Source organism: Peromyscus eremicus, chromosome 7 (genome assembly GCF_949786415.1).
Source record: "Peromyscus eremicus chromosome 7, PerEre_H2_v1, whole genome shotgun sequence".
Classification (NCBI taxonomy): domain Eukaryota; kingdom Metazoa; phylum Chordata; class Mammalia; order Rodentia; family Cricetidae; genus Peromyscus; species Peromyscus eremicus.
Genome location: NC_081422.1, coordinates 36,262,759 through 36,551,116, shown reverse-complemented (window position 1 = coordinate 36,551,116; position 288,358 = coordinate 36,262,759). Strand labels below are relative to the sequence as shown.

At 46.1% G+C, this 288,358-nt stretch overlaps 1 protein-coding gene across 1 annotated transcript; it reads left to right on the top strand.

Annotated features, from left to right (window-relative positions):
* Positions 1-103,513: 103,513 nt before the first annotated feature.
* On the top strand, positions 103,514-270,858 carry Sorl1 (sortilin related receptor 1). Its single transcript, XM_059267669.1, has 48 exons — positions 103,514-103,809; positions 120,900-121,016; positions 129,543-129,668; positions 136,122-136,283; positions 138,220-138,287; positions 145,905-146,085; positions 157,381-157,482; positions 158,470-158,639; positions 161,679-161,871; positions 165,260-165,377; positions 165,590-165,663; positions 171,913-172,001; positions 185,150-185,328; positions 187,461-187,647; positions 191,497-191,625; positions 192,090-192,175; positions 196,285-196,457; positions 197,951-198,082; positions 200,212-200,303; positions 201,994-202,240; positions 203,227-203,365; positions 209,771-209,944; positions 211,838-211,951; positions 215,274-215,396; positions 220,264-220,383; positions 226,035-226,160; positions 228,552-228,659; positions 230,192-230,323; positions 231,453-231,584; positions 232,588-232,722; positions 233,706-233,861; positions 237,671-237,820; positions 244,305-244,436; positions 244,979-245,105; positions 245,265-245,434; positions 249,685-249,797; positions 250,435-250,539; positions 251,303-251,375; positions 253,899-253,981; positions 255,015-255,111; positions 256,527-256,711; positions 258,951-259,070; positions 260,240-260,404; positions 262,098-262,272; positions 263,198-263,304; positions 265,470-265,662; positions 268,480-268,692; positions 269,862-270,858. The coding sequence occupies exons 1-48, from the start codon at positions 103,525-103,527 to the stop codon at positions 269,927-269,929; spliced, it is 6,645 nt and encodes a 2,214-aa protein (XP_059123652.1). The 5' UTR covers positions 103,514-103,524; the 3' UTR covers positions 269,930-270,858.
* The last annotated feature ends 17,500 nt before the right edge of the window (positions 270,859-288,358 follow it).

Sequence of the window (288,358 nt, the reverse complement as noted above, 5' to 3'; positions counted from 1 at the left end):
TGTTCATTTGTGCTCCAGTTCTCCACCCCACAGCACTGCTACCGCTTTAATAAGAATTTCACATTTTCCTCTAAAACACCAAAATGGCCCATCAAGAGAGGTTAAGAGGGTAGCTCCCTGAGAGAAGAGCCAGAGAAAAAGCGAGACAGTCCGTTTAGAGGATGATTTTCGGTACAGAACTGCTTAGAGGTGTGAAGATAGATGGGCTGACCTCTGGGGTCTTCTCCAGTCCCAGAGCTTCGGGATTGATTTGCCAATGAAAATGTCAAGCCTTTTCTCCCATAAAATGATGTATGGCAGCCTGACTACATTCCCCACTTCCACCCCCCGCCCCTCACAGCTGATTAAAAAGCCAGGATTAAATTAGCAGAGACAGTGGGAAGGAAGGATTTCTCCAGGAGTGATAATGTTGTCCTAAGACAAGGCAAGAAGGGGAGGAGAGGAGGTAGCAGTCAGGGAGGTGGGGGCAAGTCAGGGCCCAGACGCTGCTGAGCTGTGAGGACCATGGTTTGGTCTTAGGCAACAGACCCCAGGGCATAAGCGCTGTGCTTTTGTGTGTCTCAGGATATATACTGTATACACGATATAGTCTAATTAAACAGAACAAACACATATGAAAGAAATTGAGATGCATGCGTGGTAACCGGGAAATAAGAAGCTCAGCTTGGAATCAGGACTCCATCAACAGAAGTCCGCTGAAGGTTTGCTCTGTGCCACACACCCCGTTTCAGGTGGCGGGAACACAGACCGAAGCCAAAGGCATCGAATCACTGCCCTCCAGCAGCAAGCAGAAGACAGGCAAAAAACCCAGGGGGGCATGTGCCACTCTAGTGCCAAGTAGGAAGTAAAGCCAAAAATGGATCGGATGTGTCAGGGGCTGGGGGAGGAAGTGGAAATGTTGGAGAGTCATCAGGGATACCCACCAAGGAGCTACTGAGGGAGCTGAGAGAGGCAGAGAGCAGCAGTGAATCGGGTGGAGAACCAGGTGAGGGAATGGCGGAGGTGGAGGGAGCTGGGGCCTTACGAACCATGGCCGTGTAACTGCAGGGAGGGTGGGGTCCGAGGTGACAGGACCAGCTGTGCAGAGCACTGGACAGATAAGAAAGGATTTGTGGCTTTCCGATGGAATGAGAAGGGGTTGCTGGAGGTAAGACTAGGCAGGTGATCGGATTGGCACTGTAATGAGGTCACTGCAGCTCAGGATCTGAGTACAGGGACTACACGGTACCCTGGAAGAGGAAAGCAGGGGGACCAGGATTCTTACAATCAATCACCCAGGCCCAGAGTGCTGTTAGAGTGAGGGAAAGTAGTCAAGGCCTGCATGCATTAAAATACTATTTGTTAAAAGGTAAGTCTCCGGAAAGGAAGAAAGCTTTTGTTAATTATCTGTCTCTCCACGCTTCTGTCACATCTTGTCATCTCGGTTAAAGAGCAGTGAAGCTGTGAGGTGAAGGTATGGGTTGTGAGGAGCTGGCTGATGCTTTTGGCTGCTTTCCACTGAGAGACAAGAGCAGGGTCCCCTTTTGCATTTACAGGCAGCTCACCCACCAGGTACTGCACTGGTCTGTTCACACGGAGGTCTGAAAGGACACAGGTCCAGTGCCTGTCCACAGGAGTTCTTAGTCTGGCAAGAGAGACAGGTGTAAGGGCAGCAGTATCATTGTGATAGAATTGATGACTGGCCCGAGGCGACGATAAAAACATAAAGTAGGGTATTCAGCTCAGCCTTCAGGAAGGTGGCTAGTGAGATTTGAAAACGTAGGAGCTAACCAGGGGACAGCCAAGGAGAGGCTCTTCCAGGCTGAAGGACAACAGGTGCAGAGGCAGTGAGGTGTGACCGAGCATGGGGTGTGTGGGCCTGCGAGGGCTGCGTGGGTGGATTGGGGGAGGAAAGCCAAGGTGTGACGGTGAGTTCATCTCAGTGCCTGTGCTATGCTTATGGGCACTGGTAGAAATGGGAGACTCACCCCACGGTCCTAGAAAAATTAACCCCAGGAGCATATTTAATTTCCAGCTTCCATCATCAGAGTCTTTAAATATCAAATGATAACCGTGTGGAGCCTGGATACGCAACACCTGGGGATCCATCCTGTCTCCGCTATTTGTCTGACCTGGAGTCACGCCATGTCTGCTATGTCTGTCTGCGGAGCAGAGTAACGCACGCCTCACAACGTTGCTACGAAAACAAAATGGGACATGTCCGTGAAAACATTCCCTAAAATGTCTAAGAATGGCTTACTGTTTAAAAGCGTCGAACTGGAAGGTATTTGAGAATGTGCTTGATAGCATTCTCTGCTAATGATCCCTGATCTTTCCGCTGCTCTGGGGCCCTGCTTGCCCGCTGGGACTTCACAGCACACCTGTCCCCTGCTCTTTCCATGTTCTTTTCTTTTTTTTTAGACAGGGTTTCTCTGTGTAGCCTTGGTGCCTGTCCTGGATCTCGCTCTGTAGACCAGGCTAGCCTCGAACTCACAGAGATCCGCCTGGCTCTGCCTCCAGAGTGCTGGGATTAAAGACGTGCGCCGCCACCACCACCACCACCGGCGCTCTTTCCATTTTCTACACAGGCTGTAGGACCCTCCTGGCTTCTTTCTCTTTAAGTAGAGTGTAGACTGATGCTTCTTTTTAAAGTTTTTTTTAAATTAAAGCTTTATTTATTTTATTTTATATATGTAAGCATTTGCCCCAGGTTTATGGGCGCCATGTGCATGGCTGGTGCCCATAGAGGTCAGAAGAGGGCATCCAGTACCCTGGAAGTGGAGTTGTGGATAGCAACACTGCTCTTAACTGCCCAGCCCTCTCCCCAGCCCCAGACAACCTTTCTTGGCTGGCATCTTCAGTTCTGTCTGGTGGCTATGACATGCCATCTTTAGCTCTAATCTTCTCTCAGCATATGTCCTGGCCTCCTCTTTTGCTAAAAAATTGAGCTTCTGATTCCCTCCCGCCTCCATTAAAATCAGCATCATCAATCTAGAAAATTCTGTCTTGGTTTTTATGTCCTCTCTTGTCTGAGATTTCTCCTATTCAAAGTGTCTCCTCACCCTACTCCAGCATCCACACTACCTTCTTCCCACCCCAGCTCACCTTCTCATTCATTATCTACTTTCATCTTCGGAATCTTGTTCCATTCATGATCCTCCCCACTTCAATGGACTGTTCGCTAGCTTCCAATTGGCTCCTCTCCTTACCCCGAGTCTATAAATACATCAAGACTCAGCGGTACAAATGCAAATCTCTCCTGACCGCTCCTTTACCTCTCAGCCAAGAGTCTTGAATCTAGCCCCCAGACACGGGGTCGTGACCTCCTCCTCACTCTTAAATCTACTTGGGGGCTCCTGCTTGCCTCTGACCCCACGACTCAACTCAAACTGCTTTCAAAAGCAACACCTCCAACTGGGGAGAGCCCGGGAGTGCCCCCAAGCTCAGTCCAGCCTGCCATTGGCTGTTTCTCCTCTAGTCCTTGGCATCTCTCTTGAGTCTCTCTCCTCCCTCTGACCACTGCGATGTGTCCCCTCCCACAGCTTTCCCTCCTGTCACTTCTTCAGCAAGTCTTCACATCCCCTCTAGGGTTTCCTTCTGGCCGCCTGACTACAGTTTCCTGTGGTGTCTAACCCGATCTCGGTGCTCACCTCCTATGCTGAAGGCTCAGGGTCTCATCTGAGCTGGGCATTTCCACTGCCCTTCAGACTCCTGCTCATCTGCGGTCTGCTCGGTATCTCCCCTGAGAGCTGCAGACGGACGTGAGCATGGTTCAAAGTCAAAGTATAACTCCTCCATGTGGCCCGATTTGGAGACCTTTCCTTGGTTCTTTCTCTTCAATGGGTTGTTAGCACCTTTCAGAACACTACGACCCACCCCAGGGTGGGTGTTTTTTTGTTTTGTTTTGTTTTTTGTTTTTTTTTGTGTGTGTGTGTCTATGTGTGTGTGTGTCTATGTGTGCACATGCGCACATGTGTATATAGGTAGCTGTAGCTGTGTGTGCATGTGTACAAACCAGAGTAGGATGTCAGAGTCTTTCTCCAACACTCTCCCCCACCTTGTTGTTGGACATATAATCTCTTACTGAATGAATCTGAAGACTGCTGTTTCAGCTGGCTGGCTGGCTGGCCAGGGAGCTCCCAGGAGTCTCTGCCTCTGCCTCCCATGCTGAGGTTATATGTACACATGGCCACGATGGGTTTTTGCACTGGAGTTGGGAATTTGAACTCTGGTTCAAATTATCCTGTAAGCAGGAGATTCTACCTACCGAGCCATCTCCCAAGCCCTCTACATTGTATTCTTGAGACAGGATCTCCCACTACATCTGGAGTTTACCAGTTTAGATAGACTGGCTGACCAGTGAGCTATGAACCCCAAGGATCCATCTATCTTCACTGAAGGCAGTTCCCTCAGTGACCTCAGAGTCTACCCCAAGGCTCTCTATCTCTTAAAGGCTTTACCACCTCTCACGATATCACACTGACATCCAAGTCTCTAACAACATATGAGCCCCTAGGCAACAACCTCAAAGCATACCCGAAAAACAGCAGAAAGTGGTCTAGACCCGACTCTGAATCAGCCACTCCTCAGCTTAGAAGCACCACCACCCCCAGTCTTCCAGCCTGAGGCCCTCCTTGACCTGGTTCTTCCCTTTATGTTGAAGTCTTCTGAGGTCCAGAGAGCCTTTCCTCCCTGGTGGAGTTGCGACTGTTAAGTAATAAGGCAAAGAGAGCTCACATCTGGTCACCATCCCTACTTTGCTACTGACTAAGTCAGTTCTGCAGGAAACTTCCGTCTGTAGATGAGGATGCTCACTCCCTCCGTGTGGACCAGAGAAAGAATTGAACATCTGGTCCCTGTCTACAGCTCTCTCCTGTCAGGAAGAGCACATCTCAGGCCTACTAATCAGAGCTCACCCCATCATGAGGAATAAAGGCAGAAGGTAGAAGTTGATAGGGAGCCCCCCACCCAGGGACAAACAGGCATGGATGAAGAGTCAACAAGAGAATAGGACAAGCTAGCACTTAGGATGCTATTCAAACGGTCACAATCCAAACAGAAAGTAACAAGTGCTGGCAAAGGATGCTGATGAAGAATAGTGCAGCCTTTCATTTGGTACTGCAGGAGACTCAAAATGGAACAGCCTTAGAAGACATACAATCCGCCGGGCGGTGGTGGCGCACGCCTTTAATCCCAGCACTCGGGAGGCAGAGCCAGGCGGATCTCTGTGAGTTCGAGGCCAGCCTGGACTACCAAGTGAGTCCCAGGAAAGGCGCAAAGCTACACAGAGAAACCCTGTCTCGAAAAACAAAAAAAACAAACAAAAAAAAAAAAAAAAAAAAAAAAGAAGACATACAATCCAGGCTATGTATCCAAATGAACCAAAAACTTACATACACATATTAACCTGCCCATGGATGTTCATAGCAGCTTTATTCGTAATGGCCAGAAGTTTTGGAACAACCACAATGTCCTTCAGGGGGTGAACACATAATCTGTGGTGCACACACACAAGGAAATAGTCAGTGCTAAGGAGAAAATGAGCTAGCCTATGACTAAGTAGAAGAAGCACAGAGGCTTCTGACTCCAACTGCACGGCACTTTGGAGAAAAGCTGAAGTAGGGAGACTTTAAAAAATCAGAGGTGGACTGGGCTAGCAGGGAGGGAGGCATGAAGGAGCAGGGCACAGAGGTTTGGGGGATGATCAAGCTATTTGCATGATGCTATGATGATGGATACATGTCATACGCTTGTCAAGACCGCAGAACATATAACTCCAACTCTGAGAGGGAGGCCAAGTGGAAACAGTGAACTTCCAGTGATGGCAATGTCTCCATATGGGTTCATTGATTGCAACTAACACCCCACTGTGGTGTTGGGTGTCAGTAATGCATCCATTTGTGCATGTAAGAGGACAGCGTACAGGGAGTCCACACAGCTGCTCTCTGGACTTCCTGCTCAATGTTGGGAAGCTAAAGCTACTTTAAAAGCTAAAATATATTGACTTTAATAAAGTATAGCAGTGCACCCTAGATTTCCTGCCACGTTTTCCTATAGACACACTCATAGGCCACACTGAACCATGCAGCAATATCAGCCTATGGCACAGAAGAAAACCGAAACTTAGGAACCTGGTTTCCCAAGGGAGTGTGAGGGGCAGAGCCCCTGCACACAGTGGGAATGGGCATGTATATGGGAAGTGAAGGGACCACGATTTTGCTATGGCAGCTGAGACTTTACCTTTCCCTAGGGAAATGAATGAGTAGACAAGTTTGGACCACATTGTTGTTCAAAAGAATACTGAGGGGTTGGGGAGAAAATTAAAAAATTAAGAACACATACTGCTCTTTCATGGGACCTGAGTTTGGTTCCCAGCACCCACATCGGGCAGCTCACAAATACCTCTAACTCTAACTTTGGAGGATTTGAAGACCCTTTCTGACCTCTGTAGATACTACATTCATATGCGCGCGTGCACACGTGTGTGTGTGTGCACACACACACACACAATTAAAATAAAATCTTAAAAAAGAGAGCATTGAGATGGATCACCACTATTGCTAAAGTAGAATGCAATAAAACCCACAAGGAGAATGACCAGATAAGCCATTGCACATCTTAAGCCACATGAAGAAGCCTCTGGGGCTAGAGAGCTGGTATGCCTAATAGAAAGAATTATTATTCACCATTGTCAATCTGACTTTGGAGTAGGTCTCTCCTAGGACCGTGAATTATAGCTACAGATTCTTCCAGTCACTGGGAGTGAGAGATAGTTTTCTTTTCCTTCTTTTTTTTAACTTTTATTTTACTTTTTATCCCCCCTTTTATTAAAAATAGCATCTTTTCTCATATAATATATCCTGATTACAGTTTCCCCTCCCTCTGCTCCTCCCAGTTCCTCCCCACCTCCCTTCCCATCCGGATCCACTGCCTTTCTGCCTCTCATTGGAAAGAACAGGCTTCTAAGAGATGACAACCAAACATGACAAAATAAAATATAGGAGATGAAACAAAGATGATCACTTCAAAGTTGGACAAGGCAAACCAACAGGACAGAAAGAGCCCTAAGAGAAGGCACGAGAATCAGAGTCCTACGTGTTCATACGCTTAGGAGTCCCATAAAAATACTAAACTGAAAGCTGTAATATATACACAGAGGACCTGGCGCAGACCTGTGTAGGCCATGTGCTTGCTGCGTTGATCGAGAGAGGGTTTTCAAACAGTATGTAGTTATCCATGAGGGCTGGTGTCTTAGCTCTATCATGTATGTAATACTTGGGGAGCAGAGTTCACTCATTTTTCTTACTCATTTCTATCACTGTTCATCAGTGAAGGCAGTCAGGGCAGGAACCTGGAGGCAGGAGTTGATGCACAGGCCTTGGAGAGGTGTGGCTTACTGACTTGTTCTTCATGGCTGGCTCGGCCTGCTTTCTTATAGCACCCAGTCCCATCAGTCCAGGAGTGGTACTACTCACAATGACCTGGCTCTCCCACATCAATTGCTAATTAAGAACATGTCCCTACAGGCCTGCCTCCAGCCTAATCATGCAGAAGCATTTTCTTAATTGAAGTTCCCACCTCTGAGATGACTCTTGCTTGTATCAAGTTGACATAGAACTAGCCAGCACCACTGGGAAGGTGGCTCATCTGGCACAGTGCTTGCCATGCATACATGAGGATGCCAGTTTGATACCCCAGAACCCACGTTAAAAAACAAATCCCAACACTGGGGCTTGCTGGACACCCAGGGTAGCTGAATCAGTGAGCTCCAGGTTCATTGAGAGACCTTATCTCAAAAGTAGTGCAAGGTAACAAGCAATTGAGGAGGACAGAAATGCCCACCAGCCTTCCTTGGGATGTTCTCTCCTTTTCCCATCCTCTCCACACTCTCACCCTTGCCTACTTCTTCCCAGTCCCCAGCCTAGCCAGGCAAGGCAAAGCCCAGGAATTCCTCCCTGGAGAGGGGAGGAGACAGCAAGGGAAGGGAGGGAGCTGTGAAGCTCTGAGGAAACTCAGTTAATCACAGGATGGTCAAGGAGGTCACGTGATCCTTTCAGCGATCTCTGACCTTAGCCCAAGCCTGTTGATCAGGTCTCCCCTTCCCTCCCCCCAGAGACACACTTTCCAGAGAAAACTCAGCCTCCAGATTGCTGGGAGCTTTGTTGTTTTCTTCCTCTTTTGTCACCTGGTTCTTCCAACTGAAATACAAACTCTATCCCAGAGAAGAAAAGAGGTCACACAAATAAGGTGGCTGCGCCAGATGAAAGGGATTCCACAAAGGAGGTGACATCTTGTTTGCGGAGCCGCTGTAATGAGGATGTGTGGGTTTGAAAGTGTTTAAGCTCTGTTGACGACTTCAGTGAGGATCATTTCTAATGTATGTGCATTATAAAATTTTTTGAAGAACAGAGACAAATACAAGAAGAAAAGAAAAGAAAAAAACCCGCAACAATCAGTTTAGGGATTGGTCTTCTCTGGGACCCTCCACTTTTCCAAGTCTCTCGGCATCTGCTTTCCCCCTGTGTAAAATGGAATCATTAGTACACAATCTCCTAATGCTTATATTTATTGCTAGTCACACACACACACACACACACACACACACACACACACACAATATATATATATATAAATATATAAATACATTTTTCAGTCTTAAGCACACGGCCACAATAGGATGGTTCAGATCAGAGCTCTTTTTTGTGGACCTGTGGAGTTCCAACACTTCTTTCACTAACAAACACTCACTGGTGTTCACTGGGTCCTGAGCTTGCCCCATGTGATGGGCCGACCTGATCACATGGAGCCTACAACCCAACCCCATGGGGGAGATGGGTGCCACATGACACCCTGTGTTGGAAACTGCCTCTGCAAAGTGGCCTTGCACCCTGAGTTCATGTGGCCCTTGGAGGCTACCCACTAACAGTCCCCACAGCTGAGGATTCCTGGGAATGGCTTTCTGGTGAGGCCCACACAGTTTGCTCAGTTGCCCACCTGTATGGTGGTGTGTGGTCAGCCAAGGGGGTTCTTTTTTATGGATGATGGCTGTCAAGGACACTGCAGGGATGTTGCAAAATGACATTCTATCTCCTTGATTTCTGACAGGAAGGTTGATTGTGACAAATGATCCTGTGTCCTCGGCCCCCTTCACAGTTGTCCCATTAGCAGGAGATGGTCCCTTTGCAGTGAGCATCGGCACAAAGAGAGGGAGAAGAACATCCAAGCAGCCCAGCCGCAGCCCCCAGAGCGAACAGCAATGTGGGCCGGAGAAACAGTCCTAACCGTTGCCCTCTGCCCATCACCCACACTGGCGAAGGCAAACGTAATAGAGAGACTGGGGCTTCTCGTGTGTTTGTGGTGCCACGTCCGTGTTTTCTTAGAAATGCCGTCAGTACCGCTATCATACACAGCTTCCATCATCAAAACAGAGGAGGTCATTTTCATTATTTCTGAAAAGTCAACTTAGGAGTCCTGTAGGGAGATTAAGAAGAAAAAAAAAAAAAACAGCCCAACATTCTTGAGCTGGGGTTGAGCTATACCCAAGGCTGGACTTTAATAAATGGCCTCGGCATTCTTGTTAGAGGTGCTGAGTTCCTTTTCTGTCTAAACTTTCTCTGGACGATGAAGCAGACTGAATGTAAGGCATAGATGTCCACACACTCAACACCATCGGTGGTAATCGTTGGACTGAGTTTCATTGCTGTCTTCCTGTGGTCCACCACGGCACTTGCTTTTCACGGAAGCACCTAGGTCTCTCCCTTCTTTGCATCTGTCACAGCTGCTCGGCAAAGTGCTGGTTTCTGACACACCACTTGTCCAATCCAACTGGCCAAGTGAACCACAGAAAAAACCCAAATAGCAGCTGTTCTAGATTAATGGATGAGTGGGGGTGTTATCCTCCCCCCCCCAAATAATGAGAGTTCGTGTCTGCAGGGCATCCGTAGCCAGAGTGATCATTTTAAAGCTGGGTATCAGCAGAAAAGCTAATGAGACCAGTTAACCCATGTGTTAATGTGGTATGTGTGTAAAATTAACAACCCTTTGATAGCTGAGTGCAAACACCCTCCTGAGGTCAATCTGGAAGCCACTAAGAAGGCTGCCTCTGCGGGGCAGTGTGCCAGTCGTGAGTGGGAGTCACCCAGATGGGGTGATGGCCCAGCTGCATCCTAGAATTAATACTGTGTTAAATTAGCCCTGTGTAAATGCTGTTGTTTAACAGCTTGCCTGGACTGTTTGCGGGAGCAACCGCAGCCTGGAAAACTTAGGGTTCCACCTTGGGACCATTTCCTACAACCAGTTAGTCAGTGGCAAACAGTCATGGCAACATCATCACCATCATAGCAAATGTAGCATCACGGCGTGTGGCTAGCCCAGCACAGGCATTTCCTTGTCTGGTCCACTAACATCACTATAAAGGGAGTGTAGGGTGTCTCCTATGTACCAGGCGCGGACACTGGTGCCCTGATGGTGGCTTACTACCAGTCCTGGAGGACACTGGAATTTTCATCTGGATCTGTCTGATTCTAACAGGTGCTCTCTTGACTTGCAGAGTACACTTGAAGAGTTGGGGTGGATTTCCCTCACAAGGCAGGCTTTGATGTTCTCTAGTGAATTGAAGCAAAACCCCAGAAGTGCTTGAAACTGAAGGATCAGTATCAGTTGGCCGATGCTCTTCTGAGGGCTGGGTCAGAGGCACCTGCAGTTTTGAGTAGGGAGTAAGCTCTGCCCCTAACCCTAGTACTAGCAACAGAACATAGGGACCAGGGGGCCAGGCTCTGATTTATATGCCGTCAAGGGGTAGGACACAGTTTTTTAAAATGGAGTTCTTCCCGTAGGACTTCTATTCATCATCCTGCACTTTGTAAAGTAGTCTGAAGCTGGGCAAGGCATCTGCGACCTCATCCTAATAGACAAGCATCATGAGAATAGGAAGCCCCCCCAAACCAGCTACTTTGCACAAACATGGCTCACACACCATCATCCTTTACTTCCCCTTCCCAGGAACTCCTGAGGGATGCCAGGGGCTGCCTATGTGGTGTGTTTCCCAGGGAACCTCGGAACAAAGTCCTGACACACACACTGTCTCATGTTGCACAAAACATTGAAGCTGCTGCTGCCAGCTGAGAATTGGGAACCTTTCAGAAACCATCAGAAATACGGCCAAGAAACCCACCCCTTCCTTTTCAGAGGGGTGGGGAGCAGGGGCAGTCAGTTGACAAAGAAGGAAAGCTCCTGGCCAGAAGCAAACCCGACTCCCAGTCCCGGCTTTGGAGCGAGAGGAAGAGTGAAGAAAGGGACCCAGCAGCAGCAGCTTAGACTGTTGTCCAGTTTCACAAACATGTTCCCTTGGCTGACCTTCAGGCCAGCTGGGGAATTGCAGCACACACAGAGCACGCAGACAGGCCATGCCCCATGTCATTCTGTCCACCGCCTGCTGTAAGGTCGTGCACAGCCCCCTGGAGCTGCTGCTGTTGCACAAGAAAACACCAGATGAACCCAGCCTGGCTAGGGCTAGTCAGGAGGAAATCTTGGAGTCTTGGAGGCCCAAGTGCTGAACTCTGTTCTGGACATGAGTCCTGATTACAGCAATGCCAGTCTACATTCTGACGGTGAGAAAAATGCCAACCCCACTCTAACGAGGGAAAAGGCTTGCTGGACCAGTCCCAGGACTTTGCTTTCTTAGGAACATACAAGATAATTAACCCCTCAGACTACAGAAAATGGTTGGTTAACCTTGGGGACTTCACTTCTTTTTTAGCATCTTTTAGCTTCATGGCCACCATCTTCAAATTCTGACATCATTCAACACCGTGCAGAATCCAGTCTAACCCCAGGTCACCGTCTATTTCCAACCATCCTGCACAAAGCGCTTATTGAATCACTCGCTGTTCTCTGACCTCCTGCCCAGCTAGCCACGGCTTTGAGCTGTTCACTTTGCCAGACACACCCATATCCCTATTTCCTCTTAGCCAGAAGTATCTTGCCCAACCTTCAAGTCAGATAAAACATCTCCAGCGAGGTATTGTCATTCATTGGTCCAGCCACAAGCTATCTATAAAATATACGAACAGTGTCCCTCACATAGCTCCTGCATACTAATATAAATGATGCTTGCATACTCTCTTTTTTCAATATTGTAAATTCCTTATGTTTGGGATCTAGTTCTGCTACCATTTTGTATCCCTCTCATCAGCTAGTCCAGTTAAAAGGGGTGCTTCTATATCTCCTCTGAATGATGTCTCTCTCACTCTCTCCCTGGTATGAGGGCCTCTGCAGACAGCAGCACATTGGGAAAGCATGCTAGAAGATTATTCTAAGAGAGTCACCTGGGATGGGGAGTTGGAAAGTCAGGTACACAGAATTGTACAACATATTCTTGAGACTTGGGATGGGGATGCCTGGGCTTGCTCAGATGCCTAGGCTGACCTCAAACTCAGGATCCTCCTGCCTCGGCCTCTTGAGTGCTGGGATTTGCAGGAATATTCCTGTATGTAAGCTTGGCTAAATAGACACTTTCGTATAAGCTGTGTCATGTGGATTGCTCTAAAGAGAACAGGACCTGGGAGACCACTTGGAGGGCCCTCCCAAGCAACTCTGGCAAAATTTAAATATAATATTCAGCTATAGCTGTGGTAGGAGCGGAAAACGGGATGAACACAGAGAATACAATGACACTTAAAAGAGACTGAAGCACAAGAGGTCAGGGTTCATGAGGGGTGTCCTGCTGGGTGGTACCCAACCCGCTCTTCTCCCAAGAGAACGATGGATGGTCCTCTTATGAGGAACTACCTTTAACACTCATAGGTCTGATGACTTGAGTGAACACGTACTTCCAGCTTGGTCAATGACAACCACATATCTCCCAAGGACGAATTTAGAGTAGGGTATGTCCTGAGCCTGGTCAACAGAAGCCTTCCCTGAGACTTTGCTACTACCTTCAGCGAGGAGAGTCTTAGAGCAGGTGCAGTCCTGATGACCTGAGGATGATGCCTGCGTCTACATGGTGGAAGGAAAGAATAGACTTCTGTCCCCTGACCTTCACACATTCATGGTGGTACGTACACATCCCCACACATATATACACAATAAACATAATTTTAAGAATTAAAAAAGACTCCCCCCTCTTGTTAGATGGTGTGGCTAAGGCAGGGAGCCTTTGAAACATAAAGACAAGTGACATCAATAAGCAAAGGCAGAGGGACTGCATCCTCTTTGCATCTTCAGGATCTCAGAGCCTTCTCTGCTTGCTACCAGTGAATGTCCAGGTCATCAGGGCCACTCCTCTTATTTATTTATTCATTTATTTATTTTTAATTAAATCACTTGAGCTGTATTTTTGGAATGTTCAAGTGGGGCTTCTGGTCAACATAAGAATTGACCAAACATTGGCCATGAAGCGAGGAAAAGTATCGAAACTGCCCTGATGTTTGGGAATCAGAAAAAAAGATGATTGCTACCATCCATTGTCCAACAGACAGAGAGATAAAAGGAAGATCAGCACTGAAAAGGCAATATACATCAACACATCATACGAACGAAACTGTTAGAAAATATTCAAGCAAGATGTTAATGTTGAGGGTAGCAGACAGGAAGAGGAAAAAGATGAGACAACTTTAACCGGTGGTAGAAAGTGGGATCCGCTCCGGTGCTGCCGTATATCTCCATCAAGTGAGATCTTCCGACTGATAAGAATACTACAAATATCATCAAAGGATGAATGAAGGTGGAGGTACTAGGCAATGCAGAAAAAGGAATGTACCCACTGTCTGTATCTACAGCCTATTTGGATAACATCCCCAAGTGCTGTGGGAACCTGTTGGTCTAGGCTCAGCATCAACCCTTGTAAATCTTCGAGAAGCCATGGAAAAGAGGACAAGCTATTGAGAAATTCTGTCCTAGTTTTCAGCACGGAAAGAGGAGTGGCTTTGGAAAATACACACTGAAATACAACAACAGCCCCGTTACGGAAACAATAAACATTTGTGTATAGGAAATGTGACCCCCAAATCCAGAGGTTAATGGTGGTCAGAGGTAGGGCCTTTAGGAGTTAGGAATAGAAGAAGTCATGAGGATGGAGACCTCATGAAGAAACTAGTGGCTTGAGTAGAAGCAGAGGGCCCAACCCTGATGCTATGTTGCCGTATGACACTTTCAGCCATGTTATAATGCAGCGAGAAGGTCCTCGACAGGTACTGCCAGGCAATGCCAGCAGCAAACTCAGACTTCCTAGACTTTGGAAACACATAAATCTCTATCCTTACAAGTTTACTCCGCCTCAGGTATTTTGTTATAACGACTGAAAACAGATAGAGACAAACCCCCATCAGAATTCCAGAATTGAGTAGGGAACAACTGGATACGAATACTTTCAAAACAAGATGCAGTGGTCACCCCAAACTAGTGTGATTCTGCACAAGTCAGGGCAAATAAAGTCAATATCATTTCTCAACTTCTTGCAATGTCCACAGGCCTGTTCTTATCTGGCACCTGATTATGGCTCCCTACCACCTCACCTTCCCTCTCCACCTGTCAGACATACGGAGTCATAATCTACTGAACCACACCTTCATTCTGAAATGTTCAAATTCATCCATACCACAAGGACTTTTCCCTCAACTATCCCTGTGACCCAGAGTTCTCCATTATCCTATTTTGGCATAGCAAGCATCTTCTCATCTATTAGGCCATCTCAAAATGACTTTCTCAAAAAATATTGTCACTAAGTTGTGAGACTAGCTCAGGTCACTTGCCTACTGTGTATAAAGCCCGGATCCTGTCCCAACAGCATATGCACAAATGAAAGGACTAGTGCCCTTCCACCTCAGAAAATAAGGACATTCTGGGCCCAGGGATCCGGACAGTCGGTGTAGTTCTTGGCATGAAAGCATGAGAGTCTGGATCCCCAGCACCCACATAAGAAGCCGAGTGTGGTGATGTGTATTGGTAATCCCAGCACCAGGGAAGCAAAGACAGGAGGATACCTGGGGTTTGCTGGCCAGAAGTCTATCCCCAGTGAGCTCCAGGTTCAGAGAGAGACCTTGTTTCAAAAACTAAGATGGACAGTGGCTGAGGGAGACATCTGCCATAGACCTATAGCTTCCACATGCAGGCACACATGCGAGCACACACACGCATACACACGCGCACTTACCCTGCCACAAACACGCCCACCCAAAAATGGCTTCTCGATGATGTTAACAAACAAGACTAAATATCACATCTTTTGGGGCCTATGTGCTTCTGGTAAAATGATAAGGAAGTGTTTTCTTGTGATAAATGACGGCTATACTGCAGTGAGCCACACTACAGCCTTGTGGAGGGTGGTGGGTATGATTTTGCCTGCTAGAGATGAAAAGAGGTGTTGACACCAGTATTTCTTTTTTAGTTGTGTCTATTCTTTTTTTTTTTTTTTTTTTTTTGGTTTTTCGAGACAGGGTTTCTCTATGTAGCTTTGCGCCTTTCCTGTAACTCACTTGGTAGCCCAGGCTGGACTTGAACTCACAGAGATCCTCCTGGCTCTGCCTCCCGAGTGCTGGGATTAAAGGCATGCGCCACCACCGCCCGGCATGTCTATTCTTTTAAATTAAAAAAATTATTTGTGTGTGTGTGTGCACATGTGTGCACACCTATCTGCTGTAGTACATGTGTGAAGGTCAGAGGACAATTTGTGGGAATCAGTTCTCTCCTTCCATCATGTGGATCCTGTGGAGCAAGTTCCTGTCATCAGTCTTGAGAACAAGTGCCTTTACCTACTGAACATCTTCCTGGCCCTAGACCAGTATGGCTTTAGCAATGGTGTGCAGACTATAAGCAGCAGGAAGTTCTTTGCTACTATGGGTGTGAGGGGACACTGAGCAGGCCTTGGAGGTCCACCTCACATCGTTCCTTCTTGCTTCTCTCTATTAAGCTCCCAATGGGCCTTGTTCAACCTCCTGCCTAGACCATTTTAAGCTGATAACACCCCATGCTCATAGGCTTAGTCTTTGGAGTTGGTCATCAGAGGTTGGTAAGCTACAGGTGTAATTACCAACTGTGATCAGGCCCCACCCTCACCCCTGGGCAGCTGGCTACTTGGAGGATTCCTTGAATTCAAAGCCCCATCCCAGTTTCTCTCCAACCCTCTCTTCTTCCCTGAACATCCTGCTTCTGTGTAAGATTGTAGCCTTATCTATAGGTTACTTAGCTGAAATAACTTTGGAAAGCGCCAATCTGATTCTGAAACACAATTGAGCATTGCTGTGGCTTGATACCATAACACAACATCATTGATATTACAATACAGACTCTTGGGTCTCATCCCAGTCCCTCTCAGGCTCTTGTCCAATAACAAAGCTGACTTCCTGGCAAGCAGATGAGCTATCCATCCCTGGAAACATTCTCATGCTGGCTGGATGATCAGATTCCTGCAAAGCCAATAGAAATTTCTTTGTTGGTAGCTAGTTTGAATTATTTTTTTTTAAAAAAAATCGCTCTACTGTGACTTCTAAAACTATGTGTTTCTGGTTTTGTGAATAGAGTAAAAGAATTTATCCCTTGAATTCTCTATCTTTATCATTAGTGGGCCGAAACAATTGAATTCCAGGTACTTAATGAAGTGGTAGTGATCACCCCCAGGAATACTTAACACTTAACTGTCCCAGGAATATTTCTATTACTTTAACGGGAATACAACTTCACAGTAATTATGCATTGGTTCCGATATACTTCCCAGACAGAAGAAATCAATATAACCAATTATAGAATGGAGAGAAACAGTGAAAAGGATAATTCAAATTCATCTTTCAGTTGAGATAATACATTCTTACATTTAAATATGGAACACCTATTGATTTATTATAAACTGCAAATGAAACTTAGTTGGCAAAGGCCAGATCAGCAATAGTTAGAATGCTTTTCAGACTCCTCTCTCCTCTACCCTTTTTCTTCCTCCTTGCTCCATGTCAGGCATAGATTGCATAAATGCTCAGATTGAACACGTCAGCTCCTGTCCCTCTGTCTCTCCCCATGTAGGATCTAATTACAAACACTCAGTCCTGTTGGTTGAGCAGCCAGTCCTGACTAATTGATGCAGGCATGTGTTCTTTTGATCAACCACTATTTGCAGAGTCCTTTATTTGAAACCTGTTCTCTGTGATGGGACTAGAAATGAAAAGGCCATGACTTCTTCTCAGCCAGAGCAGCAAATAGGGAATCCTAGCCATAAAATGTCTGTAATCAGGGTCTGAATCTGAATTCCTCTTCATATCAACTGTTCTTTAATTCCAACCACACACACTCGAGACATCCAGTGGGATTGATGCTTCAATTTCTCAATGGTTCTTTAGTCTCCACACTGGGATTATAGATGTGCCTTGAGCCCCATGTCCCTTGGTTGAAGTCTTACTAATCTATCCCATTTTATTCTCTTGGATATAGTAAGATAGACTAAGAGAACCTCTTGTTCTCCCTATACCTCCATACTCCCCATGCTGCTTCCTGGCTATGCCTTCCTTTGGGAGAAATTCTCAATCGTGACTCTTTATCAAAATGGTCTTTCATAGCTACCCAATCAATTTACCAAATTTATAAGAAGTATGATAACCTAAGGTATGATAATGCACACCTGTTATACTGGTTAGTTTTTGCTGTCAATTTGACTCAAACAAGAGTCATTTGGATAGAGAGAACATTAACTGAGGAACCACCTCCATCAGACGGGCCTATGGCATGTCTGTGGGCCACTTTCTTGACTGCTAATTGACATAGGTCCTAGCCTACCGTGGGCTGTACCACCCCTGGGCAGAACAGTCTTGAGCTATAAGAAATCTAGCTGAGTATAAGTCTGGGGGATCAAGCTAAGAAGCAGCTTTCTCTATGGTTTTTATTTCGGGTTCCTATGCTGAGTTTGTGCCTCAGCTTCCCTCAGGGATGAACTGGAACCTGTGAGCTGAAATGAACCCTTTCTTCCCAGTAGCTTTGTGTCAGAGTGTTTCATCACAGTGGTGATATTGTGTTCCCCAAAAATATTGTGCACCCTAAGAAACTTATCTGGGGTCAGAGAACAGAACAGCCACTAGATATAGAGGCCAGAAAATGGTGACACACACACACACACACACACACACACACACACACACACACCTTTAATCCTAGCATTCCAGAGGCAGCGATCCATCTGGGTCTCTGTGAGTTCAAAACCACACTGGAAATAGCCAGGCATGGTGACACACGCCTTTAATCCCAGGAATTGATGGCAGAAAACAGAAAGGTATATAAGGTGTGAGGACCAGGAACTAGAGCTGGTTAAGCTTTTAGGCTTTGAGTAGCACAGTTCAGCTGAGATCCATTTGGATGAGGACTCAGAAGCTTCCAGTCTGAGGAAACAGGATCAGCTGAGGAACTGGTGAGGTGAGGTGGTTGTGGCTTATTCTGCTTCTCTGATCTTCCAGCATTCACCTCAATACCTGTCTTCACGTTTGATTTTATTAATAACATCTTTTAAGATTTGTGCTACACATCACACTCACTGAAAGCAAACAAGAACATCTGTCACCACAGATCTTGGCAGGATGAGGTTGGAAGATCATGAGTTTGAGGTCAGTGGGGCCTGCACATCAATCACAGGCCACCTGGTGTGCTGTGGGAAATCCTGCCTTGAAAACAATTATTTTTCTGAGGTTCATCAGCACCTTAATATACCTACTGCATCAGCCTGAAATCCTTGAGACAATTACCTTGCTTCAAGTTAAGCTCAAATGACTATGACTCCCCACCCCAAAAGATTTGTTGAATTCCTAAGCCAAATTATTGGTATCTCAAAATGTGACCTTGTTTGGAAACATGGTTGTTATAAGGTATAATTAGTTAAGATGAAGTCATAGTCTAACAGGGTGGGTCCTTAATCTAATAAAACTGATGTCACTCCAAGAAGAGGGCAATGTGGACATAGCAGTGTGGACAGGTAGTAGATGACATGAAGGCCCACAGTCAGAATGCCATGAGCTTGAATGACAGGGAGTCAGGGAAGGGACAGTCAGGATCTCCCCTTCCTCTTTGCAAACATCTTAATTTTGAACTTTTAGCTTCCAGAGAGGCAAGACAATGCATTTTTTCCCCTAATTTTAATACCACCTAGCTTGTGGTGTTTTGTTATAGCTGCCTAGGAAACCTATATGTGTGTCACATTGCCCTCCCAGCTGCTCCCCTTACCCTGTACTCCATTTAGGAAATGCGAATTAAGGAGAGTAGGGACCACAGCCCTACTATGCGCTGAGACATTGACACAGCATGCAGGCTCCTAGACAGTGTCGTCTCACCCAGATCCCCCCTGACCCTCACTTCTTCTCATTTTCCTTCCCATTTGATTTGATACCAGTGAAGAAGACCTTCTGTCTTCTTGGCTAACATCTTTCTGGGGACATAAAGAAAAGCTATGGCTTCTAGGGACAAGATTTGTTCTCCTCCAATCTTCAGGTTTATAGGCTACACAGACAGGATGGGAAAAAAGAGCCAGTCCGATAACATACCATCGATCATAATCCGGGATAATAGATGTTCACTCTCTACAGCACATTTCCTCTTCAGCTGTTTATCTACCAGCAGTGCTGATCCATGCCTCTTTCTCACCTGTGAAAACAGATACAGAGATAAACTGCTGCTCCAGGACTGAGCAAAATTAATTTGCCTACAGGGAAAATGGACCTAACACCAGGGTTTCTGAGAGCAGTTAAGATAGGACACTAACTCACAAAGCTCAGACGTCAGAATCCTCGGTTGCTAGCACGGAAGCCATCTCAAGGTAGACTACAGAAAAACAGAAGGATCTTATTATAAAATGACAAACAGGATGTGTCTGGAAACAAGGGCCAGAGGCAGGGCACTGGAAGCAGAAAGGGACGAGCTCTCCACCTCTGCTCCTGTTGTTGTAACTTGTTTGTCTCTTTTCTATCTGAAGACTAGCTTTGCTACAACTGACTCGCAGATTCACACATTAGTGGTCCGGTCGTCAGCCTTGTCTTGTTGACAGCTGCTGTTCCTGTGAAGGGACCTCAATTCAATTCTAGTCAAGAGTCCTGCTCTTCAGCAGTAGGAAGAGAAGGTGAGGAGAGGCCAGGGGTGGGCAGCTGTGCAAAGTGGAGAGATGGTTTAGAAGCACTAATGTCAAGGAAAGTGGGCCCGCCAAACCAACAGCCCCGAGAGTGCCTTCTACGACGCTTCTAGCGTGGTGCTCTCACAAGCTTCTCAAATGAACTACAACGATACAACAGTGATGTCAAGGGAGGAGAGGAAAGAGACCAGATATCGTCTCATTCCATGCTTTGTGTGAGACGCAGACATAGGCCCAGATTGGAGAGACCTGTTGCACTTAGAATTATCTTCCTTGCTGTTCGGGCCGTCTGGATAAGTTATTTGTCAGGAGGGGACCCCTCAATTCTTAAAGCAATTATATTCCTACTAATACCAAGAGCTGCTATATTATTGCTGCAACAAAATAACTAAAAAGGCAACTTAAGGAAAGAAGGGAGGGTTTCTTTTGAATGACAGTTCCAGCCAAGTCCATCATGCTGGGTGGACATGGTGGTCATGGTGGCCAGGGCATGTATCCACAGTCTGGAAGCAAAGACAGGTGAAGGCTGATGCTCAGCTAGCTTCCTCTTTTTATGAAATGGAGGACCCATGCCATGGAATGGAACCACCTGCATTTAGCATGAATCTGGCCACCTCAACCTAACCTATAACAATCCCTCACAGACACACCTAGGGGTGTGTTTCCATGGTGATCAAGGTTGGTGATTTCCAACTGTAATGCAGTTGACAAAGCATCACAGCCACAATGCATAGTGATAATGTACCAAGAAGACCCCCAAGTGGCCCTGTGCCTGGAGTTGAAGGAGTTAGGTTAAAGATAGGCAATGATTCTTCTGACTCAAAAGGTAATTTCTTTACAGGGGTGGATTCATTTTCAAATGCATCCTTACTACGTCTTTCTAGAAAATACAATACTTAGCATAGGAATTCAATTTACTATATAAAATAATATGCGTTCCAATCCTGGCCTCACAATAACATGAAGACTTGGGATGTTGTTTACCTTTCTAAGCCCTAGATCTGTGATGTATTCTAACCGTCACTCCCTCTCAGAGCTGTTAATGTAGTGTTACAGTTTGAATGGGTGGTGTGTTCCCAGGCCTGTTTCTTCCTCAGACAGCAGCCTTATTGTGGAAGACTGTGGAACCTTAGGAGATGGGGCCTAACTACGGGAGGTGAGTCACTCGGAGTGCGCCCTTGAAGGTTATAGTTGGCCTCTGGTTCCTACCATGCGTTCTGCCTTCTACTTCTTCTTGATGTGAGCAACCCCACCACATGCTCCCACCAGCACAAACTAAGTGGCTGTGCCTTGCCTTTCCCACTGTGATACCCTGAAACTCCCAGGAACCCCAAGCCCCAATAAATCTTCCCTTCCTTGGGCTGGTTCTGTCTGGTATCACGGTCACAGCACTGCAAAACCCCTGACAGGGAGTAAATGAGAACTTCAGGCCATCTCGGCACAGTGTCTGGCTCAGTACTCACCAGTAGCTACTTAGTGACTTCTCTGCAGCCCCGCCATTCATTTCTTCAGTGACTCTATTTTCTGAGGTAGAGAGGGCACCCCAGAACACAAATCCTCAAACCTGAGGTGCAGTAGTGTTCAGAAAGAAGACACCCTTCACGACAACACTAGCTTTAAGAAAAAGAGCCAGTCTGCCTCTAAGGTTGGCTCCCTGCAACTGGAGCCACCATGAAGTCCTATCATCATCTACCATCTTTGACAATGGCCTCTGCAGCAGAGCTTTGTAGACACATACATATATATATATCATATACAAATACATGTACATATGCATCTCACAAGACTGGGGTTATTTAGGTGGCTCTGGAAAGAAAATAAAGGAAAGAAAAAAATATTATTAGCATTCTAGTAAATCCATCACAGATGGTCCTCAAAATTAATACGAAAACAGACTGCTCATTTTCAGCGAACGCCTGCCTTCTTAAAATAATCTGGAAAAACCCCAAGAACACCATCCATATGAGTGAGCTGATACCCACCGATTCAGCTGGAAATGTAAAAGAAAAGGAAAGAGCAGAAAGGGGTCTTTATTCTTTCCATTTTGCCACACAATAGAGTTGATAGAATACCAAACGATGATCTCCTCAGATGTGGTCTATGGGTCCTCTTTCCCTGACCCTGGAAATATGGTCCTTGCAGCTCTTCTGTAGGAAGATGCTCAGGGGAGAATTGTGTATCCAGGTTCAGGGTACCACTGGCACCCAAGGACACCTGAACTGCCTTCCCAATCCAGCCTCCTGTAACCAGTGGCCCCTTTCCGCTAGATCTCTGTTTATTGTGTAATTAATGAAAGCTAATGGCCCTTGCAGAGAGCCCCAAATTTAAACTCACACCGCTGATTAAGAAGGGCTCTTCTCTTCCACTCTTAATCACCCAGCTCTGTAAAGCATTTCTAAAGCTTATGGGGCCTCCGAGAGTATCCTGGGTTATTAATCTCTGCATCAGCTCACTCTCTGTCCACCAATATTCCTTCAGAAAACACACAGAAGGCCAAGCAAGGGGCAGGAGAGCCGTGCAGTTTTCTTTCTTTATGAAGCAGGCTTTGTACCCGCCTTCTCCTCCAGGAGGAATTCAGCAGAGAGCTGCTGGCTGCATTGCCGGGGCCCCAAAAGCTATGTATGTCTACTCAACCTCTAACACACAGCTAAAACCCGTGGCTCATTCTTCACGGACATAAATATTTCAAAACCGCTTGCGTTTTAGCCAGCCAGATGGCTGGATCTCACACTTCCAATGTGCCAGACTCCAAAAACCCCAAGGACTCAGATTTTGTGATGGGGTTTATGATCCCATAATGGGGGTTAGGGAGGTGGATGGGAACTAGAGCAAAGATCTGTCCAAATTAGAGGGAAAAATTAATGGAGGATATCTCACTTTGAGTAGAAGAGTTTGGTCTTATGAATGTTGTTTGCAGATAATACAATAGTAAAAATTCCAGATAGCCGACGTGATGTGGTGTTTTTTTTCCCTGGGAGATACAATGAATGTCCAGTCACCACTGATGGGCATGAATAACAGGCCAAAATATGACTTCTCCGAAGTCCAACTTAGTGAGACCAGTGGATTTATTCAGCTTTTTGTTTTTGTTTTCGTTTCACAAAGCTCACCTGAGGGGTTACTTCCAGGAGCATGGTGACCCCCAAACAGCTTCAGGGCCACCAAGTCCCACCCCATATGGATGGCATCCTCATGGAAGCTGCATCACAGATTCCTATTTTCAGTTAATCTTCCAACTTCTACATAGGTTGGTATCTCCCAGGCTCACTTGCAGCTGGAGGAGGAGGAATTTCAGGTGAGGGTCCCTAACCCTCCCTTCCACCACAGAGCGAGTGTCCGTTCATAGCTCCATTGCCGTTACCACAGACCTGACTAGCATTGTACTGACCTGATCTAGTTTCCATAGCTACAGAGAACAAAACCCAAGATAGCATTACGGTCTCAGGAAAAAGCCACCACACAACACATAGTCAGCAAAAGTCTTTCTCGTGCACCTGGAGAGAGAGTTCATTGAATAAAGTGCTTGTTTTCCAAGTGCGAAGCCCACAGTTTGGGTCTCTGAACCATGTAAAAGCCAGGAGAGCACAGAAGCCTGCCTGTAATCCCAGTGCTTGGAAATAAAGGCAGAGTAGCCTGGGGAAAGCTGCTTAACTCGAAAACCAAATTTATGAGGTTCAAGGAGAGATCCTGCCTCAATAAATAAAATGGAGAGGGATTGAAGAAGATACTCGGCGTCAACCTCCAGCCTCCACATACAGACATACACATGGGCATGGGCTCTCACTCACATGCAAACATGCATGTAAACATACAACGGATTTTGTCACGCTTCTCAATCCCTGCCCCAGTCTGTCTTGTGGTCTTCTGTTCCTGCAGGGGTAGACTCAAAGGACATGTCTCTTTGAGATGGGTTGACACTTTAGGATTCCATCATGTTAGACAAGTTCCATACAACAGATTGGCCAAGGCTGAGGCAGAGTCCAGGGAAACCTCTTAGGTGTGTGACACTCATTTCCCTCAGGCTTATCTTGGCTGTGTTTCTGGCCGTAGGCTGGGAAGAGCATAGGGTTGGAAGATGATCTGGAGTCTCTCATCTTTATTAGTAATATTATCATCGCCATATAAGTAATAGATATTCATCAAGGAAAAAATTAGAAAGCAAGAATAAAGAAAACAAGCCCAAAGTCAAACACCCCCCCACACACACACACACCACACACACACAAAATCTTACAATACAGAGAAAATCATTGCTAACGTTTTGGTGTGTATTTTCCAGACTGACTGGGTAACTACATGCAGCATGCTGTCAGCCCTCCTCTACACTGTAGCAGAACACCCATTTCCACAGCCTCTGCTTTATTCTGGGGACTAAAGGCAGTCTGGACATTCTCAGAGCCCTGCAGAAAGATGTGTGAGTCCTGTGCAGACACCACTTTATGCAGGGGGCTTGGACTTCAGTAAATCTTTATTCCTTCAGGGATCTTGGAATTAATCCCCCATGGATATTGTAGGATGACATTTGTGAAGCACAATTTTGGGCTGGAGAGGTGGCTCAATGGTTAAGATCACTTCTTGCTCTTTCAGAGGACCCATGGTTCTGTTCCTAGCACCCAAGTCAGGTGGCTCACAATAGCCTACACCCTAAGCTCCAGGGGATCCAGACCTGTCTTCTGGCCATTTTGGGCACTTAAACACATGAGACTTTCACTCACAAAGACACATGAATGTAAACAAAAAATTTAATTTTTAAAATAAAGCCTAATTTTCCTCATAAAGTATGTACCCACTGTATATATTTCCACCAGGTTCATAATATGCTTACTAGCTTGAAACTTAATTTCTTCAATTATTTTTAAATTTATTGTAGATATTTTCCTCACACTTACAAACCCTTCAGGACTCGTGAGCAACACACAGGGTACCACGATAATTTGCAAATAGGTGGAATTTTTTTTTCATCTAAAGATGTCCAAAACTTCAGAGGGGTTTAGCCAGTACAATCAGAAGCAGGAGTTTACTCTGGTTCTAAGAAGCTGCCAGTCTCAGCTGTGGTCCATCCTGACCATGAAGATGGCCCAGGGAGGGGGGAGGGCTTGGGGGTTTAGAGATGCCCTCTTGTTCTCTCTTCTCTGTCCAGCTCCTAACGTGACACAGAATCTGTTTCATTCTAGCCCTTTAAAAACAGTTTTTTATGAAATTAAGGAGTGTGCTCTTCCTCCCCAAGCCAAGTTCTTCATAGCTTTACCTGGGTGAAGGTGACCACAGCAGGCAGGGTTTTATCTGTCCTATGTACCCTTTGCTCCTTGCTTTGATAATTCCATCAACATACATTTTAGGGAAGTGTGTTTCCTCCATTCCATGGGATCCTATGGAAACAACTGTCCAGAGTGCATGTGCTGCCCCCACCCCAAGGGGAGGAACATGACCACAGCGCCCATCATTCCTGTATTCAGGGAAACATTTTCCATGCAGATTCAGGTATGCCTTTAGTCTCTCTTGTTTCCTCTCCCCATTTCCTTTTTCCTCTTTCTCCTCATTCCCTCCCCTCCCCCTACATTTCGCTCTCCTCCCTCTTCCTCTCATTTGTTTATCTATCTATCTATCTATCTATCTATCTATCTATCTATCTATATATCTACATATCTACATATCTATCTATTTATTTATTTTTGAGACAGAGTCTGACTATGTAGCCCAGGCTGGCCTGGAGCCCACAGAGATTCACCTGCCTCTGCCTTCAGAGCGCTGCGATTAAAGATGTGCTCCACTACCCTGGGCTTCCCTCTCATATTTTATGGAACACAGTGTCCTTGTTTCTAGTCTTACTCTTATTTCCTTCAGTCTGATTTCTTTGACACTAACAAAGTGAACTTCATAGACCGTAGCGCAGCACAGCTTGCATGATGCAAATATGGTTGCTATTTCTTTGTCTAAGAACCATCAGTGAGCCAATCGACAGAATTCTGTCCAAACCTCAGACAATCTGATTACTGTTTCCCTATTATTACTTTTAATGGCTGCAGAAGACCATCACTGCGCATGCACTGCACTCCAGCTTCATAACAATGTTCATTTATCTTGCCTTATCCTTTGCTCCTATTTTTCCGTCATTCCCCCTCATCTGCCTGGGAAGCCCATATCTATCCTTCATAATTCAGTCAAGACACATCACATCTTCAGGTCAGCCAGCCAATTCCTCTTTTGGCTCCCACTATACTGCACCCTGCAATTGCTTATTTACATGACAGGGAACAGAGATGCATGTCTTAAATGGCATGGAGCTTATCATACTTAGCACAAGGCTGGGCAGATGATAAACATAGGATGAATGTTTGATAAATGAATAACTGAATGCATGAATGAGTAAAAGCAAGTTGATGAGTGTAGTATAGGGGTTATATCAACAATCACTTTTAAACACATCTAGGATGAGCAGGATCTACTATCTACCTACTCATTCTTCTCCCTCCCCATCCCCCTTTCCATCTTATTACTGTACTATCTCAACTGCAGAGTGCTGGGTACATATAACCAGCAAAGTGAAATTAAAGTTCATCGTCAGACATCCAGAACACTTAGAAAAAAAAGCACTCACTGGGCTTTTTTATTATTTACAACATTATCAAAAAGTAAAGGTAGCACAGAAACATCCCCTGAACCTTGGCTCCATGAAGACCAGGACTCTGTCAATCTTCTCCATGATGCTGTCCCCAGGTGGGCAGAAGACACTCACTAAACAGTGGCTACCGTCTGGATGACTGGCTTGCCACATGTCCAAGGCAGAACACCTTAACATGTCATCTAAGCCTGTCCAAACACACAATGTTGGTTCTCTAAAAAGTTGTTGATGGCTGTTGGTTCCTCTTGGCAGAGCATTTCCGTTTTCTAAGCACAGTTGAGTTCATGACTCAGTCCTGACATCAGCTTTATTAGCCGTAATCTTGTGGGTAAGGCCCTCTGTGCACACTGATGCTCTTCATCATTAGGGCTGACAACACCTAAGGATTGATATCAGAAAGAAGCTTGTGCTTAGACCCATCTGACACTCTCAAGGGATGAGAGAGGATCACTATAATTTACCAGAAGAGGAGGGTGTCAGAGTGCACTAAGTCAGGGGAGGAATCCAAGGATGTCAGTTTTAAGACAAGCAACAATTCTGTATTATGTGATGACTTTGGTGGTCTTTCTTGAAGGACTTTGTACAAAATTGGAAGAGGGCATGGGAGAGAGCCAGCAAATGAAATAGTTGAGGCAGGGAGACAGCCCTGGAGAACTTCACAGTGAGTGGGGTTATCCAGATTAAACCAGCCTCTCAGAAGGAAGGAGGAAGACCAGGAAGAGTCTGAAGCTGTCTGGTCTTGATGGGTGAGTATGACCTCTTCTACTCAAGAGCTTTCATGTTGAGCAAGGCCGTCACCTCTCTAACCTTGGACTTCTTTGTCCATTAAACGTCTTCCTCATAGGGATGTCGGGAGGATTAAGTTAGATGATTCATGGAAAGCACTTTGTACTCTGCCTGGCAGTAAATTTTTAATATCACTATTTCCTTTATTTGCAAGAGCGAATTAGTGTTGGCATTGAGCAGACTCGATACATTAGCAGAGGTCATAGCCAAGAGCAAGGAGCCCCTCTTCTTTGTTCCATGATCCTTGATGAAGATTTTCCAGACACTATTGCCAGGAACTTGGACAGTTGGTCACACCCTCCCATGGGAACCTTCAGTAGGCGCAATTAGGCATCTGACACAAAGAACAGCTCTCAGAAGGCTGAAGTCGGTTGCCATACACCTGTCAGCAAAGTGTAGCCACAGGCTGGCACATTGCAGAAATTGCTGATTGTGCTTCTTGTGTGTGTGTGTGTGTGTGTGTGTGTGTGTGTGTGTGTGTGTGTGAGTGAGTGATTCTACTGTGCTCCGATATTTGAGTTTTACATTCTGTTGACATAATGATCAAGCTGTTACTCATTTACTAAGGGAATCTGACAAGCTTTCAGGGCACACAGACCTCTAGTGAAATTCCCCAGAAAACATACAAGAGGGATATACAAATTGGATCTTTCTGAGGATGCCAAGGCCTGTGCAAAAGAGTCATCCAACCTCTTCACTATGTCCTGAGAAATATTGCATACAAATAAGTCTGAGCTGAGAAAGGTGCATGGGACAGGGGAAGAGGTACATAAAGGATAGTTACTAAGACATAGGGTAGTTCACAGGGTAGATACAAAGCCCCTCAAAGGGAGAGACACAGATGTCTCAGGTGAGAGGAGAGTCAAAGCCACATGTCCAGAACCTAAGGCCAGATCAGAATGGACCAGACCAAACCAGACTGGACTAGATCAGATGAAACCAAATCCCCATCTCTTCATTCCCAGAAAGAATGAAGCCAGCTGACCCTTAAGCCTACCATAGAATCACCTTCACCAGGATTTTCTAGAGGAACTTAGAATGTCTAAGATTCTAGAATTCAAAGGACTGTGCTATAAATCTAGAGATGAGATTGCTCAAACATAAAGTCGAGGAAGTCACAGTCTTTTCTATTAAGAAGGTTTACTAGCTATGAGTGGTGGAATCAGGAGACAGATCTTTTTTTTCATTCTTTCTATCAGCTCTTTGCTCAGCTATTCAAGGCACAGTGAGCATGACTGAGCAAAGCCGTGACTACTCTGCTCTAAACCCATCAGTGACTCCCATGGGCTGCTTCCAGCTAAAACTCAGCAGAGCACGGACAATAAGAGAGATCCTCCTCCAGGAGATACAGGCGGCCCTCCGCCCACAGTAGCTCAAGGACTCCCGACAGCCTTTGCAAGCCTCCTGTAGTCCTCATGAGTCTCCGCGATGCTTCCCAACCTTCCTTCCTCTAGTCCGACTCACAGCAGAGTCTGATAATCATGCAGTCTTCCTGCCTCCTCCTCCTCCATTCTCCTTCGCCAAGTCCTGACACATTTCGGCCCTTCTTCTTAAGGGATGCAGACCAGCATGGGCACTTTGACAGAGCAGTGGTCCTGAGAATCCAGCTGCCCTGCAGGAGTTCTTGGAAGCTTGAAGACCTGTGACTTTTGGAGGCTGAGAGGTCGTCAGACGAAGGAACCATAGGGAAGGCGCAGGAGGAAAAGGCAGAAAGTCGGTACTTAGGGCCAGATCTCTGTGATTCAAGAGTCAAGGCTAATCAAGTCTTTGTCCTTTATTTATTCATTTATCATTTATTACTCATTAGGTGGTAGGATTTGCCTTTCTTAGAGATACTGGAACTGAGCCTCAGAGGAGTAGAAAAACCTACTCAAGGTCAAGACAGGGTATTTCTAATCTCAAATCTCTTTTTTTTCTGCCATACCACAATGATTGTCCACAAAATTACATGGTATTCATGAAAAAAAAACAGAGCAACATATTAGTTAAGAATAGGAAGTTTGAGCTGGGGAGATGGCTCATGATTATGACCACTTGCTGCTCTTGCAAAGGACCTGGGTCTAGTTCCCAGTACTCACATGGCAACTCACAATCATCTTTAACTCCAGTTCCAGGGCATCTGGTGTCCTCTTTTGGCTGCCATGGGCACCGAGTATACGCACAGTCTACATATATGCATGCTGGTAAAACACTCATACACATAAAATAAAAATAAATCTTTTTTTTTTTTTTTTTTTCTGAGACAGGGTTTCTCTGTGTAGCTTTGCGCCTTTCCTGGATCTCGCTCTGTAGACCAGGCTGGCCTCGAACTCACAAAGATCCGCCTGCCTCTGCCTCCCGAGTGCTGGGATTAAGGGCGTGCGCCGCCACCGCCCAGCCATAAAAATAAATCTTAAAAAACAACAACAGCAGGAAGTTTGAAGGGCTGCCTCCACTTCTCTGTTTCTAAAGCAAGGATAACACAACTTCTTCAGGGAAAATTTCGAAGTGCTGGTGTCCTGACAGCAGTAGGTTGAGTTTTCTTCTATGTATATCTGGATGTTGAACATGCAAGATGGAGGTTGGTTGGGAGGTTCAACTATGAGTGTGGAGAAGCATGGGATCCTGGCTGGAGAATCACTGAGAGGATTATTGCGACGGAGCCCGTATAAGAAGCTGAGCCACTTAAGGCTTCACCTGCCAAGGACCATCTCTCCAGAAGGGATGATGAGCTACTCCACCTGCTGATGATCACCTTCTCTCTAGAAGGAATGATGGACTACTCCACCTGCTGATGATCACCTTCTCTCCAGAAGGGATGATGGACTACTACACCTGCTGATGATCACCTTCTCTCCAGAAGGGATGATGGACTACTACACCTGCTGATGATCACCTTCTCTCCAGAAGGGATGGTGGACTACTTCACTTGCTGAGGACCATCTCTCCAGAAGGGATGATGAGCTATTCCACCTGCTGAGGACCATCTCTCCAGAAGGGATGGTGGACTACTACACCTGCTGAGGACCATCTCTCCAGAAGGGATGATGGACTACTTCACTTGCTGAGGACCATCTCTCCAGAAGGGATGGTGGACTGCTTCACTTGCTGAGGACCATCTCTCCAGAAGGGATGGTGGACTACTCCACCTGCCGATGACCATAAGGGATGGTGGACTGTAGAGCTGCACAGTGTGCTGAGAGTGTCCTGATGGCTACAGAAGCCAACATATCATCACCATTGCCTGGAGGAGTCCCCATGTAGGGAACCTGGCAAGAGCAGCTGGAATTTTCTCTGGCTCCTCAATGAAGGGGTAGGTAGCACAGAGCAGACCAATGAACCTAATACAGCCTTTGTCTAGATTTTCTTAGACACAAGCTAGATCTAAGAACCTCACAGGAAACAGATGAGTTAAAGTTAGGTATTAAACATGTGGTTTCCTTAACTTAATGGCATCTCTGAAAACAACAGGCCCTTCTTGAAGGAAAAATTAGATATTAACTCACATTTCTATGAAAGAGAACCATGGAAACCAATGGTCTACAAAGTTCTTTCTGATGGGAAAGGAAATAAGGAAGAGTTTAGTGTCAAGATTCTCCACCATGTCCAAAGTGTTCTACATCATGAAGCCTCTGAGTAATAAATATAAAAATATTCAGAGGTATTCTCTTCTGTATGAGAGCTTATAAGTCTTAGATATTGCTGCTTCCCGGGTTCCAGCAACATTGCCATAGCATCAGCCAATTCGAGCACATGAGCTGAGTAGGACAAGGGTCCTAAGAAAGTGACTGTCAGCAAAGGTGACCAAGGCTAGCCCATTGGTTCCTCTCACATCAGTGTAGGACACGTTCATTGAACATGTTCTGTGTGCTCTCCACATGCTCATGCTGCCTGCACCCTGGGACTAGGATTGTGGGAGGTGGTTTAGCCAGACTTAGCAGAGGGCAACTCTCTGGGGTTAATTCCTGCCTCCACTCTAGCCCTAGAAATAGGAGTGCTGAACCTGCTTGCTGTTGGATGATGAGTCTGGGAAAATGAGTTGCTAAAGATGGCAGGAGTGTCTATCACTACCAATCAGAGCTTCTCTCCAAAGATAATTATTCTTTTCTATTTTCTCTATTTTTTTTGCTTTTGTATGTGTGTATGGTGTGTGAGTGTGAGTGTGTGTGTGTGTGTGTGTGTGCATTATACGTGTGTTCACATGTTTGTAGGTGCATTGACGTGTACATGTGGAAGCCCAAGGTTGGCACTGGGGTTCTTCCTCCATCAGTCTCCACCTCATTCACTGAGGAGGAGATTCTCAAGTGACCCCAGACTAGCCCAGCTACCCAGCTTGCTATGGGAATCTTGTCTCCACCTTTTGGGGTCTGGAATTACAGATGGGCTGATGTACCCAGTAGATTTATGTGGGTTCTGGGGTTCATGCCTCTGTCCTCGCTCTTGTGTGTTGTACACTTTAAGCACTGACCCATCTTCTAACATCACGCCCTGCTCACTTCTGCACAGTAGGACTTGGGAATCCAGTGACACCTGTCTGCCTCACTGGACAAGGGAATGGAGTTTCTCTCTCTGGAAGACAGGAATGAAGGGCCGTTGTTCTGTTCTGCTAGGAAAATCAAATTGGTGATGTAATAGTTGGCAAAATGCCTGTCATCCAGGAGGGGTCTGTGGACAGTAGTTTAAAGGCTGGACCAAGTTACAAAGGCATTTAGTCCTTGGAATTTTTATTTCTTTCATTCTAGACCTTTCTCCTACCACCTGGAGGACTCTTTTGCCTGTCACACTGCTAAAAGCCTCCTCTTCTCAGACACCAGCCTGTCTGCTGTTCCCACATCAGTCTCTGTCCCAGAGTCACCCCTTGCCCCCCTCCTCCTGTAGGGAAAATTCTGTATACTCATTGAATTTAATCTTAGGTGTTAAGACTCTGTGGCTTCACATTTAAGTACATTTTAAATAAGGATACCTGGGAAGCCAAACACAAGTCTGCTTGTGGAATCACTAGCCTGATGATGCCCTGGCCACAGAGGGACTGAGCAGGCTCAGGCAGAGGCCTTTTCATGACCCCCTTTAATTGTCTTGGCCGATCTTGCCATCGTTCCCAAACCTGCTTGGCAGCTAGATCATCTGGAGAACTCTTGGGAGAAAGATACATTGGCTCCCTGCCAAGGGTGATGAGGAGGACTGTGGTCCAGTGATGGCTTTCGTTGAGTTAAAGGTTAAGATCTGGGAAGCCCCCTTTCCCTACTGTAAATGGAGGCAGAGCCTTTTGTCCTGAATGCCCAGTCCTAAATAAATACACAAAAGGCTAGGCCGATGGCTCAGGCTTATTACTAACTAGCTCTTACATTTAAATTAACCCATTTCTGTTAATCTATGTATTGCCACGTGGTCTGTGGCTTTACAGGTCCTCTGGCATCTTGCTTCTTCAGCAGCTCCTCATGACCCCCTGACTCCGCCCTCTTCCTCTCAGCTGTCAATTTGATTGTTCTGCCTGATCTTATTCTGCCTTGTCATGGGCTAAAACAGCTTTTCTGTCAACCAATGAAAGCAATACATATACACAGTGTACAGAAGGCTCATCCTACAGCACCCTACCAAGAACTGGGTCCAGGAAGACTTTGACTTTGAAGGAAGCCTGTGAGTACCAGCTGATGCCCGGGACAGACCCCACTCCCATCACAATCCCTTCATATCCATTGTAAGCACTCTGGTGAAGAGGAACTGAGGCCCTTGGGTGCCTCTCAGCACAGACTCATCTCCCCGTCTGTCCTAATTAGCATTAATCATCAACGTGACCCATCCTAGAACCACCACAGAAAGTTTCAACTATCTATCAAGTTGATCTATGTGAGGAATTGTCTTGGTTTTCTTTATTGATTTAGGAGGGTCCGGCCCACAGTGGGGTGCTTATTTCCTGAGCAGGGGCTACTGGACTGTATATAAAAAACTAACTAAGCATGCTTTCTGTAAGAGAGCTAGCAAGCAGCATTCCTTTGTGGTTCCCACTTCTGGGTTCCTATCTCCAGTTCTCACCTGACTTCCTCCAATGATGAACTGTGCACTGGAGTACAAACAACTAAACCCTTTCCTCTCCAAGCTGCTTTTGGTTAGAGAGTGTTAACACAGCAACAGAATAAAGCTAGAACAACCACCAAAGCTGGGTGGGCCTTAATGAATGCAATTGACTAATGTTACAGTCATTGTTCTATTGAGTATTCCTGTTGCTATCCTTGTTTTACAGATGAGGATACTGACACTAAGGGGAACTAAGTCGTATGTCTAAAGGTGTACAGCATCAAGGCATCACAGCATGGCTCAAATCTAGATGCCTAATCTTAACCTACGGGCTTTCATTGTTACCTTTGCGTTTTTACCCGCTGAGGTAACCACGAGTTATCACATCTCCTTTGTACTACAGAGAATTGTTCCACTGGGGTTTGGAAATGCTGGCACACTCGGCCCTCTGACAGCGTGATGGATCAGCAAGCTAGAGCCACCGAGTCACAACTCCCTCTTGCTGTGTAGGAGAGTTTGCCGACCGTCCAGAGAGCCCAGCTCTGTTTTCCTGGAGTCAGGATACATGGCAACAAGTGTCTCCCTTTGGGCTGATGGCCAGGGAGCAGGCCTCTGGTCCATTGTAGGACAACATCTCATCTTCCAATCCAGCGACCCAACAGCACTAAAGGAGCTGCCCAGAGGAGTAGGTACTTCCCTTCCCACAGTCTGTGTTGAAACTCAGAGAATGATCAACCAGACTTTTTGGGATGCACTTTTTGACCCCGAGTGCCCATTTGATTGTCAAGAGACAAAATGACAACAAATTTAGTCATAAATCTAATTGTCTTTTATTCACGATTCCTGACTTAGGGACTCCTCCACGCTGCAAATAGGCTGTGTGCTCCCTTTGGATGATGGAAAAGCAGTGGGTTTATAAGGAAAGAACTAGGAAATAGAATGACACGGGAAAGCTGATTGGTTAACAACAGGCTGTTTCCTTGTAAGGCTAAAGCAGAGACCTGCCTATTAACCCACTAGTACTCGCTTCTTTGGGTATTTGAATATCATCCCACTCCCTCTGGATTAATCAGAAGATCAGTAAACAACTTGGTTTCACCCCAATGGTGGAATTTCAGCCCCACTGTAGCTCCTGTTTGATTTAGTCTGTTGGGCTCAGCCCAACCAGCGTGCTCCCGTGCGAGTCGGGCTCCTGTTACTACAACAAGTGTCTGAGACAATCGGTTAGAAAGAGAGGGTTGGTTTGGGCTCACAGTTTTGGAGTTTTCAGGCCTTGGTGGGGTGGCTTCATCCCCTTTGGACCTGTGACGAGGATGGAGGGAGGCGTATCTGGGGACAGAGGAAGTGGCAGAATAAAAATGGCTTTACCTTATCATGAGCCCAGGAGCAAAGGAGCAAGGAGGGGCCCAGGCCTCACAGTAACCTAAGGACTTCCCTCCGGGCCATTGTCCATAAACAGACCACTGTCTCTCAATTGGCACTACCCTGGGGACCAAGCCTTTAATTTTAAGGGACACCTGTGACCTAATCTGCAGCGTGTCCCATAAATGTATTTTATATAAATCACTGAGGAATCTGTTTAAGAATTTCTAGCGCCACTCAATCTGATTAATTGGACTATGGGGTCCAATATCTCTGGTAATTCTAGAGGTCAATCAGGCCCAAGGACCCAGCTTTAGGACACCCTTGTGGGTCTGGTGTGAAGAATGCCTTCTAAGCTTTACAAGAGAGTTTCCTGTCCCCCTTGAGAGAGAAAAAACAGCCCTTTTCCCCTCAATGAGGAATGATAATTGCTCATCTTGGAAGAAGGTCATCTAGCTTTCATTTCCCAAATCGAACCAGATAATCCCTGTGGACTGGAGTCTCATGGGAGCAGACACTCTCCGGTGGAGGCAAACACCATCTGCCTTGGCAGTCATGGCTGACAGACCTCATGAGGGGACCAGCAGAACTCTGAATTAGCCAGAAGGGTGAGTACAGAAGCGGTCCACTTCAGGGCTGGTTTCAGTGGTTGATCTTCCTGTCTGTTCTGCCACTGTCCCTTGTAGCTCATTCTTCGGTCTCACCCTTGGAGCGGGGTGACTCTTTCCCACGTCTCCTCCAAAATCCCTTCGACTACAACTAAGCTTCATTTTTCTTGCTGTCCTTGTCAGAAACAAAGGGCAGCTGTTCTCCCTTGTGCGAAGCCCTGAGGACCGGTTGCTGGACCGTGGTTGTGAGTAAACCCCCAGCTAATTTCTCTTTCTTCATGGTCTTGATAAGCTATACGGAAGGGCATTTGCGTTGACGATCTCAGACGTCATTCCTGTATGAGTAATAACGACGGGCTTGTTATCACTATCTATCTCCAGTGTTTTCACTTATAAAGTCAGATAAAGTTATATGTCTGATGGACCACCTCCTCGTTTTCCCCTGCTCCCAACCCCCACCACCACCAAGAGCAGCACCTGAACTTCATTAAGCAAGCAGAGAGGTAAGTTAGTGTGTAACCTGGCTGTTTCCTGTGACCTCCACCAACTAGGACAGTGTGAACACTGCCATTTAATGTCTGTGGAATTGTTCTCAGGGACGAAGCTGGGTTCTTTATAGGTTGATAAATGGAGTAGTTTACAGTCATTTGAAGACACCCCTGGGGGAGGGGGACTTAGGCCAGTGTCACGTTCCTGTGTGTGTGTGTGTGTGGCTGTGCCATCTGTTCACTGCCATGCTGTTACTTCCAGGGCCAGAGGGGAAAAAGAGAGACCCAACTTGCTGGTGACTAAGCGAACGTCGAAGGGAAGCCTACAATCTGTTGGGCAGGATGTCTCTCTCCTTTCTCTCCTGCCCTGCTGCATCGCTGCTTTGTTAGGAGTGGCTTTTTCCAGTTGTCCCCATCGGGACAGCTATGTCCTCAACGTTGTCTTCGGCAAACTACCAAAATAGAATTTATGATTCATTGACCCAGATTATGTTCCCGCTGACAATATCTGCAGAAATTCTGCTCAACAATGGTATGCTGACTTCACACAAAAAAAAGCATACATCACTCCCTGGAATTCACCCGAGCAATAGCATAACAAGGCCTACAGAAGAGCAAATTAAATACTATCTCCTCCGGAGTCCTTGATGAAGAACACCCTGGTCTTGACAACTCATTATGCATTTTCAAAGAGCTTCAAGAAAGCAGGATCATTAGAGGTTTTCTGGAAATTGCAGTTAAGTCCTGGGGTACATATGGGAGACTCGTTGCTAAGATTTCTTCCCAGGCAGAGACATAGACAATGTCTACCCTTTCTCATAAGGTCCAAACTACAAATCCAGGCACAGTTCCGCTTAAGTTTACTCAAAGGAATCAGCGACTTTACTGGGCTTCCTTACAGAGCATAGGCAAGGGGAGCTTTACAGGGGTGTGGGTGCTCCTCTCTCCCAACTGACAATACCTGGAAAGCCTACACCCAGCAGGGGTGAGGGCTTCCCCTTAGCCACATAGATGGAACCTCTTCCTAGACTTCCCTTGCCTATGAACTCTAGCCCTTCCCTGAGGTCACCTGTAATCAAGGCAGAGTGGCTTAGCAGGTGGCAGGGAGCAGCTGGATCCTCAAGGGAGGGTCTCATGACCCACCCACCCCTCCATGACGGGGTCTAAACAGTTAACAAGCCAGGATGATCCTTTTGAAAGGGGGTACAGCAGAACTCCCCAAGATGAGAGTTGCCTGGCTTAGAGGACAGTCACTCATACCACTTTATTTTCCAGAGCTACAGCTCTGAGTTCCAGTCTCAGGCATCTGACATCTGAGTGGCAGGTGGCATTGCCCATGTTTTCACATCAGGTAGTGATGCCTAATGCACAGCAGACAGCCCCTGCCTTTGATCTCATTTGCCTGCAAAGCTTGCTTTCTTTCTTTTTCTAATTTCCATGTGTCTGTGAGTGTAACATTCCTGTGTATATGCATGCTTAAAAGTATGTGTGTGTGTGTGTGTGTGTGTGTGTGTGTGTGTGTGTGCATGGTGTGTGTGCATGTGTGTGTGTATGTGTGCATGTATGTGTGCATGTGTGTGCATGTGTATATGCATAGTGTGTGTGTGCATGTGTATATGCATAGTGTGTGTGTGTGCATGTGTATATGCATAGTGTGTGTGTGCATGTGTAGATGCATAGTGTGTGTGTGTGTGTGCATGTGTATATGCATAGTGTGTGTGTATGTGTGTGCATGTGTATATGCATAGTGTGTGTGTGTGTGTGTGTGTGTGTGTGTGTGTGTGTGTGCAGGCCCAAGGTTGACATCGGAATCTTTCTCAATTGCTCTTCCACTGTGTTCTTTGAGTGAGGGTCTCTCACACAAACAGTTTGCTGAGCTGGCTCGTCTCCTATTTCCTTCACCTCCAAATGCTGGAGTTACGGGCTGGCTGCTGTGCCCACCCAGCATTTACGTGGATTCCAGGGATCCAAGCTCCACTCTTCATGCTTACATGCAAGCCCTAATTCATCGAGCCAGCACCCCTATTTATCTTCTTAAGGGCTAGGAAACTGAGCATGTTTGACTTCCCTTAAGGCAGAAACTTTTCCTTCGGTGTTTTTTGTTTTGTTTTGTTTTTTTGGGTTTTTTTCTTCCTTCATAAATATTCCCTGGGCTGATTTTTCACTTCTCCTGTGTTTATCTAGAGATCGTGTGTCATAGGCACCATCAGATTCTCATGGGGACATCACAGCCCCATCCCCGCAGCAATGGTGAGAGGCAGAAGAAGGTAGTCCTACAGCTTTGAATAGAGGCAGAGAAGGCAATTAAATTTAGGAAAAACTTCCTTAAAAATAAAATCTCTTTGAGCAGGACATGTAGATCTCTTGGTAGAGTGCTGGCCTAGCAGGCGTGAGGCCCTGGCACATCCAAACTCTCTCTCTCTCTCTCTCTCTCTCTCTCTCTCTCTCTCTCTCTCTCTCCCTCTCTCCTCCCTTTCCACTTTTCTCTCCCCTCCCCTCCGACTTCCATGCCCCCTATCAGAGACAGCCACCAGTGTCCCTCTCCTTCTTTCCCTATGGATAGGGGTCAGTTTTCTCTTGCCTGCCTTTATGTTTCATTCCCCTCCCCCAACCCCAGCTTCTCCAATCTAATATCCTGTTCATTCCAAGTTCCTACTCATTCAACAGCTTGTCATTGGCCCGCAAGCTAAAGAATCTGTCGGGTTGAGCTGGTCCTTGGAGCCTGGGGTTGCCATGGGTGGATGCTTAAAGAGGATTTGTATGAGAGCAAATCTCACTCAAGCAATCAACTCAAAGTCTTTGCTTTATGAGGACATGGTCATGTGACTCCAAGAAATGGCTCCCTCTAGGATAGTTCTTGGACATGCTAAATTCTTTGAACTGAAAGTGTAGGAAAGCCTCAAATCAGTCTCTCCTTCACCTATCTTCTGCTCCCTTTTCTCCCACAAGGCAACCATACTCACTAGAATATCTCTTCCTTCCAGCAAGCCACAGAGAATAGAATTCCTGTGCCTTATGCAGGCTATAGAAACTAGACCCCTTCTCTCCCAAAGCCAGCCCCAAACCTAAAACCTAGAAATAGGATGCTAACTTTCGCTTTGCCTTCTGAGCAAGAGCTGATCATAAAGAAACTGTCTTCCCTTTCTTGATTCTAGAAAGAGTCCTTTCTTACCCAGAGCATTTCAGAATGCCACAGAGAAAACCAAGAAGGACCTGAACAGGTAGGCCCAGTTGGGCACCCCCTTCCTACAGTCTGTTAATCTATATCCCTTCCAAACAGTGACATTTAGACATGGCTGTCTATTCTTCATAAAATCTAAGCATAGAAATTGAGGGGTTTTTGTTTGTTTTAATGTATATTCCCTGGTAGGTAGGCCATACTCTAGTGGATGGCCAATGCCCGTGAGTATATGAGCAGCACAAATTGGAATCAATTTGTTTATAAGAGGAAGAGAAATGAAGTTTGGAGGGTGTTGGGGTGAGAGGTGAATCTTGGTAGAGTTAGAAGCAGGAGTGGAGAGTGGGTAAGATCAATATACAGTGAATGCATGTATGTTAGTTGTCAAAAATTAACAAAAACTGTATGTGTATTTTAAGTTGGCAGTTTCCCCTGGGTTTTTACCGATTTTGAGACGGAGTCTCATGTATCCCAGGCTGGCTTTAGACTTACTAAGTAGTTGTAAATGACCTTGAAGGTCTGCTCCTCTTGCCTCTCTACCCAGTGCTGGGATCATGGATGCGTACCACCACACCCAATAATATAGTTTTGGAGACCAAATCCAGAGCCTTCTGCATGCTGATTATTCTAGTTTCATTCTGTTGCTGTGACGAATAACATGACCAAAAACAACCGGGGAGGAAAGAGTGTATTTTAGCTTGCAGGCTACAGTCCATCATCCGTGAAGTAAAAGCAGGAACTCAAAAGCATGTCGACTTGCTATCCCACAGAGCCTTGCCTCTGGAACTCACCCACAGATGAGGAAGTACAGCAGCAACCAGGGACAAATACTGCTTGCTGGCTGGCTTGAAGACCTACGCTTAGCTAGCTGACTTATATAGCTCAGGACTAACGGACCAGGGAATAGTTCTACCCACAGTGGGCTGGGCCTTCTTACAGCCATTAACAGTAAAGATAATCCCTTATAGACATCCCCACAGGTTAATCCCCTCTAGGCAATTTCTCTCTCATATGACTGTAGGCTGTCAAGTTGACAATCGAAGCTGAAACACTAGGCAAGCACTCCATCAACTCAGCTCCATCCCCAGCCTGAGTCTTCACCTTTGAAATCTCCTGTGTCACATAAAGCATTAACATGTTACACTTTCTCATTACCGTATTTTTGGTTATAGGAGTATCAGTCATGACCCCGACGACGACAAGTGAGGAAAGATTCTCCATCTTCTACCTCTACGTGTGAGTTTTTTTTTCAGTCATGAGAGTGGTGTAATTTCAGAGCACAAAGGGCTATTGCACACCATTCTGTACATACACTCTAGTGCAGATTCAGAACACTGATACAGATTTTGGATAATACAAGACCGTCAAAGTATCTCGGTGCCATCGGACAGGCCATCTATCTCTAGGCACCACTTCTTCCCAGGATGATCGCTGATTTACTTTCCTGAACTCACCACGCATTTATTGAACACCAACTCTTTGCAAAGCATGGGTAGGACTTTGAGATGCTGTCTCTTTTGTCTGAAGGGCGTTTGTTTGCCCAGCTCCTCCCTGGAATGGTAAAGTGTCTTAACCCATTGCTCTAGAATCCCAGTTGGGGTTTAGAGACTAAAGTTGAAGTGCAATTACAGAGGGGGCAGAAATTGACAGAAATTGTGTCAAGGATCAGGTTAAGCCTAAGAGTGGCTGTCTCTGATGGCCCAACCCCAGGGCCAACAGATCCATGTACAGTCAGGACCCAGGCCCAGGTCAACCACCAGGATTTGGGGTGAGAATACCTCATTCCCACACGAGAAACTAGAGCTCCCTACATGGACTCCAGACTTTAAATACAGACAATAATTTCCCCCCTCAGCCCCTTTCTGCATACCCACTGGCCTAAACCCATACAACTTCCAGAGGAAGCGGTGCTGTTACTGCAAGGGTACCTCCTAGGAGTCATCCCTGCCCATTGGCTCTGTGGCCAGCCTTGGACCTAGTATCCCTTCCAGGCCAGTTTCCTTGCCAGTTCAAACTCTCCCAGTGTCACCGCCAAACTTCCTACCTGTGTCGTTTACTGCACATCTGGAAGGTCTTGTATAGAAGGAGATTTAGACTGGTCCCCTGACCAGCACTGCCCTACCACATGTTTCTCTCTGTACTACCACTACAAAGTCTCAACTATGCAGGGACCCTTGTCGGCAGCCTGACTGACGAGACACCCCAAGGAATTCACATCTGAGCCTCTTGAAGCCAGAGAGAAAGCTCAGTCCTTCCATGACTTAGCATCAGGCCGCCAGAGCACAGAACATTTGGTGTGTCCCATATATAGACTCTGGAAGGGCTGAGCTTCCTAGTTTCTGCATGCTGTCATGTTTCCTTGCACTGTTGTCTTGGTAGAGTTCCCAGACCTGACAGGAGCTGATGGGAGTTTATTATAGACTCCAGAGAGACAGGTTTCATGGGTCTGACACGTGAGGTGAGGCCTAACTTGTTTCTTAGTAATTCTAAGGCAACAGGTTTACAAGCTAGCATTCAGAAACAATCAGTGTACACTACGGCTGTGGATAAATTAATATTCTCCCTGAATTCTCAGTGGTGACTGTCCTTTTTGCTAGTCTGAGTTGACCTGATGATCATGATCCAATGATCATGGCCATGACATGGTGTTTCTAAATGATTAGTTCTGCACACCTCGAATTCAGTCTCTGGAACAGAAAAGTGCAGAGAGCGGAGCAGAGGCACCTGGGATGGAGCCGATGCTGCCTATGAGGAGATGCCTGAATGAACTGGCTTGCCCCCAGTGGTGCTCAGCAGCCTTGTAAACCCTGGACAGGAGCCGGGGGTTCTACACAGGCCTTATGCATGCTAAGCACACACTCCAGCCCTGGGCTACATTCCCAGACTGGCTTACATTTTGAATCCTAGTCCTTTGTTCCTTCCTATCAGCCTGTTTTCTCATATGGCTTCCTCCACAGGTTAAAACCTATAGTTCCCTAATATCGGACACATGCCAGGTGCCTCATGAAGTTTTCTGTGGGTTTTTTTTTTGTTGCATTTTTACGTGTGTGTGTGTGTGTGTGTGTGTGTGTATGCCATGGTGCTCTTGTGGAGGTTAGGAGACAACCTGCTAGAACGTATTCTCTTCTTCTGTCATGTGGGACCTGAGGATTTAACTCAGATGGTCACTCTTGGATGCAAGTACCTTTATCCTCTGAGCTGTTTTACTGGCCATCCTTTTTTTGTTTGTTTGTTTCATGATTACAACTAAGGCAAAGACTCCAATCAGAAGACAACAGAGCAGTCACTGTCATCAGCCCCAAACTTGGATTCTGTCAGCGTTTTCCTGTCCATCACTTTGGATTTAATTACATAATACCAAGTGAATGGCCATAAACTAAAGAGCCGTCAATAGGGCGTGATTAAAGGAGCTTTGATGCAGTGACATGATGGAAAAATCATGAAGTCCTAAAAAAGAATAAAAACATTTTCATGTCTTAGTTTAGAAAAATGTTTATTGAAAGAACGTTAATTGAAAAAAATAAAATCAAAATATACCATCAAGAACAAAGCATATGTATTTGTTTACATCAAATTTTATCTTCCTTTTTGGATGGTGGTGGTTTAAAACAACATCATTTGCCTCTAAGAAGGACTAGGTCATTGGGAATGAGGGGAGATTGACATGTGGTCTTTTAAGCTGTATCTAACGAATCACCTATGCAAACTATTAAATTGAAAATACAAACTGGACATAGGGGCTCACATCTGTAATCCCAGTACTCAGAGTTTGAAGGTTAGATGATCAGGAGTTTATGTACCCTGGACTCCATAAGACCCTATTTCAGAAAATAAAAATTAAAAGAAGGAAGAAAAAATAAAATAATTGTACTTTTGGACAACTCAAGGATTTATACACACTATGGAGAACTTGGTAGTCTGAATGGAGCTAAGCTTAAACTTACTTTTATTTGCTTAGTTATTTTTTTATTAACCAATTTCTCTTTCTGGTCGTATCTCACTCACCCTACTCTAACATCTAATCTGAATTACATGGACACACATCAGTTGCACATCTGAAGCAAACAGCTGAGAAGCCTGCCTGGGGAGAGAACATCTGTCTGAGGTGACTGGTGAGCCAAGGGTGAGGAGTGGTCATGCTTTGCAGCCCAGGTACCTTCTGAAGATGACAACCTTCAAGTCAGAGCCATCGTGAAGGTGACCTAGTGCCTGCCAACATCCCTTGAAATGTAAAATGATGCAGTTGATTGCAACGTCCAAGATCCTTGTAGCCTGCTTTGGAACCTTCTCATTTGGCTTGGAGTTCTTCTCTCACCCAGTCATAGATCTGTTTCCCCACCTCTTGACTCTGGGAAGGACTGCAGATGTGATCTGGCCAATCAGATGAACAATGGTGATGGTGTGCTATATCTAGGAGTATCTAGTATCAAAATGCTTAGTATACTTCATTTTCTGTCATGGAATCCTGCTTTGGACCTGGGCTGACCCGTTAGGGTGAAGGACTACATGGACTTTACCTGATGCCCTAGATGTTTGACAAAGCCATTGTAGCTGACTTGTCAATTGAGTACAGATGCATGAAAGAGTCTAGATGCCTACCTAGTCTGTGTCCCATGCCTTTAACAAATGCATGTTGTTTTAAGTTATTGTGTTTCATGCTATATCTTTTTTCTTTCTGTCTGTCTTTTTTTTTTTTTTTTTTTTTTTTTTGGTTTTTCCAGACAGGGTTTCTCGGTGTAGTTTTGGAGCCTGTCCTCGAACTCACAGAGATCCGCCTGGCTCTGCCTCCCGAGTGCTGGGATTAAAAGCGTGCGCCACCACCTCCTGGCTCATGGCTATATCTTAAATGGCGTTATCGTGGTCCTCCTTTCCCATCTCTTCCTTTCCCGTCTCTAGTCCCGTTACTGATCCCGATCCTGTCTGCCATTGGATTTTGAGGTTTCCTCCTCCCTGCCTCATTCTTGGGCCTTCATTGCTTTATGAAGACTCTTGTGCTACCTTCAACTTGTGCTAATAAAGTTTGTATGCTTTTCTCCTGTGCATCCATTTTATTCAAGTTAATTGAGTCCAAGCAGTGGGTAGAGGAATAGTTGATATCTTCTACATGACCCCCTCTCAGTCCCTTTAGTAAGCTCAGCGTATTAAAGAATATCCATCATGTGTCATCTCATTCTTAGTCTCTAACCTCAAGGAATGCACAGTCATGGTTGAGAGGGTGGGGGTGGGGGGCAGCAGAACCTAAGGTATGCACCAACCATTCATTATCCAGAGGTGGAAAAGGAGGCTTAACCTAACCTAAAGGAGTGGTAAATTACTGGCAATTACCTCTGAGCTGTTTTCAAGGATGAATGAAAGTTTATTGGGTCAGAGAATATGTAAGAGGTTTCCAGGTAAAGGATACAAGTTAGGGAAAGACACAGAGATCTGTATGTAAGAGACCAAAGTGAAAATTTCCCCTTTTTTCTCACTCCTGGTCCTCCCTAGCCTCCAATCCTCACCGTCTCCCTTCTGTTTCTGTGTAGACAGCTCACTTGCTCTTGTGGGCTCTCTTCTTGTCTGGCTGCTCAAAGAGTGGCCTCAGCTATGCCTCCCTCACCCAGACCTGCATCAGCACCAGCATTTTAACAGGGTCTTGCCCTGGTTCCTTTGCACCTCAGAATCCGAGGCGTGCTTTATTATCGCACCATTGTTAGTGGGAAGGCCAGTGACTTGACGCCGAACCTTCCCTGTGACCCTTTTAATTGTAAATTTGGCAAACTGTGAATCTGCAAAAAGGCATATGCTCTGCAGTGACACTTTGAGCTGCCTTTTCATGCAGCTCTTCTTGACAACGCGTCTTGGGGAGCTAATTAGACCGTGCTGCAGGGCTGTGTCTTTGACTCATTGCTATTGAGCACCTAGGAGCAGAGTCTTCTCCCAGTCGTCTGTAATCTAGTGTAGGGCAGGGGATCACTCTGAACTGCCACTGAAGGTTTCAAGCCTTACTTTGTTCTTGACTAAGGTGTGTGTGTGTGTGTGTGTGTGTGTGTGTGTGTGTGTAAGAGAGAGAGAGGGGAGTGTCTCTGAGCTGTACTGTTCCCGTTACAAAATGTGAACACATAAGCTGCAGGTCCACTGTAAGGGTTAGAGACCACAGGTAGGCCAGGTGCAGTATGGGGACAAAGCCAGCACAACACAGTGGGAACCACTACGGTGGTATTTAACGGACGATGTTGAACCACCCTGACATGGCGGAAAACGGGGCGACCGTATTGTGAGGGAACCAGAACAGACAGTGTACAGACAGAGCTAGCACTGGAAAAGGCAGCTGAGCATTTCAAAAGAAAATGTACACAGAAAGAGTTCTGTGGGCAAAGGCAGTTAAATACATAAACAAATTCTCATAGATGAGCTTGCATATGGCATATTTGGGAGACCAAGAACTGCCCCTTTACACACCCTCTACACAGTTTGCCCCTCTACACACCCATCTAATTTGTGAAAAAAAAAATTTTTTTTTTTGGCTAGGAACATTCTTTTAAAAAAAAAATAGAGCACTTAAAAATATTTTCACTTTTTTTTTTAAACATAGAATAAGTTGCCTTTGCCGTAAAGATTAAAATGACAGGAAACAAAATCCCCCAGAAGATCTGGGCCATATGCTACTGCACACCATAGTTGTACTCTCGGATTCAACCATTGTGTTGGCTGCCTGCTGCCCAGACTGAACGGGGTGAACTCAGGACAGAGCCCCGCTTTGGCATGAATGCCTCTGTCTTCTCTTGCTGACACATTCCCTCCACCACTCAAGAATGCACAGAGCCTTTGCCAGGTTGAGAATGCCTGGCTATGACAGCACCATTTGCAAAGTAAAGAGTCTATTTATGAAGATAATGGCAATGCCCAGACCAGGCCCACCGTGGGAGAATCTTGGCTCGTAATTAGCATGAGCAGCGCATTTTAATGAGGATGCCTGGTAGGCAGCCGGCTCCTGCCTGGACTGCCAACGAATCTGGGGCAGAGGGAGTGTTGGCAGAGAGGACAAGGAGCAGGTGAGGGGAACAACACAGAAGAAAATGCACTCATCTTTCGGAAACTTGAAAGCTTTCGGATTGTTCCATTTCCCCATTACCTTGGCCGTCGTCCCATGGGCTGTATCTCTGGAAGCAAACAGCTCTTGGAGAAGACAGAACAGATTTGGTAACTAGCAATCCCAAACATTGCTGGTGCGAGAAGGAAAGGCCTAAGGGGTTGGGGATGGAGGCTCAGAAGTGTGGGCATTTTATCCTTCTTGAAAGGCAATTAGGCCATTGCTATGAAGCCCGTGGAGAAACTGGAATCTTAAGCTTTCTGGGTGGATGAAAAGAATGGCTATGGTTTCTGCGGCCATGAACTCTGGTGGGGGTGATCCTTTATCTCTGAGGTTAGCTTAAGCCAAAACCTTTGAGCTTTGTTACTGGGATGGTCTGTATGTCAAATGTGTGCTCTGATTGGTCAATAAATAAAACACTGATTGGCCAGTGGCCAGGCAGGAAATATAGGCGGGACAAAGAAAGAGGAGAATTCTGGGAAGTGGAAGGCTGAGTGGGAGAGTCACTGCCAGCCGCTGCCGCCATGACAAGCAGCATGTGAAGACACTGGTAAGCCACGAGCCACGTGGCAAGGTATAGATTTATAGAAATGGATTAATTTAAGCTATAAGAGCAGTTAGCAAGAAGCCTGCCATGGCCATACAGTTTGTAAGCAATATAAGTCTCTGTGTTTACTTGGTTGGGTCTGAGCGGCTGTGGGACTGGCGGGTGACAAAGATTTGTCCTGACTGTGGGCCAGGCAGGAAAACTCTAGCTACACTACTGCTGGTGGATGACCTAAGGAAAACAGAACTTCTCAGCCTTTCTGTTATTCCGGAGTTCTGGCTCAGAGAGAATGGGCTTCCCATTGAGCAAGGTGAATGTTCATTCATAGTGGAGGACAGCAGTTCCAAGGTAGGTGAAGGAACTGTGATGTGCTGAATCTTGAGTACCACAAGTGTCTTAGTCGGTGTTCTATTGCTGTAAAGAGATGCCATGACCAAGACAAGGCTTATAAAAGAAAACAGTTAATTAGGGCTGGCTCACAGTTCAGAGGTTTGGTCCATTATCATCATGGTGAGAAGCATGGTGGCATGTAGGCAGATATGATGCTGGAGAAGTAGCTGAGAGTTCTACATCTTGATCCACAAGCAGCACAAAGCAAAAGACACTGGACCTTGCTTGAGCTTTTGAAACCTCAAATCCACCCCCCACCATCCTGTGACACACTTCCTCCAACAAGGCCACACCTACTCCAACAAGGCCACATCTCCTATTCCTTCTCAAGTAATGCCATACCCTGATGACTAAGCAATTAAATACATGAGCCTATGAAGGCCATTCTTATTCAAACCACCACAACAAGAATGCTAGGGTCAGCCTATCTTGTTATCTCCTTTCACAGAAGCTCTAGAAGACAGAGAAAACCAAAGGGATGGTTACAAACTGCAGGCATTGAGTTGGGTGGTGAACTCAAGCCAGATAGACCATGGGGTTTTCAGTTGAATGTTTGTGGGTAATTTGAAGAGGCAGAAATGTTCTTTAGAAGTATCTAGAAAATGATTACCAAAATAAATAAATAAAACATTGGCAGGGGCTAGAAAAATGGCTCAGTAGTTAAAAGCACTCACTCACTGCTCTTTCAGAGGACCTGGGTTCAGTTCTCAGCACTCACTTTGTGGATCCCAACAATCTGTCATTCTGGAGGATCATTTTACACTGTCTCCTAGCCTCTGTGGGCACCAGGTATGTACTTAGTACACAGACACACATTCAGGCAAAAGATCTTTACATGGTTAATAATTAATAATAATAAGAATAATAATTTTAAAACAGAGAGGAGAAAGCTAATTATGTCCTCATGTTTATTGTGCTCATTTTTCATGGTAAAAGAATAACAAAAACATAACAGGAAAAATAAATCAGAATAGATGTATTAGTTACCTGCTGCTGCCGTGACAAATCACCACAAAGCTAGTGTCTTAAATCAATACAATTTACTACTTTACAGTTTTGGAAATGACCAAGGGTGAGCTGGGCTGCACTTCTAATGGAGGCTGGAGGAGACTACTTGCAGTCCTGCTTTGTCTAGAGGCCACCTTCCTCTTTGGCTACTGGCCCCGCCTCCCATCTTCAAAGGCAGCAGCAGAGCATCCATCTTCAGTCATTGTCTCTCCTCTGCTTTCCCTCAAGCGGACTTTTTAAAATCCTGTTCCGAAGGACCCTCATAACTGCATGGGCCCCTCCCAGGTAAAGCAGGACAATTCCCTTCTCTCGAATACCTAATTTAACCACATCTGGGAAGCATCTTTGTCATGACTTTCAGAGACAAGGTAATGGGCATCTTTGGGGAGTCCTACTACACCCACTATCCAGAATAAAAACAGAACTTTCCAGCCTCGCTTGCAGCTGGATTTAAAGTATGTGACCAAGCCCTGGCAGTGGCGATGAGCTCTGAAAACTGTCAGAATGAAAATGAAACCACTGTGTCCAGCCTGAAAGGAAAAAGGGAGGGAGGAAAGGAGGAAAGGAAGAAAGAAAAGAAAAGGCAGGTAAGAAAGTCTCATGCAAATAGGCCTGGTAAGGAATATTCATAAAAATTAGACAGAGCTACAGACTTGCACCCCCTAGACACACACACACACACACACACACACACACACACACACACACACACACACACACTTCTGCAGGGACATCTGCTCATCAGTTGCCTGTTTGATCTTGGACTGATGCCACCATTGTGACTGCACCATGGAGTCGGGGGTCAAGTTTATTTGAAAGCATCATAGGTGACCTTCCTCACTCCACCTTTACACACTTTCTCTCTTCTTCCACAAGCACAGAGCTTGCTAACCCAAATGTGTTCTCACTGTTCTACTGTTCCCAAGCACACCCTTGCCCTGGAGCCTCTCTGTGAGCCTTACTTAGCTTCACAGAGCAGAAGGTACTTTCTTTGCTCTGAGTCCTGTTCTTAAAGGAAGCGCTTGCTGTTTTGCAGAAGTAGAACAGTAAGCCGTTTGAAGCTGGCAGATGAGGCCGGTGCCTGTGTGTTGTTCAACAATAGAAGGCTGTGACTTTGTAATTGTTGGAGCCATGTCAGCTACCAGCTTAGACTTCTGTTCAAGGAAAGAACCAACATCTACCTTCTTCACTTAGGCTACGTAGGCAGAACAGTATCTCACTGAAGACAGCGTTCCGTATTCAGGAAACATAATTGACAGACACTTTCAGTCAAGTACTATTTATCAAAGATGTTAATATCTGTGTGTTTCAAATGGAGAAATATGGGGGAAAGCCAAGAAAATTGGGTAGGCTTATAAGTGCTAAATGATCATAGAGTGCAGATTATGGGGTTAGCATTAATTTTCATAAGAACAATTTTAACATTATAGTTCAGGCTCTGGACTGGTCAGCTCACAATTGAAATATTTCATTTTCTTCTATGGACTTCGATTGAAAAGGGATATAGACACAGGAGAATGTCAGGGCTCTGGATGGAACGGAACGTTGAAGAGCCTTGACACCACATCAGACCTGAGGAAGGATAGCAAAAACACCAATGATGACATCAGAGGGCCTGCAGATATTTCTGGAGAGCCTGCCAGGTGTAGAGCCCAATGCTACGCCACTGAGCAGGAAAGGAGGAGAAAGTCCTTGCCCTCAAAGGAAATAAGAGGCAGGAAGCATTTATGTACATGTAAATTTACATTAATTTATGCAAATGTATACAAGGTAACTCTCAGACTTAGCTTGCAGAATGGCCCATTAAGAATCCATTTGTGGGGGGCTGGGGATATGGCTCAGTTGGTAAAGGGCTTGCTGTGCAAGCTTGAGGATCTGAGCTTATCCTCAGCACCCCCACAAAAAGGCAGGCATGGCAGCACACATAGGCATAGGTTACCCCAGTGCTGGGCCAGACATGGTGATGAATTAGTGAGCCAAACTAGCTGAACTGGTGAATTCTAGGTTTAGAGGCAGACCATGTCTCAGAAAATAAAGTGACTAGATGCCAACCTCTGGCTACTTCATTCATATGCATGTGCACACATACACACACACATACTGGTGCATACACCATAAACACACACACACACACACACACACACACACACACACACACACACACATACACACACACACACACACACACACACAGAGACAGACAGAGAGAAAGAGAGAGAGAGAGAGAGAGAGAGAGAGAGAGAGAGAGAGAGAGAGAGAGGTTTGTCTATTTGTGTGTGGGGGGGATTTCTTTGTCTCTGTTTGAGACAGGCTTTTGCTATATCACCCAAACTGCCCTTGAACCTGTGCTCTTTCTGCCTCATCCTTCTGAGATCTGGGTTTACATGTGGCACTACAACCCCTGGCTTGTGGCTATTTCCTAGTTCTGTTTCTATTTTATTTATGTCCTTTTATCCTTTTGTCCATCTAGCCAGCTCTCCATTAATATAACAAATAAATCCAGTATAATCAACTCCCAAAGCGGAAGGTTCCTTTTAGCTTACAGTTTCAGAGATTCGGTTCTTGATCTATATTGCCCTCACTACTTTGAACTTACAGAGTCAACAGGACACAGGGGGTGGGAACAGGTAGCAGAACAAAGCCACATCATGGCCAGGAAGCCAAGGGGTAGGAAACTGGACTCGGTTCCCTTCGAGAGCATATCCCAAATGACCTAAAAACTTCAGCTAGGCACCACTCCCCATACAGGCTCCACTGCTTCCTAATAGTGCCACCCTAAGAAGCAATCCCATGGGCCTCTGGGTAACTCTATGTCTGGGCTATGATGACGCCTGAGGAAGGCTGGGACGATTGCTGTGGGATATATGGCAAATGTGTTGCTGATTAATCAATAAAACACTGATTGGCCGTTGGCTAGGCAGGAAGTATAGGCGGGGCAAGGAGGAGAATAAAGCTGGGAAGTGGAAGGCTGAGTCAGAGAGACACTGCCAGCTGCCACCATGACAAGCTGCATGTGAAGATCCTGGTAAGCCACGAGCCACGTGGCAAGGGATAGGTTTATGGAAATGAATTAATTTAAACTGTAAGAACAGTTAGCAAGAAGCCTGCCACGGCCATACAGTTTGTAACCAATATAAGTCTCTGTGTTTACTTGGTCGGGTCTGAGTGGCTGTGGGACTAGCAGGTGAGAGAGATTTGCCCTGACTGTGGGTCAGGCAGGAAAACTCTAGCTACAGACGATTGCTTACCTCTGGTAAGAAGTCAGCTTGTATTTGAGGGGACCGTATCCTACCTACTGTCACATGAAGGCTAATAAGTTTGAGGGTGTTACTAAGGGTGTTCAAACTTCCCAAGCCACCACCAAACACCTACGTCTTTGATATGCAGTCAAAAGGGGCATCAGATCCCTTTTAGGGTTAAATTCTCCTGCTCCCCCACCCCCAAAAAATGAATTAGAAGAAAGGGGTCTTTTAAGAATGAGGCTCAAACAGAGCATAAGCAGGAAGGAGAGACGGTTGTGCACAGGAAAGGGGCTGAGCCCACGGGGTCTCTTCCTGAGAACTTACCAATGGGTGGGAGTGGCCTGTCTGAAAGATGGGTTCTTAGCTGAGTGTAGGGGTACACATCTGTAATCCCAGAACTTGGGAGGCTGAGGCAGGAGCCAACATGAGCTACACAGTGAAACTTTGTCTAAAAAAGAAAAAAAAAAAAAAACAGCAAAGAAAGGAGAGAGGGAAGGAAGGAGGGAGGGAGGGGAAGTGGGAAGAAGAATAGAAGGGAGGAAGGACCTAGGAAAGATGTGTTCTGAGCTGTGAAGCAGTTTGGTTTGGGATAAAAATCAATTGGAGACAATAAAATCCCTTCCCAGGCAGAAAGAACACTCCCGGTTTGAGCTCTGGGAGATGTTTACTGCTATTGATGGAACTCTGGGGAGGGCCAGCAAAAGAGACTTAGAGTCAGTAGCTGCTCAGAGGCCCCACCAGGAACCAGGGCTGGGTCTGCAGGCTGCTCTGGATCGAGAACTCCCAACAGCGTTAGGAGACAGATGTTTCTCCAAGAAAACCGACTCTCAAGTGAGCTGGACATTGCCCTGTCTATAAGTCTTACACCAAGGTCAACTGGTGTTTCATAAACATAACCTCAAACGTTTTTGTTGACATGAAATCCTGGCTTTTACCTCACAGGGAAGAAGAGACATACATTCTGGAGCCAAATATGAGTGGCCACATGTGCGAGCCATGCCCAGTGTCAGGAAAGGAGGAGGGTCATCGCAGGCTGGGAAGCTGAAGAGGTTTTGAAGACTCATTTTATTTACTCTTTGTAAATGTGCCAGGTAGCAGGTACCCAGGCACACATGGACACACATGGGCCACAACAAAGGCGGTCACAGGCCACACGGACATAGGCACATAGGCCTACAGGTAAACACACACAGGCCACTGGCAGAGGAAAAAGCCCAGGTCTCTCACCTCACAGCCATATTTATATAGACGCACACGAAAACGGCTTTCAGCCAAAAACTAGTTATGTAACAGATTGCATCACTGTTTACCTTGGTGGTCCTGGGACATCCAATGTCAGCCATTTTGTGCTAGCTCATACTGGATACCCGTATCAGCACCATGATGTCTACACATAAACTGTCCTTCATGGTCTTCTGCTCCCATGATCCCACATGACCCAGGAGCACAGATTCAGGCTAGCCAAACACCATGTTCCAAGGAGTAACAATTTCAGGAAGTTTGTATAGTAACAGAATAACAGAAAGTCATAAATCAAAGCACTTTTAAAATAGGTTGGCAAGACTCTAAGGTAGACCCATTACACCAAATGAGACATGTCTGCTATGGCCTCAGATGCTGTCCAATGAAATTCTTAGCTTTCAGATTAGTGGAAACTGGTGGTCTATTAGCACCTTACAAAAGGATTTACCTAATGGCCATGTGGCTGTTAGTTCAAATATGAAGTCGGTAATGAATGGCTATTAAGAAGGCTGAAGATAGACCAAATTAATTTGGCTCCAGACCTTCAATGTTCCAACTCTGAATAATCACTAAAGTTCCAATCAATCAATCAATCTGTCAATCAGTCAGGCTTGCAGAATCTTTAACACGGCTGTGGCTTTTCTCTAGGAACTTCAACTCACACTTATCTGAATGTTTGCTGTAACTCAAAACATACTACCTCCATGGGCTGAGCTAGGAAATGCCATTTGAACGTGTCTAGTTCTAAAGCACGTCTTCTCTTGCCCCCAAAGCTTCCTTAGTATCATGGTAACGAAGAACAGAAAGGAAACAAGTCACTTTACATTGATCTTTATATTTTGACCCCCGGCCACCGCCCCTTTGCTGTGATACCTGGGAGCAGTTTCAATCAGCTCTCATACACAGGGATCTCAAAAGACTCCAAGGATCCATGTTAGCATTCAGGCACCCAGTACTTTGTGCCAAGCCCAATCTCTCCCACACAAACACAAGCTTTGCTTAGAACAAAGGAGAATATTCAGGAGACAATTGCTCATTATTCTTAAAAGCTTCCGCCTCCCTCCTCTGAGGCTGGCAGGCATGTCACGCTGGCCATGGCACCTCAGTCTTCCTTGGGCACAGTGAGTCTCTGGACTCACTGCAAGGGAGCAGAATGCCAGGGCCTACAGGCACCTCTGTAACCTCAAGATGGGAAGCTGAACTCACTGTTCAGTCCACACACACAACAGAAGCAAGTCAATATCGATTGGCTGAAGGAATATGCAAATTAGGCAGCTATCACATGTAGCACAAAAGACCACATAAGCCCAGATCCAAAGCACCTCAACAGAATAAGGTCATGGTATCTCTGGACTGCTGACAGAATCCTAGCCTTTCTCACGACCTCAGTTTACCAGGGTGACCAATAGAGAGGGTTGGTTGACTGGATGACCTCTAATATATATATTTATATTTATAACACACACATACAATTTTCCCTCACTGCAAAAAAAAAAAAATTCTCTCTGAGCTGAAACAATTGAGAGATATACATCTTAAATTCTCACTGAAATTCCTGGCTGTTTAAAAAAAAAGCAAATTGGCAGAAATGATATTTTTTTTTAATCCAGAACAAAAATTAAATCATTTTGTAAAATTAGAGCCTGATTCTGAGTGACATTTTAGTAATGGAACAAGAGTACTGAATAAATTGCATTAACTGTCATTTCATAACAATAGGACACCGCAGGGTGATTAAATTTATCTTTCTGACACAAGTGATAACCACATACCAAAGGCAGTATTATATTGTGAGAAAAAAGCCATCTTCCCCTCTCCTGTTTTAAAATATTAGGCAATGACATCTGAGAAGTAATTAATAGATTCTGAAACGGGGCTTATGGAGAAGCACAATTAGCTGAGTTTTAAAGTTAATGTTTAGTTCTACAAAGCAATAAATGTGCTTAATTTAAGAAAAAAATAGTCCTGAGAAGACACACAAAGAAGTGGTTGCCTCTGACTTCCAGGAGCTGGAGAGATGGCTCCACAGTTAAACGCATACACTGCTCTTCCAGAGGACCTGGGTTCAAGTCCTAGCTCCCACATGGCAGCTCACAACTGTCTGTAACTCCTGTCTGTAAGGCCATCCCAGACAATTTTGCTTCCAGTTTTTCTTTCTTCTAACACTGATTTTTATACTTACAAGTGCTCTGCTTATATTATTATATGTTGGCTGATTAGTTTCATATACCTATTCATCGTTCTATTTTTGAAAATAAGAATTTTGTCACATTTTACCTCTTTGTTTTAAAATTGCTTATCTCCATTTTTATTCATTTGTAGTCACTATTTTTCATTATAGTTATATAAGTAGCATTCTTTGACATCCATTAAAGCAGCAGAGTACTAGTGACTGAAGGGTTATATTTGAATTAAGTAGTAAAGTAACAGTAGTGTTAGGGCCTAGAGTCAGTAGTAGCAGCAAGAAGCAGTGTAGTCTGAAATAACTTAGAATGGGACCACACTGCTGTCTTCTTTGTTGGACAGGTTCTTTTTATCCCTAGAGTTGATTATTCGTTTATATTTTCCTTGAAACAGGATCTCACTATGTAGCTGAAACTGTCCTAGAACTTATGTATCCCAGGCGGGTCCTGACCTCTGCATCCTCCTGCCTTAGACTCCTTGAGTGCTGGGATTGTGGGTGTACGCCACCATGTCTGGACTTGATTTTCATTTGCTTGTTTTATTATCTATTTGGGCAGGTATGAGGCATAAATTAGGCCATAACATTCTATTGTCACCCTAGAACCAAAGATGGAAAGTTATAAGATTAAAAAAGATAAAGCTAAATGTACCTGTGTGGAATTGAACATGATGAAATCAGTTGTATGGCTGTCCAATGGAGGCCTACCTTGCAAGAGAGCTATTCTTTCCCGATCCCCAACTCCTCAGGGTCAAGTCAACGTTAAATAGCCTTTTGTGACTGTTCAGGTTAACAGTCCACTATAGCAGGAAAGCAGAGACGGGAAGAGTTCAAAACAGCTGTATCGCAGTCACAGCCAAGGGCATGCTTGGTACTCAGTTACCCCTCTCTAGTCTTATACAATCGAGGACCCACATCCAGAGAAGGATGCTGCCCACACTTAAGCTGGGTCATCCCAATCAATTAAGATAATCAAACAAACCCCCACAGACATGCCCACAGGGCAACCTGATCTAGACAAGCTTTCATTGAGATTCTCTCCCCAGGTATCAAGTTGACAGTTAAAACTCACCATCATGGTAACACTATAAAAGGGAGTCTATATTAGTTTTTCTTTTCGTATTGTGATAAAATACCCAAAGCAACACAAAGGAGGCTGGTTTGACTTTGGCTCCTGGTTTGAAGATAGCAGTCCATCATGATGGATAAGGCATAGAGATGATGGTGTCCCCTGGTGCTGGAAAAATTCAATCTCTTGCTCACATTTCAGCAGACCAGGAAGCAGAGTGGAAACTCAGGCCAGAATTGGTCACAGGCCCTGCCCTGGTAACCCATTACCTCCAGTGAAGACCCATTTTCTAAAGGTCTGACACCCTCTCCAAAACAGAACCAACACTTGGGAGACCAACTATTCAAATATATGAGCCTGTGAGGGACAGTCCACATTCAAACCATGGCATTCTACCCCTGACACCCATAGACTCACAGTCATCTTATATTGCAAAATGACATTTAGTCCAACGTCAAAAGTCCAACTTCCATAGTCTTACAGTTCCAACTCTGTTGAAAAAATACAAAGTTCAAAGTCTCTTCTGAGGCTGAAGGCTCTTAATGTGAATCCCCATAAATAAAAAGCAAGGCATGTCCTTCAATATACAATGGTACAAACATTCCAAGGAGAGACTATACCAACACAACTCATAAATCTAGCAGGGCAAACATCAAACCATGAAACTCAGTGTCCAGCATTCAGGAACCATGGCAGTGTCATCTGGACTCCCACGGGCTTGGATAGTCATATCCCCCCAGCTCTGCTTCCTGCAGCACTTATACCCCCGATCTTAGCATTTTTAGATTAATAGAGCCTTTGATTTGGGGTATCTGCTCTAAAGGCATCTTTCCTTTTGTTCCAGTGTGGAGTATGAAGTTTCTCCTCACTTACGTTAACCTTTTTTTTTTTTTAAACAATAGTTACTCTGTTGTCTGTCCCAGGCCTTTAATTCACTCATGCCCCCTCTCTTGCTAAACTACATTTTGTTTTGTTTTTTAACATCTCACCGCTCCATGTTTTGTTCTTTCTGGCCATAAACAGGCTAAGCACAGAGTATTAACCATGCTGCAGTCTGAATGTTATCCTGTCTTGAAACACTTCCTTCACCCGACACGTGATTGCCTTCCTTTTGAGTTCAGCCTCACTCGGATTTTCAGGACACAAGCAGATGGTAGTTGGATGATCTGGTAAAATGTTGCATGAATGGCCTGTGGACCATTGTTCTCCTATAAAATGTTAGGACCCTGGCCATCAGCATCTGCCTTTCTGCCTGCCTTCTGTCGTTCCTCACTCTAGCCAGAAGAGCCCATGCAGCTCTGTTGATAGCACTGCGGACATTTCAACCCATAGCTTTGAACTCTTGCACATACTTTCCCCAAATCAGTCCCAAAGGCCTACAAACTACCTGGTTCAATTCCCCAGAGCCACAACAATAACCCTGCTTTGTGGTGCTGATTTTCTGTATTAATTACTTTACTGATGACTCTGATAAAAATACATGAAAGAAGTCATTTGAGGGAGGAGGGGTTTGTCTTGTTTCACAGTCTGAGGGAGCACTGGCATGAGAGCCACGGCAGGAGGGGCATGGCAGAGGATGTTCTCCACAGTGGTGAAAACATGTGGTAAGGGGAAAAGTTTTATTCAGCTGAGCAGTGGTAGCATACGCCTTTAATCCCAGCACTCAAGAGGCAGAGCCAGGCGGATCTCTGTGAGTTCAAGGCCAGCCTGGTCTATATAGCGAGATCCAGGACAGGCACCAAAACTACAGAGAGAAACCTTGTCCCGAAAAAAAAAAATATACGTTTTATTTTGTCCCATAGTTTGGGGGGGATACAGTCCACTGTGACAGAAAGGCATGGGAGTAGGTGGCTTCATGGTGATGCAAGCTGCATGCTTGCATCTTGCCAGACCAAGTTACCACAAACTTGAGCTGGAACTAGGACCCACAGACCCATTCCCAGAAGTCTCTTCCACCGAAAGAATGTTGTGGTTTGAAGGTGAAACATGCCCCACAGACTCATGCATTTAAACAATGGTGTCCAGCTGTTGGTGCCGATTTGGGGGCCATAGGTTCTTTGGGAGATGAGAAGCCTTGCTGTACCACACATTCTTGCTGCCGTAGTGATGTTCTGCCTGACCACAGGCTGCACCACAATGGCTCCACCTGACCGTGGACTGAATCCTATGAAAAGTATGAGTCGATGTAAATATTTCCCTAGAACTGAAACTGTGTGTGAGGAGCAAAGGAAAATTGGGAGGGATGAAGAGTGAAAAGTGGAAGAGGAGATGAGGGGCAACATGCTCAGTACATAATAAGTACTTGCATGAGAATGTCTTTATGTAACTCAGTATCAGGTCCAACGAATATTCGCAATGAAAGTTTTAAAACAAAATACATAAGCCACAAAAGAAAAACTCAATAACAAATTATTAGATTTCATCAAATAAAAAACTCTTTCCTTCCCTTAAGAAATAATTTAAAAGACTCTCAAGTATTTGTCCCAACAACAACAACAACAACAACAACAACAACAAAATGATGAGCCCAGCCTACAAATGATCTGGGGCTCCTACAATACTCACTGCTAATACCATATTTCACTTTATTCCATAAAGGATGGAATGCTTTTCACAAGACTGGAAACAGAGAGAGCAGCTGCTGTTACAATACATTTAGCACTGATCAGTGAAATAAGGCCAAGAAAAAAAAGGCTTACAGATCGAAAAGGTGTGAAATCACCATATTCAAGGTCAGTGTGGTAATGTATTTGGGAAATGTTTCCTTTACATCAATCCTAAATCTTACCTTGAGTTTAGCTCAGCAAGGTCACACGGTACAATGTTAACACCCCAAAAAAGCAATTATATTTCTATATGATACCAATAAACAGTTTGGTGTAATTTTTAAAGGTGTCATTTATAATAGGGTTGTACTGCTTAGGTTTTTGTCATCGTGGCCCAAGCCAAGGTCATCTGGGAAGAAGTGACTTCAATTAGGAAAATAATTCCACCATCAGATCGGCCTGTTAAGTAAGTCTGTGGAGTACTGGCTTGATTGATGATTGCTGTGGGAAGGCCCAGCCCACTGTGGGTGGTGCCACCCTGTTGTAGAATAATCTTTTTGTACACTGTGAAGATGCGTCTTGGCCGAGGCTCCCTCTGATTGGTTTAATAAAGAGCTGAATGGCCAATAGCTAGATAGGAAGAGGTTAGGTGAGACTTCCAGGCAGAGAGAGAAAAAAAAGAGGAGATGAATCTAGGCAGGAGATACCAGAGGAGACAGAGAGGAAGCAGGATAGGCGGGGGAGAGGTAAAAGCCACGAGCCATGTGGCAGCATGCAGATAAATTGACATGGGTTAATTTAAGTTATAAGAGCTAGTTAGAAATAAGCCTAAACTAAGACCGAACTTTCATAATTAATCATAAGTCTCTATCTGTATCATGATCTGTGGGCTGGAGGTCCAAGAAAGCGTGCCACAACCCCCCTCGGCAAGTGGTCCTGGTTCTATAAGAAAGCAGGCTGAGCAAGCCATGAGAAGAAGCCACTTGGCAGAGTTCCTCCATGGCCTCTGCTTTAGTTCCTGTCTCTGCTGCTGCTTGACTTCTTGTCCTGAATTCCTTTTATGATGGATTGGGATTGGGACATGTGTGATGGTTGTTCTTGGTTGTCAACTTTACATCCAGAATTCACTAAACCCCAAGTAACTGGGTACACCTATGAGGATGTTTTTTATTAATTAAATCATTTGAAGTAGGAAGACCCACTTCTAATCTGGATCTTCTGAGGTGGGAAGATCTACCTCTAATCTGGGCCGTACCTCCTGGCAGCCTATATAAAGGACATGGAAGAAGGAAGCTTTTGCTTTTTTGCCTGCTTGCTTTCACTCTTACAGGCAGGTCCATTCCTTCACTGGCATTAGAGCCTGCTTCTTTGGGATTTGGGCATATACTGAAACCAGCTGAGACATCCAGCCTTGTGGACTGAACAACTACTGGATTCTTGGACTTTTCATTAGTAGACAACCATTGTTGAACTAGTCAGACCACAGCCTACAAGCTAAGCCATTCTAATAAATTCCACATCTATATATTCAGGTCATATATATGTTTTTATATATAATATATATTCATATATATAGATAGATAGATAGATAGATACTATCAGTTCTGTTTCTCTAGAGAACCTTGACTAATATGACATGTAAGCCAAATAAACCCTTTCCTCCCTGTCTTAGTTAGGGTTTCTATTGCTGTGAAGAGACACCATGACCATGTTAACTCTTATAAAGGAATACATTTAATTGGGGTGTCTCACTTACAGCAGAGAGGTTCAATCAATCCATTATCAACATGGTAGGACATGGAAGCATGCAGGCATCCATGGTGCTGGAGAAGGAGCTGAGAGTCCTACAAATTGTAGGTGACAGGAAGTGGTCCGTGCCACTGGGAGGAGTTTGAGCACAGGAGAGCTCAAAGCCTACCCCCACAGTGACACACTTCCTCCAACAAGGCCACACCCACTCCAACAAAGCCACAACTTTGTGCCACTCTCTTTGGTGGCCATTTTCTTTCAAACCATCATACTCCCCAGGTTGATTTTGGTCATAGTCTAACTTGAGATATTTACCTTTACACCAAGGCTCTTGATAGTCCCTCCCTTCAGAGACGCTGCACCCAGCCTCACCACTGTCCTCAGATGAGGCTCTGCTGCCAGTGCCTTCTAGCAATTTCCACAGTGTAGTGTACTTAAAAATGTCCTTAAAGTATCCCCAAGTAATTGCTGAGGAAATCTGAGGGGAGAAGTTCTTCAGTGACACTGACCCCAGGGGAGAGGGTACACGGTCACATCCGAGAAAGGAGGAGAAGTGGGTGTTTAAATACTAAAGGCAGATCCCCCTCCACAGCTGCGCAAGTGCTCATAAACAAATTGTCGCAACCACTGCCATTTTGGAGGAGTCCAAGAGTTAAGATTATAGGGTATTTATTTGTTCCTTCTATTATTTACTTCCACAACTATAAAATGTTTAGTATGTGGATGGTCCGTGAAGCTTTGAACTTAGTTACTTATTTGTTTTTGTGGTGGTAGGACCTTGTGTGCTAGGTAGGTAGCCTAGCACTGAAAGAGATCCTGGCACTCAGCCTTGAGGCTACCTGTGGTTTGATTTTATTCTCTCTCTCTCTCTCTCTCTCTCTCTCTCTCTCTCTCTCTCTGCTGTGAATCAAACCCAGAGCCTTCTGCATGATAAACACACACTCTACCACTGAACTATATTCCCAGACACTGAATCTGTCCTTTTAAGTAGGTCCAATGGAGAACACTGTGTTGTCATCTACCCAAGGCTGTCTCTGTGAGTGAGCTGTGCAGTTGCTCAGAGCCCTGCACTTAGTAGGACAGGCTTCATCTAATGTTATTGTGTTGATGGGTTGGAATTATGGATATTTTTGAAAGTGGGGTTCCATGTTTTCATTTTGCCCTAGGCTGCACAATATGCAAGCAGTCTTACATAAATCCCCACAGAATTCACTGTTCCCTCTTTCTTTGAACCTCTCCTGTCCTGAGTCAATTCTGTTGGCTGAAAAAAGTTAGAAAAACCCATGGACTCTGGGAATTACATTTTCTCATCTTTTCATCTTTAGAATTCCTTCTCTGACTTACGATGATCCCTACTGGGAAAATCTAGAAGTTTCTAAGACAGCCTGTTTCTTAACTATTTGTCATAGATAAAAACCATGGCTCAGTGTAGAACATTCCTCAAGCTGCTGCCTCAGTATTCTACGGAGTCCTTTCCAGTTACCTTTTCTATTATACCAAATGAAATCCACACAGAGTACCAGAGAAAAGCATGACACCTAGGAAGTACAGACCTGTGTGGCAGCATGTAGGGCATGGATACTTTCTCAAACACAGCCTGCTCCCAACCTCAGGCAGAGTCTCTGGTCCCTATGTTCTTCCATTACAGCGTTCCCAACTTCCTCTCTATTCCAACACCATGGATGGCTTTGAGGTCACATCTGTCATTTAGAAAGCTAACCTGGGAAGAGGGGGTGTAACAGTTCAGTGATAGAACCCTTGCCTAGCATAGACAAGGCTCAATCCTTAGCAGAAAGAGAAAGAGAGAGATAGGGGGGCAGAGACAGAGAGAGACAGAGAGGGACGAAGAGACTAGAGAAACCTTACTTCTCAAAAGCCTTAAGTCCATTATATGGATTTAATACGATGGTGACTCTTCCTGAGTCACTGGAGAAATTCATTGCTCCCCATGTCTTGGAGTGCTGTATCCAGGCACCATGTTGACAGGACTCCTATTGTGTGAGATCAACTCTGGGGACCCGAAAACAAGGAACAAAGACAAACCAGAGGGCCTCAGGACACCCTGCCACAGTATCTGGGTAGGAGCCAGACAGGAGAGGCAGTCACGGAGATGGCGAGGGTTAGATGCAAACCACTGAGAGGCTCTGGCTTTGTAGGGCATGGTATCTGATGACCCTGTCGTCTGCACTGGAGAGCAAGCCCTTTTGTACCTGTGGATGTCTGTGAGAGTGTGAGCTCCGAACCTCAAGCGGGGGATTGCTCGGCCCCCTGAGCTGCTTTCACTGAGGCAGCTGAAATAAAAGGAATAGGTTGTATCTCAATATAATAAAATCTGTATAAGTCAAACCTATAGCTAACACTATTTCCAATAGGGGAAAATTGAGAGCATTTCATTTAAGACAGCTAGAGCTATAAGATGAAAGAGAGAAAGGGGGTACAAATAATGAAGGAAAGAGTCAACTCACTCTCATCTGCAGACAACGGAAGCCTAAAGACTCCACCAGAAAACTCATGAATCTGAAAATCACTTTCATCAAAGTAACAGAATACAAAATCATTACACAAAAATCACTAGTTTCTCCATGTACCACTAACAAATATGCCAAGAAGGACATTGGGAAAATGTTCCATTTCCATTCACAACCCTTAGAAGAAGCTTAACCAAGTATGTGGAAAATATCTACAATGAAAACCGGAAGGACCTCTCTCATGGTCACAGATTGGGAGAATAAGTAGTGAGGAAATTGTCAAATTAATGGAACAATCTATAGTTTCCAAGAAATTCCCATCAACTACTAATGATGTTCTTCACAGATCTAGAAAAATGATCCTAATATTCTGATGGAAATACAAAAGATACTAAATAAACAAAGCAACCTCAAGCAAAAGGGTAATGTTGGAGGTATCCCAACACCTAATTTCAGACTATACTGCAAAGCAATAATAAGAAGAACAGCATCACATTGGTGTAAAACATAGATCTATAGACCAATACAATAGAATAGAGGTCCAGGGATGCAGAAGTAACCCTGTGCTTCTAGGACCACCTGATACTGGACGAAAGTGGAAAGATGTGTATTCAACAACCAGATATTCTTCAACAAATGATGCTGGGAAAATCAGGATGGCCACATGTAGAAGAAGTAAACAAGATTCATGTTTCTCACCCTTTACAAAAATCAGTTAAGGGGCTTGAGAGATGGCTCAAGTGTTAGGAGCACCGGCTGCTCTTCCAGAGGACCCAGGTTCAACTCCCAGCACCCACATGGCAGCTCACAACTGTCTGTAACTCAGGAGATCTGACACCTTCACACCAATGCACATAAAATAATGTTAAATAAATTATTTTTTATAAAATCAGTTAAAATAGATCAAAGGCATTAATGTAAGGCTTGAGACTACTAGAAAAAACCCAGGGGAAACATTTCCAAGAAAAGTCCAGGAAAGGACTTTTTGAACAAGACTACAACAGCTCAAGAGATAACATCAAGAATTGGATTGTATGGCACTAAAACCTTCTGCACCACAAAGGAAACAGTAGATTGAAGAGGCAGCTTACAGAATCTAAAAAAAATCTTTACCAGCTACTCACAGAACAGCAGATTAATATCCAGAAAATATACAGAGCTTAAAAAAAACTTAAAAAACCAAAAGAACAAATAATCCAATCAATAAATAGGAAAATTTCCCAAACAGATGTTTCCTGTGGTGGTTTGAATGATAATGAACCTCATAGGTCCATATGTTTAAATGCTTTGTGCTCAGTTAAAGGAACTGTTTGGGAAGGATTAGGAGGCCTGGTCTTCTCAGAGTGGGTGTGGCCTTGTTGGAGGAAGTGTGTCACTGGGAGTGAGCTTGAGGTTTCAAAAGCCCATGCCAGGGCCCGTGTCTTTCTCTCTCAGCCTGCTGCCTGCAGATCTGGATGTAGCTCTCAGCTACCGCTCCAATGCCATGCTTGTTTGCTTCTCACCATGAGGATAATGGACTAAGCTTCTAAGCAGAAGTATTACACCACTTTGAAGATTTGCTTTGTTTGCTTGTTCATGTGTGTGTATGAGTATATACATAAATGTGTGAGTGTGTGTGTGTGTGTGTGTGTGTGTGCGTGCACAGATACACAAAGACAGAGGTCATAGGTGGGTATCAAGTGCCCTCATCTATCACTCTCCATCTATTTCTTTGAGGCAGGGTCTCTCTTTGAATCTGAGGATCAAGTTTTCTCAGCTGGAAGGGAAGGCAGCTAGTTGTAGCTGTCCTTCTATTTCTGCCCGATTACAGCTAGGGTTACAGGTGTTCAGATGGACACCTAAATCTTCAAAGTAGTGTGATACTTTTGTTTTGGACCTTTTCTTCCCTTTTCAAAAACAGTTTGGATGAGCACAGTGGTGTGCACCTGTAATTCCAGCAACCGGGAGGCAGAGGCACAAGGATTAGAGTTCAAGGCCATCTTTGGCTTTATAGCTAACTTAAGGCCAGCCTATGGATAGTGTTTTTAATGGATGTTCTGTGGGTTCTGGGATCCAAAACTCTGGTCCTCGTGATGGTGTAACAAGTGCTCTTAACCACTGAGTCATTTCTCTTGCCCCACATCATTTTTTTTTAAATTGGCAAATTAAAAAGTCAGCATTCAATTTTCAAAATCAGAAAAACCCTGGACAAAATCATGGGGGTAGTGCGGTGGAATACATACAGAAATCAAAGCTTTGGGTTGTAACTGACAGAAGCCATCTGGGACTTGCTTAAGTAAAAGCATGTTTTCATCAGAAGGCAAAGAACCCCGTTCCCTCTCAGTTCTGTTGGAAAAGTACAGGAAAGGGCTCTTGTTGGCCAATTGGATCCCTGCCTGTCCCTGGGTAAGAGAAAGAAAGTACCCTTAGAGTACATGGCTGGAGGAGAGAAGGAAAGAACACTGTATAAAGAAAATCAAAGTGCCCTCCTGGAGGCGGGGAGTCAACAATTGGGAGAGAGATGAGGAGGATTATTGTTGAAGCGAAAGGAAAATGAAGATCAGTACATAGCAATAGAGCTGGACAGCAGTAATCCCAGAGAGGAAATGGAATTACCTAACAGGACATCACCCATGGTCCCCCCCACATCCATAAGGATGCTATCCAAGATCCCCAACAGACACCTGACACTGTGGATGTTACCCAACCTTATACATATTGTCCCACACATACAAGCCTATGGTAAGGTTTGATCCACAGATTAAGCACAGTGAACAAGAATAAATAATAAAAAACCCACAATAACTACAGGGATATGTCATGGTGAAAGTTTTGTGGGGACATCTTATGGACAAAGAAATGATGTCCATCCTGGGAGGGTAGAACAGCACAGAGCAAGATATCAGCATGCCACACAGAGCAGGGTGCAATTTAAAACCTATGAATTTTTTATTTCTGGAATTTTCCATTTAGTATTTCAGACAATGGCAGAGAGCAAGAAACCAAAGCAGAGGAGTGTGGCACTGAGGAGAAGGGGAGGTTATTGTTCTGTTGGGGATTTTTAAAGAATATTTTGTCTCTTGTTTACTTGTTTCCTGTAGTACAAGCTGGCTTTCGACTCCTAATTTCCCTGTCTCAGCTTCCTGTGTGCTGGGGGTACAGATGGACACTCAGACTGTTGGAATTATTTTTGTTATGGTTGTTTTTTTTTCCCTGATGTTTTCATTTTTGCTGTCTCTCTCTTTCTCTCTCATGTGTGTGCACACAGAGTATGTGCATATGTGTGTGCTCATGGGCACTTCTGTGCATGTACTCACAGAAACCAGAGAGGATGTAGGGTGTCCTACTCCATCATCCTCTCCCATGTGCCCTTGGGTCAGGTTCTCCCTCTGAACCGTGAGCTAGGCTGGCCCCAGCCACCCTTCTGTCTCTAACCCCACGGCATTATGGGTAGAGACACTTGTGCAGCTATATTTATGGTTCCTGTGATCAGATCCTCACACGTGTGCAGCAAGCACACACAGCCATCTCCTCAGCTGATGGTTTTCTTTTTCCTAAGGAAGGTAATTGAATAATGAGGAAATATGAAAATGTTGAGTATGTTTTTAAATTGATATTTACTAAGAAGTTTAATATTTTGTGGAAAAATTATTTAGATCTTTTTAATTTATGGAGAGGGCCTTGCTTGGTAACCCTGACTGATCTGGAACTCACCATGAAGACCAAGCTAGCCTCAAACTCCTTGTGCTCTGCTGCTGCCTCAGCCTCTGAGTACTGGGTTTACAGGCATGTGCCACTACATTCCTTAATCTAATCTATAGTCAATTTGAAAGCCAGCATTCTTGATAGATGAACATATTCATGAGCACATATGTTTTGAAAATTAAAATAGAAAGCACTTTTGAACATTGTGATCGTGTCAACTGTCAACTTGATAGAATCTAGAATGATCTGGGTGACAGGCTTCTTTTCTAGTCTGTGGGAGATGATCTTGATTATGTTAATTGATGTGGGAAGGCCCACCGACTGTGGGTGGCATCATCCCCTGCCTGGGATCCTGGGCTGTATAAACGGAGGGAAGGACCTGAGCAGTATTGTACATTTATCACTCCCTGGTTGTGTTTCTGATTGTGAATGGGATCAATTGGTACAAGCTCTTATAACCTCGACTTTCCCAAGGTTACTGTATCTTTGAACTGTGAGCCAGAGTAAGGGCTTTCTCCCTTAAGTCGCCTTTGTCAGAGTGTTTTATCATGTCAATGGGAAAAGAAACTAAGAGAGTCACGTGGCAGTGGAGATGAGCTGGTCGAGGCTGTTGAGTTGTTGAGCCTGGCCATAAGAGCCTGTGTGTTTCTGGTCTTGGCAGCCAGACTAGGAGAGAAGCCACAGAGCAGGCACTGCAGGTAGGTATACAGGATGTCTGTCTAATCCGGTATCTTCTTGATCTCTGGGAAAACTCAGAGGAGGATATTCTTTTGCCAGTTAGAGATGGATTTCCATTGCAAGCCACTTCGGAGCCCATTCACCACAGGTATAGAGGCATTAGCAGGATCCTGGACTCAATATGGTGGCTAACGTGTCCACAGAAAAGCCGTAGGGAGGATTGGGTTTCCTTGTGGTTGGGGTGTGTGGAGTTAACAGCTCAAATTTAACCACACAGGCTTGGAACAAAGTGCCAGGAAGTGACTGAGATGAAGTTAGCCTATATTGGATGCAGGCCAATCTACCTTGTAGGAAAATGTGCCTGCAAGGCTCTGGTGCTTGCTAGGAGAGACTTGCTCCCCTGTGAGTTAAAGGTCTCTAACCGAAGTCCACTGAACATGCACAAAGACCCAACACAAACTCCCTCCCCAGGCCAAGCCCTTGAACAATTGCTTCCACATAGGCCTTCTGAGCCAAGGAAGATCATAAAGGTTGCCCAATAGGTAATTGTAACTTGGGGCCTTCTTACGCTAGTTTATTGTGTTTTCTCAGAGGGCCCTAGCTGTTTACACAAAATGGAAAGACTCTGTTAAAAACTGAACCTTTTGAGGTTTTATTTCCCCCAAACGAACTTCAGTGGATATTTTAAAAATCATTCAGCAAATATTTATCCAGCAGGTAACTACCTGCAAGGTGTTATACTAAACTGTTGTAAGTTCCAGGATGCTGTAATTAAACTGTAACCATGAGATTAACTATCTTACAACCAATACACTAATGTGTACTTGTGTAGTGAGTTTCACCTTCTCACAGCAATTACACCAGGAGATCATGCTTTTTGCCCAGTGGTGATATGTGAGTAGAAAGTCATTTTAGAAAATATTTTCTTTGGGCTCCTGTGGTATATTCTTTTGAATATGCTTCATATTGCAAAGATGTGGTGAAAAGAAATAAGAAAAGGTGAGGACCGTACTCTCTAATTTGAGAAAGGAAATGGAGGAGATGGAGAAACAGCTCTGTAATTAAGAGTGCGTTCTGCTTTTTCAGAGGACCTGAGTTCAGATCACAGAACCAATGTCTGTTGGTTCACAACTACCTGAAACTCCAGTTCCAAGGGATCAGATGCCCTCTTCTGGCCTCTGTGTGCACTGCATTCATGTACGCATACCCATACACACACACACACACACACACACACACACACTCACACACACACACACACACACACACACGCACGTGCACACACTCGCATGCACACGCACGCACACACACGCACACAGACACGGGGGGGGGGATTAAAAATAAAAACAAATTAAAAAAGAAATGGACTGTATGCACACAAAAGTCCTATATGACCATCTGCAGCAGCTTTAGCTCTCGGAAATGGCCCCAGAACCCAGCAACCGATGAAGGGATCCACAGCCTATGCTACCTCCACCTAGTGGAATACTCTCTGGCCATAAGAAGGAATGAAGTAATGGTATACACTTGCACATGGGGGAGTATTCAAACCATGTGCTGAGTGAAAGGCACCGCAGACAAACGATCATCTATTGTAAGATTTCATTTACAAAGCATGTCTCCAAAAGGCAGAAACAAAGTGAATGAGAGGGGTCCCCGGGCTGAGGATGGACTGGAAAGGTTCTGAAATTAGCTTGGGATGGTGCACAACTCCATGCCTTGCTCAGAACCACTGCAAATGGGAACTTTATTATGAGTAAATTATACTTCAGTTAAGCTTTAGAAATAGAGAGAGTAGGCTGTGGAGATGGATCAATGGATAAAATGCTTGCTGAATAACTGTGAAGACTTGGGTTCAAATTCCCACACCCAAGTGAAGTCAGACCCAGTAGCGAACACATCTGTAATCCCAGCACTCCGACAGAGCATTGCAAAGTGGAGACAGGAGAACCCCTGGGGGCTTGCAGGCCGGCTGGCCTGGCTCACCCAGTGGAAAAAGCCAGGAGCCCTGTCTCAAACAGAGCAGAAGACAAGGGCCAATGCTTTAGGCTGTCCTCTGACATACCCATGTGACACACCCATGCAGCCTGTGTAGTGCACACTCACAGTAACATACATGTGTGCATGAATGCACACACACAGATTTAAAAATGCATGAGAAAGTGTACTAGTAAGTATCCAAATTTAACTTGGGGTCAGTGGTAAACCAGTTGTGAAGTAAATATAATAAATAGAGAGAATTATAAAGAAAAAAACCCATTCCTAAAATCAGAGACACAGTGGCAGCATCTTGGGAATGGGCATAGAGTCTTTGCAGACAGCTGTCATATGCAGCAGAGTCTGATGGTCATTCCCCTGAGATTGCTGTCTCCATCACAGGCCTCCTTTTCCCATATCTATATCCCACCAAGGAGATAAGCTGTAGAAAGAGGTGTTTATTTTATCAATAAATAAAATAAATTAATGTCAAACAAGTTAAGACACTTTTTCCTCCCTCCAAGTTTAAGCTGATGGAACAGGAAAATGAAATTTCCTTTCTTCCTTATGGGATTTGAAAAACCCCTACAGATAAGTACAGTCCTTACCTCTCATCAAGGACACTTCTCTTTGCAACCATCAGAGACCATTATAGAAAACTACAACCAACCAAAAGGCAGAGCTGTGGAGCCCACTCCCGATGGAAAAATCTGTAATATAAACTCTTGCACGTGAGGCTCAGAGTCAGTGCAGAAGAGGGGGCAGAAAGATTCTGAGAGCCAGGGGATCAGGGGACTCGCTGTGGCAATGTCAGAGTTTTCATACCCATAAAGTCTCACCAACATGACTGCCTATACATGAGCCAAACAAGGACAACAACCATAGACATGTTAATGTGCGTGGGGAAAGGGGTCAGAGAGCATCAGCTCTGCCTAGGGAGCTGCAGACAACTGGGATGCTGGGAGCAGGAGAGATAGTCCTCCCCAGGGAGGAGCACACCAATTGGTTATTCAACACCAAATGATCAACTCTGAAAATATATAAATACACGTACAAGTATCATTATGTAGACTGAGAAGGTTGTGCTTAAGTGTTTAGGAATATGTTCATATATGTGCATATACATATCTATGTGTGTGTATGTATGTAACAATAATTTTAATAAAAAGAAGCCATGAATTTGAAAGAGAGCAAAGAGGGGTATATGGGAGGGCTTAAAGGGAGGGGAAAGAAGGGGTAACTGATGTAATGATATTATAATCTCAAAAAATAAAAGAAAAAATTTAAACCTTACATGCATCATTTTTGTTTTGACTTTGATTTTTTCAATGATGGTAACTCTCAAGCCATAGGTCTGTGCATGGTTGGCAGGCACTGTGCTGCTGGGTAACAGCCACAACCCATGGCTTTTTCAAAAGCAGTTAAGAGATGGGGGAAAAGCCTTTCAAGTGGGAGCACGATGCTCTCTCTATCTCTCTCTCACCTCCCTTCCTCAAATCCCTTTGTTCTCAAGTTCAGGACAAATAACATGGCTTGTTGTCGTGTTTCCCAAGTCACAGATACACACTGATAACTGCCACACTGTTGTCCGAACGGACGCCCGTTTTAGACTTCTGATGGTACGGGGTGGAAAGGCGGCGCTCTTTGCTTTCCGTTCCTGTTTCCTCCACAGCTGATGTTGACAGCCTGTGGGTTTTCTTTCAGTGGATGTGCCAACGACACTCTCTCACGCCCCTCTTTCTGGTTTTGCAATATCATCTCTGAAATGGAGAATGATTCCCCCCCTCGCACTCTGAAAGGGAAACTCATATATACGGTGTGACCTATGACACCAAACTCCAACATTTGTGCCAGTGGGGCTGGAGAGATGGCTCGGTGGTTAAAAGCACTGGCTGCTCATCCAGAAGACCCGAGTTGGATTCCCAGCATCCAAAAGTGGCTCACAACCACCTGTAACTCCAGTTTCAGAAGATCTGATACTTCCTTGAGAACAGCTATACTAAAATCTATTCTATTTCAGGGGTAAACACAGTCTTAGGAATCTGTAACTATTGCTTTAAACAAACTGAACTGGAGATAGAAAGGCTGAGAACCCAGTAGGTGCTCCACTGCTCAGTCCATGAGGCAATCTGCTGGAATATGGTTGATTTTAATACTGGGGAAGGAAGGCCTTAATAGCAGGATACCTCAGTAACAAGACAAATGAATTTGCCAGCAACATTGAGGGCAAGCAGGCAAAGAGCTACAGCATAGCAGGGAACTAGATTTGTTAATACTCTGGTCAATGCTAGTTGACCTGGAAAATACAAGAGCAAGTTGTTAAAATCCACTCCCATTGGCAGTAGAGAAAGATGGAAAGATTGGGGCAGTGGTTGCTGCTCTGGGAGATGGACAGATGCATGCAGGTATGTGCTACAAAACCAGATTGTCTCTCTGTGCTATGAGAATAGATTCTCTGGGATGTCTGAAGACTACAAGTAGGCTCAATGGAGCTATACTGTGGGGAAGACGCCATCACATAATACACCATAGTCAGGTTAAGGCCTAACGTGGAACCCAAACTCCTGTCTGCTAGTCACATTGGAGGGATTTCAGAGTAAAGCCAGTTGGAGACATAAGACACGGGGAGAAGTCACTAAATGTCATCTTGTTGTTCTGGGACTACTAGCTGAGCACCTGGCAATCCCAGAAGGTTGTTTAAGAGAGGAGGAGGACAGATGCTCAGTTTTGAAAACGTTAGCTAGAAAATAATTAAGTGTGAATTAATCACAACTGTTTATGTATTTCCTGTATTGTATTCAGGTACTCTGTAACCATTTTGGCTTTTGAATAATAATATTCCTAGCATAGCTATAGCAAGCACTTGGACTCCATTGCTGATATTTGGCCTAGATTCTGTAAGGGTGCTTAAACAATATTAGAGGGTTTTTCAGAGTTCATACAGATGAGTGAGCTTGTCTAAAGTATTAGGGCAAAAACATCACCTCTTACTTCAGTAAAATTAATTATGCTACCCAACAAAGCCTCGCAGATTTGTCATATAAGTTAGCAGTTTAAAAATATATATGTATCTCATAACAACTAAGCCAGACAAGCAAATCCCCATGTCGGTCACCTCTTTTCCAATTATCACTAAAGCATGACTTAGCTGGGTGAAGCATGGCTCAGGAGGGAACATTAAAATCTCAGACATTAACCATGATAACTAGAATGGAACTGCATTCTCTAAGATGAGGCAATGGCCTGAAGACATTCCAGGTTTTCATAGAGGATTATCAAGGATGAGAATTGAAGCAGTGTCTGAAGGCCAAGGGAGGGCCTTGGAGCAATGGTGTCACCTGATAAGGAACCTTAAGTAAAGCAGTCCAGTTCCACTGTCTAAGTCTTAAAGGCCCAGAGAAACAGAGACCAATAGTGACTGAGCATAGGAACCCTATTTCACACCTGAGGGAAAAAAAGGTGGGTAATGAACAAATGGAAAGGAAGAGATTTTTTGTGGGAGCCCACAAAGGTTTCCTAGTGAGATCTGAGCTTGCTTTACACAGCAGGGCTGCATTAGGGGATGGCTTGACCATGTGCATGGTCACCAGGTGTCCGAGACAGTCTGCACTTGGCTGTGCTAGGGGGAGGTCTTTTGCTCCATCCCTTGGCATTCCTTTAAAAAGCCCCTTAGTAGAGACAGAAGGGGCCGGTGGATTAGGATCCAGGCCCTGAGCTATCCTGTGTTTCTGACTCTCTCCTCTATAGTTCTATATACATATTTCTCACTTCTCCCTCCTCAAGAGTACCCTGGGGGAAAAGAGGGAGCCGGTCTCCCTCAATTTTTGAACTCAGAAGAGGGAGAAGGGGCAAGAAAGCATCTTACCCGGTGTTTTATATATCCACATGTATTCATGATACCTAGGATACTGTCATGCATGCAGTTGAGGATGAAGAACTATAGCTTGGGGTCTAAAGAAATGACTCAGAAGTTAAGAACTCATATTACCCCTACAGAGGACCTGAGTTTGGTTCCTAGAACCCAGAGTGGCATAGCACACAATAGTCTGTAACTCCAGCTCTGGGAGATCTGGCCCTCTTCTGGCCTCTGTGCATACCTGCGCTCATGTGCACATACCACACACACAGCACACACATATGCACAATTTTTAAAATGAAATACATCTTTTTAAAAGAACTATAGTTTAAGTTGATGACAGATGGAAGAAAAATATTTGGTGATTGAAATGCCTTGAAGGAATAATGAGCCTTTCCTTGTTTTCCTTTAATTATGCATCCTCCCTGTCCCCACAAGAACAGAATTGGCCATGAAAGATATCATATCTCAAGCTGCTTTGGGTAACAATATCTTGACTTGGGTAGGAACAGGGATGAGGATGTTGGCAGCTTTGAAACTTTTAAGGATACATATGTCCCTGCTATTATTTTATTCTTGATCTGTTTCCTATTCCCCCCCCCCCCCCGCCCTCCATTTACCGTCTTTGACTTGCATCTTGTTAGGAAATTCGTAATTTAGGGAAGACAGTTACAAATAATAAGTTTTTTTTTATTGTGGTAAACTATTTGCTACCTAAGTACTTCTCAACATGCAGTTCAGTAGTAAGTGTATCTGTATTGTTGTGCAACTGATTTCCAGAACTTTGCCAACTTTCAAAACAGAAACTTTATTCGTTTGACAACCCCCCCATTCCTTTCTCCCCCAGTCTCTAGCAAAGCAGCGACCTTTTTCCTCTCTGTCTCCATGAACTTGACAATGTTTATGTATTACACATATGTGGAATCACAAAATAACGGAGCTTTTGTGACTGGCTTATTTCATTGAACACAATGACCTTAAGGTTTATACAGGTTGTAGCTTGTGAATGGATTCCCTCATTTTTAAAGGTCAAATAACACTCCATTGGTTATTATTTATTTATTTATTTATTTATTTATTTATTTATTTATTTATACATTGATGGATATTTGGTGTTGTTTCCACCTCTGGGCTACTAGGAGTAATAATACTACTATGGACACAGGTGTACGTATATTTCTTCAAGGTCTTATCTTCAATACTGTTGGAGCATATATTCTGAAATATGCTTCTAGATTATGTTGTAATTAAAACAAAAGTTTTTTTTAAAAACCCATAAGAGTCATCCTGATGAGTGAGAGGCATTGATCTATTTATGCTTCACTGTAGACTAATTGGGAATGAAATATCTCTTCCTTTAATAGGAACTGGGGGTATAAATGGGACCCTTCAGAGAGTCCACAAGAAAGTCAGAAACTGGGCAGTGGTTGCACATGTATTTAATCCCAGCACTCCAGAGACAGAGGCAGGCGTATCTCTGTGAGTTCGAAGCCAGCTGGGTACAGAGTAAGTTCCAGGACAGCCAGAGCTACACAAATAAATCCTGTCTCAAAAAGAAAAAGAAAGAAAGAAAGAAAGAAAGAAAGAAAGAAAGAAAGAAAGAAAGAAAGAAAGAAGGAATGAAGGAAGGAAGGAAGGAAGGAAGAAAAGAAGAAAAGAAGAAAGGAAGGAAGAGAGGGGGAGGGAGGGAGGGAAGAAGGAAAGGAAGGAAGGAAAGAAAGAAAGAAAGAAAGAAAGAAAGAAAGAAAGAAAGAAAGAAAGAAAGAAAGAAAGAAGAAAGGCAGAGGCACTCCATTGGTTCCTAACCTTACAGCCAAATCCAAATTTCTTACCATAAAGCCCTAAGAGACTTGGTCCCCACTACCTGTCAAACATCACTTCCCACTATACCTTTCCATTGTTATGATGGTTAATGTCGATGGTCAGTTTGACAGGCTCTGGAATCACCTAGCAGGCAAGCTACCCTTGTGAGTGGCTATTTAGATTAGATTAGCCTCTGGGGATAGCTGGGGTTGGGGGTGATCTTGATTAGGTCACTGAGGTAGGAAGACCCACCCTGAAGGAGGGCAGCACTACTCCCTGGGCATGGGTTCTGTACTGCATCAAAAGCAGGAAGCTAGCTGAGCCTGAACTTCAGACGTCATGTGACCACCTTCCTCGAGCTCCTGTGCTCTTCATTTCCCCACCGTGGACTGCAGCCTTGAACTGGGAACACTTCTTTAAGTTGCTTTTGTCAGTTATTATTATTTTTTTCTTCACAACAGGAAAAGTAACCATCACTGGAGGAGTCTGGAGGAGTGTCGCCGTTCTCTCCGCAGCTCCTGGGATACAACTGATGAGTCCTTCTACTTGCCGTTCCTTTGGCTGGAGTAGCCCCACAAATCCACATGGCTTGCTTTTTCTTACAGACTTCCATCCCTTGATATCTTATCTGAAACAGTTTGTCTGAACATCATATGAACTATAACAAGTCACCCCCTTCTCATACACACAACTTTTTGCCCTGATATGCCTTTTAAAATTCATAATACTAACCAATTAATGTACTTCTTTTTTTAAGGCTGGGTCTTGCTATGTAGCTCTGGCCGGCCGGGAACTCAGTTATGTAGACCAAGCTGGCCTTGAGCTCACAAAGACCTGCCTCTGCTTCTGGAGTCCTGGGATTAAAGGTGTGAACCACCACACCTGGCTTAATGTATTATCTTTGCATACATATGCATATATACACAGCAAGCAGGAAAACAGTTGCATGAAGGCAAGAATTTGTGCAATTTCAGAATGCATAAGAGTGCTTGGAACATGACAGATGCCCAACGTATATCTGTTGAATGAATGACTGAATGAATGAATGAATAATTCAAATAAAAACACATTCTGTCTTATTCTTTTTCTGTTCTTCTGTTCAAACTAAGAATTTTCAATGGATGAGAGAAACCTGTCTGTCACTGAGACACAGAGACCTGGTGTGCAAGAGGTTGTAACCCAAGGCCAGTGTTTCTCCTGGGCAAATAGCACCATCATCCACACTCCTTTTTCCTAATCCGCACACTCAGGGTACCAGAAAGTCCCATCACGTCAGCCTCTAAGACATATAGTGCTGTCCTTGTCCAGGCCTGTAGCCTGGTAGCCACTATTCTCTTTGACTCCTCACTGCTCTCCTCTCTTCTGTTCTTGACACATCCTTACCCAATTTGCATGCACCAGCCAGAGAGAGACTGAACAAGCTAGCCAAGAGCAAACTGCTATGCTGCCTAAAAGTCCTCCAATGACCGACGTACATTTCACATCATAGTCTCCGGAGCACGTACAGCCCAATCCTTCCCATCCTTCCCATCATCACTTTCAACTCATCCTTTGTCAGTCTCACTTTGCCCCTGTGTTCAAGCCCCACTAGTATGTGTATAACGTTTTAGGACCCTGAGTTCATTCTGGCCTAAAACTTTCCTACCTGCTTCCTCCTGCCCCCCTTTGTAGACTACTCTTTGTGTGCTGGCCCAAATGCCACTTCATTATAAAGCCATCCGTTTTGGTTTGAATGAGAAGAGCTCCCATAGGCTCATATGTTTGAATGCTTGGTGGGTCCCAGTGGAACTGATTGGGAAGGATTAGGAGGTGTGGCCTTGCTAGAGTAGGTGTGTCCTTGTTGGAGGAGGTGTGATACTGGGGGTGGGCTTTGAGGTTTCAAAAGCCCATGCCAGGCTTCATTCCTCTCTCTGTCTGCAACTTAGGGGTCAGATCTGAGCTCTCAGCTACTGCTCTAGTGTCATGCCAGCCTGCCATCATGCTTCCCACCAAGATGGTCATGGACTAATGCTCTAAAACTCTAAGCAAGCCTCCAGTTAAATTCTTCTTCTTACTATTTTTTTCTTTGAGAGTTGCTTTGGTAATGGTGTCTCTTCACAGCAATAGAACAGTAACCAAGACAGCATCAGTTATGGTCTGAAAATGGAATGTCTCTGTTAAAATTTAAATATAAAATGCCCCTTACAGGTTCCCAGGTTCCCAGCTGGTAACACTACTTTTAGGAGATTTAGAAATTTCCGCAGGAAGTGATCACTTTGGGGACACCTTTGAAGGTCATCCCTGGCCTCCAGTGTCTCCTCCTTTGCTTCCCTCCTGCAGGAAGGGAGGAAGTTTTGCTGTACCACTGTCCTTGCCGCCATGATGTTCTGCATAAGCGCACAGGGCCAACCAACCATGAACTGAACCCTTCAGAACCAGGAGCTGAATAAGCCCCGCCCTTCTTTAGGTGGTCTGTGTTGGGTATTTGTCACTGTGAGCAGAAAGCTAAGAGAGGCTTTGCATAGCCTCTAGTGTAGTGTAGCTTCACCCTGCTCTTCCTTCCTTCCTTCCTTCCTTCCTTCCTTCCTTCCTTCCTTCCTTCCTTCCTTCCTCTTTTTATTCCTTCTTTCTTCTGTTTTTCTTCAAGACAGGGTTTCTCTGTATAGCCTTGGCTGTCCTGGAACTCAGTCTGTAGACCACACTGGCCTCGAACTCACAGAGATCCACCTGCTTCTGCAGCCAAGTGCTGGGATTAGAGGCGTGCGCCACCAAATGCCCAACCCTCTTTATTCTTTCTGTTTTTCCTCCCTTCTTTCAGTCTTTTTTCTCTTTTCTTTTTCCTTCCTTTGTTTTTATTTTCCTTATCAAAAATTTGTTTAATTTTCTGTCGTTGGGCATTTTTCTTTCACTAACGTGGCCATTTTAAATGATGTCTTTAGACAGCATCTACTATGTGCCTCTTACTCTGGTATGATTGTTTCCCTAGGATGGCCCTAGAGAGAGAATTGCAAGTAGATATGGCACATTTTTGTGGCTTTAAGGGGTTGTCCTTAAGTTGCATCTATTTTTCATGTTTCTACACACGTTGCTATGTGTCTGGGCTTTGGCATTCAGCACTGGTGAAGAAGCCAGTGGTCCCCAGTGAATCCCCCTCACAGACTGCCAGGGAGTTCCGCCACTCAGGTACTACCCAGAATTCAGAGGTTCTCTTGGCATCCCGGGAGTGATCTGCAACATCCTCCCCTTGATGAATATTTTCACCAGGAATCCAGATGGAGCCAGTCCCTTTGGCTGTTAGCTGAGAGTCTGTTCTGTTTCAAGGGCTATTTGACCTTTAAATTTCTAGAAAATTGGGTTTTACCTGGGTTCATATTTTATCCTCCTCAAGTATCTCTGCTCACCGTGATCTCAGAGTCCTCTTCCTTCTCCCCTTCAGGTATGATCTCTCACTCCATTTCTATTACAGCCTCATGCTCTGCAGAGAATGGCATGATCCGCATTACCCGACTGTGCCCAAGCTTGCTCCCAAGCTCCCAGCGAGCCTCTGATGCCTCTCCCTAGATAACGTACCCTGTGGTCTCTCAGCTCTGAACAGGCTCACACCATCGAGACTTAAGACCAGACTCAAACTGGGGACATGTGGGATCTCGTTTCTGGGAGCAAAAGTGGAGTGAGGCAGAATGGGTCCTAGGGCAAGGTGTGGGTGCAGCCTTTGTTGTGGGTGGGTGCTATGAACAAATGCAGTGGGAAGCAGCCCGACACCTAGTCCACAGGCTGGGTCCTCACGAGCCACATCCCTGCCTGGGTCCACCTTCACTGTGCTTGTTACCTGGTCGCCTTGCTGGGAACTCCCATCAGCCTGGAGCCCCTGGCCCAAGCCCAGTTCCACACTGCAGGGGCCTTAGCAGGTGTTCCAGGACATGGGTTTGTAGACACCACCCTCCACAGTCTGTGTCCGCCTGTCATTTTCTACCCCGCCACCCTGTTTGTTTCTTCAGGAACTTCACAACCCGTAATTAGCATACTTGGTTGCCTACCTGCGACTGTCTGTTCCCACAAGGAGGGTGTAGGCCCCTAAAGTGGTGTTTACATCTCATTGTTTATTAGGATAGCCTAAAGTCTTAGATATTACTCATAGTTATATGTTTACAGACAATAAAATGAATAGGCAGACAGATTGATGGATGAATCAAGGAGTGAAGAATTATTTGTGTGTATGCAGCCAACTCTATGTCTTATCTTGGTATGGGTTGAGTACTTCTTGGTCAAAGTACTTAGGGCCATCATATTTGAGATTTTAGACACTTTTATATATGTCCTGAGATTATTTTCAACACAAGTCTAAACAGAAGATACATATGTAACTTCTACATATAGCCAGAGGGTGATTTTACATAATAGTTTTAGTGATTTTTTTTACATGAAACTTATTTTCATAATATGTAATTTTCCATGCACACTGTCATTTTGGCACTCAAAAAGTTTCAGATTTTGGAGCATTTCAGATTTCAGATTCTTGCCTTAGGGTCACTCAACCTGTGCCATCTGCTGTTGAACCCAATAAGAATGAGGTGAAAACAAAAGGCAGGCATAACTATTGAGATCTGAAGCCCTGTGCCACCTCACATGGGGCCACTCACCGGCATCTTGTTCATTCTTTCCAGAAGAGCACAGAATTAGCAGGGGCTGTGAAGATGATCTGCAGTCGTTCCGTTTCTCTCCTTGTTCAGAATAGAAAAACAAGCCGAGCAGAGGACGGGTAAGCATGGACACACACGGTTGGTTGATAGGTAAGTTATAACTGGACTCTAAGAATTTTCCCTAACCAGCAGCATCCCTAAATGAGTTTGTAATGACATCACTGTGTTTAACTACCGCTCCTTGAACAGCCTTTTCTAGGTTGATAAACAAAACAAGGAGGCTCACAATTTTAGTCCATGGGAGTCCCACTCTGGGCAGGCTGTGCTTCATATCCCCTTTGCCTGAGAAATTTTTGTGAAACCCTGAATGTGCAGGTGTATAAAATAGGTATGCAAATTAAACATTTGTTGACAATAATGACAAAAAATCACAACAAAGTGTATTTTAAAATAATTCTTTGATACATGATTTTATCATTAAAATCAACATAATAATGAGATACATATGCTTGCTTTATTTATACACAAAGAATGAAATCTTGGCTGAACATTTGACACTGCAGGATGCAGGGCATCATCAACATTTGTCAGAGCTGATCAATATTGTGATATAATTATTGTCAGTGATGAGAACACCACTTTGAAAAATACACAGTACAAAAAACAGAAATGTGTTTAGGGCCACTTCAGAAACTGTTGAAAATTCCATCCTAATCTGAAGCCAAAATTCATTTAATATTTTTCTTATGAAATTCGTGTCATCAATTTTTAGTACCAAGCAATCTAACTCAAACAACCAGAGAGGTACCAATTTGATGCATCCTGAGGAATGATCATAGGAAAGTATTAAAAGTCTTTGTTTTCAGTAGTTAAGCCATTAGGTTTCTATGACAACAGAAAATCTGACATGTTCAGTAAAAAGATTGCCATTCATAACAGAAAATAATCTTGGATCTGAGCTTGGGTGTTTCGGGCATCGTTCTTTGGTGTACGCCATATGAGGGCCGGCACAGTGCAGAGTCAGTGTGTCATGTGGGAACCAAGGCGACAGTGACATCATGTGATGCAGCACAGCCAATGTAACACCCGGGAGCATTATAGATTTGATTTTGAATTAAATTTTTGTGTCTGAGCATAGCGAAACCTTTAACTGTTGCCAAATTTTTATGACCCCCACCTCCGTTCAATTTGTGACCCCATATAGGGTTAAGGGCCTACAGTTTAAGAAGTGGGAGCCTGCAGGATCAGTGCATAAGGAGGAAAGCTCCCAGGACTTCCCATGAGGCTACTCTGGCAACCAGTTGTGGGTAGTCAATCCAGAAGGGGGAACTGAGTGGAAGAAGAGAGGCTGACATTGGGAGCATGAAGCCACAGAGTCTCAGAAGGTCTTGAACATGATTTAATTCCTTTCTCCTTTCAAAACTAGGGAATGCATGCACCTTGGGGGAGACAGACAGATTGACATCTACAAACAAAGAAAGGAAGACATACAATTCGGGACTGGGTGAAGAAGCGTGCCTATGGGTCAGTCATTTCAATCGGGACTGTGGAAGAATGAATGCCTCTATGTGTAGTAGCAGTAGTTTATAAAAGAGGAGGCTAGGGAATTTGTCCTCTCTTCCACAACCAACAATAATTGCTTCTTGTTTCTCCTCCTCTAATCCTTCAAGCTTATCCTTTAATCAGACTCTGTTCTTTGGGGACAAAAAAGTCAATGCCAGTCTGGGGATAGTGGTGGATACTTATAATCCCAGCACTCAGGAAGTTGAGGCAAGAGGATCATTGTGAGGTCAAGGCCAGCCTAGGATATTATGTAGTGGGTACTAGGCCAGTCAGTACTGAATATGAAAATCCCATTTCACACCAAAAATAAATTAGAGAAAACATAATGAAATGACGGAAGGAAGGAGAGAAGGAAGGAAGGAAGGAAGGAAGGAAGGAGGGGAGGAAGGAAGGAAGGAAAGAAGGAAGGAAGGAAGGAAGGAAGGAGGGAGGGAGGGAAGGAAGGAGGGGAGGAAGGAAGGAAGGAAAGAAGGAAGGAAGGAAGGAGGGAGGGAGGGGAGGAAGGAAGGAAGGAAAGAAGGAAGGAGGGGGGAGGGAAAGAAGGGAGGGAGGAGGGAAGGAAGGGAGGAGGGAAGGAAGGAAGGAGGGAGGGAGGGAAGGAAGGAAGGAAGGAAGGAAGGAAGGAAGGAAGGAAGGAAGGAAAGAAACATCTGTCCTGTATGTCTTAGTACAGACAGAACAAAAAGGACTTTATGCCACCTCTCACACCCCAGTTAATTTTCATTGTGTGTTTAGAGCCCTGTGTGGATAGTTCTGAAACATACCCCAGGCTGAGTGGGGATGACCAATTAACACTGTCAATCATGGATAAGGGATGCCTAGTTAGCACTGTCAATCACAGGTAAAGGCAGGAGCCATGACTAAATGCTGCACCAAATATCTATCGCATGAGGCAGAGTGAATCTATTTAAATTCTTCAGCACTTGCTTCAGTATCATTTGCAGCTTCAGTTTTATTTCTAATTTCGAATGGAGGGCACTGTCTTCTGGAAAACAATTTCAGATGTCAACAAAATGAGAAAGATATTTCATAGACTCAGTAGTTTCTACAATCATGTCACTCAACAAATAAATATGCTTCAAAGGCTTGGCTAGCATCCTTAAGAGGTCTGAACACATATTTTGCTTCCTTCCACGGTTCCTTCCTTCTTTTATTTTCTTTTTGTCTTGTTCTTTGAATATTTTTTTAAAATAGGGTTTTGCTGGGCATGGTGGCTCACACTTTTAATACCAGGACTTTGGAGACAGAGGCATTAGGAGACAGAGGCATATGGATCTTTCTGAGTTCAAGGCCAGCCTGGTGTAGATAGCAACATCCAGGACATCCAGGGCTACATTTAGAGACCCTGTCTCAAAAACCAAAGCAGTAACTAACTAACTAACTAACTAACTAAATAAATAAATAAATAAATAAATAAATAAAACAGAGTCTTTTTAGGTTTGATAGAATGACCTGCAAATTATGACCCTCCTGACTCCTCTTCTGAGTGCAGGGATAACCAGTGTGCATTGCCATGCCCAGGAAGAATTCTCTGTTTATCTTTTACCCACAGATCCTGTTTATATGTAAAAGAAGCTAGGCTTTTAAAAGTGACCTTGCTCCCTGATAGCTAGTAAACCATGGTACCAGAATTACGCAGTGGCAAATTTCAGGAACTCACATTACACCAAGGATGCAGGAATGCGTCCTTTGTGCCCCACCCCCTTTCTCTCATCTGTGATACTAATGTTCAAGCCCACATTGTAGCACATGCCAGGTAAAAGCTCACCATTGGAAAACACCTTTGGCCCATCTTTTGTCTTTTCTTTTGAGACAGAAGAATCTTGACACGAAAATCAAGGGTGCAGAGACACATTCATATCCTAAGACTCACGAAACTTCCATTTGTGAACCTGAGTGAAACTGTATCCACAGCTCTTGTGTATATGATGAAAAAATGCACAATCAGATCTAGGAGGGATTGGTCAAGATAGACCTCCTGAAAGGAATAATTCCAAATTAGGATCCTGAACGATCCAACAGGAGTGGGGGAAAGATTCCGAGAATAGGAACATGAAATTCTCATTCACAAGTGCAGTTGTTCTAGCTTTTCAGATGAACTGAGTATGTAAATGTCTTTGAACCTGAGAAGCCGTATAAAGAAATCACTTTTCATTTCTTGAAGAAATTCTATTATGCTCTGTTTAAATGACCAAAACTCCAGGGGGCCTGCAAAAGATTATTAAAGAGAAATTGGTCATTAAATTGAAGTTCTCTCGTAGATGAATTTAAAAATCGAGCTGTCAAACCCCTCACTGAAAACTAAAGGGTTGTCATAGAATTATCACAGAGGAATTCTGACTACTACAGTGTGGCTTCTTTTTCTTCTATCTTTGTGGTTTTACCCTGGAACAGATTGGGGAACTGAGAGTATGAACAAACACATACAGCAAACGTCACGGGTGACTTGTGGTGAAACACTGTGTCTCACAGGTGTCTCTTTAGCCACCAGCTGAGAAGGCAGAAAGGCAGACTTGTGAGGTGAGGTGCAATTCAGTCACCCATTTTTCAAAATAATTTTTCAAAATAATTTTTCATTTATTCTTTGACATTTGTATACGTATATACAACATATTTTGATCTCACCTTCACCCCCTAATACTCCCTTCAGCTCTCCTGGTGACTTCATTTTCTATTGCTATTGCTGTTGCTAATTAAACCCCTGAGTCCAGTTAGTTCCGACCACATGCGCATGGGTATAGAACCACCACGGGGTCATGGGCAACCTCCCAAAGAAAAGTGACTTTCCCTCCCCAATAGCTACCAACTGCCAAGAGCTCCTCCAAAAGGGGTGGGGTCTTGGGACCTCCTTCTCCATTCATACTGGGATTTTCACCAACTTGATCTTGTCCAAGGCTTACGTAGGCAACTATACCTGCTGTGTGTTTACGTGTGCATCAGCCATATCACATCTGGAAGACAGCATCTTCCATCCCTTCTGTTCTTTCTATCAACTTTTCCTCCATGTTCCCTGAGCCTTGGATGGGAGGATGGGAGGAGATTGATACAGATGACTCATCTAGGCTGAGCACTTGTAGTCACTTATTCTTACTATTTTGACCAGTTATGATTCTGCATTAACCACTACTCACTGCAAAAAGAAGCTTCTCTGGCCAAGGCTGAGATCAGACAAATCTATGAGTACAAACATACATACTAAGAATATAGTTTGGCGACGTGGCCATTTAGTAAGACAACACCAGGAGGCTTCTCCCTGGGACCTATGAGTCCCCTATGTCATGTGCTTCTGTCGTGGGTTTATGATACTAGGTGTAAAATCTCTCCCATTGGAGCAGACTTCAAGGCCCATCAGAAAGCACTTGGTTGCCCTCAGAGCAGTCATGCCACTGCTACCTCAGTAGGCTCATCTTTCCTGGCAGATTGGTGTTGTAGCCTGCAGAGTCCAGTGCTGGTTAAGATCACTGATGTTTTTCTCCCTCGGCAGTCTGCACAGCACCTCCCAGCACTATGAAAGCTAGACATCAGGGAGAGAACTTCCCAGGCATTTTGAGATTCCATCCTTAAACATGTAAATCTAGATTGCAGCATCTAGGTGGCTCATCATCATTCACTATGAAGTGCAGAGAGTTCTGAAAGGATGATCCCCAACCTATCCATAATGCCCAAGATGATGTTGAACTCCTTTCCCAAGCAGAACCTATACCAGACTTCACAGATGTGAAAATGGTTCAGTTGAAGAGTTTAGAAAAGTACTCTACTCAGACAGAGCTGTTTGTTAAGTCTTCCTGTTCGGACAAAAAAAAAAAATGCCTTTTGCCCACACCCTGTGGTAGCCTGAGCATGGGTCTCCAGTTGTCCAGTTGACCAATCAGAGCATGTCATCCCACTGGAAGTAGAAAGATGGACATGCCGCACCAGCAGAGTCTCTTTTGGGGGTTGATAAGTAGAGCAATGGCTGGGGATAGAAGGCTCTCTGTTTTTCTATTTCTCTAAAGATGCCACAAGCCAGGAATAACCTGTGATCATCCGTGATGTCATATGGAAAAAATCTCTGTGGAACAACAGAATTAGGTGCTTATATAACCAAGAGGTGACAGTTTTGTGTTATGCTTTGAACCGCTGGATGCAGCCGAGCCTGAAGTCAGCCACTTCTGAAGCCTCTTGATGATTGAAGCTGACAAACTTCCTTTATCATTTAAACTAGTCTTAGTCCTAGTTTTCATATCTGAAGGACTAATACAGAGGGAAGGGAATGGGAGAAATCAAGCCTTGTGCCTATTCAAGATCATGCGTTTCTGAGGACCATCTAAACGCAGTTGGTCTGATTACTGAGGCGTTCAGGGGGCATTGCTCATGGACACTCAGTCCTGTGTTTCTAGCCACTTATCTTCCATCTCATTTTTGTTAGTCTTCTTCCTTTAACCTTGCCTTCGTCAGCTTCCTCATCCGATCCTTTTTTTCTCTTGGAATCCATCATCCTCCCTAGAGAAATAATCCGACTTCAGTCCTGTGGTTTTCTCCTGTATAGTAGACAGCACACCGCCAGCCCTCATGGGATGGCAGGGGCTTTACTCAAACACCCAGAATGCTTCTCTGCAGCTCCAACAAAGGCCCTAGTATCAGGGTCTCTTGACTCCCCAGGATAGGAGGCAATTAGGTATCTCTTCTAAGGAACGGGAAGTGACGGGTAAGAGAGAAATCCTTCACTATGTACCACAGAAGCCCTCTGTTCTGTAACCAGCCACAGGCCTCAAAATCAAAGATTAATTCAGTCATGAAAACATTTATCTGATCTAAATAAGAAATTCATATTCTCTATTATCATGAATTTGACACCAGAGAACAGTAATTCTGACTCATTTTTAAAAGAAAACATTTATGCCTTCACTGTCCTGAGTTATCATCCAATCAAATGGACATAAATCTCTAAATTAACAGAGAATCAAGAGCTCCAGGCTCACTTCTGCTTTCTGTCTCTGAGGTGGGGCGAAGGGGAGAAGCTGGATTAGGAAGCATGGCTTCAGCTGCTCTTCCACTGTGCTCAAAAGATAGGGATGCTCCCATGTAAGAGTGTAAGAAATAAAATATTTAGGGAAGGTTACTTAAAATAGCTTTTGGTCATAAGCTGACCTGATGCTAAAAATCAGAAATTAAACCAGGCACGTACTCAGGAAGGTTTTCCCACAAAACATCCAAGAGGAAGTCAGAAGGTAGTTTGAGAAGTGACTAAGAATCAAGAATCATTTTTTAATTAGGTAAAAACTGATCAAATTGGGTATTTATACTTACATATTACTTGTATATTAACTGACACCCATGCAGCTCGTAACTATGTACCAGCAACTATTTTAGATCCTTTAAAATATTAACCCACTAAATCTATGAGATAATTCAGAGTATGCTATTATTTTAAGCATTTTGCTAGTAGCAACACCATCAAGAGCATGAGATGCTGAGCCAAGGGGTAGACAGGAGCATGTTATTTGTAAAGGACATATCTGATACTGTATGGTTGTCCAAACACTGCAAAGACTTTGTAGACTCAATGATAAAAATGTCAAGAGCTCAACTAAAAAATGGGCAAAAGATCTGAACAGACACCTTACCAAAGCTGATAAGCAGATGGCAGATGTGCTTGAAAAGGTGCCCATGTTACCAGGAGGCTGTAAATTAAAACTAACAGCAATAATGGCAGGTAACACTTTTCAAACACTTACTGTATTCATGCTGTATGAATCTCATTTAGCCTCCACAACACAGAGAACAAGGAGGTGCTATTGGACCAGCTGAACAGTCTGTGTCTCTGATGTATTCAGTTGTTTGTTCTTGGATATTTATACTAAAACCCAAAGTCAAAAACATCATTATTAGTTGTCATACATGTATGAAACTGACAAGAAACAAATAAGTAATGGGGGGGAAGGGAATTGAGAGCCTTATTTAGAAATCAATTACACTAATAAACTCAGGCAAGTGTGAGCTCAGCACATCTCATGGCCTCCTGTTCAGATCTTGCAATTTGTTTAACCCTTTGTTCCAATAAGACTTGGTGCTTGGGAAGTGCATGCCAAGAGGCAAATGCATTGCAAGCCAGGATCATCGCAGTTAACCCAAGCATGTTAGAAACTAAGAAGGGGCTGAACGTTATCTGGGGATTGTGCACTAGACAGGACGAACTGTTCATTGCAAAGTAGTCATCAAAGCTTGGGCAGATGTGATGCTAACAATTTCTAAATAACCTCTTGCTGGATGATGGTTAGGATGTATGATATCATAAGACCGTGAATCCCTCCTGGGAGAACAATGTCAATCATCTTTGGTTTGGGGAAAATGACCCTACTACCATGCTGTGTGCTGTTCAAAGCAATGCTTGTACACTGTATGACAGAAATCATAGGTACCAATCACAGCAGGGCCCAAATCCCAGTAGCAATAGTAATTGCTTTCCCTGTGACTTCTGAAGTCTGTTAGAACAGCAGACAGAAGAATCAATAGTAGCGACAAACTGTTCAGTTGATCCCAGGTACATGACTATTTTATGGAGAAGAAAAACCAAGACTTGAAGAGATTAAGTAACTTTCCAGGGCACACAGTTAAGATTTGTGTCTCCATGTGTCTAAGCTAAAAGCCTGTGCTCTGAATTACTGCACTCTAATCTATTAATATTTAGTTACTTTCAATAATTCACTATTTCAATACAGCTTTCGTTTTACATTCTTACACAATGGAGCAAAAAAGCAAGTGTATCTAATACCTATGTATATTTAACAAGGGTATTATCCAGGTACCACCATCCATGTAAGAGAGCTTATTCACACTGGAAACAGAGAACCCAGGGACAACCAAAGAGCTTGTGAAAGTTTCCTTTGCAACAATTCGCACTGATGAAGCTGTGGGGCAAGGTCATAGCCAGGATAGAAACTTATTTTTAGGGACAGTTACTCAGATTTTAACTTTAATGCTGTCAGTCTTGCAGGTGATTGTTATTGAAGCGTTCTAAGGGCTGATGATGTAGCTCAGTTGGTAGAGTACTTGCCTACATAAAACTGGGTAGGGTTAGTGGCACATTCCTGGAATCTCAGCAATAAGAAGGTGGAGGTTAGAGGATCAGAAGTTTAAGGTCGTTCTTGTCTACATAGTAATTTAAGGCCAGTCATTGCTACATGAAATCCCACCTCAAAAAGAAGGTGTTCCTCAATGGCATGTGCAATCAGATATTTTAGGAAGCATTTGATGGGCATGGTGATGCACACTTGAAATCTCAGCATTTAGGAGGTAGAAGCAGGAAGATCAGGACTTCATTACTGCTTTTGGCTACGTTGGGAGTTTAAGGTCATCTTGGGCTACATGATACTCTGCATCCAAAAAGCATGGGAAATATGCAATGACCGGGCACTATTCAGAGCCAGTCATTAGAGCCAAGAGGGGATATCTGCCTATAGGAGCGTAACCCACGAGGAGTTGAATCCATTAGAAAGGGGACCTAGCTAATCTCTGACCATCTGAAAGGAAGGAAGCTAGGGAAAGAACCACCCTGCTCTCCTTGTCACACTATGGCTCCCTACCAGTGCCTCCAATAGACCACAGTCAACCGGAAGTCAGTGCTCCTGGGATCCCAGTGATGCAGCTGGTTCAGCCTCCTCCAACACAGGTGGTGATGGAAAAGGATAAAGACCATGTTACAGGCAAATGGGCAATGCCCATGGAATTGATGGTGGCTCAGGTAGTTAGATCCTTGATCTAGCTCATGGTTCTGGCAAGCCTCTCCAAGTGTAGTCCAGTACCAACTTAAGCATTTGATCAGTGGGACTCTTGTAATTCTCTCTCAATCCCTCTCTATCCATGATATTGAAAGAGGCCTCTCAAGCAAATGGACCAGCCCACAGGTTCAGTCTCCTCTATGTTCTTGCTTTGAAGGCCTCTCCCAGTCCAAACTCAAGTTCAGCATTTGTACCTGGCCCTGACTTCTAGGGTTGTTCTGCTGTTTAAGCAGAACATTCTGAGGCAGGCTCACCAAAGTTACAGACGATGGCCATATGACAGGGTTCCTGTTTCTGGGCTTTTGCAAGCCCAGGTGGTTGTTGTGTAAGAAACAAGAAGAGATGATTGAGCCTGTGTGTTTATTCAGAGCATCAGGTGAGGAGAAGTGTCAGCATGTTGGCCAAGTTCACAGTTCTCTTTAATTCCTTCTAAAACCCTTGACACTTCAATTAGGCACAAACGCCTTCACCTGTATGAGTTGCATGGGTCTCGCCTTGATTAAAACATGCCACGGCAATGCTTTGCCCATCCACGTGCTTTCCAGAAAACAGCCCGTGAACCACTTCTTGACTCTAGCAAAATAAACTTCTCCCTGTTCTTCTTCTGTACCTGTGACTGTCTTGCTGGACAACCACTAAATGCAGAAACATGAAAACCCACAACACAGGTCCTTCTTGTCCAAACGCCTGACCCTCATCCTAGAGAAGAGACAGGGAGAAAGGAGAAATGAGTTCCTGCAAGTTCTCAATATACTAGATGTGGTTTTAGTCTTTCTTAAAATCCAAAATGTTGGAGACTACTCTGAAAATTCAGCTAATGTTTCCAGCTCCTATTTCTCATGTCGTTCTGATCTGTCCCTTGGGCTTTCCTTGGCTAGAGCACAACTTCATGTTACTGCATGCCCTGTGGTCTGCTGTGTTGGCTCCTTAATGAGGATATATCTCTTCAAGGAACCATTGCTTCTTATCCTATCCTCTTCCCTCATTAATATTCTTCCAAACTACAGGCTATAGAGATCTGACTGACCTTGGACAATCAGAAGATGTGCTGGAATGTGTCAAATTTGTATGCAGTCATTTGGCATCCTCCTCCTGCCACTGAAATGGTTAGGTATCAAGGCTGAAGTTGATCACCAATGATAACACAGGATTAAGCAGGAAGAATGCCCTTGCTGAAGATGTGAGAAACACTGGCAGGTCACTGTAAGGGCTATGGAAAGGAGTGCTGGAGCTTGGGCTGCTTGACCAACCTCAAACCAAGAGATAGGGCACAGTGCCTTTGCTAACTTCTTTCTGAGACACGGAATAGCCTAGTGATTCTGGTTGTGGAGTCTGGAGTTAAACACACATGGAAATGGGACTCAGTTCTATCACTCACTAGGTAGGAAATGTTGAGCACTCTAGTTAGCCTCTTACGGAGTTCTAATGTAGATTAAGTAAGATTAATGGACACAAAGTATTTAGCGTAGAATGTGATGTGATAGGAAGCCCTCAGTAAATATGTGCCTCTCCATTTAGTCCTGAGTTTTATCCATTCTGTTCTTTCAAGCCCCATGTCCATGAAATCCACACAAATCCATTCTCCAGCAATGACTGACTGAGCCAAGTTCCATCCCATCCAGTCCCAGGGCTGCAAAGATTCCAACTCTATACAAGTTGGACAGTCTCAACTCTTTCTTCTTCTGTCTGCTGGAAATGGGATTTTCAACCTTATTCTAAGTAATAGGTTCTCCACAGGAGAATGCCATAAGTCATTGTCTGCATCTTGTGTAGAAGTAGACATTGATGCTATTGCTGTTGGCTTGAATGTCTGCCTTCCTTCTTCAAGCCTGGAGTCACTTGTTCAAAGAGCTAGCATCTCTGAGCTTGAGGGACCCTTAGCATCATTTAGCCTGGGATCAATGCTGGGCACACAGGTAAACCTAGCATGGTGTAGAACTCCAATTTAACCAGAGGAGTATATAGGGAAATGTATGGGTGCCCATGACTTTTCCTTAGAGCCTTCAGGGAAGGGCAGAAATTAATGTGAAGCGGGGGTGAGAGGATGTTGACAACGGAAATGTACAAACATCATATGTTCTAAGATATGGGAACAGAGAAGGGTTAAGGGCCTGGGCTTCAGAGGGGAAATGATGTAATTTTAAATAAGAAAACTTCAGATGGGGCTGGAGAGATGGCTCAGTGGTTAAGAGCATACACTGCTCTTCCAAAGGGCCAGAGTTTGGTTCCTGGCACCCACATCAGGTGGCTCACAAGGCTCCAACTCCAGGGGATCCAGGTCGTCTAGCTCCAGGGACTTTGGCACATACCCCCACAACAGACACACATAATTAAAAACAGTCCCCTCTATAAAAAGAGAAAATTTCAGGAAAAAAAGAAATATATTTTAAAATAGTTGTAAGTTTGTGTGTATGTATATATGAGTATGCATATGTGAGTATGTATGTATAATTAGGTGGGCACTTGTATGTAGGCACCTGGGTCAAAGTTACACATACATGTTGATGTATGTGGTGGAAAGAGGTAAACTCTGATGTCTTCCTCAATCATTTCTGTAGGTGGACTTTTCTTTCCCACCTGACAGTTCCCAAATAAACAAAATGGGGACTTAATTATAAATGTTTGGCCAATAGCTCAGGCTTGTTACTAGCTAACTCTCATATTTTAAATTAACCCATTTCTATTCATGTATGTGCTACCATGTGGCTCATGGCTTGTTAACTCATTTTGTACATGCCCTTCTCCCTCTGCATCTGGCTGGCAACTCCTGAGCCCTTCTTCTTCCCAGCATCCTTCTAGTTTGGCTCTCCTGCCCAATCTCTTCCTGCCCAGCTATAGGCCAGTCAGCTCTTTATCAACCAATACATATTTACAGTGTACAAAGATTGTTCCTCAGCACATTTATCATCTTATTTATTTATCTATCCATCTCTCTATTTATCTATTTATTTTTTTATGAGACAGGGTCTTTCACTGAATCAGGAGCTTACCAACTGGCAAGACAGGCTGGTCAGCAAGCCCCAGGGACCCTCCTGTCTTCGTGTCCCTGGTGCCATACGATAAACATGAGCTTCCACACCAGCTTTTGACATTGGCGCTGAAGAGCCAAGTTCAGGCTCTTTGGCTGCTCTGGCAAGCACTTTACTGACTGAGCCATCTCCCCATCTCCCGTTTCAAGGGTTTGGTAACACAAAGTTCCCACTGTGAGAGATGAGTTCTCTGAAGCAGAAGGCAGCTTTGTTTTGTTAGTTCAGGATCCTGCATATTTAAAATCTCAAAAGTCCTGGTGTTTTCAGTTACTTAATTTGAACTTTCAATCTGAGCCTTCCAACAATATTTCTGAGAAGCATTAATTTAGTCCAGAAGCTTACATGCTTAGGGACAAGATGACATAAGGGGCCACTCCTTTTATTCTTTTATCTATTTTAAATTAACTTTTAGCTGAAATGTGATGACACACAGGGAGATACACAGACCTGAAGTATATAGTTCTTTGAGTTGAATGATAGACTAGTGTTTCCAATGGCATAATCAGAAAGTAGAAAATTGGGCTGGTGAAACGGCCAGGTCAGTAGAGACACCCACCACCAAGACTGAAGACCTGAGTTTGATCCCCAAGATGCACGTGGTTGAAGGAGAGAACCAACTCTTGCAAGCTATCTTTGGACTTCACGTGAATACCATGCCTGCCCCCATACACACACTAGATAAATAAATAAATGTTTTTAAAACTGCATCATCCAGAAAATTCTTCCACAGCATTCTCTGGTTAGTAGGCCTCCCTCCACCCTCTCTGCCAGGCAGCTGTGATTCTGATTTTTCATTCCCATAGATGAGATCTGCATGTTGGATTTCACATAAATGAAGTGATTGGTGTGTGTTCTCTTGTGTGTCTGGTTTTTTTTTTTTTTTTAAAAATACACTAAACATAGTATTTCTGAGATTCATCTATGTTGCATATTTAAATAATTTGTTCCTTTTGTGGTTGGACAATGTCTCTTTGTATGAAAATACCTCAGTTTGTTTTTCCATTCTCCTCTTGTGAATGAACATTTGTCTTGTTTCCAAAGCTGAGCTTTGAGAAAGAGAGCTGCAGTGGACATTCCTATGCAGAATTTTTGGTAGACATACGATTTCATTTATCATATAAATCCTGAATCATAAAGTAGACTAATAATATTTATATGAAAATGCCGGTTTGGGCCTGGAGCTGTAGCTCAGTTGGCGGAGTGATTGCTTAATGCGTGCACAAGTTTTGATCCTCAGCTCTGCATAAGTCAGAATGGTGGTCCAAGCCTGTGGTTCCCAGTCATCCTTGGCCACAGGAGGCCCTGCCTCAAAAGAACCAAAAAGAAAAAAAGTTAAGTGAGAAAGAAAGGAAAGAAGGAAGGAAGGAAGGAAGGGAAAGGAAAGAAAGAAAAAAAGGAAGGCAGAAAATGCAAGCTTTCCAAGTGCCCGAACAATTCTGTGTTTTTCACCATCAGTGTATGAAGATTCAGCTGCTCCTCGGCTCCTCCAGCATCGGGCATTGTTGAGTTTTTAAGTTCTATTGTTACCCGTCCAGTGGCTGTGTAGCAATAGCCATTGTGGTTTTAACTTGCATTTCCCTGATAACCAACAATGCTGAGCATCATTTTTATGCACTGTTGGGCTGCGTGCGCCTTCTCCTTTGTAAAGTGTTTACTTGATTCTTTTGCCTATTGAAAAACACTTTGTAGGTTATTCAAACATTCTGTTTGTGAGTGTGTTGGCACTATGGAGACAGTTTCCAGCTTGAAGTCAGACACGTGGAAGGGTGTGTATTGACTCTGTGAGTGCATGGTGTGTGTGTGTGTGTGTGTATGTGTGTGTGTGTGTGTGTGTGTGTGTGTGTGTGCAAGCTAGAGGTCAGTGTAGGGTATTTTCCATAGTCATTTGACCTCATTTTTTTGAGACTGGGTTTTTCGCTTAATCCGGAACTCACTTACTGGCTAGACTGACTGGCTACTGAGTTTCAGAAATCCACTTGTCTCTTCCTCTCCAGTTTTCAGTTGCCAACACACCTGCCTGGACTTTCCTGCGGGGTGGGGGCTGTGGTTTGAACTCACAACCTCATGCTTGTGTGGCAAGTACTTTCCTGAGTCTCTCCAGCCCTATCTGTATGTCTTTTACGAACAACCCAATGTCTCTGATCTTCAACAACTTTGCTCATGAATGAAAATAATTCCTATCACGCAGGCTCACTTTGAGAGTTTAAGAGAACATATAGGAAGCACTGACCCCAATTCAGGTGTCTGCACGTTGTCGATATTTAAAAGAAACTTTCTTTTCAACTTAAAGTCAGTGGTTTTTATGAATGATTAAATGAGACAGTGGAGTTGTCTCTGCCTCCTCTACTCTTAGATTAAAAGTCTCCAGTTCTTCAAGAGTGTCATACATTCTTATTTCTAGACATTGCTGCCATCTTATATAGTTTAGGCTGGTCTCAAATTCATTACGATCCTCCTGCCTCATCCTTCCAAGTGCTGGGATGACAGGCAGGAGCCAGCATTTCCATCTAGTTCTTATCTCTGAGGCTAGGGGAGTTGTGCTATTTTACACATGTCCATGCAGTGGAACAGTGTGTCTTCACTACGATTTTGACAGGCATTAAGCCTTGAATACTTCTGAATTTACTGAGAGCTCGTTTCTAATGTTCACCCAGCCAATTAGCTAGCCACTAATGAAGATCATTCTCTATATTGTTATGCCGATTGTAAAAAAAATCGCTTGTATTGATTGAGATTAGGATACCCAAAGCACTTGTAATAGCTACTTAGGAGTGTGGGCTGTCTTATCTAGCTGACCACAGTGGAGGCATGAATTCCTTATTTGGGTAAATGGCTCCTTTAGGGTAATGCCTAAACTAACACAATGTTATCTAACTGTCGGTGTTAAAGTAGATTCTGGGTATCAGAACTGAAGGCATGAATAATCCCATTCTGGGAATCCCCACTTTCCCTCTCGTTTTCCAGTTTCAGTGATGCTGGAAGCCTTTCCTTGTTCACAGTTGCCCTACTGTCTGTGATTGACTTTTAAATGCTTCGCTCTAAGCAGTACTGCGTGCATGTGTATAAATTCTCTATAACCCACACTGAGGGCAGACAACTAACAAGTAAAGGCCCTCATGAGGAATGCATGTTCTTAGGTGTGATCAGCGTGTGAAGCATCTTGGACAGGAATCCGTGCTGGACAAGAGAACACCGGCTATTACAAACCAAGCCTGAACTGTGATGTATTAGTTAGTATAAAGGATACCAGAATTTTTTTTCCATTGGTGAGATTAATGCTGTTTAAGAAGTGTGGCTACCAGGAATGGGTTTGCATGAGTGAAGCCCACGATTCCAAGGAGTAGGGCTGGAGGATGGGATGGCTCAGTGGTTAAGAGCACTGACTGCTTTTCTAGAGGACCTGGATTTGATTCCTAGCACCCACATGGTAGCTCACAGACATCTGTAACTCCAGTTCGAGGGGATCTGATGCCCTCTTTCGGCCTCTGAAAATATCAGAAATGGATGTGGCACACAGACATACAGACAGGCAAAATGCCTATATATATATATATATATATATATATATATATATATATATATATATATAAAGTAAATAAAATAAGAGTAAACCAAATTTATTCAGCAGGCCTGGCAGGCTCAGTCCTTTAGAGCATACTCACAAGGTAGAGTTCTTCGGGTCTTTTGTCCCCATGCTTAATAAGAAACTGAGGCTGGTTTGTCTTAAAGTTCCAGGAATCCTGTTCTTGGAGCATTATTGCATCTGCCTGCAACCCAGGTTTTCCTAAGAAATACGACGAAGAGAGCAATATGAGAGTTGATCTGTCCTACACAGGCTGTGGTGTCCATGCCTGTGTCTGTTTGCTGGTGTGTGTGTGTGTGTGTGTGTGTGTGTGTGTGTGTGTCCGTTTAAAACTAGCTTTCTCCTTTCTGTGTGTGTGTGGCAGGGGCATGGTGGTTATTGAAGAAAGTGCTGGGAATTGAGCTCAGGGCCTTGTGAATGTAGAAGAAGTAGTAGAAGCTCAGTCTTCTACTACTGAATCGCACTCCTTTGCCTGTGCATTAGATTCCTTTTTTGTTGTTTTTGTTTACAGAAACCTATTGCCTGGTGCTGAGGTTGAAGAAAACACAAACAAACCCAAATAAAAATCTGCCAGTCACTGAATGGTCAAATCGATGTAACAACTATATGTAAGCTGAACTTCGCAACCAACCACAGGTATTATTTGTTGAACAAGTCGTCTATGCAAGGCTTAGATTTAAACCTCAAGGTGTCTAATCTCATGTAATCTTTTAAACCTGCAGAGGTAGTTTATTCATTTTCCAGATGAAGAAAAGTAGGGTCCTGGGATGAGACAGCTGGTCCAGAAAGAACTGGGATAAAATCCAGGTGAACTGCCTCCTGAATGTCAGGCCTCTAATATCCTGTAATACCGTTGCTCTTACAGATTAAGTCCCTCTCGACCTCTTGTTCTGTTTTCAGTGAGGAAATGATCCTTGGAAGATGAAATTATAAGGAGGAAGAGGGGAGGATGTGTGGACTATATCTGATTGACATTAGTGGGCAAGAAAAAAAAAATGAGGACACAGTGGGTGTCCCCCTGCTGGGAGTCTCACAGGGCAGATGGGGGAGCAGGAACCACACACCGTGCTCGGCAGACTGTGAAGTGTTCCATGGCGTCATTATCACAGAATAGCAGCCTTTTAGAATTAAGAATAGTCCTAATTTGCACTTCGTTGGGTTTTTCATTTACATAATGTTAGAATGCAAAGAAAATTCATACACAAAACCCACTGCTAATTTAGCACCGAAGTTCTTGTTTAAATACACGCTAAAAAGGAATGCATTTTTTCACTTACCCATCAACGGAGAAGGCTGGACAGTTTGCTCGTCCGGGTGTGGCAGTCAAACCCCAAATGAGATTATATACGCCTCTGAGCTGGTCTGTTGGTACGATCCAAACCCTAATCGCTGTTTCAATAATTTATTTGGCATAGAGGACTTAATGTCATTTATTTAAGGGCTCTGAGGAAATGTATTCTTTTCTGCAGGTCCTCATTAAAGGCGCTTGCAGCTTGGAGTCTAGTGGGAATGATGGTTTTTAACAGGTGTTAATTCAGCTGATGACACCGTGTAAAATTGCCAGGGTGATGGATTTGGAGATGGCAGATGTCTGATCAGTCTGCAGCACACTCTGGTAGATTATGTGCAAGGTAAACCTGTGTTCTAGCTGAGGATGGACTGGAGTGGCATCATGGGGAGGGTGCTGGTGCCCCCAGCAGCAGGCCCCACCCTAGCTAATTGCTTTCTTACCCCTCCTCGCCCACACCCTCCACTCTTAAAAACTTTCCTTATTCTTTTCAGAAACCAAAAATAGCTTCCTGTTTCCTCTTGGAGTATTGCAGTGTTCCCCACCTGCCTCCCTCCCATGACACACCTGAAATCCCTACTCCAAGGTCGGATGCATCAGGGATAGGCATTGAATTCAGGGCTTTGCACCCACTGGACAAGCACTATGACCAATGAGATATGGCCCCAGCCCTTTGTATATCTTTTGTTTTGAGATGACACTTCACTAAATTGTCCAGGCTGACCTTGAACTTGCAATCTAAGATCTTAGAGCTCTGGAACCTGGGGGTGTAACTCAGTTAGCTGAGAGCACTTACCCATCATGCACCAGGCTCTAGACTTAATGCTCAGTACTTCAAGACTCATAGTAGAGCTCTTTCTGGTTTCACATATTTCTGTTAGTCTTGTATTTATCTCTCTTTAGGTCCCTTGTAGGTACTGTCTATATCTTTGTGGACATTTGTACCTTATCAAGTGGCAGATAGTGCGTAGGACATACATGGGAGTATCTTGCAGCAAAAGAACTCATCTTTGACCAGGCTGACTCACTCAGCCCAGGAAAAAGCAAAGGCTTCCTCTTTCTAAAAGGTCGAGAGGTTGCATGGTGGCACAAACACGCTTGTGATACAGGGTTGGAGAGGCTGAGGCAGGAGGATCTCAAGTTCAAAGCCACACTGCACGACCTTATCTCAGGAAAAAGAAAAATTTCAAAAATCTAGTTCTTGGATGAATAAGAACAAAGCGTAATGTCATATGTGTATGGAAATGTCACAACTAAACCTGTCAATTAACTGAAAAAGTCAAACCAAAAAAAAAAAAAGTTGATTTTTCTAACTGAGCCATTAGCTAGAGGAGGGCCAGCACTCAGTGGCAGCTTTCGAAACCTGTACTCCCTCACGGGGCCTGAACACTGGAGAACAAATCCCCCCTTAAATGAGTCTTCTAGAAAGTTAAAGAAAACAGGATTGGACAGATGAATGGCTCAGGATTGAACATGGGAGCATGGGAGGGCCAAATGACTCAGCATTGCACCTGAGGTGCCTGGTGCAGAGGACAGTTGTGATCTGCAGAGGAGACCTTGCTGAGGGCTGAGAGGAGGGGGATGCTCTCGGGCTCTTTCTGCCCTGGTGGCTACTGCAGTGTACGGCAGGGAGGGCAGTAGAGCTGATGGCCTCTGGCTCACGGTGTTCAACATCTTGTGACTCTCAGAGAAAGAATTCAGATTGCCAGGTTTCTGGCTGGTGTCTCAGGAACCAATGTTAAGGGAGGGGAGGCTTACTCAAGGAAGGAGGGAAAAGGCAGGAAATCCTATGAATGGTAGGAATTTTCCTGGACTAGCACTGACTCCCATTTTCTGGCTTTTCTATGGGGCTTTTCTGGAGGTGTCACATGCATAACACCCGCAGGCAATTTTGCAAGGCTAATGACATGGAAATGTTATTATAATGAAGCTGAGGGCAGTTAGCTGGCTTGACATGAGCTTGTGTCTTCACTGGCAAGCAGTCACGTGACACTTCGCTGCAGTACAGCCCTGTGGTGGCCTCAGCCCCTCTATACTGTGCTCTTAGCTTGAATTTTTCCCTGCGCCTATGTAGCCCCCCTCTGTTTCCTGTGTCCTTCTTTTCTAGGACTTAAAACCCCAGCTCTTCCCTTGGTAAGGAGGCTCTCAGCCTTGTTTGTGAGCCTCAGAGAACCTGGGTTTGAATCTGTTCCCTAGTACATGTGAGTTAATAGCCCCATGTAATTGTAAATCAAGTGCTCTGTCCTCTCCATTCTTTGTAACATGGGAGTGGCCATAATACCGGCTTTGACTCTGTTGAAAGAGTTACAGTGAGTTACAGTGGACCACATCCTCATGCAAATGTGAGCTACTGCCATGCAAAGGCAAGTTACCTCTATTTCCAGAAGCCTCTTTATGAGCTTAGTGTATTCAAAGGTGAGAACTTAAGCTGCTCACTGTGTTCTAAATGTTTCTGTATCCTAAACTTTGTCGATTATCCTGGGCTTTGCCTCTTTATGTGTTTGCGTCTTTATTTAATTTTGCTTGCTTGTTTTGAGACAGGGTCTCCCTGTGTAGCTCAGGCTTGCATCTGAAGCAGAGGTGCTGGGATTACAGGCATATGTCATGAAGCCCAGCAACACGGGTCACATACCCCGCCATCACCACCAAAGGTGGAAGGTAGTGTCATTTCTGCTCTCCATCATTTGCATGGGTCTGTTGGAGAGCAGAATAGGAAACTCTCAATATGGCAACCAGGCATGCCGAGTGCTTTGGACCGGAAGGTTGAAAAAGCCTGAGAAGCAGCCTGAGCACCAAGGTCTTGCTGACTTCTGTCCCCAGGCCCCACTTTATTTACAGAAGCTAGAAAGGAGCCTTCAGTGAAGTTCCCTTATCTGACCGAGGGAAGTTACTCAATAAGAACTCAAGCACTTGTCTTTAGCACCCTTGCTGGAGTCTCACCAAGCAATAACCACACAAGAACAGTCCATCAGTCCATTGCATCAGTTCTGGGAAATCCTAGCTAGGGCTCTAGTGCTGCAGAACAAGAACTTCCTTTGCTGTCTGCTTCCTCCACCCCTCTTAACCTTGGCCATCACCTCCCAGAGTCTACAGGCCCCTGTTCTCTTCTGAAGCTCAGAGGGGTGGGCAAGACAAACATCTGCCTCTTCTTTGAGTCTTGTATTTCGTGTGGCTCCCATGAAAAGTGCACACTGTGAGTTTGTGTATCTCTTCTCCTGCTAATTGGACTATTGTCAGTTCATTTCTTAGGTCTTCAAAACCTTCACAGGGTAAAAGGGCAGCTCCCTCTGCCTCAGTAAGTTCTATGTCACTGAGCACATCCTTCCCACCATGTGCCAGGAGTTTGCTGGACACAGACTGCAGACGTGATTAACATGGGCTGATGTCACACCTCCTGCTGCTTGAGTCTTAAGACAAAAATGGAGTAAAGTAACCTGACTGGAGGGAAAATGCCAAAACCTACCTATAGGAGAGGAGAATGGAGCTCTAGAGGCAGGGCCACTGCTCGCCTAGGTACAGAGGGGGGCTTCTCCGAAAACTAAAGGATGGATAAAGTTGGCTAGCCTGGGTCCAGGGAGGAGAGAGGGTATTCACAAAGGCCACCAGGTAGGAAAGGCATCAAATATATTTTCAGGGTTCCCACCCCCACCTTTGTCTTTACAGCTGTCATTATTGCTGTTTTAAAATTCCTCCTTTCTTGTCTTCCTTCCCTTCTTCCTTTCCCACTGGGGAGTCTGGGTCTTGTGCATTTTAGTGAACTCTCAATCCATGTGGATATCAGAGGACAACTTGTAGGAGGAGTTTGGTTGTTTCCATCCACCAGCTGGGTTCTAGGGAATCGAACTCAGATCACCAGGCTTGGCTGCAAGCACCTTTCCCTGCTGCACCATCGTGATGGCCCCATGCACACTGATGCTGTCTAGCACCAAAGCAAGTCCATGGTTAGGGCAGAGGGGCTAGAATATTGCCTCCCCTCTATGCATCTTCCTGAAGGGATGGAGGACAGAGCAAGGCTATGGTTAGGGCAGAGGGCCTAGAATACTGCCTCCCTCATCAACAGCCCTACAGGGATGGAGGAAGTGGAGGCTCGTTTTCAACCTAGATCTGTTTCTGAAGTTAGGAGTAACACCCTACTCATATTGCACAATTCAGCTCTGACTCCTGTTTTGGGTGAACTTGCTGTATGGCTGTTTCTGTCTCACATTCTCGTAGGGATCTGGAAGGTAGAGAATGGTCAGGACTAGAGGGTCTCTTTGACTGGGACAAAAAAAAAAAAATCCAAAAAAAAACCAAAAACAAAAACCATGTAGTAATTTACTGCTATGCCAGAGCCCCAATGCAGGCCTCTAATGCTGCCTGAACAGTCTTTTCTCTGTGGGGATTTCACAGCTATTTAACATATCCAATCTCATCTGGTACTGTAACTGTTTAGAGAGGTGGGTAAGAATTAAGATCTTTATTTTATAGAAGAGAAAAACGGAAGCTCCAGGGAGGGCATTCAGCCCAGTTCCCATAGCTAGAAAGTTGGACCTTTGACTCAAAATTCAGTATGCTTTCTCTCCACTGTGCCCTGTGGCTCTGCGGCCCACAGTCTTCCCGGGGTGCCGATTATCCACCTGAGAATGGCTAGGGATGTAGATAATGACTGAAGAGGAGGGCGTTCAAGGAGTAAATTAACTGTGTTTGAGCATTCTGGCCAGTTTTATAGCATCGAAATTACAAATCCAAATTAAAACGAGCAAGTAGCTGGTCCCGCCTTACTAATCCTTCCTTGCAAACTGTCGCCTGAAGCTCAAGCCAGCCTTTCACAGGAACGGACCGCGTCTCCATCCTCCACATAACACTTAGAAGACACCTGTCTTTGTTTTCTGTGGAGATGCTAGCTCATAGAAGCCAGTTCTCATCAAATACAGGTTGGAAAACAACTAGCAATGAAATCACACGCAGGGTGTTCTGGCCATAGGCCGTTCCCTTAGTTTTCTACCGGGAGTCAATGGGGGACAGAAGTGCTGAAGACCCTTGAGTGGGTTCACATCCGGTGAGGTGATACTGAGTAGGTAGGACTGGTCTTAATGGGCCATGGGAGGTGGCCATGGTTCAGTGGCTTTGTGGGGCGAGCTAGGTGGCTCAACGAAGATGTCAAGTTGTATAATAGAAGGACAACATCTGACCAGGGGCGGGAAGGGAGAGTGGGTGATTGGAAGGCTGCAGAACAGGAGCCGGAAGGTCTCAGAAAGTCTCCTACAGGATGCAGTAGGGCAGAGGAACGCTGGATTTATGGAGGTGAAGAAATGTTGGCCTTCTTTCATTTTTCTCTGGTGCTGTATCAGAGGCCAGGAGACATAGAAACAGTTGAGTTTGGGGCTCATGGTTATGGAGGCTGGCAAGACCATGAACATGATGCTGGTACCTGCTCAGCTTCTGTGAGGGCTTTCTGCTGCTTCAACTCACATGGGAAGCAGGACTAGCCGGCGCTTGGGAAGAGCCCAAACAAGAAGCTGGCCTTGCTTTCTGAGGACTGACTTAAGCTTAAAGCTCAACCGCTCTACCAACTGCTCTTGGGAGAATAAACTGAGTCCACTGAGAAGGGGCAAATCCCTCTCAGTGGTATCACCGACCCTCCAAGGCACCTACCTCCTGACGCCATCACAGTGCCAATACATTTCAACCTGGGGACAAACCCAGTTCATCTCATGACAGGTTTTGGCAGGTTGTCAACGGAGGCCTTGGTTGGAGGAAGGAGATCGACTAAGCTAACTAGAAGGAATTTGAGTCACAGGTGAACGAGAGACAGAGCCAAGCTGCTGGCTTGTTGAAGAGGCAGAAAGTTAGGGGTGGGAGCTGAGAGACCACTCTTCCCTTCTGGAAACCAATGGTTTCAGCCGCTCTACTCTGCCTTCGGTCACCTCAATGACCAGGACCTGAGTCCAGAGAGACATGGGATGAAATACAGGATAATACTTAGCTGCTCCCACCAACTGGAAAACAAAAACAAAAACAAAACAAAACGAAACAAAAAAAAACAGTATAAAAACAGTCACAGAAAATCTGGCTCTTGGAGCTGATTTTAGGGTGCATTGAAAGTGGACCTCTTCCTCTCCTCGGGCATCTGCCCCCTCCTGAACAGGTATAATCTTTTCAGCCTTTACAATTAGCAGTGTTGGCTGAAGGGACTGGTAGATACACTCATCTTGCCACTGAGAGTGGCTCAGTGCTGGGACACCTTGGGGGACTCAAAGCAGGAGACTGTGGTGGGGCCCTGGGCAATGCCTAGGTATCCATGCATGCAGGGCCACACTGCATAACTGTGTAATAGTCTAGCTGGGGCAAGTTCCTGGTGGGGTGCAGCCCAGGTTTCACTGCTGTGCAGGGTGTTTGTCTGTTATGCTCTGCTGGATGCAGGGGCAGTTTAGCTTGATCAAGGGCAGTCTGAGCTGTGGGCACTTCAAGTACATTTCTGTGCCATAGTTGAAACCCTGTAAGTTTCACAACCGGGCAGGTTCATCTCGACTCTTGGTGGTGGTGTGCTCCGGGGCTAATTCTGTGATTTGCTGCTCACCGTTGGAGGTGGGCATGGAGCCAAGGCCCAGGAAGGTGGTCCAGTGGCTGCACAGGGGGCGGAGATTGGAGGCGGTTTAGGGTGATTAGGGTACCCCAGAAATCCGTGAAGTAGCTAACTCACTCCGAGGATATGGAGCACAACGTTCACACAATTCTTCACTGCGGCAGGGAGGGCGAGGTGTGCTCGCCGGGGACCACGGTGCCCGGAGGCCGGCGCTCCCTGCCTTGACTTCCCCATCCCAGGGGGCGGGGCCGCAGTCGCAGCGAGCGAAGAAAGTGCGCGAAGGGGACGCGCTGCGAGCGCACACGTGACGGCGCGGCGCCGAGCGAGCGGGACCCGGCGGCGGCGGTGGCCGTGGCAGCGGTGGCGGGCGCAGCAAAGCGGCCCGGGCGGCTTGGAGCCCCGGGAGCGGCGCGCGCGGCCCCGGCTCTGGCCCGGCGCTGTCCCGGCGCGCGCTGCACATTCTCTCCTGGCGGCGGCGCCACCTGCGGGAGCGTTCGCCTGAACATGGCGACACGGAGCAGCAGGAGGGAGTCGCGACTCCCTTTCCTATTTGCCCTGGTCGCGCTGCTGCCCCCCGGAGCTCTCGGCGGGGGCTGGACGCAGAGATTGTACGGTGGCCGCGCGCCCTTGCCCCAGGACCGGGGCTTCTTCGTGGTGCAGGGCGACCCGCGCGAGCTGCGGCTGGGGACGCACGGGGATGCCTGGGGGGCGAACCCCGCGGCCGGGAAGCCACTCAGGACGCGGCGGAGCGCTGCTCAGCAGCCCCAGCCCATCCAGGTGTATGGACAGGTGAGCACTTCTGCAAGCCGCCTCCTTCCAGCCCTTTCCTCTCCCAGCACTTCCTCGCCCCCGCACCCATCCTTTGCAGCCGCTTCCCAGGTGCAGGCGCTGCTTGGGGACTTCCCGGCTGGCATGTGTTTCTTTCTCTCTCTCTCTTTCCTTTTTCTTCTCTTTTCCCCCGACATCACATGAGTACATCCGTCAACACTCGGGTCGCACAGACCTTTTCCTTCTTCCTGTCGATTTTCACAAACGTATTCCAGGTAAGTCGAAGAGTGCAATGCCTCTTTTCCCCCAGGCTGTATGCAGACAGAGCAGTGTAGTTTCCAGCAGGTATTGAAGGGGTACAGCATCATTTTTACATCTGGTTAAAAACGCCCCCCCCATCCTTTGGCAACGGCGGGGGGGGGGGAGAACCTGCAGTTGTAAAGCACTTACACAGAATTGCAGAGGAGGGCTTTCCGTGTTTACCCGTATGAACCCCAATAAAGGTGGGCAACTCTCAAAGCCCCACGATTGTCCCCTGTGTACCAGGTAGATGTGTGCGTGTGTGCTTGTGCATGTGTGTGTGTAAGGCTCGTGGGAGTGTGGCTTACCATCCTACCCCGTTTCTTTCCCACCACTAAAGGTTATGACTTTATTTTAGATAAGAATTATCTCTTATGACACTCGGGGATTTGAAAGGACTGAAATTTGGTGGACTTATTATTCGTTAAAGGATTAATTTCTGTCCGGGCAATGGGTTTATTAGGTCATAAGTAACATACGTTTCACTCTTACGGCCCCCACTGACTGCTAGGGATGGCAAGCCGAGAGTTTGTCCATTAGTATTAGCATTGGCGGAATTAATTTGCCGGGCGTTATTGTCTCCTGAGAAATTCCCAGTCCTGCCGTTAAGATTGACATCAGCAAAACTAGAAGGTCGGTGGGACAGAAAAGGTGGACCCAGTGGAGGTGATAAACACGGTCACTTCCCAGAGTGATTGTTCCTTTCTAAAGTACGAATTAAAAGATTAGCCTGGGTTCTGCCCTTCTCCACTGATTTTAGGTCCTGGCAAAGCCTTCCTTCAGGCTATACGTAGAGTTAAATGATCAACTCCTGGAGCCAGAAAGCATCTCATAAAACATGCCACCCTATGGTGTCATGTTTTGGGTGAAGAAATCCAAGCTGGTAAAGGCGTGTGACTAATCCAAGGTCACACAGGCAAGGGCTGCGGGGTGCTTTAGTTCTTGCCTACATGGTCTCACTGACCTTTGGGTGCTGGGAGTCACCTTGCCAGTATTCGGTGCTTCCTAAACATCCTCCTTCCAAAATAAAAAATATATATGGCTCTGTGGATAGAGAGGTGGTGGTGTGTGGGTGGGAGCAGCCAACATCCATCCACCCCCTGGGCAGGAATGTATACCAAATGACCTGTAACTGCTTGGGGTGGGGTGGGGGTGCCGGGCTCAGGCTACTGAAGTCCACCTGCCCTGTTCCTCTTGGGCCCAGATCCTTGTCCCCGTCTTCAACCCCATCTAAACTTCCTTTTTTGTACTTTGGGAGTCAGCAAGATTGCTCTTAGCAGGCATGCCAGCATGGAGCTGATGAGGCTGGGTCTCCCCAGCCTGCCTTGCTAGCTCTACTGTGCTCTTGAGCCAGGAGGCTGAGGATGGGGGGAGGCTCTAGGGGACAGTCCTTCCAGGAGCTCGGGTCCTCTGCAGCCTAGTCTTAGTTGAAAGAGGCACTTTCTGGTCGATATAATATTCATGCAGGTGCTGTTTATTTCTTCTTTTCTTTGGGTTTGGTGTGTGAAAATCTCCCCGGGATTTGGAGCAAGCTAGAGATGAATTCTGTTCTTGTTGGGAGCGACTCCAAAGCCCTCCTTTCCTTTCATGTCTCCAGGCCAGCCAGACTGGTTCCATTGAAGGGTGCAGATCCAGCCAGCAGTTGAACTCAGAGTGAGGAATTCCCACAGAGCGGCGGGCGAGGATCCCTCACTGTGCTCCTCCTTGCTGTGGCTGCCTTCTTATGCCCTTGTTCCCTGTTGCCCCAGGTTAATGAAATACAGCATTAACTTTAATTGTTGAGGAGTTGAGTCAGACAGAAGGAAGAACTTCATGGTTTGGGATTTCTTACCACAAGTTCTAACCTGGTGCAGGAGGCTCTTCGGACTGCAAGCACAGGAGACAGTGGTGGGTGGCTTAGGGCTCTTCTCTGGGTCTCTGGAGTAACTCACATCTATGCGGAGTCACCTTTGCAGCAAAGGTGGCTATGTGCCTCTGTTTTTTCTGGGACAGATCCAGTTATGAATAGTGCCTCTGCCACCCCCAAATGCATCAGGATGCAGCTGTACTATTAATTTGTAGTGCTCTTTTTTTTTGGTTGTTCGAGACAGGGTTTCTCTGTGTAGTTTTGGTGCCTGTCCTGGATCCCGCTCTGTAGACCAGGCTGGCCTTGAACTCACAGAGATCTGCCTGGCTCTGCCTCCTGAGTGCTGGGATTGAAAGCGTGTGTCACCACCATCCGACCATAATGCTCATTTTAACTCTTTCCTTGCACCAAGTTTTATAAATTCCCTTCAATTTTTAAGCCCAAACAATTACGGTGAGCAGTTGTCTGAAGGGAGTGCGCTTCTCAAAAACAAACAAACAAACAAACAACAACAACAACAAAATCCAGCTGAAGGAGGCAGGAGAGAGCATTGTAAATGGACAGGTGGGGACCAGTACACCTGCGCCCACTCAGCCAGCCCTGACCCTACGGTGGCTGTGTGAGAGAGGCTCTGGAGCTGGGGCAGGGGGACTTAGATGCTCTGCAGCTCCTTGTTCTTGGACCTTGGTGAGGACCCAGGAACACTTGTCAGGGTCAGAAGCAGAAGCCAGAGAGGTGGAGGGAAGGCCACTAGCCTCAGGGAGGAGAGAAGCAAGGCCTTAGCCAGGCAAAGTTTGCCTGAGAAAGGAGTTGTGTTGCCATATCACGTTGGAGTGTCTCTTCCTTTGCCCTCCGGACTCAGGGACTAAAAGGATTTTGTCATTTTTGACCATATTCCTTCTTCTTAGGAAGCGTTTCTAATATGGGGTACTGGTTCTGACGTGATCACCCAGAAACACATTTGTAATAGTGGAGACCAATGGACCAGATATTAGGGCTTCTCCACATGAGTTCAAAATGTACAAGGAAAGCGGGCCCCCCCCCCCCCCGCCCCCACCAAAAAAAAGGTCAAATTAAAGCTGGGCAGCGGTGGCGCACGCCTTTAATCCCAGCATTTGGGAGGCAGAGGCAGGTGAATCTCTTGAGTTCGAGGCCAACCTGGTCTACAGAGTGAGCACAATAAGGGCTTACACAGAGAAACCCTGTCTCCAAAGACAGAAACAATAAAACAAAACAAAACGAAACAAAACAGGTCAAATTAAAGGAGGAGACTACAGCTTTTAAATTTAATAATATATAAAAATATATATTTAATTAATTAATTACTTAAAACGTGTTTTGAGGAGAGTCTGGCCGTGTAGCCCCAGCTGGCCTGAAACTTACCATGCAGCTCAGGCTGGCCCTTAACTGGTGATCCTCCTGCCCCTGCCTCCAGAGTGCTGACATTGCAGGTGAGATGGCCAAGCCCAGCTTAGTCCACAGTTCTTGCCACACTGACTTCTTTTATTTATTTTCTTTCTTTCCCTGAGACAGATTTCTCTGTGTAGCCCTGGCTGTTTGGGAACTTGCTCTGTAGACCAGGTCGAACTTGGAGATCCACCTGCCTCCTCTGCCTCCCAAGTGCTGGGATTAAAGGCATCCGACACCACTCATGTTCCCACCCCCCTCCCCCTCTCTACCTCCCCATCCCCCACCTCCGGTGCCCCGCTGCCTTCTTGCCTGCTCTTTGCCTTCACGCTTGCTTTGCCCTCTTCCCCAAAGATCTTCCTCAACTCTTCTCTTTGCTCGGAGAACGCTTATTCAGTTCCCCAATACTGCAGAGCCCCTAGTATTCCCAGCCCCGTGGGAACAGTTCTAAGCCTGCTCCCAGCCCTGCCTTGGGCTCTAATTAATGCTTCATCTTCCTGTGTGCTCCTTTTAAGGCCTGGAGTTGGTCCTTCTCTGTGTTTCACTGCATGGGAGTTCCTTAATAACTATCTGTGGATCAGCCTTCTACCCAGAAGAAGAGGCGTAGAGGGTAGGGAGCACATTAAGTTATATAAAGTCGTGTGTAAGGAGGACCACGGGGAGCCCACAGACAGACAAACTGCTTTGGTTCACTCCATGGTGCCGAAGCAAATGGCCCTCGGGAGTGTAGCCCTGGTTTTCCTGTGCTATCTGGGAGCTAGCTCGAATAAAGACCTAGGATTCTATTTTTATAGCATCCTCCCTTTTAGGACTCTCATATTGGTTTCTGCTACTGTATTTTTATTTTTTCAGGGTTGGGGGGGTGGTGATCCTTTGGAATGATGCACAAAGCCTAACAAGATTTACAGGTTTATTTTGCTTGCAACAAGCTCTCTGTTCATACTTCTTGCATTTGAGAGGACAGAGAGGATACAGTGTCCTGATTTGAGACTAAAAACAAAGTGTCCATTACAACGCAAGAGCCTTGGACAAAAGGCCTCCTTTGGGGAGAGAATACTGTTTGGCTTCAGATCACTCTGGTGTTGATTCTGACACGATAGGCTTTGCTTGGGAAAGAATTGGCTGGCTGGTTCTGAAGTTAGGATGCTTGACCTGTGGATGCTTCCAGATAACAATGAGAAGGTGGCAGCAGGTTGGCTGTTACCAGCCGAGTTCTGCGCATGTGAAGACGCTGTTGGCCTCTCAGGTCCCTGAGGGATGTGACCTTGAAAAACCCCTCCTGGTTGTGCCCGTGTCTCTTCGGTCCAGTTCCGGGCTGTGTCTGGCACTGTTCGGCTATTAGTAGCTTGGAGCCTGGAATAGTAGAGGCTTTGAGATGGAAGGAATGGAGGGAAGGAGCCCACAAGGAGAGGCACTGAGGACTGAGGGATGAGACCTCACTGTTTCCTTAGCCTGCAGCCGGTAATGCATGCTAACAACGCCATTTATAAGAAGGAATGAGTGGTGACAGGTGAATTCTTTCAAGTTCTCATGTGTCACGAGCGAGCCCCTTCTCAGTGGGTAACTATTGTCACCAGGTTTTTGTGTATCCTTACAGAAATAGTCTATGTCTATATAACGTGACTGTACACAGAATCAAGTTATCAGCAGCCTTTTGTTACCTGTAGCCTTTGGTGTCATGAATAATGGGACTAATTTAAACTCTAAAAATATTTGTGGTGTGGTGACTATGGGTAGTCAGATGTTTCCTAAAGTGTCACATATAAAACAGATGGTTATTCTATTTCTAGGTCAGGTGTAAGGACAGCCCCACCCCCTTTCTCCAGTGTGGGCCAGGAGGGCAGCACTGGGGGGCCCCTCCGAGCTTGCAGAACATTCAGCATCCCCTAGAGAAGTGGAACCCCACTTTGTGAAGACATCAGAATATAGGGACCACATTCCAGATCTTAGCTTTGTACCATCTTTTCTCTGTATTCTGTAAAATGCAGTTAATGGTATGCTTAAAAAGTTGCTGTAAGACCTGGATCCATGAGGCGGATCCTAACAACACTGCGTATCCCAAGGCAAAGAACAGATGCTGTAGGAACATTGCATCGTCAACTGGAGTCTCTCTCTCCTTAGAGATCTCAGGCATCTTTGTGGCGTCATTGTTTAATCCCAAGGCAGCTATAGATCAAGCCAGCCCTGTCCAGTCCATTGTAGAGGGATACCAGAGCAGACCGGTATTCTGAAAATCATGAAACACCTGAACTAATTTATTTGCCTTTGTATATATTTATCTAGTCTCTCTCTTTCTCTTCCAAAGCATCAGTTTACTTCTTAATTAAATTTTGCCCAGGTGAATAGTAAATGACTTGGCATTCTTTGAGTTGCTGATAGGGGAAATGGCTATATAAATGTATTCAGGGAAAGCCAATGTGGAGTTTAGAATATTTGACAGTTATGGATAATTAATGGTTGATTGCACAGAACTGTATTAAATCTGGGGTGTTACGTGGACCATTCCTTTGTTTTTGTTTTTTTTTTTTTTTTCAGGCTTAAATAAATGGATGGACAGGAGAGTTCACTCTCTTTTGGTTTGAACATGTGGGCATTGATAGTTCTCTGGAAATTGTCTGGGGTTTCGGGGAGGAGGTGTTTTCTTTGCTAATGAGAACAGGGGCTTCCTGTGCATTCTCCAGGTAGGCCAGGATCTGCTGGCAGATGGCATATTCAGTCCAGCCACGTACGTTCAGAAATCAATTTCCTCAGTTTAAAATGAGTCACAGTTAATTTCGACCTAATTTATTGGTTTATCGACTTGGGAACCTTAGGCCTTCGAAAAAGTGGCCTGGGTGGCCTTTTAGCGTCAAAGCAGCTGATGACGCCAAAAAAAAAAAAAAAAAAAAAGTAAGAAAAGCAGGGTGGGCTGCTGGTCAGGGTCAAGGTGTGGCCTGTCTCCTGTTACTGTGAGACGCTTGGAGTAGAACTACAAAGACAGGAATGCTCCATGAATGGTGGAGTGGACTCCACGAGAGTGGGACTCAGTAATAGCCGTCACTACAATTGTGAATTAAAGAGTAATTACAAAACGCAGGTATCCACTGGGTGATTGGTAATTGTGCGTGCGTGCGTGCGTGCGTGCGTGCGTGCGTGTGTGTGTGTGTGTGTGTGTGTGTGTGTGTGTGCACGGTGCTGAGGATTGAACCCAGTGCCTTGTGCACGCCAAGCACACGCTTCTCTGTGAGCTGTGCCCGCAGCCCTGAGCAGCTGTGAAATACAGTGGTGACTCCCTGCCCGGACAGTGCTGTCAGCAGAGAGCTGTCTGATCCAGTGTTCTGGCCTTGTAACCGATCTTCCAGTGGAACATGGCTGGAGAGGCGATTCTGCAGTGCGGATCCACATCTGTGTGTGCAGTATGTCTGCGAGGCGTGTGTGGCCACTGAACACTTGCATGGTGGCTGGTGTGACTGAAGAACTGAATGTCTTGTCACCTAATCCTAATGAATTGAAAGCTTAAAAGCCACATGTAGATCCTGGCTGTGGCTGTCCTTCCTGCCAGCACACCTCCACTGAGTGGAAGGAGGCCTAGATATCCCAGCTTCAGCTTCACCGGGGAGAGGCGTATTATAAATAGGGGAAGCGAAAACAAGAAAGGAGGCCTTTGAGGGAACCCTTGGTCTTGGAGTTGCAGTGGCTAGGGAGGGCTGCGTGGGGCACTGTGGAGGACAAGTGGGCACTGTGTTCATTTTGGGGGTTTGCCTCTGCACAGCTGCCTCCTTCTATCAGGCCCTTGGAAGGCTGGCCCTCCAGAAGGACTCCCCAAACTTGTATACCTTCTCATGTGCTGTGCTTATGCAAAGAGCCCGGGGCTGTCCAGGCTGTGCAGAGGTGTGCAGATCTGATGGGTCCTACGTAGCAGTGAAATGTAAACAGTGCCTTAACAGTCAGGCTGTCTCTTCGCCCCACCCTCTGCTTCCTGTACTCTTGTTGACTTACCTCAATGGATCCGGGTCTGTCTTTCATCCCTTCCGCCCTTCAGGCTGGCACAAAGACAAACAATAGAGGCGTGTGGTCTTCATCAGTGCATCTAAAGCCAGCCCTCCTTCCTCGCTGGCCCTTTAACTTAGCATGCCGTTGCTGTTGCTGCCGCTGCAGGCTCTTGGCTTGGAAAATCGGGACCCTTCAGGATGATTTATCTCCAGGCCCCTGAATTAGATTAAAAACACAGCTACGAATTCTCAGAAAGGCAGGCTGATGTGATTATATCCCAAATCTGAGTGGCAGACAAGGGCAATAAAAAGATGTACAGATATCAAATGCATTTTGTGCCATGTAGAGACCAATGTACTGTGTTACCTCTCCGTTTAAAAAACAAACAAAACGAACAACAACAAAACAACCCGAAGATGACTACTACTAGGGCTTTATTTTCAAAGAAGACTTACCTGGTGTGGAGAGCTTTCTCCTCAGACTGCTGATTGAAGGGTGGCCCGGGGAAGGTGGGTGGCTAGAGTAAGTTTTTATGTGGAGTAAATGGCTAAGGGCCAATGAGGGCGATAGGATGCTAAGGGTACTGGTGTCTTTCATTTGTAAGCTGAGGAACAGTGCCCTGATAATGCACACACTCTCTCAGGAGCCTTTGAACAAAAGCCACTGAGGAAAGAAACTGGCGCCAAGTCTCTGACTCTGGATGCTGTTGGGGCCCAGACCCCATAGAACCTTGTCTGTTCACTGAGATGTTCATGGCAGCTCAGGCTTCACAATCCCGAGAACTGGGAAGGTCAAAGCTGACCTGCTGGGTCCAGGTCCTAGGATTTCAGAGGAAGAAGGGAACCTTGAATCTAGGGAGTGGGGACAGAGCAGAGCTGGGCAAACTATCTGGAGCCCAAGGCTGTTTAAAGGAAGTTGAATATTGGAAACCTGTGCCCAATTAATTGAGTAACGTGACACCATACCTAAAATTTACCTCATCGGTGTATGTTTAGTTTCCTGGAAGTAGTTATAAACATATATCTTGCAGTTAACTGTGCATGGGGTTTGCTGAAGTTGGCAAGGTGTGCTAGGGTGGAGGTGACCAAGCTTGAGAAGCATTAAGTGTGGCTGGGCAAAGTTGGGGAGGGGTGACCAGGCTATTAGAACAGCGTTAGAGAGTCAGGCAAGCAGGAGAGAGTTGCTGCTAGGTCCTGTCACCAGGCCGAGTCTTTGTTCGTGCCCAGGCCAGCTCCTGTTACTGAGAACTTGGCCTTCCTTGGCTTTCGGGGTTGAGATGCATGTGCCTTGTGGATGAATCATCTTGTCTGCAGTTCCTTTCCAGTGTGGAAAAGCAGCTGTTGGGGAGGCCTTAGGGTTTGTCTTCTGCCCTGGGATGAAAGGTTTCCATGCTGTGCCTTTGGGGTGAGGACAGTGTTAGGGAGTAGTGTCATCTTAGTGGTAACATCTTGGGACCTAGACTTTGGGCTTCCCCCAGCTTTCTGAGCGCCGTTGTCAAGCATGGAGGAGGCTGCCTGAAAGTGTCATTGGCCATCATTTCAAGGGTCAGTGAAGTGTGTGGTCTTCCTACTTGACATGTGTCATGTCTTGCTCTTGGGTTTCTCTTCCAACCCTGGTGATGCCGATGTTAAGTGTTTACGTGGAGCCATGCTTGTGAAGAATGGCTGGTTTGGGCAGCAAGTCATTTGGACCTGAAAGTAAGTGAGGTTTACGGATGTTGAAGTTTATGAAACACATCCATGGTTTCTATCTTGTTTCTTGCAACAGTCCTGTGGACTTGGGGAGCGTTACTATTCATCTCCATTCCTGGATGAGTATCTTGTAGCTCAGAAAGAGAAGCTGCTTCCCCCAGGTTAGACAGCCAGCAAATTGTGGCGGCAAGACCCACAGCAAGCCTCTGACTTGGTTTGAATTTATGGGACACCGTTGCCTCTCGTACATAGGGGGGTCTTCTTGGGTAGAGATCCACAGCTTGCTTCCTCCCTTTTTCCCCCTCCTTCCCTCCATCTCTCTCTCCCTCCCTCCCTCCCTCACTGTCTCCCTTTTTTCCTTTCTTTCTGTGAAATCCTTCTGCCTCCTTCCCCTAGAACCCATAATTCTCATATATAAGCCTCCCTTCTCCTAGGCTTTTCTGGCTACCCTGCTGTTTTAATTTTTCAGACACGGTGGATTTTGGGGCTCTTCAATCCCTGGCTCTTATTCTTCCCTAGGTCTCCGTGTCTCTCTCCTGTCCGAGCCCTCCATCCCTAATTGCTCCTGTGCCGTCTCTGTTTTATTAGTTCTTCCAGGAGGTGCCATTCTCCTCTCCACATGAAGTCAGGGCCCGTGTGACAACTGAGGTTTAAGCACCCATTAAATTTGTTACATGGTGCTTCTTTCCTCGACTAATTTAAGAGAAGCGAGGCAAGACCAACAGGTCCGACGCTTTCCTCCCACCTAGCGTAGCATCTGGTTTACAGTAAATGCTCAATAAACATTTATTGAATGAACAAAGCAAGCAGCTGTTTATAGCAAAGCTGCAGAGTCAAACAGGAGAGTTGGGGAAAGTGGGCTCTGTGGAAGTCCCCCCTCCACCCCCCACCAGAGCAGTAGAAGTGCCTTTAGGGGAAGTGGAAGCAGCAGGATTGAGGGTTCAAGGTCAGCCTGAGCTTCATGGTAGGTTCCAGGGCAGCCTGGGTTACACCGCTAGACTCTTGTCTCTAAAAGAGTGAATGAACGGCTTTGGATTTTATAGGGAAAGCCTTACAGAGGGCAGGAGAGCATTAGCTTCTGCTGTATAATGCTGGGGACGCTTGCTGTGTTTGTATGCCTGGCACTGGGGATCCTGTCACGTCCAAAGGCAGCATGGAATGTCCCTGTAAGTCTCTCAGAGCAGAGCCTCTACTGTCAGCAGTTGTTAGATGTTCTCTGAGCTTCCTTCTGGCTTTGATGTTTCCATTTTTTTTTTCCTTACCCACTATTAAAGAAAGGGACAGATTTTTCCCAGGCTCCTTTTACTCTGGAGCCCTCCTGGAACAAGACATGCCATTGTCAGGTGACAGGGCTTGCCTGGAGGGTGTGGCATTTGGCAGTGAGTGACAGGTAGGGCTGATGCTGCAAGGGAGGAAGAAAAGCTATCCTTTCTTCCCGCCTTCCCTTCCTCCCTCCCTCCATCGCTCTGTCCCATCCATCTATGGCAACCTCATGGCTCTAGTGAGGATGGTTATGAAATGCCAGATTTCAGTTCAAGGTCATTATTTGTTTCCTCATCTGCAAAACGGGCGGCATGAATTTGTCAGCTGAGTGGTTAGCAAGTTCTCCTAGTACAGGCTGCATCTTGAGGCAGCTCCAAGGTCAAGTGAGTGTGCTGAACCCATGACCGGGCTGTCTTCGGGGAGCACTCATAAACTGGATTTCAGTTCTCCTGAGGTAGGGAGTCCAGGGAGGGTAATGAGCTTTCTAAATATAGTGGGAACCTGGTCTGGAAAGGGGACACTGGGACCTGATTTGCATACCTCACATTTAGGTCATCTGGTTGGAAAAGATTGTTATTGGACATGGGCTGTCCATCTTTGGTTTCCAAGCCCCCGCCCACCCCCCCCACCCCTGGTATCAGGTACTTGGTGGGGGAAATTTTAGCTGCTGACTCTATCCTCAGAGTTGAAGGATAAGGTATTTGTTTTATACGTCACTGTTGAATTTTTAAAAATGCTTCTCTGTATTTCACGGTCAGCGAGGCAGAGAACCGAACCAGGGTGCCTTGCTTGTAACACCTCGCAATGCGTTCTAGAAAGAAGCTGTGTAGGAGGCATGAGGATGTCAAGCTGGGGTGTCTAGGACATCTTGAGCTTTGTGTTTGGCCAGTGTGAAGGAGGTGATCATGGCAGCAGAAATGAGTAGAGAGAGGTGTGGGGCCATTCCATGAAGGGGCCCCCACCCTCCCGAGTAAGCATCAAAGACCATACAGAATTTAGTGGTTTTCCTGGGAATTCCTCATCCTCTCTTCAGACCTACAACCCCAATTTCTCCCAGAAGCCCTTGGTATGCTCTCAGGTAAGACATGATTAAAGAGCCCACAGGGTGCCTGGCAGCTAACAGCCTCAGTGTGTGCTTCATGGGGACATGCATCACTCCCTTCATGTAACAGGTCCTTTGCTTCCTCCCTTCTCTTTATAACAACTCCGAGCCTGAGAAGTGGAAGCAGCAGATTCTCCCCCTACTCTGAATAGTAAGTGAATAATACGAAGCATGCCATTGCATACCTCTGTGGATCACTAGGGCATGCTGGGGGACCAAGGGACAGCCAGAGGAGTGGTGATGTTTGGTAAAGACTTTGAGCTCCGTCAAGGTGTGGGTGGTGACGAGTGCTGGGAGGCTGCTGTAGACGACAGTCCTGAGCCTGTGACGGTTGTGCCAGCTGGGGACAGCAAGGTGCATGATGGTACTGTGACTCTGCCGATGCTCTTGCGCGGCTTTGAAGTATTGCTCTGGCCCGAGACCCAGACTCTAGCCTGCCTCCTTGATGCCTCATTCTAGCTGCATATTTTGGTAGCACGAGGGTTCACGGCGAGCTGAAAGGAAGTAAGTACTGCTTAGGAGTAGGAGCTCCCAGGTCTTGGATCTGCACTTGAGACTGGAGTGTTCTACACAGGTCACAGAAATGCTTTCAAAAGTGAGGTGGAATTTACAGAACAACCACTGACAATGTAGTGGCCTTTGGTACATTCCATGCATTGTGTATCCACTGCCTCTGCTCAGGTCCATAACCTTCGCAGTAAGTCCCAAAGAAAATCAGTTACTCCCTTCTTTCGTCTTCCTCGGCCTCCTGGCAGCCACCCATCTGCTTTCTGTCTTTGGGACTTTACCTGCCTAGGATATTTGATCTGACTTGAGTCATGCAGTATGTGACCTTTGTGTCTGGCATTGTTTTTAAGATTCATCTTTATTAAAGCCTCGAGTTAGCGTCACACGAAGTCTTCATTAACAACTATGCCAAATCCCCAAAGACAGCTCTCCCGCCACGTCCCCATCAAAGACTGTGTAGATCTCTCCTCAACCCTCTGAAAGCAGTGTTTTCATGGCCTCTCACTATCTGGAAGAAAGAGAATAGACCAGATTCATCATCTCCTAAATGAGCTATATGAAACTCTTAGGAGGTTTTCCAAATGCTCATTCATGGGTTACCTCCCAAGGGCTTCTGAATAAGTATTTATGGGATGGGGCAGGTGCTTCTGATCTTGGGCCAGTGGATCTTTAGGTCTCTATTTTTCAACCAGGTGAGTTCTGGGGTCCTGATCCTGGGCCAGGTGGCCTCTGGTGTTTTTATCAAGGACCAGGTGACCTTTGGGGTTTGATCCTACAGAGAGTGACCTCTGGAGGTCTGATTCTGGATGGGTGACTTCCAGGACTCTCATCTTGGACTGGGTGGGTTCTGGAGCTCTCTTAACTCTTTGCCTGTGAGCCTAACAGAGGTCTGACAGGCCTACCTGATTTAGTTTGTCATTTAAGATGTGGTTTTTGTTCAGAGATCCCTGTGGCATGCAATTTTTCGCCCCTGCCTTCTGAGCAGAGGCATTTGGGGGGGCCCCTCCCCGCTGCCTTTATGGCCCTAATTAATTGTGTCTCATTTATCAGGCTCCAGCTATGGCCTGTGAGCCAGAGACAAGAGACGGAAGGTTGTTCACACCCTGGGGTTATGGTTATGACTGACTACATATCAAGGTTATGTTCCTGGAAAGGTCACACTCCCACCTCCTCCCACCCCCTGGCAGGCCAATGTCTCTCAGATCAGTGTGTGGAACTAAGTGGGAGAGACTGGTGGAACCAATCTGCCTGCTGGCCTGCAGCTGCCCTAGAGGGCTGCTGTTAGGGAGAGCTGGTTATAGAGGAGGGCAAAAGACCCAGAGAGAAACCGCCACTAAGGGGATCCGGCCATGGCAATCTGTGGGTTCTTGATGTTGGGGGCTGTTGGATTCTTGGTCACAGTCCATGGAGGATGGCAAGATAGTCCTTTGGGGACTGCTTCCTGCTTTTCCCTGTGGGGCTGGCATGGAGAGGAGGAAAATAGACGTCTGCGTGTCTTGACCTTAATAAAATTTATGGCTTGCTTACCTCGCTCTCCTGGCTTCCTCGTCCTTGGGGTGCATTGATTCCTGCTACTGATTCTGGTCCTAGGCTTTGGGGGGATGGGCACCTGGGCTGCCTTGAAGATTAGTGGTGACTCACCAGGGAGTTATTCTCATGACGGGATATGCGTGCCGTGCCGTCTCTGCCAAGGCAAGGAGCGGAACTGTTTGTGTGAGTGCCTGGTGACCCTTGGACAAGCCATTGCTTGCCAGAGAGCTTTCTCCTTCCCTCCGCTGGGCTGCCCTTTTCCAGTCTGCTCTCAGACATAAAGGGGACATCAGATAGAAAAGGGGAAAAAAAAAAAAAAAAAAAAAAAAAGAAAGAAGTGTACCACCAGGCTTGCCCTCCAGAGGCTTTCTTTATAAGAACACCTTGGAATATTTTGATGCCTCCCTTTTGTGTCCATTTTATCCCCCATCCCTTAGGATCAGTTAACAAAACCTACGCCCTCTGCTACAAAGACCTCAGCGAGTGTTGTCAGACCTCTTCTCCACTCTGATCCCGTCCCACTTTGTAGCCTGTTCAAAGTGTCCTCTGATCATTAACCTGCCAGAGGGTTGGCTTTGAGGATGGCCGGGTTGAATACGGGAGGGTCTTTTCATCTCAGACCCCATGTGAACTTCAGGTGATGCTCCCGAGTTCCTAACCCCCTTCCCTAGTGCCTTTCACATAGTTCTCTCTTTGTTCCCCTCTGGTTCCTAGGGTGCAGGTGGCTTTGTAGGGGAGAAGATTTCAGCCTGAGCGCCTGAGGTGCCTGTGCTGGTGGGGTCCACACCACCCCCGATCCATTAGTATTTCCAGTTTCTTCTTGGAAGCCTAGCTTGGAAGGGAGAAACGGAAGAGGAAGTTAGACGAAGGTTTGAGCTGCTGGGGAGAGTCCCTTAGCAGCTTTTTGAGTTAAATAATTTATTTCTCGTTTTTGATTTGCACGTTTCTGTTGATGCTTGCCTGGACTTATCTTCTGGGAGTGAGAAGTGGAGTTTTGGAATGACATATTTTTCTAAAAAAATATCAAGGGTCCTTTTTATTTGAAGTGGTCTCACTTCAAATTCTTTTTTTTTTTTTTTTTTTTTAAACGGTTGGTTCTTGGATCAAATTAGACGCAGGTGCTTAAAACCCAAAGCAGGGTCGTTACCGATTAGCTCTTCTGTGGAGCTGGCTGCCAACTTTGAGGCCCAGGTGTTTCTCTTCTCCCTTGTGACATCCGAGAGCACCCCCAAGGAGTGGGTGGGGCACATCAGGGTGGAGCAGGAAGGGAAAGGAAGAGGGAGGGGCTGTGGAGGGGGGTGGGTTCGCTCAACTTGGAACTCTTTATTAGTCTAAGAGTTGGTGTTGGCCAGATAGGGTGAGCCCTTCAGGCTCAGAGGCAGGTGCTCAGTCCCTTGAGCCGGGCCTGAGATGGGTTCTAGGGTGATCTTCAGATGGCTAGCCGACCAGGCTTATTCCAGACACTACTCAGCAGGCAGGGTGGGACAGCCTCGGGTTTGGGGAGGCCTCATCCTGCTTCTCAGTGAGGCACCTGGAGCTTGTTGGTGTGCCCACAGGTCGAGTAACTTGTAGCGCTCCAGTGTTCTGAAAAGTCAGTCTTGGAGCTGGTGCCCGTCCCTGCATGGTGAACGAAGCTGAGTAACAGGCGTTCAGAGTGCTCCAGCCACAGGCAGAGAAGGAAAAGGGAACACCAAAGCCACACAGCTAGTTTTTCTGTGAGGCAAAAGTGACCTGAAAGAACGGCTCCTTACTCAGGAGTTTATATCCTTCCTCAGCTTTAACAAACAAACCGGAAAGCTTCGTGTCAATCTCCTCTCACTTCTGAGAAGTTCTAAGTGAGTGTTCCTTATCAGCGTTTTAGGTCTGCCTATCAGGAACCCAGGCTCTTCCTATCATGTTACTCTGTTTGCCTGTAGGACATTGGGATCTGAGTTGCCACCCGTGGATAGGGAAAGAAAACAGGCCTGTGTGGTCTGGGGCTGGAGTGGTCCTTAGGATGTCTTTCAGAGCCTCTGCCTGGAGTTGGTCGCAGGGTATGCCCTGCTGTCTCAGTCAGGACAGGAGTCGATGGTGTGTGTCTTCAGGAAGCAGACAGAGAGAGTAGCTGGTCAAATAAGCCACCAGGTCACAGCTTGACCAGCTACTCTGTCTGCTTCCTGAAGACACCATCGACTCCTGTCCTGACTGAGACAGCAAGGTGGCTTATCTATGTCCTCACCAGACAACATAGAAATGGCCACTCAGACCTCGGCTGGCCTATTTATTCTGGTTTTATTTTGCTCGTTTGTGAAACTGAAAGGCTGGGGGTGACTGCTGCAGTGATCTAAGGGCTACTTCCTTTAGAACCGAAAAGCGTTTCCTTATGTGAGACACTTAAAAAATAAACTTGAAGGTCAGGTGACACAGCTGCCTCAGCACTGAGGCTCCTGAATGAGACCTGTCTCAAAAGACCCCAAAGGGCAACCAAAAGTAGAGAAATTGCGGAAGGAAGCCGTCCTCTCATCTTTCATTCTTACCTGAAGTTCAGTCACGGTGCCCCCTCCCCGACACACTTGTTTAGAAAGAAGTTCAAAAAGTATGTGGCCTTTTGGCCTGTGGGTTTAAAAACATATTTTTAAAATAATTTTAAAATAATTTTGACATACTGGTCCATGTTCCCGAAGCGCAGTCTGATGATGCTTCAGTGTGTGCGAGTGTCCTGGTCAGATAGCGCACATCCCGGTAATGGTCAGGGAACTGGGCGGTCCATTATCACCCTAGAGTATTTAAAATCTTCTCTGTTTTGAATACAACAAACTGTCGTTGTCAACCATTGTTATTCTACTGTGCTATAGAACATTAGAAGTTGTTCCTTCTGATTGGTGAGGTGGTTCAGTGGGTAAAGGTACTTGTGGCCAAGACACACAACCTAAGTTCAATTCCCGGAATCCACATGGTGAGGGGAGAGGCCTGACTCCAGACAGCTGTCTGTTCTCTGACCTCCACACATGCTCTGTTGCATACACTCTTGAGAACATACGCGCACGCACACACACACACACACACACACACTAAATGTAAATATGAAAAAAGCTATTCCTTCCATCCATTCCCTGTCCCCCATTAACTATCCCCTTTTCATCCCACTATTCCCAGCCTATGGTGAATTTTTTTTTGAATGAACGGGAAGTTTCAGGGTTTGGTTTACAGTCTCACAAGTGCACATCACACATAGGGAATGATGTCACCAGGGATGAAACAAAGCGAAGGAGTTGCTTGTGCAGTCATATCTCAGGGAGGTATATCCACAGTGTAACTGGATGTGGGGAGGGTTGGTGTTTCTTCTTGGGGAAGGTGCTAATGGGCGAGTTTGTAGAGCAGTGAGAGGAGGCTGGCCTGACTCCACACTCCATATCTCAGCCTCTGAGTGACGGAGGTGGGCGAGGAGTCTTGGTTTGGAATGTGTGTGGCTGTCCCTCACCATGGGTCTTGATTTCCTTTTGCTCTCTTTTAGGTCAGTCTGAATGATTCCCACAATCAGATGGTGGTGCATTGGGCTGGGGAGAAGAGCAACGTGATCGTGGCATTAGCCCGAGACAGCCTGGCGCTGGCAAGGCCCAAGAGCAGTGATGTAAGTATCTCTGTGGTGCTGGGCCCTCCTGGGTGCCATTGACATACTCTTCTGATCCTCCAGGTTGTCATGTCAGAGAAAAAAAAAAAAGCGGGTAATTAGAGAATGGATGGTCTGAGCTCTATGGCAGTGAAAAGATAAGGAAAATACTGCATGTGACCCTTGCATACAACACAGGGTGGAGCCGTCCAAACACATGTGTACAGGGTGGGATGGCTGTTGTGACCTCACAGGTGGTCTGCATTGATAGTTCCAAAACTCACAGGTAGTCTGCACTGATAGCTCCACAAAGCGCCAAAGAGCACTCCAGGGCAGAGCAACTTGGAGTTGGTCCAGATCCAGTTAAACTGGTCTGTCTCTTTCATTTGCCAACAAGGTTGATGAGCTGTTGACAGATTCAGTCTCTTTCTCCTTTACTTATCATATATTATCCCTTTATCAGTATGTATATTTATGCTCTACCTATATGTCTTCTATATATCTGTGTATCTATTAATCATCTATCTTGTATCATCTATCTTCTCTTTATCATCCTATCTCTCTCTCTCTCTTCCTCTCTCTCTCTCTCTTTCTATCTATCTATCTATCTATCTATCTATCTATCTATCTATCTATCTCCTATGTCTCTGTATCTATGTATCTATGTATCTGGTTGTTTTTTTTTTTGTGTGTGTGTATGTGTTGTTGCTGTTGTTGTTGTTACAGGGTCCTACTCTCCAGCACATTCCATAGTTTCTGTAGCTGTCTCTTGGCTGGCCTTGAACTCATAGCAGTCTTGAAGCCCCAGTCCCTTCAGTGCTAGGATTATGAGCATGAGCTACCATGGCCAGCTGACACAAACTCTCTTATACTCTTAATTTCCACTGTTTCTGCTGCTGATGTTGTTTTGGTTAGATGCTTTGAAGAACTGAAAGAACCCCAGATCCAGGATGAGAGGGAAGCCACCCCCACGGTTTGTTTGTTTGTTTGTTTGTTTGTTTGTTTGTTTTTGAGACGGGTTCTCACAATGTAGCTCTGGCTAGTCTGGAGCTTCCCCTGTAGACCAGGCTGGCTTTGAACCTACAGAGATCCACCTTAATCCCACAGAGCTCCGCCTGCCCCTGCCTCCCGAGCCTTGATATTAAAGGCATGCACTATTATGTTGAGCACTTCCAAGTTCTTTATAAGGAAAAGAATGTCTTTCCATTTTTCTTGAGTCTGTGGCCTTGGGCAGTAGGCCATTTCTGCACCTTTGAAAGAGACAAAGGCTCAAGGAAGACCATCTGTCCCTGACTGATGCTTGGTCAGTGGTAGAGAGGCACTAGGAAGCAGCAGAAATACTTCTCAGGGCTGTGGTGAACAGGTCTGTGTTCTTGGAGGCCATGCAGGATACTGGTCCAGTACAGCCAGATCTCCTGACTTCAGCAGAAGGTCATAAGTCTTTCGTTTTATGCTGTGATGCTGGGGATGGAACCCTGGGCTTGGCACATCCTAGGCAACCTCTCTACCATTGAGGCTTTACCCCTCAGCCCAGAGGTCTCTTTGTGTAAAGTTGCTAAGTCTTACCAGTTAGCAGCTAACGTATAGTTCTTACAAATACCATGTAGGCCAAATAAAAATCTAAGACTAGGGTGAGAGCTGGTCCTTGGCTTCAAAGTCTGCGGTCCAGGTATCTCTTTGTGGGTAAAGCAACAGCCTTGGAGTGGGTGTCTATCTTCTTCATAAGGGTGAGGCTGTGGCTAGAACATGCTGTATTCTGCTCCCCCCTTCCCCTGCATTCTGGTCAGAAGATCCCTATACACGGTTTTTAAAGGTACACTTATGATTCATGGATGTATATTTGGTCCCCCTGTCTATGTATGTACTGCCTGGGTTGGGTGTATTCAGAGGGAGTTTTGGGATGTTTTCTAGAGAAGTTGATTAGGGCAACCATAGTCAGGGAGGCTTGAAGAAAGACTGGCCATCAGCTGCAGAGCTCTGCCTAGGGAGCATTCTGAGCCATGGAGCATGAGATAATGCAGATAATGGCTAGTCTCGGTGTTTTGCTTTTGAACAAGGCTGGACTTGTTTGGGGCAACAACTTAGGCTGATTTATAAATAAATATATTCAAGGTTTGCAAGCAATAGCTGTGGTCACACATGGGTGGCTGTGTATGAATGCCTGCTGGCCTTGGGATGCTCTGCAGTTACCCGTGTACATGTTTAGTCTAGTACTCGTTACTAGGAGTCCCTTTTAGACACAGAAGCCAGCTCTGTGCTATTCTATGTTGAGAAATCTCTAGGATATTTATGCATAAAAATAATCCATTTTCCAGGAAATATTTGTCATTGCAAAATAGGTAAACATATTTAAGCAATGTTTTGTATTTTTGAAGGACATGTAAAAGGGATTAGGGACACAAATGAATTCACAACAGGTCACTTAACATGCCAGTGATGGAGTGGGGACATGTAATGAAAATGTAGGCCCAATCATGACTTAGAATTACCAGAAGGACCCATTTTTCTGGGTTAAGCACTGAAAGGTCACATCTCAGACCTCCTCAGTCTTGTGTGAACCAGGAGCGTTGACCACCCAAGTATTACTGGCCTATCCAACTCAGCTCTCACTTTGTAGAAATGATGGACTATGTGTTTTGAAGAGCTTGTTGGCCATTTGAAGTCATTATTCTGGAATGACATATGTATGAGAGAAGACTAAATGGAAAGGAAACTTCATGTCCAGAGTTAATAAATAGAGATGGCAGAATTTTCTTCCATCCGTGTACAAACCGCATTAAAGAATTGGCAGCCGAAACTGAGATGTTCGGATGTGAAAAGTTAGTGCAAAAATAAACTGTGACTCAGAGGCAGAGTCAGTGTCGCTGGTGAGGGAACAATCCAAATGTTCCTTAAAGAGGAGTGGAAGCGCGGTTCAGAAAGCCCCCGTCTGAAGGGAAAGAGCTTGCATACAGGTAAGGGACTGTGTGAAGGGCAGAGAATGGCTGAGGTCATGAGTCTTTTATATGTAAACAAGGCTGGGCCTGGACACTGAGATCCCAGATGGCTTGCTCTTAAGCCAAACCAAACCAAACCACCTGTCATCAGTAATCAGCAGCTGAAGATCATCCCCTGCAAAGGCCATCTATTCCTGCAGTGAGTTGATGAACCGCACCAGAGGATGTGGTTTATCTTGACTCGTCCCGGATCTTTATTTCTGCTTTCTGATGATGCCTTTTAGAAAGTACTCATGGGCCACCTAGTACGGCGACACAGGCTTGTGATACTAGCACTCAAGAGGCTGAGGCAGGGAGATTGTGAGTTCAAGCCTAATGGAGGCTACAGAGTGAGTTCTGGTCTCAAAGTTACCCCCGCCCCTAAAAGCCCCAGACAGTCAATCAACTACCAGCAGGAATAATGATGTATTCAGGTGCAACATAATTAACCAAAAATGCTACCTAGGGACAATGTCCACCAGAGGATCAGAATCAACCAAGATGCCATGAGTAATAAGACTCATTCTTCTTGTCCCTAGACTAGTGTGATATTGTGATTGGTTTTCTTCTGGACCAATGAGGTGGCAGAACTCCTGTCCTTGATAATAGCACAGAGAGCCTCTGACATCCCAATGCTTGGGTTGGAACCCTGGCTCTGCCCTTTTATAAATAATCTGACTTTGAGCTAAATAATTTATATTATCTTAGTCATTTTTTTTTGGTTACTATAACAAAATACTTGTGGCAATTAGCTTGTAAGGAGAAAAAATGATTTTTTTTTTTTTTTTTGGTTTTTCGAGACAGGGTTTCTCTGTGTAGCTTTTTGCGCCTTTCCTGGAACTCACTTGGTAGCCCAGGCTGGCCTCGAACTCACAGAGATCCGCCTGGCTCTGCCTCCCGAGTGCTGGGATTAAAGGCGTGCGCCACCACCGCCCGGCCGAAAAAATGATTTTGACTCACAGCTTTAGAGGTTCTAGTTCATGATTATTGATCCCAACTGATTCAATTCTCTGATTGGGGTACAGTGTGCAGCTCAGTTAGGTGTAGTGTAGTGGTTAATAAAACAGTTGCCTGGGCGTACAAGGTCCTGGGTTTGATTCTCAGTACTGCAAAGCAAACACCTCCCCTATTCCCAAACTTTGCTATCTGTGCTGGTTAGATTTTTCGGGAACTTGACATAAGCTAGAGTCATTTGCAAAGAGGGAACCTCAATTGAGAAAATGCTCCCGTCAGACTGGCCTGAAGGTTCATCTGTGGGTGCATTTTCTTGGTTAATAATTGATGTGGGAGGGCCCAGAACACTGTAGGTGGTACCACGCCTGGGCTGGTGGTCCTAGGTTGTATGAAAGGCAGGCTGAGGGAACCACGGGGGGCCAGCCAGGAAGCAGCACTCCTCCATGGCCTCTGCTTCGGTCTCTGCCTCCAGGTTCCTGCCTGGAGTTCCTGCTTTGAAACCCTAACCCTGATTTTTCCTCCCTAAGTTGCTTTTGGTCAGTGTTTTTCTCACGGCAACAGAAAGCCAAGGACAATGGTGCCCAAAGTATGGCATGTAGGTCATCCACACGAGTGTTTTCTGGGAGCTGCTTAGAAAGTCAGAGCCTCGGGTACCACCCCAGATTCTTTTTTTAATTTTTAAAATTTATTTTTTATTTTTTCATTTCTTTTGCTTTTTTTTTTTTTTTTCTTTTGGGGCATGCTCTCACACTGTGGTCCAGGCTGGCCTGGGACTTTCTATGCAGCCCAGGTTAGTCTTGAACATTTTCCTTCTTCTTGCCTCCGCCTCCCTAGCCCTGGGATTATAGTGTGAGCTACCAGGCCAGGGTTAGACTTCACTTCAGAAACTGCGTTTGGCCAGTGTCTTGCTTGGGCATTTGTTAAGCCGGCTAAGATTATAGGAATACTATAAAAGGCTTGAGACAGTGCCAGGGGAGGGCATGCCTTCTGACATTTCCGTGTTTTCTCCTCCTACCCTCCATCATTATTATATAATTTTGAATTACATGGAACTTCACTTCAAAGGACCATCCTTATGGGTAAGGAAATGATCTAATTGGGACCCTGGGGCAGTTTAGTAACCCTCCCACGTTAGATTTTTTTTTTTTTATTGTTGTTCTTTAAGGAATAGTGTCGTATTGAGGTCAGAGAGGACTAATTAGTGGAGAAACGGATGTCTGGAAGAAAACAAACTGTGCAGGCAGCAGACATGGCGCTCAGAGTGTCTGCTCCAGTTTACCTGGGGATGACAGTGGGCAGTGAGTCAGCAGCAGCGTGCTGCTGAGAGCAACAGTCAGCCCCAAATAGAATTTGTAATTGGGGTGCAGTACAGAGACTGCAAAGCCAACAACCCTCCTTAGAATTAGCTGAACCCTCAGAGGCTTTTGGTGTGCCGTCAGTGTGGAGGGATAACTGTGCTCCAGCCCTGAGCGTAGTCTGTGCCTGCCAAAGAGAAGTAGGAAACTGCAAGGACGGGATAAAAATAGCTTGTTGGAACTGTTCAACCTGGACAAGGCAAGGCAGGTCGATGAGCGATCCGTGAGATCCGTGATAGGCTTCAGGCATAGGATGGGTCCTTGTCAACTCCCTCTTAACCTCTATTAAGTCTAGGACCCATGAGACAGTCGGGCTTGTGTGCAGGTGTCATGAGGAAGAGGTTTTATTGCCACCTGCGCCGTGGCTGCCCTGCGGCTGAGACTCTCAGGAAGTCTGTGTATTCTGCCTGCCTAGGACTTTTCTCCCTGCTGGCTAGAACTCATGGAGAAGTGGACCGTCTCCGTGAGGTTTTCACGACTTGCAGAGTGAAAAGACAAGCAGGCTTGGAATCTCAAGAGACTGGCAAGGCCTGAGCACTTACTACCAATGTGACCCTGGACTAGTCATTTCCTGCTGTGAAGCTTAGCTTTTATTACCGCAAAAGGAAACAGTTAACAGCAGATCCTCTGTGTCTGCAAGCCCTACATCCATGATCCTACCAACTGCGAACTGAAAATGTGAGGGCAGAAGGTTGTATCCATTCTGAACATGAACAGACATTTTTTTCCCTCCATTGTCATTGTTAAAACAATGCAGTACAAACAAGTATGCATTATAAGACATGCTGTCTTAATTATTACAAGCAGTTTAGAGATAGTTTAGAGCATATGGGAGAATGCATGTAGGTTCTATGCTATTTTTTTCTCAGAGACTTGAGTGTCCCTGGATTTTAGTATCCATGGGGACTCTGGAACCAATCCAGTGTAGCTACTGAGAACTGTCTTCTCCATGGCTCACCAATGAATTCAGTTCGCTCTCTTTGTTCCTTGATTCGGCTCATTCACTTACTCGCTCTTTGGTTTATAATCCTATTTATTCATTACAGATGTCTTTGTTGACTAACTGGCATGCTCTAGGTACCCTGAAGCTGAGATTTCCTTACCAGATTTATAAGGAGGAAGAGGACCAGTGTGTAGGAGGTAATATTACATACCGAAAAACCCCACTTTGATGTAAACGTGGGGCCCCATTTGTGCCTCTCACAGTGGATTATCACATCACAGGATTTGGGAGTTGGAAGGGACCTTGCTTAGGTTCCTTTTTAAGAAGCCATTAGTTTGCACTGTACGACTCCTGAACTTTCCTGGGAAACCCGTGTCTATTCTTGGCAAACAGAATGCAAGAGGTTCTACTTGGTCTTTTACCCACTCAGGATAACTATCAGCCTGCTAGCTGGTCACAACCGCCTCTGTGGCAGCACCTTCCTGTGAATAGTTTTTTTCTGAGATGACCTAGTTAGAGGCAGAGACACCCTGCCTCCCTTAGCCTTGACATGTTTTAAATGGTAGTGGCCCCTCACTCTCTGTTCCCTGTGTACAGTCTCCTGTTCTTTACATTTTGTTCATGGCCTCATTAACAAGCAAGCATTCACACATTTACAGGCCCATCCTTGTCTGATGACCATGTCTTTTGTCAGTTTCTGGTGCCCAGTGCTCGACTTGGCTCCTGTTAAACCCTCAAGGCTTATTTGCAGTTGAACCAAATGGGTGGAGAGGGCAACTCGAGATGGATTCAACTCTGGGTTGAGTCCAGCCAGTCTCTCCTTGGAAATTACCTGCTGTTTTTCTTCCATACTTTCCTCAATTATCTTTCCCATAAATAATTGGAAAAAAAATAACAGTGTGATACTCACCTATCAGGTTTGTTTTTCATCCTTTGATTATATTGATACTCCATATCTATCAGGTAGTAAAGTCTAGGTTGAAAATACCCTACAGTGTCCATCTCATGACGTGAGATAATAGTAGTTTTGAGATTGCTAACTTGAAGGCAGGCAGCCTGGGTCAGGGTCCTTCTCCCCAGGTTTCTTTTCGTATTTTTTGTTTAGATTTATTTTACTATTTATTTATGTGTACGCGCATGCATGTGCAGGTACTCGTGGAGGCCAGAAGAGGGTGCTGGAGTTACGAGGGGTTGATTGTGAGCTCCCTGATGTGGATGCTGGGAACTGAACTTCCATTCCTCTGGAAGAGCAGCCAAGTACTCTCGACCACTGTGCTCTCTTCAGGCCCTTCCCTTGATGACTTTCTAGGCGGTTACCTTGGCAAGTCCCTAATCTAATGAGCCCCATGGTCTTCTTTGTGAAATGACTTTGCAATGGCGCTCTCCAGGTAGGGTTGATGTGCAGGTGACCCAAGCTCATTCCCGTGATGGGATTGGCATCATCTCTGTGCATATAGATGAAAGTTATTTTTACATGGTGTCTCTGTGGTTACTCTACTTCCAGGAGCTAGGAGGCGGTGGAGAAGCAAGTCCGCTGGCAGGGTCCAGGATCTTGCTGCTGCTGCTATGGTCTCACATGCTGTAGAGTCACAAAACCCTAGAGTAGGAGTGGACTTCTGGTACTGATTGTGTGCATATAAATATGTATGTGTATACACTTGTGCTAGGGGTTGAACTAGGACTAGTGTATACTAGACAAGCGCTGCACCACTGAGCCTCCCCCTCCCAGCCTGCTGGCGTTTTAACCTCGGTGCACATTTTCTCACTCAGCACCTTCCCCTTTCCATCTCACCGGAGGCCTTTGATGGGTTTCTCTCTTCGGGTACAGAATGCCATATTCCTGGTGGAAGGATGAAGAATTCAATTATCCTGATTACCTTTTGGGGGACATTTCAACAGATGCAGAAAACAGATTTTCAGCCCTTTCCTTCTCAGAGTGCATGCATTCTGTCCGCATCTGGACCAGACCACTCCAGCCAGCAGGAGGAGGATGTTTCAGTGCTGGCCAACTGCTCTTGGGGCTTGTTCCTACCTTAGGAGTGAGCAGACTTTGTGCTCCAGGCGCAGGGGTGGCTGCAGAGTTCTCGCGCTTTCTACCTCCCCGGCCCGCCCCAACTTTGAGGACAGTCACAGAAGTCCCCTGCTTCCCCTTGGTGGGTCATGTGATGTGAATCAGAAGTTCATGATATCATGGCCTCCTGGGGAAGCATGGTCTCTCAGGATCAGGAGCGGGAAGCTGGGGTGTGGGGGTGCGGTTAGAGGCCGTTCTGTTCAGCATCTCATTGACCCTTTTCTCCTCTTTCCCTTTCGTGTGTTCCAGGTGTACGTGTCTTATGACTACGGAAAATCATTCAGTAGGATTTCGGGGAAGCTGAACTTTGGCGTGGGAAACAACAGTGAAGCAGTGATCTCCCAGTTCTACCACAGCCCTGCCGACAACAAGCGGGTAAGGAGAGCCTCTGGCTGCGGGACACTGCATTCTGGGAGATGGCTGCACTGAAGGGGGCTGGGCCATGGAGCCCTTTGCCCTCGCTGTAGCTCACACGGGTTGCCAGCTACTGTTCTCTGTCTGACCTGGGAGTTGGGGACAGAATGCCGTTCTCAAGGTGGATCTTTGCATAACCAGACCAAATACTGGTCAGGCAGGATTTCTGGACAAACAAGGTCAGGTTCAACCACGGAAAATCTGCCAGCCGATAAATTGCCTGACTCACTGGTGGCTGGAGCATTTCTCAGGTACATGGTGCTGATCCTGGGCCTCCAGGAGGGGCTGCTGACCTTTTGATTTTGTTGGCGTTACCAACGTCTTCCTGCCTTGGTGTGTGCATGTGCTCACGCGTGGGCGTTCCTCTTTCCCTCTTTTCTGAACCTGCACGGATCTAGAAAAGAAACTCCAGGAAGCAGGGATGGCTGTGCCTCTGTTGTCTTCCCAGTTAGCTTCCTTGCTTCCTTGCTTCTCTGACCCGCGCCCCCAGACAGTTGCATTTGGAGAGAGTGTTGACCTTACTCCTGGGCTACAGGCAGGTGGAGCTGGCAGGGCCTGAAGGGAGCCTGAGAGCCTCATAGGCTTTCCTGCAGTTTGGTAGCTCTTTGCTCTGGAGGTTAGACTGGACCCTGTGTTTCCAGGGGTGGAAACCTCATAGGTGGAAAACCCCCTCAGCAGTAAGAGCTTCCTGAGGTGAGGGAAGCTGCAGCATTCTGCTTATTCAGAAAAGACCCACTGGGCCCAAACCGGGTCTTCCCAAGGTCTTGGTGTTGGTTTCTCAGGTTGCCTTGGGTCTCCCAGCTGAGGCTGCATTAAAAACATTAAGCAACCCGTGTGGTTACCCTGACCAATGGGATGGTCTTTCTAGTTGCTGGATTTGTGGAGAAGGTGTCCTGTCATTCTCTACCTTCCCAAAGTCCCTCCCCTCCATGTCCCTTCCCCTCCTCCATGAGGGCATAGCCACTAGTGCTTTAGGAGAAAGCACTTGGATGTTTCCAGGCAGTGGCTGTTTACCAGCTGGTACAGACCATTAAAACAACCCAAAGACTAGTATAGTCGCTACTGGTACCTGCTGGTAAATAATCAGTCCTATCGGATGACCTATATATACACTTCCCAAGGGGAAAACAAGGAGAAATTGGAGGAACTGGACCCAGTCTCAACTTCCTCTGACCTTTATTTCTCCCCTCCTACCACTGCCTTATGACCAGTCAGATTGGTCTTGAGGGCTCCCCGAGGTTCAGAGCAGCCCCTTTATTATGAGATTGTAAGAGGAACTAGCTTGCTAGGGGGCTGGCTGCTTCTTCCAGCGCGTTCTCTGTGTTCCATGCTCCCCGAGAATCAAACTACGTTTAGAATTGCTTGTGTTACCAGGGTGTGCTTACCCGATGGTGATAGTCACCACTAGATTCCCACCCCATCTCAGAGCTGACTCTGGCCGAAGTCTTGGCCCAGAAGCCTCCTTCACTGCCCTGGACTCTCCCCTTTTTCAGTCTTCCCCTTCCAGCTCAGGGCCCAGATGTAGGCAAGTTGTGCCTTCCTACCCTTTCCTGGTTATGTACAGCTGCGTAGACCAAAAGGTTGAAGACAGGAAGGCTGCTTTGGGCGCCTGTGAACATGGTTAGAGCAGGCTGGAGACTTGAGCTTTGCAGCATTTGGTCTACAGAAGGTGTAGAGCACCTGCCATGTTGGGGCAAGAAGGAAGGAGGGATACCTGAATGATCACAATAAAGAGATTTAGGCATTGCATGGAAGGGTGTGTTTACAGCTCAGGTGCATGGTGTACATCTTAGGTTTCCTGTGGTAAGCTGGCCATGCGTGCTCTGGAGTTGGCCAGGATATGGACCCAGGAAATGAAGCAGCTGCCTTTTTGGAGAACATAATGGCAGTCAGAGGTGAGGTTCATAACATGTCTACTCCCCCAGATGAAGCCGTCCACCTCCCCAGACATCTCCGGAAGGACGTGATGACACTGATTGTGCTGGTGGCCCTGCTTACTTTTACCTTTGTTCTCTGGAAGGCAAATATTGCCCTACAAGACTCACCACTTCCTGAGAAAAGTCATGCAAGGCTGGGCGTCTTGCTGTCAAGAGTGCCGTGCTGGGCCCAGGCTCAACGCTGGGCCACTGAAGCGCCATTGGGCTTCACATCCTAATCTTAGCAGGAGTGAAGATGAATCCTGTCCTTCTCCAGGCTGGGAGGGGGACCTAGAGAAACAGCAAACAGTTGTTTCCCTGCATTGCCTTCTCTGCTTCTAACTCATCCATCATACCTGGGCTCCTGCGTCAAAGCTGGAGAAAGTCCGGTGTGTAGATAATTCTGTACCTTACGGTCTCAGTTAGGGTTTCTATGGCTGTGATGAAACACCATGACCAAAACTACTGGGAAGGAAAGGCTTTATTTCACTCACAGCTCCAGATAACAGCTCATCATCCAAAGCAGTGAGATCAGCAACTCAAGCAAGGCAGGAACGTGAAGGCAGGAGCCGATGCAGAGGCCGTGGAGGAGCGCTGCGTACTGGCTTGCTTCCCATGGCTTGCTCAGCCTGCTTTCTTATAGAACCCAGGACCACCAGCCCAGGGATAGCACCACCCACCATGGGCTGGGCCCTCTCCCATCAATCACTAATTATGCCCTACAGGCTTGCCTACATCTTACGGAGGGAGACATTTTCTCAGCTGAGGCTCCCTCCTCTCTGACGACTCCAGCTTGTGACAGGTTGACATAAACTAGCTAGTACCCTTACTTTATCTTGCTGGAAGTACCCCTGGGATGTCAAGTGATTACAAACAGGCTGCTGAAGGCAGTCAGAGATGCTCCTGAGACCTCACTTTAGGAAGCAGCTAGTAGGTCAGGTCTGGTAGCCAGTCCTTGGTGTTGGCCATCAGGTGCCGCAACAGCCAGGCATTGAGAGACTGAAGAGCAAGGTAGTCATTCTGTTTTTTTTCCTACCTACATGTATGTGACGTGTGACCTATCACATGTATGAGGTGCTGGGTGATGAGTGAACCCTGTCTCTCAACGGAGCAGGGGGATTAAGTGTTATATGAGGCCCCTCTGAAGCACTGAGGTTTAGGGATGGGGTTCAAGGATGGACGTTCGCTGTCAGCAGCGGGAGCAGCGTTGGTAGGAGCCTGCAAACAGGAAGAAGGCCTGGGTAGGGAGAGACTCCAGGGAACTGGCTTATGGCATCTGTGCAGGACGGCTGCTCCGCATGGCCACCCTGACTGCCATTTGGAGGTGGAGGAGATGGACTTTGACTTTGAGGACTGTGGGGAGCCCCGAGAGAATCTTAGTTGGGGAGCAGTGAGCAGGAACATTTTTGGGAAATGTAGCACCTTCCAATATAGAGGAGAAAGAACAGAGAAAGGCCTGGAAAATGAAACACTGTCAGGCCCCAATGGTGAGATTAGAGGGAGGAACCATGACACCTAGCTTTTTCTGTGGCTGCCGAGGATCTGAACTCAGTTCCTCACGCTTGCACAAGTCCTTTGCTGACCGAGGCGTCTCTCCAGTCTCGTCATTTAACTCCCCGAGGGTCAAGCTTCTAATTTGTAAACCTTTGTGGGACCAAGCACATCCGAACTGTAGCAGGCAGTGTTCATTCTTAAAGGCAGGGGCCGAGGCTGTGTGGAAGAAATACAACAACATTAGTAGAGGACATAAGACTAAGCTTTCAAGGCGTGCGCGCGCGTGTGTGCGTGTGCGTGTGCGTGTGCGTGTGCGTGTGCGTGTGCGTGTGTGTGTGTGTGTAGATGAGGAATCTGCACAGAATCAAGGTCCGAGATTGTCATGGGAGGAGCATGGAGGCCTCAGAGGGATGTTGCAGAAGGTGAAGGAAAACCAATTTCCAGGGAGAGACTGAGAACCATCTGAGGAGAGGAGGCACACACGTGAGTTAAATCGCACCGTGCAATGCTTTCAGATCAGGAAGTGCTGCCTTTGCTTTGGAGAGCACTGAGGATTGATGGGCTGTTAAAAATTGGGCTCTGCACCAGCTGGATATGACTCTGCTCCTGCGTCATCTGGAGCATTTAACTGCCGTGAGCTTCAGTGTCCTCGTTATTAAAAGGGGGTGTGACAGGATGGCCCAAAACACTGAGTCACTGTGAATGAGGAACAGCCTGAACAAGACACAGCCTGAGAAACTTCTAGCTCCCTGCTTAGTGTTCTTAAAATACAACCAAGCCAAGCCAACCAGACAAACACACCAACAAAAACATTCAGCCTTATCATAGTCATGGCTAGCTGTATGGTGTTTTAGATTCACAACTGTGATCCGGTAGAAAGGCACGAAACAGATTTCTGGAGCAGTCCTTTCTAATTGAAAGCACCACCTTCCCGAGGAGCCAAGATGGGTTGAGAACAGCAAGGCAGGCTGTTTCTAAGGAAGACATCCATGGCGAAAATTATGATGCTCTTGCTAGGATCGTAATTGTTTTTATGGCATCGGGTTTGCTTAGAGTAGTTCTTGCTTTCAAAACATTTACTACCTTTTCCTTAGATTTAATTAGGCTTCTGCAGAGTGTGAGATCTACATTAGATGCTGGGGGAGGAAGTACGGGAGGAACAACACAGAAGGAGGAGAAGGAGGGAGAGCCGAGAGCCGGCTGGGAACCAGTGCAGGGTAGCGGCTCCTGTGCAGGCCAACGAGAAAGGTTTGGAGCAGGAAGCTCATCTGTCGTGTAGGAAAATGTCCTTGGACTGATTCCCTTGAATTAGCTGCCTTCTAGGACGTGAAGGATTGGTTGTGGGTGGTGCTGGCTCCCTGTTGCTCTAGCTCTGATTCATTGCCTGGTTCCCTGGGCCACTCTTGTTCTTTGGGGAGTATGGCTCCCTCCCCCGCCCCAGGTCTCATCTCATTTGAGCTTCCTAGGCTTGTTCTTTTCTAAGGCCTCGGAGCCTGTCATCAAACCCGTATGGTCCCTGGTCCCCTACTTTCTGCCCAAAGTTACATTCCCCTAGGCATGGAATGTTCTTTCCTTGTGGACATTATGCCTGCTGTGCTGGGTAGTCTTTGTCAACTCGACACAAACTAGAGTTGTCTGGGAAGGAGGAACCTCAGCTGAGAAATCGCCTTTGTCAGACCGGCCAGTAGTCAACATCTATGGGGACATTTTCTTGATTAATAAATTGCTATGGGAGGGCCCAGCCCACCGTGGGTGGTGCCACACCTAGGCAGGTGGTCCTGGGTTGTAGAAGAAAGCAAATGGAACATGCCATGGAGAGCAAGCCAGCCGCCATGCTTCCTGCCTCTGATCCTGCTTGAGTTTCCGCCCTGACTTTCCTCAGTGATGAGCTAATAAATCCTTCCCTCCCTGAGTTGGTTTTGGTTGGAGTTTTATCACAGCAACAGAAAGCAAACCAATATACCCACCCTTCAGTGACCACTTCTTATATGGAGTAATCTCTGATACCTCAGACTGTACAGGTTCTCACAGGGCTCTGCCTGTGTCACTGGCCATTTAACCTTCATCTGTGGCTGGCTGTGGGCATGCCTACCCCTCACACTAGGCTGCTATGCCTAAGGGAGGATTCTTACTCTGGTACTCCTCGAGTATGACTGATGCTGTCTGCAGTATTCCATGTTAAACTGTACTACCTTGTCTGGTCCCCAAGAAATCTTGAGGTGGCCGCTGCTGCCATCCCAGGGGAACTTGTTTGAAGTCAGTGGCCTATTAGGAAGTAAAATGAGGCATGGCCCCTGCTTCTCATAGCCACTTCCAGCTGTGTCTCAAGAGTCACCTGGCACAATATCGAAGAGGGGCCGCTTATCTTAGATGTAGAGATTTGAATGATTTTCCAGGAAAGGCATGACCTGTGGCTGCTCGAGGATGGATGGAGTGATGGTACCCCCATCTGGGTTCAGATAATCTGAAGGGCAGGATATCTCTGTCCTGGCTGCCAGTAGCCACCTTCTGACTGTGACTGAATGGCCTGCCAGTGAGCAAGAATGGCCAAGTCAATTGGAAGGAATAAAAAAAACACCAGAAAAACTGGCCAGCCTTATGACTTGGGTAAACAAGCTCCCTTCGTGGCCTCACCGGACCTGTCTCTTCACTTGTTTCTTTGTGTGTGTGTCACGCGAGGACTAGAGAACAACCTCTGGTATTGGTCCTCAGGCGTGGCTCTACTTTTTTTTTTTTTTTCTTCAAGACAGGTCCTAGTGTGTGCAAGGCAAGAACCTTCCAACTGAGCCCTGCACCCCTGTCTTAATTGAACCTGGTTTGCTGTATATTTATTTATATATATTTAGATATTCAGCCTCTTTTGGTTGCCAGGAGATGTAGAGGAAGAGGATGAGACCCTGTTAATGTCGTGCCCCCCAACACAGGGGCACTTGCACATGGTTTAGGGACCTGCCGGGTGGCTCTGGCCAGATGGTGCTCTGAGCTTGCCTATTCTCTCTTGCAGTACATCTTCGTAGATGCTTATGCCCAGTACCTCTGGATCACGTTTGACTTCTGCAGCACTATCCATGGCTTCTCCATCCCATTCCGGGCTGCTGACCTCCTCCTCCATAGCAAGGCCTCCAACCTCCTCTTGGGCTTTGACAGATCTCACCCCAACAAGCAGGTAAGAGTCCTCTGGAGCACAGACGTAAGTGTGTGTGTGTGTGTGTGTGTGTGTGTGTGTGTGTGTCTGTGTGTGTGTTTCTTTTGGAATTTTCTGCTCTGCTTGGGTGGATGTGTGTCCTTTTCATGACCTCACCTCCTCCCTCTTCCTCCTCTTCCCTCAGGCTTCGCCTTTGTAGCTACTATTTCACTTACCACAGCTCAGGAAAAGTATACTCCTCTTGGCACCTTCTCCCTATGTCCCTGCTGTCACTTAGCACCCAACACTTGGCAGGTCCTATGACTTCAACACTAGGCCTTTCTTGGTGCTCATGCATTTTTTTTGCAAGCCTGTGGGGGTAAGTTGAGGCCCTGAAATTTGACTAGAGAGAGCCACATGAGAAGTCTGGAGTCTGAACTCTGCTGTGACTTCCTGGCGTATTTCTGTGTGACTTCTCTATCCTCTACTATATTTATTTTGTTTGACTTTTGTCAAGCTGGGATCGAACCCAGGCCCTTGCACCTGCTAGGCCAGAGTGCTTCCACTCAGCTTCACCCTGCCCCACCGTAAGCACATTGCACTTACATTTCTTTGACGTTGTTATAAACGTGAATACTCTTCCTTTGTGTTTGTGCATGCTTCTGAGTTATAAAGTGCATGATGTGTACTTCCCATTTTGAATCAAGTTAGAAGGAAACTAAGAAGTGAGGGAGAGCCTGCAGAGGATTTCTGTCTTAAGGCTCAAATGTGTCAAGTTGTGACTACTAGTAGGGCATAAACCTGTGAATTCCGCAGGTCTTCCACAAGTCCTGGCTGAGGAGACTTGAATGCTTTTGCTCAAAAGGGCCTTGAAACAATTCATCTGCTCTGTGGTTGTTTAACCAAAACAGAGATCTATCTGTTTACCCTGGCAAGCCTTAGGGAGTAACCTAAGCTGAGGAGCAGGGTCAGTTTACCAGGAGAGGTGGACTATTGTTAGTTTTGGTCTCAGGCTTCTTAATCTTTTTGGCTGGGGACTGTGGAAGCCTCTGGTGTCTACAGGTTGTGGAGGCTTTGGTAAAGAGCTGGTGAATTACTCACCGGCCAAGTTCATGCATTCAGTTGATCCTTTTTGCTTTGGGCTTAGGCAGTGCCCTCTGCAGCCAGCTGAAAAGACCAATGTGTATTTATTTATTTAGTGCTGGGTAGCAGACTTAGGGCTTCTTAGATGGCAGATGAGTATTCTGCCACCACCGAGCTATTCCCACAGTCTACAGATACTGTATTTTTATTCTCTTTTTAGTACACTTTTTTTTTTTTACCACATTTTACCATTGTAACTTTTCGTGTGTTTAGTTGATTGATATCATTACGTTTAAATTGTCTAATATCACCACCATCCAGCTCCAGAACTTTCTTTCCGTCTTGTAGAACTGAAACCTTGTCTGTGTTAAACCCAGACTCCCTATTTCTCCCTCCCCGAACCCCTGCTGACAGCATTGTGCTCAGTCTCTGATCTCACCTCCCCTGGGTCCCTCGTGTAAGTAGAATCACACGCTTTGTCTTTTTTCACTATGAAAAGTGTTTCCAGTGTCCTGGACTTCAGTGTGTTCCAGGATGGCTTTCCTTTTGCAAGGGGATCATCCACTGTCGAGTGGATGCCCTGCATTCTTTCCCCATTTTTGCTTTGTTTTTTGCAGTGCTAGGGAGGGACCCTGGGTGCTGTACATGCTAGGCAAATACTCTCTGCTGACACCTCCTCACTCAGGTGGTGAGACAGTCACAGATGGAAGGCACGTTGCCCTCATCTTTCTTCCAGTTGCTGTAGAGATCTGTCCTGCCCTCTCTTTCTGTTTGCTATGGTATGTCTGAGTGCCTGTCCTCACAGTGCCCTGTGGAGGATGGGATTTCAGTCATATGCTGGCACATGCATCTCTTCTCGTGTCATGGCTGCTTCTTGTCTTTTTGGTCTCTGCAGCTGTGGAAGTCAGATGATTTCGGCCAGACCTGGATCATGATTCAGGAGCATGTGAAGTCCTTCTCTTGGTAAGTTGAACCACAAGGCAGATCCTTGCAACAAAGAAAGCCTCCTGTCTCCCAGCTCCTTCAGCTTGGATTGGTGACTTTGGCATGACTGGGACCCAAACACCTGACAGGAACGAGTTAAGTGAGGATCATTTCAGCTCATGGTGTCCTAGGCTGGGAAAAGGTGTTGGTCCAGCCCACGGCGGTGGGAGAGGCTGGATGAGGCTGTCCACATTACAGTAGACCAGGAAACAGAATGAGAAGGAACCAGGAGCAGGCTATGACTTTCGAAGACCTGACCCTCTTCACCTACTTCTGCCAGCCTGGCCCTACCTCCTATAGGTTCCACAGCTTCCAGCTGGGACCAGATGTTCAGACTATGACCCCACGGGGAAAAACGGCAGACTCAAACAGTCATAATAGACAGTGGGTGGATATTTGTCTCTCATGTGGAATGTGAGCCATTTGGCTCAGGAAATATGCTGTCCTGATCTGAGAAGCAGAATTGCACAGGGAACACGCTCACCAGTTGACGGGGAGAAAGGGAGTGTTTTTCTCATGGTTAAAGGACCTGGGGGAACCTTAAAGCTCTTACATGTCCTCGAGCCCCAAACACCTCCATGTTCAGGGCATTGTATCACAAATGGGATTTCCCTTGGTATAGAAACTCTGGTACATTCATCACACGTTTTTCTTTCTTTTTTTTTTTTTCAATGCCAGCTAAACAAAATCTGTGGAGACTGTTACAGAGGAGAATGTAGTGTAGGGAGCCAGAAAAGACATTTTGTATACATGCCACACATGTTGAGGGAAACACGAAGTGCCAAACAGCTTCTGCTGGCCCTTGATCCAGGCTGTGCATGGCAGGTGGGAACAGGCAATAGCATGCTATAGAGAGTTGTAGAGGACAGGACTTCCCTACAGGACCTGGATGGCCAGAGGCAGCTGTATATTATTGTGGTACCCAGGTGGGGAATACTGAGTTTAATGTTTGGACAGTGTAGTGTTGGAAATTTGTGAAGGGAAATTGTGTAAGAATCTGCAGTGTCGAGGGACAGTGAGGTGACGCAGCTGGTAAAGGCGCTTGTCACCAAGTCTGTTGACCTGAGTTCAATTCCCAGAAGCCACAGGTGGAGGGAGAAAAACCAACTCCCATAAGTTGTCCTTTGACCTCCATACAGTGCTTGCATTGTGGTCTGCACATGAATGCACGCACATGCGTACACACACACACACATTTAAAGAATCTACGGTGTTTGTGGAAGGCATTTAGACTGAATTCCTTCCAAGGGAGCCACTGTAGGTTTTAAGGAGAGTGAAGCGGACAAACTGTCCTCCATCAGGAACACCTATGTTTATGTAGGTGCTTGCCACCTCGTACTGTGACAGCAGTGGAACATGACATCTTGAACACAGGTGTTTGCACATCTGGGGTGAGTGTGGAGCAGATGCTTGGGACTTGGTTGTAGGGCGGGCGATTGTGTTTGTCTTACTCGGTCTTCTGTTCCCACGAGTGACTGAGAGACACCGTAAACTGATGTTTCCTGAATTGACTCTTGACCCTCCTGTCTTGCATAGGCCATTGTCACCCCCTCATTCAGTGTCTAGGATCAGTTTAAGGACATTGTGGTTGAGTGTGGTGGCGCATACCTGTGATCCCCGCATGCAGGAGGCAGAGGCAGGCAGATCTCTGTGAGTCTGGGGCCAGTCTGTCCGGTCTACATAGCAAGTTCCAAGACTTGCTGTATAGCGAGACCTTGTCTGAAAAACAAAACAAAATAAAACAAAACACTGTGATCATTGATTCCACATTTGTTTTATGCTCCACACTTTGTCCATCTGGATATCTTGTGGACTCAGTGGCCTGTGTATGTGTATGTGGTGTGTGTTCATGTATGTGTGGCCACACATGTGTGTCTGGGTATATGTACGTGTAAAGGTTTCCTCCATTACTCACCACCCTATTTGTTGAGAGAGGGTCTCTCTGAATCCAGAGCTCACCAGTTTTGGCTAGTCTAGCCAGCAGTCTTACCCTAGGGAAGCCTCTCTGCCGCCACACCTGCCTGTTTCGTTCTTTGGTGCTGGAGATCTGAACTCTTGCCCTTCTGCTTGCATGGCAAGTGTGTTATCCACTGAGCCATCTCTCCAGCCCCTAAATAACCTTTGCATACCCAGAGATGCCTGTTCAGCTACAGCTTTCCTTGGAGTCACTACCATTGATCCTGAGTCTCAGCTTTCTCTCTGGGGTCACTCGTCCTCCAGCAGTTCATCCTTAGAGCTCAGGCAGCGCCATCCTTTTGAGCCTTTGTGCATGTGTGGTATATCGATGTCCACGTCTGTGTGCACATGTGTGTGCAGGTATGTGTGCATGGGAGGTTGATGCTAGCTGTCTTCTTCAATCACCTGCCACTGTATTTTTAAGACAGGGTCTCTCAGTGAACCTGGAGCTTATTAATATGACTAGACTGGCTGGCCATTGAGTCCCTGGGATCGACCTGTCTCCCTACCCTCCATCAGCATTAGTATTCCTGACAGTAGTCTCCACTCCCATGTTTTGGGTGCTGAACTCAGGTCCTCAGTCTTGTATAGGAAGCACCTTACCCACTGCGCCGTCTCTCCAGCCCTCCTTTGAACCATTGAATGCATCATCGTTTACTCAGATGACGTGTATATGAAGCACAGGGCCCAGGGCCTTTTCACTTGCTCTGTCCTCTGGCTGGAATGTTCTCTCTTAGCTTGCACTTACTACCTCCCCTCTTACCTCATTGGTCCTTGAGACTTGCCAGTCAGATCTTACTTATGTAGTTTAATGTTATTGGAGTATGCACTAGGTTGTTACGGGAGAGAGCTAGGAAATTGGTACCCACAGTGAAGCTAGTTATAAGCATCCTCACACACGGCTCTCCTTGTGTGTGCGACAAGAGCAGCTGCAATCTATTCATTTAGCAAAAATCCCAAACACAAGCTACAATTATGATGTCTAATCCTGTTAGCTCTCGAGACTTCTTCATCCTCGACGCCCTCTACTTTTATTTCCTTTCGCTTTCCTCTCCTATACCCACTCCCCATTTGATTTTTTAAAATTGTAAATGGAAGTGAGAACACTTGCTTTTTTTGTGTGTAAGGCCTGTTTGACTTAACATTGTCTTCGAGGCTTCTCCATGTTGTCACACAATAGCTCCGTTTTAAAGGTCGGTTAATTTTCCATTCTAACTATATACCAGTTTCCTATGCATTTCTTTTTCTGTCAATGAACGCTTAGGTATCTCGGCTCTTGTAAATCGTGCCACAGTAAACATGGGAGTGCAGATCTCAGAGGCAATGATTTCATTTCCTTTGGGGTTTATATCCAGAAAAGAGACTGCTCAGTCATATGGTGGTTCTATTTTTAATTTCCTCAGGATCCTCCCCAGTTCTGGTTCACACGGCGTGCCACACACGGATCCTCCCTTTCTCCACATCCTCCCAACACCCCTGTCTATTGTCTTTTAAGTAATAGCCAGTCTTCTGCTGGGAGCCTTCTAAAGGTTCGACTTAGAATTACAGCTGTTACTCCGTTCATTCAGCTATGTGCTGTTGTTTTTGTGTGCAATCCTTTATTGCCTTGTAGCATACTATTGTTTGGCGTATTAACTATTTGTCTTCAATAGGATGAAGGCATCAAAGGGAAGAGATTTTGTTAGTCTTGCACACTGCTGAGTCCCCAGGGAAACTGTAGCGTGGGTAGACATTGCCAAATTTTCCGTGGACATTGTCAAATTTCCTTTCATCTCAGTAGCACAGAATAGTGTCTTTCTCTACAGCTAAGGGCACATTGTCTCATTTCGCTTTAATTTGCATTTTCTCATTATGAATGAATTTGACTGTCTTTAATCAAGAACTTTTTTTTAAAGATAGGACTCATGTAAAGATGGATGGCCTGGAAATCTGTATATATTTGGCAATGATCTTGAACTCCTAGTCAAACATGATTTAAAAAAAAATGCTTTTCTTAACAAGTTTGAGGACAGCTGTGGCTATACAGAGAAACCGTGTCTTAAAAAAAAATGCTCCTTTTTTTGGATATGTCTTCTAATGCCCCTTTCCCTTTTTTTGATTGTTAGTCTTCTTGTTGATTTTTGGGAACTCTTTATATAGTTGAGATTGGGCCTTTTCAGTGTGATATAAGACAGGTTGTATGTGTATGCTTGTTTGCCAGTTATTATTTGTCTACTGAGTTTTATGTTTAGTTTTAGTCTACATTAAATATAGTGGGGCAGTAGGTTGTAGATACTGCTTGTGCTTATTTTAGCTGTTTGTGTGAACTGAATTTTTTTGAGTTGATATAACTTCCTTAGTAACAAAGGATGCTGAAGAAGGAGTAAGGGGAGTAAGGGGCCCTACAGCTAAACATCTTCTAAGTCACATCCACTTCCTTTGCATAGCAAGCAGTTTTTCTGATCCTTCGATTATTTTCCTTGGGCAGAGGCTGTGAGTGTCTTAAGAAAATTGTAACCATACTATCATGTAAAGACAGCCTCCATCCAGGTAGTAACATCATAACTTTCCTTTGCCTTATGGGGACAAATTGTTTTTTTTTTTTTTTAGATTTATTTTATTTTGTATGTATGAGTGTTTTACCTGAATTTATATTTATGCATCACAAGTGTGCCTGGTATGTACAGATGTCACAAGAAGGCATTGGATTACTGGAGTTACAGATGGTTGTGAGCTACCATGTAGGTGCTAGGAAATGGACCCTGGTCCTCTGCAAGAGCAGCCAGCACTCTTAACCACTAAGCCACCCCTCTAACCCTCAAATTGACCTTTTATCACTTTAATGAACAGCATACTGAGAGGGCAAGTCAGCAGGACTACTGAATGCAGGAGTGTTTAACTTAGAACTTTGTTCTGTAACTTCTGCCGGCACATAGGTGTCTTGGAGAGGTTGACTCACTTTATTTCAGATGCTTGGACATTTAGGATTGGGATTTCATGTTGCTTAGGGGGGATTTCTCCCTAAATTTCCTCCATAGTAAGAGTACAAGCTGATCTTTCAGAGAGTAACATGGTCTTGATCCACCATGCCTGTCAACCTTGGAGCATCAGCTGGGGAGGTAGGGGCCAAGGCAGAGAAAGCAAGAAAATACATGTCCAGAGCTAGAGACTGGCAGGGCAGTGCAGGAAAAGACCTGTAAGGGGGTGGGGGTATTCAAGGGTATCCCACACAGCTTCCCTGCAGGGCTGTGGGTGAGGCAGGTGGGGCCTAGTGGATGATTATGCTTAGACGGAGCCAATGGATGGAATTTCTCCATGGAATACAGAATATAAAGTGTCTAAGAGCTGGGTGGTGGTGGTGCATGCCTTTAATCTCAGCACTCAGGAGGCAGAGGCAGGTGGATCTCTGAGTTTGAGGCCAGCCTGGTCTACAGAGTGAGTTCCTGGTCTACAGAGGCAGGTAGATCTCTGAGTTCAAGGGCTAAACAGAGAAACCCTGTCTTGAAAAAAAAGAAAAGAAAGAAAGAAAAAAAAAAAAAGGAAAAGTTGGAAGGTGAGGAGGTGCCAGAGTATAGGAGCCTGTAGATGGAGCTAATCCCAGGATGAGGAGGTCCAAATATGGATGAGGGAAGAAAGAAGATTGAGATGAGAGGTATGAGGTGTTCTGACTCTAGACCTTGGCTTCCTCTTTTGGCTGGAGAAAGGGATAATAGAAATGAGCTCATCTCAAAATATGTCAAGAAGGGTTTCTTCCTCTCTGCCTTTTAAAAATACCCAGCAGCCTTCTTTTCATTTGCATATCCTCTAGGCTAGAGGAAGTACTTTAATCAGTACTTCTAATTGTGGAGAAGAGAACATGTCACCAGCCGCCCCCACACGAGCATCTGATCAGGAAGAATGGATTTCTCCCACGCCGGGCCCAGGCTGCCGGCTTCTCCACCACTCTGCTCAGAGTCCAGATTGTAGGGTCGACACAAAGTCTTCCCCAAGTGTGAAATGAGACTCTCCCTTTTCTAGTTCTTGTCTTCTTTCTGTATGTGTTCACAAGCATGTGTGTATGGAGGCCAGTGGTTGACGTGGGGTATCTTCCTCCATCTTTGCCTTATGTTTTAGAGATAGGGTCTTTCATTGAACTTGGGACTCACTGGCTAGACTTCTCCTCCACCTTTCCTGAGCTAGGATAAGAAGATACTGCACCCTGCTTTTCACATGGCCACTTCAGCTTCAGGTCCTCCAACTTGTACTACACCCGCTTTACCGTCTGGACCGTCTCCCAAGTTCTATTTCTTCCTTTGAAAAGAACTTATTTTCTTTGATGAATGTGGCCTTGACACTCTATCTCAGGAGGAATTAGAAATGATCCTCACCTTCATTATGCTAAGTGCCACAGGGCATGTAGAACTGTGTACAGGTAGCTACATAAATGACACCCTCGGCTCAATGCCAGAGTCATCTCGGCATGGCTACCGTGGGGTTCTTTTCTTGACTTCCCAATTAATTTTCCATTTGTGGATTCATCAGCCTTGGTGTTTATTTTTGAGCGTCAGGAAACTGGGGCAGATCGGTGGTCTTCCCAGCTTCTGAGTGGTGCTGCTGTATTTGAGGGCACTAACTCAGACCTTCTCCAGTGCAGTCTGATCTTACCCGGAATTTGCAATTGGGGTTAGTATCTATAGTTGTGGTCCATGCATCCAATGCAGTGAGCATCTCTTTAGCCGGGGATTCTATTATCCCAGCCTCCCCAGGCCAGTGTGACATGCCCAAGAAGATTGCACAAAACCATGTGATACAGTGGATAAGAGGCACTATTCTAGTGTGACGAGACTGACCCCCAAATTCACTTAGCCTCAGCATTTTCATACCTTAAGTTACATGAAAACTCCTATAAAAACATTGATAGTGAGTGTTGCAGAGATGTGTGGCTAACGCTGGGAAAAGAGAGAGGAGCACTGGGGAAGGCATCTTGGGGGACAGTGATTTGAACTTGATCTCAGAGGAGAGTAGGGTTTAGGTGTAAGGACTGGAATTTGCACAGAGGGCACCTCTCCACAGAGATGTTCACAGAAGCATAGAGAGACAAGTGCACCTACCCTCTCCGGAGGATGCCTAGCATGTCGGCAAAGCAGGTGTCTCATGGGCGATGAAATGTCTTGCCAGGATGACTCCAGATGGCATGGGTTAGTGATGTCAGTGGGGACAGGCAGGGAACGAGCTGAGGGAGAGGCCACTTGTCTCAGAAGGTCCTAATGTGCCCTGTCTACTGCTGTACTTTGTAGGCTACAGCACCTGGGAAAAATGCCTCTCCCCTCTGGGGTTCTGAGCGTGGGGCTAGGAACCTGCCTAGTGTCTCTGGCTCTCATTTTATTCAGAACCACCCTGCCTTTTGCCTTTTCTGCTCTTTGAAAGTAGGACCAGAGATTGCCTTGAGCTAATCCCAGGATGCTTTGGAAACAGCCGTGGCAGAGTAAAACACTTCACAAGTGGCAGTTTCCCAGCTTCTGTCCCTAGCTAAGGAACAAGCAAAGCCACATGCTTGAGGCAGGGTGCCATTTGTGACTGGCACCAAGGGGTCTTTAGATCCTGGGCAATTGTCCACACAGCGAAATGTCCGTGACTCCAGTGACGAAATAGGAAATGGTAACAGTTGCTTCTTCTTTTCAGGGGGATCGACCCCTATGACCAGCCAAACACTGTCTACATCGAGCGGCACGAGCCCTTGGGGTTCTCCACAGTGTCCCGCAGTACAGACTTCTTCCAGTCCCGGGAAAACCAGGAAGTGATCCTGGAGGAAGTGAGGGACTTTCAGCTTCGGGACAAGTACATGTTTGCTACAAAGGTGGTGGTAAGTTGAGGATGCTCGGCGGTACACTGCTCCAGCAGTTTCTTTGCTCTGCCTGACATTCACCTGGGTGAGTTTGCATGACGTCAACCGGATGATGTACTTGGGGTAGCTTAACTGAAGGATCCTGGTTGTCAGTGGACAGGCCTGAAGGGCATGGAAGGTGTCAGATCAGAATAGAGAAATCCAGAGCAGGCAATCAGTGTGTCAGTGGACCTAGGAATCTGCTTGTCTCCTGGTAACCAAGCATCCCAGACAAAGAGTGTATTTTTGGCGTATGTGGTTGTATGTATATGTTTGTGTGTGTGTGTGTGTGTGTGTGTGTGTGTGTGTGTGTGTGTGTGCGCGCGCGCATGTGTTTATAGGCCAAAGGTTGACCTCAGGAGGTTTTCTCCCTCTCTCCATCTTATTTTTTGAGACAGGCCGAGCCTGTAGCTTACCAATTCAGCTAGGCTTGCTGGCCAGTGAGCTACAGGGAGCCTTCTGTCACAGCTGTCCCAGAGCTGCTGTGGCTGGTTCCTCACCCCACAGTGGGTACTGGGGATTGAACTCAGGTCTGCATGCTTGCCCAGCAAGTGTTTTACCAACTGAACCATCTCCCTAGCTCCTAAAACCAAATGTCTTCATAATCTCAATAAAAAGAATACAGACGGGAACCGCTGCACTTGGGAACTATTTTTCTTTGAATCCCACAGCCTGGTTGGTTTCTTTTCATTTAGAATTATCTCTTTGAGATTTTGGGGCACTTTTCATTTACATGGCTAATAGGATGAGTAGTCATTGGCTAGTGGGAGTTGATACTCAAAGACACGCAGTAATTAAGCTTCCAGCTATCAGTAAGTCGCTCAATGCTCAGCCTCCCCGAAGTTTGAGGTCCAAGAGCCAGGTGCTGAAATGGAGGCTTGCCCGTTTCAAAGCAGAGCGGATTACTTCACAGGACTCTGGGACCCTGTTCAAAGGGACAAAGCAGGCTCTGGCAAGAGCGTCTTGGATCCCTGCTCCTGGGAGCTGCAGCTTTGCTCACTGACTGTGCAAAGTCTCTGGTACCCGGGAGGGAGATTGTCCTGCTTTTGGTCCCTGCTAAGTTAGGGACTGAAGCCAGATGGAGTGTTTGTCTCCAGGTTCTCATTTATTTCTGCAGTTGGTAACAGACGGGGCAGAAACAGGCCAAGCTCCCTGATAGACTCCTAGGGTACTCGCCTGCGGGAAAAGCAGGGCGGAGGGTTGGAGGAAGGGTACAGGAGGCTGATGGCTGTAGACGTCCCCATTATGGACTTTGCAAAACTGTGTTTTCTGATTTTATTAAAATTTGCATTACATTTATTTATTTATTTATTTATTTATTTATTTTGTGTGTGTGTGTGTGTGTGTGTGTGTGTGTGTGTGTGGCAGGGTGGGGCAGGACGTGTATGGAGGTCAGAGGACAACTTGTGGGCACTGGTTTTTTCTTCCTACCATTCCTATCCCGGGGTTTGAACTTCTGTCATCTGGCTTGACCAGAAGCACCTTTACTCCTGAGCCATCTCACTGGCCCACACATGTTTTATTTTTAAAGGTTGTTTTAGGACTGGAGAGATGGCTCTGCAGTTAAGAGCATTGGCTGCTCTTTCAGTTCAATTCCTGGACCTGGGTTCAATTCCCAGCACCCACATGGCAGCTCACAACTGTCTGTAACTCCAGTTCTAGGGGATCCGACACCCTCACACAGACACACATGCATGAAAAACACCAATGCACGTTAATGAAAAAGATGTTTTAAAAATTTGTTTTACATTTTTAATCTATGTGTGTCCCTGTGTGGGTATGTGCACCTGAGTGCAGGTGCCTGTGGAGGCCAGGGCTGTTCAAGCCCCTTGAGCTGGAGTTATGGGTTAGTGGTGAACTGCTGCTTGACATGAATACTGGCATCAAGCCTATGTTCTCCGAAAGAGCAGTGCACGCTCTTAACCTCAGAGCCATCTTTTCAGCCCCCACAAATGTTCTTTTTTTTTTTTTTTTTGGTTTTTTGAGACATAGTTTCTCTGCATAGTTTTGGTGCCTGACCTGGATCTCACTCTGTAGACCAGGCTGGCCTCGAACTCACAGAGATCCATCTGGCTCTGCCTCCCAAGTGCTGGGATTAAAGGCCACCGCCCGGCTCCTACAATTTTTTTTTTTAAAACCGCTGAATTGTGGCCATTTTTTTTTCTTGCTTGCATTAACCTCTAGATCATCCCTTTCTTGCTTTGCTTGGCTTTTTCTTATCCATACCCGTGTACACACACACGTACACACATACACATTGACACACATGCACAACACATGTTTTCAGAGTCACTCAAGAACACACCTGCCCTAGTAGCCTTGGACATGAGTAGGGGGGGTAGAAAACAGGTACACGTGACAATCAGGCCCCAGCATGGGTGCTTTGCGTCCCAAATTGGATAACCCTGAGTTCTTTTGCAGCCTGCAGCCTCGTCTCTGGCTCCCCAGCGGCTGTGGGCCTTTTCAGTTTGAAGTCATTGGCCTGGAGTTCCTGTGTGGCTTTAATTTCTTAATTCTCGCACACACTGATGATGTCCTGGTTTGTCCTTGCTTCTGCCTGACTGGGGCCTGAGGTGGATGGCTGTTGTTCCTTCTCTGTCTGTAATTCCTGGATCTTGTGCTGGGGTGTTTAAAGAACAAGAATGGGAACTGTCTGTGTTCCACTCCAGTCCAACAATAGGCACAGCTACTCTCCGGAGCATCTGTGGAGTTTCTCTTACCCCTGGGGCCATGCCTGTTTTGATGGTCACGGATGTGACACCCGGTAGCAATATGGAGTAGAGTTGAATGTATGCTCCCGTGGACCCACCTGCCTGAAAAAAAGACCCAGACAAGTCCATTTTTAAATTTTGGAAGGATGTATGATGGTTGCTCTTGCCATGTTGATTGCATGGAGAAGTACAGGGGGTTAGTGAAGCACACTTCTGGTTGTGTCTGAAGGGTCTATCTACAGAGGACTGATTATTGGGGGAGAAGATACCCAGAAAGTGGGGGCTGCCATCCTACCCATAGGCTGGGGCCCTGGAGGGAGTAAAAGAGGAAGAAACATCAAGTTTGGCATTCTCTTTCCTTTTCTGTCCTCTGATGACATGTCCTGCTCTTCTCTGCCATGCTTTTCCTGCTGCTGTAAACTGGACCTCTAAAACTGTGAGCCAAAATTAGTTATTTCTTCCTTCAAGTGGTTCATCTTAGTATTTGCCACAGTGAGAGAAAGTTGAACTGATACAGTTAGTATTGCTGTCTTGAGCCTCTCTCTACCCAAGATCCTAGTGAGAGAGTGCCTCCTAGTCAAATGGTATTCACATTTTCTCTCGTGTGTGTGTGTGTGTGTGTGTGTGTGTGTGTGTGTGTGTGTGTGTGTACAGGTCTCTGGGTCCCCAGGCCAGTGGGTGTGGCTTGCATCTGTGGTTCCAGGTAAGCTGTGCCAGGCCCACACTCTTCTCTGAGGAACATCTGCAGCATCATTGCTCCGGAGCAGATGTTACCAGTACACATTGCAGGGCCCAAGTGCGCTCTGCCCCTGAGCCCCAAAGAGAACCATCAGGAGTTTTAAGAAAGGGGCTAGAGAGATGGCTCAGCAGTTAAGGGTGTTTGCTGCTCTTCCATAGGACTTCAGTTTCCAGCAGCCTAAAGAGAGAACTCGCAACTACCTGTAACTCCAGTTCTTAGGGAATCTGATGCTTTCTTTTGGCCTCTGTGTGCAGGGCACCTGCGTGCATGTGGCAAGAATGCACACATTTGAAAACTGAGTTATCAGTTATCTTGTTGCTCTTGACTCCATTATTCTCTGTAGAGTCTCAATATATAAATCGTGGACCCTCTGCCATTCTGCCTGGCTGTCATGCCACTTCCCTATTTATGTCCTTTTCAGCAAAAGATATTTTAATGTTGATGAGAGCTAATGTATCTACTGTTCACCTGTTTCGTTTGCTGCTGGTATTTTCTTCCTCTTTCTTCCTCTGCTCCATTTTTGTGCTCCTAGGGACAGAACCCAGGGTCTTGGGCATGGCAGGTGATGTACCTTACCATTGATCTTACAATTACCTTGGTGCTTACAATTGATGCAGTCATTTTAGGAAATGACTGCTGCCTCTTTTCTGACAGTTACGATCCACTGTTAACTCCTGAACTGCAGTTTTCTTTTCAGTCGGTACACTTTTGTGGAGGTGTGCGCTGGTTTGAATGAGAAGCACTCCGGTAGTCCGGTCGTCGGGCATCTGAACGCTTGGTCCCCAGCTGGTATCATGACTTAGGTGGTGCAGCCTGCTGGAGGAAGGAAGTCCCTGGGGGCGTGGGCTTTGAGATGAACAGACCCGTGGCACCTCCACCTCCAGTTTTCTCCCTCTGCTTCATGCTTGCAGCTGAGGATGTGCGCTCTCAGAGTCCTGCTTCTGCAGGCCTCCTGCCTGCTGTTGGCCTCCTTGCCATGGTGGACTCTTACCCTGCTTTGGTCATGGTATTTTATCACAGCAACAGAAAAGTGATTCATAGGATTGCATGAATGCCCGCCCGTATGCTAAGGATGGAAGCCAGGGCTTCCTACAGGCCGTGCAAGTCATCTTACCTGAGTTTTGACCGAAGAACACTGCTTGCTCGGTTCACTGTTCACAGGCTTGTGCTTAGCTAGCTTTCTTATAGAGCCCAGGGGATGGTGCCACCCACAGTGGGCTGGGCCCTCGTATATCAGTTGACAGTCAAGACAGTTCCCCATAGACAGGCTCACAGGCCAGTGAGATTGAGGCTGTTCCACAACCTAGGCTTTCAGGTGACTCCAGAGGACACCAAGTTGACAGTTAAAGGTCACCAGGACATTTTGTTGTTGAAAAATCACACAGTTGCTGTGATGCAGTGGCTCTTGATACCTACCCCTGGGTCTATGTTGTTCTTTGTTGTTGCTGTTTGTTCAACGCGCTTCGTGCGCTGTTTCCGTAAAGACTGTTCTTTATTGTGGTTTAGTTTAGCAGACAGCCTGTGATTGTGAGAAATTTCCTTGGGTGCTTTGAAGAGGCCAGTCTCTGCCCTCCCTGATGGACTCTGGTGTGGGGTGTGTTGGGGTAAAACTTCCTGTTCTCCGCCTGGTGAGTTTCAGAGCCGTCTTCACCCTCCACTCCTGCCTGCTGCCGAGCCCTCCAGGTTAGTTGGAGGTGAGCCAGACACTGTTTTATTCTTCCTAGAGTGTAGTCACAGCTCTTATGTGCTCGGCCTTAAAGATTCCTAGAAATCCTTTCAGAGCTTTTTAAACAATGCCTCTTAGGGCAATTTTCTTTCTGGGTTTTTCCTTTGAAGCTTTGGTTAGCCCCGGCTGTGGATGCTGCCTCTGGCAATCTCGATGTTAAACTGCCTATTGTTAGTTGCTCTCCCCCAGGCACACCCTGACTGGCTATTGGACTCTGTGTGTGTGTGTGTGTGTGTGTGTGTGTGTGTGTGTGTGTGTGTGTGTGTGTAGGGTCAAGTGTTAGGAAGATGAGCCACCAGGCAGGTGAAATACTGACGATTTTCTAACTGCATGATTTTTTTTGGAGGGGTGACCTGTTCTGTCCTGCCCAGTAGCCCCTCAGCTATCATGGCTGTGAGGTTGTGTGCTTCCAAGGCTACTTCAGAGTTAGAGAGCGAGGGGTGAAGCAGGGCGAGTGAAATGCAGCGAAGTTCACCATGCTTGCCAGCCAAGATCCAGCTGCTGTTCTTCAATAAATGAGCTTGGAGTTTTGCCAAACTTTCTGCAGTTCTCAGAAACCTGGGAAAGTTGGTTTTTGAGAGTGTTTGTGGGTTTTTTTTTTTTGTTGTTTTGTTTTGTTTTGCTTTCATGGGGGGACTTCTAGAGGCCCTTACCTTGTCATTCTGGAAACGTTTCCAATTAACATTAACTTTGTAAACTTTATTGTGGTCCTTTTTTGATCTACACAAAGGAACGGTTCCTTTTGATAGGACGACCACATTGCCCTCATCATCTTCAGCATCCCTTACAGATGCCAGCCACTAACTGTCTATCTACCATTTGTTTAATTGATCTCCCCTAGGATAGTTTTTCCTTCTTAAAAATTGTATATTTTTGTTAATGCTCTTATAATTTATATACATATACAATGTATTTTGATCATAGTCTCCCTCAACTTCTTCTGGATCCATCCCCCCACCTCCACACTCCTTATAACATCGTGTCCTTTTTTCATTTGTTTTGCTTTAATTTATAATCCACTGAGTCCAACCTGTGCTACTCCTGGGTGTGGGATCATCTGCTGGAGCATGGTTGATCTACCAGGGACTGCACTCTTGGAGAAACCCAGCTCTCTCTCCCGGAAGCCATCCGCATCAGTAGCTGGTCCACTAGAGGTGGAGGCTGTGAGCACTCCACCCCGATGCTGGAGTGTCGACTGACTTGATGCTGTACAGCTCTTGTGCAGGCAGTCATAGCTAGGCGGGTTTGTGTTCTTTGGTCCTAGCATGTCCAGAAGACATTGTTTTCCTTCTTGACTGCTGGTTCTTAGAATCTTTCTGCTCCTCTTCTGCGATGTTCCCTGAGCCTTGGGAGGATGGGTACGATCCAGATGTCCCATTCATGACTGACACTTACTCTCTGCACTTTGACCGATTGTGAGTTTCTGTGTTGACACCACCGTCTACTCCATGCAGAAGCTGCTCTAGTGGAAGTCAGAGCTGCACTCATCTGTGGGTGTAGAAATGCCCATTTGGAGGACAGTCCGATATTCTGTCCACTTAGCAAAGTAGTAGTAGTAGGTTTACACCTGTGCCTACACCCCTGCTGTGGGTTCTCAGTCAGGTTTACAGTGCCAGGCAAGTGTTTCCTCTATGGCAGTCTTCTTGAATCCAAACAGAAGTGATTGGTTACTCCCCTAACATTCATCCCACCATTTCACCTATAGGCATTTCTTGCCATGTTGGTCATTTTGCAGCTCATGGAGTTCACAGCTGGGTGAGTCTCTTGGTGACTTCTCCTCCTCAGCAGCCTGCATAGTTCCTTCTGGTACTGGGAAAGCTAGCCAGCTAGTCATAGTTTACCTATGTTTTACCATGGTTGTTTGTTTTTTCTTAGATGAGGTGTTGCTCTGTCACCCACATTGGTCTCTGATTCCTAGGCTCAAGTGAGTCTCTTGCCTCGGCCTCCTCAGCAGCTGGGATGTAATGATCAGATTAATGTTGTCACTGGGACAAAATATCTGAAGGAAGGAAGGAATTTAAAAGAGAAAGGTTTGTTTTATCTCAGGATTTCAGAGCTTTCAGTGCAGAAGAGTGAGGAGGGTAGGGCTGCGCGTGGCAGCTCACTTCCTGGGGCCCAGAAGCAGAGAGAAGCCTATGCTAGCTGCCTTGCTCTTTTCTCTCTTTTTATTCTACCTAGCCAGCCTGGGGACAGCGCCTCCCCATGCTCAGAGCAGGTCATTTCCTGTTTGTTAACCCTCTCTGGAAATGCTCCACAGACACACCCAGAGTGTGCTTTCCTAATCCCTAGGTGTTTTCCTTTTTCTTCTTCATTCTTTTTGGGTTTTCAAGACAGGGTTTCTCTGTGTAGCCCTGGCTATCCTGTAACTCGCTCTGTAGACCAGGCTGGCCTTAAACTCAACAGAGATCCACCTGCCTCTGCCTCCTGAGTGCTGGGATTAAAGATGTGCACCACCACCTCTGGCTCTAGGTGTTTCTTAGTGCCATCAAATTGTCAAGATTAATCATCCACAGCAGGAGAGGCCTGGGCCGCTGGGTTAGGTTTCTGTGTTTTATGACTAATGCTCCCCGCAAGGAGCCGTACATAGTGAAGATTCGCTGAAGCATTGTCATCGTTCCAGAGGGGAATATGACATTGACTGCTGCAGCTGAAACTCAGGAGCCTTTTAGCGCTTGTCCTCATGTCACCACACACCTTGGGAGGCTTCCTGCTGTCCACCAGTCTTCTCCAGCTGAACTACTAGAGATTTAGAGTTGAAGAGTGCATTGCCGCATCCTTTGGCCTTTATGGCTAAGAATATGTCATTTTTTAGTTCCTCCTTGATTGTCTATTACTTTGCTTTGACGTCATCTCATATATAAGCTGAAATCCACACCATTTGATCATCAGAACTGAAAACACAAGATTTTAAAAAAAGGTAACACTCTTCATAAAGTATCAAATTCTGTACCATTCACCGAGATGAATGCATTTAAAGAATTTCTAGTTGTTGTAGTGGGTCTAGTAATGGACACAGCCTTTCAGGGTATCAATCCAAAATGAAAACTTTGCAAGCTGAGAATGGTGGCTCATGCCTGTAACTCCAGCACTTAAGAGGTACTAGCAGGAGGGTCAGGGGTTCTATCCTCAGTATGTTCAAGGCCAGCCTGGGCTACATGAGATCTTGTTTCAGAAAAAAAAAAAAATCTGTTTTTTAAAAATCTTTTTCATTTTCTTAGAGTGTGCTCTACAGATGGTGTACGATTGTAAAAGAGGTCTTATGTACCTGTGTGTTTAATTAGAGCGTGCTCTGGAAATCACCTCAGTGCCCACCATCAGCTGTGAAATGGAAAGATGTCTGAGATACATGATTAATGAAGAAAGGCTAAATTGTGGCTTGGCGAGATTTACACCCTGTCTTTATGAAGAAGTTGTTCAGTCATTTCTCGTTGTGACCCAGTTTGTATGCAAAACACTGGACTGTACACATCCGGTTGGAATTGTGTTAGGCCACTGATAAGAGATTAGAAATTGAAGTGACAGTCTCCCATGCTGCCATGCTGCTTCAGGCAGACAAGCAAGCTAACGCTAGGGTTCTAGCTAAGCTAAGGATCATGTCTTTCCATTCCACCATCCTATGGAGTTATTCCTATTCTTTTTGTTTGTTTCTGTTTTTTGTTTTTTGTTTTTGTTTGTTTGTTTTTCGAGACAGGGTTTTTCTGTGTAGCTTTGGCGCCTTTCCTGGAACTCACTCTGTAGCCCAAGCTGGCCTCGAACTCACAGAGATCCGCCTGGCTCTGCCTCCTGAGTGCTGGGATTAAAAGCTTGCGCCACTACTGTCCAGTCCCTATTCTTAATTCAAATGCCTTTACTGGCCTTTGAGTTTTTACCCAGCTCAGAAGATGAAGGAAAACCAGAATGGCCGAGTGGTATCGGTACCAGCTGATTTGTACCTTTAAAGTAGCTTCCCCCAAAGCCAACATGATATGTCTCTTTGCAATTCATTACCCAGAGCTTGACTATGTGACTACACATGATGAAGAGAACATAAAGAATGGAGGAGATCTTTCCTCTGGGCGGTAGTCAGGCCCTGTTATTGAGGAGAAAAGAGAGGCTGGGTATTGGGGGAAGGTAGTGCTGTCCTCACTGTATCAAGATGCTTGTGTGTGATAGTGCAGGAGCATAGAGCTGTCTCCCAGTGGACACCCTGGAAGGTGGAATGGGTGGTCAGGGCAGCGGTAGCAGAACTCTTCATTTTATCTTACACTGATTTGTACTGTTAAATCTTTCCATGGGGCTTACTAATAACAGTTAAAAAAAAAAAAGACCAACTAACAAAACCCTGTGGTTTATTAAGAAGAGCATCGGAGCCTGACAATGCCCTGCACAGTCAGTGGTATGTCATGATTTAATTGCTAATATTTTTCTTGATGGCCATAAAAAAATACAATGATGCTTTCAGAATACCTTAGGGTGAACCAGAATTATCTCAGTTTAGGAATAATTCTCTCAGAAGCAGAGAAAGGGCGCCTTTTGAGACTTTGAAGAAATTGATATAGTGGTCTGTGATGTTGTATTTATGGGGTGAGAGTGGCATGCATATATATGTGTGTATGTGTGTGTATTTGTATGTATGTATATATATTTTATATAAATTCCCCCAGATTCCTAGGCCGCTTTGCAAATAATTATTGAAAGTATTTTCCAGCTTCTTTTTCTTTATTTTTAAAGTTCAAGTGTCTTCCCCTCCCCAGTCCTTAAGCTCTCTCATCTTCTTTCTATTTTCATGACTACACACAGGTGTGTGCGTGCGTGTGCATGGGTGTGTGTGTACACACACACCCATACACACACACACACACTTTACTCCAGACTGTACATATGAGAGAAAAACATGGTATTTGTCATTCTGAGTCAGGCTTATCTCCAGTTGTATATATTTCCCTACAAATGTCATGATGTCATTGTTCTATAGGGCTGAATGAAATTCCATTGTGTAAATGTATGTTCCTTTGCTGATGGGCATCTAGGCTGGTTCCATTTCTTAGCTATTGTGGTTTAAACTTGGTTGTGCAAGGATCGCTGTGGTATGCTGACTTAGAGTCCTTTGAATGTATCCCCAGGAGTGGCTTAGCTGGGCCAGCTCAGACCTCCACACTGACTTCTGCAGGTGGCTGTCCAGTTGACACATCTACAGTCATGTGGGCTCTTTCTCCACACACTTGCCAGCATTTGTTGTCATGGGTTTCCTTGATGATAGCCATTTTGACTGGTGTGAGATGGGATCTCAAAGGTGTTTTAATTCTCATGTCCCTGATGGCTAAGGACATGGAGCACTTTTTAATATATTCATTGGCCTTTGTATTTCTTCTGTTGAAACTTTTAGCTAATGTTGGCTCTTTGGTACTGCTGGGAAATATCTTCTTTTAGGGAACAGAGTTTGGAGCAGTGAAAAAAGTATAACATGCAATGTAAGTATTTCATGGATTTTGTCTTCATTGGTAGTCACGATCTTTGCATGCATAGGATACCTTAACATTTTCATGGCCCCACAATGGCTTAAAAATCTCTACAATGCAGTATGAGATACTCAGCATTACGTTCTGTTCTATCAGAGAGTATGTATTCTAGCAAAAGATCCTACTCGAAGGGAAACAGTCAGAGATTGGCTCATGGAACCACTGAGGAGTCTGCCGAGTCTTGCAAATTGAAGCCTTGTGACTAAATAGCTTTTGTGAGCTTTGAATGATTGGCGGCTGGTCTAACCTGTGCTAGCTGAAAGCTGCAGGCTCTGCTCTGTCTATATTCCACAGCTTTCTTCCTTTCTTCTGCTCTTCCTTACGCATTGGTGGCCTCCACTGCCATCCCCGTGTTCAAGCTCTCCTGTCACACCGCTGCCCCTCCTCATCTGACATCCAGAGAGTGTCCGTAGGAGCTGTAGACCGGGTGTCCTGCACGAAACAGCTCAGCTCAGGGCTGACACTGTCAATTAGGAACCGAGTCACAGTCTGCTTTGTGTTTTCAGTGGAGTCAGACGGGTCCGACTTGTCTCCTTTCCCCCTGTGCTTTGAGGGACCGTCATCTGGCAGAGTTAATTTTCCTCTCCTTTTCCTTGGCAGCATCTTCCGGGCGGCCAGCAGCAGTCATCTGTCCAGCTCTGGGTCTCCTTTGGCCGGAAGCCTATGAGAGCAGCCCAGTTTGTCACAAAGCATCCTATTAATGTGAGTGAAGTCTGCGGGGAGGAGCGAGGGGAAGGGCGCTTGTCTCCAAGCATCATGGGAATGTCCTGCTGGCATGAGCATTTTACATTCTCCCTGTGGGCACCCTCCAGAGAGGCCTCTGAAGAGACCTGTTATACTCTGGGTCTGTTGGTCTGCTGCTGTGCACTTCACTGTTTGAAGTGGAGCTGAATGGGAGTCCTTTTTCCTGCTTTAAGTGGAGTAGGATTGGCAGAGGGGTTGGTGCCGGTCAGTGGCCTTGTATGCCAGTCCTCAAGCTCTGGGAAACTTGTGCATGGCACTTGCTTATTAACCACATGCTCTATTCCCTACAGATGGCCAAGATTCCAAAAGGGGATGCATTCAGGCTCTGCTTCGTAGAAATAGACAGGTTAGAAAGACCGAGAACAGAATGGAGAAAGTGTACCTAGTCTGTGCTCAAATGCCTTCAATATCAGGGTACACAGATAGCTAGGAAGGAGCAGTCTGGGTCCCCAGTGTAGTGCCTACAGTGAGGAGGTCTCCTTGGAAGGCTTTGCCGTCAGCAGTTGGTTGATAGCTCAGTGGGGTATGTAACAGGAATGATGATCAGTTCTTTCTGGTTTCTAAAGGGTCTCTTAGTCTCCTTAGGGAAAAGATGAGGAAATGAAGTACATGTTAATCTATGTTGTGCCTTGTGCTAATAAAAGGTCTGCTGGGGAAAATGAGGAAGCATCATTTACCAAAAAAAGAGGTTTTTGGGTCACTTATGGAGGTCAGAGGCCCATTCTTTTCTTGTATTTTACCAGCAAGCTTCATGTGTAGACCAGCCATGGACACTTGGAAGGGAGAATCATTTCAGGTTCTTTGTTCAGGATGGGCCCCGGCTGCCGCCTTTCTGTGCATTTTCATCATGGGGACACTTGCAGTCATTGCTTTCATGTGTGTGTAAGAAGCTCCCAAGGACAATCGTGATTTTGACTATTTGTTTCCTGACTTTGGGTTCCAAAGGAATATTACATCGCGGATGCCTCAGAGGACCAGGTGTTCGTGTGTGTGAGTCACAGCAACAACAGTACCAACTTATACATCTCAGAGGCAGAGGGGCTGAAATTCTCCTTGTCCCTGGAGAACGTGCTGTATTATAGCCCCGGAGGGGTCGGCAGTGACACCCTGGTGAGGTAAGGAGACCATAGGCTCCCCCTGTCTCTGTCTTCCTGGGTCAGCAGAGGCCACCAGCCTCCCCCTACCTCAGTGGTGTGCAGTGTCACTTGCACACCCAGCCTTGCTTGAGGTGCTTTCCAAGTGTGCCCCACATCCACCCCTGGATCAGGTGTCCTCAGATTGCAATTGAATTGGTCTGGGGTGTGGTTCTGGTTGTCCTCAAGGGGTTTTGTGTGCAGCCATGGCTGAGTGCTGCTGTTCTAGGTGACATTTAGGACCTCAGGCACTCTGTTAACCACTCCCTTGGGTGTTGTGGTCTCTGAGCCAATGGGCAAGACCAGTTGGAAGATACCATCACTTCAGGGAACACAGGGGCCCTGCTTCCAAGTGACTCAGGGACAGCCTCTTTTAGAGCTAATTATAAGGTATGTGATAGTAAAGCCCCCGTGTCACTGCCCCTTTAACTGGCAATCACAAGTGTAGGATAGTTTTGTACCCCTAGTACTGGTTGCTTTTTGAGTACTACCTTTATTGAGGGCCTTGGGAGCAGTTGAGGACTCTGCGTTTACTTTTTCTGAATATTTGGTATACATGAAATCATGCAATGGTATGTGACCTTCTGTGTCTGGCTTCTAACCTGTGTTCAAGGTTCATCCCCATGGGCTGTATGTTAGTACCTCATTTCTTTTTGTGGGTGAATAGTAGAGTTTAACTTGTTTTAATAATTAAAATTCATGAACCGTGGTCCCTCATGTCTTTCACTGACTTTAGCAGCAACCCCCCACCTCGCCACCAACACCTTGGAGACCCCCATGGCTATGGAGTGAATAACATACAGCTTGATAATGACTTTTTATCTTTCTCATTTGTCAGATACTAGATGGATTTCTCATGGTAGGACAGAGTGGGAGCCCAACCTGGAGAGGACTACCAAGGAAGTAGTGACCTCGGTTATGTCACCACGGGGGTCTTTACACACACATAGACTGCCTTTTCTGTGTGACAGTTTCCTACAGTGGTGTCTGAGTGTCTCATATCCTGTGGAGACATTGAAAATAGATTCACATTAAGAGTAGTAGGCCAGCGTCCTGTTCAGCTTTCTTCTTATTCTCACATTTTATCTCAGGGTGACAGGGCTTCAGATGTGCTCAGTTCAGTGACCTGTTGTCATCTGTGGCTCAGTCTCAGCCAGATGAAATGGGATAAGGTGGGCAGGCTGGTTTAGAATAAACTTCTCTGAACTGAGTAAGTAGGGCAGTGTGATGCTGAGGAACTGGCTCTCATTTCATTAAGAGACGGTGTGAGCACTCTTAATAGGGGGCCACTCTGGCATTCGAGGGTTGTTCTTGGAGGAATCTTATGGAAAGCCACAGCTAATTGTAGGACTATTGTAGGAACTAATGTGCTAACCACGTGGCAGACCCATTGGGGCAACTTACGAAGGAGCACTTGGCTTAGTCTGTGGGGATGACTGCCAGTATATCGATTTTTGCATGGGAAATGGCTGAAGGGGGAACCTGGTGAACTGCCTGGCAAGTTTCAGCCCAGGAAGGAAGGGGAGAAGTGCTTTGGAGTGGGCTGGTGAGGGTGAGATGGGAGAAAATGGGTTCTCAGAAGAGAATACCGACATGAAGTCTACAGTCCTCATGCAAACCAAAGAGGGAAATGAGGCATGGTTTGGTCTTAGAGCAGAGGAATTGTGAGGTAAAAGCTGACAGGAACTAAATGCTAAAACTCCAGGAAGGTGGGCAGGGAAAAGAACCCGGGTTTGTCTGAGAGAAACCCAGGTTTCCCAGTTGAGCATAACAAGCAGTGAGCCTCAGGATGGCGGATTTCAGAGGCAAGAGAATGGAGGGAAGCAGCGGTGAAGGCCAGGGCCCATTCCCAAATAGAGACCCAAGGAGTCCCACGACACAGGGGTTGGTCTGTACCCCAGTATGTTTTTGGTGCCTTTGCTCATTCTGCCAACCAAGAACATCTTCACTAATACTACTTATTTTTTTTAACCCTTTCCTGCCGCCATGGTTGCTGTGTGTGTCTCCCTGTTTGAAGTGGCCCAACCAGCATCCAGTTCAGGGACATACGATGGGGTATCATAATCAATCTTCTGCTTTATTTGCAGCCCATAGCTAAGAACCCCTGCAGTGAAGGGCACACTTCAAATTTTAAAAGCCACTCATGAACCACGGTGACCTTTCCTTCACAGATGTTACATGTGGCATGGGTGTGCCATGTTAGTGAAAAGCTCCCCTCCTGTGGGCTCTTAGCACAGCAGGTAAAACTTGGGAGATCCTTGGTCTCTTGTTAACAAGTGCGGTCTCAGGCTTTGGAGAGCCGTCCAGGCTGTCTGTGATGTTGCACTGCGAAGCTGCAATAGATGCTTCTAGAAACCCTGCCAGGTAACCCTGCGGGGTTTAATACTCACTCGTATTTCTTCAGATCAGATCAGGCTGTGAGCCACACCATTGTCGCTAGTGTCTTGCACGTCTGACTCAAGGCTTCCCACTTGTCCAGGCTTCTTAAAGGGGTTGAACCAGTGTTCATAGTGAAGAAATGGATGTAGCTCTGTCAACTTCTTCACGGCATCTTCTACATCCTCCGTGTCTTTTTTAGGAGTTGTTGGTTGGCTGAGCATCCTGGCCCTTGAAAATACTTTTTACTTATTTTTCAAGAGCAGGTTATTTAACTATAGAGAAATGAGGTACGGTACATGGTACATGGGTGAACCTTGTAAACATGTAGGCGAAAGTAACAAGATGTAAAGGGTATGGCATGATTCAATTTGTAGGGGATAGCCAGACCAGGCAAGCCATAGAGGCAGATCCATAGAAACAGAAAGCAGATCTGTGGTTGCCAAGGCCTGGAACTGAAGGGAAAACAGACAGTGCCTGCCAATAGTGAAAATTGGAACTCACGTTGCCCAACATTGTGAACATACTTAATGCCGTGGTATTGTGTACTTTACTACGATGGTTCAATATTATGCCGCACACAATGTGAAATGGCAAGCAAACCCCAGTTCTGGGTGATGGCGGCTGCTTTTTCTCTGACTGCAGGTATTTTGCAAACGAGCCGTTTGCTGACTTTCACCGTGTGGAAGGCTTACAAGGAGTCTACATCGCCACCCTGATTAATGGTTCTATGAATGAGGAGAACATGAGGTCGGTCATCACCTTTGACAAAGGGGGAACCTGGGAATTTCTTCAGGCCCCGGCCTTCACAGGATATGGAGAGAAAATCAATTGTGAGGTACAGTAGCTTTCATCGTGTTTGGCTTTTTTCATACCAAGCAGAGAGCTGTGCTCTGGAGCAGTTTCCTATATTCAATATTTACAGGAAGCACGCAAGATGATAGAACACCCTGGTAATGCCACATGGAACAAACTTCCATATGCACATCTGTCTTCTCAGGTCCCCCGCTCCACCCCTAGGCATGGTGGGGGCTGTGATAAATGCAGAGGGGCACCATGGGATATTGAAGAATTTTCCTTGTGGTGTTTCAGAGATTGAACCCAGGGCCTCACACAGGCTAAACAGGTGTTTAACTACTGAACTACACCTTTAGCCCAGTATCTCAAGTTTTGTTGTGTTATGAGATAGACTCTTGCTATGTAGCTCAGGCTGGCCTGGAATTTATTTTGTGGCCCTGGTTGGTCTTGAACTTGCAGTCTTTCTATATTAGGCCCTTAAGTACTTAGAATGCTGGGATTATGTCCTTTACTGCCACACCCAGCTTCATTTAAAAGTTTTGAAGCAAGCACATGACCCATAACATCTGTTAGACATTACGTTAATTGCTTGAGTAATGAGCGTGAGTGAGTTCAGGGCTACAACATGAGGGTAGATCACATTTCTTTTGAGGACATCACATCTTTGGGGAGCTGGAGTTTTGTGAGTCAATTTGATGAAAAAGTTAGTGGGAAAATCAAGGTGGGACAGAAAATGCAAGTGACAGTGTCATATAGGTTTCCAAAATTTGAGAGGTCGTGCCATTGCCGGCAGGTGCAGTTTTTCCATTAGCAGGGCTTGTGATTATTGAAACATGGAACCAGAACGGACAGGTTTCCTTCCAGCTTATGTATACTGTTGTTTCTAAATGATGCTCTGTTGGTGCACACGCATACACACACACACACACACACACGCACACGCACACGCACACGCACACGCACGCGCGTGCGCGCGCGCACACGCACTCTTTAGACTTAACTCTAAAAGACACATGATGGTATTGTATTTCTTCTGGCCTGGAACTATTATAAAAATGACAATACAATTCATTTGAAACCTGCAGGGTTTAAGAAGGAGTATAGTGTCCCCTGCCTCTGTGCCCATCTGAAAAGCTAAGCATTCTAAGCCATGTCTTGGTCCCACTAAGTGTTCTCATGAGTTGATTCTTGTGCTCCGTGGTCTCCTGCAATGCCCCCCCCCCACTTTTATTTCTTTTTTACCTAGGGCTCCAGCAGGCAGAAAGAAACTAGAAAAAGAAATTAGGGTTAATTTTTGGTGCAACTGTATTTAATCAGTCACGTAATGTTTTGTGTTTTTGAATTGCTTGTTCATGGTAAGCTACGGTGTCTCCCTGCATTTCTTATCTGTATTCCTCCCCTGGGGAAAATTCTTTGGGAAACTCTTGACTTAGCATGTACTTCCAAATTTTTCTTCTTTTTTGGCCACAAGTCTTGGTATACTACATGAAATCTAACTCTGGGAAGAGGACGGCTATGAACAGACATGGATAAACACCTAGCCAGTTCCCCCTTCCTCAGTATTTGGGGCCTCAGAAGCTTGGTCTATCTTGATTGGGATTTGTCTAGGCAGTTTTGAACACGCCACTGGAGGAGCGGGAGGGGGAGGAGCTTGGGTAAACACATTCAGTGGCACTGTTATTTCTCAGTCTTGTAACTGTAGGATTGTCAATCAGATCTTAGTTTCTGGTTCTTAGTTTAGGTGTTGATTGGGTCCCTCTCCCTTTGCTATGACCAAATAGCTAATAAGAAACAACGTAAAGGAGAAAGGGATTATTGGCTGAAGAGTCTGAGGCTGCAATCATCGCAGGAGGAAAGGCTCACTGCTGGTGCCGAGCTTGCTTTCACCTTTATCCCTTTTCATTCAGGCAGGGTCCTCAGACCATGGCATGGTGCTGCCTCAGTCATGGTGGGTCCTCCCTCCTCATCTTCACCTCTCTGGAAACACCCTCACAGGCACACCCAGAGGAGTGTCTTCTAGGTGATTTTGGATCCAATCAAATTGACAGCGAACATTCACCATCATAGGTGGCATATTAGCTTTCTGTCAGCATTGCAAAGTGACTGAGAATATCAGTTTGTGAGGTAGAAAAACTGACTTTTGGCCCATGGTTTCAGAGGTATCAGTGGTTTTTGTCAGAGCTAGCCTGACCGTTGTTTTGGGCCAATGGCGAGGCTGAACACCGTGGTGGGAGTGTGTGATGGAATAAGTTCACTTGATCATAGCAGACAGAAAATGAAAAGGGACCCAAAGAGGAAGGGGCCAACATCCCCCTGTCCCTTTCAAAGGCACACCTAATGACATGATTTCCTTACACTAGGCCCCACCTCCTAAAGATTCACTTCCCAGAAGTACCAAAAGCCTGTGACCAAATCCTTAGAACAGGACCCTTGGGGGATATTTCAATCCAAACCACTACAGGTGGAGAAAAGACTATATAGTAATATATATGATTAAAACTTGGATGCAAGGGTCCAGAAACACTTCTAAGGATCAGCCTCCTTGTAGTTGAAGTAACAGGCATGAAAAGAAGAATTAGGTAAGGAAAAATTCTTTGAGCCAACCTGATTTCCTCCTGTTTTTAATTGACACCAAACTGGGAAGCTAGCAAGATTAGTTTTCTAGAAGGATCTTTGTGTGTGTAATAAAAGGAAGTAGATTGAATATCCTTGTCATCATTTTCACCTGTGCTATGAACACAGAGGTCCCTTGTTTTGATCACTGATACGTCTGAAATATTTTGGACATCACTTTTCTGGCCTGGCGAGGGAGGCAGAGCATTGTGGTGGTCTGCAGATCTGTCAGCATCTGTGCACAGTGAGGAAGCCAGCTTCCATGACACTGAAGCCTGCTTCTTTGTTCCAGTGTGGGAGGAGCCTTTAAAGTTTCCACATGACCTCTAGGCCATTCCTATCTCACATGCCATACATCTGGCCACGTACCGAGGAAACTTTTCGACTACTGATTCTTTTTCTTCTAATGGAACTTGCAGAGTCGTATTTGAGGCACCTCTGCACTGACTCAGAAAGTCAAGGCATCATGATACTTCTCTTTGTTTCTGAGTCCCTGGGAAGGGTCTCTGGGTGACAGCAGCAGTGGAGTGTCTTCCTTCTCTGTTGTTAGTTGCCTTTGGTTTGTAACTGTTATTCCTGGGAGTCTCAGGGCTTTTAAGTTACTTTTCTCTTTCCTTCAGTGGTAGACATTTATGTTGGTTCGGAAGATGCGCTCTGTCTAGGGAGATTTGGAGACCACTGGGTTGTAAGTCCGTTTTCTTCGGGGCCAGACCTTCTTCTGGGTCTTGCTATGGGGTCCTCGGATAGACTCTTGGGTTTGAGGGAGTCCTAGGCATGTGCTGTTGCTGATCCCATCTGGAAATTTCCTTCTAAAGCTTTCCCAGGGCTGTTCCCTCCACCTGGCCCAGCGTCTGAGTCAGCTGCTCAACCTCCAACTCCGGAGGATGCCTATCCTGTCCAAGGAGTCAGCCCCAGGCCTCATCATTGCCACCGGTAAGTGTGCATTGCCTGCTGCCACAGGTGCTTTGGTATGCTGGTTATATCACCAGATAGATGGTGATCCTCTACACCTCCAGCAGTGACTACTCCTTGTGGCTTTAAGACATTATCGCGGTGATTAGCTAGTACTCGGGATGTCTGGTAGGGCCAGATGTATTTCCAGCGTGTTCTTGAATGTGTAGTGATTCTTCCCTTTTGTGTTTCAGGCTCAGTGGGAAAGAACTTGGCCAGCAAGACCAATGTGTACATCTCGAGCAGCGCTGGAGCCAGGTGGAGAGAGGTCAGTTCCTGGTCCCAGGGCTCTTTTAAGTGTGAGCATGTGGACTGTGCACCAACATTTCAGGAGCACACTGGTCCCTGGTAGAGGTCTGTGATGCTGCATATGATCCGTACATTTATACAGAAACCCAGGGCCCCACAGAAGAGCTAGCCACATTCCTGTGTATTCACACCCTATAATGTGCTCATGATTTTTTTTTTTTTTGCCAAAATATCACTTTAAATAAAAAACAGCCTTTTTCAGTTTTTATTAGAAACAACTGTGAATTTGACCAAGTTTTCTAGGATTGTGCATTCCATAGGAGGAAATACAGTATCTGTTTTGGTTACTACTTCAGCCCTGGGTGGTAACAGTGTCTGGCATAGAGAGCATGCCCAGTAATATTGGGTGAATGTGTCAGAAATTACAATGCACTTGTGGTGGGTCTGACACTGCTGGTTTCTGAGCCAGGCTGGCTGCGTAATTCCATCTTCCCCATGCTATGGGAGGAGACCGTTTTTCTGTCTTAACGCTGTACAGTAACCTGTTTGAACCTTGAGCACTAACCATGCCCAGTTCTCAATGGTCAGCTAGTTCTCTAGCACAAGTCACTACTTAAGCTGTGGCCTCGGATGTTAGAGAGTTCTGAAACTTGGAAAAAAGTCTTTTGGCCTCCCATGACTTAGAGAGCCAGAGGGAGTCCATGTGGTCTTATTCTGTGGGGGGGGGGGAGAGGGGGGGTTGTCCATGATGACCCTGGGGATGGTTTCTGACCTCCTCAACAGATCACTGCACAGGAATTTGTGGAGCATCAGGTCAGAGTCGTGTGGCTGGCTTGAAGAGTAAGCAGCAGCCAGTCAGCTTCCATCCTCACAGTGCTTCCTATGGAGAATGAAGTAGGCATGCTTCCACATTTAAATCTGCAATATGCAAAGCAATAATGTTACAGTCTGGCTCTGGGTTATTTGTAAACATTGCTCTATATGTTTGCTCATATGTGGCCCAGGCTTTATCATCCTACTACATGAGAGATGGAGGGACACAGACACTCTGTGTGTGTGTGTGTGTGTGTGTGTGTGTGTGTGTGTGTATGCATCCATGTGCACAAGTTAAGGCTTCTACCCAGGATGATGGAAAATACAAGCCCACATTCAGATAAAGGAAGTGATCAGGACATAGGGAGGGGTCAAACAAGCCTTCAAGGTTTGCAATTTTCGGGTCGTCCTTGTCTATCCCATGGGAAAGATGGAACAGCTGCTTCCTCGGGTCACAGAGCTGTTGCTTCCTTTGGAGTGGGATGTCCTTTCATCGGCAGAGGCCTGCAGGCTTTTAGTACCTTCTGCTGCTGGTGACAACAGGGACTGAACATCTGCAAGTGATTTCCTTTGGGTAGAGAGCCGGGCCTTGCTCCTCCTCCAGTGGAACCGCGTTGCCTGGCTGTTGCCAGGGCAGCTGTCTGAGGCTCCAGGCATACGTCATACCTGCCAGGAAGTAGTCAGCACCCAAGGGACCTTGTTTTGGGAACTAGCAGAGGAGTAACCGGGGGTGGGAGGCAGAGACTACCTGTGAGGAAGCCTCAGAGTCCCTGTGGGTGACCTTCACCGCAGAGGCCTCATGTGGGATATGCATCAGCCATCCCCTACACTGGGCGATGAAGGATACAGGTGACAGATGGCTGCAGGGAACAGAGTGACTGTGATCCTGGTTGCCCTCCAACTAGCTGGTTATGCAAATTCTCTGATCCCCACAATTCCTTCTTACTGTCTTCTCTAACAGCTTCACCGAGAGCTGTGAACGACAGCAAATCTGTTAAAGTGTTCCGTTTGATAAGATCCATCCCTCATCTCCACAAATTCAAATATCAAACATCCCCCAAGTATTCTTGCATCCACTTGTAATATACTTTCCTCTCTCCACCCTCATCACTGTCTGGAACCACCGCTCCATATTGTTACCATGTCTGGAATTCTATCTAAGTGCTGTTCTATATCAATGCAGTGTTTATCCTGTTTTCCTGGACTCTGTCACTCAGGAGAATGTGAAGCCCATGGACTAGGCTTCATTGCCTGTGGCCTAGTCCTGTTTTACTGTGGACTTTCGTCCCCACCACAGGAATAACGGTGGCTTTTGTTTATCCAATCAGATCTTCATTGTTCTGCCTACTTGTCCAGCTGTTTTAATTTCTGACACTTTATTGTCCCGTATTTTGTGTGTGTGTTCTATAGTTTTAAGCCGTGTTTGCACATGTGATTCATTTAGAGAAAATTTCTAAATGTGTCATAAGAGAAAGGTTGCCGCCCCCCTTTTTCATATTTTAATCTGGTTGAACGACTTTTTGACACCTCCTTTACTATCCATTTTATGCATTTGTTGAGAAGACTGCTTTCTCCTGTTCAGTTGCCCTGGTACCTCTTTGAAAATCAATTTGTCATGTGTACGTGAGTATATTTTAGGGCTTTCTGTTTTCTTCCATTGAGCTAAGTGTCTGTTTTTCACCACTACCATATTGTCTTGATTACCAAAGCCTTATAGCAAGTGTTGGAATCAATTAGGATAAGTCCTTTGCTTATTTTCAAAATTGCACTCATTATTCAAAGTCCTTTGTGCTTCTGCATAACCCGTCAGTTCTGCTAGGACTTTCCCAGGGAGTGCATTAAATTTGTAGCTCGGTTTCAGGGTAAATAGACCTCTTAATAACGTGGAGTCTTTTGATCTATAATTGTAGTCTATTTCTCCATGTCTTCTTTAATTTCTCTTGGTATCTTTAAGTTTCTAATGTAAAAGTCTTGTATGTCATTTCTTTAGGTTGCTGAGGCTGGAACTCACAGTCTTACTGTCTCTGCCTCCTGAGTGCTGGGATTACCAGCACATGCCACCATGCCTGACTTGATCTTTCTTTCTTTTTTTTTCTTTTTCTTAATTCAATGGGGATTGAATCCAGGGTCTTATACATACTAAACAAGTGCTCCACTGAGCTACAGTCCCAGCAATATCCGTGTGTGTGTGTGTGTGTGTGTGTGTGTGTGTGTGTGTGTGTGTGTGTTATTCTTGGATATTTAAACTTGGTATTACTACAAATAGAATTTTCCTTTAAGTTTATTCCTAGATTTTTTTTTTTTGTTGTTGTTGTTGTTTTTTTCTTGAGATAGGGTCTCTCTGTGTAGCCCTGGCGGTCCTGACTTGTTATATAGAACAGGGTGACTTTGAACTCAGAGATCCATCTGCCTCTGACTCCTGAGTGCTGGGATTAAAGGCATGGACCACCGTACCTGGCTTCATTCCTAGATTTTTATACTAATGTATAACAATGCTTTCTGCCTTCTATGGCTTTGCCGAAGGCATGAATTGATTTGAGTTAGTTATCTTGTATGTGGATTTATTATCAACAGTCGTATCCGATGCAGAGGAAGGCAGTTATATTTCTCCCTTTCTGATCTTTTATTAAGTAATTTTCTTTTCCTCCCCTCTGTGCTGTGTTCTCTCTTTCTCTTTCGCTCTCTCCTCTTATTATGGTGACTCTGACCTCCCTGTAGTGTTAAATAGAATTAGGAGGAGTGAGTATTCCAGTTTGCTCTTTGTCTCGAGGATAAACATTTTATCTACTTTTTTTTTTTTTTTTTAAGGCAGAGTCTCTCTTTGTAATCCAGGCAAGCTGGTCTTTTTGTTCTCTGTCTCAGCCTCATGAATAGTGGCATTACAGGTGTGTACCTGTCCAAACAGTAGGTCTTGATTGTATATGTTTATGTGTATATGTATTTTTTTCCACCAAAATGGAGAAAAACCCCTGTTATTCCTAGTCTATTTATAACTCTTAAAAAATCAGGAACAGGTATTGAATTTTGTCAAATGTCACTTTTATATCATTAGGATGATATAGATTTTCTTTGTTACTGTGGTGAATTATATTAATTGATGCTTGCATAGTCAGCTAACTTTTGGTTACAGAATAAATCCCACATGGCCATAATACATTATCCTATTCAAATAGAGCTAGGTTTGATGTGCTAAAAATGGAGAGGATCTCTTTCTGAGAAATACTAGTATGTAATATTCCATTTGCAGTGCCTTTGGCAAGTTTTGGTGTTGGTCTGGCTGGCCTCATAAAATAAGCTGATTGGCCTTCCTTTGTTTCTGGCTGCCTGTGTTAAGGTTGGTGTTACATCTTGTGCAGTTCACCACTGGGCTGGAATTTTCTTCTTAGAATATTTTTTGGCAAGAAACTCAATTTCTCCAGTTGGTGCCTAACTATTTAGATTTCCAAATTTAGTGAGTTTTTCTTGTTATCTTCTTAATATTTGTAGAGTCTGTGGTGATAATTTCATTCCTCATATCAATGATTTGTGTGTTTACTATATTATTAAAACTTTCCTTATTTATTGCTCTTTCTGTGTTTTGGTAGGCTATTTATGTTAGACATTTTAAAAAATACAAACACACAAGACTTCAGGTTTCCTCTGGATACATCTACTACTGTCCATTTACCTACTACTTACCTGTGTTCATGTAGACAACATGTAGATTCTTGCTTTTTTTTTTATAAGTTAATTTTTTTTAAAACTTTTTTGAGGAGCGTGGTAGGTGCTTGTGTAGAGGTCAGAGGACAGCTTGTGGAGGCTGGTTCTCTCCTCTGCCGTGTGGGTCCTGAGGAGCAAACTCAGGTTGTCAGGCTTGGAGGTAAGCACCCTTACCTCTGAGATATCTCACTGGCCCAGGTTTTGCTTGTTTAGTTACTTATTTATTTAATGGAATTAAGACTTTAATATATTTTTGTTACTCATTTCTTTTATATTCATTTGGCTCTTTTCCCGTGTGTGTGTGTGTGTGTGTGTGTGTGTGTGTGTGTGTGTGTGTGTGTCTTTTTGTGTTATTTCAATTTTTGCATTTTGGCAGTGCTGAGGATTGAACCCAGGGCCTTGTGCATGCTCATGAGGTACTCTACCTTTAAGCTCTCTCCTCACCCACCAGATACGGTAGACTCTGTCTTTTGGTGTTTCTCTCTTATTTTCTTTTCTTTTAGCGGTTTCCCTGAGGGTTAGAACATACATATCTAGTCTTTCATAGTCTTCACTGATTTTTCACACTGAACTTGTTTAAAACAGAAAGTTTGCATCACGTGACTCCCCACCCCCATCTTTCTGCTTTTGTTGTATGTGTCACGTCTATATACTTTGAAAACACTCATTTATTTTTGGTAAAATTCTATTTCTGATTTTAAATAACAGCAAAAAAAAAAAAAAAGCAGTTTTGGATTTTCCCTCAGGTATTTGCCATTTCTCTTGGTTGTCTACAGTTCCTGAAGATCTCAGTTTATTCCTGAGTTGATACCCCTCATTTCCTGTAGAGCCCACACTGTCTTTGAGGTGGCGACCCACTAGCTATGGGATCCCTTGGCCTTCCTTTATCTGGGAATCCTTCATGTCAACTTTATTCCCAGCATTGTGTTTGCTGAAATCTGGGCCAGTGGTCATCTGGGTTGATAGGACTTTGAATATGTTTTGTTGGCCTCTGTTTCCCCAGGTTCTGATGAGCAACCTGTGTGTTGTCACATCACTTATATCATTTGCAACTATAATAGCCCATTTTCACAAAGCGTATTTTTTCCATGTATGTATATAATACCATTTTTCTCTAGATGCTTTCCAGACCCCTTCATTTGAATGTAATTCGGGGGTTAGGGAGAGAGGTGCATTCCAATTAAGGGATTTACACTCTTGGATTCCTCCCACACTATCCCCAGCCTGCAAGGGGTCATTTCCCAGTTCCTTTTGTAGAAACAGTTTCTATGGATGTTTGCGTTCCCTGCCTGGAACTGAGGGGCTCCATGAATGGGGGCTTTCCTCTGGGGTGAGGCTGCTGCATCAGGAAACTGTAGCTGTGGGGGTAGCTTCTCCAGTCATGAAGTCCCCCCGACAGGCTTCAGGGAACTTACATGGTTAGAGTTGAACAGGATCTCTGGTTGGCTGGCTGTTTATTTATTTCGCAGTGTGGGGATGAACCTAAGGCTTCATGCATCTTAGGCAGTGCTCTCTCTCTCTCTCTCTGAGATAATCTCAAGTCTGGAGTATGAGAATTCAGCTCTGTTGGATTCTAAGATTGTGTCTGGCGTGAGTGAGAGGATGGAGAAGGACCTGTTCTGAAAACTGGAAGCTACAGTCTAGTGGATGTCATTGCTGTGGTGTGTGTGTATGTGTGTGTGTGTCTGCGCGTGCATGGTTTCTACATTCACCTCTGCAGCAGTGTGTCACCTCTGTTTTTTCTTTTCGTATTCAGGCCCTTCCTGGACCTCATTACTATACGTGGGGGGACCATGGAGGCATCATCATGGCGATCGCCCAGGGCATGGAGACCAACGAACTGAAGTAAGTGCTTCTGATTTCCCCTCCTTCTCCTCTTCCTTTTTATATAACAAAATCTTTTCTACCCTTCTCTCTACTTTTTCTTTCCCTCCCTCCTTTCTTTTTCCAGATAAGGTCTCACCATGTAGCCCATGCTGTCTTGAAACGTACTTTGTAGCTCCAGTTGGTGTAGACCTCGCAACACTCCTGCTTCAGCCTAAGTGCTGGGATTAGAGGCACAGTTACTGTGTCTGCCTCGTCCTTTTCTTTTGACATCAAACTGTTCTCTCAGGCTGGTGTCTATGTTGATCATTGGATTCTCTCTGCAGCGTGAGGTTCTTGACAGAGAACTTGAGACCTCTGGACATCACTTCAACGTTTCATGTCTATGAAATAACTGGTCTCTTCTGTCAGAGTGGGGGGCTATGAGAAACAAGTGACGTGATATTTATTCCTTTGAATGATGACTTAAAAACTACCTACATTCTTTCTTTTAACAAATTGTTTTGGGTTAACATGCACAGTCAAGGGTCTCATTGTGGTATTTTTATTTATTTATCTATGTTTAACATACGTGACATTATTCCTTTTGCTCAACTCTTTGCTCCCTCCCGCCTTGTCTGTGGTTCCCTTTCCCTTTCTGGCTGCTTCTCTTCCTTCCCCCAGGTAGTTCCCTCTTCTGCTTTCTCGTCACATGTAACTAGAGAGTTCCAAACATGTCTTTGCTTTGTAGAAGTGGTAGATCCAAAGGTTTGTACGAAGAATGACTGGTAGTTAGATGATAAGAAGTAGTAACAGGAGAACAGTGATTGCCAAATGCACGTCACGTGGTAACCAGGTAACTTCTGCTGTGCTGCATTTAGTCTTGGGGTTGTCATAGATTGAGCTGGGATGTTAGGGGTAAACTGCTTCATTTTACAGATGGGGAAACTGAGGCTCAGCAAGGTGAAATAACCATTAGCTGATGATAGAGTCATTATTGATAGTCTTGGATCATGTCTAAGAAAAAAGCAAAGTGTCAGGAGTTTGTAACTTCTTCCCCTGTAAGGCTTGGTTTTACCCAGGATCATTTCTCTGTTTGCTTTCATGAAGCTATTGAACCAGAGTTCCCATTGGGAAGGACCGACTGGCCCTCGTTTCTGCTTGTTTTTGACCTGAACCCTTTAGCTAGATGATTGCAGGAGGCGGAGAGGGTTTCTGTAGTCACATTGTGCAGTGGAAGGAAGCAGACTTCCCTTGCCTTTGCTACTTTTAGAATTGGCCAGTAGCAAGAAGTGGATGCTTTGAAAAGGAGATTTTAACAGACGGTTTTCCCCTGTGCTTAAGTGGACATGTACTGAGCCTCCAGGAGTCAGAGAAACAGAGCTCTGGTCTTGGTTTTCCTCTTGGCTGCTCTTGGCCTTGGGTGGCATGGGGCAGCTGTTTCTCTATAGGAGAAGTTCTCAACCTGTGGGTCACAACCCCTTTGTGGGAATCAAAACAACCCTTTCCCAGGGGTCACCTAAGACCATTGGAAAACACAGATATTTACATTATGATTTGTAACAGTAGCAAAATTACAGTTACGAGGTAGCAACAAAAATAATTTTATGGCTGAAGGGGGGGGGGTCACCAGAACCTGGGGAACTATATTAAAAGTTGCAGCATTAGGAAGGTTGGAAACCACAGTTCTAGAGACTAGCGTCAAGGGGTGCTGTGCTTGTACATGACACCCCGCATCCATGTTCAGATTCGCTTTTGCTCAGAGGATGACATCCACAGAGCACACATCCCACGTATCTGCTGGTGTTTGTGTGTCTAGTCATTTAACTCACACCTCACACACTGAGCAAGGGATAGCTGTGCCAGGTACTGTACATCTAAAGATGAACAGGATGTTGTGGTCCCCCCCCCCCCCCCAGCATTTCCTCCTCTCGCTGTAAGGTAGGCGAGGAAGTTCATTGCCGTGGTTAGTAAACTATGTGAAGAAGGCGTACATGGGCCAGGGCTTGGTTTCCTGGGCATAGATGGCATTCTTTGTATAGTTTTAGTGTTCGGGTTTTGGAGTCAGTTCTCAATTTCCCTTGTTTAACTTCTCCGCAGATCGCATTAGCATTCCAAGCTGGCTCCTCTGAAGGAGGAGCCAAGTGTGATTTTAGTCCTCTGCCACCATCTGTCGGTGCATATGTGCCCAGGGAACGCAGTGTCATTCGGCACTAGCTGCAACAAAACATGGCCAGAAAAATAAACCTGCTGACAGAAAACCATCATGCCCTCCCCAGGCATCCCATAATGGCTTTGGGGTTTGTGGATGGTGGGTATCATGGACACAATAGTGCTCTTCTATTTGTGCGGGTCATTTGGAAGTGTCTGCAACGCATGGTTCAGATAAAGCATATGCAAACAGGAAAATATGGACTGGCCTCCTTTCGACAGGTACATGCATCCCAAGTACCAGCTCGAGCTTGGCCCAGATCTGTGTAGCCACGTGGCGTTTACTGGGCGTGTTGTTCCCAGAGGCGTTTGCTCCTCCTTGGGTGATTCTGAAAAGCAGGGGATGGTAGTGAAGGTTGTCTACAGCCTCCAGAGACCACAGGGATTCCTTGTGCTGCAGACGAGAGCGAGGCCACATGCTAGGCTCGTGGCTGTTGTGAAAAGATACCCCAAAGAAACAAGGTGAAGAAGGATGAGTTTGTTTTGGGTTCACGGTGTCACAGGTTTCAGCCCCACTTGGCTGCTCTGTTGCCTTTGGGAGGGAAAGCAGAACCAGCATGTCAGGGAGCACGTTGCTGAGCAGAGCTACCCCGCAGGAAGGGCATGCCGCCGCCACCGACGAGGTATAGCTTCCCCGGGCATGCCTTCAAGGGATCTCTTTCCTCCAACTAAGTTCCATCCCCTACTTTCTACCACCTCCTCATAATGCTGTCATGGTATGAACCCATCAAGGGATTACAGATAGAGCCCTGATGATGTGGTCACCTCTCAGAGATGGGCTCCATCATCAGGGCAGCGAGCCATCCCACCCACACTGACAAAACTGGCCTAGGGCTCTAGGCCTCTGCTCAGTCTGAGCTCCTCAGCCATAGCAACCTCTCTGTCCTTTGAGCCTCAGAATTTCTAGGCTGTCCTGTTAATTTGGATTGATTGTGTCCCTGACTTGCTGTGTATTTTAGTTCCTTTTCACTGTACGCCTGGATTCTTCCACTCATTAGTGAGGCTTTTGTAGGCCTCTGTTCCTAGTCTATACAAGTTAGTGGGCACTTCGCAAATATTTGATTGATCAATAAATAGGTCATGCAGACTTGGGCATCTGAGATTGCTTTTTTCTTTCTTTCTTTTTTTAAGCACCGATGTATGAAATGGGAAGGGATCTGGGTAGGGTGCTATTTGCACAGCTCCAAGGGAGACCGCTGCTGTTGTGTTCTTTGTAAATGACAGCCCCTGAGCAGCAGCGGGGGCCTCCTGAATGTGTGAAGCCTGGCAGCCAGAGAGAAGAGTCAATCCACCCTCCTTATCTTCCACAGGAGGACGTGGTATGATTTGTGGGAGTTAGCACCCACACTGGAACATGAACAGATTTCTGCGAGAAATCATTTCGGGTCAATTACACAAACATTTGTTGAACATCTACCGTGAACCAGATGTTGTGCTAGACACCAAGGATGGGAGGCAAGTAGGACCTGGTTCAGGATCTGCCTGGACCCATGGGAGGATGTCTGAGTCAGTTGGAGAGAGCCTGGGAGGAGGGGCTTGTTTTGAACTGAGGAAAGGAGGCCCTGTGTATCTAGAGATGAATAGGATGTGGTCCCACACCTTTAAACATGTTCCCCTTTAGTTATAATAGAGTGGAGTAGAGTCTGGCACTCCAGTCAGAGGGCAGAGGTAGTGGAGATAGGAACACTGGTTAAAGACAGAAAGATGGCTTTGGGGGTATTTGTTGCCCTACTCCTGGGTGGTTCACTTGCTGCTTTCATGGTGTTGTTTCTCGGGCCTGGCGCAATAACGAAGGTTCCTCCGCCTGCCTTCTGCCTGGCTTCTCCATCGAGACTCTTGCTTTTGTTGGTGTTAATTGAAATGGAGAGCAAGAAGTGGACCGCTTTGCTTGGCTATCATGTCTGCGTGTCTGAAGGGAGCAAGTAAGATCCCGGGGGGGGGGGGGGGGGGGCTGGGGATTCACTTAGGCAGCCATTCACCATGCCTCCCCAGGAACCTGCCTGCAGGATACCAAGGAGTGGTTTCCACTTCTTAAGGATGCACAGCCTCATGCAGAGAATGGGCTGTTGGATTTGGTACCCCCAACCAGAGAAGATCCAAGCACAAGTTTGTCAGCTGGATCCTGAGGGATGAGATCGATTTCTGTTTCTTCTTGGCCGTTCGCCTGTCAGTGTGATGAGATGTTGATAGTTCTTAATATTTTGGACTTGCCCCAGAGCATCTTTTCTGTGAGGAGATCTCCAGTTTCACAGGGCTTCCCTCTGGGAATCCCCCAAACCTCTGTCTGCAGAGGCTACATGCAGCAGCGGAGCTGAGTTTTCTGGACCTGTGTTTTGGAGGCAGCCTCATGGCTGTGGAGCGTAGGAAGTTGCATGGCTTCTTCCTGGGCTTCTAACCTGATGGCTGAATAGTACCACTGTGGTGCAGCTGCAGAGACCCACCCCCACCTCATTCTCACCTTTTCCCCCTGCTCCCTGAGGCTGTGTAACAGATACTCATGTCACTTTTTAACTCTTACAAAGCTGGGACAGGCTCAAAAAAACAATGAAAATTCGGTGTGGGTTGTTTAATTTCCTGCAGCAGATGTTGACTATTCTTCTTTCTGGTGGTAGAAGAGGTGTGAGGGGCAGAGACAGGGAAGTGGGTGGAGGTTTTATTATTGATGAACCTCGGTATAGAAGACGGATCTGGTCATGTAAACACGGTAGGAGAAGGTGTGACATCTGAAGTAGGGCCTGGTCTGAGCTGGAGTAAGGCAGAACCACTGGGAGGTTGGGAAAGGCTTCTCAGAGGAGATGAAACTTGAGGTGAGCTAAAGGGTGAGGTTGGTTTACAGTCTCTGTGGTAGAAAGAGCTTAGGGGGCTGGAGAGATGGCTCAGCAGTTAAGAGCGCATGCTGCATGCACTTCCAGAGGACCCGAGTTCAGTTCCCAGCATTGGGATCAGGTGGCTCACAACTGCCTATAACTCCAGCTCCAAGGGATCTGATGCCTTCATCTAGCTTTGGTGGGGAGGGGGGCGTGCAGGGGTGTGGTGGTGCCCTTACACACCTGGTGTCCGTTCACACATACACATAAAAAGGAGAGATACAGCTTGAGCAAAGGTGAATGAATCTGTGATCCCTCCGGCCTTCGTGTGAGCAGAGTATGTGTTGGGAGGTGTAGTGATGAGAAATGAGGTTTGAGGTGGGCATTAGGCAAGCACCAGTCCCCTGGGCCTTTCCTCACTCTCACTGAACAGACTTTTTTAAATAAAGTTTTTATTGTTATTTTTCTTTGACAATTTCATATATATGTATACATACATATGTAACAACACGACCATTTTTATCCCCATTACACTCTCAGCCCTTCCCACTCCCACTAAACTGTTCTTTCCATCAAATTACTCTCCTGTTTACATGTCTTTTTGTTTCTTTGCTTTTTTTTTTTTTCCTGAGTTCCGTTGAAGTTGATGACAGAAACACAGGTGTGGGGGTTATCTGCTAGAGAATGGGCAGCCCCGTAGCGATGACACCACTAAAGACAAAAATGACATTAACTGCCAATAGCTCCTTCGGGAGGGGCGGGGCCTCACTAGTCCCACCCTCCCTTGTGATGAGATATTGACAGGCCCAGTCTCGGGAATGTAACCATAGCAGTATGGAGTTCAAGTGAAATGGCCGAGCATGTCTAGAAGGTAGCTTTCACAGCAGTCCTCCTCATCTCTGGCTCCTACATTCTTTTACTCCCTTCTTTGGTGGTGTTTCCTGGACCTCAGAGGGGGTGATAGAGATGCTGGACACTCAGCACTCTGACTACTTATTAGTCATTATATTGATTGTTGCCCACAGCGAAGAGAAGAGAAGCTTCTCTGCCCAAGGCTGAGAGCAGCACCAACCTATGGATATAAGCATCAATATTTATAGAGCAGTTTGACATCGTGTCCATTTAGCAAGGCAACAATAGTAGGCTTCCTCCTCGGGCCTTGGACTTCCATCCATATTTGACCATGTTTATAGTACCAGGCAGGAATCCCCTCCTGTGGAAGTGGCCTGGTACCTAATCAGAAGGCAATTGGTTCCTCTCCTAAGAGTCATGCCCTTTCTGCACCAGTGGGCATATCTTGCCCTGTAGATTGGAACTGTAGCTTGAAGAGTTTCTTCCTGGGTAAGACTGAAACTTTGTCTTTGAGGCCTTGAACTGGAGGAAAGGCATGGCTTTCTTTGGAAGAATGAAGAGGATAAATCTATTTCAGAGAAGATTGTGAGTGAAGGCTCCTGGGTTTGAGGACTCATCCTGGGTGAAAAGGATGTGCTTTCTGGTTAACTGGAAGGCGATTCTACCACTCACAGAAAACAGAGGCATAGAAGGAGCGGGACAGGGCCATGCCGTGATGGCAGATTTGGTCAGCGTGAACCAGGTGGCTGTTTCAAGTTCCAAGGTTGAGTCCAGCAGTGATCTGATGGTGCTGAGTCATGTGGTTCTGCCTTTCGTCACCTGTGATGGAGAACCTTCCAGTCTTTGAACCGCCATGGCAATGGGGAACTTGCCATTTCCTTCTGGGACAGTTTGATTCATTCCTTGCTCATTCACTCATTCATTTGTTTGTGTTTTCATTTGTTCATTTGTGAGCATAGTTCTCTGGTAAGAGAAAGTTTGAGTTCTCTGTACTTCAGGTTCCATTCCATGGGTTTGGGTTCTGTCCCCTGGAATCACATGACAGATACTTCCTTTTATCTGAAAACCTCAGACTTTTGAGGACCCCACCTTTGTAATCCTGAGTGTCTTTCATCTTATGGGAAACACCCCCATTTCCTTGTCTACTGTTGGACCCTGAGTCTTCACATAGACTTTTCTCTCCATCTACCTTATGATATCATTACATTAAGATGTGGGGCTCAGATCTGACTTCCATAGTGTGAACCATGCAGAAGGATTAATACCTACTGATTCTGGACACTTTCTACAAAAAAACCCTTAAGACCAAATTTACACTTTTTCTTGATGTATAACCCAGGCTGTCCTCCAACTTGAGATCCCCCTGCCTCAGCCTTTCCAGTGCTGAGATGACAGATGTGCACCAACATTCCTGGCACTTTAAAACTGGTGACTCTCACTCATATTTTTGTTTATTGAGAAACCATGTATATACTACAGTATCTTTGGATCTTAATCAGTTCTTAATGACTCATATCAAAATGCTTTTCCACCACCCCAAAGGTGCCCATGCAGGCACTCCCCCCTTGGGTGCTTCGCTCTGTCCCTCCTGCCTGTTACACGCAGTCTCTGGCTTATTATTGCCCTAAGGCTAGTTTTCAGAGTTGCATCTATTCATTTTTTATAGGATATATGTGTATGTGTGTTCCCATGCGTGAAGTGTGTTTGTATGCAGCCATATGTGAACCTTTGTGCATGTGCATGTGAAGGCTCAAGGTCAATATTAGGAATTTTTTTTGTGCTTTTACCTAGTTCTTTGAGGCAAGGTCTCTCAGCCCAGCTCAGAGCTTGCTGATACAGCTTATCTCCTTAGCCATTTTGCCCTATGGATTTAATTTCTCTTTTTGCATTCTGAGGTTAGGATTACAGGAGGGACACTATGCCAACATGCCATTGACATGGATTCTCTGGATCTAAACTCTGGTCCTCTTGCTTGGATGGCATGAGCATTAACTGCTGACTCCCCCTCGCCCAGCATTTCATTTTTAGGATTTGTTCACCACATAACTTTTGTCAGTAGCCAAATTCAGGTCAACTAAACCTCCAGATCTTATTAAAGGACAGATATCTCCTCTAGTAAATTAGAACAGGCAAGTCTTGAGAACATCATGTGGAAGTTAATTTTCTCTTTTTGCTTATTCTTTGGATGCCTGAAAGCATTTGAATTTACTTTTAGCACTTTAAAAATATATTTGTACAATTGGCCTTATGCCCTTTGCAAATCCTATAGAGTCACATTCAAGTTCCCTGTCTAAACTGCTGACCAGAGTGTGGAGCTCTGTGAGAAATTGAAATCTTATTTTGGTTTGTGACGAAATATATATCAGCCCACTTCGGATTATTCCACCAGCAATGAATGAATGTTATCTGTGTGGTCCTCACAGATCTCCTTAAAAAAAATATTGTTCTCACATCATCATCCTGTTATGGTTGGTTTTGATTATTAACTTGATGGGATTTGGAATCACCATGGAAACAAATCTCTGAGCATGTAAGAGGGATTAGCTCAATTAGGGTAATTGATGTGGGAGGTACCAGTTCATTGGCTAGAGTCTTGGACTGAATGAAAAGGAGAAAGTGAGCTGAGGCCCACGTTCATCACTCCATGTTGATGCAATGTGACCAGGTGCCCCCAGGTTCTACCACCCCGACCTTTCTTCAGACTGTGAGCCACAACAAACCCACCCTTAGGTTGCTTCTGTTCAGTGTTGCTTTGTCATAGCAACAAGATCAGTAACTGATAACAATTCTTTGTTCAAATCAAGAAGGATCGGAAGGAAAGGAAATGGGTTTGCTGGCTGTGACAAGAAACCACGGAGTTCTCAGCTGTGGCTTCCTTTTGCATAAGCGCTTTTATAACCCTTCTCAAAACTTCCTTTTCTTCTTCTGCCTTTTTTTTTTTTTTTTTTTTTTTTTTTTTTTTTTTTTTTTTTTTTTTTGGTGTTTTGAGACAGTGTTTCTCTCTGTCGCTTCAGAGCCTGTCCTGGACTTGACCTGTAGACCAAGCTGGCCTTGAACTCAGAGAACTCAGAGATCAGCCTGCCTCTGCCTCCCATGTGCTGGGATTAAAGGCGTGCGCCGCCACCACCCAGCCTACCTTTTCTTCTTCAGGTAGACAGAGTGTTCCTCTTCCATCTTTAGGGCCTGTTCTGCCTGACTCCTGAAGAAATTATTGAAAAGGACTCTGATTGTTTTCTCTTGATCTCTCCTTATTCCCTAGTAGGTGTCCATTTTGTTCCTTTTCCTCTAGAAATACAAATTCTTTGTAAAATCTTCTTTCTTTACATTATTGGCTGTGAGAACAATGATCTTGTTCCTTTATAATCCTCTACAGAAGCTAACTAGCCTTCCAACCAGCCTACTACCCCACCAGTCTTCTGCCCCTCTGGCCCGCTGACCCACCAGCCCTCTGGCCTTGCAGTCCACTGACAATAATCTACTAGGTATTTCAGTAATTTGAATCATGAGTCCTGACTCTTGAACTATCTCGTTTCTCTTCCATGACTTCTAACTGTCCAGTGTCATGGCAGTAGTGAACTTCCAGGAAGTTGACTTCTGTTTAATCTTCTCATAAATCTTTTGATCGTGATGATATGTCTCTTTTCATTTTGATTGAACACGTTAACTATATACAATTACATACATACAATTACATGCTAATTACATACAAACTTTTTTCTTTCACTTTTCCTAGAATTTAGGGCTTTCAATTTTACTCCCCCAGGACTCAAAAATTTGACATGAATCTTTGGACAACCTCACTCAATCCCAACACGTCCTCTCATATTGAGATTTGTGAACTGATCTCTCTTCACCCGGAGGCTAAACCAAGTGATGGGGTCTGCAGCCACCTGGGTCACTGGAGGACTAAGTAATCTGGCTCTTTCTGTCAACCACATGATAATATCATGTGTTTAGTAATTACTTTTGCTCCCCCTTTAAATTATGTAGTTACATGTTCTGTTTTATATTGATGTATATCTGACATTCCTATCCTCTTGGGAGTTTTTAGCCATGTGCCAATTTTTTTTTTCTAAACAGTTTGTATTCTTCATTAATAAGTAGAATAAGGATGAAGATGCCACATAATCATTTGTAACTTAAAAATGTACAGACAGGGGCTTGGGAGATGGCTCAGTGGGTACAGTGGTTGTTGTACAAGTGTGAAGACCAGAATTTGGATCCCCAGCATCCATGTAGAACGGCAGGCATGGTGGTGCACCCCTGTAACTTCAGCCCTCTGGAGCAGGACAGAGATAGAGGACGATCTCATTAGACAGCTAGGCTAGCTCGTTGGTGAGCTCCAGGGTCAGTAAGAAAGTGTCCCTGTGTCAAAAAATAAGGTGGCCAGTGATGGAGACACATGGCAACTTCATGTTGACCTTTTGCCTCCACACATATATTCATGTGTATGTGCAGCTCTACACACACGCATACACACACACACACACACACACACACACACACACACACACACGTACACACGCATGCACACACAGAAAGGGAGGAAGGAAGGGAGGGAGGAAGGAAGGAAGGAAGGAAGGAAGGAAGGAAGGAAGGAAGGAAAGAAAGAAAAGAAAGAAAGAAAAGAAAAAAGGGAAGAAAAGAGATCTGTAATTTTTTTCCCTTGCCTCTCATTATTTTAATTTCACTGGTAAGCCCTGTCTTTGGTATCAGAACATTGCGATCAGTCCGACCTAGAGGTCCCCTTAGCTGTTGCTGTTGTTAGATGTCCTCCTTTTCTTCAACATCCTGAAAAATGCCATGTTCCAGACGTGGTTGTGCTTGGCCATACACCTGCTGGTTTGTCTCCTTCATGACTTACTGTCTGTATCTTCTGGGAATCCATAAAGAAATGATTCATTTCTTGGGGTTGTCTTTGGTTGGAAGAGCTCTCAAATGGAATTAACTTGGCCATGTTGAAATAATACGTGGACTTCCTATGTCATCATTGAACAGGTGGACCACTCCAAGCATGTCTGATTAATGGTCCGACTCTGAAGGTAGCTTTAGCAGTGTTACTGAGCCTGCAGCTTCTTAACATTAGTAAAAAAAAAACAAGGGATGAGTGGGTTAACCATATCTGATTAAACTTCACTTAAACTCCAAGCACGACAGCTGGATGAGAATTTACTCTCACATATGACCTGTGCTGGATGGGGGGCACTTAGTCCCCCAGTGACCCGGGTGGCTACAGACCCCATCACTTGGTTTAGCCTCCAGGTGTAGAGAGATCAGTTCACAAATCTCAATATGAGAGGACGTGTTGGGATTGAGTGAGGTTGTCCAAAGATTCATGTCAAATTTTTGAGTCCTGGGGGAGTAAAACTGAAAGCCCTAAATTCTAGGAAAAGTGAAAGAAAAAGGTTTGTATGTAATTAGAATTTTGTGGAAACCTGGTAGCCCCTGGGTTCTAAAGAAAACTTGAATCCAGTGGTTATCATAGCTCATTGACTAACAAAAGATATTTAAAGTTTGGGGCGAGGGTTCTGGGCTCCTGAATGATACCCTATGCTCTGTGAGACAATTTAAAAGTAATGTAATTACTCAAGTGTGTGTGTGTGTGTGTGTGTGTGTGTGTGTGTGTGTGTGTGTATTTGTGAGCTTGTCTTTTTCTGACTCAGTACCTGTTTTCCTAGTGCCTTTTTTAAATTTTTCAAACACAGGGAAGCTGGGAACAATGTAGAGAATACTCTGGCGATCTTTACTAAATGCCAGCTTGCTTAGCTTCCTTTATCTGTGTATTTATCTGTCTTCTCCATTATCTTCTTTGAGCTTGAATCATTTGAGGAGCAGTTACAGACACCCGTCCTTTCATGGCTTACTGTGTACATAAACATCTCCGATACGTAAAGACGTTTTCCTATTTGATTACCATTTAAGAAAACTAAGATGGACTAAATACCTCTCCGTGGCTATTCTTCAGTTGTCTGGGATTGCTAATGATGATGGCTTCAGGGTTCAATCGTTGTACAACTACACCCTAGGCTGGATTTACACATTGCATTGTGACAGGCCTTCTCTGCTATTTTATTTGCTTGGCTTTGATCATATTGAAAATTCAGGAAAAACAAATGAATCGCATGCATGTGTGCGTCTGTGTCTGTGTCTGTGTGTGCGCGCATGCTTGGGTAGTCATGTAAGTGGTGCATGCATGTCACAGCATGTGTAGAGGTCAGAAGACAAGCTCTGGAGTTGGTCCTTGCCTTTCACCTTGTTAGAAGCACGGTCTCCTTGTTGTTCACCAGGCTAGCTAGCCCACGAGCTTCCTGGGATTCTCTTGTTTCCACCTCCTAAGTTGCTGTAGGAGTTACTACAGAAGCGTGCTACTGTGTCCAGCTTTCCATGAGTTTGGGGGATCTGAACTGAGATCTTTATTTTGCGTGTAAAGTGCTTTTCCCCACTGCACCATCTCCTCAGCCCTGGTGGATGTGTATCTAAGGATATAAAAGCAGTTGTCATCAACGCTGTCCCACATCCTAGATTTGATCCATTGAACTGACTGTCCACTGAAAGGTTGTGCTGAGTAAGGATGTGTGGTATCTGATGGCCACTGTTGGTGGTGCTAAGTGTGGGTAAGGGGGTGCCTCATTGCTCTCCGTGAAGTTGCATTTCCCCCAGCAGTGAATGGTTAGTTTTTGGTTGATATCTTTAGACCACATGGGTATGCTAGTCCCCTGAAATTTCACATGGTGATTTTAGCATCCAGTGATGATCCTTGTCTGATTTGATTATCCCAGAGGTGATTACAGAAGGATAACGTTATACATTCTGTTGTTACTTTTTAATGATGTTAGGGGATGTACCAATATAAGAAAAAAAAAATCTTTCTTCCCCTCCCTCCCTACTTCCCTCCCCTCCTTCTCTCCCCTTTCTGTCTCTGTCTCTGTCGTCTCTCAGCATTGGTAGAGATATATGCCATACTTTTACTCACTATGTTACGTTACCAACATCTTTCTCTTCTGTGCTAAAATTTTCCTAAATTTGGTTGTTCAGAGTCCTATAAGCTAGTTCCTGTGTCTTTTTTTTTTAGAGGGGGCATATCGGAGATTGAATCCAGCACTGAGTGACACCCCAGTTCATGTATTCTTTTTAGGTGACAGAATTTGTCCCTAACACTTAACTTGCCTTTCTGGCACAGCCATAAACTTACTCTGAGGTGACCAGGTGGTCATTTCCTCTTAGTGGAGTGCTGGTTATGGTCACTAATGATGTGTGTGGAAACTGAGGCCTGCCTTCCAGGAATGTAACCTCAAGCCTCCTTTTGCTTGCGTTGGGCAGGTACAGCACCAATGAGGGGGAGACCTGGAAGACATTTGTCTTCTCCGAGAAGCCTGTGTTTGTGTATGGTCTTCTCACAGAACCTGGAGAGAAAAGTACCGTCTTCACCATCTTTGGCTCCAATAAGGAGAATGTCCACAGCTGGCTCATCCTGCAGGTCAACGCCACTGATGCCTTGGGTAAGCCATTCATTGCCTCCCGGGCTCTGGTCACAGACGTAACGACTGACTATTGGGAGCGTACAGAGCAGCAGCGTAGATACAGTCTCTTCAGTTTGTGATTCACTAGGGGTGTTGTGCCCAAGTGAGTGAGTGAAAGACACCGGACACAGGTGCTTGCTGGTTTAGTCAATTCTAAGGGACTGTTCATGATTCTCTGTGTCTTGATTTCCTTGTGCACTACCTGGCATGTGGTATGTCTAAATATATATCTGTTAAAAGTGTGGATGGATAGATGGAAATGAGTTTTCCAAACGAGAGGACCTATTCAGTGGGTATGTCTTACGTTAGCTCTCTATCAGGGAAAAGGCAGAAAACATTATTTTGGCTTGTGGTTTTGGTCCATAGTTCCTTGACATTTTCACTTAGGCTATGCTAGGAGAAGTCTTCTTATCTCATAGTGTCCGGAAGCAAAGAAAGAGAGAGGAGAAGAGGGAGAGGCTGGGATGCCAATGCATTCGTTAAGATTACATTCCTGATGACCTTACTTCTCTCCTCTAGGCCTCATTTCCTGAAAGTGCCACTACTTACCCATAGTGCCATGGGCCAGGGTTTTCAGGAGCATTCATGATGCACAATAGCACTGGTTTGATTCAGGATCCTTTGAAGGCTCTCTGGAGTCTAGTTAGATCTGCTGGTGCCCATGAGATCCTTAAGCAGGGAGGACTCATGGACAGATGTTCTTTCATATTGTCTCATTGACCTCTGCCCTTCCTTACCTCTACTTAGCTGATATTACCCTAGCTGTCCAAAGAGCCTCCTGGGTCTTCTTCCTGCCGTTCAGCCTCGGCCTCAGGATCTAGCCCCTGTGCTGATAGCATCTCAATCAGAAGATGCCTTTCTTCTTTATGCTCCGAAATAAGCGTATCCAGCATGTCTTGAGTTATATATCTGCGCCTGCAATCATGCCCCATGTTCCATCACCTAGTTATAAGGCTCTTCAAAACACGGACTTTTCCTATGCACATTTTTATTTCACCCACCGAGTTTCTTTATTGCCTCACAGACGGTAGGGTTTTTAATAATTCCTTGCTAATTTGAATGGCAATGTATTGACAGGTATGCATCAGCTTTGGGTAATATTTAACCTGACACACGTATAAAAAAGATATGAGGCACCAATCTAGACATAAGCATAGAACTCCCATAGGCACACAACTGACATTTTTAAATGGATGTGGGCTGGTGGAATAAGTGTGAAGTTATCTTGTCATTCCCAGTCTCTCTACATAAAGATCTGTACCATCAAGTAGGGCAAACACATTCTTCAGTGCTCGCAGCCCATGCTACCAGATGCACCTTCATCCTAAGGAAGCAGGATGGGCCAGCAGTGCCCCTACATCACCTATCAGAGTGTCCCTTTTCCCTAGGAGGGAGCTCGGCCCCACCCTCACCCTGGCACCTGTTTATAAACTTGGCTAAGTATTGGTATATTCCAGAATTCCAGGACTGGGGAGGTCGAGGCATGGGGATCAGGAGTTTGCAGTTTACCCGAACTCTCTAGATAGAGCCTCTCTTTAACAAAATATGGAAGTAAGCCGGCAAGCCACCCCAAACTCTGGGCCAGTGAGATGGTTCAGCAGTTAAACATGCTTGCTGTGTAAGCCTGGGGAACTGAGTTCGATCCTGGGAGCCCATGGAAAGGTGGAAGGAGAGAACTGACTCCACAAAGTTGTCCTCTGACCTCCACATGTACACCAGGGCACACATGCACAGAATAAATAAGTTTAAAATAATCCCCAGAATACACCACACACACACACACCACACTGCACAAATCAACCAAAATAAATAGCAATCACCCATCCCCCTCTCAAGTGCCTCAAATTTTATGATTCAGAAGTTTGGATAGTGTCAAATGTGACTACATCTTCACAGCTTTCTCAGAGGCGCACCTCTGTGATAGTGGTGTTGCCTTGAACTCGCGGCTACTGCCCACCTTCAGCACATGGTGACTAGAAATGAGTAACTTTGAGCTCTGCACTTGCTGGGTGGCCACAGAGACACCAGAAGTGGAGGGCTGAACGGTGGGGAGATGGGAAACCCTGCACAGCCTGGATCTGATGCTATGCTCTGCCCTTTTCTGTTCTCAGGGGTTCCCTGCACCGAAAACGACTATAAGCTGTGGTCCCCGTCTGATGAGCGGGGAAATGAGTGTTTGCTGGGACACAAGACAGTTTTCAAAAGGAGGACGCCCCATGCAACGTGCTTTAACGGGGAAGACTTTGACCGGCCGGTGGTCGTGTCCAACTGCTCCTGCACCCGGGAGGACTATGAATGGTTTGTTCCTCCTCCGTGGCCGGGACGGGAGTTGTGCCGTCTCTGCTCTGCAGTGTGAGGCTGAAAGAGGGAGAGCATGCTGTCTTTCTCTGAGGAAGGGAGTAGCTTTCAGTGAGCATGCTTTCTGAGCCAGGAACTGTGTGAGGTACTTTTTGCTTACGTTGTCTTCTAATTCTACATCTGTGCAGTTCAGTAGAGGTGTGGCTTCCCAAACCTTCAGTCCTTTCTGTAGGGACTCTTAGTCAGGGTTTGTTTCTAGGAGGATCCCTAAAGGAAATACACTGAAAGACCCGTTTGGGGTAACTTGTTTTCTATATAGATCTCCTTCACTAGAGAGGACTTACTTTCTTGTCTGAAATGGGGGGCTGTGTTTGTATGTATCGTTTTTATCTCATTTATTATTGCTTGAGGACACTATCTGAAGCATGTCTGGGAATTGTTAAATGGAAGTGACATCTGCACGAGTCACTGTGACAGGTGGTGGGAAGCCACCTTAGAGCGAGAGTAACTGCCTTCAGTGTGGAAGGAAAGAGAAGGCTGTGATTTGCAGTAGGAAAATTGGGATTTCTGGAGATGTTGAGCTGGGCTTCAGGGAAGCATCAGGCTATGTGGACAGGGCACCATCAGGCCGTGTGGCAGCAGTGTGGTGATGTGGGGGCCGGAGAGTGCCTGTGACTGTCAGTCTGTTTCAGATGACTGGGTTGAGGTGGTGTGGAGGTGGAGTCAGGGAGTGGAGATGAGGTTGAAAAGATGACAGGCAGCGGGAGGAAGTGGGGGCCCTGCAGGAGAGGGACCTCATTCTGTAGGCAGGAGGAGGCTCGAAGGTCTCTGGAGAGAGTTGAGCTGAGCAGAGCTTAGCTGTAGACGGTTCCTGCTGTTGGGTGCACAGTGTCCAGTCCCTTCTGTCAGGTGCGGCTAGAGCGTGGGCTTTCCGCCTACTCAGAGAGTTTGTTTCCATGGTGGTTGAGGCACTAACTGCGTTTTACCTTTGGCGTCATTGTGCTTGGCCAGCCAAAGCCAGAGCTCTCTGCTATGTGCTAGACCAGAGGTTGGAAGAGGGCCCCATGATGAATGTTCTAGGCTTTGTAAGCCATATGGTTCCACGGATGCTACTCAGTTGTGCCTCTGGTAGTGCCTACAGATGAAAGAAAGACATCCTTGATGAGGGGATCTGGTTGTGATCCAGAAAACCCTGGTTTCATGAAAACAGCCAACTAGATTTGGCCAAGAACATGTGGGTCTTGATAAAATACAAATGCTGACCCGGGGGTTCAAGCAGGCTCCAGGTGCTAGACCCTACCCCTTTGTGTTCACTCTTATTTCAGGTTTCAACAGGGGTGCCACCTGCATCTGGAATCTGTAGGGTGTTTTGGAGCTAGCCTCCTCCAGACACGAAGGGTGACTATACCAAGAAATAAAATTGAGACTCAGTAAAAAGTTACTTGAGGAAATCAAGCAGAACATTTGCTTTCTTCCTTCCTGGTTGCTGTTTTGCTTTTTGAAAAAGAAATATCAAAGTTCCCTCCCACAAAACAAGCCAAAGCTCAATCTTCCAGAAAGACTGGCTAGGCTGCTGCTGGTTTGCTAGAACTTGCTTGGTACTTACTTCTGCTGGGTGCTGAGTCTTTATTATAGACCAGGAAAACCACCTCTTTGCCCCTTGTGGCACTGCAGAAATGCTGAAGGCCCATTGGTGTCAGGCCTCCCTCTGTTTGCTGTGGCTTCCAGAAAGGGGCCATTCTGGTCATATGACTCTGGAGAATATTCTATGGATTAGACTATGGCATTGAGAGAGGAAATGGTCCCAGGACACCACGAGAGATGAGATGAGGACATGGACATACCAGCTGTGGTGATACTTGTCCATGGGTTGAGTCACTGGTGTACCATTGTGTTTGCAAGCCAGGTGAATTCTGATAGCCCTTTCACACCATAGCGGGACATCAAACTATTGTTGGACATGTCCTCTGATTTCAAGAGTGGTTTCTTTGACATCTTTTTATTTCTCCACATTGCCAGAACATGACACGCAGCTTTCAAATTCTTAGGTGCAACCCTTAGTAAGCAATAGAGTTCATGTTGTAACCTATTGTCCACACATATGTGTATATGCAGATCCACGTTTGATGTACATGTAATTGAAACAGAGTTTTTATGGGACAGTTACTTTTAAACATGTGATGATTTTTGCAGTCTTTCATTATTTGTGGGAGAGTAGGAAGATGTTGTGACCCGCAGACCAGGAAACCTGCCTCCCAACTGGGTGCCTTGCTAGGGAGGCAAAGAAGCAATGCCCTAGTACTCCAGCTCAGGTCCTCATAGAGTAGCCATTCAGTAACAAATGGGTGGACTGAAAGAGAGAGAGAGTGATAAAAATCACTGCCTTTGGAGCGGTTCTCCACGGATCACTAAGAGTGGATTTACAATGCAGACTACTTTGCCCTGTAATTTGGTTGTACTTTTAATCTAGGAAATATTTAATTAATGTTGATGAACTCAACATTGACTATGTTGGGAAATGAAGTTTTTGGGGGTCAAGCTTGTGAGTATAATTCCTATGACGTAAAGAACCAGTAGCTTGAATCAAGCCTTGGAAAACACAGTACAGCCTTACTCTCCAAGTGGGGAGTATAGACTGGAGAAGCCATGGAGATGGCGGGAGACTTAGAATTCAGCTATCATTTGCCTGCTTCACCCACCAGGCTGTGAGTTTGGCTGATGTGGTCTCCAGATCACAGGATGAACTAAACTGCTATCTCCCAAAGTTCAGGGTGAGATATCCGGGTGATTTAGACAGTATGGGAACAGGGTCTTCAGTGACACGGAATTCTTAGTCACAATGATTTTTAAGGCTAGGAAGTTATAGATCACTTACCTGGCATGGACAAGGTCTTGAGTTTGATCCCTAGCACTTCAAAAAAATTTTTTTTAAAGGTTTCTCTTTTTAAATTCTTCTTTTAATTCTCCCAGTGAGCCAAGGAGGAAGTATCGAGGTCTTTAAATATTGGCTAATGCACTCTGTGTGTGTGTGTGTGTGTGTGTGTGTGTGTGTGTGTGTGTGTGTGTGTGTGTGTGTGTGGTGTGCACCTGTCAATGGCACATATGTGGGAAGTCAGAAGACAACTTCTGGAAGCTGCTTCTTTCCTACCTTGGTTTTGAGGCAGAGTCTCTTGGCTCTGCTCAGTGTATGCCTGGCTGGCTAGCTCTAAGCTTGTAACCAATTCTCCTGGCTCCTCCCTTCTTGGAGTAGGAGTGCTGGGATTACAGACAGGCACCACTGCGGCCTGCATTTTACACGGTGCCTGCTTGTGTTCAGGAGCTTTCACTTGCCGTCACCCTGTCTCCATTTTATTTGTCTATTTGGAAATACAGTCTTGTATTCCAGACTGGCTTCAAGTCTTCTTCAAATCAACTTCTCATTGTCTTGCCTCTACTTCCCAGGTTTGTACCCTCACATCTAGGGCTGGTATTGAACCCAAGGCCTTGTGCGTGCTAGGCAAGCACTCTACCAACAGAGCTATGGCTTCAGCCCTTTTGACCAAGAACAAACAGGCCCTGAGTCTGGATAGGCAGCTGAAAGTAGATGAGATTTTCCTTCGGCATGATGGCTTGTATCCTTTTTGTCTGCTTAGGCTATGTAGCAGTGGCTCTTCGGATGGGGCTCTTATACACTTTTTTTTTTTAGTGCAGATGTAGCTTAGTATAACAAAGTGGTTGTTCTTTAAAGGGCCTGTTGAGTAGCCCATATAATGTAAGTACTAGATGGAGTAGTAGAGGTGGCAGGGTTGGTTCTGAAGTGCCTGAAGAGTATGTATCCATGGTCTAAATGAACTCCACTTGCCTTTTCAGTGACTTTGGCTTCAAGATGAGTGAAGATCTCTCCTTAGAGGTTTGTGTTCCAGACCCTGAGTTTTCTGGGAAGCCCTACAGCCCTCCTATGCCTTGTCCCGTGGGTTCTACATACAGAAGAACGAGAGGGTATGTATCACACAGTTGGCTGAGTCAGGCTCTCAAAGGCCTGCCAGGGGAAGGAGGGAGCTTTAAGGGTCAAGTGACTCTGCCCACACCCTAAATGCTCAAACCCCAAGTTACAGACTGCAGGTGGCTGGACAACTTTGTAAACTAATGGTGTCTGCAGAGTCTCCTATTCCCAGTGAGAGAACACAGTCTGCAAGCTTTCCTCAGCATCCTCAGCTGGGGAAACATCTTCAGAGGCATTTATAGAAGAGAGATATTTTTAAGTGTTTCCCCAAGCAATGCATTAAATTGTGTGGGTCTGCCCACTCTAAATAATTACAAGCAAAACTGACTCAGAGCAGCTAAACACCGTCCATCTAACTTTGTGGTTCAAGGCCAGGAGTATGCGCTCAGTTGGGGGACCTCCATGACCCATATGTAGCCTCTGTGTTTCTGACTTCTTGCTTTGGTGGTGGGGGTAACAGCTATCGGAAGATTTCTGGGGACACCTGCAGTGGAGGAGATGTTGAAGCACGGCTGGAAGGGGAGCTGGTCCCCTGTCCCCTGGCAGGTAAGACGGGCAGCCTCTTCCCTTTGTCTTCTTGAGTGCTGGTTGGGTCATTCTGGTCTCACCCACCTGGGCATGTGGCTCTTCTTAGAATTTAAGCATCATGGGAGCGCCTTCCCTAAGCTTCACGTGAAATGCATGTGTAGTCTCCCACCTTGAAAGAGGGGAGCATTTGGTGGCAGGTCAGGTTTTTTTGGGGTAGTCTGTTTGGTGTCTGTTGTATGTTGAACACTGGGAATTGGGGAGCAGTCACAGGCCTTGGTGTGTCTCTTAGTTTGTTGAAGTTGAATGTAAAGAGACTGAGGCTCCTTCTAAGTGGTCTATTTTAATTTTATAACAAATCTTAGTTTTATTAGAATTTTCCACATTTCAATTCCTTTGTCCCTGGGTTGACAGTTGAATCCTCTCTACAGCCCAGTGATGCAGAGGTCACTGGTTCCGTTGAAAACTACTGTATGTGTGACTAAGAGGAAGCAAGCAGGTTCAGAGGAAAAGATGTTTCTAGAGTCATGTATCCAGTCATTGACAGTGTTAAAATTCAGACTTGAAGGTCCAGGATCCAAATGGCATCTAAGTGTTAGTCCTATTTCCCATGGTCACTGTGCCTAAAGATTATAAAGATATAAGTGTATTTCAAACACATTTTAAGCTGTTTAGTGGTGAAGTAACATGAGCTATTTATAATATAGACACAAAATTTGATACATTAAAAAGGAGATTGGGCTGGGGACATGGCTTAGGGGACAAGAGCACTTGCTATATCGGCATGAGGACCTGGGTTCAAGTTCCCTGAATAAAAGCCAGGCATGATCATGTGCGTGCTTGTAAGCTCAGTGTTGTGGATGGGTAGAAACAGGAGGCTTGCTGGAGACCAGCTTAGTTCCAGGCTGAGTAAGAGATTCTGTCTAGGGAGTAAGGCTTGGAGAGATGGAGCGGGATATGTGATACTCAGCTGGGCACATAAACACATGCTCATGTGCACCACACAGACGCATACATGCACAGACACAGACACACAGACAGACAGACATATGGACAGACACACATAGAGAGACATGCAGAGACGCACATAGAGACACACACACAGAGACACACAGAGACACACCGACACAGACAGACAGACAGACAGACACACACACACACACACACACACACATCCCACAGGAAATAAAAAGGGGATTGCTTGCCCTCCTTTCTTCCTTCACTGTTTCCAAGTCTTCTTCACTCAGGGCTTCCTTACTCCCTCAGAGGCTCCTTCAGGCTCCTCCCTGTCAGCAGTGCTGTTGTGATGGAAGCGCCATGGGATCATGCCACGGACACGCCATCTTCCTTCCACAGGCCGGCAGCACGGGGCAGCCTCTTGCCAGCTTACTGCTCCTCGGCTTGCCCTGGTGTTTTCATGCTAGGCTCATTAGTCCCTTAATTTAATCTTCCATCATTACCAGGGTAATTAGCATACCTCACCGTGGAGACGTAAAAAGAACCACTAATTCAGCAGATTCCTACAAATGAGCAGATAATATTCGAGCGTTTCCTTCACGAGCCGCCGTGCTGAGGGCCTGGGTGAGGAGTGTGTGAGTGGTCACTCTTAAGAGCCTGGAGTACATGCTTTTGTCATCAACACTTCCAGGGATCATTCAGCAAGGGACACGCTTGTTTGTTTAAAGCCATCAGGGTTGGCAAGAAAGCTATTTTCTCTACCCAGAGAAGAGGAGGGAGCCGGGGATGAAGTAAAAAGTCTCATTTTAGGGTAGGTCATCCCCGAAATACAAGCAAGTATGTACTCAGAGGGGAAAAAAAAGATGTTTTCTAGGCCTAATGGGAACCATAACGTCTTCGCAAAGATGAGGTAGTGTGTGCATCTGGAAGGATTTTTAAAATGCAGCAATTTTTCTTCTTTATGATTACTGGGACAGTGGATGTTTCTAGGCTGTGCTTATGCTTATTTCTGGGTTAGGACTCCTCACGTGTGAAACACTGCATCACGTGCTACTCCAGGCCTGCCTGCCTCCTAAGCAAATTCTTTCGGTCTTCGACCATGCCGGAAGGGCACCGGTTTCTTAGAAGAAGCAGAGGAGCAGTGAGGGTTCTGGGTGCTGGAGAGGGATGTGGGTCGGAAATCTCACTGCTAGGCATATGGCTTTCGTCTTGTGACCTATGTCCTCCTGCCCGCCTCCTTGGAATGACTGTCAACCAAAAGGAGGCGTTAGTTACCATGTGGCGGTGCCTTGGGTATTTTTGAAGCAAAGTGAAAATAAAGAAAAAGAGGCAAACGTACCTTATTCAATATCTAGATCGATATATTTATTATCTAAAACTTTTGTGGGGCAGTGCTAGGGATCAGCCGAGAACTTTCCACATACTGAACAAGTGCTCTGCCTACCCTCACTTAGTGGATTTATGTTTTCATTGTGTAATCAATATTGAAGATTTTTTTTTTTTAAAAAAAATCTTATTGATTTGTGTGTATGTGTGTGTGAGGTGGAGAGGGGGGTTGTGTCCCTGAGTGTGTGAATCGAGGTCAGAGGACACGTTCTAGGAGTTGATTCTCTTCTTCCTCTGTGTAGGTTCTTGGGGATCAAACACAAGGTCATTAGGCTTGGCAGCAGGTACCTTTACCTGCTGAGCCATCTTGCCAGCCCAATAGTGAGGCTTTGATAAAGCAGGTGATTCTACGGGTGTGTGAGTTCAGTGAACTAACGGGATGAGAGAAAGACAAGGAAGGAGACAACCAATTCAGGCCTGTAGCTCAGGAGCCATGTCCGCATCTTGGTCCCACATGTAGCCTAGCATCCATGGATGCTTTGAATTTGTTTTTGTTTTTTAAAGAGATATTTTTATTGTTGGTCTATTTGGAGAGATGACAAAAGTAAAAAAAATATTTGGACAGGCACAGACTCAAGAAACCGCATCTGAGTGCTGTGCTTAGTTTTGTCCGAGGACCCACGCAGGCCAGGCTTCTTCTCGTTCCTTCCTCTGAGTGGCATGCTGGTGGTTCCTCTGGGGTTTAGCCCAGTGTTTTATTCTCCCCAGCACCTCTAGATTGGGTTTTCAAACAAATCTACTTGCTACACAAGGTATTATAAAGGATACGGGTGAACAGCCAGCTGACAGAGCTGTGTAAGATGCGGAGGGTGAGGTGTGGCTGAAGGGCATTGACCAGCTTGCACGTGCTTCCTGGTCTTGCCACCCTCAGGCATCTCAGTGTGTTCAGCTATCCAGGGGTTCCATGTGTGTTCTACATAGGGATGCTCCTTGCTCCGCACTCCCGTGGAAGAGTCCTGGTGACTTCTGGGCTATTTTCTAAGTAGAAAAGGAGGGTATTGGGCCTTCAGTTACTGATCGTCTGACAGTAGCTAACACTCTGAAGCACATTGTCCCTCTATCTGCCTTAAAAAAGAATCATCGTGAGGATCTGCACCATTAAAGGCAGCATGGGGTAAAGGCTAAAACACAGACTCTGCGTCCAGACTGCTTGCCTCCTAGCTGTGTGTCCTTGGGTGAATTAATACTTATTCTTCAATCTCCTGGGTGTTTTGAGGATTAAACGATGCCTGGTACATAGTAAGTACATTGTGCAAACATTTGCTGAACAGAAACAGAACCTTTTGTAATTACTCTGTAGAACATTTTGTTATCATTCCCAAACAAAAAACTAAACAGGTCGACCTAAAGCATAACAGGCCATTGTGAATAGTATGTATGAGTGAACAAATGGGATGGGGAACTTGGTTAGAAGGCTTTAGTGGTTTCCACGTAGTCACCAAGATAATGGTGCTATGTGGCTGGCAGACGGTATGATATGGAATGACCCGTCTGTCACTTATGTTGATGAGTGTGACCGAAGACTGTTAGACAGAGCTCGGAAATAGGGATGTTGAAATATTTTGTTGTTGCTGTTCTTACAGTGTAACAAAACATAGTTAAAGACATACATTTACTGGGTTGGAAGTGTGGTTTTGTTCTATGTCCTGAGTGCAGATTCCTAAGTTCTTGACCTTTATCTGTCCTTGTGACAGTGAGGTTGGGGTTTGTATGTGAGAAGGAAGTAGGCCAGGCCTGCTAGGCCGTCTCCAGCATCCCGGGCTGTCACGGTTGCTTTGTGTCTGCAGAAGAGAATGAGTTCATCCTCTACACCGTGCGGAAGTCCATCTACCGCTATGACCTGGCCTCGGGAGCCACGGAGCAGCTGCCTCTCTCGGGGCTGCGGGCAGCTGTGGCCCTGGACTTCGACTATGAACACAACTGCCTGTACTGGTCTGACCTGGCGCTGGACACTATCCAGGTGAGTCTGTCAGCCCTTGGTTAAGTCTTGAGGCTGTGGCTTCTGACTGCCCAGTCCTGACAGGCTTCAAGAGAGGCTTAAGTAGGTGAGCAGTAAGAGGTTTGTTTGCACATGGCAACCCATTCCTGGGTTGCTACACGAAACTGCAGTTTTCTGTCGTAATTTTCTTTCCGTGCCTGGCTCTGCCCCTATGAGAGTGATAAAGGATGCCCTCAGTCTGCATCCTTGACCACATCTGAGGTCTCACTCTTCCTGCTGGGAAGGTTCTGGGGCCAGTGATGTGGGACTGTCAGTGGCCACCTTCGTCTTTAGCATGCTCCCCTCCAAGACAAAGTGCAGTGATGCTCCCGTTATCTTCGGTTCACATAACTACCTACTCCAGGTCTCCTGAACTCAGACAAGAACCAGGAAGGAGTGGGCCGTGGTGGGAGGCTAGGATGGGAGATTGGCTTCAGCCCAGAGACTCAGGGGAGATACAGCTGAGTGCTTAAGTGTTTGCCTAGTGTACACAAGGTCCCAGGCTCAATTTTCAGGACCACAAAATAAAACAACTACAACACACACACACACACACACACACACACACACACACACACCGCAGGATATAGGTATTAAAGATCCCTCGATAGGCCAGACACTTGGCCTATATGCTCATATGCTCATATATATGCCTTTTAAAGATTTGGTTTTTTTTTTTTTATTTCACTTTATGTGTAGGGGTGTTTTGTCTGCATGTATGTCTGTGCACCATTGCAAGCCTGGTTCCAGGGGAGGCCAGGTGAAGTAGCCCCTGGAACCCTGGTTACAGACTCTTGGCTAGCGGTCATGTGCATGCTGAGAACTGGACTTTCTTCTGTAAGAGCAGGAAGCACTTTAAACTGCTGAGCCATCTCTCCGTCCCCAAATGAACCTGAGACTGTAGCTCAGTGGTAGATCACTTACCTAGCAAGCAGGCCATAGGCTCAAAAAAGGCAAAAAGAGAGCTGTATTCTTTTGACTCATTGTCTCCCTGGTTCCAAAGTCCTGACCTGATGTAATTTTTACATTATGAGGGTTGAGGTTAGGGAAGACCACTGAGTGTAATTGTCCCAACAATGATACCTGATGTCCAAGAGCCTTGCAAAGGATAAAAGACTGTAGAAGGAGACGGGAGAATTAGAAAGTAGCCGAAGTCTGTTTCCCATTTATTTTAAAAGCAGCAGATTCCTTTGTCTCAGTGAAAAGATCATTACTCTGAGACAGGCCATAGTTTAGTAATCTGTGTTTACAATAATAGCAGACAGTAATAGAAACGATTAAATTCTGCCTGTCATTATGTTTAAAGCAGGGTCTTGAAGATTCTCTTACCTAACTCGGCTTCTCTCTGCACATTTCCTCCTATAAAACCTCGTGTCCTTCGCTAGCTGACGGCAGGGTTACTGTCCGTGGGACTGACTGGCTGGCCTGAGCCAGCTGCGAAGTTCACAGTGTTGATTACCGCTTCCTCTCCCCAGCGCCTCTGCTTGAATGGGAGCACAGGGCAAGAGGTGATCATCAATTCCGGCCTGGAGACTGTGGAGGCTTTGGCCTTCGAACCCCTCAGCCAATTACTCTACTGGGTGGATGCCGGCTTTAAAAAGATCGAGGTACAAGCATTCCTACGTTCTTCATTAAGCAAACAGGTGGAGCGCTGGGCTCTGAGCCAGATCTGACACAGAGAGAAAGCAGTGTGTCATGGAACTCTGGAAACTCCCCAGAGCCTAAGCTTACTGCACCTCTGAAGAGATGAAAGGAGGTCCTCGTGTGAGGACACAAAGCCCGAGGTGCCATTTAAGATACAAGAGAGTTGGTATTTTGGCTAGCAGTAGCATCATATAATAACAGTAGTGATGATGATTTCAAAATGTTGCCATCATCATAACAATAACAGTCCATTATTATCTAAAGCAACAATGACTCCGTCATTATCTCTGTCATTATTGATCTCTACCTATCTATTACTTAGCCACCCAGAAACCTGTTCCACCTTGTATAGCCATGGTTACTTGAGGGTGATGAAGGGCCTGTAAACTGCCCAGAGTATTGTGTTGAAGAGTCATATGCGTGCCCTGCCCGGCAGGTTCCTGCTGAGGCCCTGGAATACTGGCCCAGCAGCTCTTTGTAGTGGCACTGCAGGGAGGTGTGACATGCAGGTTAAAGGAGAAAAACCAAGTAGGGAGACACAGAGAGCGAAGTGACATGGTGAGAAGGAGACCCAGACTTGAGAGGCTGCCCTGGATTCATGTATCTGTATTGTCCTGCCTGCTCTGGGACATGCAGCAAGGGGCTTCCTGAAACTTACTTTTCTTAATGTTGAGGGTGAAATTCTTCATTTACTCTGCTGTTGAATGAATGCTTCTTGGTGCAGGTTATGTGCCAGGCCTGGTCTTAAAGTTTGATGCTGCAGTGAATAGGGGGTGGGAAGGACACCCACATTCTCTTTCTGATTGGCTTTCAGTCTAATGGAGCCGGTATGATGGTGCATACCTGTAATCCCAGCTGAGGTAGGAGGATCAAGATTTTGAGGCCAGCCTGGGCTACTTAGTATTGGCCAGCCCGAGATACACAGAGATCTTGTCTTAAAACAACTGGAAATCCCTGAAAACCACGCAAACAAACCAGCTTAGTGGAAGAAGCAAAGTGATAAGGAGATGCAGAAACCTGTCCTGATGATGGGTTCTGCTTAGAAACATGAGTCATGTGACTGTGTGGTCAGGGAGGGGATGGTGTGAAGAGAGGAGAAGTGAATGGGGAAGCTTCCATCCTCGGAGCTGAACCTGTTGCTGGAGGGGAGTCTCTTCTGGACACTGGCAGAAGAATTAATATAGAGCAGTGATGGCAGTTGGGTACAGCCAGCCCTCCAAATCTGTAGTTTCACATCCATGAATTGAAGATACTAAGAAAAAAGCAAGACCAAAATTGTACTGAGTGTGCAGGCTTCCTTCCTCGTCATCCATTCCTGAGCAAACTCAGTCACACCTATTTACTTAACACCAGCACTGCTGTGGGAACTATAAATGATCTAGGGATGGTTTAAAGTATGCAGGAAAATGTGTGGGGGTGTTGTTGCAAGTACTGAAGAATGATATATATGGGGCTTCACGGACTTGGAGGGAGCACATCATTTACCTTTGTGCAAGTTGTCCTACCCTGGGGTTGGGGTCAGGAAGCACACAGTTCTAGCTTCCCCTTCAGCTCATGTGAAGTTTTTCTTCTCCAGGGACATGGTCTGTGTCTTCTGACTGGGAATCAAGGCAGGCTTCCCAGTGGTTCTAGAATGGTACTCAGGCACAGAATTGGGTGTGGAGGTGTGTCTGTAGACAGGGCACAGAGGGGGTGTGCAGGGTGTGTCTGTAGATGGGGCACAGAGGGGGTGTGGTGTGTCTGTAGACAGGGCACAGAGGGGGTTGCAGGGTGTGCCTGTAGGCAGGGCACAGAGGGGGTGTGCAGGGTGTGTCTGTAGACGGGGCACAGAGGGGGTGTGCAGGGTGTGTCTGTAGATGGGGCACAGAGGGGGTGTGCAGGGTATGCCTGTAGGCGGGGCACAGAGGGGGTGTGCAGGGTATGTCTGTAGACAGGACACAGGGGGTGTGCAGGGTATGTCTGTAGATGGGGCACAGAGGGGGTGTGCAGGGTGTGCCTGTAGGTGGGGCCCAATGGGGGTTTTGCAACGTGGGCTTTGTAAGGGACTCAGATTGCTCTCCGTCTCCCCTCCTCCCCACCTCTGTTTCGTCAGGTAGCCAATCCAGATGGTGACTTCCGGCTGACAATCATCAATTCTTCTGTGCTTGATCGGCCCAGGGCTCTAGTCCTTGTACCCCAAGAGGGGTAAGTGTGTCCCCTCTGGGAGTCAGTGTTGTGCTCACTGCTACAACAGATGCTCATGAAAGTCCAAACTGGGGGCACAGTTTCGGCTTCTCAAGATCATGGTGGAAGTAACCGGTTGACGGAGGCTTTTGAAGCCATCCATAGCTTGGTGGTTGTGGTCGGGTAACTCCATGTGGATCTGATTAGCAAGCACCCACCTCTCCTAAGGTCTGCGGATGTGTCCCATCTGTGTGGTGTTTCTACAGGAAAGGTAATGTTGAAGAGCGTCTTTGTAAACCAGGCAGGCCACTGATGCATTGTGAGGATTTTTTTTTTTTCAATTTTGAGTTTCATGCATCTCACAAACATTTAATCCATCAGTCTTTCTCCCAGCACGTACATGTTTTCTTATTTAAATTTAATATGCACTCGGGGTATGTATGGCTGCCTTTTATTAGCTCCTTAATCACAGGAAACATGGCTAAGAAGGAGATGCTGTGTTAACTTTCTCCCGGTGTACTTACGATTGAGAATTTACACTATTTTTAACAGAAGAGTCTAAAAGAAATGCATGGGCTTGGTTAAAGGTATTAAGAGAGAGCAGGAGATCTTGAAAGGAAACTCCTGTTTGCTCCGTCCTCAGTCTTCACCCTTCATCCTCCTCCTCCGTCCCAGGGATGCAATCACATCACTATTACATAACAGTCACCGTTAGTCATACATAATAGCCGCTGTTAAGTTTTTGCTTGTATTATTCCGAGTAGCTTCTACTGGTGTTCACTCATGATCTTTAAATAAAGCTAGCGCTCCTTAGTGACCCACACGACACATCACATCAGATAGAATTAGGGTACTTGTATTTCCTGCCTGTCAAAGGACGTGCGGATTGGGCAACGATAGTTTATCAGAGCACATGTAGTATTTTAGCTTACTTACTCTCTGTTGCTGGGATTCAAACACGAATCAGAACTAACTTGGTGGGAGGAAGGAGTTTATTTTGCTTATCTGTTATAGTCCGTCACGGAGGGAAGCCACGGCAGGAACTGAAGCAGAGACCATACTTTCTGGTTTGGCCTCTGTGGCTTTCTCAGCCTGCTTTCTTATATAACCCAGGACCACCTACCCAGGGCTGACACTGTCCTCAGTGGTCTGGACCCTCCTGCATCCATCATCAATCGAGATAATCCCCACAGACACGCCCACAGGCCAGTCTGATGGAGGCAATTCCTCAATTGAGGTTGCTTTTTCTGGGGTGACTAGTTTGTGTCATAGACAGATGCTAACTAGCACATACAAATATGTAGCTTTCAAAGTACTTTGTATACAACAAAAGTACTTTGGGGCATTTTAGGTATTTAGGGGCATTGCAATAGGTATATTCTGTTGTGTAATACTACATCACACTTCCTCTACCAATTAGCATTTAGATTAATATACATGTATGTCCATTTAGATTAATATACATGTATGTCCATTTCTTTGTATCGTATTAGAGAGTAATGTGATTATAGATGGACTTCAGGAGGTGAAATTTTGAGTCAAGTTCAACTATTTTAGATTTCTGAATGAAATCTCAAATGGTGTATTGATGGATAGCAGTAATACAATCTGAGGTTGATTTTTCTAGCGATTATTCTACTACCTCACGGAAATAGAATCAAGGCTCTCCTGTGTCATTCTGATGGGACCGTGTGACCCCTCTATTGACTAGGGTGATGTTCTGGACTGACTGGGGAGACTTGAAGCCTGGGATTTACCGGAGCAACATGGATGGTTCTGCTGCCTACCGTCTTGTGTCGGAGGATGTGAAGTGGCCCAACGGCATCTCTGTGGACGGCCAGTGGATCTACTGGACAGATGCATACCTGGACTGTATCGAGCGCATCACTTTCAGTGGCCAGCAGCGTTCAGTCATCCTGGACAATCTCCCACACCCTTATGCCATTGCTGTCTTCAAGGTGAGTCCTTCTTGCCCTGTCACGTGCCCATGTGCTGTAGACTGCCAGGGTAGGGGAAGACAGTGGTGAGGTGCAGATCTGGGGCCTGTTGGGCTTCTGCAGAGAGTCCGTGTAATGTCTTGGAAAGTGACTCTTCTGTTCGCACTTACTTGTCTCCAGCCTTCATGGATGGATGCTAGCCTTCTGCCACTGCTCACGTTTTTCAGAAGGGTGAGAGCTGAGGTTCCTTCCTGTGAGTGTTGCTTTCTTTTCACTGCAGGCCGCCATGTTTCAGTTCTGTGTCTTCCTCTCTTGCTTCACTCTCTGCTGACTGAAGATGAGCTGTGTACCACCCACATTACCTTCTGGTTGTCCTCACCTTAGGGAGCAAATGCTTCTGCCCAGCATGGGAAAACGTATTTCAAAACTGAGGCACCTCACGGTGGTCCAACTAAACGTGCCCTGGATAGTCTCTTCTAGGCCATTTTTTTTTCCCAGTGGGCGGTTGGTGAGGTGTCAATAAAGCCTTTGACAGTTGGACTTAAGTGAAATTTTGACCTGTTATTCAGTAATCATCTGTTGTGTTCACAGAGTGGTGGTGTAGAGTAGCCCTTGTCCTTGTAAAGTCTCCTGAGAGAAGGACCACTGATGTGGTGATATTTTATTTGTGCTTTAATAAAGTTTGCCTGGAGACCAGAGGAAATAGCAAGACATTTTAAGTAAACATAGAAGTCAGGCAGTGGTAGCACACGGCCTTAATCTGATCACTTAGCAGACAGGGTTTCTCTGTGTAGTTTTGGTGCCTGTCCTGGATCTCACTCTGTAGACCAGGCTGGCCTCGAACTCACAGAGATCTGCCTGGCTCTGCCTCCAGAGTGCTGGGATTAAAAGCGTGTGCCGCCACCACCACCACCTGGCTCTCTTTTTTCATTTCAGAGTAGATTCAATAATCGACCCTTTATTCTATCACACTGAACTAGACTAACAGGTAAAGGTTTTCTCTTTAGAATGAAATCTACTGGGATGACTGGTCACAACTTAGCATCTTCAGAGCTTCAAAATACAGCGGATCCCAGATGGAGATTCTAGCAAGCCAGCTCACAGGCCTGATGGACATGAAGATTTTCTACAAAGGAAAAAATTCTGGTGAGGCAGTCTCCTCTTCTCTCTCTCCAGACTTGGTCCCCAGAAAGGGGCTGCATGTGGGCAATCTCAGCTCAGTGCAAGATCTGGCAGTTTGCCTCTCTGTTGTCACGACAACATGCACATTATTTAATTTCTTCCTAATGACATCTTAATTCCTTTTCTAATGATACACAAACAGCTGGAAGACAGCATGTTCTGCCTGCCTGGAGTGCTGGTGCTCGGTGGGTGATTACACCCTTTTCCTGCCCTCGGCTCCTCACTGATGGGTGGTGTGGGCTTCTGGTTGCAGCTGTGAGAGACCCAGCATGTGCTTAATCTTTGTTTGGCACATTCACAAGGAGGGGTGCCTGCTCGGTGCTCAGATGCATGCTTGCCCAGATGCTTGAATGCCCACTGAACATACCTACCTCTGTGGCCATGCTTTGTTTTCATTCATAGTCCCACCTTGAACGTCTAAACCTCAGGAAATGAATGTCTCATCTTCTCTCCTCGGTGTTTTACCAGTGCGTAGCACTTAGTAGGTGCTCAGTTCTCATCTGTGGAAAGAAGGGATGAGCAGAGAGGGGAACAACTTCCGTTTTCATTTTACTTATTTTTATTTAGAGACAAATTCTCACATTGTAGCTCAGGCTAGCCCTAAACTTACTATGGCGCCCAGGCTGGCCATCCCCCTGCCTCAGCCTTCCAACTGCTGGAATTACAGGCATGAACTGTCATGTCTGATTCTTTCTGTTGTTTTCTTCTTGACACAGAGTCTTGTTACACGAATCTTAAAAGGTCTTATTAATATAAACAAACCCAGAGCCAGGTATTGGGGTGAACGCTGGAAGATCAGAGAAGCAGAACAAGCCACAGCCACCTCACCTCGCCAGTTCCTCAGCTGACCCTGTTTCCTCAGACTGGAAGCCTCTGTGTCCTCATCTGAATGGGTCTCAGCTGAACTGCAGCTCAAAAGCCTAAAAGCTTAACCAGGCTCTAGTTCCTGGTCTTCACGCCTTATATACCTTTCTGCTTTCTGCCATCACTTCCTGGGATTAAAGGCATGAGTCACCATTCCTGGCTGTTTCCAATGTGGCTTTGAACTCACAGAGATCTAGATGGATCTCTGCTTCCAGAAGGCTAGGATTAAAGGTGTGAGTGCCACCATTTTCTGGCCTCTATGTCTGTCTAGTGGCTGTTCTGTTCTCTGACCCTAGATAAGTTTATTAAGGTACATGATATATTGGGGAACACATTATCCCCACAGAGTCTCATTACATCACCTGGATTTTCCTGGAACTCTCAATTTTCCTGCCTCAGCTCACTGAGAACTGGGTTTCCAGGTGTGCACCACGCCCTCCTGGCTGTGCTTCTTTTAGAATTATTGGCTCAGGGTTGCAGAACCTCCCACCAGGCTTTGCCAGGCTGGTCCTGCAGGCTGAGATTGAGATTGTGGAAGCTTCCGTTCTTCCTTGGCTGCCTTCCTGCTTATCTTGAAGGAGACTCCTGATTCTCCAGGAGAAAGTTGAGGCTTTGCCAGGAAGAATAGTCCCTTTAAGCTCGCCTTCCCTATCTCCATGGGATTGAGTAGCTTCCCGGGTCTGCTGACTTGCCTCTATTGACACGCTACTGGGTTCCCTGTTTTGAACTGTAGGGTTGATAGATACTGTTTCGTGCTTCTTGGCTCACCACATGAGGAGAAAATTGACAAGGAAAATAATAGTTATAGATAACCACTGTTATCTCTTGGGAACTAAGGAAGATGGCGTGAGAACTCCCTTCAAAGACTATGAAGCATTGTACAAATATAAGTCAGTATTGTTTATGTGGCTTCACGACTGGTGGGGGGTTGCTATTATGGTCTGTGGTTTGTAGAGAAAAGAAAGAAATCATAGGTATCAATTAGTCTTTCCAAAAGTTCTCACCAGTATGAGCTGTCACTGAACGGAGAAGCCACCTTTTTCTTTTCATTTCTTCTTTTTTTTTTTTTTTAAAGAGGAGGCATCGGTTTTTATGGTTTTAGGTTTTCAGTGTTCTGAGGCAGGATATTATACAGCTCCAGCTAATCTTGAGAGACATCTGATTTAAAGTAGGATGAGCTGATGAGGCCCTGCTTACCAGCCTCAGCACCATCGTCTCTAGGCCTGTGACGAAGGACCCCACCCTCTCTGCTCCACTTTGCCAGCCACAGAATGCTCTGTAAGCAGCCACCTAGCCCAGCATGGTTCCATTTTTATGAGTGCTCACAGCATGCTGGGTGTGTACCCAGCAGTTTCTATGGCACTGTTCAGTGAAGTTGATGGTCTCAGGTTCTCCACTGCCCATCTTGGCTGCCTCGTAGCCCAGCAACCCAAGCACAGCTGAGGGGCAGTCACATCCAGCCCTGGGGAGCAGTTGGAGTCTGAACCCCTGTCCTGAACCGTGGCCGGGTCTCAGCATAGTTATCATTTTCCCTTCATGTCCTAAAGAGTGACTGTCACTTAAACTAGCCGGAGAAGTGTAATTTAAGGGGCTGGGCTAATGTCTGTACCTGAGGAAGGTCTGGTTTGAGAGAGAGGTGCTGGTGGGAAGGACATAGACAGGGATGCAAGATCAGTTGTGACCGTCACTTTGACCTGGGGGCACTTAATATATCTCTTTGCTCTCCATTTGGGATTCTCTTATATCCTTCCTTAATACTGAGCAAGACTTTTCCAGGACCAAAAATTCAAGCCCCCAGCCTTTCAAAGAGTTTCAGTTAATGCTTCAGTCTGGCTACCAGTGCTATGCAAGCCCCTCAGCCATAAGCTTGCTCATTTTGACCTCCCTGGCTCTGTAGCTCCCTGAGAGGGTATCTCAATGCAGGACGCACACAGGCCTGACTGACAAGCCATCCACCTTTATTTATTTATTTTTTTGTTATTCACTCCTAACACATGTAGGACTTTCTATTAACCAAGCATGAAGTAATGGTAGGTGCATTTGTAGGGGATAGCTCTGTCACTCACACCACACCAATGCATTTCACAGGTTTGTGTCACCATCCTTGGCCTTTTCCCAAATCCACATGCCTTCACATACTCCCCTTGTCTTCGCTGCCTACCTGAAAGCTGGGTTCAGTAACCTGTCTGGTGAGAATTTGAGCCAAGTTGCCTCGGAAACTTCAGCTTCAGGGAAGCCATCAAGCTTTGCGCCCTCTGCCAGCCATGGCTTGAATGGCAGCGCCCTGGTAATGTGACGACAATGTAGACCGTCGCAGTCTGACGGATGCTAATCTGTAATACAAATTGAGTTTACCTGGAACGTTCATGGGTGTGAGATCCTTGGTGGCTAGTGAAGACGGCGTTTCTGGTCTTGATACCTGGCTGGTTTTTAGGTAGAACTACTGCTGCTTCTCCTGGTAGGAAGTTTCTCTTTCATCCTTTAAAGAGGTCATTTTGCAAGATTATGGGCCTCTTTAGTTGATGCTGCCATGGCTTGAAGCATTTTAGAGTTCTTGTAATTCTTCTCCAGAGCCTGCCATAAATACAGACTTCCAAGCATTCTGCAATGAGAGTGGATAGCTGTTACTTGAGGCAACATGAATTTGGTAATTCCCAAGTATTTAGATACTTGAGTGAGATGCTGGCAGTTTTTGGCTCCTAAACCGATTCTGGAGGAATTTTCCAAAGAGAGAATCTGAAAATGTCCTGAGTATGTCTTGTGAAGACATCCTGGGCTAGGTCTTCAAAAGGGGCATTTGTCCGTTATTGACTTGGCTTGATGGTCATGTTACTGCACATTGTTGGCATCCTGTGTAAAGGGTCTGTGGTGGGTTCTCCCTCCACCTCCACTGGGGCTCTCTCATGTGGCACTCCCGTGTTCTGTGCCATGGCTTTGTGCTGCTGGAATGCTCTGCCCTGCCCATTTCCTGTCCTCAGACCTGGTGGCTTGCTTGGTCTTGCCCTGCATGACCTCTCATTGCAGAGCCGTCCAGCTTTGCCTGGGATCAGCATCTTTAAATAGGACCCACACGTTTGCTTGTTTGTCTGGGGACGTTCATTGTGCATGTGAAAATGTGTGCCGTGTCATTTTATGGACATAGTCCATGTGGAAATGCCATCCTATAATTGAGCATGTTTAGAGGACTTATTCTGTCAGCCCTCCTTTTCTTGGAACACAAACAACAGCACATTTCATACCTGTTTTGATCGTTTGTCGTTAGGAGTGGCCCTGTGTCGATTCCTATAGTGAGGGATATGGGTAGTTGAGGTTTAGGAATCCCTGGATTCCCACAGATGTCGGAGAAAGACGGTGTCTAGGGCTTCTGATCCGGTTGGCTGGCAGTTCTGCACTGACGATGAGGTTGTTATGGTGGATTGAGTCATTTGCTGGAGTCTTTGAATGTTTTATCATGTGGATAAAACATTTCTCTTTCTGTGTGCACGTGTGCGTGTGTGTGTGTGTGTGTGTGTGTGTGTGTGTGTACACATATATACTTGCATATATATGTGTGTGTGTATGTATGTATGTGTATAGTACCTCATATTCTCTTTTTCTTAGCATCAAGATGAAGTCATTGTTAAATCACTTTACTTTTCATTTGTAATGCCACTTAAAACTGTCAAGTTGCCAGCACCCCCAAAACCTTGTCAATACTAATGGTCATCTATTGTGGTGGTTAGTACTAACTGTCATCCTGACAGAGTCTAGAATCACAATCCAGATGGGCCTGTAGGCATCTCTGTTGGGAATTATTTCCATCACGTTAGTTGAGATGGGAAGAGCTGCACACTGTGGGTTTCACCATACCCTAGCTAGGATCCTGGACTGTATAGATAAACAAAGGGAGCGGAACATCAACGCTACATCATTCCTTCTCCACTCGTTGGCTGTGAATACAAAGGGACCAGCTCCTCAAGTCCGTTCTTCCCTGACGGACTGTACCCTGTGACTGGGAGCAGAACCAACCCTTTCTCCTTTAAGTTGCTTTTGTCAGCAACAGGAAAAGAAACTAAAATATCTACGAATCTTGTTTCCCAGCCTGTCGGCAGGGCTTGGCCCAGCTTAGCTCAAGTCTTGGGTGCATGGAAACAGATCACATGGATTTCTGGGAGGGGTGGGAGGAGATATGTCTATGAAATGATTCAGCCAAAGAACCAGCAGTTCGAGTGTTATAAAAGGTTGTAATGTTTGTTTCCCCCAGCTTCGTGATTGAAAGAAAACATTGTATACGCTGTATGACTTTGGCACCTTGTGCCTCCCCATAGCTGTGTCCTGCCTCTAGCTGTTACAAAATAGGTGGTGGCACCCTCCTCTGCCACTGGCAGAAGGGTGAGGGAGGGCAGGAAAGCAATTTGCCCATGTCTGTCCATCTGTGAGAGCCCAAGAGTGCGGTGTAGCGTTTTGGACATCTTCTCTGGCTTTTTTTTTTCCTTTTTTTTTTTTTTTTTTTTTTTTTGCCAAGCTGACCCAAGGGAAAGATCAGCATAGTGGTTAGATCAGTATAGCGCCTGGCCCTTCTGTGGATTTATTGCAGGATAGTGGCTAATCAGTTCCATGTGTGGTTTCTCACTCAGCCGTTAGCTGTTCTGTGGCACAAAGGACTTGAGAAGGGGAGACCATTATCTAGGTATATATTTCAATAAAGGGCACTTGCATCCTGAAGAGCAGAAACCCATTCAGCTGGAGCAGGTAAAAAAATGTTATTGAAAGATAAGGGAGGTCGTAAGGAACTCAAAGATGGGAGATCTGCCCAAACCTTCAGGTGACTGCAGACGGGCGGGCCAAGACGCCTTTCCTTTCGCTGGGGCTGTGAAGAGGAGAGGAGAGTCTCCATGTCTCCTTCAGTATCCCGACTTTTCAGACGGTACCTGCAGATCTGCCCTAGCTACGGTTTACACACTGGTTAGGCTTCTGTGCACCACCTTAGGTCCTGATGCCCTGCAACCGTTCTCCTTGCTCCAGCTTCCTGGTTGGTTTCTAAGCTCTAGAGTTCCACACCACCAGGAGGAACATCGGCTTCCCTTGAGTCCTAGCCATCTTTTAAACTTTATTTGTATGTGTATGGGTGTTTGCCTGCATGTAAGTGTGTGCACCACACGTGTGCCTGTGGTACTGACAGAGGCCAGAAGAAGACACCGGAACGGTAGAACTGGAGTCACAGGTGGTCGTGAACCATCTGTGAACCATGTAGGTGCTGGGAATGGAACTCGGGTCTTCTACAGGAGCAACAAGTAATCTTAATCTCTGAGCCATCTTCGCCAGCTCCATGGGCCCAAGGAACAAGTCATGGAGAAGCCCTCACTGTGAGGAGTAGGCCCCAGAGGTTTATCTATGTGATTGATTCTTCAGAGCTTTTCTAGGCTCCTGGCTGCCTCATCCTGTAAGGTGACCTTCCATGGCTCATGTTCTCTGGCTCCCCTATGACACTATTAACCCAACTCCTGCTTTGTGTTTTCTCTCCAGGAAGCAATGCCTGTGTACCTCAGCCCTGCAGCTTGCTGTGTCTCCCAAAGGCCAACAACAGCAAAAGCTGCAGGTGTCCAGAAGGTGTGACCAGCAGTGTCCTCCCCTCCGGGGACCTGATGTGTGACTGCCCTCAGGGCTATCAGAGGAAGGATAACACCTGTGTCAAAGAAGGTGTGTCGCTGTCCTTAACCCCCTTCCTTCCCCCTCCCTTCTGAGCTCTGTGTTCACATCTCTGTCCCATATGAAAATGATACCTGTGACATACTGAGAGGTTCAGGGTTGGGTTCCAAGGCCCCGGGCTCTTCAGTCCCAGTCACAAGAATCCTGGGTTCTTTATATAAAGGCCATAGCTGTGCCCCTTGGTTTAATGGCAAATGACATGAGCGTTCTTCACAGCCAGCTTCCTTTTGTTCTGTATATCCCTCTACTCACCCACCCCTCTCATACAGGTTCTCCATCACGTGCCTTTAACACATTGGGCCGGCTTGCCCCCCAGTCATACCCGGGTAAACTCCGTCAGAGCGGACTGCTCCCTATCTGCTGTCACAGAGCTGGGAATGGCCCAGACATTCAGATTAATGTTGGCCGGGGTCTAAAAGTCTTGACTTCCAAACTGTGAGCAAGTCATAGACAGGAGAAGCTTCAGTGTGAATTGAAATAAATGGTTTTCCAATCTTTTTTTTCTATGAATCTGACAGCCCCCTGACACCTCACTCCTGTCTCGTTGCCCATTCCACTGCCTCAGCCCCTACTGTCATATTTGTACCAGCGAGAGCCCGGGAAAGGTTCTTGCCATGAAGGACTTGGACTGCTGGCTGAATTCCTGGGTTTCCTTATTCTCTGGGTCATATTTGCTTTGTAATCGTAACCACACTTGACTGAGGCCAGGGCAGGCGAGTGTACAATGGGAGCCTTATCATCCAGCTTCCTTAAAAAAATACAAGTGGAGAAGAGATGACTCTCCTCCCTCAGAAACGGGAGACTTCCTTTCATGCTCTGAATGGCGTCCTAATGCTATTTGGAAAGAAAGTCAACAGTAAATTATAAGAAGAGGGCAAAAAGGTTTCTCTAGTCACCACTGGAATGCTTTTGATGGTCCACACAGGCCACCGGTGCCCTTGGCCCAGTGTGCTGAACAATGCTTTTATGTCCTATAGAAGTCCTTGCTTTGAAGAAGTCATGGAACTAAAAAGAAAAGAAAGAAAGAAAAAAGAAGGAATATCATATTAGTAAAATCTTAATAAACGGCTCAGTTATTAGATTAATGTGTACATGGGTATATAACTGTATCTAACTGCATAAAATCACCCCTTCCTAACCTGAGATTCACAACTTCTATGGATAGTAAATTCCATGGACCCTCAAGTCCTTTATATAAAAGAGCATAGCATTTGCACGTAACCTATATCCAACTTGCTATCTACATCCAACCGTGTCTAGGTTGCTAATAATACTTTTACTTGTTAATAATAATAATATTGCTAATAACAATAGCTCAGGGAATGATAACCAAGGAGAGCAACGTTTGTCATGTTCAGCACAGATGCTATTTTTGCTAAATAGTTCTGGTGTTTGGGTAGCTGAACTTTGAATATGGAAGCCGTGAGTGCACAGAGCCCACTAGGTGTATATTATAGCTGTAGATGTATCGCCTGGGTGTGTCTGATATGCCGTAGACACAGCCTCTGGAAGGCTTGTTTGTGGAATTTATGTTTTATTTTTTGCCGATGGTGAGATCTGTGCCCCCCGCAGACCCGGTTGATGTCAGCATTTTCCTTTTCTTCATGGCAATCACCTCTAACCCTTGCAGCCTGCCTCCTCTTCAGTTTTAAAGAAGAAAGAGAGAGACTCCGGTGGGGTGGGGGGGGTGGGGGGGTGGGGGGTGGGATGGGGTGGGGTGTTTCCTGCCTCCTACGCATTTGTGCTCGCTGGGCCTTCCCTCTCCACTCCATCCCATCGGCAGCAGGATAGTGTTGGGGGAAGAACACGGAAACTGAAAAGAGGAAGTTTCATGGTCCAGTGGTGAGAATGATGTTGGTGTCTCCTCCCCGCACCCTTGTTTAGAGAACACCTGTCTTCGCAACCAGTACCGCTGCAGCAACGGCAACTGTATCAACAGCATTTGGTGGTGTGATTTCGACAATGACTGTGGAGACATGAGTGACGAGAGGAATTGCCGTGAGTCCCCAGGCATGGGGGAATATCCAGGCTATTGAACATGCACCATTGCTCAGGAGGCCAGCTGGTCCTTCTGGGTTGTGGCCTGTGCTTTAGGATACCGGCTGGTCACTTTTGTGGTATTTATCTAAATGGGATGAGATTTGGGCAACAGAAAAAAAAAAAAAAAAAAAAAAAACATGTAAATGTATGTTAGATGCATGGTGTTATTTTATATTACATGTGTAAATCTAAGTCACGTGGCTACTTACATGTAAGCCTTCAAGGCTGAAATGGAGCTGACTTGACAATGTGGCTCATGATCTTGGTGTGTGCACTGTGATACACCTGGTAGCTTATTGGATTTGTAAATTCAGCACTCAGACATGTCAAAGCCAGGCAATAGGTCCTCCTGTGGTGCTTCAGTTAGCTGGTGCCAGCTGCAGGCCAGGCTGAAGGGAGATTGTTAGAACCCATCAGTAGTGCCGGTTAGCCCGGAGTGTGGGGAGATGTTGGTAGGTATACCAAGTAAAAGCGGCCTTTGTATTGCATAGCTTCTAAGGTCCAGCTCCATTTCACAGGGCCTAGAGGCAGACATCTGCGGAGCCTTAGCTCTCCTTCCCTGGCTTAAGTTGTAATGGCTTTGATATCTCTTTATCAAGACGTACGCTCACAGGTGTTTATTTAACACCTCTGTCTCAGGCTCTTTGCTGGGCCGGATGTAGGCAGGGAATTTCGTGTCTTGAGAAATCACTGGATGGGACAGTAGAGTGATGGGCACTGTGATGGACAGGCCTGATCATCCAGGAAAGACACCCAAATCAACTCCATTAGGCACCAATGAGGGGTTCTAAGGAGCATGGTGAATGCTGAATAGAGGTGGGGGGAAGAAAGTGATGGGTAAGGGAGCCACCTACTCCCCACTCCTGTGGATGGTAGGGGAGGTAGCATGGGTGCATAACCCTGATCAGCAGTTTTATGGGTCTTATTGGAATAGCAGATGGGAGCCACCCATGTGACGACGTGGTAAGAAGTTACCTTTGGAAGGATAAGTAGTGGGCAGAGTGAACTAGATGAGAGAGAAGCTGACTGTAAGCAGGGAAGCCAGAGACCAAGTCAGGCCTGTCTTTCAAATTCATTACTTCTGGCTACCCAGAGGCTCTTTCCCCATGTGAACTGTAAGAACGGGTTGAGGAGGGAAGCCTGTAGGCCCTGGCAGATGTATTTAGGCCTTCCATGGAGCACATGCTGGGGCCCCACGTGCCTTCACCTAGTTAACGACTTTAGAGCAAGGTGATCTGGTTTACATCTAGCCTAACTCATCAGGTTCCCCTGAGCCTTGCGATGCCTTTCCCTGCTCCTTTTGTGTGAGCCCCTGTTATACACTTGTTTTGCCTTGGCCTTGGTGCACGCTTTTCCCATCCAGGAAAGGGGTGTCTTGTGTGCAGGCTGGGAAAGGCTTGTGCCTCTGGTGGTTGTTTTGCTTACCAGGCCTTTTCCTTTTATCCAAGTTGTTGCAGGAGGGTGTGATGCTTGTGAGGGGATAGGCAAAGCTCTTTTCAAACACTAGTAAACATTCTTAAGTACACAGAGGAGATAATGGGAGGGAATTATTCCGCACAGGGCCATGGGAAATAGCTCAGACATTGGGCATGGCAGAAGTAAAGAGATGTAAGCTAGTTGTTCACATGTGAGACATGAGGCAGCAGGCCTTCCCGGTGCCCTGGGCTCAGGGTCTCCTAATAGCTCTGCATGTGGGCAGAAGGCACGACTTGTGTGTTTGTGCAGGTGGCTAATGGCCTCAGCGCCGCCCTCCCACAGTCCAAATGGCTGCTCTCACCCTTTCTCCACAATTTGAACCCCTGAAGTGGGTGAAATACGGGGATGGCTCTGCTCTCCTCCTGGTTTGATGTGACTGTCAGCTGAGGTTGAAAGCCCACGTCCCCCCCACCCCCACCCAATCTCGCCCCTAGGCGAGCTTTCTGCTCCCCTCTCTCTCATATGTGTGAACCCACTTGGCTTAGGTCTCCACACATCAGATGTGATGGGGTGGGGGTGGGGGAGTGAGGTGATAAGGAATGTAAAGCCTCCGTTCTGGGGATCAAACAGAGGGGCCAGATCTGTCCCTCACCACTCCTCCCTAGCAGGAGTGACATGCCTATCCAGATGGTGAGCAAAGCCCTGTCCACGGGCCAGGTTGCAGAACAAGGCAGGTGTGGCAGGGTGCTGTGGCCTGGGGTGACTACAGAGACACCCCGTCAGCTGCCCGAGAAACTGAGAGGGAGGGTTGCAGACGACTTGGGAGGGATCCTGTCAGTCACTTGCCTCCCGTGAAACAGACTCCTCCAGCTGGGTGGATGTCAGACGCTCAGGTTTTGACGTGAATCCCCTGTAGTCTTGTCATTTCGTATTCATCCCCTGCCTCCTACCACGAGCTCAATTACAGGGAAGAAATGGAACCTCAAACAAGAGCTGCTGGGACGTCTAGCAGCAACATTGCCGTTTGGAGTTTCATTTTATTGCACGCCTCCAGCCTCGGTGCCGGGACTCTGTCCCGCTCTTTGGGTCGGCCCCTCAGCAGCTCGGGAGAGCATCCTTCCTTCCCTGCATGGCTCCTGGGGGACTTTCCACATTTCTGGATCTGCCGGGACATTTCTGTTTAGGAGGGGGAGTTAATCTATTTCCCTACCCATCCCTATGATGAGGGAGAAAAGAGACACTTATTAGGACCCGTTATCTCTACAAGTCTGCTTGATAGGGTGTGGCCGTAACCCTGTATCCACAATACTACCGCCAGGTAGCAGTGCTTGGCATGGTTTTACGTTCACTTTACTGCAGAGGAAAGGGCAGCTGAGGGGGATTAAAATTACTTGCTCGAGGAAGAGTTAGAGCTAGGATTCGAACCCCCGCTTTCACTGAGTGCAGATACACTCGTTTCTGCGGTAGGAGTCTAGCTATGCTTTCCTTTCCCCTGGATGGTGTGCCAGCTGCTGGTGTAGGGTTGGGCTTCCCTTGTGGTAGTTCCGTAGACAACGTTGTTTACATCACTCACTCGGGAAGAGTGCTTCACGGTTTTGAAGGATTTTAGGGGCTGCTTCAGCCCCTCACTCCTCTCCCAGCAGTCTCACTTTCAAGGCCCTGTTTCTATCTACAGCTGGCCCTGAAAACACATGTGAGTTTCAGGTTCCTGTGCGATCGTTTCTGTCCTGAGGTCTGGGTTTGGTTCTTATGGTTACTAATGAAAGTCTGCCTCCCTCCAGTTTTAGCTGCTATTCTGGTGGGAGGTTTGTGGGGGACAGGATGAACCTGATGTAACGAACGTGTCCCCTCTTTCCCTCTGTAGCCACCACGGTCTGTGATGCAGACACTCAGTTCCGGTGCCAGGAGTCGGGGACTTGTATTCCGCTCTCCTATAAGTGCGACCTTGAAGATGACTGTGGGGACAACAGTGACGAGACTCACTGTGGTAAGGGGGTGCTCTGGGGGAGGTCCTCTCACTGTGGTAAGGGGGTGCTCTGGGGGAGGGTCCTCTCACTGTGGTAAGGGGGTGCCCTGGGGGAGGGTCCTCTCACTGTGGTAAGGGGTGCTCTGGGGGAGGGTCCTCTCACTGTGGTAAGGGGGTGCCCTGGGGGAGGGTCCTCTCACTGTGGTAAGGGGTGCTCTGGGGGAAGGTCCTCTCACTGTTGTAAGGGGGTGCTCTGGGGGAGGGTCCTCTCACTGTGGTAAGGGGGTGCTCTGGGGGAGGGTCCTCTCACTGTGGTAAGGGGTGCTCTGGGGGAGGTCCTCTCACTGTGGTAAGGGGGTGCTCTGGGGGAGGGTCCTCTCACTGTGGTAAGGGGGTGCTCTGGGGGAGGGTCCTCTCACTGTGGTAAGGGGGTACTCTGGGGGAGGGTCCTCTCACTGTGGTAAGGGGGTGCTCTGGGGGAGGGTCCTCTCACTGTGGTAAGGGGTACTCTGGGGGAGGGTCCTCTCACTGTGGTAAGGGGTGCTCTGGGGGAGGGTCCTCTCACTGTGGTAAGGGGTGCTCTGGGGGAGGTCCTCTCACTGTGGTAAGGGGGTCCTCTGGGGGAGGGTCCTCTCACTGTGGTAAGGGGTGCTCTGGGGGAGGGTCCTCTCACTGTGGTAAGGGGTGCTCTGGGGGAGGGTCCTCTCACTGTGGTAAGGGGTGCTCTGGGGGAGGGTCCACTCACTGTGGTAAGGGGTGCTCTGGGGGAGGGTCCTCTCACTGTGGTAAGGGGTGCTCTGGGGGAGGGTCCTCTCACTGTGGTAAGGGGTGCTCTGGGGGAGGGTCCTCTCACTGTGGTAAGGGGTGCTCTGGGGGAGGGTCCTCTCTCTGTGGTAAGGGGTGCTCTGGGGGAGGGTCCTCTCACTGTGGTAAGGGGGTGCCCTGGGGGAGGGTCCTCTCACTGTGGTAAGGGGTGCTCTGGGGGAGGGTCCTCTCACTGTGGTAAGGGGGTGCCCTGGGGGAGGGTCCTCTCACTGTGGTAAGGGGGTGCTCTGGGGGAGGGTCCACTCACTGTGGTAAGGGGGTGCTCTGGAGGAGGGTCCTCTCCCTGTGGTAAGGGGGTGCTCTGGGGGAGGGTCCTCTCACTGTGGTAAGGGGTGCTCTGGGGGAGGGTCCTCTCACTGTGGTAAGGGGTGCTCTGGGGGAGGGTCCTCTCACTGTGGTAAGGGGTGCCCTGGGGGAGGGTCCTCTCACGGTGGTAAGGGGTGCCCTGGGGGAGGGTCCTCTCACTGTGGTAAGGGGGTGCCCTGGAGGAGGGTCCTCTCACTGTGGTAAGGGGGTGCTCTGGAGGAGGGTCCTCTCACTGTGGTAAGGGGGTGCTCTGGAGGAGGGTCCTCTCACTGTGGTAAGGGGGTCCTCTGGGGGAGGGTCCTCTCACTGTGGTAAGGGGGTCCTCTGGGGGAGGGTCCTCTCACTGTGGTAAGGGGGTCCTCTGGGGGAGGGTCCCCTCACTGTGGTAAGGGGTGCTCTGGGGAAGGTCCCCTCACTGTGGTAAGGGGGTGCTCTGGGGGAGGGTCCCCTCACTGTGGTAAGGGGGTCCTCTGGGGGAGGGTCCCCTCACTGTGGTAAGGGGGTGCTCTGCGGGAGGGTCCTCATGCTGCTCCCAGGGCTGTGCGAGTGCACGGGGTGGGTTGGAGTAGAGAATTCCTGATGGACACTTTGGGTTGACGTCTTTCAGGCGCATGCCCACTTCCACCCTCATGGCGGGGCCAGTCACTTCTTTCCTCTGCCCAGTTTTTGTTGAGCCCCTTCACTTTTTTTCAGGGGCATTCAGTTACTCTGGAAAGGCTTACCTCTGACTAAATGGGATGTGGGATTCCCGGTTAGGAGATGACATCTAGACTCAGCCTCCACCGCTTACTTCTTGATTAGTCTTTGTTTTCTAATCTGAAAAATGGGTCCTGCCTTCTCTTTTAGACAAGCTATAAGTGAGATGTGAAAGAAGGATGTATGTTTTCTGAGTGAATTCAGTGAGTTCTTTTTTTTTTTTTTCATTTTATTCATTGTTATTGTGTGTGTCCATGATGTCTACGTGAGTGTGTGCGCCATGGTTTGTATGTGTGTGGAGGGGCTGTGTGTGTATGAGTGTGTGTGGAGGGGGAACAACTCCACAGAGTCAGTCAGTTCTCACCTTCCCACCTTTATGTGGGTTGTGGGGATCCAACTCAGGTTGGTCAGTCTTGCATAGTAAGCCCTTCACCCACTAAGTCGCCTTTCTGCCCTCCAGAATCACTGGGTCCTTAGTAGCTATAGAGGACCCCCCCCAACTTTGATCAAGTGGGATAATGGTCCCAGGATCTTACCTTTGTGACCTTTAATTTCCATTTTTTTGAGACAGTTTCTCTATATAGTCTATGGTGGCTTAGAACTCCAGATCCTCCTGCCCCAGGCTCCTGAGTGCTGGGAGTACAGATCCCTGCCTCTGTGCCCAGCTGCACAGATCCAATGTTGTTCTTTTTAAACCAAGCTAAGGTCATAAACTCTGTTAGAGGTCGGCTGGCAGCACTGATTCAGCATGGGCTTCCTAAATGAAGGGTTTTGTATTTGGAAGAATAATGTGCTGCCATCACAGGGCCTAGGAGGGCCTGTCATCTACTTTGTGACTGGGGTCTATCTTAATGGCCTCCTCAGTGGGATTATTCAAGATGACAGGGTCATCTCATGTCAGAATGGGGACCTGGGGCTCATGCCTCCTCTTTTGTAATGCCTTTCTGTTGTGTGGCACTGTCGTGCTAATTCTATGAGCCCTGTCTTAGCAGGCACTGGTCCCGAGCTGTTACTGTAGAAGGAGATTTTATGCAGTATGTGTGTGGTGCCCCAGCCTGGGAACCTACCAGACTGGAAGGGAAGTGAGAACGGAGGCCAGACGCCAACCCAGACATGGTGATGAGTTGCTGGGGCCTTGCTGGCCCTCCCTTCTGTCCGCAAGGTCAGGTCCAGCCACGCTGTGTGTGTGCATGTGGACAAGGCCTGCTTTGTTTGCTCAGAGCAGGTGGTTTGACTCACAGGGACTAGATCTAGTGGAGTAGGGGCTGGTCACAAATCATCTTAACACATGCAGATTAGTGGACACATTCAGAGCCACTTTTGCATAGAGTGTACCCTAGCCTGGCTAGAGGAGGAATGGGGATTTTTGTTCCATGATATTCTTTCAGCAAATGCATTTAAAAACAAACTTGGGATTTACAGGGTTTTTTTTCTTCATCCTTTCATTTCTGCCCCCAGAATTCAGAAGGCTGAAGTGTGTGGGTAGGGTAGAAATGTACCTTCCTTAGAAGAAATATAACCCCACGTGGTTCCAAGTCTCCGTTGTTGTCTAGCTCCCTCTCCAGGCAAACTGCTGAGCATTCAGAAGCTTCAGCATCCCTGTTCTCCATCCCGTGAACCAGTTTTGGTTCATGGCCCAATCCTGCCCCATCGCAAGATCCTACTTACTGTAGTTCTCTGTTGCTGGCCCACTTCATAAGGCTCAGCCTCTTTCTTCATGAACGCCTCATATAACACCTGTGCTGTTAACCTGCCTTTGAGGAAGGCAACTTGGACAGCTGCCCTGGGTCCCGTGTAGTGTGTGTGTGTGTGTGTGTGTGTGTGTGTGTGTGTGTGTGTGTGTACACGCGTGTATAGGCATCATGGCACACATGTGGAGGTCAGAAGACAACATTGGGGAGTTGATTCTCTCCTTCCATTTTTACATGGGTTCTGAGGATGGAACCAAGGGTGGTTAGACTTATGGCAAGTACCTACATCTACACTGCTGAGTGGGTAACCTAGTCTGCCATTCCTGTTGTTTTGAGGCTTAAGACAATTCCTCTTGGAAGTTCTGTGTCTCAGTCCTTTGAGGATTCTGTAAAAAAAAAAAAAAAAAAATTAAAATGAGACCATATGACTTATAAACAATAGCAATTAAATTTTCCTTATCTTGGAGTCTGGGGATTCCCAGATCAAGGTACCAGCAGATATGCTATCTCATGAGGACCTGGCCTATCCTATGGTGTCTTCTCTATGTCCCTTGATGGCAGAAGTAGTGAAGGGTGCCTGCTCCTGCAGTGAGGTCACAGATCCCGCTCTTAATCACCTTCTAAAGGTCCAGTCTCATTCTGCCGCATCAGAGACAGTTTCCATGTAGGGATGTGGGGATGGAGGCATGTTCAGGCCTCCGTGGGATTTCATGATTCCCCCAGGACCTAGAAAAGCTATTATAGGGAATCCTTTGTGCTTCATCATTGTCCTCGGGAACCTTTCCTTCTAAAGAGCAAAGCCATGAGCATCCCGGAGGGAAGTCCTGAGCTGCGTCTCCTCCGTCAGAGATCTCAGCACTACATCCTTGAGGCGAGCGTCCCCCAGTGATCAGCCCTCGTGGCCTCTTCCTCAACAGTGTATCTCTGGGATCTTCTGTTTCCCAGAACTTCTGCCCTTTGGCCTCCCTGCTTCCTGCATCCCAACTTTCTTTCCATTGCCATGGCAGGCGAAGAAATAGTTGTGGAGTAGGCTAAGCGGATGCCATGATAAATGAGCGAGGTTTTTTTTATCCCCTCAGAGTCCCAAGGTGTCAGTATCGTAGCACATCCAGAACCCATTTCCAGCATGCATGGTAGGAATTATTCTAGATGACCTTATGGCCTTGTTTTGAGGCCTCTCTGTCCAGCGTCTGTGGATGACCCATGATGCATCCATGACCCACCATGCCTTCTGGCAAAGGTCTCTGGGTCCACGCTGTCTGAAGGATCAGTGGCGTGTGTCCATGTCTGACTTCTTAGATGCATTACCACAGTGGCAGACTTCTGAGTGCGCCCTCCCCACACCCCCTCCCCTGCTTTCTCCCCTGCAGAGATGCATCAGTGCCGCAGCGACGAGTTCAACTGCAGCTCCGGGATGTGCATCCGCTCCTCCTGGGTTTGTGATGGAGACAACGACTGCAGGGACTGGTCTGATGAAGCCAACTGTACGGGTCAGTACTTCCTAGACCTAGTCAACAGTGCTCATCTACTTGTGTACTAGTTAGCATTGAGGCCTTAAGTTGGCGTAGAAATTAGACGCTGAGAATTATAGCCTCTGGAGCAACCCTCCTCAGAGCTGGTGTGTAATGAGATTATGAGCTAGGAGCAGAATTCACAGTGTCCTGAGGGATTTATATTCTGGATCCGTCTTCTTGGTTCTTAGTAAGTAGTAAACCATTCACGCACACTGACTGCTGATCTAGGAACCATGTATTTTTTTAAGATTTCCTTTTATTTTATGAGTATTAGTATTTGCCTGCATGTATGTATTTGTGCCATGTGCATGCAGTGCCCTCAGAGGAGTTACAGATGGATGTGAACCACTAAGTCCATGGTTTGAGTAGCACTAATCCAGGTCATGTCGGTAAAATGGAGCATCCAAGCATTCACTAAAACAGTTAAAGTGCAAACTGGGCTTGCATTTCTTCGAGGTAAGAGTTCATCAGAAATGAGATTGGAGACCTCATGAGTAGGAAATGAGTGCTCAGTGGTGTAAGGTAGGGGTTATGTTCTGATTCCTCTATTGGTTTCAGTCATGTCTACATTTATTTTTGTGAATAAATGCATGGTAGAGTTTATACTACAGTGTGTGTTATTGAGAACTTGGAGTGGTGAACACTGGGTAGTTCAAGGAGTTGGGAAGATTGTGAGAAATAAACACATCTTTTTTAATACCCTTGCTTTGACCCGTTATTTTTTTATGACTATAATTTTTCAAAAACTAAAATTTTGAGATAGAAAATTTCCTGAATTCCTGGATTCCTCTAAAAGCTGGAATTCTGTTTGGTCTTACACATTCTAGAACAATGGCCTTGTGTATGCATCATTAGGATGCTCTGTAATGTCCCCAGTCTCAGCCCTGTAAGGCCACATGTGTTTTGGGTGTGGACTAGGTGCCTGTGCCTCTACCCTGAGAAGGGTGCAGGACAGTGCTCCTGCGCAGCATGTGTGGCCTACTGAATAGGAAAGCAAGGCTGTCGAGTGAGCTTGCTGTGAGCCCAGAAGCATGTGGATGCTGTCTGTTGGTCTGAGTTTAGATAGATAATTAGTTAATGTGTTAGAAGGGTGCACCTGGGCATTCAGTATGTAAATTACAGTGTGACGGAACACCTTGTTAGTACTGCCATGTTAGATCAACCCAGCTTCCAGCAGCTTGTACCAGACTTTCAGAATGAGTCAACAACACTTCAGTGCTACCGGGGAGCGTGTCATAGACTCCAGGCTTTGTCTCTGGTTTCCTGTAGGCAAGGCTCACTGGTGGAACTCCAGTTTTGCCATTTAACAGCAACCTTGTGCCAATGGTTCTCCAATCCTTTTAAGGTTGATTCTCCTTCTTACCATCTTGGAATAGTTGGAGGATGAACCTGAGCTCATTATGCCGTGGCATGACACTTCATTCCCTGACCTGTTGAATTAAGCAGATGGGTCGGTATGGGCTGCCCTGCTGGTGGTCTCAGCTCACTGCCCTCTCTGTGTCGTGATACTCCTCCTCTGACCCCCTGTGTTGCTACCCAGGCTCTGTTTGAAATCTTTATTCCTTCCAACACACCTTAATTGTTTGGATGTTCGCTTTATACTATTTTTTTTTTTTGTACTTTTAATGTCTTTCCTCTCTCAGCACTTTAAATCCGTGCCCACAATTCCTAAATTAAAATGTATAAATTTTAAGCTATTGAGTACTTAAAATCACTGAATGGTTAATATTTTAACTTTACCTTTTAAAAATTTGAACATTAGGGCTGGGAGTGTAGGTCAGTGATAGAGCATTTGCCTAGCATGCTTGAAACCCTGGGTTTGAGTCCCATCACCTCTAAATAAACAAATAATAAATAAATAAATACCCAAATTAGTCATTATTACTTGTTTTACCTATCATCTGTCTGTCTGTATGTCCATCCATCATGTATCTATCTGTTTGTCTGTCTGTCTATTGTGTGTGCAGCATTAGTGCACACCTGTGAAGACACCTGAGGATGTCAGAGGACAACTTTCAGGAGTCACTTCTTTCTTTCTACCGTGTCGATCCCAGGGATTGAACTCAGATCTTCAGGATTGACAGCAAGTGTCTTCATCTGCTGAACCCTTTTGCCTGCTTCCATTTTATTACTTTTAATGACCAAATTTATTTGTCAATATGTTGCTTTATCAGCTGTCACCTTGTATCCAGTGCCTCCTTCCATGTATGGACCTTCAGGGTTCTTACAACAGAAGACTGAGAGTGTTAAACTTTCTCAGGCTTTGTGAGTATAGTGTGTCCCTAGGCCTCAGTCTCGGATTCAAATGAGTCCAGATTTCTAAGTTTATAGTATTTTTTCTGTACTTTTATTGATGGAATTATTGTAGTTCTTATAGACTCTTGTGCTGATTTTAATTCTCTTCTCAGATTATCTGTAATAATATCATACTTGTTTCTCTAGTTTTCATTGTTATAAAATTTCACCTACTTTATTTTGAAACTTGTTTTCTTTTTAATATCTGAGAATTTATGCTCTTCATCTGTTCCAGGACCTTACAGTTAGGTAGTTCATCAAGGTCCCTGGTCCTCAGCAGTTACCTTTAGCCCTCTGTTGGACGACATCCTCCTGTGCTCCCTCTTCCTTTTTTTATATTCACTCATCTGGACTCTTTGCTGGACTCTGAGTTAACTTCTTTGGAGTTGCCTTCCAGTTCATCAGTTCTCTTTTCAGCTAGATCTAATTCTTATTTCCAAGGCTGTAGGTATTTCTTTTTTTGTATCTAGAACATCTATTTAGTAATTTTTTTTAGAGATAACCTGTAATTCTTTCTAGTTCTCTTTATGCTTTTTTAATATCATTAATTATTCAAATTTAGTTCTAATAACATGTCTTTCTCCTGATGCACTCTCTACTAGTTCAATGCTTTGTAAAAAACAAAACAGTGATCTTCCTCCTTAGATTTCTGTATTAATCTGTTTAGGCCCACTTACCTTAGGGTAATGATTTTACCAGGTGTTCCAACAGATGTTGATAAGTTGAGGAAAATCAAAGTCAGAGGGCAAGTGGTAGGATGCTTACCCCACTAACCCCATGGTTACAGTGAATCCCATCATGCAACAAGTCCTTAAGTCCCCCAAATCCTGCAGCCCAAATCAATCATTCTCTGCATCTTGGTAATTGAAGGATTATTTCTGAGCACACATCGTTTCTTAAACACTTAAAACCAGAGGACTAGTCAGTGACTCAGAAAATTTTTGTTTTTTAATCCAGAAAAGGAAAGTTATACATTCCAGACATGCCTGGTCACTTGAGTAAAACTATGCAAACTGATGAATCTTGCTGGTCTCAGCATCTGGCTAAAGACCAGAGATCTCAGACATGCCTTCCGGGGTTGTCATTTGGAAACACCCCCAGCACTTTGAAATTGTTTTCAATTAAAAACAAAGCATACAGGGTGAATAACAAGCAGATTCTTGTGGTAATAGCTTTAGACAACTTTGTGCCAGTGAGCCAGGCTGAAGCTTGTTAGAGGAGGTCAGACTCTGGACATCAATAAATCAAAGAGTCTAGGTAATGGCTGTTACTGGACAAAAACTCAGGTAACACACCCAAGTATATTTTTAAAGCTGTTTAATGGATTCTAAGTGCCTGGGCTTGCAAACATCAAAAATCCCCATAGACTTATGTGTGTGCTTCTTCCATCTTCAAAGAGATAAAAAGACAGATAATGGATTGTACTTGTTTTAAAGTGGTTTGAAGAACCAGGTTCTGGGTACGCCTTGCCATTACAAAAGAATAGCCTTCCATTCAGTAGAAATTCTGGAGGACACTATAAACCAATTTTTTCAACCCTTCAACAACATACCCCCAGTCATCTTGATTGGATAAAAGTCTGTAGCTTGTTCTCAACAGCCCGATCTTACTTGTGTCCTCCTCTAGGGAGGACATCTGTTCACAGAGCTGGACCAAAAAGGAGCCAGTCTAGGCCGCAGTAGTTCCTTGCCCGTGTTTTTGCTCTCTGTGATTTGACTTTGAGTTTTATGCCATGTTGTTATGGTTGTTCTATTTTATTATTAGCTATTGTTTATGGTTGCTATTTCTGTGGGTACACGTCATGGGTGTGTATACACTAGAACATATGTGTGTAGTGTTCAGTAGCATCTGAAGTTCTAGACATCCATGCAGTGTCTTAAAGTGTGTCCCCTGTAAATCAGGGAAACCGATGTATTTCTTTATGTCAGTTGTGAACCACACAAGGTCTGGCTTTTCTTCAGCAGTGAACAGATAAAAACATACAAACAAACAAACAAAGAAACCCAGCTCCCCCTTTCTTCATGAGAGGATGGAAAAGCCCATTACACTGTTGGTACAGGTAGAAAATCAGATATTGTCTACTTGACCTGATATTTGAAATTTGGGGATGTGTTTAATGACTTGTGCACAAATGAGGCTGTTAGTATCTAAGAACACCTCTAGGGCCTGGTGTTGTGCACACCTTTAATCCTAGCTCTCAATCCCAGGGAAGAAGAGGCAAGAACATCTCTGCAAGTTCAAAGCCAGCCTGGTCTACCTAGTGAGTTCCAGGGCAGCCAGGGATATGTAGAGAGACCCTAAATCAAACTAAAACAAATAAGTAGAAGAGTTAACCAAAACCAAATAAAGTACTGCATCTCTTTGTCTCACTGGCTTCTTTTTAGATGTTTGTACTGGCTGCTGAGTGTGGCAGATGTTGCTCTTGCCTTGATGGAAGATTTAGATCATTCCACATTCCAGGCTTACTTTCTTTGAGATTCTGGAAGAATTCATTGTGTTCTGTGGCCCTGAAGGTTTCCACATTCAAACCTGGGTAGTGATACTTAGAATTACATGAAGCCATGTCACATTGTAACTTAGCAGAAGCCAGGGTGATGAGACGAAATTGAGACCTTCACACAGCTGCTGAGGATGGTTTAAAACCTTCCCTCCAGGACACACAGCACCTCTTATCTCATGGGGTCCGGTAGGAAGGGGCCTTACGTAAGAGTGTGAAGTAGCAGCACAGCCTGCTTCTGTTGCAACATCAGTGTCTGTTTCCTAATCTCTCCCAGCAGCTTCCCATCTGTAAAATGATCCATCCGTTGTTGTAAAGGGTGAGTCTTTTCTGTGGGTGCCCAGGCCTGTCTACTGACTTATGTAACCCGGTGTAACCCACAGGTGCCTGTTGACACAATCTCGGTTGACTTCTTGGTGATCTTAGCCCTTGTGCAAAGGAGCTATTTTTATAGCAGTGACTGTTTCTCTAGCATGGCCTCCTCATTTCTCTTTCCAAGTGGTTGCGGTGGACACGATTCTGTGTGTCAGTGGCTGGTAGATATCGATGGAGGGTGACAGTGCTCCTACTCTTAGTGGAGCACTTGGTGCTCCTACTCTTAGTGGCTTCCCGGTCTCCTGTCCCCTGCCCTCACCTGTCTCTTTGGCAGCTAAGAAATTACTCAGGGAAAACTACTTGTACCTCAAGTTCAGCCCTAGGTGTCTAACTCTCCACCAAGGTGAAACTCAGCTGCTCCCAAAGTCCCCGCCTTGATATCTGGTGTAGAACTCTCTTCTGGGACTTCATGGGGGAGGGGGGACAGGAAGAATGACCTTGTCCTCTTTTCTGTTGACAGCCATCTATCACACCTGCGAGGCCTCCAACTTCCAGTGTCAGAACGGCCACTGCATCCCTCAGCGGTGGGCGTGTGATGGGGATGCAGATTGCCAGGATGGTTCTGATGAGGATCCGGTCAGCTGTGGTAAATGCAAATTCCCTGGCCCCTGCCTGCCTGGTCCTTCCCCAGGGGTCTGTCATTCAGGGGAGGGTCAGCCGATGAGCCAGGCAGGTGAAACTGTTTTCCCACAGTAGCAGTCACACACACACACACACACACACACACACACACACACACACAGACACAGAGGCACACACACACATACACACACACACACACACACACACACACACCCTGTCACTACAGTAATAAAACAATACATACAGCTCTTTTCTACTTGACTGTTAATATTCCTTTTGCTGACATTCTAAATTTTCATAGGAGTGGAGTTCTTGTGGACAAATGTCATTATTTAAGTCCTACACAATCTTATTTCACTTCCCACAGTTTAGAATTAGCTATTTCCATATACCTGCATTTCTTGTGGTGAGCATTTTTCTGAGGGATGCATATTTATTTTGTATTAATTATGGTCTTCTGGTTTATCTAATTGTTCTGCTGGGCATTTGAGAGCTCCCCATTCTCATTGTTAAGCCAGCACAACCCTCCAGGTCCTTCGAAGGCTGGCTTTGCCTTTGAGCTGTTTTCTGGGACACTTTACACAGTGTGGACTTGTGGTGGCAGAAGTCCCCATCTTTCCCCATCGTTGCCTTCACCACTAAGTTACATCAAGTGCCCGCTGCCCATCCTATGCTGCGTGTTCCCTGTGGTCTCCCTTGATAGTAGACTTCATCATCCTAGCTATTTTTAGGACTTAATGACTGTGCCTATTTTATTTTACCTCTTTTCAAAACTGTTTTTCCTTAGCAGCATTAGCATTTTCATGAGACCCATGGACCTTTTCTCTGTCTGAATGATGCTTTTTGACTAATTTTCTAGGGATGGTAACTTTTTGCCGGATTGCAACACATTCCCTTGCCTTAGAACTAGTCTTTGTAACGTGAACTGTGAGCACTGGGCTCCCAGCCTGCCCCTACCCCAGTAGATCTGGATGCCTTCTTTTTGGCTTCATTTCCACTGGAAATGGCTGTGAACCCCAGGCTCTCAACAGCTCTAAGCAAACGTCCTCCAAAAGGGCTTTGCCTCAGGATTCCTGAAGAATAAGAATTAAGATACTAAGTGTCTTGTAGAGCATTAAAAATCCAGGAGTTAATAACTAGGATTTTGCGTCCTTTTTCCCTCTGTTCACCGAAGCTTTTTCTTTTTCTTATAAAAATATAATGAATTTTTAATGGTACAGTCAGGGAGTTGAAAACAGAAAGAGCATAAATGGATCTAGAGTAAACGTTGCCCCCCGTCTGCATACTTTCTCCCTTGTCCCTGTAGGAAACCCTAATCTAATGGTTTTACATATTGGTTAATACTTTTAAATGTGTGAGAATATTTCTGTGAGTATATAGCTATGTGCTGAATAAGGACATTCCGGTCAGTGATGGGCTGTGTTTACCATGGTCCCGTAAGGTCACATGGGAGTTGTAGAGATGTAAAGTTGCTGTCAGGTAATGAGCCTGTAGCCTTCCTAACACCATGGTGGGGTATGTCATTTGTGGGTTTGTAGTGGTGTTGGGGAAATGAGCCTATAGGGTTGGCAGCCATATACACATGTGACACACACAATTACACGTTACACGTGATACTCGGATAGTGATAGCAAACACCTTGCTGCTGTTTGTGTTTACTGTGTGATCTTCATTCTTTTTACCATTGTGACAGGCCCCCATCTCCTCACGGAAGTCAGCCAGCAGGGCCCGCCACTGTGGCAGTGTCTGACACACCTCTGTCATTTACCTCATCTCTTGGTTACATCCAGAGAGCATGTGAAGTGAGGGACCCGCACCGTGCCATCTAGGTCTGTCTAACTGTGCTCTTAGGATGTTCACACAGCAGCCACTTCGACTACTGACACACTTCTCAGTACTACACACCCCTGTTATATAAATACGGATATAAATTCAAAGGCACCATGTGTTAGGCCTCTCGTATACACACAATATGCCATGAATGGTTTTTTTGTACCTTGTTTTTTTTCTTTATATAGTTATATATCCTGGATGAAATTTTTCACAGTCGTCTTCTTCAGGGTCTTTATAGCCATCTTCTACCCCCACTGTTCAGCCATTTATTGAGGAGTCCCTACATGCAGATGGCTTGCCCCAGTACAAAGTGGTGCCACGTAACATTTGTACTTACGCTAAGTTCGGCTGCAGTTGTGTTCATATATTATTTTTGAGTTGTGTAAATAGAACATACCCCTGCTTTGGATATTGCAGGGTCAAAAATATATATCAGTTTGTAACTTTGCTAGCCATTAGCAAACTGCCCTCGAGGCGATATGGGGTTTGCACCCTGCCAACAAGTGTGAGTGCCTGCCTGTTTTTCCCTCTGTCATTCTTCTGTGACCGACTTCAATTTCAGAGAAAAAGTGCAATGGATTCCACTGCCCGAACGGCACTTGCATCCCATCCAGCAAACATTGCGACGGCCTGCGGGACTGCCCCGATGGCTCGGACGAGCAGCACTGTGGTGAGTCCGGTCCCTGCCCTGGTGGCGGCTCCGATCTGCTCATCTCTTCAGTACCTGGCCCCAGAGTTCTTGACCCAGAAGATGGGTTAGGCAAGAAGACAAGGCGTGGGGAGAGGGATATCTTAAGATAAGCAGGGTGATTGTGGGGTTAGAGCATCCTTAGGTAAACCTTGCCCTTTGATTGCCGGGAATGCTACCAGCCACCTGACTGGTTTCATTAATGTTTATTACTGAATATCACTTGAAGAGTATTTTAGGCCATATGACCCTTTTTCTATCCCCTTTTTCAGTCCTAAAAAGATTGTCAGTGGTACACATATGTGGAGAGCGCTGGGAACAGCTGGGGACTTACAAAAGCCACAGCATCAGGGAGCTGCCCCAGACATTCTGAGTTAGTCGGTCTAGAGTGTGACTTCAGTGTTGAGATCTTCCTTACAGTGTTCCGCGCTATTCTGTTGTGCAGTCCAGGGTGAGAGCAAATGTGTTTGTAAAGGTGCCATGCCCTGCCCCCTAGGTGGGATCCAGCCCATCACTCAAAAGCAGATGTGTTAGTACAGGCATGGCCGACTGGCCCGTGGCCAAATTCATCCTGTGACCAGTTCTTCTGAATGAAGTCACGTTGAACACACGGAGTATCATTTGTTTATGTGTTGCATGTGACTATTCTTTCTATCGTGGTGAAACTGAGTAGGCAAAAAAGCGCTGTATTTTTAGCCTTCTGTGAAACAAAGCTGAATGGTGTGGGGTTGTCATGGGAACAACATCTTAGGTTAGACATGTTTGTATATACACACACACACACACACACACACACACACACACACACACATTTGGAGAGAGGGAGGGCATAGTATAAGGAATTGGCTCGCAAGGTTATAAAGGCTATCAAAGGCAGTTACTACCCAAATCCAGGTTCCTTCTTGCTGTGGGTTCGCACGGTCTCCTCTTTGCATGCATCTCCGATGTCTGTTCTTACAGGGACATCTATCCTATCGTGACTTCTTTCATCCTGGTGACCTTTTTAACCTGAGTGGCTTTTCTAAAGGACCTGTCTCCAGATATAGTTAGTTACCTTGGTCTTTAGGGCTTCAACAGAGGGGCTGAAGACAGGGGTGCAATTCAGCCTGTAACACTGTTTTTTTGTAGAAAACAATCGCTAACCTCCAAATCAGACAGTCAGTGTCGTGTTCATCATGGTTACGGTTTGGGCTTTGTGCCAGGAAGCCCTGGGTTGTAGTGTGGTCTTCTCCCTCGTTAGCCATGCGCCCTTGGCAGAAACAGTACTCGATGCTGCCATCCCTATTTTCTTGTTCCGTATGCAGAGACAATAAAGTGTCTTCGAATGTTGCCTCGGGGGTTTAACGGTGCACTTTATGGCAAGCGCTTTAGCTCAGGACCCTGCATAAACAGGTCCTCCGTCCACAGTGGCTGTCATAGCAGCAGGAATGGTCCGTGTGCCTTTGTTCAGGACCGTAGAGCACCCCTCCAGCCACAGACGCTCATGGCCCTTCCTCACCGTCGCTCTCTTCCAGAGCCCTTCTGCACGCGCTTCATGGACTTCGTGTGTAAAAACCGCCAGCAGTGTCTCTTCCACTCCATGGTGTGCGACGGGATCGTCCAGTGCCGGGACGGCTCCGACGAGGATGCGGCTTTCGCTGGATGCTGTGAGTGAATGGTGGGGAGCTGGGCCACTCTGTGGGGCCCCCTAAGACTTGGGTGCAGGTCACGTCTGGGTGCCCCAGCCTGCTCTTTGCTGTTCCTTTTCTCACGTAAGCACGGATGCCTTGTATCTGTCACTACACAAATGTGAGGGGGCTGGTGAGTGACTAGGACCTTCGATCCGTATTGAAGAGCTAGTCTCTCTGTAGCACAGCTTTGCTCCAGCGGTCTTCATGGCATAGATCCCCATGCTGTGTACTTTATTTTACAGTCAACCTCTCCTGCTGCAAAATGTCCCTGGTCCTTACGTTTGTGTCACTGTGACTGAACAGCTGTCAGAAACAGCCTTAAAGAGGGGGACTCTACTTGGTTTCCTAGAGTTTGGTCCGTGGTTGTTTGGCTTTCTGTACTTGTGCAGAGTTTTGTGGTGGTAGGAGTGTGGTGGGGAGAGCATTTTACCTCATGGCACACAGGGAGCAGAGTGAAAAGGATGCTGAGGACCCAGGGCAACCTTCAAAGGCCGAGCCCCACTGACCTACTGTCCCAAGTTAAGACTTCCGAGGTGCCATAGCCTCCCCAAATAGTGGCACTTGGTAGGGGCCAAGTGTTCAAACATAAGCCTGTTGGGGACGTTTCATATTCAAAGCACAGCACTAGGTCTGTGCGTGTCGTGAACTCATAGCACAGTGCTGTAGACAGATGACGGGGTGGTTCAGTCAACAGAAATGCTGTCCTTCACTCCTGAGGTGTTAGCGGCACTCTAGGGCCTCCCTCTCTCCCTGGTAGACGCTAATCTTTACCAGTGTCTTCGAGAAGGGACTTTTCTTTCTAAGGACACTGCTCATACTAGATCAGGGCCCACTTTGATGACCCTATTTTAATTTACATTTCCTCATTGAAAGCATTATCTCCAAAGGCTGAGGGGTCCAGCCCTGTTCACGTTCCCTGTGAGTGTGTGGAACAGGTTAGTTAACACAGTGTGCTCTGCTGAGACTGAGTCTGACCTCCATTTCTCAAGGCTCCCTTAGCTCTGCAGTTCCGCAGCAGAGGACCTTTGCTTCCAAGCAGCCCTGCTGCTCTCAACCCTCCAGCATGGAAGTGACCTGGGCTTGACCGATGTCTATCACCCTCTAGCTCAAGACCCTGAGTTCCACAAGGAGTGTGATGAGTTCGGCTTCCAGTGTCAGAATGGAGTGTGCATCAGCTTGATCTGGAAGTGTGATGGGATGGACGATTGCGGCGATTACTCTGATGAAGCCAACTGTGGTAAGAAGCCAGAAGACCCGCCTCCCTCAGGCAGCCTTCCAGTTACAGGGAGACCTGTAGGCTGGGGATGCCTGCAGACATCTCGCCTGGATGTCACAGTGCCTTTGCCCTCCTCTTCCTCAGCAGCACGCGCTGCCAGTTCTGAAATCTCCGCAGGAGGCTTGGAGGGAAGAGGGAAAGCGGCATCCTGTAGATGCTAGGGGGATGTTTATCCCGCTTCTCTTCCTTCCCCAGTGGGGAGGGCCACGTTACAAGTAAGGACTGCCGCGGGTAAGGAGTCATGGTGTCTGAGGTCCTTTTTCTTGTGGCAACATATACAACAAAAGCATCTTCAGGAAGGAAAGTGTGTTTTGTTACATAGTGTGAGAGGATATGTAGTCCACCACAGTAAGGGAACCTGAGACAGCCGGTCACGTCGTGTAGCCGGTCAGGAAGCTGCAAGAAATGAAGGCTGGCACCCAGTTCACAAAGGCGAACCTCTGTGTTCAGTCCATGGCTGCAGCCCCTGGGATCTGCTCCCCCGACTCAGGGTGGGTCCTTCCTGCTCTGTTAAATCTTTTTGGAAGCACCCTAATAGGCACACCCCGAGCTATGTTTCCATGATGACTCTAGTCCTACTGTATGTAGACAGTGACGATTAGCCATCCTGATGGTAAATGCTGCGGAGTGTACCTCCCTCTGAAAGTTACAGATGACACTGTCATCCTTGGACTGTCATCACGAGTTATGTCTTTGGTAAGGTCTCATGATTAAACTCAGAGTGACCATTCTCAAGGTACCAAAGTAGGTCAGAAAACTAGGAGTTGGAGACTAAGAAGATGGGGTGCCATTGAGTTTGCAGATGTTATTCGTCCCTCCTTGGATCCATGAGCATGCCTTATCTTCTCTGGGGAGTAGTGCAGATGTCCCTGGACTTGGCCCTTGGGGAGATCGACAGAGGGGAAGCGCGCTGCGTTCACATCGGTGCCGGGGAAGTGACTGGTAGTGTGTTTGCTCTCTGCAGAAAACCCCACGGAAGCCCCAAACTGCTCCCGCTACTTCCAGTTCCGCTGTGAGAATGGCCACTGCATCCCCAACAGGTGGAAATGTGACAGAGAGAATGACTGTGGGGACTGGTCGGATGAGAAGGACTGTGGAGGTGAGAGCCCTGGGAAGTGGGTCAGCCCCCAGCCTGGACACCAGGACAGCTCTATGGGGCTGCACACTCACCATCTCTAGACTGCCTGGCTCAATCCTCACTGTTTCGGCTTTTTGTGAGGAAGGAACGATGCTGAGTTCTTCCGGGTCATCATCTCCTTTATTTCGTTTTCATTTTTTGTATGTTGCTTATGGAGGCCAGAGGCCAACCCCTGCGGTCACTTTTCAGGCCCTTTCCACCTTGGTTTTTGAGACAATCTCTTACTTGAGGACCGGGGGCTCGCCAATTAACCTAAGCTGGCTGGCCAGTGAACTCCAGAGACTCGTGTCTTCTCGCCAGCAGTGGCGTGAATTTCCATGATCTGTGTGAAGGGTTTCTACTGTCTCCAGGGTTCCCCATTCCTGACTCTGAAGGACTTGGTGACAGTAAGGAGCCTAGGGCCTTGCTTCTCAGAGTTTAGTCTGCAGACCCCCACACCTATTCCACAGAGTATCCTAGGAATGTCAGAGGACCCCATACCAGGTGCACTTTAATAAGTTCCCAGGTCCCGGTGTGGGACACATGCTTTCTGTTGCCTTTTGCCTTCTCATCCTGGGTCATTGTGATGTTTCAGCTACAGCTACAGCTTTAGTGAGAATTCTCTAGCCACTGTGTGCCTCTCCCTGGTCATCTGTCCACCTGCTTCCTCCAGCAGCAGTCAGGAGCCCTTGAGAGGGCAAACTCATGGGACTATTATTACTCTGTTTCAAGTGTTGCAATGCATTAAATCTGCTAAGCAGGAGGGAAAGACTGCCGCCTCTTTGGAAACCCCTTACATACTCCTTGTAAATGCTAATTAAGGGAGCTGATATTGAGGCCTGTGTCTGCCACTGGTCTCCATGGGCTGCTGCAGCAGGGACATCAGCATAGGTTTGGGACACTTTTTTAATCTGAGATCTAGCGTCTACTAACACTTGGGATCTCCTTGCTTACTTTTCTTTCAGATTCCCATGTTTTCCCCTCCCCCACCACTGGACCCTCCACGTGTCTGCCCAACTACTTCCGCTGCAGCAGCGGGACCTGTGTAATGGACACCTGGGTGTGTGATGGCTACAGAGACTGTGCTGATGGCTCGGACGAGGAAGCATGCCCCTCTCTAGGTGAGTCCTGGCCATGGTTTGCTCAGTGGCATTTGCTGTTGTGGAGGGGACTCTGTGGGCACTGCACCCCAGGATTATGTGGGAACTCCAGGGAAGCCTCCTAGCTTTTAAACTGCCCTGTGTGAATCCTGCCAGAAAAGTCCAGCTACTCTGCCTTCTACCTCTGCCTCCCTTTCAGTGAGGAATCACAGCTGGGATAATAAGGAAGTGTTTTGTGTGTGTACAAACTCGGGAGAGGACCCAGTTTTTCTGCTTGCTGACTGGCCGGCATTTCCTCTAAAAGAAGGGTGACCACTGCCATCTAGTGGCTGAACACAGAAACAGCTGAAGGTCTGTGCTGCTGGAGGCCAGGGTCCATCCACCATGAGACTTCTGTCCCACAGGCAGAACGGGTTGAGGGGGCTGGGTTCTTCACTGAACGGGGAGGCAGTTTCAAGCTTGCTTTTAAGAGGAGAGCTGACACTCATTTTTCATGCTTCCTACAGCCCTTTTCAGAGCCCACTCTTAGGTTTGCGGTGAGATCTTTCTCCGAGTGCACCCAACCACTTCTCTGCTTAAAAGTCACCAGTGACTTCTTGTCTGGAAAAATGAGAAGGGGCCTTAGAGCTTAGTGGTGGAGGAGTTTGTGATTATTAAACAAATATCCTAACAACTGGGGCACTTTTAACTGGCGGTTTGCTCATTCATTTTTTTTTTATTTTGGTTCTTAAAAATGATTAGTGTATACTCATTGCATAAGATAGTAGATTTTATTATGACATTTTGATTCATTTATACCTGTGCTTTGCTAACAGCCATCCACATTATCTTCCCTTCTCCCTGTAGTCTTATAGAAGGTCAATCATTTTTTAAATCCTCTGTGTGTGTATCTGAGTTTGTGTGCACACACGTATGCAAGGACGCATGCACGCGTGCGCGTTCTTTGCTCATGCCCATTCACATGTGGGGACGTGGAGGTCAGAGGGCAACCACAGCACTGGTCCTCGCATTCCGCCTCCTTCGAGACAGGATCTCTTGCTGTGTATTGCTGCATATGCAGTCTAGCTGGCCCCCAAGCTTCTGGGAATTCCCCGTCCTCATATCACCCTAGGAACACTGGGATTACAGGTCCTCAGGCCTGTGAGGCAAGCGCTTTACCCACTGAGCCATCTTCCCGGCCCAGGAGACCAGTTCCTAACACTCGGTCCTTCCCATTCCTCTCTTTCTCTTTCTCCTTTCCTGACTCTCCCCATCCCTTTCCTCTTCTCCATTCCACCTCTCCCTTCCCTTTACTTTTCCCTCCTCCCTCTATTTTCCCCCCTTTTCCTCTTTGCCTGTTCCCCTCTCCCCTCCCCTGCTGCTATTCCCTCTCAGTTATTCTTGAGAGAGGCTCTCAGTATATATCCCAGGCTAGCCCGGGAACTGTTGGAGCTCACCCTGCAGTGGATCAGATGCGAGGGAGCGGGCCGTGGCTGAGCGAGGAGAGCACAGTAGGAGCGTCTCTCAGTGTTCCTTTCCTGCTGTGTTACTGTGGTTTTTACCAGTTGACCTTGATCCTCCTGTACAGTTGTCTCTGTGGAGCTATCCACAGTTATCTCTCCCGGTTTCTCTCCTTTCTCTTCTTCGCTCTCATGGTTGGTATAGCACAATTTAGAAAGTTCCCAGAAGAGAATATTTAGGAAGCTACATAATATATTATGTAATATATTACGTATCTGGGGACTGACTTGTTTGAAACTGTTTATGTCCCATCTTCAGGCCTGATTGACATCTGAGCTGGATTTAGAATGCCGGCTTGTTGATGGCTTCTCTTTAGAATTGGAAGGTATCTGCTGTTGTTCTTCGAGTAGCTCTTAGGACAGCCATGGCCAGCTTGAGCTGCTAGTCTGTGGTCACATTTCATTTTAAATTATCGACAAGCTTATCAGACCTTCCCCTTGGCTCCAGTGTTTGGACTTTTGACTACCACGTACATTCTTTTCCATCTTATGTGGGAATCCGTGTGCTTTAGTTTGAGGGAATTTTTTTTGAAATGTTTAGTTAATGATGCACACCTCCATCTTCTTCTTGTGATCTTGTCTGTCGTGTCTGTTGATCGGTTCCTCCTCACGCTCTCTTTGTTTGTTTCAAACAGAATCTTGCGATGGAGCCCTGCCATTAGCTGTGTAGAACTGACTGGCCTCACACTTCTGTACTTCTCCTGCCTCAGCCTCCTGAGTTGCTGGGTATTCAGACCTGAGTCACCACATCTTAAAAAAAAAACAAAAAACTCTTTCAGCTTTAAAGATTTGCCCTTTTCTTCTCACTTTCTGTGACACTTGCTTTACTTTGCCAGCTTTTCCTCCAAGTGTCTTCATTTCTGTTGTATGGAATTCAGTCGTTTCTCACTTTTATTACTGTCCCTTTTAGTACTAAACCTGTTCTTATATATTCTCTGTGAGCATACTAAGGACATTTGGCTTTGAAGTTTGCTTCTTTGTGTGTGTTGGGGTTGGGGTGTGTATGTACAGGATGTGTGTGTACAAGTTGTGTGCCTATTGGTGTGCGTGCCAAGGCCACAGCAGGACATTAGCATTGGGCATCTTCCTCTATTACTTTTCAGCTTAATGTTTTGAAACAATCCCTCACTGACTCTGTGTGTGTGTTTTTTTTTTTACAAAGGGGCTGGGAATTCGAACTCAGGTCCTCATGTTGGCAGAGCAGTGGTTCTTAGCCACTAAGCCATCCCCAGCCTCCTGTTACTGGCTTCTTACAAAGTCTCTATTTCCTCCAAGCGACCTTTCTTGGAGCCCTGTGAGTGTGTGTGTGTGTGTGTGTGTGTGTGTGTGTGTGTGTGTGTGTGTTATATTTCATTTTGTTTTTGTTTTGAGGCTAAAGGTTTTTCTTAGGTAATTCTTTATTGCTGTTGTGTACCAGGATGGGAACTAAAATGCTGCTCAGTGATTCTGAGTACACAGGTGAGTGTACCAGCTGTGTGCTTTGTGGCTAGCCTGTTTGCTGGGAAACCCCAGGCCTTGGTAATCTCATTGTTTATCCCTGAAGCTGGTCGGTGTCCTTAGAGATAATTCTAGGCACCCTGCCTAAACTGTCAGGGTCTCTTGTCAGGAAGTTACCTGACTTCTCATTGGCTGGCTGTAAGTTCAGTGCTTCAGTTTTCATTAGCATCTTCTTGCTCAGTTATCATTAGCATCTTCTTGCTCAGTTATCATTAGCATCTTCTTGCTCAGTTATGGCTGCTTAAACAGTCCCTTTGTTTTGATTCTTTGCAAACCACAGTCAGCCAGGCTTCTGCCCCCGCTCCTGTACAGGGCAGTTGTCTCCTGGGCTGGGGCCAGAAGGGAAGAGTAGTAATGAGGCTGCTTTTGAAACTTCTTCTAGTCCTATCCCCCTTGCCTGACCCTTCCTCAGTCTTCTCTCTTAGGTGAGAGAGACAGTTTCTGAGCCTTTGGGGGATCCCGTGATCCTGAGCTGGCTGGCTCAGAGCTTTCTCTTCCAGTAGCTTCTTCGGGTAGGATACAGCCTCCTCTGGCTCCCTCAATCGCTTGTCGGCCTGCTTTCCTTTCTCCTTATCCACACCCATGTCTTTAAAGAGAATCTCTCAAGTGAGTCTGTGGGGCCCTGTGAGGAGCAGCATAAGGCACGGTGTCGTCCTACCTGCTCTCCCTCCATAGCTGGCAGGTGCCTGGACACCGCACCCCGCTGCCCTGCAGTTCCCACAGGCCCGCATTCCCCTAGCACATCCAACAGTTGAAACGTTGCTCTTCCTGGCAAACTCCCTCCCTACCAAAAAGTAATATATATATATATATATAAATAAATGTTTTTCCTAGCAAACACCACCGCTGCCTCCACCCCCACCCAGCGTGGACGCTGTGACCGGTTTGAGTTTGAGTGCCACCAACCAAAGAAGTGTATCCCGAACTGGAAGCGCTGTGACGGCCACCAGGATTGCCAGGATGGCCAGGATGAAGCCAACTGCCGTGAGTATCTTCCAAGGCCACTTTCCAGATCTGAGTTCCATTCTTCTGCTTCCATCCCTGGGCAGTTGGCTCCCGTGTGTCTCTGTGTTACCATGTTTACAGTGTTCTCTGTGCGGGCATTGCTGAGTGGACAAACAGCATAGTCTATGATGGTGATGCTGGATTTAGTAAATAAGCTGGTTAAATGTTAAATAATAGGAGCATCCCCACTGGAAAGATTTCTCAGTGGAAAAAAAATACCTTAAATGAGTTTTGTTTGTTTGTTTGTTTGTTTTGTTTTGTTGGTTTTTTTTTGCTAAAGATGTTTAATTCCTGAAAGCACCGGATGGTAAAGCCATGGCCTTGTGGAAGTATTCAGCAAGCATCATCAAGGCATTTAGGATATACTATTGGGCAGATCACCTACAGCACTGTATTAAGAACCCAGGGGCTTTGCTCCTGGAATAATTATACTTAGGGAGAAACAATAAACCACACAGGCCTGTTCTAAAACCTTTGACCTGAGAAGGGGGAGGGTCTAGAAAGATGCCACTCTACCTGCCCTCAGTCTGCCTCTCTGATGAGGGATTCTGCTCCTGCTTGGGGATTTGCCTTACAGGATCCCCTCCATTGGTCACCTGCTCACTGCAGACACTGATGTCCTTCCCTGTCACAGGCCTAGTAGGACCAGGAAGAACATTTTTTTCATGTATGTCTCATTTTGCACAGTGAACAACAGAGTGTCCGAGTCTCTTCCACTTCTCCAGCAAGCCTTCAGCTCTAAAGGCTAGCAGGAACCTCCACTCCTCATCCGTCACTATTCTGTCCTCTCCCCTCTCTCTCTCCTCTCTGTCTGTCCGTCTCTTAAAGTTTCTTAAGACTGAAGCCCCAAAGGGAACCCTACCAAATGTTGCCATTTCCTGATGAATTGGGTCAAAGTCAGTAAAGGAAATAGAGGTCACCTAGAAGGATCAAGTTACTTCTATTTCTTATTTTCATTTATGAGTTTTTTTTTAATATATACTTTCTGTCCATTTTTAAAATGTCCTCAGCACCTTGATAAAAACATAAAGGCATACATGTCACCCCTGCAGGTGACATGGAGCCAACAAAGTAGCTGAGTTTCTGATGAAATAATCAAGACTCAGGAACGTTAGCACTGAGATTTGGCTCAGTTAGCAACGTGCTTGCTCTGCAGGCACCATGACCCAAGTTCAGTCCCCAGAACCCTCGGAGAAATGAAAGGGGAGGGAGCCTATGCTCTGCTCCTGGCAGTGGGGAGCCAGAGACAGGAGGATCGCAGGAGGATCGCTGGGGCTCGTGGACCAGCCAGCTTAGGTCAGTTGGTGACCTCTAGGTCTGTGAAAGCCCCTATCTCAAAGGAGGTAGATGGCATTTGTGAGGATGATATTTAAGTTTGTCTTCCGACCTCTGTATTCACACCCATACATGTGCACACATGTACATCTGCACTCATGTAACAAGGAAGGTAAATTAACGTTTGTTTTGTGGTGAGTTTTAATGTGTCATTCACTATTCTCAAGTCCTACACTTACGTTCCTTCAGTCTCCAAGTCTCCTTGTGATTTTGGTATTGTCTCCCTTTTAGTAAAAGGAAGATTAAGCTTCCAGGAGGATACCAGACCCCTCACTCCTCACACCTCACCCCACTGCTAGTCAGTAACACTGGAACAGTTGGTTCCTCAGATAGAAAGCTGCAGCCTTGCTGCCCTGCCACATGGAAGGTTCCTCTCAGAGGAGATTACACCAAGCCCAACCCAGAGAGATTAAATACTGGTTAGTGTAAAAGCCTACATCTGTGTTGAATGAAGAAGGTGCCCCTCCCCCACCCCTACCCCCCACTGACATTCTGTTAGCTGGACAGGTTCACACTCACAGTCACCAAAACCATAGTGGGAACATTTTAGCCAAGAGCGAGCCACTATATCAGGTAAATGTTAAAAATAATTAACAGGAAAGAAAAGACACAGAACCTCCCACCTAGGTGATTGATGGGAACTCACTAATTGGCATCTTTCCTTTTCTTTTCTTTTTTTTTTTTGTTTTTTGAGACAGGGTTTCTCTGTGTAGCTTTGCGCCTTTCCTGGAACTCACTTGGTAGCCCAGGCTGGCCTCGAACTCACAGAGATCCACCTGGCTCTGCCTCCCGAGTGCTGGGATTAAAGGCGTGCACCACCACCGTCCGGCCCACTAATTGGCATCTTTTCAATCACTGTTTTCAACCTGGTTCAAATCCAGCTCACTCACAGGGGTGTTGTTTAGCTAAGGGTCTTGAAATCAAGATGTGCTATTACCCACAATTCCCTTTGGTCCATTTTTGTGATTATCAAGCGGAAAATGTGTTTCTAGCACCCCACGTTCTGTGCTCAGGACCCATCAGTCACATATTTTGTTAATCGGTTTAAATGTTGATGATAGTCTTACCAGTTTTAAAACATTATGTTTTCTTGTTTCCAAAGTGTTAAGACGTGTGTCACAGAGCGGCCTCAGATCCCCAGCTGCACTACAAGTAGCTTGTGTTGTTGCTTCCAGTTATTACCAACTCGGAGATTTCTGTGGTGGGAATCTTGTGTTTTTCAAGACAATCACCTTCAGAACAGCTTGACGCCTTCCTGTGTTAAGGGGTGTCACCCACCCTGCCATTCAGCACGCCCTCCATACACATAACACTTGGGATGTCTCTCTCTGTCGCCTACACTCCTAGAGTGACATATGTTTGCAGTTCCTCTTGGTGGAGAGTACACCATGCAGGCAATCCTCTGCATTCATGTTGCATGTCTCTCTCATAGACAGCAGTGCCCGTATCATGGGATGTCCAGTGCGTAGAAGCATGGCGTCCATCTTTGGCTTGCAGGACGATGGCAGCAGCGGTTCTCAACCCCCTTTTTAATATGCCTTCGCATGCCGCACAGTCCTTGTTCTTCTAGTTCCCAAGACAAATCAATTTCTGTTCAGAATATAATAGATACCCGTAATATCATGCTCTCCCTGGAGAAGGGGATTTTAGTTGTAAAAATCTTCTAAAGGTTTGCAGGAGAGATGGCTTCCTGGGTAAAGCACTTGCCATGCAAGTGTGAGGACAAGAATTTGCATCCACTGCACCCACATGAAAGGTGGGCAGACGTGGAAGCCTCATCTGTCATTTCAGTATTTGCAAGGTAGAGACAGGGATCTGGAAGCAAGCTGGCTAACTGGACTCAACTGATCAGTGAACTCAGGGTTCAATTGAGAGACTTGCCTTAATGAATAAAGTGGAGAATGATCAAAGAAAACACCCAAGGCCAACCTAGGGCCTCCATGCATAAGCACAAACTCATGCAAACGTGCATATACACCACACACACACACACACACACACACACAAGATTTCTTTATAAACGGTTTTGGCCATTCCCGTTTCCTTGTGTGTCTATGGATGCTGTACCCGTATATTTTATTAGCCACAGCTGGAAGTACTCAAAACTGTGCTTGAGCTGAACATGTAAAGACTCTTTGCTTTTATTATTTCCTAAACAAAACAGTGTCCTGCTTATTTACATAGAGATTATGCCCAGTTGGGGAACATAAGTCATCTAGAAATAATGTAAAGTATGTGGGCAGAGGGGCAGAGGTCATGTTTATTTACCTTCACTATGTTATTTCACCGTTTCGTGTGAGAGAGCTTGGTATCCACAGGGAGACTGGAACCTGACACAGAGACACTGGAACTAGCCGTTCCCTATTCCCTCTCAGCTCATTTTCTTCAAGTACCCAACAAATCTGCTCCTGTATCCTAGACACCCTTGCAAAGAGGCCTCAGGTCTTCCCCGTGAAAAGCCAGTGCTGGGACATGGTTGTTGCAACACTCCTCAACCCCGCCTGCTACTTCCTTCTTTCCTGGCCAATCCTGTGTGTTTTCCCATCTGGGAACACTTCCCAATACTCTTTATGCCTTCTTTTTGAGCATCTTGACTGCTCCTGAGAACACCACCCATTTTCCTCCTGGGTCTTACACTATGCTGTCAGTCCAAGTGATGCTCTAAGTGGAAGACAGGATTGTAGCCGTGCTCACTCTAAAGCGGAGACACGTGGTCCTGTCTGCATCCCTGGAGTCCCTTGGAGACGGAAAACAGCGTACACCCACTGCAGTGCATTTGGAGAAGTCCCAAGAATCTGGTTTTTAAGAGAGTGTCATCAGTCAACTGTGGGGAAACCAAATTGTGAATTTTCTATTTTTAGATTGTTCCACTAGCTAATCTCTTTTGGTGACATTTTTCAGTGTTGAAATCCTAGCATGGATTAAATCAAACAATTTATTGAAAGTATTTTAGATTAAGGTTGGGTTTTTTTTTTTTTAAACCCAAATTCTGTATGCCTGAATGACATTGCGTAGTTACGGAGTGGAAAATGGTGTTTTTGTGCACAGGGCGAGTCTCAAGAGCTGGCAGAGGCTTCACTGTTGGGCCCCACTGGAGAACTTACAGTCTGAGCTCATAAAAACAAGAAAGAGAACCTCCCACACAGGAGCTGAGCAGATACCAGGTTTAGAGTGCACGCTAGTCTTCTCTGGCCCCTGTGATGTGTGGCCCCACATGTGACAGCTTAAAACAATACATATTCTGAGTAAGAGCTGACTTGGGCATCACTAGGCTAAAACCTAGGTGTGGGTGAGACTCCTGGGGTAGTCTGATTCTTTGCTTTCTCCAGCATCTGGGGGCCTGTCCTCCAGAAGGTCAGAGCTCGCCCCCACCTTCAAAGCCAGCAACTTCGCATCTATCTGTCCTTCTGCCTCTGGATATCTCTGACAGCAACAGGGAAGGTCTCTGCTCTGAAGGATCCATGGAGTTAGCTGGGGCTTACTTGGTTAACATAGGTTGAACTTTCTCCATCATGATCCTTAACTCAGTTCCATCTTCTAGGTCTCCTGTTGCTATGTAAGGCAACATAGCAACAGCTTCCATGGGTTAGGATGCAGAAGTCTTTGTCTTAGAGGTTCACAGTTGCCTTCAGAGCCTACTCAGAGGCATGATGTCTCTGACATAGCCCTTTCTTATTCAGGATTGGGTAGGTAGACGTGAGTTTGTATAAGGCAGACCCAACCCCAGACTACCCTGAGACAGGAAAGTTGGGTTCTGTAGCCACCCTCTTCTCTCTTTAGGGTCATTTCCAATGACATTGTCACTCTTCCCTTTTTGACCCTCCTTTAAGATGGAGATCATGTGCTTTTGGCTAATAACCTTCTTTGAATTGAGTCACGTAACTCTTAGCTTACCCCTTCCTTCCCCTGTCAAAATACTTGGAAGACTCATGCAATTAAAAATGCCACATGAGCATGCATGCCTCTTCACATTATTGCCGTCCATCCAATTATTTTTACTATCCAACCCAGGAAACATAGCTTCTTCCTAGATTGCAAACCAACCAATACTAGGAACGGAACTGTCACCAGTGCAGGGGAATAGCTACAATGTATCAGTGTTGGCCAAGGCCAGGCCTCTTTGCAGGTACTTAAACTCATTAGATCCTCACATATAGATAGCAGTGAGAATGTTACCCAGCCTTCCAGAGTGCTGTTGAACTTTGGGAGGTGCTTGAGATCATATTGAATAAGGGTTTCAGGCCGTATGTGGGCTGGGGATGGAGTAGATTTGGTATAGTACTTGGCTATCTGCCTGCTATCTTAGTGATGGTTTCTACTGCTGTGATAAATACCATGACCAAAGCAGCTTGGGCGGGGGAAGGGTTTATTTCAACATACAGTTCTGTATCACAGTATGTCCTCAAAGGAAGTCAGGGCAGGGAGGAGCCTGGTGGCAGGAAGGCACCTGGAGGCAGGAACTGAAGCAGAAGCCACGGAGGAGTGCCGCTTCCTGGCTTGCTCAGCCTGCTTTCTTACAGTCCCCAGGACCACAAGGCCAGGGATGGCACTGCTTATGTTGAGCTGGGCCCTCCCGCCTCCGTCATCAATCGAGAAAATGCATCATAAACTTTCCCACGGGCTGATCTGATGGTGGCATTTTCTCGAGTGAGGTTCCCTCTTCCCAAATGATTCTAGCTTTTGTAAAGTTGGCATAAAATCAGCCAGCACATGTTGCATGCACGAAGCCCTGGGTTTGATCTCTGGCATTGCGTAAACTGGGGCATGGTTATACATGCCTCTAACCCTAGCACTCAGGAGATGGAGACAGGAGGATCAGAAGTCCAGACTCATCCAGTATATACTCAGTTGGAAGCAAGAAATAGTTGAGACTCTGTCTCAAAAATAAGCATAAACAAAACCCTCATCGAGTCTTTTTGACCCCAAAGCTTCCAATCTTCCTGAAGGGAAGTACAATGCTACCACGTGGCTAGCATCATTCTACTTCCCCTTGCAGAGAATTTTGGAGCAGAAATCAATAGTTTAAAGAAGCCAGCCTACTTTTCTTACACGTGGTGAACCTGGGCCCAGCCACACCATGCAGCATAGCCTTTTCCCTCTGGGTTCAAGGAGGCCCTTTCTATTTCAGCCACCCACAGCACCTTGACCTGTATGAGCAGGGAGTTCAAGTGTGAGGATGGAGAGGCCTGCATTGTGCTCTCCGAACGCTGTGATGGCTTCCTGGACTGCTCAGATGAGAGTGACGAGAAGACCTGTAGTGGTGAGTGACAGCCCCACTCTCCAGTTACTGTGGGGGCTTCTAGCTAGGACCTTTGGAACTTTGTCCCCGCTTGAAAATGTGCTCAACCTGGGAGCGCCAAGTGAGGGGAGGTGTGGTCCAGTTTTGATTGACCACGCAGCCAGCTCTTTCCCGGGAGTGAAAGGCCTCCTCGGTGTGTGTTCCCCAGGATCTCTACCCTTGCTGATGTACACACCGTTGCTCTCACAGAGCCTCATGCGGCAGGTGGGGTTAGCTCAATCCTGCTGTCTAGAGTGCATGCCATCCTTCGACCCGCAGCATCTTCTGTTGAGGATCAAGTTTAAACTGATCAGGCGCGGGGGAGGCAAAATGCATAAGTCAATATGGTAGGAAATTTGGAAAGGTAGTGTGGGGGCTGTAGTCACACTTTCTGGCATATCTTTCTGTATAATGATTGTGTTCTCTTAATAATTTAGACCATAGTGGTTCTACCTCAAAGGAGTCCTTTGAAATTCAAGGATTTGTAAGACAGAACTTTAATTTCTCTCTCTGTTTCTCTATAGATGAGTTAACTGTATACAAAGTACAGAATCTTCAGTGGACCGCTGACTTCTCTGGGGATGTGACTTTGACCTGGATGCGACCCAAGAAAATGCCCTCTGCTTCTTGTGTATACAGTGTCTACTACAGGTGGGTCCCAATTCAGCCACAGTCACCGGCGACATGGGATGGATGCCCTGGGAGTTCTCCTGTGCTGTGCACGGAGAGCTCCTCTGTAGCTGGCTTCTGCGTCTCTGTCACCCCACCCTCACCACCTTTCTGTGACACTGTCTTCCTTGCTTTGGTCAGAGTGGTTGGAGAGAGCATATGGAAGACCCTGGAGACTCACAGCAATAAAACAAGCACTGTCCTGAAAGTCTTGAAGCCAGATACCACGTACCATGTCAAAGTCCAGGTCCACTGCCTCAGCAAGGTGCATAACACCAATGACTTTGTGACCTTGAGGACTCCAGAGGGGTGTAAGTATGGTAGCTGATTTGTTTGTGTGTGTATATATGTGTGATCCTGGAGGCTGAGCCCAGGGCCCTGCACGTGCCTGAAGGCACCCTACCACTGAGCTACACCCTGAGTCTTTTTTTAATTTTATTTTGAGACACGCACTAATTTGCAGCCTGCCTCAAACTTGCTCTGAAGCCCAAGCAGGCCTGGAATTTGCCATCTTCCTGTCTCTCTTTCCCAGGTAGCTAGGATGACAGATGTGCACTGTCACACCAGTTTATAATGTATTTTTAAGTGTTGTGTATTTGGTGGGTGTGTGGGTATGCACACCCACACGTGTACACACCTTCTATGCTTATGTGGAGACCGGATGCCAATGCTGGATCTCTCTGTCATGTTCTCCGTCTTAGTTTTTGAGATAGGCTCTCTCACTGAATGTGGACCTCACTGTTTGGGCTGCCTGGCTGTAGACACTTGCCACCATGGCCAGCTTTACATGGGTGCTGGGCATCTGAGCTCAGGTCCTCATGCCTGTGCAGGAAACACTTTACCCAGTGAACTATTTCCTAAGGATGCTGTGGACTGAAGATGTGCTTATCCACACTTTACATGTGTGAGGAGGAGCGTGCCTGATCCATACTTGTGTAGACATGCTGTTCTGAGGTGCTGAAGTTAATCTTCTTTACCATGGTCCAGAATGTTCTTCTTCTTTTTTAATGTCTTGTCTAGTTTCTGCTTCTGTTTTCCTTTTCTGAGTACTTCCTGTTACCCAATACTTAGGATGTCCTTATCACTTTAATATGAGGCGTGCCAGTGTTTTGTTGCTAAGTTTTAAAGAACTCACCAAATGGCTAAGTTTTTAAAAACTTAAATTCTAAGAGGGTTTCCTACCTGCTCCTCCCTTCAGAGCTGATGGCACAGGTCTGCTCTTTCTCCCATTTTCCCCACTGCTGGAGCGTTTTGAATATACTGTCACCGAACTCATGAAGGAGCCTGCTTTAAGTGATCACATTCAGCTGGATGTAAGGTTTCTGTGACGGGAAATCAGTCTCCTTCCTCAGGAGTCACACCTTTGGTCCCCTGCTTTGTGGTTTGAGAGTTTGAGGTGACTGGGGCTCTCATGAACAATTCAAATCTCAGTGCAAAGTTCCAAGGACCAGACCAGGACACACGCACATGCGCGCACACTCACACACACACACACAGACACACACACACACACACACACACACACACAGACACACACACACACACGATGACTCAGCCTGCCTAAGCAATTCCATAATGCAGCCTGGCAGACTTACAACCTATGGAGACATTCTGGGAAAAGAGGAGAGTGTCCAGTCAATGTGAAGGCCGAGCTGCCAGCGTTTTTAACAGAAAGGCTCCAGTGTCCTCCGGCATCCTTTCTTGTCCTTGCTTTAAGCTCGGGAAATTGTCCTGAGTTGCCTACTGTGCAGACGGATTTTAACCTCTGGTTGGTTCCTTTAAATTTTTAAAATACACTTTTAATTTTTACCTATCATAAAGATTGTACACGTGTGTGGGGTACAGTCTGACAGTCTACCACATGTGTACAATGTATAATGATTAGATCATGGTTACTAGGCTATCTGATCACTCCACTTGCTTTATATTTCTTTGTATAAGGGGTGTGCAACCTCCTCTCTGCTATCTATTTAAGATATTCACCTAATCTTTGTCAACACCCTTGTCCTGTGCTGTTGAACATTAGGCCTTCTTCCATGTCCACCCCCACCCCTCTTCTCTCCAGCCCTCCCCCAGCCCTCCACTCTTGCAGGCTTGGGAATCACTGGTCTCTGCACATCTGTGAGATCATTCTGCCATGTCTGTGTGTACGTGAGAACAGTCAGTATTCATCCCTTGCAACTAGACTTGATTTCCCTCAATAGAATGACCTCCAGGTTCATCCATGTTGCCACAAATGGCGGGATATCATTCTTTATGATTGAGTAATATTACACTGTATGTATGTACCACATTTTCTCTCTTTGTTTGTCCTCTGATGGGTGTCTGTGTTGATCTCACACCATGGCTGCTGTGACAATTGCTGCAGAAACATGGAATGTAGGAATACGGATTTCTCTGACGATGTGTACCCAGTAGTGGGGATGCTGGGTCATGGCATAGTGCTAATGCCACCATTTGAGAAACCACAATGCTGTAGCAGGTGATGTTCTCACCGGTGGTGGGTTCTGCCATCTCTGCTTCGGTTGACTTCTTGTCCTTCAGATGCTTAGCCGCCGTTACTGGGCTGAAGGATATCTCACCTCCCTCGTGTTTGCACCCCCCTTCATGAGTAGGGACGGTTTTTCATAAACTTTTTGGTCATCTGTGCATCAACTCTGGAAATCATTTCTGTGGAGCTCTTGGTGTGTTTAAAGCCAGGCTGTTGTTACTGTTGTTATTCTGCAGTTCTCTCTTCACCCTGTTGCTTGTTCTCTGTAAGGAAACCTCTAAGTGTGCTACGGTCTCGTTACACAACTTTTGGTTTTGTTGTCTGTGTTGTTGGGGCCACATATAAAGCCAGCCTTTCCCCAGATGAGTGTTCTGAAGCATTTCCCCCGGGTTTTTACATTTAAAAAAAAAAAAAATGAGTACTTTCCTAGTAGGGGTGGTTCACATTTTAAGGCTTTGATCTGTTCTGAGTTGATTTTTGTACATGGTGAATCAATAGGCTACAGTTTTCTTCATCTGTAGATGAGTCTCCAGGTTTCCCAGCACCATTTGGTGAAGAGGGTCCCCTCTCCCTTGTATGTTTTGGTTGCCTTGTCAACAGTCCGTGGGCTGCAAACACGTGGACACATTTCTGACTTCCTGGTTCTGTTCCGTTGCTTCAGGTCTCTTTGGCTTCTATGTCTGTATGGTGTATTTTGAGATGAGACTGCTGTCTCCAGCCTTGCACTTTTCTCTCGGGATTGCTTTGACTTTTGGGCTGTGTGTGTGGGAGGAGGTGTCTTATGGTTCTGTGTAATTTAAAAAAATATTCTTCAAAGTTCATACATGTATACGATGTATCTTGATTTTATCCACTCCTCACCTCTCCCACTCTCCAACTCCCCCCGCCCAGTGAGCATTACGAATTACTTTTTTTCTTCCTTTTTTTAAGTTGAAAATAGATTTTGTTTCATACAACATATTCTGATTTTGATTTCCTCTTCCCTAACTCCTCCCAGTTCCTCCCAACTTCTCCACCCACCCAAATCACCTCTCTCATTATAATACAAACAAGTATCTAAAATAATAATAATAATAATAATAATAATAATAATAATAATAAAATAACAAACCAGAAAAGGACAAAACAAACGAACAAAAAGAAAACCAAAGAAAAAGCACAAGGAACATGTATAGATGCAGAGACACACAGATTCACACACACAGAAATCCCATAAAACACAAAAATGGAAACCATAATGCTTACATAAAGAACCTCTAGGGTAAAAAGAACAAAGCCCTGAGAAAGCATTAGGAGACAAAGAAGCTCCCCAAATGGCACAGAGTTCATTTTGTGTTGCCATCTGTACTGGGCCTGGGGCCTGGCCCAAGAGTGGTTTGTATGGTCTGTTAGAGAAAGCTAACTTTTTATTTGTGAGAGGTTATCAGTCGGAGATGGCTGATGGGTTAGGAATGGGGGCTTGTGTCCACTTCTCCTCCCAGTGCTGGGACCCCACCTGATGCAGACCTTTGCAGGCCCTGTGCACGCTGCACAGTCTCTGTGAGTATGTTCATATGTGTGTCAGCCCTGCTGTGTTTAGAAGGCCTCGTCTCCTTGATGTCCACCATCTCCTCTGGCTCTTGCAATCTTTCTGCTTCCTCTTCTGCACCAGTGCTTTTTTTCTATTTCTGTGGAGAATGTTATTGCTATTCTGGTAGGGATTGCACCGGATATGTGGATTGCTTTGGGTAACAAAACTATATGGATAATAGGAGTTCTTCCTATCCAGTTTCTGGTCTTTTCTTCAATCTCTCTCACCTGTGTGTCAAATTTTTTCATTGTAGAAATCATTAACCGCCTTGATTAAATTAGTCCTAGCATGTTTGGGAAGTTTTAAGCAGGGTTTCTTTTAAACTACTTAGTTGCTGGGAGATAGGTTTGTTTTATTTATCTGTTGATTCTTATGCAATATAATTTTACCGCATTCATATATCAGTCCCCACTCCTTCTTGGTAGAGTCTTTCTTTTTTGTATGCATATGATCAAATGATTTAAATGCAGGGAGAACTTGACTTTTGACTTGTTTTCTAGTGCCGGATGCCCCTCGGAACCTCCAGCTGTCACTCAACAATGAAGAGGAAGGTGTGATCATTGGGCACTGGGCTCCGCCCATGCATACCCATGGCCTCATTCGTGAGTACATTGTAAGTACTGTCCAGACACTGGTGTGTGTGTGTGTGTGTGTGTGTGTGTGTGTGTGTGTGTGTGTGTGTGAGAGAGAGAGAGAGAGAGAGAGAGAGAGAGAGAGAGAGAGAGAGAGAGAGAGCTAGAGTTTTCTGGGTCCCTTTTGTCACCAGGAGGTGATTTGGTGTTGTGGAAAACGACCCATTCAATAGGACACTGCACATCTGTCCAATTTTTTTCCCCTGTCGCTGTAATAAAATATTCCAACAAAGGCAACTTAAGGGACCAAGGTTTACTCATAGTTCAAGTGTATAGTCCACAATGGCAGGGAATTCAAGGTCATAAGAGCTGACGTGACTGGTCCCATTGCATCCACAGTCAGGAAGCAGCAATGGGGTACCTGTGTTCAGCACTTCCTCCATTTATACAGCATCCATCCCAGAATGCTGTTCTATCTGTACCTTAGTTAACCTAATCCAGATAATCATACACGGGGATGCCCACAGCCTTGTCTCCCAGGGGATTCTAGGTCCTCTCAAGTTGACAATTAATACTAGCCATCCCAGTGCCCTATCTTTCCCTGTGTGCGTCTTTGCAAAGTATTAGAGGGGCCTGAGCTCTGGTTACCCTTTACTCAGGCTGAGCTTCCTCCTGTAGGTGGAATGCAGCAGGAGCGGTTCCAAGATGTGGGCCTCCCAGAGAGCCGCCAGCAACTCTACAGAAATAAAGAACTTACTGCCCAACGCTCTCTATACCATCAGAGTGAGTGTCGACATCCTCGTCAGCCACTGACCAGTCTTAGAACACAGAGAGATGGCTCCCGCTTGTCACCTCTATGTTTACGTTTAAGAAAGGAGTGTTGGTGTTCTTGGAAACACCCAGTGCCTGGTCTTAAAGAGGGAAGTTGAGCTTCCCCCTCAGATGGCCTAACTTGCCGTGATGCAGCTCCGACTTCTGCTTCTGGGGTCTGTCTTTTCATGCACACCTCTTTTCTGCTTATCATTACCTGCAGGATGCTACAGTGCTAAGGGCATTTATAAACCTATTCCATGAGGTTCTTATGAAATGGAGTATTAATATATTTAGCAGAAAAGAAATAGATTTTGTACAAAGGATGTTTATTAAAGCCGTTCAGACACATCTCCTGGAGACTCCCTTGCACTGATAATTTCTCTAGGACTCTTTTTATATATGTGTATATGTGTCTCTATATGGATATAGAGCTTAGAGATCTCTCTCTCACACACACACACATGCACACACGCACACGCACACTCACACCTGCTCTTTAGAAGAATCTGGGTAACAATAGATCAGTAGAAATTTTATATTCTTAGGACTATTATAATCCTTCTTGCCTCTTGGTTCTCTTATTTCATTTGCTGGGGCCTCTGAATGTCCTGGGTCACTCTCTATATATATTCTGCCCTCACTGCTGAAGCCTTAGCCGTTTAGCTCATTCAGAATTCTTACTATATGGTGTACTGCTTTTATTTCCTATTAACTCACACTCTGATTTGAAAAGGTGGCTGCAGTGACTAGTCGCGGGATAGGAAACTGGAGCGATTCTAAATCCATCACCACCATAAAAGGAAAAGGTAAATGATTCAGTGCTTGCGGATTTAGAGAAGAGAGAAGCCCTTTGGAAATGACCTTCATTGAGCTGGAAAGGAGAAGCCTAGGTTAGAAAGCTTTTCCGAGCCTCCTCTTCCCCAGCCCAGGCACCCTTTGGCGTTACAAAGATGTGAAGTCTTTATGGGCGGCCACTGAGTATATTCTTCCTCCAAGCACTGGTTTGCAAAGGTCGTTATGCCAGTCCCTCTGTGTGCTTGTGCACAGACATTTGTGCCCTCTCCCTTGGTTACATTGACAAGCTATGTCAGAGTTAGGGAGTGGCACATGGCACCACAGCTGACCCTTGGAGCTCGTAATTCACTGCTCTGCACACGAGCTTATCCAACTGGTCCCTCAGAATAGCTGCAAGACAAGGGAGAGGAAAGTGGTGTGTTACTTGCCCTAGAACACACATAAATGGCAAAGCTGGAACTAGAACCTCACGTACTGGACTCCAGAGCCTCCGCTCCTAACCATCCTGCTGCACACCTCCCCTGGGCTGAGATCCCTGTACTGGGCTGCTCTGCCTCTCAGGAGGATGCTCCGCATCCTGCATGTGTGTCTCTTGGGGCTGAGCACTTGGCCATTTGCTTTCCCTCCATCCTTGGTATCTAGTGGGAACGAAACGCTCAGATGGAGGGTGGGTAAACTGAAGCATCTTCATGAAGGGTCCTGGCCCCCACTGAGCATTGGATGGAAGTCCATCTTTCTGAGCGGTCTCCTCAGCACAGCTCTGACTCCGGAGACTTTCACCCCATGGCCTGACAAATATTAAAACCAATTGATTGCTGTGGCGTGGGATGCGATTGGGTGATTCTGCTTTCTTTCATCTGAGCCTGGGAGGAGCTCTCAGCGATGAAGATTCGCTTCACTTACTCTAACTTCTGTGGGATTGTGGCAGTCAGGGTAGGAGGCAGCCAGAGTTAATGCTGCCCGCCGGCCAGTGGGCAGCATCCAGCAGGTAGTAAAGAGATTGTGAATTCACTCTCCTTGAGACCCTATTGTCTTATCATTTCTCTCTACAAAAATCTGGGCTGAAGTATACAGACCATCCAAATCCAAAAAGGAGGGACTTTGGAAATCCCCAATTCAGTAGGCGCAAGTCAAATCTGCATTTGAAAATGACCCTGAGTCTAGTTCCCTTCATATTCTTCCGTGTGATATTGCCGAGTCTCAGCTCCTCTCCCGTGTTTTGGTCAGGCTGTGCGCAGAAGGTAGCTTCTACCCCGAGGCATCTGTGCCCTGGGGTCTTAGTGACTTTGGAGGAAAGATGAACGACAAAGGCAGCCATGATGCCAGCCAGGTTCATTCAGGATGAAGGCAGCAGGTTAATGCTGGCTCCAGTGAGAAGGCCGCCCTGTGTGGAGTGCTTCTTGTGTGCCGCACACTGTGCCTTTGGTTTTATGTGAATCCTGTGAGTGAAGAAGTATTGCTGTCCTCATTTTGTACCTGAGGGAACTGGGCTCTAGAGAGTCATGAGCTACCCATGGTCACCATGATTGTAGTCCATGCTGGCTTCCCCTTAGCACTGTCTGGCTCTGAGTTGGCTGCCCGAAGCTTCTCAGAGCCTTCCTCCTGGTCCTTGTGGTTTTTTTCAAGCCTGGTTTTATAACACGCTCCATCATCTGATGGGGCCTCCCTAGATTTCAACATGTCTTTTACCCAAACTCCCTTGCTTTGCCTTTAGAAGGGCTGTGTCCTGAGGGTTAAATACCCAGTTGTCACGAGTCTTCTGATCATGTTGGATTCTGGGGCTCCTTTAGATGACACTAGGCTCAGCACTGTCACCTTTCTGCTGGGCAGGCGTTCTAGCTGCAGGGCTGATGCTCATCAGGAGGGCATGGGGCCTTTCCTCTTGTCCGTGCTCTCCTTGTGCCCCCAGCTGTCAGCTTGAGCTCCCATCTGTGGAGCATACTAATTGCTCATGAAGCAAGACTTCACTGAACAGGGAAAGGAAGGGGACAGTAGCTGTGCACTTGGCACTGTTAACTTTCCCAGCTCTAGGCTGCATGAATGGTTTTCCAGTTAGTGTGTGTCAGGGGACAAGAGCTCGAACTCAGGTTTGCCAAATTCCAGAGGCCACCTTCCTTCCCAGCCTGCAGCACACGTATTTACAACTTACAGTTTCTCCTTCAACAAGTCCCATCCTTCAGTAGGACGTGGGGGAGGCTGGAACTTGGTTCCTCATAAAGACATCACTGGCAGGGATCCTGACCCTTCGTGAGCCAGGCCGAAGCTGGGCTGTGTGGGGACACTGGCACAGTGAAACTTTTCTGTTCAGTCCAATTGCCAGGTCAGCTGACCAGCTTGCCAGGATTGTGTCTTCAGCAAGCAAGGGTGGGCCCGGCCTCAGTCAGGGCAATGGGGGTAGAAGGGATGGCTGGATAAAGGTGTGCGCTTTATTCCCTGACTACAAGGCCACTTTGTCTGTTGAGATGACAGCTGTGAGGTCCCGCCTTCCTCACTCTCCATGGCGTGGTTTCTCTTTGACTCCTTGTTCTTTTCAGTGATCCGAGCCCCGCATATCCACATTGACAGCTACGATGAAAATTCTCTGAGCTTTACCCTGACCATGGATGGTGACATCAAGGTAATATGGAGTTCCCAGACTGGCAGCTGGGTGGGGTTTTCCTTTGTGTGGGAACTCATATGTCTTAGTGCAGGGAGATTAGGAGACATGAAGGACCTGGTCTATTGGAGCTGAAATACCAGACCCGGGTTGTTTCCTTTCCCCCATGAAGAACAACTTGAGTCTCCACATGTAATTACTCTGCCTCGGCCTGGTGCCTTTCTTCTTTAACCATATAATTAAACTATTCACAGCTCCCAGTGTGCAGAAAGACTTGATGTGAACAGAATATGTGTGCCCTATCATTTTCAGCTTTATTGGATTTCCTGGTGCTCAGTGCTAATGTTGAAGTTCCCATTGTGGTAGAGCAGGTTTCTTGGGAGAATCAGATGCCTTGGAAACCCATCTGTCATGTGTCTCTTATGTCCACCCAGTCACTTCTCGTGTGCCACCACTGGTCCCTCTGAGCACCCGTCAGCATAGCCTGCTTATCTGTCCCTGTGATCTTTCAAATTGAAATCCACTTCCATAATTTTGTTTCCCATCTGCTGGTTTCTCATCCCATCCCTCTCCATCCATGATGTTGTGGCAGGGTGGTCTTCAGGGTCCTTGTGCCATTCACTTAAGTACATTTACTATCATGTTCTTAACTTCAAAGAGGCCTATTAGAAGTATGGAACTTTGTAGTGTTGGTCATGAAGACATTTTTTTTTTCTTGTTGTCCCACATGTGATGGTTTTTAGTTCACAACCTTCTCTAATGGAGAACTCTCAGAGATGGTAGTCTTTCCTGATTCTGTGGGCCTTTGTATTGACCTCTTGACCTTGACTAAGAGGTGAACCTGAGCTGAGGTGTTCCCCCTAACTGGCATTTACTATAAATAACTGAATGTATTTAATGGTAGCACAAATAGAAGCTGATGAAAAATCAGAAGAAACACCTGTCCACCGAAAGAGATGAGGAGGCAGCTGAGGAGACCAGCTACATCTAGTGTGTCAGGGTGTCCCCTGACTGTGTCAGCTGATTATGTCACATGCTTCCTGGTTCTTGGCAGGTCAATGGCTATGTTGTGAACCTTTTCTGGTCATTTGATGCCCACAAGCAAGAAAAGAAAACCTTGAACTTCCAAGGAAGCTCCCTGTCTCACAAAGGTAATGCCTTGGAGCTGCGCTGGTCTGTGAGCAGGGAGGAGTAAGACAGATCGGTGCTTTCCTGGGAGCAGGGCTTGTGTGTGTGGGGGGGGGGCTGGGAGACTGGGAATGGGTGGGGTCCTCTCTGGAGATGGTTGTGCATGGACAGTCTTTGCCCGTTGAGGATGCTGCCTGCGTCCTCCTACCTCAGGCAGAGAGTCTTTACTTGCTGGCTCCTCTAACCTCCTTCTAAACCTGGTGGCCCTCAATGGAAGCTGGGGGCAAGAGAGGAGGAGGAGCCTGTAAGGAGCCAGTGTAACTCCTGTAGATGATTTTACACTGTGTAAGAATCCAGACTCCATTACCTGCGTTCTTTCTGGTTTTACTCTCCCTCAGCTAGTAAGGGGTAGGGCAAGGCCTGATGTGTATTGGCATTCAGTAAAGATTTGTTAACTGCACAGATGGGCAAGCAGATGAGAAGTGGTCCAGTCCTCACTTAGGTCTGTGCAAACTGTGAGAGCCATTAAAATTCTTTTACCTGAAGATGGTCTCACAGGAAGATGTTAATGTCTTTCTAAGGGAAAACCTTCAATACCAAGAGCTGCTTGTGCGTGCTGTGAGCAGCTTGGGAGCTTCCTCCTTTCCCCCCTTCGGCCTGTTTGAAAAGGACAGTCAATCAGAGTTTTCGTCCCTCCTTGTTAGTCTTGTGAAACAGAAACCACAGACATGCTCTTGTCATTGCGGCCATCATCATCTCCTATTATTATTTCCTTTTGTCAGGTCTGGAGATTGAACCCAGGGCCTTGTGCATGCTAGGCAGACTCTCTGCAACTGAACTAGACCACAGCCCTTGGTTTTTCATATACCATATAGCCCAGGTTGGCCTGGCACTCACTTGTTAGCTCAGGCTGACCTCATGCTGGCAGCCCTCCCGCCTTAAACCAGTGGAGTGCTTGGCTCGTAGCTATGAGTTTAACTGGGGTTGGTTATGTACTGGGGCAATTTACCAGTGACCACACCACTGAAGAAAATGACTCCCAGCCCCCAGCACCATTACCTGCCAGTGTTTCCTGTGGCAGACACAGAAATGAATGTCCTCGTTCCCAGATTTTGAGACCCTCTCTGATTTTCTACAGTGGTTGGACTGATGGGTGTGAGCCTCAGGCCTCCTGTCACACAAGGCCAAATAAATGCAGGAGTGTTTTGCCAATTGTACATCCACACAGTCAGCTTTAGAAGTTACCTAGTCTTTAAGAGTTACGTGTGCTAAACAGCAGTAAAATATTAAATGAGTTTGCAAACTATTGAAAGGTAGGGTGTGCAAACCCAAGCAAATTCTTGGCTGTCACACACACACACACACACACACACACACACACACACACACACTCGCCACACATACACATCCCTGACATTCCCCTACCTTCTTTTCACAGTTAGCAATCTGACAGCTCACACGTCCTATGAGATTTCCACCTGGGCCAAGACAGACTTGGGGGACAGTCCTCTGGCGTTTGAGCACGTCTTGACCAGAGGCATCCGTCCACCTGCTCCTAGTCTCAAAGCCAAGGCCGTCAACCAGACTGCTGTGGAGTGCACGTGGACTGGCCCCAAGAGTGTGGTAAGTGGACAAGAACGACCGTCCCAAGTTTGTCTGAACCCTCCCTAAGTGTAAGCCCCTGGACAGCCACGGGACTCTTCCCGGTCTCTGCTCTTGCTTCTCATCTCTCCCCAAACACAAGCCACCTGCCAGCTCAGGGTTACCTTCTGAAGGGACCTGGCGTCCCAGCCAGCTCTGCATCCCTGACCTTGCTCTGCTGGCCTCGGAGACAGCTCCTTGATGTTTGTCATTGGGTAGACAGACCACTCATGCGGGGTGCCGTATTCATGCACTAAGGAACTCATCCTGGGTGGTGAGCTTGATTGAATTCTTTAATACAATATGGTTCTGCTCTTTCACATGCCCCACAGTGTGATGCTGAGCAAGAGACGGGGACAAAAGCCCAAGCCTTAGCACTTAGCACTCCCTTTTACCTTGAGGGAGAGTATACATACCCACAAGGAGACACTCATTCTCTGTTAATAGGCTCAACTTGGTGCAGGCCCACTTGTCCCACTGAGCAGTCCTCCATAGTAAGGTGTGGTCTACAGAACAATGGCGCGTCACACAATGCTAGAGCTTCTCTTTGCATGCCAGCTTGTAAAAGTCCCCTTGTTTGTGCCGTGCCCTGGCTCGTGAGTTCACTGGTCACACAGCCAGCTTTCATATGAGGCCCCCTGGGGGTGGCCTTCACCTGCTCCTGTCTCTTCACTGAGTACTCTGGCAGCACTCACGGTCAGCTTCTTCACCATCTCTTAGGGGCTCCTCTTGTCTCCTGACTCCCATGGGCTCTGGGAGCCCTTCCCCATCACTAGCTACCCTACCCCGTGTACCATGGGCTCTATTATAATGAGATAACCCTATGAGCACCAAGCCCCTACTGGGACCATGGCCTCCCATTTAAGCCTTGTGTCCCCCTTGTTCCTTCCTTGCTATGCCATATGCATTTGCTTTCCAACCTTGGATCCCCTCAATTTCTCTCTCCCCGCCTCCCGGTTAACTGGCCCCAGGAGGCCACCTTTCCTCTTTCATTATCCAAGCTCCTCCTTTTCCAGACCTTCTTCTGAGCGGAGTTACAGGAAGTGGCATTGTTGCTGGGACGCTGACATCCCCAGGCAGCCCCCTCTCTATGCCCAGGGTACCTGCAGATGTGTACCTTCAGGGACCTGGCCTCCTGCGCATATACTTGGGGGAAGAAGTGCTCTAATCCTACTTTCTCTTCTCCAGCGTGTTCCTTCCCATTTGAACTCACTCAGCTGTCATTCCTTGTTTAGTCCAGCTCCCTGGTTTGAGATCCCCTCAGCTTCCTACATGGACCCCTAGAGTGTGCTTTAAATATGCCCTTGGTCAAGTCAAGTTTAGGGCCTCTATTGCAGCGACACACTTTCACCCTGGAGAGGACACAGGCCTTGCCATCTCCAGCCAATGGTGTGCATCTGTAAGGTCATCTGGGCAGACAGCCTGCTGGAGGTGCAGTCATTGTCTGGATGCTAGGCTGCAGGAGGGCAAGAATTTAGGGGCTGTCCTGCCTTTAAAAGAGCTTGCTGGACCCTCCCACTGGGCACTTCTGCTTACGTCTTATTGGCTGACACCTGCTTATGTCTCATTGGCTGATACCTGATTACATCTCACTGGCTGACACCTGCTTACATCTCACTGACTGACACCTGACTACATCTCATTGGCTGACACCTTGTTTCTGGTTCTTTCAGCTTTCACAGTAGTAGGGAATGCAGACTTCTTCCCACCAGGGTTCCACTAAAGGAAAACCAGGAGGGTTGGGGTACCTGGCTGTGCCTGTACCACAGGCTGCTGAGATTCCCACTCTCACTCGACAACTCCCGCCCCAGCTTCTGACCCCTCAGCTCCCCTGTCACCGCCGTTGGATTGTATAATGTCACCCGTCTTTGGTAAGCCCTCTTTGCTCTGACACTTCCTGCAGAGCTTGGAATGGTAGCCAGCACTTCTCATTTGCTCTCATGATCGAATTGGTGCTTTTTTCCTCCCCTGCCCGTCCTTCCTCAAGAAGCAGCACTGTGAGAGGCGGAGCTGCTCATGCTCACCTTTGCAGGTGCACACACACACACACACACACATACACACACACATGTCCGTTCCCAAGTGAGATCGACATAGTAAAGGTTGAAGGAAGATTTCTCTGGGCGCTTTAGAACTACTTCCAAGGTCTCAAGTCGGCAATTTCAACCTGAGGGCATTGACCCATAAGCTGATCGCCTTTTCCCTTCTCTGCTTTTACCAGGTTTATGGCATTTTCTATGCCACGTCCTTCCTTGACCTCTACCGAAACCCTAGGAGCTTAACCACTTCGCTCCACAATAAGACAGTCATTGTCAGCAAGGATGAGCAATATTTGTTTCTGGTAAGCTTTCTGCACCAGGGAAACAGGGGTTCCTGTCTTTAAAGGAGATTTGTTAAGCGTTCGGTCTCCTGAGCGCAGCCTTAGTAGAATGGGGACCTGGGGACCTGGGGTCATCTTCTTTATAAGTTCCCACAGTCAGTTTCCCAAATGCAGCTCAGTGGTGGAGCATGGGTCCCTTGGTAAACGAATCACAATGCCTTTGTCAGAGTCCACTCCTAGCAATCCAGCGTCTGTATTGTTACACGTGTGTGTGCCAAGACGTGGAAGAAGGTATGTGGGCTGCCATACTCTGTTTTCTGCTGCTGAGATAAACACCACGTCCAAAAGCAACTTGGAGCAGAAAAGGTTGATTTCATCCTACAGGTTTAAGTCTATCACTAAAGGAAGTCAGAGCAGGAACCTGGAGCCGGGAGCTGATGCAGAGGCCATAGAGGAGTGCTGCTTACTGGCGTGCCTCTCGAGGCTTCCTTAGGCTGCTTTCTTATAAAACCTAGGACCACCTGCCTGGGGTGGCACCGCCCACAATGGGCTGGGCCTTACCACGTCAGTCATCAATCAAGAAAATGCCCCACACACTTTCCCACAGGTTAAATGATGGAGGCAGTTCCTCCACTGAGGTTCCCTCTTCCCAGATGGCTCTAGTTTGTGTCCAATTGACAAAAGAAAAAAGAAAAAGAAAAGTAGCTAGCACATAAGCCAGTATTATGTGTGAGAACAAAAGATTTGGTATAACCTAAATCTTTTGAGAAAAGACTGGTAAAATAAATTATGGCTTATCCATGGAGTAGAATATATAGCACTGTCCAAAAGAAGGCAATGCTGAATGTTCCCCTATGGAAAAAAATCTGAACCCATCTTATGAGTTTTTAGGAGGGGAAGCATAGTTGTGTGAAAAAGATTTTAAAAGATAGACTGCACATGCACACCCATGCATATGTGTGTTTATGTGTTTATATATCATGTATCTATGCTTACATATGTCTAGGGCATTTCTGGATGGAAGATAAAACAGGAAAATGGTCTAGGTCAGGCAGGGAACTATTTTATATTATTCTGTGCTAATTGAATTTCATTTGTGGTCATGTGTCATTAGCTTATTAAAAAACAGTATGGCAGAGGTTGCATGAGCCCGTGTGGTATTGTTTTTCCTGTGTGTGCTTGGACCCTAGGTCCGGGTGTTGATCCCTTACCTAGGGCCTTCTTCTGACTACATCGTAGTGAAGATGATCCCAGACAGCAGGCTTCCACCTCGTCACCTGCACGCAGTCCAAATAGGCAAAACCTCAGCAGTCATCAAGTGGGAATCGCCCTATGATTCTCCTGACCAGGACCTGGTGAGTGGGAAGGCGTGCAACCTGCCGCGTTTACACTTAGCATGCTTTGGGTAAATGGAGTGCAGTGGAAGGGGTCAGGTCGTGTGACAGGTGACACAGGAAGTAGCTGAGCTCAGCAGGCCTTGTCCCCATTTCTGTGTAGTCAAAGACAGATCTTCACGGGCACCCCTTCTGAGTTGGCCCCCCTCCATTGTTCCCCAGACACCCTATTTCTTTGCCCTTCCTCAGCTATCCCAATCTCCTCCATCAACCAGAGCTCAACACTTGAAGACCTGCAGGCCAAATCCCGCCTATGGATAATTTTTTAAACTATTGTTTGGTTGGAACCAAGGCCACACCCATCTGCGTACATATGGCCTGTTTCTTGTTTTTGTGCGATAGAATTATTTGTGGTTGAGCTCCTAAGACTCTCAAAGCCTAAAACACCTACCATCTTGACTTTTTCAGAGTTTTCTATCCCTTACCAAAAAATAGGACAGGATGTTGATCCTGGGAATACCCCACTCTTCCTTGCTCTGGACCTCTTTGACCTCTGTCCCTCATCCATACACCTCAGCGTGTGGTTTCCTCTTGGCTGCTGAGACACCTCTTGATTCTCAGATTCTCCCTGGTGATCAGGTTTTCTGTGTGTCCTACGTGTCCCCTTCCTTCTGTACTCCCTATATAAGAAGCAGCCTAGGAGAACAGGTTGGGGCTGTTTGTGCTTTAGAGCTGGAGCTGAGCATCTTCATCCATGTCTCCTCTCTGTTGGTATCCAGACACTGTTGTCATGGTGGAGAGACAGAAGCCTGGCTGCTGATGTTACAATTGGTGTGGCTTTTCCTAGAGTGTTTTGATTTCCTCCTCTGCTTTTCATTCCCTCGTTTCCCTTTTCTGCATTCCTGCTTCCTCTTTCTCCCCTTTCTTTCCCTTTTCTTCTCTTCTCCTCTCCTCCTTTCCCTTTTCCTTCTCCTCCTTTCCCATCCCTTCTCTATGACACTTGTGCATGCAGTTCTGGGAATGTATACTTGTTATAAGATAGACCCTAGCTGCCCTGAAGACTTTCTGAAGGACGTGAGTCAGACTTGGAGGCTCAGAAAAGTCAGCCCCGTGCCTGAGTTCCATGTCTGTGTATTCAACCAGCTGCACATTGAACATATCTGAAAAAGGATTGTATCTGTATGTAACATGCACACGCGCTGTCTCTTGTCATTACTCCCTGAACAAGATGGTATGCTCACTGTTACATGACTGTGGTACTTTGAATAAAGATGGCCCCCATAGTCTCATAGATTTGAATGCTCAGTTATCAGGGAGAAGAACTGTTCAAAAGGATTAGGAGGATTAGGAAGTGTGGCCTTGCTGGAATGGGCGTGTGTCACTTCAGGTGAGCTTTGAGGTGTCCATTCCAGGCCCAGGCTTTCTCTCTCTGTCTGCCTGTGGATCAGGATGTAAAACTCTCAGCTAGTGTTCCATGCATACAGCCATGCTTCCTACGATGTTAATGGACTTACCTCTGAAACTGTAAGCAAGGCTCCAATTAAATGCTTTCTTTTGTAAGAGTGGCCTTGGCCCCGGTGTCTCTTCACAACAATAGAACGGTGACTAAGACAATGGCACTTACACTGTGTAAGGTATTAATAATCAGGAGCTGATTTCACGTAAAAGGCCTTGCCTCTCACTGCTGCTCAGATCCTCCCTCTGTCTGTCTTAGTTCTACGCCATTGCAGTGAAAGATCTGATCAGAAAGACGGATAGGAGCTACAAAGTCAAATCTCGCAACAGTACTGTGGAATACAGCCTTAACAAGCTGGAGCCTGGAGGAAAATACCACATTATTGTCCAGCTGGGGAACATGAGCAAGGATTCCAGCATAAAAATCACCACAGGTAAGTGGAAAGGAAGAAAGGCCTTCTTGCACACTGAGCAACCTCATGCCTGCAGACCTCGGCACAGAGGAAGGCCGTAGTATCTTTGTAGGACATGCAAGCACGGTTCTTCTCTGTCCATGCTACAGCAGACCAAGGCAGAGATGTGGGGTTTCCTGGGTTTGGGTGAGGGGGCCACAACTCAGTCGTCTGAGCAAGACTCTTATTTTCTGCATGCTTGAAGTTTGTTTGTTTGGTTGGTTTTTATAATGCAGTTCAAGGGCTTGAACTCAGGATGTCTTTGAGTGCTAGGCAAGCACTCTACCACTGAGCCGTACCCAGTCTCTGTGGGTCTTTTTTTCACACTACCCTCCCTTAGTGTGTCCTACCGTGGCTAGGGGAGGAAAGGAGGAGTGCTCAAGAGAGTTAAACGCCACAGTATTTCCCAGTGAGGACCTGGACTGTGTCACAGTGGCCCTCTTGGTGATCAGGCAGATAGAATGGGAGGTGACCATAAGGCTGTGGGCTGGAGGACTGGTTAGTCTTCTGCCCAGTGAGTGAGTCATGACTCCACTGCCTAGATTCCAGCAAACGATGTCAACAGTTGCAGGTGAGGGATTCAGGCCCACCAAGGCTGGTGATGCATGTCATAGACCTGGGCCACTCTCCATGCTCTTTGGGGCCCTGTGTTCAGACATAACTTGTTCTCTCTCCTTGGTCCTTGCTGCCTCTGCCTTATGTCCCGATTTCATGGTTAAAGGTCTAATAACAACCACCACTAGTGCTATACTGAGCGGTGTTCATGGTTTTGTTTTGTTTTGTTTTGTTTTTCATTATCCCATCGTTATTGCAGCCCTTGGAGGCTGGGAGCATTTTTTTCAGCCTCTTTTTCTAGATGAGGAAGCAAAGGCTCAGATCTATGTCTACTAACTGTATCTGTTTTCAGTTTCATTATCAGCACCCGACGCCTTAAAAATCATCACAGAAAATGACCACGTTCTTCTCTTTTGGAAAAGCCTCGCCTTAAAAGAAAAGCAGTTCAGTGAAACCAGGGTAAGTTCGTCGTGCATCCTCAATGACTTTGGAACTCTAGCTGAGAGGCTGTTTTAGACATGAGTTCATTAACAGCAGGCTGGCAGACAGCGTGAAGAAGGAAGGCAAACAGCGGACATGGGCATGACTTGAGAATGAGAGGACCATTTGCTGATTAGTGAAATGCTCATGCTGCCCATGAAGTGTGAGAACCTCTGTATTAGCACTCACGGCCACACGCTTGTCCTTGGAAGAAAGAGATGGGTAGGAGACTCATGGTGCTTCCTGCAGCTGGACCGTGCTCAGCTTTGGGACCAAGCACCCCGCCCTTCCCCGACCCTTTGACAGCTAGGCTGTGGTTCCAGTGCCAGGAAGCTGAGTCACACTCTCCATCTAGTACCTTGTCAGCGTCCCCTCAGAGTCATTAGGAGAAGCAAGAAGTCCATGAAGATACTTTGTTGGCATATGAAAAAAAACACCTTTGTTTTGCTATTGGCAGGCCAGTATTCTGACAGCATGGGAAGGAAGGGAGAGTGAGATTCAAGAGGTTTGCCCAGGAGGGTGGACTCACTATTAATTGGAACTGGCTTAGTCCCCTTGAAAGCAAAGTAGGGCTGTGATGGTCCAGCTGTGGTCACCTGGAGGAACAGTGTAGGCAAAGAGCCCAAGGGTTTTCCGCAGTGTGATGTGAGAGCCAGGCTCAGGTACACTCAGAGCCTCCTCACAGCTCCCACAGCTGTGATATCTACATGTTGAATGTCCTTAAGACTATGAAATCTACCCAGGAACACTCCAGTGTTGACAAGGTACTGAACAGTAAAGCACTCCAGCAGCTGGGAGCAGGAAAAGAAAGGCTCCTAGCAAGCTAATGGCAAAGACATCAAGCCTGCAAAGGACTCTGGGAGAGTAATGCCAGTGTGGGAAGTGGCTGGGGAACGACACTGAGAATATAAGTTTGTTCAAAGTTCTGGAAGGCTTTTTGATAATACTTATAAAAAAAAGCACATTGAAATGTTCACATTCCCTGGTTTAGTTATTCTATGATATTACTTTGAGAGAGCAGTGCATTAAAGTTCCATATACTCTGCTTCATGATAGAGGAAACATAAATGCCTAACAGGAGGACTACGGAAGGAAAGGTGATTGATGGTTGTGTACATTGTTTCATTTGTGTCTTTACGTATATGACAGATGTTCTACACTGGATTTACATGATAATAAATAATCATTACTAGCTTATAAGAAAGGGTGGGGTGCCAGGCATGTGGACAGCCATTTGCCACTAGAGGAGCCTGTATGGACAGCAGGAGCCCAGCTTTAGGTTGAGAGTACAGGCCAGTATTCCATTTCTAGTGAAGGATGCTGGCAGGGATGTGGCGTGCCCTCCTCTCCTCCTCCTGGCTTAACATTAGAGACATGTCAGTGGGGTAGGAGCCAAGAGGCTGATTGCCCGGTGGGCTCAGTTGTGGACAAAGTTTGACACTGGGGTGTTGGAGGGCAGCAGAGAATCTGGCCACCAATCTGATCCCAGCCAGCATCTTGGGTCTGGCCTGTCCGTTTCTTAGCACAACAGTCTGGGACTTCCTGAGGCAGTGGGGGAAGAGATTATCTCGTACTGTCCTCTTGTGAATAGAGCCACCAAGCTGCTTATGTGCTTCTCTGTCAATACCAGGCTGTTTGACTCTGGGGATCAGCCTGCAAAGAGCTAGAAAGCTAGGAGACAGGAAGTGAATGGCAGTGGCCTTCCAGCAGTTTGTCCTAGGGAGGCACGTGTTTCCTTTTCTGATGGCATGTTCCCTAGTCTTGCCTGTGCCCACTGCCACCAGGAGATGTCATTAGTCAAATCCCTTACTTCAAAGTATTAGTAAATTGCTCGGTTTCTTTGAGGCACTGGTATTGCTGGACACAAGCAGCTGCTGCCTGGACCTCTGAGCGTGTGATGGTTGCAATGGTTCTCCTGCAGGCCATACCTTGCACTTCCTTCTCTGCGCGTTGTCAGTAGGGAAAATCCTGTTTTCTGAGTTTAGTATCTCAATCACATCATCAAAAGAGCTAGCAAGAAACAACGTGTATCAGCATCCATAAAACCCCGCAGTAAGGACTCCCCTATAACTGGAGCCAGTAACAGAAACCATCAGGCCCTCTATTCAAACCCCTGAATGGTCCACTGGACGCTTTATTTGCAGGGCTACGAGATCCACATGTTTGACAGTGCTATGAATCTCACCGCGTATCTTGGGAACACGACTGACAATTTCTTTAAAGTGTCTAACCTGAAGATGGGTCACAACTACACGTTCACGGTCCAAGCGCGGTGTCTGTTCGGCAGCCAGATCTGTGGGGAGCCTGCGGTGCTGCTGTACGATGAACTGAGCTCAGGTGAGTTGCGGTGGGGCCGTCCTGTGTGTGTCCTGAGAAAATCACTTAGGTACCAATTCAGTCGCGTACTGATGGAGTTAATAAATACTTCCTGACCGGCCATGGTGCTAGTACAGAAAGTACTGGGATTGCAAGGTACCATGTAGAGTGTACAGTTCAGGAAAGGGCAAGAAGGAGACTATATTTAGGAAACTCAGTAGGTCTATTAGTTGCTTTTTTTTCCTTGTTACTGTGACCAGCTACATAGCAAGGAGCAAATTGAGAGTGGGAGATTGATTTTGCCTGACTGTGAGAGGAGACAGAGCCCGTCATGGAGGAGAAGGCGTGGCAGCAAGAGTCTGGGGCAGCTGCTTAGGCTGCGCTCGCAATTAGGAAGCTAATAGTAGAGGAATATTGGTCCTTAGCCCTCTCCATCTCCTCCTTCACTACATCCAAGCCACAAGCCCATGGGGATGGTGCCGCCCACATAGAAGGTGGGTCTTTCCCCCTACTTATTCCCTCGGAAAGGCCCTCAGAGACACACACCCAGAAATATGCCTCAGTCTTTCACATGATTGAGTAAATCCAGTCAAGCTCACCATGATGATTAACCATCGGGGGCTAGACAAACAGGAGTTTTGTTGACGGTTTTCATGAGACTTGTCAGAGCCTTGAACATGCTAATAGACCTGTAACTCTCCATGTCGTTAGCTCCTCCCACCACGGACAGCTAGAAGTTTCTGTGATGACCTGGGATCTCTGTCTTTGGGACACACAGATACTAGCATGAGGTCACATTGCTGCTTTATAAGGAAAGTACTTGCATTGTGGTAGCTTGGCCAGGATTTCACCAAATATCTTACCACTAGGCTTTGCAGGTATCTTTATTTCTAGCCAAAAGCCAGGCAGGGTTGCTGTTAAGTGTTCCCTCACAGTCCTTCCTGGGTTGGGGTAGGGGTGGGGCCTCTGCAGAATAATCAGTCTCTTAGAGCAGTGATTCTCAACCAGTGGGTCTTGACCTCTTCGACAAACTCTATCTCCAAAATTATTACGATTCACAACAGTAGCAAAATTATAGTTATGAAGGAGCAGCAAAAATAATTTTATGATTTGGGGTCACTACAACATGAGGAGCTGTATTATAGGGCCACAGCATTAGGAAGGTTGAGAACCACTGTCTTCGAGGATGAACACTTCCTTCTTCTACCTCTACAATATGAGGAGCTGTATTAAAGGGCTGCAGCATTAGGAAGGTTGAGGACCACTGTCTTCGAGGATGAACACTTCCTTCTTCTACCTCTACAATATGAGGAGCTGTATTAAAGGGCTGCAGCATTAGGAAGGTTGAGGACCACTGTCTTCGAGGATGAACACTTTCTTCTTCTACCTCCCCTTAGAGAGTCATGGTATAGTCAAAGCTTTGGGAAGTTCCCATGGAAAGCAAGCAGCAAAACTCGTGATAATATGCTTTTTCCTTAATAACCCTGGTTTAAACAAAACCAGTTATTAGTCTGTGAAATACACATTGGGAGACACTGTCTGTCATGAGGCCCCTCCCTGGCAGCTGCTTCTAAGGAATCAGGCTGATTAAACCCTCAGAAGTCCAGCCAGGGAGTAGTTCTTTAATTTACCACCTCACCATTGGGGTAGGCTGGGAACTATTCTTTTTTCATGTTCAGAAAATGAAAGAAATTTAAATAGAGCCGTGCATACTGAATTGCTAGATTACACCTACAAGAAATGGCTGTTCTCTGGTCCATTTTCATGGGTATTGTGTCTGCTTGGCTCTCTCTGGGTAGCTATGATGCTTTCTCTGTGAGAGGGGAGCTTGCTGATGCCATCTCCCCCTACACCAGGGAGCAACTCCAAGGTCTATAGTAACTATGCATAAGGAAAGGTCATTCTGCCTCTTTTGCTAAAAACTGACTGCATAGCTCCGTTTTCCTGCCCCTAAGTTCAGGCTAGCTCCAAGATTTGTAATGTGAAAATTTTCCTCACTCTCAAGAGGATGACCCCAACTCCAACAGATGTGGAGTTGAAAGATGGAGAACGGCCTTTCTCCAGAGCCCCGGTGAGGACCTATCTATCCGTAAGCCATCCAGGGTCATCATTTGCTTAAGACCATGAGAAGGCAGCATCTTTGTGAGGTTATAGACAGCCAAGAGGCCTAGTAATGAGCTTTTACAAATGGCAAATGTATATAGAAAGGTTGTTTCTCTTTTTTACTTAAGTGAAAGAGAGGGGGAAAAAAAAACCCCATAAAACTTGGTGAGCTGTTGAGTTAGTGTTTCAGTGAAGGAATCCGGTTTGCAGAGCTTCAGGTAATTGCAGTGCAGAGTGACTTTGGTGCCAAGTAGGGGGAAATAATTGCAATCTCGTTAATTAGTGGTCTGATTTCACATCCTCTTATGTAGGCAAGCAAGCGGCCTTAAGTAATAATGCTAATGAAATCAGTGTTGATGTCCCAACAAAGGTCTCCCTTCCAAGAGATTATCTAAATAACCAACAAGGCAGTGATTAGGAGTCTAATGTAATTACTGTATTTGCATGTGCAAGGCCCACGGTCTAGGGGCTCATGGCAAGCACTCGCAAAACATCAGGGCTTCACGCATGTGCTGGAACATGTCACACAAGACAAGCAAGCTGGTTGTGTTGGAACCCTTGCAAACTCTGGGCTGGCTTGCTTCCTCCTCCCTCTCTCTCTCTCTCTCTCTCTCTCTCTCTCTCTCTCTCTCTCTCTCTCTCTCTCTCTCTGGTGAGGCCTGGAGAAGTTGCCAGGGCCATCCTCTTCCGGCCCTCAGGTAGCAGGCTCACTGGCAGGAACTGTTGCCTCCGCAGGTGGAGATACAGCCGCGGTCCAGGCTGCCAGGTCTACGGATGTTGCCGCTGTAGTGGTTCCTATCTTGTTCCTGATCCTGCTGAGCCTGGGTGTCGGCTTTGCTATCCTCTACACGAAGCACCGTCGCCTACAAAGCAGCTTTACTGCTTTCGCCAACAGCCACTACAGCTCCAGGCTGGGCTCGGCCATCTTCTCCTCTGGGGATGACCTGGGTAAGTTGGCAGGGGTACCAGGGGCAAACACCATAGAGCCAGAGATGTGATCAGGGAAGATTCTGTCAGCTCAGCCTTTCAGGACAGGTGTCACTCCAGGGTTCCCACTGTCTGGGATCTTTCCTTAATCAAAATGCCACAGTCTCTTTAGTTGTATAGTTCTGGCCCTAACAGGGAGAAGTGGAAGGGTCCCCTTTGAACAGAGAAGACTAGTGCCTGGGTTTGGATGCTCCCCAAATTTCAAAACAATCCTCAAGTATGTTCAACTGACCCTGGTCTAATCCTCCCTCTGGAGGGCTTCAAGATGAAAGGGTCACATCTCCACTCAGCTTCTGTGTGAAGCCTTTCAGTCAGCCACACCTCTTTCCATTTCGAGCAAGCGCAGCCTCCTCTTACTGTGTGGGGGTGATGGACAGTAAGAGGAAGGGAAACCTTTTGATCCCCGTGAGAAGTCTTGCATGCTGCAAGCCCTAAACCGAGAGAGCTAGTAGCCAGGTCATGTCATAAAGTGAGTGTGGGAAAGGCTTCCCCAAACTCAAGGCACCAGATGTGAGTTTCCTATAGACCGCTGTCACTGCTTTTCTCTTTATGAAGCAGTGTGTTTTCCCCCCAGTGGCCATGTGAGATCACCTGTATACCCTTGCCTTCTCTGATTTTATTTCTGCTAATCAGCAAGCACCTGGAGTGCCTTGAATGAATGGCTCCCTTTGGTTGCCCTGTTAGGGTGCCATTCAAGAGTCACTAAATGCCAAGCAACAGCAATCTCAAAGGGACAGCCATGAAATCTGGGAAGGTGCCCTCAAAATTCTTAAGCAACCCCCCCATTTCTGTGTCCTCAAAGCAGTTCAGATTCAAAAGAGAAAGGGGACAGATAATTCAAGTAGGAGAAACCAATCCACCCATTTAGCTGTAGGGGATGAGATTTATCTTGCTACAGATTTTACTTCAAAATATTAAAATAAGTTGGGTCACTTAGGGAAGGGAAGACGGTGACCTGAGCAGAAGAAAGCCAAGCTGGGTTCAGGACTAGTTAGTGTTGATTCAGGACTAGTTATGTGTTGGTTTAGCTGGGGGGTGTTGTAAGGCTGTGGGCATGGGCAGAGCGGTGGCATGTGGGGTCATATAAAACTCTGCTGGAACTCACCAAGGCCTGACTGCTTTGTCTTCAGGAGAGGACGATGAAGACGCTCCTATGATAACTGGATTCTCAGACGATGTCCCCATGGTGATAGCGTGAAGGAGCTTCTCTCATTAGAAACCAAATGGTGTAAATATTTTATTTGATAAAGATAGTTGATGGTTTATTTTAAAAGATGCACTTTGAGTTGCAACATGTTATTTTTATATGGGCCAAAACCACCACCACAACAACAAAAAAAACAACAAAACAAACAAAAAAAAAAGAGAGAAAGGAATGAATAAACTTTGTAGTATCAACTGTGAACTTGAGACCAGGTTGATTTTAGTGACCACGTATGTTGCTTTGATTTGACACTGATGTCGTCTTACAGAGCTGTGCTTGCTGGGCATGCTTTTAAGTCTGTGAGATCATTTTGGTTCATTAAATTGACCATTCTTTTTATTTTTCTAAGACGCAGAAATGTATTTAATAAAAGCTTCAAGAGAGAGAGTGATGGGCAGAATCACATTTCTCCTTGAAAACTGCTCAGATTTTACCTTTTGTTTGGATTTAGTTTACATAAGTGTGTGGGTGTCTTGTGGGGGAAGGTCCTGTTCTGTTGTTTTTGTTAATTTATTGGGACTCTGTATAAGGCCATATTTTAGTGGTCTTCTGAAACCCCCGGTGTGAACGGCCCCTTGCCCATGGCAGGGGACGCAGAAGAAGTCCATTTCAGTTCGCTCATGTCAGGGACAGGTCTTTGGCAGGAGAGAGTTCTGGGTCAGTGCTAGATTCCAATTCAGTGGAACTATAGCCTAGAAAGCCCTGCAAGCCACACCCCCTGTCTTCTAGGAATCTGTGGGCTTTTACTGTGCATGTCTCTGTAGAAAGTGTACCTTTGGAAGCTGCCAAGTGTTGACACTGCTTTCTTATACACTGGGATCATTGTCACTTGAAAAATAAAATTACTGTGGTTGTGGGAGAAAGTTCTAGATCTGTGCCATGATAGATATGCATTGCAAATATAGTATGCCATGTCTCCATTTTTTTTTTAATTTGAGTTTTCCTTTTGTTTTTACTCACCACCAAAGAATTTCAAATGTAAAATTTTATATTGGGTTTAAGCCACTGAATTGTCCTCAAAAATCCATACTGATATATGCAGTCATTTTGAATTTGGTCAGTGCCTTCTCTGGGTCCCCATTCTACCCCTCCTCTACCCTCCCCACCCCCACTTCCCTAGCCTGTGCCCCCACCCATCCTTAGAGAGTGTTGTAGGTATTGCCAGGGATAGAGGTAATCTAAACATTTGCCTTCTCCATCAGCAGATTTGTTCATTTGCTTTCTCTGTGAGACACCATGTGTGTCTAAACACAGCAAAACCCCACCCCCACCCCCGCCGCCATGTTTCATGTCACGGGCCACTTGAAAGTTCTGTAGACTTCTTTGTGGCCTCAACCCGCCCATCCATCCAGCGTGTAGGCACCAATGTCCAGCTTGTCGTGACTTGTGATGTATGAACAAACTCACTGAGGATTTCCTCCCAGCGGAAGAGCAGCAAGCTCTGCGAATATTCCAAAGTTATGCCTCTGAACACATTTTCTATATGCAAGTTTTGTGAAACCTGCCTCCCCTTCCATGCAACGTGTCCCTCCTCACAAGTGCTTGGTTTCTTTTAACTGAAAGTATCATTCTTTGGTGGGAATAGAGTCTCAATTTACCTGAGGATTGTTTGGAAAATAAGAGCCATTTTTTTTTTTTTAGGATATATATGTGCATTAAATGAGCATTTTGACCTGTAGATGATACATAGTGTGCTGTGTGACTGTAGTTCCTGGTAGCAAATGCTAGGAAAAAGGAGTCAGTTGTCTTACAACTTTTTTTTTTTCTCTTCTTTCCTCTCACCCCCTTTTTCATTATTTTTCCCCCAGACTGGAATTTCTTCAGCTTTATCTTGTCTTGCTTTGAAGTTTTGCTCAATGTTCCTCCAGCCCCACCACCTCCGCTTAAATGAAGTCTTTAAGTAGCTGAAAGATTAACAGTCTGGTGGGAGGCAAGCCATTGAATTGAACTGCTAGGAAAGTATATTTTCTCCTTTTCTTTTCCTGCCAAGTTTTTGGTGGCATTTGTAGAAGCTGGTGTAAAAGGCTCTGAGGCATTATTGTCTATTATTCTGCAGGCAAGCCTTTCCACAGAGCATATGTCTCCTGCAGGCAACGTGAGTTGTTGCCAAGCATTGAGGCCAGTCTCCAGGGCCTCCCGATGCTGAACCATAGTACTGTACAGACCCACCACAAGCCCTCTCCTCGGAAGATGCACTGTGCTGTTTGAAAACATGTAGCCATTTAAGGCTAGAATATTTTATATAAATAGCAGAGCTGAGGTCCTGAAGACTAAGCCAGATAGATGCAGCTATGTGTAAATTGTATATTTTTGTGAACTTTTCAAGCACGCACTCCCATTTCCCTCTGCTTAGCTTTGTGGAGGTTTTTGATGTATTCACATCATCTGCAAGAGTCCAGAGGTTGGAGTGACAATAGGAAATTAAAGCTAAGCTATGTGTCGTCTTGGAAATTTTCCACCGCACAGGGAATGGAATATATATCCTGTGGACTGTGTGGGAACTGTTTTTTTTTTTTTTCTCCTTCCTGTACTGACTACCCTTTTGAGCTTTGTGGGATGTGGGTCTATGTGGATGCAGTGACAGAGGAGAGTTCTTCCAAGGGCTGTGGAGAGGCCACATCTGAGCAGACAGGTGAGACTCTCCATGACTGCTCGATCCCTAGCAAGCCGGAGAGCCTGGCCTGCTGCCGGGCAACTGGCTGGCACTCTGGCTTTTGGAGGACTGGCTCTTCAGGCCTACCTCTGATTGCATCACTAGGTATGTTTGCAAGCTGGCAGGGGACAGTCGCTTGCCTGTTCTCTCCTCTCCAGATAAGTGGCCTGCTAGATTAAACTACACTCTCCAGCTTCTAGAACAGGCCCTTCAGAAGACACTAGGTGTCCAGAAGGGAGCTAGGAAGGCCAGTGGTAATGCTGAGCCCCTTACAGATAAGCACCAATGTCTCCTTGGTGGATCCTGCCTTCATATGGCCCCCAGTGGTCAGCACAATTAGTAAGACTCTATTCCCTGGGCCCAAACCCCATCTCGTAGGTTAGTTCTCTGTCCCATGAAGAGGGCCATGGTGAGTTCCTGAGATTTCTCTTCCTTCTGCAGAGAGGTGAGGAGAGGTTCCCCTCAGGAGAAATCCAGACACATAACAAAATTGAATTCCATCCCCATTGCCGCTGTAAGAATCGACTCTGAACTCTGCAGGCGCTTCCTTGTGTTGGGATTGTATTTCCACATTCCAACTATGTTTTTCTTAGCTGGAGTGTGTGCTGCTTTTCAGGTACAACTTTTGTGTAATACAAGCCAGAGCATTAAGTTTATATAGACTACTTCCTATGCAAGACTGAGATACGGGATAAGTGGCAAGAGACATGCACTGTGGGCTAGACAGTCGAGAGGTGCGTCCTCAGTTGGAACGCCACTGCTGAACGCGCCTGAGGGAGGATCGGTTGCATGTGTTCCTGCCCATATTGTTTTGAGCAGCCATATTATAAATTTAATCATCAGAGCCGAGTGATTACCCAAGAATGGTACTGGTTTCATGTGTAATAACTTCAATGGGCTGCGCATGAATGCCGAAGTGGAGCATTATTACCCTCAGATATCCCATGTCACTCCTCATCTAAAGACTCTTGTTAAGACTTATTAGACACTTTAGGCAAAGTCAGAAGTATCTGCAGCAAAATAAAGGCCTGTTCTGCTCTTATTTAAAGTGAAACACTGTGTACTTGTTTCTCTCCAAAGTAAAATTAGGTATTTATAACTTCAATTGCCTTGCTAGGTTTCCAAGTCACTGATTTCTGCTGAAGATTTTACTACATTGTTGCACAATTTTAAGATAATTTTTTTTGTCTTGGTGTCAACTTTTTTCACTGAATAAAAATTTAACTGAGTTAAAAAAGAATTAAAAACAAACACAGAAAACCCACCGCCACCACCTATTTGGATATCCACTGTGTGTGTCTTAAATTGTTCTTTTGAGTGCAATAAAGATGGCTAACACAGTCTCTAAGCAGCAGCTGGTTTGTCTCTTTGAAAAAAGGTGTTTATGTCATAGAAGAGAGAACATTAGGACCTGGGATAATGCTGTTAAGGACCTGGTCTCAGATGGCGGATCCTCAAAGAACACAATGTCTGTGTGCTGGCTGGTGAGTGGGGAGGTGTGGTGGCGACTGTTTTGAAGTGAACAGAATTATTCCGTAGGGACGTCGACTCCAGTGCTTCCCTGAGCACTGTGACTACGTATGAGACAGTTGGTTAAGGGGGGTGAGATTTGGAACCCGAGAGAAGAAAGCACAGCGGTGTAGATGTGCTCTCTTCTGGAAACACAGTGAGCCCAAGTGGGAAGTGTCACGTTGATCCCTCAAAGGCCAATGAGTGCAAGCATCATAAATTTAGATAAGAATATGGTCGGGGACGGGTTGCTTTCTAAATTTTAGCAAGTCTAGCATGTTGCTTTGGTTTGGACTTTGAGCCAAAGCAAAAGTCTGAAGTAGTTTCAGTTTCATGGATGAGAAAAAAGAGGCACAGGGATGTTGCTTACAGTGTTTCTCAACCAACCTGTGAGATGAACCCTTTTGGGGGCGGAGTCAAATGACCCTTTTACAGGGGTCACCTAAGACCATCGGAAAACACAGATCTTTATATTACGATTTTTTGTTTGTTTGTTTGTTTTAGGAGATAGGAGACAGGGTTTCTTTCTTTGTGTGTAGTCTTGGTTGTCCTGGAACTCCCTCTGTAGAGCTGGCTGACCTCAAGTTCACAGAGATCCGCTTGCCTCTGCCTCCTGATTGCTAGGATTAAAGGCATGTGCTACCACCACACATTCTGATTCATAACGGTAGCAAAATTACAGTTATGAAGTAGCAATGAAAATAGTTTTACCTGGTGGTTGTGGTGCACGCTTGAGAGGCAGAGGCAAGTGGATCTCTGAGAGCTTGAGGCCAGGCTGGTCTACAGAGTGAGCTCCAGGATAGTCAGGGCTACACAGAGAAACCCTCTCTTATAATAATAATAATAATAATAATAATAATAATAATAATAATAATAATAAATAAATAAATAAAAGTCATGGTTGGGGGTCACCACAACATAAGGAACTTATTAAAGTTGCAGTATCCGGAAGGTTGAGAGCCACTGGTTTAGAGGAAAGCAGAGAATGAATGGCAAAGCCAGCCTCAACATTACGTACTTCTGACCCTGGGTCAGAATCTGTAATTCTGTGCCAACAGTGTCATGCTGTCATTCAGTGTCAGAATGAACACAATGTTTCAACACACTGTAACAAGAAATTTCAAGAGGAATCATGATACCTGGGTGAATTTACCTGGTCATGGCCTAAACTTGGCTTTTCAAGCCTACATAACATGCTTGTGTATTCTTTGCTCGTAGCTAAACACTCCCTAACTAACCTCACGAGGCTGATGTGCAACATCACACTGTCTAGCTAATGACTGGCCATGGATAACTTGTCACAGAAGATCACAAAGCCAATATATCTTCCCACTGTGAGGAGAGCTGCCTAGGAAGCCCATCATAGGTCATGACTTACTGGGCAGGGGTGAAGAACAAAGGGAGTAGGAAGGATGTGAGCTTGACTTATGGGTGCCCAATCAATAGTGTACGAGTTATTGACACTACACCAAGAATCGCCTCACTCCATTTGGACCCTTCAGGTTGTAGCTTCTTGTAGCCATTTCTTTTGGGAAGGTCCTGCCAGTGGGGTCTGAACCTGAAAGTCCATGTGTGATGGGACTGGGATGCCATCAGTCCTGCTACTTTGACTCATCTGTTTTGTTTTGTTCAGTTCGTCCCTCCCACATAACACTGTAGATGGTATTAATACATCCAGGCCAGGTTAGAATTGAAATTTCATGCTTGAGAACCATTTCCTCTCTAGATTATCTCACCTGCTATGCATTGATTCCCAAATTTAACTCTGAGGAGACACTCAGTGTGTCTCTGAATCTTAGGACACATCTCTACCTACTGACCCGTTCTGACTTCATCGGTCTGCTGTGGTCATGTGATGCTGTCCTCCCACCACCACTGAGCCTATAGCAAATTACAACCAAGAAGTGCTGAAGGCAAGAACCCCAACAATAATAGAAGGGCCAAGAGCCTTAGAATTCTATAACCAGAACATAGAAGGGCATTCCAGTCAACACAGCTTATTGGGGCAATTTAACACTGGACAGACAGTCTCACACATTAAGTAGCCCATCTATTTATAACAGTTTTGTTAAGATGTAATTGTATGTGTGTGGGTGTTTTGACTGTGTTTATGTCTGTATACCACATGCACTCAGTGTCTGAGGAAACCGAAAGAACAAATCAGATCCCCTGGAGCTGGACTTACAGATGGTTGTAAGTTGGCATGCTAGAGATTGAACCCGGTCTTCTGGAAAAGCAGCCAGTGCTACTAACAGCTGAGTCATCTCTCCAGGGTAGCTCTCTTCTTTTGAATCTGTCTTTGTTAGTCATTATACTAAACTATGAAAGGGTTTTAATTCTGAAAATGATTCTTTGATTTCGGTATGAATCTGTGTTTTAAAGAGGACAGTCTTGGCTGGAGAGATGGCTTAGTAATTAAGAACACTGGCCACTCTTCCAGAGTATCTGGGTTCAGTTCACAGTATCCACATGGCAGCTCACAACTGTCTATAGCTACATTTCCAGAGGATCTGACACCCTCACAGACATACATGCAGGCAAAACCCCAAAGCACGTCAAATAAAAAGAAATCTTTTTAAAAGAGGACAATCCAAATTAGCTCCCCCAAGCTGTCACATGTAGTAACATGACAGAGTCAGGACGAGCTAGCTGAACTCCCTTAAGCTGTGATGTTAACGGCCATGATGTTTTGTCCCATCTATAAGGGTGATGCTGTTTATTTAGGTACCTCGAAGACCACAGGTCATACATTTTTAGAAACATTCCAACTAGAAAAATTTTAAAATTCAGAGGTATAAGTCAACAAACACACCCAGACTTCCTTGCAAGCTGTTTAGGCAACGCACAGTCTTTCTTATTAATGGTAGAACAATGAAGCCTTTTTAAAAATTGGTATTTTTGTAGAGATTTTCATGATTAGAAAAAAAAAGAAGATTATTTTGCTTTGCAGCCACTGAGTAAAATTTTATCAAAACCCTTTGCATTGTGGGAGGTTTTCAGTGTCTGTTTCGTTCACTAGTGTGGGTACAGTGGTGCACAAGGCTGCTGCTGCATGTCCCATTAGGGCAGAGACAGTGCTAGCATGAGACCATTAGTGTCCCAGACAAAGGAGGCAACTACCCTTCTCGTCATTCAGCCCACTGGCTTTGATGCTAGCACCCTATTCATTTTTTTTTAAGATTCTGTGGAGGGTAATATGAGCTGCAACAATTTACAGAAGAACAATGGCGATAGGCTTTTGAAAATGCTAATGTTGCCATTGTAATATCATAACCCCATTGAATGCCAAAATGACAACTGGTAACGCTTGGTAATATCTGTATGAAAACAATGACATTTCATATTTAAAACTTGGCATCAGCAAACTTTGAAGAGAGGGGAAAAAAGACTTGGATTTAAATGTGAATCAGACTTTTCTGAAATTTGCCCTTTGGCTGTGCTCAGTTCCTTAAAGCCTTCAGGGCTGACCAAGGGAAGACGATTCATAATTAAGACTTACTTTTCAACCTCTTTGTGCTTGAGACAGAGCCAATTAGTTACCCAGGGTTGAATCCATCCTGGTTTCAGCTGAGCTGTCTGGATGCATGTGAGCATGTGTGTTTTTCATGGACAGTAAATAAACACACCATGCTGTTGGCTTCAGAAGGACACTGAAGGCCTAAACTCTTGACTGCTTCCAAGAACCAGCACAATGGAGGAAATTGGGTTCATGGATATTCATGGATAGTTAACAAGATGTGTTTAAGACTGAAAAGAATTCTCCTCTAACACGGGCCAGAAATCTTTTGATCAATGGCAATGCTGCTACAATGAGCAACAGCATTAAATATGTAATTGCTATGGGCCTGACACTCTTCTGAGGGGGGCTTATTTAAAGTCATTTAATTCTCACAGCCTTCTCCAGAGGGTATTGAGATCATCATGGAGAAGAACTCTGAAGCAAGGAATGGTCAGGGCATTTGCTATGGTCACATCAGGGAAGAAGAAGGAGAAGGGGAAGGAAAAGAGAAAGAGAAAGAAGAAGAAGAAGAAGAAGAAGAAGAAGAAGAAGAAGAAGAAGAAGAAGAAGAAGAAGAAGAAGAAGAGAGGAGGAAGAGGAGGGGAGGAGGAGGAGGAGGAGGAGGAGGAGGAGGAAAGAATAATAATAATAATAATAATTGAGATAGGAGGCCAGGAAGCCTGCCTCCAGACTCCATGTCATTCCTTACTTACTACAGAGCCCTTCCACATGACCCTTTTGATAACAGATTTGGATGTACACATCAGGAATTTATTTACCAGCTGGTTTACCTTTTTAAATAATGCTCCTCTGTGAGAAGGGGATTAGACAAGGAATTTGTATCCATTATAGAAATTTGGGGTGGGGGGAATAAAAGCACCAAGAAGAAAATGAGATTTCCTAGTAATCCGAGAGACGAGCATTGGGAGCATCTGGTGTGTGTGTGTGTGTGTGTGTGTGTGTGTGTGTGTGTGTGTGTGTGTGCTTCTATCACTTTGTTCTCTAGCAGTGACTGCATGCACTTGCGGTTCTGCTGGGAATACATCCACATGGGTGAGAGGACCAAACCGCAGCTACTTCTCTTATTCTTGGTTCAACCAAAAGTCAAGTCTGAGGTCAGATGTCAGAAGCAGAACCACAGCATCTCCCCCTTGGTTTCCACAAGTAGTTTTGATACAGACTTAATTTGAAGACAAGAGGAACCAGGGGACTCTCAGTCACCACATAGTCAGCTGCTTTACCTTTCTTCTGTCGGTGTAGTCAAGGGCTTAGAGTCATCATCCACACCGAGGAAGCTCACTGGAGGAATTTTTTAGTCCCTTCCTTTCTAGCTTTACAAACTTTCATTTCATTTCTCAGGAGATAGGAGGGTCAGCTATGAATGCCTGTCATCCAAGGGAATGGAGAACATTGGCAGTCATAAGGGAGTACGGACAATGTGGGCACACACGTAGGACAGGTCACAGGCATGGTGGTCACATTCACTATTTAGTAAAAGGGAATCTGAACTCCCCGGCTGTGGTTGTATCACAGCTCTAGACAAAAGAAGCGAACTGCCTAAAAGTTACTGGCAGCTGGGTGGAGACCCTTCTGCATGGGTCTATGTGATGGAATGAGAGGACGAGATGGGAGGAACTTGGTGGGTACTTAGTGATGGCTGGTGAATATGCTCTCCATCAACTGCACAGGGACTGTCAATGGTTTTCCTGAGTATTAATTACAGTGTGGTGCAGAGCTTCTCCTGCCAGAGCTAGAAGGAATAGAGTGTGGAATCCACTTGAGTAGATAGAATCTCTTATAGGTCTACAGTTTCTAACACAGAGAGGTATTAAGCAAAGAGGAGGGAAAATCCAAGGATTGTGGTAGCTACTAGGGAAATGAAAGATGAAAGTCATCTCTAATTGCCAAGATACTAAACTTTTCTGGATGATGGAGTCCTGGGGCATGGATCCCATGGTAACATTCATCTAAGAACTTAGGAGCACTCTTCTCTATCCAGTACCCTCTTAACCACTAAGAATATAATGCGAACAAAACTGACACGATTCCTGCTCCCTGGGACAACTTAAAGCAAATCCTCAGGCCTGAGAGGCCATTGTGAATTCCCTGCAATTCTGTAAAAGAGGAAATGGAGATTAAAGATGTTAAGTGACTTGCATAAGAGCTCAGCTAATGAGCGAATGCATATTCTGATTCCTAAAGGCCTAAAGTCAAGGCTGTGCTTGTGGGTCCTGATTCTGTGGAGGGAGGAGGTTGGCTCCAGTGTGATGCCCTGGGAAGTCACAGGCTCCAACTCTGCCTCAGTCTCAGGGCAGAAGAGTTTGTTATTTGCTGTTTAACCCAAACCCTGATACTCTTTCCCATCAGCCATTTTTTTGTATGGCAGTTTTTCTCAACTGGAAGGAGGGGTAAGCGCAAGAACCCCAGTGCCCCCAATAAACCCTATAGCCTCTATGTTGTGCTCAGGAATGGAAAACTGATTTAATAATCTCAGCAAAGTGTACAAAGCTGGACAATCTTGGTTTATAAAATACACAAAGCATGGCTGACCCCGGGATTGCTCAGCCCTTCCCCACCTTTTGGTCACAGGGTCTTGTGATGTTAAGGTAACACTGTCCTACTGGATTATACCCTCAGACCTCTGGCTCTCTTCCTAAGGGTCTATGGCATGTCCGCCTTAGTCTTCACACCTGGAAATCTGCAGCTCCCACGCAACACAAGTTCTAAAGCATAAATTAACAAATTGCTTTTTGCTTCTTGCTCTGTATCCCCCAATACGATTGTTTTTCTCCTTGCCTCTTTGACATAGTTCTGGAAATATTGGTACAAAGAGCTGTTTCCTGTGTTGACACGGCTTGAATAGGCACTGGTAGACCTCTGGGGGCTTACTCTCCTTTAAAAGGCATTCCAAGCTCATCTGAGAAAGCGCTTCATGCAGGAGCTAAAAGTGGTCCTGATAGTTGCTGGTGGGAGAATGTTAGCTTGTTTTTTTCTGTTACTGTGACAAAATAACTGAGATAAGTGACTTAAAAGAAAGGTTTGAGTCACAGTCTCAGATGCTGCAGTCCATGATCAATTGATCCTGATACTTTAACCCCATAGCAGCTCTGTATGTCATGGCTGCAGTATGTGGCAAGAGGAGAAAGCTCAGCTAGAAGTCAAGAGAGAAAAAGGGCTGAGCTCTCAATACCTCCTCAAAGGATCTTTCCCCACCCCACCTCCACCCCCCAATGAACCAATTTCCTTTTAACAGGATCTGCTTCCCATAGGTTTTATCACCTTCCGATAGCACCACAGGCTAAGGAGCAACTTTTTAATACATGGACCCTTGGGAGAATAGATTTAAACCAGTAGAACACTTCTTATCTCAAGAGCGTAACTCATCCCAACTGTGATGTTGGTGAGCCTGGTAAAGACAATACAAAAGTGAAGATCCATGAACTCATCAAAAGTGGGAAGCTATTGTAGAATGAAATCTGTCATTTATCATCTCTGGATCCTGAGGGAAGGAGTAGAAAATGTGGATCCTTCTCGTAAAGTGCTCTGGTTGTTAGATTTCCACAGAGCTTAGGATAGCCTTCGACACTTGGTGAAGTTGTTGAATGAATGAAGGCATGGGTTATCCTGATTTTTATATACTTTAAACATTTTTTGAGATTATACTATAATTACATTTCTCCCCTTCCTTCCCCTTTCTCCTTCCAAATCCTCCCATACAACCTCCCCGATTGTCCTTCAAATTCATGGCCTCTTTTTTTTTTTTCATTAATTGTTCTTGCATTCTTACGTGTATAACCTGCTCTTAAGGAATGAACCAGTTACTGTGAAGTTCAGCTTCATATAACCCCAAACTCATCCTCCACACCTGGAAAGGCAAGGTCTGTGTGTTTGCGTTCATTGAAAAGTTGTCCTAGGCTAGACCCTGAGTGTCCAGGTTTTCCCATCTTTCTGCTCCACTGTCCAGTACTGTTTTCTGCCTTTAGCTTTCTAGCCCGAAGCCCACATGGAGCTCCCATTCCATCCTTCAAGTCTGAGGGCCCGGTATCAAGGAGGAAAAGATGAGGTACCACATCCTATACAGCTTGGTCCTGAGAAGCTGACTGGGCCAATAACAGAGTGAAGAAAGGACAAACCCACAGATACATGTACAGAAAAGCTAGGATCAAGTGGGCTGTGCTCGCTCTGCAGGGACATACCTAATACACAAGCCAGAACCACAGCTTGTATTATGTACAACAAAGCTGGTCTCAGTTGGAGGTCTTAGGAAGCAGTCTAAGGTTGCAGCCATCTGGGAGAAGGAATCCATGCTTGCTAGGTTTTGCACACAATGGTCAATGGTTCAGAAAAGAAAATCTTGCACACACACACTGTCAGTGTTCACACTTGGACCTGAAGGAGGATTTGCCATGACTTTGAGTTTCACCCTGGGGAAAGGCTTGGCTACTCCCATGAGTCTGAGGCTTTGGGTCCTTGACATTGCTGTACCCGTGTCAAACACTACACACTCACTTCTCAGGGCATCATCAACTCTTCTTAGAATTTCAGCTGTTCTTTACACAGTCACTCAGTGCTTACTGGGATCCCCAGAGTGAGTGTAAAAGAGAGTCTCACAACTGTGGTACTTCCCTTTTAAAGAGTTCTCCCAGACCATCTAACAGCTTCTGTTCATGTTTCACTGACCACCTTTTTGTCCAAGAACCTGTTGAATGTAGTTCATTTGGCCTGTTTCTCCATCCCTGGAAGAAACAGGTGGAGGTATGTATCACATATCAGTCAGGCAAGTAGTGACTTCTGCTGCTCAGAGTCCTTGGGAGACGAAATGAAAAGTTAGGAAACAAAGCGAGTCAACTCATACAGCATGCACATTAGACAGACCCCACTTTGGGAGAGGAATAGTAGAGAGAGGCTAGGCAAAGGCTGATGTTTATGGCTACATGATAATTTGCCAAGTATCTTGTGTGTTTATCCTCTTGTCTTTGAAGTGGGATAATGTTGAAGTGACTCTAGAGAGTGGTGGGAATGCCTGATAGGGACAGATCTGCAGGAGTTTCCACATGGGAGGATGCTTCATGGCTGTAGATTCCAATGGTTCCCAGCAGCCGACACCATAGTCCACACCCCTTCCTCTTGCTGGGCTTCACTGCCCTGTTTTCCTTTCTGGTCCTAGCACTATTTTAATTCAGCAGTCTTCACTTGTTTCATGGAGAAAGAGTCTCCCCCCAAGGTGAGAGAGATGGGGCAAAGATTGTTTTTGCAGAATCCTAGGGACAATGACATTCAAAAAGCTCAAGTAGCCCCCAGGGCCCCCAGAGGGTGACACGGAGGGCTGGAGAGATGACATAGTAAAGCCCTTGCCAGGCAAGCATGAGGACCTGAGTTTGATGCCCAGAACTCATTTTGAAAAGCTCATTATCCCTGCTCTGGGGGAGGGGGGTTGGGGACAAGAGAATCCCTACAGCTCACTGGCCAGCCAGTCTAGCTAATCAGAAAGCTCCAGAGTCAATGAGAGAAACTGTCTCAAAAGAATAAAGTTGGGAGATACCAAAAAAGACTCCTGACTTGGACCTCTGACCTCCACATGTATTACATGTGCACATGACACACATTTACACACACTTCAATGTGTGCATACACCAGACACACTTATGTACATACACACACACCCGCCCCCTGCAACAAACGAAGTGATACAGGGCCAGAATAATTCCAATATCCCTGGCCTGTAATGAAGTGGGTGACTGATATTGTTAACCTGGATATGAAGGGAGAGAACAGGACAGGTGTGGAAAGGGTAGTGAATTCTCTTTAGGACATGTAAAGGGCTGGTGGCGTAGCCCAGCAGGTGGGACCATGTGAAAGCTGGCTTCTTTCATTTAGCAAACTTTGACTGGGTACTCTCCAGGTGTTGAAGATGCTTCATTCATCAAACCAAACAAAACCCTTGTCACAAGGAGGCATAGCCTGAGGCTGAGAGAACAACATAATGAACAAAAGAAATGGCTAAATGTATGTGGAGTTCAAAACTTGCCGAGCTGGAGCTGTGTACTGGAAGTTTCTGTCCAGAGTTACTTGTAGCATGAATCTTAGAAGGTCTTATTAATAAAAATGAACCCAGGGCCAGGTATTGGGGTGAATACTGGAAGATCACAGAAGCAGAGCAAGCCACAGCTAACCTCACCTCACCAATCCCTCAGCTGGTCTTGTTTCTTCAGAGTCCTTATCTGGAATGAATCTCAGCTGAACTGCTGCTAAAAGCCTAAAAGCTTAACCAGCTCTAGTTCCTGGTCCTCACGCCTTATATACCTTTCTGCTTTCTGCCATCACTTCCTGGGATTAAAGGTGTGAGTCACCATGCCTGGCTGTTTCCAGTGTGGCTCTAAACTTACAGAGATCTGGATGGATCTCTGCCTCCCAAGTAACAGGATTAAAGGTGTGTGTGCCACCATTTTCTGGCCTCTATATCTAGCGGCTGTTCTGTTCTCTGACCCCAGATAAGTTTATTAGGGTGCACAATATTTTGGAGAACACAATATCACCACACATCCAGTTAAATCAGAACCATTTGTTGAAGATGCTTTAATTTTTCCGTTGTATATTTCTGACTTTTTTTTTAATAAAAAATCAGATGTATCCAAAAGTGTGTGAATTTATGTCTGTGTCTCTGATTTGATTCCATTAATCAACCTGTGTGTTTTTATGTCAATACCATGCAGTTTTTATTATTACAGCTTCATAATACAGCTTAAAATCAGGGATAGTAATACCTCTGGAAGTGTTTTCTTGTATAAGATTGTTTTAGCTCTCCTGGTTCTTTGCTTGTTTAAATAACACCGCAGTTACTGGGATGGGGCAGGCACAACATCTGGAGAGAGATTTCAGAATGATAGAGATCTCAAAGTCATATGTTTTGGGAGATTCTTCTGAAGTTAAAAGGCCTTAGGACACTCTGCTTTGGAGGGGTCAGAGTGGTGAGTGGGAATGGGGAGGACACAGGTGCTCAGGGCCCAGAGAAAAGAGGATCTATTGGTTTCACTACCTGAGCAAGCTCAGGAATGAGGGCCGTGAGCTCAGCTGTGTGCCTGCTGTGCTTCTCCATGGTCCCCTTGTGGAATCATGAGGTTTGGGGTCTGGGCTCCGGGGAAGAATCCTGGCTCAGGAGCCTTGTGATAGTGTGCCTCTTAACACGTTACCCATTATTGTCTCCTCCCTGTCAACACAGGTGGGGTAGCGGCTAACCCACTGGCTATGGTGAGGATGCCAGCAGACCATGACATACACAAAACAGTGCATCTCACCCGCTACAACTATGGGTGTCACCCATGGGTGTCTTCCTTCAGTCCCCTGTAGCCCTGGGTGAGATACGCTTCCTCTCCACAGAGGAGGAAGTCACAGGTGTCCCTGATTTTCAGGATGCAATAGGCATGGAGACTAGTTTGATACAGGATGAACAGAAAAAAGGGAAAGGAGAAGTGACTTCAGCTCTCCCCAGCCCCGACACACACACACAAATGTTTGAAAGATGGAGAGGTCAGACAATATGCACAAAACAGATCAAAAGAAGACCGTGCTAGTCTGGAAAGGCTGAAGTGTGACAGTGGAAGTGACCAAAGGAGAGTGGCTGTACTTATGAGAGCAGGTTGTGGCCTTGTGCCTGGTCTCTGGTCCTTTGCCACCCAAGAATTTGTGGTCCTGCTGCTACACACTCATCTGCCATAGGGCACTTCATCTTCACACATGTCCTTTCTCCGGACTTGATGGACTTGGACCAGCTCTTGCTCAGCTTCCAGACAGACACTGGCTCCTTGCTTCAGCTAAGCGTGCAAAACAGACAAATCCAATCGCTGCACTCGGCAGGGTGGTTTTTAAACCACATTGTTTCTCAGACTTGAAGGCTGGAAGTTCAAGACGGGGGCTCTGGAGATTATGGCTGGCAAGGGCTCCTCCTTCCTTGGTAGGCTTCTTGCTCTCTCCTTGAATGGAGAAAGGGAAGGTAGGTCTCTGGCATATCGTTCATGAGTGAACTAATCCTGTTCATGAGGCTCTGATCTCATGACCCAAAGATGTCATCTCCCAATACTATCCCTTTGTGGGAGCATGATCTCAATCTATACATTTGTGGGGACACAGAAATCGGTCCTGAGCACAGACCATGATGGCTTGAAGGAGATTAGACAGCAGGGCCAGAGGGAGCACAGGGTGGGGAGGGAGCGGAGGGTGGGGAGGGAGCACAGGGTGGGGAGGGAGCACAGGGTGGGGAGGGTAAGCTCGATTTTCTCCATCCCTGCCTCACCTCTGCTTCTCCCGGCATCCAGGCATCCAGCAGGGATTCAGAATGAGTCTGGACTAAAGGGACTTTGTGGAAAGAATTCTCCCTCCCCTCTCTTTCTACTGTGCTTCCAGGTAACAAAGGTCGTTACAGTAACTAGGGAGCAACACTTCCTAGAAGTCTGTGTTTGGCTTATGTTGTCTACCCTTCCTTTGTTACACCAGAAGAAACTGAGGCATGCCTGCCTGGGTGACATGATGTACTAACTTGTAACCGATCTAGAACTCTTTCTGGAAAACTAGAAGGCTGTCAGGTCCAGAGGAACCATCTGCTTTTTTGAAGCCCTCCAGAAAGTCTCTCTGGGCTCAGATGACCTTGAACTTGCTCCTTCTCTTCTTACCTCACCTCCAAGGACCCTGACCTCCTTTTGTCTCTCAAGGTCATAGTACTTAGGAGGTTTGCGCAGGTAGAAGGAAAGGTCAGTGAGGGGTCAAGTAGAGCAAGCTCAAGTGCACCCTGTTAGGTTTCACAGATGCATTCTAGAAATTTGCATTCCCCCACCGCCCCAGTTCAATAGAATATTAAAAAAAAAAAAAATAGAGGGAGTTATCGGTTAAAGGAGTTCAAACCTGCCCCTCTTTTTATCTCACGAAGGATTCTTTTGTCATGCAAATAACGTCATCATCCTTCAAGTTGAGATTCTGTCTTGGCTTCCTTTAAGTGAGACACACCTCCATGGAGCAAAATGTGGGCATCATACTCTGCAGGATTTTCCACACAGGCTAGGGACCACCCTTCTGTCTTTGTTGCTGCACTGGCTTTGGTGCCCTTTGTTTATGGCAGCTATTATTTTGGCCACTGGAGGGCTCTCCAGCTAGCTGGAGAATTCCAGTTCCCAGAGCCCAGCCTGCATGCAGTTCACACCCAGATTTTTGAGCAAGCAGCATTTCAGCAAAAATCGGATTTAATTGGAAAAACTGGCAGTAGCGGTCGACATTCCTTTTATTTAGGAATTTAAGCATAAAAGAAACCTCTGTTTAAAAGAACGGGTTTTGGATTATGGGTTGTTTGGAGCTGGAAGGGAGGCACTAAGCTTGTGCGTGTAGGGTGATCTTGCAGAATTCTGCCCAGCTTAGGAGAGTGGAGCTTGGTACAAAGGTTCTTCCTCTCTGTGTGAGGAGAATCACATCAAGATGGATGGAGAAAAGTAGGGAACAAATTATTTTTATGTGAGGAAAAGAGCATCTTGGCCGGGACTAAACAAATGTTTGGGAGGTATGACACTTCACATGGAGGGGGCCACTGTCACCCCTGTTTTTTTTTTTTTTTTTTTTTTTTTTTAACATTGCTGCTCTTCTTCTTCTCTCTGTCTTATTATTGGAACCTCTTTCAGAGATTTTGGTTTTTCTAATGTTGCTAAAAACATCCTCCATCTGAGTTCCGAGATGACAACACAGTGTAAGAAGTTTCAGATTCTGATCTCTGTGCATGGAAAGACAGACCTGTTGCAGAACCAGGTAGAAACAACAAAAGAGGTCAAGAGACCAGAAAAGACATATGAGACAGTAAGCACTAGGTTCCCTCTGTAAGAAAACAAAGACAATTCAACAAAACTCTCCGTACTAGACCAATATTAAGTCAGACTAAAAGGAAGTTTCACGTTCTAACGTTTTACAGCCCGACACAAGAAAAGAACTTGACTGTCCTGGTGGGAAGGGCTCCCTGGGAACTGGCAATGTTCCAACACCAGACCTGAGTGCTGCAGGGCACAGGGGAGCCTGCAGGGCCCCAGCAATATAAGAACTTGGTACCATGGAAACAGATGTGGTCAGTAGGGATAGAGCTACTCTGCTGAGGATGGGGTTGCTTTTGAGGAAATTTGTGCAACTGTAAAAATGAGGTGTCTTTTTCTGAAATCCCTTAGACAGTACACAGATTCCTGACCCATACAAAAGACAGCTCTTTCTGTACTTGTTTGGGAAAGGGGTAGGAAAGCTAGATAGCCTCTGTTTCCTTTTTAAACCTGCAAGTTTGTAGGTTAGAAGACAGTCAGGCTGCACAGGCAGACTTACTTCGGGGAGTGTTGCCTCAGAGCTGAGGGTGTGCTCAGCAGCCCAGTCTCAAAGGACACAGACGCCCCTGGCAAGCCTGCATCTGGGAAGGAAGAGAAGCTTGGGAATGGAGTCTGGGCCCCAGACCAGTTCTGACGTGGAGTAGTGGGCTGCAACTGATGGTCCTCTGAGACTGTGCTCCCAGAAGTGCTGAGGAGGGTGTGTGTGTAGAAGAGACTGGAGGCCAGGGCAGAAGGAGGCTGAGGGAAGGAGTTCTGCACCGAGATGGCTGCCTTGAGAGCCAAGGTGGATTCCACTTCCTGTCCGCATCTGTAATCTCCTCCTTGCCTCCCAGGTCCCAGATGCCATTGTGTGCAACACTGATTTGACACAGAGCACACATTTTCCCATGACGTATTTGATATATATATCATGACAAACAATT

What these genes read in the sequence shown, in the direction of transcription:
- Sorl1 (XM_059267669.1), top strand. Translation starts at nt 103,525, where the DNA reads ATGGCGACACGGAGCAGCAGGAGGGAGTCGCGACTCCCTTTCCTATTT. An exon ending in CAGTGACGAGACTCACTGTG is followed by an intron (nt 215,397 to 220,263) that starts GTAAGGGGGTGC and finishes TCTCCCCTGCAG; the next exon opens with AGATGCATCAGTGCCGCAGC. An exon ending in GCCTCATTCGTGAGTACATT is followed by an intron (nt 249,798 to 250,434) that starts GTAAGTACTGTC and finishes TTCCTCCTGTAG; the next exon opens with GTGGAATGCAGCAGGAGCGG.